Genomic DNA, 288,358 nt, shown 5'->3' with positions numbered 1-288,358 from the left:
TCAGTACTTTATCACAGGGTCAAGGACTAATGTCCCTCTCTTTCACGTATTGCCAGACCCCCCTTCTTCCCCATTCTGCCTTGGGATACTTCACTGACATTGGCTGAGGGGGGACAGAAAAGAACCAGAATCCCTCTCTCCACCTTTCTCTAATGCTGACCACCATCCCTCACCAGCTACTGTCACGACGCTTCCTGAAGAAGTGACCATCTCCCTAACTCACCTCATGCTGGCAACCATCCCATTGGCATGATGTGTATTGGGTGAGGGGCTATGATTTAGTTCCCAACCATTTGTGTGGAAGTGATTAACATTAGACTCATCCAGTCGTAAGGACCCCAAAAAGGGTCTGTTGTTGAGAGCCAGCACTTCCCCTGCCTGTTTACTGACACCTCAACACAACCCTGCAGTCTCCCTTTTGGACACCTGCCTCCCACTCATTCCAGTCAGCTGGGCACAAAACCAAACCATGCTGTTCTTCTGTACAAAGATGTCCTTGAGTGAAAATTCAAAACACAAACTTACCATGTTACATGAGGGCTATTAAACTTTTTAAGCCAGCCTCATGCTAAATCACTTGGGTTTGGCTGTCTCTCTCTACACAACACACACTCACACCTCCCTGCCAACCTGGAGAAATCTAGTTTTCCCCTCATCCAACTTTTCAGCAGTGTGCATTTTAAGAGCCCATTACCCCTTGTTTATTTCTTCTTTCACCACCTAAAGGTATTTCATTACTAAGTACCTTGTTTTTCCATTCCATATTTTCTCGCTCTTGCTTGCCAGTTATGTTCATTCCTTCCTCTGCCTTTATTATTTTCCTTTCCTCTGGCAAAAAAAAAAAAAGAAAAAAGAAAAACAAAACAAAAGAAACATCTCCTTTAGTACTCTAAAGAGTCCTACATTGCTTTTCTTTCTCTTTATCTACATTACACATCACTGGCTGGAGATAGAGGCCTCCTTCTGCCCTCTTGGGATTTACCAAGAATATTTATTAAGCACCCACTTATATACCAGCATGTATTAGGTACTCTGCATGCTTTCTCATTAAATCCTCACAACCACCTTATAAAATAGCCCTTTCCCTAAAACATTACCTTTCAGACTTTAATGTGCACACATAAATCACTCAGTGATCTTAACACACGGATTCTGATTTAAAGATTTTGGATGAGACCTGAGAATCTGCATTTATTTCAAGCTCTCAGATGATGCTGAAGATTCATGCCTATGACCACATTTGCAGGTTTGGCCTGTGTTGGAATAGTGGCAGTATTTTTATGCGACTGAGAGGCTGATGTGAAAATTCTGCCTATCATGAGCGTTTTGGTCCCAGGTGTCTAAGCATTGCCCTCTTCCCATCATGTTCTCCTAAAATGAAAATATTCCTCAAAAGCTCAACAAGTTCATCATGGACGGTGAATTGGTGACAATTTCAGAATGTGCAACCTAAGAGCAGTAAGAGCACAGAGACAGAGTATGACACCAAAAGGGAAGGGAAACAGGAGAAGCAACAGTTGTTGAAGGTGAAAGGGATCCAGCAAGAGACAATAGGATCAGTCTTCAAGAAAGATATATTCAGGGAAGATGTCTACCTCCCTTACCACCAGGGATAATCATGGGGGTGAGATCAGCCTGTTTCTGAAGGAGAAACCACATCAGCCTGTATTTGATTACATCCTTTCCCACTTCCTCTCAGTCCCCTGATACTTAGGTACCATAAATTACCCCAAGCATGATATTTGTTTCTTCCCCACTGTTAGGTCCAGAATTCTAATAAACTCTAGTTATTCCATTAAAAAAAAAATTGTATCAATTATATAGTCCTACTACCTTCCCTTTTTCTCTATTTCCCCTTTCCTTCACCACTAGTTCCTTAAGAGAAGCATATTTGCTCCTGTCTTTACAATTGAAGACCCATTCATTGTTTTAAGTGTTTGCTGTCTGACTTCAGTCCTCACTGCTCTCCTAAAACTGCATCCCTCCACGGTCACCCATAGCCACTTACCCACCTTTTCTGACTGCCTTAGCTCATGCCTGATCCTTCTCAATTTGGTGATACTATTTAATACTCTTGCCCACCTGCTTCATCTTGAAAAGCTCCCTCTTACTTTCAAAATGCAGCAATGCTTCATCCTGTTCAAACCTTTCTGGTCTTCCTCTGACTTCCTCAAAGATTCATTTTCTTCCTCTTATCCTGAAGTGTGGATGGCCCCTGATTTTCATCATTGCTCCACATCTACTTCCACTAACACCCCCTCCTTTGATGAGTTCCTCCCCTGCAGTGGCTTCAGGTATCATCGTTTGGGTAGATTACTTTTTGGCTCTAGACTCACATTTCCATCTGGCAACCAAACATTTCCAACCATCATCTTCTAAGGAGTAATACTACCTCAAACTAACAAAATCTTTCCCCAGATTTCCTATTTCTATTAACGGTATCACTATTTCCCATTCATCTAGAGTTAATTTGTCATCTCATAATCCTTAGCCCTTAAGATTGAAGAGAGTGTCAAATCCTATCAATCGTCCTCAACATTTCTCACATTCTCTCTCCCCGTCTTTTTATTCTTACTACCACCACCATAGCTCAAATCCTTGGAGGGCCTTTAATATGTTTCTTCCTTTCCGTTCTTACTGCTACTGCTTCAGTGATCTCCCAGTGTCTTCCTTCCTCCATTTCCTCCCACCCCCCTCCCTCCAAAGTATTTTTTATCTAACAGATCTCCCAAAGACAGAGTTTCTGGTCATGTCGCTCTCTAAAACAACTAGTTCTTAAATGTCCAAATAGTGACTAGTCCAAGCTCCTCATTCTACTGTTTAATAATCTCCAATGACCTTAACTTATTTTCCAAGGTTTAAACCCCACACCTACCTTATTTATACCCTATTATGCCAAATAATAACCACCAAACTAGGCTGCTCTTTATTCCATGAAATTCCTGTCTGAAATGTCCTCCCCAACATGAAGCTCAGTTCCGTTTTTCCACATTAATCAGGAATGATCTCTCTTCTTCATGCTTTCAGTCTCTAGAACTTATACCTCAGTATCTTTAATAGTTTATTCCTCAAGTTATTTATGATAACTTGCATAATAACTCTGAATAAAGTATGTATACTTACCCTGGAATCTAGAAGAGAAGATAGACATGTATCCAAATAGCTATGATCAAAGAGGTCCCATGGTGACCATCGCATCGCAATTTTTTTTCTCCATTAGACACCACAGAGTCAGAAATCCACAAATATGTGTCTAGAGGGACAGAAGGGAGTAACATGAGTTTTTATTGAAAACACTAGTAAAATATTCCTTGTTAAGTATTCAAAAATATATAACCTCGGCAGTAATATAAAACCAGTTCCTGGGGTGCCAGGGTGGCTCAGTCCGTTAAGTGGCTGCCTTCAGCTCAGGTCATGATCTCAGGGTCCTGGGATTGAGCCTCACATTGGGCTCCCTGCTCAGTGGGGAGTCTGCTTCTCCCTCTGCCCCTACCCACCCCCTTCTTGTGCGTGCTCTCTCTCTCTCTCTCTCCCTCCCTCTCAAATAAATAAATAAATAAATAATCTTTAAAAAAAAAAAGCAGCTCCTAAAGCAGTCCATCAACTTTACCTAGATAAAAACACACAGGAGTCTAGTATTAATCGTTAATGAATTTTAATCAAATTGATGAGAATCCCCTTTAAAAGACTAACCCCAATTCCCTGGGGATTTATAAAATCCTCCACTCTAATTCAGTAAAAGTCTGGGATAGGACAAAAAACTCTAGTTTTAGTCATCATCCTAGGTGCCCGATAAAGGAAAAAAAAAAAAAAAATTCCAAAACTTCCCAAACTTTAAGTGTATTGGAATTATTTGGCAATCTTATTAAGGTGCAGATTCTGAAACAGTAGGTCTGTGAGAAAGGAGGACAGGCGGAGATTCTACATTCTTAAGAAGTTCCTAGGTTATGCCTATGATGCTGGTCCATGGGCTGCACTTTGAGTAGCAAGGGGTCATAAGCCATGCTTGAAAATCACTCAATATTTTCAGTCTAGGCCCATCTCAATTCCTATATCGTGTTTCCAATGTTATTGGTGTGGTGCAGATTTAATTTCATTACTTCCAGTTTGCATCACAAACCTAGGTTGATGCAAACAAACATTTCCTAAAGTTTGGCTATATTTATAGATCACTTGAAATTCACATACTGATCTCCAAAATTCCAGTTATTTTTCATTCTGGTGGACAGACTTGAAATTCAACTCAAGCATTTCCTCTTTAAACTATGATATCCTGAAGGGGGATGCTTGATAATTGGGATACACCCTGAGGTTTATACTCCAATAGACAGCTGCAGAAATGTAAAGTAGGATTCCAATGGATCAAATTTTATGATATCAGCCTGCAAGTGGGGCTTTATCTCTATTAAATAGCCGTGTCATTCTTTAAATTTTGTCATTCCATGGAACTCAGAGCAGTTCAGCAATGGAAAATAAGTGCACAAGCCTGAATACCTACACTTCTTTAAACATATCAGCAACTCTTGCCTTTTTTTCCTCACAGTTTCAAGGTGAATGTATTCAGATGTCTTCTCTCATCAGTAGGAAAGTATAATCTTATGAATCTCTGGGATCCAATAAATTGGGTCTCTCAAAGCCCCTTAATCTCCAAAGCCCTTGATCTAAGAAAGCCACTCAATAAATCCCATCTTTTCAAAAAGTTTCCATTACCTAGCCATCTGCATGCAGAGAAAAACTAAGTTTCCATACCCTGCATCAACCAATTTCTTCCCAACATCTAATAATCTGGCAAGCATTAAGGGCACAAATGAGAAGAATATTCACAACACTGATCATTTCCTCCATCACATCATACAAAAAACCTATAGAGTTCTCAGTACAGACTTTCCCAACAAATGATGCAATGGAAAGGGTACCCACTCACCTTCTCATATGATCTAAGCAAAATGTCAGTGTCTTCTTTCCTCTCACATTGCAGGTGCCACATATGTGACCACTGGACTCAGCTTTTCCATGATAAGACTACGTAAATTTCTTACTGGTGGCAGGTTAGGTTTTTCTGGTTTATGTTGGCTAATTTTATAAAGGCATTTTTAGTAAATATTTCCAACATGCTGTATCCTGTTGTTAAGACTGTGTTTTGGAAGACCCAATCATGGTTTTTATTAAGTAACTATCTACACCCTTCTACCTCATATACTGGAAGTTTCTTCCAAGGAAGAAATGGTATTCTCCTCCTATAGGGTATCTTTTTCTAAAAGTTCCACCACAGATCAAAACCATTATCCATCTCAAAGAGCTAGTAGATTCTAACCCATTTACTCAATTATTGAACAAAAAACAACCATTTTCTATTATTCTGGAAACAGCACTGCATTCTTCCTCAGAAGATCACTTGTCCTGAATTTAGTTTTTGTGGTCCTGGTGGGCTCATGATATGAACCAAGCCAGAGCAGTGAAAGTAATAACCAAAAATGTGGAAAACTAGGAAGGTTTCTCTTTCCACTAGGTTGCTAAGCTGGTAAGATGGAAGCTGGGAGCAGCTGGTGGCCATCTTGGCACCTACAGGGAGAGCCCATCTGAGAGCAGAGCTAGCACAGAAGAAAGAAGTATCAGATTTAGGGGCGCCTGGGTGGCTCAGTCATTAAGCATCTGCTTTCGGCTCAGGTCATGATCCCAGGGTCCTGGGATCGAGCCCTGCATCGGGCTCCCTGCTCTGCGGGAAGCCTGCTTCTCCCTCTCCCTCTCCCCCTGCTTGTGTTCCCTCTCTCGCTGTGTCTCTCTCTGTCAAATAAATAAATAAAATCTTTAAAAAAAAAAAAGAAGTATCAGATTTAGATACCATCATATGAGCACCTGTTACAAATACCAACATATTTCTCTTTTGTTTAACTTGAACTAGGTTGCTGTTAGTTATAAATAAAAGTGTCCTGGCTGATAGAGGACTTAGGAGATGATAATGAGAATAATACCTAACCCTCACACAGCGTTTATGTTCTAGGCACTGCTGTCAGTGCTTCTTATATATTAACTGATTTCATCTTTGCCACAATCCTATGCAGTATACGTCATCATCATCATCTCCGTTTTACAAATGAGAAAACTGAGACAAAAAGCTTCCTTAAGTCCACCTGGCTAACAAGTAATGGAGTCAGTGTTCAAACTTGAGCAGTCTGGCTCGAGTCAGTGCTGGGAATCAGGTCTGCTCACACAGTGGCCTGCAGACTGGTTGCAGCCTATAAACTATTAACGGTCTGTGAGGAGAAACTGAAAATACATGTATAGAAACCTTCATAGCAAGCCGAACTTGCTGCAACACTTTTTATTTATAGAAGCATTGGTCCATGATGGATTGGAAATTTTTTAAATCTTTTTCACCAGAGCTTAAGGATCATTTTTTAGCTTGTAGCATAAGCACAGTGATATAGATATAAATCACAACTTCTCTCTGAATGCTCTTAAGTTTCTATGAATAATGTTAGTGTCACTTTGCAATCCCCAAATATACTACTCCTTGATTCAATTCCAACATTTCAAAATAGAGTTATTTGAGGTATTTTTAGTTCTCATGGTGCTGGATTAGAATGGGATCCTGAGTTCTTAGTGGACATTTTGAGATACAAATGTATTATGAGTTAATGCTACATAGCACTAAGGAGCTTGGCAATGGTTTCTTCCCAGTGAACCTTGCACTAAGCAGACAGGGAAAAAGCAAAGGGAATCACAATCCCAGACAAGGGAGAAATCACAGACGGCAAGTTCTAGGGAATGAGTGATTCCAGAGAACTGAACGAGGGCTACAAATGGAGGACAAATGTACAACAAAGCACAGAAGCATACTGTAACCTTGCAGGGCTTTCCTAAGCACCTCCTTTGAGAAATATACTTCTAGCCTAAGCCCTGGCACAAAGAAACAATGCCTAGGACATGAGCTTAGTCCAGCAGATCTGAAAAAATGTAAGTCTTTCTTGAACAGTCTGACACCTCACAAATGGACAATAAGCCAATGGGGGGAAAATGCTTGACATTGTTTATCATCAGGGAAATGCAAAATAAAACCACAACAAAATACCTCTACACACCCACCACCATGGCTAAATTTAAAAAGACTGACAATAGCAAATGTTGACAAGGATGTAGAACAACCAGAATCATCACACATGGCTGGAAAGAATGGAAAAGGAATTGGCAATTTCTTATAAAGTCAAAATACACTTACTTTTAAAATATATCTACTTTTTAATTCCACTCTTACATATTTACCCAAGAGAACTGAAAACATAAGTTCACACTAAGATTTATACAAGAATACTCATAGCCCCAAACTGGAAATAATTCAAATGTCAGTTAGTAGAAGAATAAATAGGCAAATTATGGTATATTTCTACAGGAGACTACTACTCAGCAATAAAAATGAACAAATTACTGACACCTGCAACATCAGGGATGAATCTCACAGACATACTACTAAGTGAAAGAGACGGCACACAAAGGGTATATACCATATGATTCCATTTACATGAAATTCTAAAATAGGTAAAGCAAATCTAATGTAGGTGGTTGTCCCTTGGGAGAGGGGGATGGGCAGGAAGATTGCATAGGAAGGGAGATGAAGGAATTTTCTGGGAAGATAAAAATGTTCTATATCACGATAGGTATGTGAGTAACAGGAGAGTATCTAAAGTAGAAGGTCTGGGGAGATGATAAAGTGTAGGTGAAACAAGAATGACAGAATACTGATAATTATTGGAGCTGCATGATGAGTACATGACTATCATTACACTATTCTGTTTACTTCGTATCTATTTGAAATTTAAATAATATGAAGTTAGAAAGTAAAGTCTCTTGCCATTTAGTCAATGTCATCAGCACATTTTCCAAGGATATTTTTCCAGAAAAAGTACATTTAGGAATCAAATGCCATTGCAAGAATAAGTACCACCAACTAGGTACCTCCTGAGTATGAGGTAGAACATGTCATAATTTGGAGGGCAGAAACTTTTAAACTTTTCTCTTGACATACACTCTGCACCATTGTTGTGTCTAATAACTCAAAAAGCCCATGACCAGAAAAAAAAAGTCCTCATTGAGAGTTGCCTGGGTGGCTCAGTCAGTTAAGGGTCTGATTCTTGGTTTTAGCTCAGGTCATGATCTCGCGGTACTGGGATCGAGCCCCGTATCAGGCTCCACACTCAGGGAGTCTGCTTGATGATTCTCTCCCTCTACCCTTCCCCCAACTTGCACTCTCTCTATCTCTCTAAAATAAATAAATCTTTAAAAAAACAAAACAAAAACAGGGTGGCTCAGTCAGTTGAATGCCGGACTCTTGGTTTCAGCTCAGGTCACAATCTCCCGGTAGGGAGATCGGGTAGGGGGATCAAGCCCTTCGTCTCTCTCCCAGCTGGGCAGGGAGTCTGCTTCCCCTCTGTCCGTTCCCCTGCTCGTGCAATCTCTCTCTCTCAAATAAATAAATAAATCTTTGGAAAAAAAAAGTCCTCACTGATTTGCTCACATTGGTACTTGCTTTATTCAAGACATAGCACAATTTGACTTCAAGTGTTAAGTTCTGGATACAAGGCAAAGGGTTATGAAATGAAAATATTCTTTCTTTTATCTTCACCTTACAGCTTATTATTTTACTATAAATGCCAAATACTGATTTGAAACCAAGTTATTTAAGATTTCAATGGAGTAAATTAAAATTTTTCTGCATGTCACTTAGAAAATATCAGAAAAAATTTCAGTCTAAAAAGGGAAAGAATGAGTACATTGTCATACAGTATATTCTATAAATGTATAGTTTATAAAAGATGATTTAAAACATGGTAAAATGTCTATGCTATCTATGTCAAGTGAAAAAGAACACAAATTTATTTATAATACCAACTCATTAAAATATATTTACATTTGTGGACAAAAAAACTCAAGAAAATAATGACTACTTATATTGTAATCACTAGATGGTGAGGTAATGAGTATATTTTTTTCTTTATACTTTTCTGAATTTTCCAGTTTTATAAAAAATCGCATTTATAACAGGAAAACAAAACCAAAATGTTACCTGTAAGTGGGCTCACTACTTGTTAAAAATTATATTCTTACTCAGCAACAGTACAAAAACCAAATTTATCCATTTGTTTTACCTGGGTTTTCTAAAAAAGAACAATGGTGCCTGGTGAATTAGTGCTGTAACAGTTGCCCACTAAGATTCCTCTTTTCCTGACTGCTTTTAAAATAAGTTCAAAATACCCACTTTGCTTGTTTTGGTATGGGGAAAAACAAGGATAGCAAGCCAACAATCATTTTTCTTTCTACCGCAAACGTCCTTTATTCCAAATCCCCTCACTATTTCCATCCCTCAAGTGATTCCAACAACGTGCCATCCTTCAGCGAAGGCACTGGGGCATACAGACCCTGGTTGACAGACCAAGCCATCTGGGTTAAATCTCGGCACAGAAAAGAAAATAAATTTGACTTAGCCCTTCTTCCACTGGTCTGTCTCAGTGTGAAAGACCCATGTGGCTGCCTGAGTATTGAAAACACTAGCTGATCTTCCCTCCTTCACTTACCGGAACCTCCAACCAGCAATAAATTTATATATTGCTACTGTCACCCAGGAGCACACTGTGTAGAGTTGAGCTGGGGGGAGCGATTTAATGACAAAATCTTTACTAAAGCTTCTGTGGAGAATTGCTGTCTCTCCAAGGCCCACCTCTGGACCCCATTATAATGAATTCAAATTTGGTGAGGATCCAGCTGACTGTTCTTAAGACTCTTTTATTTATTTGGTTGGTTGGTTTTATTTGATGAGGGGGGAGTAATTTTTTGGTTATTGCTGTTCAGTAATACAAGTTTAAGAAATAAAATACTTTATTCATAAAGAAGACCACCTGGCCTACTAAGCCTAGAGTGACACTCCAATCCAGAAGCCATGTGCCACACGTGGCTAGGGAGTATGTGAAATGCAGCTAGACCAAACTGACATGTGCTGTAACTGTAAAATTTACGCCAAAGTTTGAAGACCCAGACCAGAAAAAAAAATAATGTAAAACATCTCATTTATAATGTTTATACTGATTGCATGCTGAAATGATAATATTTTGGATATACTGGGTTGAAGAAAGTATATTATTAAAATTAATTTCACTCATTTCTTTTTACTTTTTTAGTGTGGCTTCTAATTTTAAATTACATATGCCATACATATTTTATTTCTATTAAAGGGTGCTACTTTAAAAAATGATTAATGTTCACTAAGTAAGTAAATATTTGTGACTACTCATCCTGGAGCATCCTAACAGAAATATCCATATGAGAAACCTCTTTATCCTAAATGAACTATTGTATCTCAGTGTGTCTGCTCTTACGTCTTTCGACTGGGGGTTCCTATGTGACCTTACTCTTCATGTTTTCTTTTCTTGGAGATTTAATATATATGGCATGTCTCCCCTTCCAGCTATCCTACATTCTGCCTGTTGTTATCCCTGTTCTGCTGCTCCTGCAGGAATGACTATGTAGCTATCTGGAGCTCCATAGTATCTCCGTTGGAGCAGTCAAACCAGGAAACTAAGTACTGTAAGAGGAACTGTAGGAAAACATCACTGAGTCCCCTAATGAAAAGGCAAAGGCTCTTATCCTTCCAAAGTCAGGTATGCTTCTCCCACCTGGGACCCTAGTGACTTTTCAAAAGATTTTTGAGAGAAGAAAAAATTCTTAGCCAAAAGACACATATAGCAAACTTGCTGGTTCTGAGATACAGAGGCTAAATATATCCCCTAGAGAACAGAGCTCCTGATTCCACCTGGATGGGTAAAGCCCATAGTTAGGCCACTAAGCCTTCCCCTCTGGCTAAATGGCTAATTATTTCTGATAATGGTAGTCTCTACTAACCCCTCACCTGCCCTACAGCAGAGCAGATCTGTCAAGTGAGGAGGGTAGTAATTACTGATGATACTTGGAAATACTCACTATCTAAGCTCCAGGGTCCTTGGGTGACAGATATGAGATATAAGGGGATCAACTCAAAACAATGCCAGAAGGAAACTTCAGTCATTCGAAAAGCAAAATGTGATGACTGTTAATTTCTAAAATTAAATTCAAAGAGTATTAAAACTCTAATTTTTACCGTTATACATGTCTTCTGACATCTGAGAATTGTTTCTCGCCTTCCTTTCTCTCCCTATTAGCTGTTATGACTTCAGCTGAGACCTCTGCCTCTAGAATACGCTAATAGCTTTTTGCCTCCAAATCTCCTTCCAGACTCCAGTTTTTCATAGACAGGGGTTGTGTCATCTGCTGAATTACCCCATAGATCCTTGAACATTGGCAGGTCCAGAGAATGTACATGATACAATGATACATACAGATAGACTGGGTTTTTTTGTCTTCAGCCATATTGGTTGCCTTCTCATTACAGCTAAAATCCTCAAACATTTCACTAGACCAAAGTTTGATGAACGAAACAGATCATCAGTTACAGTTAATAATATGCAACTTCAAGGCCACATGTAAACGCTCTATGAATATTATATTGTGTTACAATGAACAGTGGAGACTTCTTGTTCTCAAAGAAGATTTCCGATGCTATTGAGTTTTCAATATAGAATTTATTTTAGGCTACAGAAATATTATAGGGGAGAATGCAGAAAATATTAATTCAATTGTGAAATCACCTTGTCGACTATTCCAAGACTCTCAGAAACACTCTCCTTTTCCTTCATGAAAGCAAGTTTATAGAGAGTCATGATGGACAGAACGGTGGAGCCTTTCCTTTTTAAGACACAACTGGGGTTTAATTTTGGAGAGAGGAAACAAGATTTCAAAAGACAGACTGTGCTGGAACGTCACCAACTGGCTACAGACAAAAATGTGAGGGTTTGATATTTCTCACTCCAGCTGGGAGTTTTGTTGTTTTTCTTTTTACATTTTCTGAATGTACTTCTCCTAAGATAAAATCCCAAATTCTACTCCTGGATAATCTGAAGAGATTCCTTTGATCTCATCAGCATTGTCTTGACTTTTAAGAAGAAAAAAAGTGAAGAAAGTTTCAAAATATTTAAATCCTATATATATAGTAAATCCTTTTCTTAAACATTATTCCAAGAAACAGCAGCTAACAACAACAACAAAAATATACAAGAGAAAATTTATTAGGAGTGATATGAAAAATATAGACATATAAAACTGCATATATCATGTGGAAAATCTTTTTCATAGGAGCATCTTAAGAAGGCTTTACTCTCAATATGAATCTGGAGTCCGCTCAATCACTCGGCACTTGACTGATTTCATGCCATCAGGGTTTTGGGGGGTTTGGGGTGGGTTTTGCCTTAACTTGCAAACACTCAAAAAATACTTCATTTGTCAAAGCTTTAAAAATATATTTATCTTTTGAAATGAAGGCCCACACAGACATGCACACACACAAAGTTCTGTATATTATCAAAAGAACAGTGGCATCTTTATTGCCATGGTCTTGATGCTTAATAACTTACATCCCATCTGCATCTTTAAATCCACATACATGCATTACAAAAATTCCAAGAAACCTTTTCATAAAGACACTATCACTGTATGGTTCCCACTATAAAACAGAGCAACACTTCGTAGTATTACAGCACTTTTCATGCAAGAGTAGGAAAACTCTTTTATGATTCCTTTATTTTCCTCCAGATACCCATGGAGGAAGGTCAATGGTATATTCATTTTATTGAAACTCTTGTCCAGGAAAACATAAAACCAACAGAAGAGAGTGATACTGTGAACTTGAGGCTAAGCATTACTTTCTTGAGTTATTAAAACTTTTTTTTAAATGTTGATTGATTGAAAATGTAAAGTTTTAACTCCATCTTAACATTATTCCCAGTGAGATATTTCTTATCTCCTCTACCACTATCCTGTCTCTAGGCAAAAAACACTCTTCACCCACCTGTTATACTTGACCCCACACAGTCACTAAAAACATAAGATATAGGAATTTAAATGCTTCTCACGTAGGACTGGGGTAACTTCAGCTTTCCCAAAACATGAGTGGTTTGGTGCAACTTGAAAGGCATTAGGCAGCCTAACTACCTGAGCCATAAATGGGTCCCCAAATGAGAGTTATAATAGACAAGATGTTACTACAATCAAATATCCTGATAAGTGTCCTTGGTATATGAAGTGTTCTTCAAAAGAAAACAAGAGGAGAGGAGGGGAGGGCAGAGGTGAAGGGTGAGGAGGTGAAGGGAAGGGACAGGGGAGGAGAAGAGAAAAGGGTATAAAGGAAACCTTCTCCCAATATTAATACATTTTTAGCAACTATTAAGCTGATGGGACACATTTTGGTTATTGCCAATCCTTAAAAATATCAGACTATCTGCACTGTGACTTAGAGCAAAGTTTGTATGCCTAGGACCTAATCCTTTTCCACTTTTTCTTTTGTGAACCTGCTAAGCAATTATTCCATAATTTGCCAAGCAAAATAATTCTATTGCCCATCAAGAAGAGACTAAAAAGGAAACAAATAATATGTGTGCTTAAAGAAAGATATATAAAATATACATCTTATCCTCTTTTGTTTTCTAGGTAAAATTTATGAACAGCCGGCATATCTGAGGAAAAGCCATTTTGTATTTGCAATATAAATATTCATAGATCCAGATGAGTGTTTGTGGTGATCAAATTAATAAAATTCAAAATAAAAAAAAATTATTGAGTTACATTAATTTTTCAGAAAACAAACTCATGTATCTCCACATCATTCTCACTGCCTTTTCTTCCATCTGCTACAAAATGGATCAGGGGAGGGCACTCAGCCCAATCTCAAACAGAATATTTAAAATCAGGTGGGGGAGATGGTGAAAAGTCCTGGTGGATGGGTTGATGGGTTAAATGGGTGATGGGTATTAAAGAGGGCACTTGTTATGATGAGCACTGGGTGTTATATGTAAGTGATGAATCACTAAATTATTACTAATTTAAACTAATATATTACTAATATAATATTACTATATTACTAATTAATATTACTAATTAATATTACTTATATAATATATAATTATATATAATATTATGATATGTAATATAGTAACTAATTTTACTATAATGAAACTAAATTACTATATGTTAAGTAACTGGAATTTAAATAAAAACTTGAAATTTAAAATAAAAAGTAAAGCTGGAAGGTCTGAGTCTAGGGATTCACTGGGCATTAAAGCATTAAAAAGTCTACATGATTTCCTTGATTTGAAGCAATAATAAATTAAACTTAATATATTATAGGAGGATTGGGGGGGTAGGGAGCACAGATAGAATAAGAGAGGAAAAAAACCAACAATGTGGACCACAAGCACGGTTTCAGGAGAGGCTGGTGGTCTGCAGGACACATCTTGAGAAACACTGTCAACAGTGACTATTTTTTCAGCTTATTCAACCTCTTTATTTTTTATCATTGCTTCCTTTACAACAAAGTTTTGTCAATAAAGATATTTCACACATGAATAAAGCATGAAAATTTCCCCAAATCCATTCTGAAAATTTCAAATAAACATTTCTGATGTTCTCTACCAAGGGTTATTTTACCCTTGCATTCAAAGGATACAAGCACCAATGATGTACTAGGCATGGTGCTGGGCAAGGGGATTTAAAGACAAAAAAAAGCAGACTTCCAGGTGCCTACAGTCTAATGGGAAGAGATAAATACATAAACAAGTCATTAAAACACAATGGGACAAATGTATGTAAGTACAGTCCTATTTAACTTCCATATACCAACTGCATAGCAAAACCAAAATAGAGTAGAGCAAGGGCTCCATCTGTTTTGAGATGATAGAAAACCAAGAAGATATTGTTATCCCTGTTAAGACCATAACTCCCTTTCCTAGTGAAAACCAAGAAAATACAAGCCACCCAGGCCCTGATTTCTCAGTTCAGGCACTTTAATCCAAAAGCCATGAAAAAGAGCAATTTTCCTGTGGTCAAGTAAAAGTCTAAAAGAATAGCTCAGTGTCTCCTGCCCTAGATCTCAGGGGTAAGGTGATTCTCTCTGTGCAAGTATTTTTCTCATGTAACAAGTCTTCCCCATACCTGCTTTTGGATCCTGGAACCTACCAAGAATAAAGCATTTCTGTGAGTTAATACAAGCCTAGGTAGGAGAAAGAAACTCATTTATTTTAATAACAAGGGGAAGTGCTAGCAGAAAACTAATATTTGCAACTCAAATCCTCTACCCTAAGGTAATCTTCATATCCTTCCTCTTCATTTAGGACCCAAAGCCCTTACCTCACTCCTACTCCCACCCCCAGGAAAGCAAAAAATAACAGACAACCCTCCCCTGAGGCTAGACACAAAGTTAGACAAGAAGGAGGTGGGAAGAAAGGGGAAAACAAGGAGCTGAGCACTGAAGAGCTATAAGGCAAGGAAAGAGGCAGAGAGACTATAAGGGAAAGAGAACAAAACAGTCTTAGTTACCCATGTGGTTGACTCTATAGTGTGTCTCAAGTATTTAAGACTAAAACCTCAGAGGCAGGGCGCCTGGGTGGCTCAGATGGTTAAGCGTCTGCCTTCGGCTCAGGTCGTGATCCCGGGGTCCTGGGATCGAGTCCCGCATCGGGCTCCCTGCTCCTTGGGAGCCTGCTTCTCCCTCTGCCTCTCTCTCTGTCTGTCTCTCATGAATAAATAAATAAATAAATCTTTAAAAAAAAAAAACCTCAGAGGCAGAGTTCAGGAACAAGTTGAACTTTGCAATCTTGACTACCCTAAAGACCTGGAAAGAAATGGAATATAGCACTTGGATTTGAAATACTTAAAGTGTTTCTAGATTCCATGTGTGGGATTAACTAGCTAACCATGGTCTCTGTTATTAACTATAGTACCTCTTCCTTCTAGAATAAGGAACATTAATTGTATATTTTAGCAGTGACATCTAACAGTATTTGGCCTGTTCTTTAATCCAAGAGAATTTTGAAATAACTTACTTCCTCTGCATGTGCTATTCCAGCATCCACCAAATAATCTGTTGAGGACACATCCAAACTCAGAATTCCCAAATAAGAGAATCCTGGGCTTGGTCCAAGAAGTATTAAGATTATTTAACAGAGCTCCTGTGGGCATCTGAAGCAAATCTACTGTTGGAAGAGGGCCAACAGAGCCCTGTTAAGCATCATCATGATCACTAGGCTCTAATTCTTAATTTGACCTATTGAATTAACCCATGGTCTCCACTTTGCCACCTTTGGCAACTATATTGCCTTGATTTCACCTAAATTCTAAAAAGTCAAAGAATCTCCTTCTGAAAGTCATGAAAATGCCTATTCTCATGGTCAATCTAAGAACCATAACTAAGGCAGGTCAAGTTTAGGTTCATCTGACTCCCACCTCCATATTCTTTGCAAATATAAATAGGAGAGCAATTATCTTCTTAGTCCTCACTATTGTGAGTGGCTGGGGTAGAAACCTCCACACTCTCCTTCTCAGCTCAATCCTTCCTTTACTTTGTATTTGAATAGAAACAAAGGTCCAGAGATAAACAAAGACCCAAGATGGAAATCTTCTCCCATTTAGTATGGAAACTACCTCTCTTGCCCTACTTTCTTCTATTTTTGCCTTCTCCAGTTTTTATCTGTTCCTCCAGGCACACAATCCTATGCCAGATATATAATACGTTCAATCATTAGCACTGAGGAAAGACTTTGGTAGTTGACTTCCATGCCTCCCTTAGAAAGGAAAGCCCTAGATTCTTCATCTTTACTCAACACTAGGTTTTACTCAACTCTCCAGAGTGGACCAAGGGCAAAATATAAGGATATAAAAGATGATATGAAGCAGAGAGAAATAATTGACACATCACTTGGGGTTCTTTGGGTTACAAGTGACAGAAAATCTAACCCCAACTGGCTGAAGCAAAAGAAGAGAAAAGGGATATTTTATGGGCTCACAAAAGGGTCCGTGTTGGATCTTGCCTACTGGAGAAGCTTGGTTCATCACAATGTCTCTGAGCCCCTCTTTCCTGCTCTTCTGACTTTGGATGGGCTCCAAAATTTGACTCCACAGGATGGTTCCTAATAACTTCATGCTCATATCATCACAACCCCTAATTCAATAAAAAGAAAATCTCCTTCCCCAATAGCTCAATCAGAAGTGCCACCATTGAATTTCATCTGACTTTGACTGGCCCACTTTTTGACCATATGCTCATACCTGAACAATGGCTGTGGCCAAGGTAATGAACTACACAGACTGGCTCTGCTTAAGTCACATGCTCTACTACCTCAGGCCCGGAGATAAAGTCAGCCTCACATGAAGCACATAGACTGAAACTGGAAAAGGGTGCCATTAAATTAAATTTGTGTCCCCATGAAAGGTGTGCAGGTGGTGAATGGTAAAGTTAATAAGCATTCGTTATGCTTCCCCAACTCTTCAGGGATGAGCAAGAAATGCTTCATAGACAGCAGGGAGTCTGCTTCTCCCTCTGACCCTCCTCCCTCTCATGCTCTCTATCATTCTCTCTCTCTCTCAATAAATAAATAAAAATCTTTAAAAAAAAAAAAAAAGAAATACTTCATAGAGGAAAATGGAAGAAACTTTGAGTCTAAGTTGTAAGTATCAGTAGGAATTTGATAGGCCAAAGAAGGCTGGGATGAAAGCAGTCAGGCTGTCCAAAGCTAGAAGAACATCATGCACAAATGCAATGAACAGGCAAAAGGTCATGATCCTTTCCAGGAAATTCAAGTAAGCTCTGTATGAATGTGCCTGTGGAAGGCTGTTATAATTGAGGCTTTAGAGTAGGCTAATTATGTTGGGCTTTTTATGCCATACCCAGGAATTTAGATTTTTATTCTTCATGAAGAAATGGGGAACACTGACATAGAAACATTAAGCCAGCAAGTGAGCTCTTGAACAGGATGGTTGCTATGTCGGACAGATGAGACAAGGGCTATGAGAATGTAGTGGAACCTCAGTCAAAAATATCTCATATATCCTGAACCAAGGTCATTGTCCATGGAGATTAAGAGGTGGGGCTAATTAATTAAAAAAAAAAAGGAAATTCTGCCATTTTTGATAACAGGGATGAACTCTGAGGGCATTATGCTAAGGATAATAAGTCAGAAAAATAAATACTGTATGGTCTCACTCATATGTAGAATATAGAAAAAACTGAACCCATAGAAACAGAACAGATTAGTGGTTGCTTGAGGTGGGGGGTGCAGGGTGAGGGAAATGGGTGAAGGTAGTCAAAAGGTACAGACTTCCAGATATAAGATAAATAAGTTCTGGGGAAGTAATGTACAGCATGGTGACTATAGTTAACAATCATGTAATGTATATTTGAAAGTTGCTTAGAGAGTAGATCTTAAAAGTTCTCATCACAAGAAAAAAAAGAGTATAACTGTGTCAGTGATGAAAGTTAACTAAACTTACTCTGGTGATCATTTCACAATAGATACATATATCAAATTAGTATGTTGTACATCTTAAACTAATACAATATTATATGTCAATTATATCTCAAAAAAACTGAAAAAGAAAAAAGAGGTGGGGATAGACTCAATAAATATCTAAGCCTGATGGGCTTGGTGACTGATCAAGTGTGGGAGATGCAGGAGAAAGAGGTTTTCTGCTCAGGTTTCTGGCTTGGAGGGGTGTATAAAATGGAATGCAGATTCACTAAAACACTGAATCCATGAGGACCAGCTATGACATCACCATTAGCTTTGGGTCTAACATTCCAACTCAAGTTTTCAATAAAAATATATGTCAGTGATTTTAGCTACTTTCAATATTTATAGAGGGTTTTATGTGACTAACCATTCCATTCACAAATTTGTCCTGCAGCACCTCCAAACTACCCACACACCCACCCACATTGCATCTGTTCTATGTAGGTTATTTATGGTGCAGCTGTTTTAGCAGTTGGGATTCTCATGCTATTCCAACACAACACAAAACAAACAACTCCTCTCCACCATCTTGGCTCCACTGGATTTCCAGCTTGATAAAGTAGCATATTGAGGAAAAGTCCTTATCATCCTTCCTAGTCCATAAATAACATAGCTAAGATCATTCTTAAAGCAATGAAATTCTCATGGTGACATTTTATCTCTGAAAAGTGAATTTTTAGTGGTGACAGAGTCCATCTGAAACAACCCTGGTATTTATTTACATATTTGTGTGTTTGTGAAAGATATCCCTGCAGGATATCCTCTTTAAGCTTTGCAGCTGTTGATAATGGGTGCCTGCCCAAGTGTGGATTTATTTTACAAACACATTTATCATCTATCAAACATATTGCCTGGCAAAGGTTTTATATATTCCATGACTTACAACATTCTTGCTCCTAACTATTCTGAAACACATATTGTTCTTCCTCACCCTTCAAGAAAGAACTGAAAGGCTAACTTTGTCTGAGAGGTGATAGGATTAAACTGTACTTACGCTGAATCCACAGTGTGTACGAAGCATGAAGCTGTTTTCTAGATGAATCAGCTGATTCTTTGTGCTTTACAAGCCACTGGAGGCATTAGTTAATGAAAATGTAAGAAAACAGCTCATGTAACTAACACTAGACAACAAAGAAAGGAAAATAAAGGAGAAAAATGAGAGTACAAGACAGATATATCATTTTCCAGAGATAGTACTTATTGCACTCACTCCAGAACCTAAATTAGATACTGTATTTCCAGGAAGAGGGGCAGATGCATGCCCCAATTTGTAAGTCAAGGAGGAAGCTTGCAGGATGCTACATTAGTTCCTGGCTTCAAGTCATTGCCATCAGGAAAGGCCAGGGAAGGGCATTCAGGATGTCTTCCTGATCCGGACAGCATCCTTTTGAACCAAAGAATCCAGGTAAAACTGGACCCATCCCAAATTGACAGAGTTATTTTGGCTCAGAATATCATGCCCAGAGCCAAATGAAGACCAGCCTGGACTGTGAGTGGGAAACACTACTAAGCTATTACTGCTGGCATTCATTCCTTAGCTAAAACTCACTCCAGCTGGACAGGAAACCGTGGGTTGGAACTTTGCTGTTACTTTTGACTTTTTTCTCTTCTGGAAGCATGAGAAACTCTCCATTTCTTCCAAAATAGATGAAGAGGATTCAAGTTCCCTATTTAATTTCTTGTTGGTTTCACTGATCTTTCTACCCTATTTCCTGTTTCATGATGTGTTTGCCCTATCACTCAACTCATTTTTCCATCTCCTTTGTTGTATTCCTTCTCTATTCTTTTTGTCTTTTTCAAGTTCTACATTTTCTCTCTTCTCTACCCAGTTCACTACTTCCAAGACTTTCTTTCATTTGAGGTATTAATATTTTTGCTCCAGAAAGTTAGGTCAACCTGAAAAGTTACAACATTTAGATAGAGAAAAGATAAGCAAGATTGAGAAAGTCATTAGATAGAACAGAGAGAATTCCTTAAAGTCTGATCCAGATATTCCGAGATACTGGCATTTATAGTTGGTATAAACTACACAGTTTAGAAAAACTACAATCAGACTCACTCTTTCAGGTTCATATTTCCTCAATACCTTAGTCAGCAAAGTATGCCAAGTCAATGACCCTCTTATTCCAAGAGCAGCAGGCGTTAATGCAACAGCAGGGCCCCATTAAGCTGCCTCCGTGTGATTTGAGGCATATTGCCAGAACTCTTCACCCTCTGTCTGCCAAGCCCCCAAATCCCACCTTACTATCAATCATTGATAAGGTTAACAAAGCACAGAAGTTTCTCCAGAGTCTAGTGAGAACTCACCTATGTTTCCTCTAAACCATGAGTAAGTGGTTCTTTAATCAAATTAGATAGTTGATGTTTTGTACACAGAAAAGATAAGTTGCAAGATAGATCTTTCAAACGCTGGAGGGAGCAGTTTGGGGGTATTAGGACTCTTTTCAGTTGCAAGTGACAGAAATACAATTTGAACTAGCAAAACTGAAGGGGGGAGTATGTTAGTTCACAAAATCCAAGGAAGAGCTGAAGGACCAAACTAAGAGAAAGGCAAGGATCCAGTTTTGCTTAGGAGCACTTGGAACCAGAAACAAAAATCCTGGTTCCATCTCATTTCTGCTTCTCTCTACATAGCAGCACATTTCTGCTAGGAAACAAAGACTCCAAGAGCTCTCCTGAGCTTTACAACCCATCATTGGAATCTCCAGAGAGGGACTGACTATATTCCTCATTCCAGTTTGAAAAGTTTCCAGGGAAGAACTCTTATTTGCCCAGACTCAGTCAATGCCAACTCTGGACTAATCAGTCATGGCCATTGGTGCCATGGTACAAATACATAAAAGATCACAGCAGCTATCATTGGAGCCACATGATGAGAGTAAGAGGAGAAGAAGTTCTCAAAAAATTTAGTAGGGAAAGGGGGTGCTATTCTCAGACAATAAGGATGTATTGGACAAACAGAATACTTAGTGCCTACTACATGTAGACCCTGAATGATAGGCATAGCAACAAACAGTACCAAAGAGACCAGACCAGAAGGGCCTTGAGGCACTGATAATCTATCCCAGAGGTGGAGGGGTGGGGAGTAAGCTGTGCCTTTATCAAAATTCTATAAAAAACTATTCCTATCCTTGGCTTCTCAGCCACAGAGGTTACTAGACCCAAAACAGTAGACATACAGAACCCTGGAGTTTCCAAGCTCCAAAGTCTAAATAGTCTAATACCATCTCTCTTATGTGAAATAACAGAAAATATATGTTGATCTCCACTCCAGTTCCTGGAACAGAGATCTTAAAACCCTTGTAATTTCCTAAGTGATAAGAGCACTAGAAGTATCTTTTGTTCTAATATTTGGTCGACCCTGATTCCTGACACAGAGCTTCTAAATCCTTTGGAATTTTCTGGGTGATAGGAATGTCTTTTGTTCTAATGAGGTGATTTTTTAAGATTTTTTTTTTTTTTTTTTTGAGAGAGAATGAGAGAGAGAGAGAACACATGAGAGGGGATAGGGTCAGAGGATGAAGCAGACTCCCTGCCGAGCAGGGAGCCCGATGCGGGACTCGATCCAGGGACTCCAGGATCATGACCTGAGCCGAAGGCAGTCGCTTAACCAACTGAGCCACCCAGGCGCCCCTAATGAGGTGATTTTTGGTGGGCTCCTGGATGGGAGCTTGTAATCAGAAAGACCAAACTATGATTAGAAGCTTGGAATTTTCAGCCTCACCCCCCATTCTCCAAGGAGGGGAGAAGTACTGGAAATTGAGCTAATGATCAATCATGACTGTGATGAAGTCTCCATAAAAATCTCAAAAGTACAGGATTCAGAGAGCTTCCAGGTTGGTGAACACAGCCATGGACTAAAGGGTGACACACTCCAACTCCATGGAGACAGAAGCTCCTATGCTCAGAACCCCTCCAGACCTCCCCCTACGTACGTATCTCTCATCTGGCTGTTCATATACATTCTTTATGATATCCTTCATTATATAATAAACTGGTAAATGTAAGCAAATATTTCCCTGAATTTTATGATCTGTTCTAGGAAATGATCAAATCCACAGAGGGGATCATGGGAAACTTTGATTTATAGCCAAGTTGGACAGAAGTTGTGGGTAATCTGGAGACCTATTACTTGTAATTGATTTTGAAGTGGGGAGCAGTCTTGGGGGACTGAGTGAGTCCTTAGCCTGTGGGGTCTGCACTAACCCCAGTTAGTGTCAGAACTGAATTGTAGGACAGCCAGCTGGTGTCACAGGGAATTGCTTAGTGGGGTGTGGGGGAATCCTGCACCTGCTATCAGAAATGTTGTGAGTGGGGTGCCTGGGTGGCTCAGTTGGTTGGGCAAGACTTGCCTTCGGCTCGGGTCATGATCCTGGAGTCCCGGGATCAAGTCCCGCATCGGGCTCCCTGCTCAGTGGAGAGTCTGCTTCTCCCTCTACCCTGCCCCCCTCTTGTGCTCTCTCTCTCTCATTCTCTCTCTCAAATAAATAAACAAAATCTTAAAAAAAAAAAAAAAAAAAAAGAAATGTTGTGAGTGTGGTGGTGGTGTGAGAGTAAAGGAGAAACACACAGAAGTGTTTACCATACACATAGGTGTCTTAGGTACCCTTAATGAAGCAAGATGACAAATACTATACCAGGGTAGAATCAAATGCATGGAGTGGCCCCTTAAGAAGCAGCACCTCCATCTCTAAGATGATACCAAAACTGGGGGGCTACTGAACAAATGTCTCCTTCAAAGTGGAGGTAAACTGCAGACATGTCAGAAACTTTTAAAACCCTGCTCACCTACTAACCACCTTACTTTTAGGGGAATTAAAACTGAAGTAATTTCCATAATTCTAGAAAACATCTTTAGAAGCATAGCATCATTAAAGACTTGGAACTACTGAAAGGATAAAATTGAGAATGCATATAAAAGAACTTTGAGCAAATATGAGGATTTTTATATTATTATTACTTTATTAAGAATTTGTATCCACTCTCCTAGCCTCTTGTTTTTTAGAATACTGTCTACCTGCTTTTCAGGAGTTAATGCTAAAGCTGGCATTAAATTCCCCCTCTGTAGTGGGGTGAGTAAGATGTTTGTCAGGTTTGTATCTAATGAGGAATTATGCTTGAGGTTATCATGCGGTCAAATAAACTTTTTTTCTTATGGAATACATGGAAAAAGGTCCAGAGGACTGGAGGGGCCCTGTTTTTTATTGAACAAAGTGATTTTGTTCAGAGGTTAAGTCTGTATGACCCAAAGTACAGGCTGGTAGGCAAAGAGTCATGCCTCAATTTAAACAATAATAAATTGTGGTTCAGAATGCAGGGGAAGTCTGTTCCCTTATGGACACTAAAGACCATACAGTTTCACTGCTATGATTTCAAAATAAACCTTACACTTGTTAAGTTTTGGATTTGTAGCAAATACTAGGAACTTTTTAAAAGGATACTTAATCCAGACATATAATGCTTATGAAATAACTTTTTAATAAGTAGAATATAAATCATTATAAATAGCCAATAAAATTCAGAACTCAACAGTCAAATAATAAAATTTTAAATCATAAAATCTGGCAAACACAATATAGTGACTTTAGTCCATATTATCCAGGACTCATCTTTTAGCAAGATGATTTAGGAATGGGCTCATCCATGCAAAATCCAGGGGACCTATGGAGGTTGGTGTGGTTTTTAAGAGGTAAAAATGAGTTATAACTGTGTCTGGTACATGGAAGTTATTCATAATTATTTATTGAATTAATTAGTTAATTGCTATGGAATGGTTAAGTTGGTTGAACAGATAAGATCATCACTAACTTCTACCAGCAAGAAGGGGAAATTCAGTACCATTCATTCCTAGGTGGCAGGTTACCAACATGGGCTCTGGGGATGCCACGCTGTATATGCCATGGTCCTTTCTTTCCAGAAGCCACCAACACATATAGTAGGGAACCATCAGTCCACTGTCTTACTACTATTCTCTGCTACACCAGTGAAGCAGCCTTGGAGGTTATGAGTCAGTAGGCTCCTCTCACTAAGCCCCACTAAGCCCCTGTGCCCCAAGATATCTTTCTCTACGCATCTGTGACATCTGACAGTTCTATTGGTGGAGTCACCCTCAAATGAGGACCTGAATATGCAGGGAATGACACCCCCAGAGAGGTTATCTGTGACAGCCTGTTCATCCCAGAAGATCCTTTTAAGCCTCTGGATAAATGATAATAGTAACAACAACCCACTAACAATAAAAATAATTCCTTACATTTCTCTGGAGCTTTACATTCTGACAGTGTGGTACTATTGTCTTGCAATAAGAGATAGGCTACGCTTAACAGATATTATCCCATACTCACGTTGAACAATATACAGAGAATCATTATAATAAGAAGAATTATTCAAGTGTAAATGGGGGCCCATTAATGAAACAACAAAGAAAGAATGCGTCATGGGAAGAGAGATAAAAAAGAAATCTGGAGGCCCCAGAGCTAGTCCTTTGTGCTACCAACTAGCTATGTTAATGTTAGCGTTATCTCTTAGCTTCTCAGTGCAGCAATTTTCTCCTCTAAGAAATGATGAGGTTGGACTTTATTGTCTGCCTGGATTTTCAAACGAGCCTGACCCTCCTGTGTCTAGGCACCTGCAAAATATAAGGCACATACCTGCCCATTCTTTGAAGCAAGGACCTCCTTGTTTTCTTCCAGCTTGGTTCCTCTCTCTTGGCTCCATCTCCAGGGCTCCTGCTGTCCCCATGGATTACACAGTTGATGGTGCCTTTGACTCTCCTAAAAGGATAATGACTTTGGTTCACCCTTAAATACCACTCTCTCTTTTGGGCCCTGGTCTGTTACGTTAACATCCCAGTTATGCACACCTCATTCACTTTCAAGTGGGGGAAAGAGGAGGATTCAGGCAATCATTTGAGTTCTCTTTCACTTCTTTGTGAAATTCTATGATTCCATCAGCATAACAAAGACTGAACAAATAAAGTTTTCTTTGGCCAAAATAAATCTCAGCAAAGTTTGACCAGCATAAAGAATGGCAGGTTCATCTTCAGCAAAGAAGGCAAGGCTGGGTCTTAGGTGCAGAAGGATGTCTATCTTATTTTAGAAGGACATCTCTTTCCTTGGTTAAAAGGAGTCAGTTTGACTATCTATGAACTTCTTCATAGGCACTCAACTTTGATTACTTCTATACTGGGGATAAGCTGCTATAGAATGGAAATATAACCTTGAAAGATTCTTAACACCTGACACAAAGCTGTATTGCCACCCATTTCTTGGAATTAAGTCACATTTATCAAGCTTCATTTCTCGTAAATGTTTATTGACTTGGAGCCTTTGATAGGAGTCAATCTGGCTGATACCTTTTTCCTGTTAAATCCTAAGTTGCTTTTGCTGCCAAGAGTTTATAATGGCAAAAATGAGGAAGTTGTGTCTGCAGCAGGAGACAGACCCCTTGAGCTTGATTTCACCTTGCCCCGTTTTGCCTTCCCTTAATAAGGAGGGACAGCCATGCCAATGTTTTTTGGTGAGGAATAATTCACAAACTTGGAAGAAATTAGCTTTTAAGAGTTTTATTATAAGGCTCCAAAAGAGAAGAAAACTAATATTTATTGAGCATCTACTAAGTGCCAGGCACTATTTCAAGACTTGAAAATTATCTCTTTAAAGTTATCTTTCATTCTCATGAAAATCTTATGAGATTGGTAATTTCATCCCTATTTCTGGATAAAAGAAGCCATCTCAGAGAGACACATTTAAATTCAAAATAAGTGGTGGGGAGCTAGGATATTATTCCAAGTCTAAAACCAGGTTTCATTAACTTCTGACGTGTGCTACAGACTTTCAACTTCAATTCAACAAAGGATAATATGCATATAGAAAAACAAATCATAGAATCATATAATTTTAGACCTTGAAGAAACATTAGAGGTCACTTAGTGCCTCTAATCTCTCATGTTATAGATAAGAAAGCAGACCCACAGAGTTAAACGATTTACACAAATTACATGGTTCTACCTGTGCAAACTGGAAATCTTTCTTGATTGAAATATTAGCAATTAAACTGCAGGCCTCGGTAGTCAATTAGAGAAGAAATGTCCTAAAATCAGCACAAACTGTTCCATGTGTTTTCAAATAGCTGAATTATCTGAAAAATAGTAAAACTTCCAGGTACACAAAGAAAGTTCCAAACACAAAGGACTATGGACTTTAAGAAAGCTTTCCTATTGAAGCAAAGGCCTCCAAAGCATAACTGTTTTTATCTCAGCATCCAAATTGGCTGAGCAAGTCCCTCTAAAACTAAAAGCAACAGTGTAGTCTGTTTCTTCAAAACTAGGAATTCACTCCACATTGGGTCAATAGGTTAGCAGAAATAGTGGGAAACAAAACAGGAAGGAGAAAAGGGGGGAGAAGAAATAGAAAAGATGCATCCACTTAAGCACTAGAAAACAAAATCAATTCCACATATTTCTCCATTGGTAAAGGAACAATTTCCATACAAGCTCACATATATTTGCATTTCTTGACCACGGGTCAGAGATTCGAACAGACTCATCTGCCCAGAGAGAATTTAGTCTTAATCATCAAGGAGTTGGCCAATCTCAGTTATATTTTACTGGAAAAAGCAGACATTTAATAGACCTCTCTTCCCATAATGCAAAAGCTCTAGTGTAGCCAGAGATCACCTACAATTTTAAAAAGCTTAAGAAGGACATTTACGTATTGGCTTTTATAACCTTAAACTCCAAGGTCCAGAGACTTATGTAAATAACAATACTCAGGAAAGGGAACTTATCTTTTGAATTTGGGCTTGTGCAAAGCTCAGATACAAATAGTGCCTGCAAGAGGAATAAACATGATTCATAAGGGTTGTCTCCTGTGGTTAATCCTTCCAGCAGAAAGGGACTAGATTCCCCACAGATGTTTTCACCAACTTTTTCTCTTAGATCATGCAAATAGGTATAACTATTATTAAGCATCTGATTGAGTTGTCTATCTTCTAATCCTGGAGGACTATGGGCAAAAGTATCAGTGGAAAGATGATGAAACAAAAGTTGAAAACTGTCAAGGAACATTATTTAATGCTCTTAATTTGTATGCAATCAATTTATTGAAATATAACTCATTGTAAATTAACTGAAGTTTAAAAGATGAAGCCATCTCAGTAAGGCTGTTAATCTACTTAACAGATCCTCACTTGGACATGAACTGAAGAGGCCAGCAAATGGAAAGAAAAAATCACACAATATAGACTAACACCATTAGTTTGTGGCATGACACAAGCTTTCTCAAAAATGTTTGGTTACATTGTCCAACAGCCTTCACCCCTTTGACCAATATGTGCTGATGCATTCACAATGATTCTGAACTGCCTGGCTCAAAACCCTTTATTCCATCTGTACTGAATAGGAAGCAAATCACCCCCTCCTGATGGTTAGAATAGATCTGGGACTTGTCAGAAGATCCTGACAGGCTGGTCTCAACCATTCTCCTCCTAGGAAGTGCTGTCAGAATGACTGATGCAGAAAGTCGTGGCAAGATCAAATGTTCCCCCATTTAAAACTTTCACAAAAGTTAAGCAAGATAACACTGTGAAAATGCGATTTATTTTTGGAAATTTTTACCTGCTGTGTCTTACCTAGAAATACAATCTTTCTCATTCAGACAATAATAAAAACAATAGTAATTCCATCCATAGCTAGCAGCCAGCTTGGGTCTCAGTTGCCTCTGGTTTTCATGGAAGAATTGAAAGGACATTAGGAAAAGATTGTTTGTTTGTTTGTTTAACTTAAGGGTTTTAATTTTTACCCTTAAAAGTTATTGTTTGTGTACACCAGGGTTTCTCTACCTCAGTCCTATTGACATCTAGGGTTTGGTAATTCTTTGTCATAGGGGTTGTTCTATGCACTGTAAAATGTTTAGCAGCATCCCTAGCCTCTTCCTCCTAGGTATCAGTAGCACCACCTCCAAATCCCTCCCCAGCCATTTGTGACAAACAAAAATGTCTTCAGATGTTGCCAAATGTTTCCCCATTGAGAACCACCAAATGTAAAAGTTTGGCTCAAGGAATTCTGTTTCACACAAGTATGTTCTGCAACAAAGTAATGTGGCTATCAGACCAGGAAATGGAGGCGGAGGGGCCATTGGCAGCGACGGTCTATAGCAGGGCACTGATTGGGCAGCTTTGCTTATGGTCCAGTGCCGCTGGGTCCAGAGCTTATACCGATACGGCAATGGCCCCTTTGTGGACCTGAGTGTTTACTAACCAAAGGCTGGCCAAGAAAAGTCAAACTTTAATTCTAAAAATCACAAGCTCCTTAGCCACATTCACTCCTTTCTAAACCTCCACAGCTGAGGTAAAAAGACTACCTACCATAATGCTTTCAATCACACCACCCCTCCTCACAGTGCCAACTGCATTATCTCCTAATTGAAAAAAAAAAAAAGAAGAAGAATTAGGAAAATCATAGTGTTTAGAAAGACATTGTTAAAAGGAGATGTCCGCAATAAAAATTCTAGATATCCAAGTTTGCAAAACTTGTGGGACACACGCAAGAGACTTGCCATTTCTTGGTCAAAAGGAAATTCCTTTTAAGAACAAAGTGAGGTTGGGACACCTGGGTGGCTCAGTCATTAAGCGTCTGCCTTCGGCTCAGGTCATGATCCCAGGGTCCTGGGATCGAGCCCCGCATTGGGCTCCCTGCTCAGCGGGAAGCCTGCTTCTCCCTCTCCCACTCCCCCTGCTTGTGTTCCCTCTCTCGCTGTGTCTCTCTCTGTCAAATAAATAAATAAAATCTTTAAAAAAAAAAGAACAAAGTAAGGTAAAGAGGTCAAGAAGTTCCTTTACCTTAGGTTGATGTCATTAAGATATGAAAGTATTCATCACCAAGGATTGATTGAGAAGGAATCTCAAAGAGCTTGAGAAGGAATCCCTCATTTAGTGTTCCCAAGCAACTCAGACCCGCCAGTCCCAGCTTTTCATGGTCCAGGTTCTAAGGAAGAGCCACTTTACTGGGACACTGGGGTTTGTTGGGCATACTTGCCTTGGCAGGGTTTTCTGGTTACCTACCCAGTATCCATCGTTCCCTTTACTAATAAAACTCCAACTTTGTATGATGTGACAAGTTACCTAACATTAATTTAAAAAAAAAAAAAAAAAAGAAAGGTATTTTTCCAAGCCTCCCTTGCAGGTGGGGTGGCTGTTTGACTCAGTTCTGGCCAATGAGAGTTAATAGGAAATTATTAGGTGAGGCTTCCAGGAAAGCTCCTTAAAATGGAGGCAGACTAAATTATCCATGCCTTTCCCTTTGCTCTTTCATCTTTCTGCTTGGAACACAGACACCATATAGAGATGGAAGAGCCATCTCAGACCATGAAGCAGCAAGCTCATGCTAAGAATGGCTGAGTAGAAAGACAGAATGAAATTTGGTCCCTATTGGAACCTCTCCATACCAACGCTGGTGTATTAGTTTCCTAGGGTTGCTGTAACAAATTATTATAAACTCAGGGTCTTAAAACAACACATATTTATTCTTTCACAGCTCTGGAGACTAGAAGTTGGAAATCAGGTAGGACCTGATTTAGAAAAGAATCCATTTGGGGGGCTTTAGAAAAGAATCCATTCTTTGCCTCTTCCAGTTTCCCGTGGCTGCCCCTGGGCTGTGGCTGCATCATTCTCATCTCTACCTCCATAGTCACACTGCTGCCTCCTCTTCTGTCTGTCTCTTCTCTCTCTGTTTCACTCTACTAAAGGGCACCTGTCATTGGATTTAGGTCTCCCTGGGTAATACAGGATGATCTCAAGATATTTAATGACATCTGCAAAGACCCTCTTCCCAAATAAGGTATCATTCAGTTTCCAAGGATTTGGATGTTGGACATATCTTGTGCGGGGCCACCATTAGGGGCCTAGCCACAACACCTGGATTGACTATCTCAAGACTTCTCATTTAGCCTCTCCTCTCAAAAATAAAAATCCTTATTAGTTTAAGTCACTGTTTTCCAGGATTTCTATAACCTACAACCAAATACTCCCTAACTAATAGATTGCTTAACTTAGTGAGGATGTTGGGAGGATTTCAGAGGTGGATCCTGATAATAGTTTAAACAAATGGGGTTCTGAATCTCTGCACTGGCACTTCTGCATAAAGGAGAAAGATCCCCTTTAGAACCCTCACCTATGTCTCAATGTGTGGACCCCAGAGTATCAGAATTACCTGGGGTGCTTTTAAACTCTGGTTCCTTGCCTTCAAGATGGTTTGCTGAATCGGAATCTTTGGGACTCTACATCTTTAATAAGTCCTCATGAAGGCTTTTATGTCTACTGAAGTTTGAGAACCACTGCCGTACTACCTGCTTTCTACAATGCTTCTCTGTATATTGACTCCAGTTTGAACAACCGGCCTTTATCACTCAGGGTAGATTGTCTATCTCAAATTCTCTTGATTTTGTAGTTAAACTTGCTTGGGCCCCAATGATTAAACTAAATCTATGTTTCCTTACCAATGAAAAAATTATCTTTGTTATATTGAGCCTTTACAGATTTCAAAAGCTACCCGATAACCCAGCCTAGACTTTTATTGTAGATGCTATATACAAATGTGTTCTTCTTTCTTAGCCACAAATTGCATAGCCAAAACATGGTATAACATCATGGGGTGCCTGGGTGGCTCAGTCGTTAAGTGTTTGCCTTTGGCTCAGGTCATGATCCCAGGGTCCTGGGATCGAGCCCCACATCGGGCTCCCTGCTCCACGGGAGGCCTGCTTCTCCCTCTCCCACTCCCCCTGCTTGTGTTCCCTCTCTCGCTGTGTCTCTCTCTGTCAAATAAATAAATAAAATCTTAAAAAAAAAAATGGTATAACCTCAGAGCAGAGGGAAAGAAGCAGCAACAATATGACAGGATCTTTGTTTCAACAGAGGGGCACCATGCATCATGGGTACATGAAAAACAGAACTTCCCTCAGTCAGATTCATGACTCCATTGGATTAATCAAATCCCTGGTTTGTGAGGGAGTTATTGTACACTCCTTTGTCCCTAACTTCTTTAATTCTTACTTTTCAACTTCCCTCCAGAGAGCACGTATATCATTTGGGATTAGGCGACAATTCCAAAGTGTGGCTCCAGACCATCCCATCACTAGTTCTAAGTCCTTCCTTAAGCCCCTGCAGTTTTGCCATTCACCAAGGGTTAAAGGAAAGCTGTTCCCCCTCATCACTTACAGAAAAGGGAGGAGAAACAATTACCTGAGGAATCAGGCTTTGAGCTGGGTTTGAACTTCTCGAGCATCAGCCAATACAAGAGTGAGAGGTTGAGCTCTGAATCCCTGGGTTTCCCACTCAGAATTCAGGCTGCTGGTGATAGGAGAAGCATAAAACTGAAGTCAAGTGGCTACACTCATAGCAAACTGGCTGCACAGAAAAGGCTTTGTGCCAAGGAGACGCTGATCTGAATCACATTAAAGGTCAAAGAAAAGGATTGTTTTATTTCCTAGGAACTGAACCACCAGAACCACACCCCCCCTCAAATCCCTTCCAAATCCCTTAAACTCAGCTAGAAGCCAGCCCCAGATGGGGGAAGGGGCAGTGAGATTCTTCTGGTTTTAAAAATGTGCTGTGACACATTAACCGCTTCCCTGCTAAGAACCCTTGCAGTCTCCAGAGCTGAAACCCATGTGTGCTGTTCAAGGCGCCCAAATGAACATTTGTACATTTGTTTCCCAGTGTATGCTGGGACTGGTCCTCTGCCAGGCCTCCCCACCCATCAGGGGACCTGCAAACCTACAGCAGAGAAGCCGCCACACCTACTGATATTTCAAATATTGGCACCAGTTGAGAAAACATGAGGCCGCCTTCCATGGGGCTCCACGGAGACTCCTCCTCTGGTTGTCTGGTTTCTGTTTAGAGGGCACAGAGGGGGTTAATCACTTTGGTCTCCCCATGCTTAAGCATGCTTACAAAATGCTGCCGGAGCAACAAAGCTCCATTCCCTTCCCAGTTGCAGCAGGCTCTGTGTTGAGACTGTTTTTAGCTCTAAAAATGGGCACATTTATCTATCTAGAATCCTTTTCAGAATCCGACAGATGCCACCCTACTCAATAATTTCTTCCATCTCTGAATCCCAGTGGCATTTCACACTTATATCATTTATATGGCCTTTGGTGTAGGCTGCCTACCTTTGTATCAAGATACTCGTCTTATCCCTTCTCTAAGTTCCTAGAAGGCATGTGGTATAATCCTAAACATTGTTAATGAGAAACTATCTTTAACTGAATTAATGGAAACTTAAAGCATCATGTGTTTTCCATTTGGAGGCTGTCAGAGGAAGTTGTTATAGTATGGGAAATGAATGGATCAATTTTACACTTTAGGCCAAAGCAGACTTGACCCAAAACTTCCCTGACTCAATCAGAGACACAATGGTGGCTCCTTCCCCAAACTACGTTCAAAAACAAACCCTGAGGTCTAGATCTCTTGTGAAAAGATGGGCTGTCACTGTAACTAACACCAAACTTCTAATGTTTTAAATTAGAAAGGATATGCAATGGCACTGAAGTAATTTTATTATGTTTAACAACAGTATGTGTGATGGGAGATTTGGCATCAGTGCAGCTGCCTCCCTATTCAGAGGCAGAAAATGAGGATAAATAGGAAAATATTGGTTAGATAACTAAGGATAATAGAATCTTGGAATAAAATATCCAGTTGTCAGCAGGATATAATTACACCCATAAGTGAATTTCTTTGAGGTTACTTGCTCCTCAGAGATTAGATTGCAGCTATGCCAAAATCTCATTTTTCATGGCTCAGTCTCTGGATCCTCCCCATTAGCAAAGGAAATTAAGGTCAAATGGCTTTTTTACAAAACAATTTATCCCCAGTTTCTAGGTTGTTCATTTAATCAGAATTTATTGAATGCGAAATATGGATGTAACACAATCAATGTTAGGCACCTGTGGTAGCCTGTCTCCAAAGACGCCCCTCCCCCCATGCCTCCTGCTGTCTACTCCCCTGTGGAGTCCCCTGTGGAGTCCCCTCCTCCTTAACCAGGGCTCTCACTTTTGAGACTCTGTGACTCCCTTCTGATCAACAGAATGTGGCTAAAGTGATGCTCCATGATTTCTAAGCCTATGTCATAAGAAGCCTTACAGCTTCTACCTTGATCTCTTTGGAGTACTTGTTCTGGGAGAAGCTAGCCCCAAGGTAAGAAGTTCAAATACCTTGAGAGTGCCAGGCTTTGAGGAAACCCAAGGTTGCCCTGTGAAAAAGTCACATAAGAGAGGAAGAGAGAGAAAGCCCAGACAGCCCTTAGCTGTTCCACTATCTCCTATGAGGAGTCAGACATGTGAGACAAAAACCGTCTTGGATATCTAACCCAGTCAAGCTTTCAGATGACTCTAGTCTCCACCCCCATCTGGCTACAACTTCAAGGGAGACCTCAAGTAACAATAGCCTAGCTCACATACATACACACACACACACCATGAGAGATAATAATAAATTGGTTGGTGTTGTAAACCTCTAAGTTTCAGGGTGGTTTGTTACATAGCAGTAGATAATCAAACTAGACCCAAAGAAATATTTTCTTTTCATTAAAAGTCAAAGCCCTTGCCTTTGGAGAACTTAGATTATAAGTGAGGTGGCAGCACGCCCACAGAAAGCAATATAAATACCCTACAACATAAAACTCATCTGCAAATATGAAAACAATCCTTTCCAGCTAGGGAACTACTTCAGGAGGCCTGCGAGTGGGTTTGGGAAGAAAGTGGCATGAGCTTTGCCAAGGAAAGTAGGCAAACTAATCCTGGCAGTCAGTGAGGGGACAGCTGTCCCATCTACAAAAAGAGTAAAGACAGAGCCTAGAAACACGATGAATTGTAGAGCAGAAAAGTAAGCAGAGAAAATGGTAAAACACACTGTAAAATTTTCAAATGCTCACATTAAAATTATAACCAAAAGAAATACAAATTCAAGCAAGACACCATTTTTCAACCACCAGACTGGCAAAGATCTTTTAAAAACGATAATACTCAGGCCTGCAGGGTTCAGTGAAATTCCTGGCCTTTTTGGCCAGAGTATACTATAAATGAATCTAATCTTTCTGCAGGGCAATATGCATCGATACCTTTAAAAGAATCATATCTTTGGCGTGTTATTGAATTTCTAGAAATTTAACCAGAGGAAATTAATAGCCATTTATAAAGAAATCATTATGTTTCTTTTATAGATTTACTTATAATAGCATAAATTAAATACAACCAAATGTCCAATGATAGGGAAAAGGTTAACTCTGTAATGGTATAACTACTGGTGATATTCAAAATATTTGGCAACTGGTATGACAGGCACCAACCAATTGTAATTGCAACCAACACACCAACCAATCAAAACCAATAGACTAACCAATCATAACAGATATACCAACCAGTTAGTAACCCACCATGTTACCTAACAGCTGGATGTCAGCCTAGGATCCTTCCATTTAACTGAAAATCATACAACTTTTAAAAACCATGTTTAATCACAATGGAAAGTAGGAAAAAAAGAGAAAAGACCTTATTATAAAAGACCACATTTACAAATGTATGCATAGAAAAAATGGAAGGAAAATACCAAAATATAGTGGTTGTCTTGAGTGGTGAGATAATCAGTCTTGACTGGTGGGATTATTGGTAACTCATTTCCTTTCTTTGTACTTTTCTGTTTCTCAAATCATCTATGATCAACATGGATTATTTTTGTAAGTTATCAGAAAAAAAATCACATTATATAAAACGAAGAGAATAAGTAATCAGAGAGCCATGGCTGGTTGAAGTGTATGAAGTGTGAGTTGGAGTGATTAGCAGAAATGAAGGGAAGTTCCATTTGGGAATGTAGTGTGGGAAATAATAGGAACTTGAGGATGAGAATGGACAAAGCACGAACAGAAGGAATTCTAAGCGCTTGAACAAGGAAATCATGAGAGGAAACCAGTGTTAGATGCAGGTGATTCTAACTGCTAGGAGGAGGTCTGTTGGAGAGAGGAGTGAAAAAGAAGACTAGCTAGAGGGCTTCTGCAATATCCCTGGCTGCTAAGTCAATATGTATGCACCTACACAGCCCAGGTTTAGGTTTCTCTCACCCTGTCAAGATTTTGACTTTAGCAAAACATCTGCTCTGGTCATGCATCTTGAGTAACTCAACATCTATCTGAGCAACAAATGAGGCTTTGGTATCTTATCCCAGTTAAGTGTCTTTGTAGAAAGGGGGAAACAGGAAAGAAGTAGAACACTAATACCAAAAAAGCAAGGTCAAAATTTTCACTTACCCCATGGCAAAAGAGTTTTGGATTATGCAAGCTTTGGGTCAAATATCTAAAGGCATCCCTCCCTCTTTACTTTTTATCTGGAAATAATTTCAAACTTAAAGAAAAATTTCAAGAATAAGAATAGAAAAAAGAATACCATATACCCTTTACCCAGATTCACTTACTATTAATATTTTACTTTTATTTTTTTTTTAAGATTTTATTTATTTATTTATTTGACAGAGAGAGAAAGAGGGAGAGGGAGAGCTCATAGCAGGGGGAGCAGCAGAGGGAGAGAGAGAAGCAGGCTCTCCGATGGGCAGGGAGCCCGACATGGGGCTTTACTCATTTATTTTATCACTTGTTCTCTTTCCCTTTCTCCCTGTCTCTCTCTTATACATATGTAAAAATATACATATGTAAATATACATATGCAAAACATATGTGTAATTTATAATTACTTAAGAGTAAGTTGTGTACCTCATGTGTATTTTTCAAAATTAGGATATTCTTTTCTAAAACCATACTACAGTTGTCTACCAACTTCAGCAATTTTAACACTGATGCTATAATTTTATATAAACTATTGCCCATATTCCAATTTCATCAGTTGATGTAATCATGTACTTTGAAGTGCTGTTCTCCTCTAATACCAGAGCCAGTCTAGAATCAGGTATTGCAGTTAGTTGCTACGTCTCTTTAGTCTCCTTTAATTTGAAACAAAATTAATGCTACACACATACCCACACACACACACACACACAAAGGCCTTCCCCCTCCATTCAGAAATCAGTTTCATATGAATTACACTCTTTCCAAATCAGTTTTGCTAGGAGATTTGCCCTCAATGGCACCCATCCTGTCTGATCTCTCTTATGGTGGAATTCCAGGTAACAAAGTCTGTTTGGGTGGTAGGTATAGTTATGTCCTCCCAAAGCAGTGCTTTTTTTTTTTTTCCTTAGCCTTGAAAGGACTCATGGCTGAAATTTTGTTCCAAATCAATATGAACTGATGACCATTTACTTGAAGAGAATATATTCTTCAATGCCCAACTAGAGAATGTGGTACAGACCCTTTTGTGGTGGTGAATTACCAAATCACTTCACTGCCTTAAAATATTTTTCCAGGGACGCCTGGGTGGCTCAGTCAGTTAAGTGTCTGCTTTTGGCTTGGGTCATGATCCCAGCGTCCTGGGATGGAGTCCTGCATTGGGCTCCCTGCTCATCAGGGAGCCTGCTTCTCCCTCTCCCTGCCGCTCCCTCTCCCTGCCGCTCCCCCTGCTTGTGGGCGCTCTCTCTCTCTGACAAATAAATAAATCTTTAAAAAAAATATTTTTCCAATCCCCTCCTCCACCTGTCTCCTTCTGAAGTACCATGACCTTTTGACAGCCAGCCTGACAGAGAGAGCCCATTCCTCTTCAATTACTTTGATAAATGTAAGAGCAGAGATGGCTGTGGTTGATAGGCTCAACCTAAACAAAGACTCCAGATGAGAACTTCTGATGGCTACAGTTTCCTTCTGAGCCTAGCAGGCAGGTACTAATCCGTATAAATGCTGTAGTCAAACCATCTGGGTAGGGGAACCTTGACTACTACACTGAAATCACAGACACACTGCAAACTGAAAAACTACACCTCTCTCAATGTCACGGTTTATTTGCATGCAATTCCAGTCAAATCAATATCACCATCTTAATCAAGAGGGAATTACAGGCTTCAGCAGAGAGGTAATACTGTTAGTAATTACATCCGTCCGAGCTGTTTTTAGACACAATGCACGCTGAGCTGAAATGTTTAAACAGATGAGGGGGTGGGGGGGACAGATACAAGGAAAAAAAAAAAAAACATGGCTAGAGCTTGAAGCTGTTTGTGCCCAGAGTGGTGATTCAGAAGTCATTGTGTTCGCATTCAAACTTTAGAATGGAAGTGCCAGACCAGGAATCTAAGGATCACGGAAAGAAAACAGTGGTGGCATTGTGGATGTGAATAACATGAGTAGAGGGTGTTGTAATCTTAAGTGAAACTATCTAGATTTTTTTTTCCCCCTTTAATCAAAATACACTATCTCTGTGCATCTTTTAAGGGGGTAATTCCTGGCACAGTTGCTGTGTAAGACATAGTGGGTTTACAGCTTGCCAGAGATAACAATTTGGGAAGACGACGCCTCTGGCTGGCTGTGACATGTTCAACGTATTCGTGGAAGCCCAGAGGACCGCACGCAGCTCAGGGCTTCCTGCAGCAAGTAGAAATCAAGGGAGGTGGGGACGGTGGGAGAGCAGATCCAATGACATTCATTTGGACTTAAAATTTTGTAAATTCTTTTCATCCGTTTTTTTCTTTCCAATTGGTGTTCCAGTATTTGAGAAAGAAGAACTGCCAAATTAAGAAAGTCTGAAATGGTGTTTGTGGATGAGGAAATGTGATTTTCTTAAATTCAAGTGCAGTTGGCATTGAAGCAGAAGAGGTAAAGTGGGAGAGACCTGCTTTAGTTAAAGAAGAAAAAAGATTTAACAATTAACTCTAAAATGGCAGCTTGAGCCACGCTGGCCTCAGCAGGAAAAGGCTTTGTTTATATGCAAATGACTTCTTCTGAAGGCACTAGAAAATACTTCCTTTCCTGGAGGAGGTAAACTTCTTTTTTTTTTTTTTGGAGGTAAACTTCTTAATATCTCATCTATTCTTCTCCTTTGGTTATCCTCCCTCCCACTTTTTTCTTCATATATCTAAAAAAAAAAGTCAACTTTAACTCCTATTAGGGATGATCACAAATTCCAAATTAATCTATTTTCACTGGTCAAATATTGTCCCACACATACGGTTTTACTATCATAGCTATTTTGTAGTGGTGCCTTATTAACAGGCTCCCATGTGAGCAAAGACAGCCAGGGCATTGAGAGGATGGTGATGTTGGGACGCTCAGGACTGGTTTGGTGGCAACAGCAGTGAGCCGCAGGAGGCTTCATCTGTGTCCCTGATTCTGGACATGTCTGTGGGGCCAGAGCCCAGCCCATCTGGACACAGAGATACTTTTGTAGGCTGGTGCATCCCAGGTGTGGTGTGGGTGTGCTCAGAGTCCCCTTGGCAGAGGGCGCTCTGAAAGGATGTGCTTTGCCAATCATCCTCCCTTCCACAAAACAGAGCCTTAGCCCACCTTGCCTAGAAGGAATAAGGTAAAGTAAGGGGCCCTAAGTTCTGGGGCACAGCCATATGCATCTTGTATTACTTCACGCCACTATAAATTTCTATCAGTGAAAGGTGCTATTGAATGTTGCCAATCAAATCCCTCCTCCATAAGATTCCATCACTCTGCACCAGGCATTCATTGGCCTTTCCCTCTGAGGAATCCTCCACCCCAAATATCCCATTACTAAATCCTGCCAATTTTACATCTTAGAATCTTACACCTGCTTTGTCTGCTTCTCCCATTCCCAATATGCTGTTCATCACCTGCCCATTCATCTGACCACTGCAAGGACTGCTGAGCTAGACTCCTTGCCTCTGGTCACTAACTTTCAGCACAACCTTCACACTGCCTGTCAAGAGACAGACAGATGGGTGAGTGGCTGGACAGAGAGAGAGAGAGACTGAGTCATTTCACCCTATGACCCAAAGCCTTTCAGTGGTTTATCAGTGCACTCAGGTTCCTATAACACAATACCACAGACTGGGTGGCTTAAAAAACAGAAATTTATACTCTCAGAGTTCCGAAGGCTAGACGTCTAAGATGGAGGTGTCAGCAAATTTAGTTTCTCCTGAGGCCTCTCTCCTTAGCTTGCAGATGGCCACCTTCTTGCTGTGTCCTTACGTGGTCACCCCTCAGTTTATAGGTGCACATGTCTGGCGTCCTTATAAGGGCCCAGTCATATTGGATTAAGGTTGACCCTAATAACCCCATTTTAATTTAATTACCTCTTTAAAGACTCTATCTCCAAATACACTCCCATTCTGAGGTACTGGGGATCAGGTCTTCAACATATGAATGGGGAAGGGGACAATTCAGCTCATACACTACTTGGACCAATAGAATATGGTGGATGTGATGCTGTGTCTATATCTAGGCCCAAGCTCTAAAAAACTGGGAGCTTCCTCTCTTCCTCTTCCTATCTCTGCAACACTTGCTATTGGAACCCAACAGTCATGCTCTGAAGAAGCTCAGGCCACATAGAGACACCATGTGTAGCTGTTCTAGCTAATAGCCCCTGCTAAAGTCCAATCAACCACAAGATATGTGGGTGAGATGCTTTCAATTTCAATTTCAACTCCAATCCCAGCCGCCTGGGGACTGCAACCACATGAAAGACCCTGGATGAGAATCCCTAGCTGAGCCCAGTCAATTCCTAGAACCATGAGAGTTACTAAAATAATGGCTAAATTTTAAACCACTAAGTTTTGTGATGGTGTCTTATGAAACAGATATTTTTGTGTGAAATTCTCCAACGATAGCATTGACAAATAATACAAATTTAAAACACAAAACACTCTTCCAGCCAAATTCTACATTTCTGTAGGCTGCCAGAAGTTCTGTGTAACTTTCATTTGCTCTAGCAATTCCCAAATACTTGGAGTACCTACCAGCACCTTGCTTATTTGTACTTTTATGCCTTTGCAAGTGCTGTTGCCTCAATCCAAACATTCCAACTGAGTTTTTCCCTGAGTTTTCCTCAGGGTAAGAGCGTGTTAACTTTTGTTGAATAAATGAACAGGTGACCAGATAATCAAGGACTAACTATACTGGGATCAGTCCTGTCTTTCTCACTTCTCCCTTGAATTCTTGTCTTACACCCTTTCACCAAGGTAGGCAGATTTGGCTCTCTCCTTGCCACTTACAACACAATGGCCTTGACACATTATATACTTTTATTCGCCAGCTTCCCTCACCTGGGGGATGTTTCATGACTTCTTTCCTGGGGATTGTTTCCTCAGTCTCTTCCTTCCTCCTTCCTCTGGCAATTCTGTTGTTTATCCACTTTCCTCTTTAATGGCTCTCAATTATTCAAGGAAGATGTTCAAGTACCACAAGCCCACCAGGCAACACACTCTGCCGCACAGAGGGTACAGAGGTGGACACAGCACACGCTGTCATGAAGAACCCACCATGGTCTCACAGCACCTTCTAGCAGATGGGAACACCGCTCACTTAATGTTAAAACCCACATGCAATCACAGATGACCTGTGGCTATACAGTTCCATCACAGTCCAAATCCAATCCTTTATTTTTCACAAGTAGTAAATCAAAAAGAAAACTTTTTACAGTGGTAAATTCTGGCTGTTTCTTCATGCCAGCTGCTTAGCAACATTCAATTTATTTCTTTGTCCTTAGATTTAAAAAAATACTCTTTTAATCTTGCAACTAAAATTGTAGCTATCTCTTAAATATTTCCCCTGCTTCTAGTCTTTCCACTACCCAGTTCCTCCCACACAACATGGATAGATTCACTCTTTTTAAAATGCCACCTAAAACTATCATCAGAGGCTGTCCATAACCAGAAGAAGTTCCAAATGGCATGGCTAGAACTCAAAGGCATCTAAGGCCTGGTCCCAACCTATTTCTCCCACCCCCTCTCCTATAACACCCTACATGAACCCTGACTCCAGGCAAACACGTTAACTTTTGTCCCTCAGAACACTGGAATGCCTCACCAAGCTCTGTGGTTTTCTCCCACTTTCCTTCCTTCACCTACAATGTACCCCACCCAAGCCACACACTTGCTTGAGAGACCCCTCAACTTTCATGACTCCTTCTCCAAGATCTTAGAAACTTCTCTGAACCCAGATAATACAGGCTTCTACCAATTGAGATACACCCCTCATGTTGTCACCTCTCTGCATGCAGGTTCCACATGTCCAGAGAGACTTAGCCTTTCAAAGGCAGAAGTCATGTTTTGCAAAATTTAATATCCCTAGGACCTAGCATGATTCCCAGTGATAATTGCTCAGTAAATGTCTGACATTTATACCTGACTGTGTATGTACAAATTGTTTGCTTTTGTTATTGATTAGACACAACCCAAATGACAGTTAAACACCTCTCTTTAGTCAGTGACCTTGACTTTCCTTCTGACCCAGGAATGATGTGTAAAACTTTAGCAGGATTTACTGGCTACTCTCTAATTAAATAATTGATTAGGAGTTATACACTGTAAACACTACCTGAAGAAATGTGAAATCCTGTTTCTAAAACAAACCTTGCTTACTTCCAAACCATGACACTCAATACCCCTGGGAAGTCATCAAACCAGTATCTCAGAAATAGGCTCCAAACACCAGAAAGGGGATCAGAATCATTATTTTCTATCTCACAGGACCCTAGGATTAGCATCCATGCTGAAACATGAAAGTAGCAGGCCAACAAGTGTCTGACTTTAAATATGTAAAAGCTAACCTGAAACACAAGTCAATAGGTAAAGCTCAGAAAGCATTCAGCTAAGGGGAGCTGAGCTCACTTCTCATTTCTTGAGTGTGGAATGACTAGATTCTAAAGATGCTCTGCTGAGTGCCAGTGAAGAGAAAGGGGTATAACCTTTAAACAAATAGAGCCATATTGCCAAAGCTATATGCAATTAATGTAAGGATTAAAACATAATAAGCACCCTGGATTCTGGTTAGATTTTAAATGGAACTTAATAAGACTACTGGGACAGAAAAGTCTGACCAGGGCGGAGCAAGATGGCGGAGGACAGGAGACCTGGATTTCGTCTCCTCTCAGGAATTCAGCTGGATAGGGATCAAACCATTCTGAACACCTACAAACTCAACAGGAGATTGAAGAAAAGAAGAGCAACAACTCTCTCATCAGAAAAGCGACCACTTTCTGGAAGGTAGGACGTGCGGAGAAGTGAATCCGAGGCGATATTCGGGAGGATAGACGGCGGGGGAGGGGCCTCCGTCGGCCGCTTCTGGCAAGTGATAGAGCCGCGGAGCACAAAATCGGAACCTTTAAAAGTCTGCTCCGCTGAGGGACGTCACTCTGGTGGCTAAGCGGGGGGTGGAACCCTCGGGGACAGTGTGGTCTCAGGACCCTCGGGGTCACAGAAAGACCGGGGGTGCCTGAGGGCAGCAGAGCTCCCAGGTAACGCAGCAGGGAAGCCGGCTGCAGAGGCGGAGCCCAGGCGCGGGCTCTCAGCTCGGGGTGGCCATAAACCGTGATCCACGGCACAGTCGGGCCCCTGCTCCTCCAGCAGGGACCCAACAAGCGGCAGATCCGGGGAGACTCACCTTCCTCCCCCGGGAGGAGCCGCGCGGGAGGGCACCGCAGGGATCTGCTGGGTTTGGAGACTCCACCCGGGGTCGGGTGCCAGAGACAGAGGTGCGCGGTCGCAGGCCGGGTGAGCACGGAGTGCGGCCGGAGACCAGGGAGACGGGAGTGACTGACGGCTTTTCTCTGGGGGCTCACTGAGGAGCGGGGCCCCGAGTTCTCGGCTCCTCCGGGGCGGAGACTGGAAGGCCGCCATTTTCACTCTCCGCCTCCAAAGCTGTACGGAAAGCTCGCAGGGAACAAAAGCCCGGGAGAGCAAACGCGAGCAGATTACTTAGCCGGGAGGGGGCAAGGGCGGGGCAATTCCGCCTCCGGCAGAGACATTTGGAAACCACGGCAACAGGCCCCTCCCCAGAAGATCAGCGAGAACCGCCAGCCAAAACCAAGTTTACCGATCAATGAGAACGGCAGAACTCCAGCGCTAGGGGACTACTGCACATAGAATTCACGGCTTTTTTACCATGATTCTTTAGTCTTTTAAAGTTAATTTTTTTTAACTGCCTTTTTGTCTTTTTATTTCTTTTTGAACTTTTCTTTTTCCCTTTTTCAACCAACATCTTATCAATCCCTTTTTTAAAAAAAAAATTTTTTTTATTTTTCATTTTTAGAGTCATATTCTATCCCTTCATAGTAGTTACCCATATTTTTGGCTTATATATATAAGTTGTTCTCTCTTTAAAATTTTGAGATAGTTTCTTCTAACAGATTAAAATATACCCTAAATCTCTAGTATATGGTGTTTTCTATTCCCCTGCCTGATCACATCCTCTCCCTTTTTTTTTTCTTTTTTTAAATCCTCTTCTTTCTTTTTTCAAACAACTTCTTATCATTCCTTTTACAAAATTTTTTATAATCTCCATTTTTACAGTCATATTCCATCCCTTCATCATATCAACCCTTATTTTTGTACATATATAAGTTTTTCTTTCTTTAAAATTTTGGGAGGCACTTTCTTCTAAAAGCCAAAATACACCCCAAATCTAGTATGTGGCACTGATCTATATACCAGCCTGATCATATTTGATCACATTCTAGTTTTTTGTTGTTGTTGTTGTTTTGTTTGTTTGTTTTTGTTTTTATCTTTATCTTTTTCTTTTTCTTTTTTTTCTTTTTCTTTTTTCTCTCTTTCCCTTTCTTATCCCACTGCTTCAGGTCTTTTCTGATTTGTTTAGAGTATATTTTCTGGGGACATGGTTACCCTGCTAGCATTTTGTTCTCTCATTAATCTATTCTCCTCTGCACAAAATGACAAGACGGAAAAAATCACCTCAACAAAAAGAACAAGAGGTAGTACCGACTGCCAGGGACCTACTCAATACAGAAATTAGTACGATGGCAGATCTAGAGTTCAGAATCATCACTTTAAAGATACTAGCTGGGCTTGAAAAAAATATGGAAGTTATTAGAGAAACCCTTTCTGGAGAAGTAAAAGAGCTAAAATCCAACCAAGTAGAAATCAAAAAGGCTATTAATGAGGTGCAATCAAAAATGGGGGCGCTAAGTGCTAGAATAAATAAGGCAGAAGAGAGAATCAGTAATATAAGAGATGAAATGATGGAAAATAAAGAAGCTGAGAAAAAGAGAGATAAACAACTACTGGATCACGAGGGCAGAATTCGAGAGATAAGCGATACCATAAGATGAAACAACATTAGAATAATTGGGATCCCAGAAGAAGAAGAAAGAGAGGGGCAGAAGGTATAATGGAGCAAATTATAGCAGAGAACTTCCCTAATTTGGGGAAAGAAACAGGCATGAAAATCCAGGAAGCACAGAGAACCCCTCTCAAAATCAATAAAAATAGGTCAACTCCCCGACATCTAATAGTAAAACTTACGAGTCTCATAGACAAAGAGAAAATCCTGAAAGCAGCTCGGAAGAAGAGATATGTAACCTACAAGGGTAGAAACATTAGATTGGCAACAGACCTATCCACAGAGACCTGGCAGGCCAGAAAGGACTGGCAGGATATATTCAGAGCACTAAATGAGAAAAATATGCAGCCAAGAATCCTATATCCAGCTAGGCTGTCATTGAAAATTGAAGGAGAGATAAAAAGCTTCCAGGACAGGGGCGCCTGGGTGGCTCAGTCGGTTAAGCGTCTGCCTTCGGCTCAGGTCATGATCCAGGGGTCCTGGGATCGAGCCCCGCATCGGGCTCCCTGCTCAGCGGGAGGCCTGCTTCTCCCTCTCCCACTCCCCTTGCTTGTGTTCCCTCTCTCGCTGTGTCTCTCTCTGTCAAATAAATAAAATCTTAAAAAAAAAAAAAAAGCTTCCAGGACAAACAAAAACTAAAGGAATTTGCAAACACAAAACCAGCCCTACAGGAAATCTTGAAAGGGGTCCTCTAAGCAAAGAGAGAGCCTAAAAGCAACATAGACCAGAAAGGAACACAGACAATATACGGTAACAGTCACCTTACAGGCAATACAATGGCACTAAATTCCTATCTTTCCATAGTTACCCTGAATGTAAATGGGCTACATGCCCCAATCAAAAGACACAGGCTAACAGACTGGATTAAAAAACAAGACCCATCGATATGCTGTCTGCAAGAGACTCATTTTAGAACCAAAGACACCCCCAGATTGAAAGTGAGGGAGTGGAAAACCATTTACCATGCTAATGGACACCAAAAGAAAGCTGGGGTGGCAATCCTTATATCAGACAAATTCGATTTTAAACCAAAGACTGTAATAAGAGATGAGGAAGGACACTATATCATACTCAAAGGATCTATCCAACAAGAAGATCTAACAATTGTAAATATCTATGCCCCTAACATGGGAGCAGCTAATTATATAAGGCAATTAATAACAAAGCAAAGAAACACATCAACAACAATACAATAATAGTGGGGGACTTTAACATCCCCCTCACTGAAATGGACAGATCGTCTAAGCAAAAGATCAACAAGGAAATAAAGACTTTAAATGACACACTGGACCAAATGGACTTCACAGACATATTCAGAACATTCCACCCCAAAGCAACGGAATACACATTCTTCTCTAGTGCCCATGGAACATTCTCCAGAATAGATCACATCCTAGGTCATAAATCAGGTCTCAACTGGTACCAAAAGATTGGGATCATTCCCTGCCTATTTTCAGACCACAATGCTTTGAAACTAGAACTCAATCACAAGAGGGAAGTCGGAAAGAACTCAAATACATGGAGGCTAAAGAGCATCCTACTGAAGAATGAATGGGTCAACCAGGAAATTAAAGAAGAATTAAAAAAATTCATGGAAACCAATGAAAATGAAAACACAACTGTTCAAAAGCTTTGGGATACAGCAAAGGCAGTCCTAAGAGGAAAGTATATAGCAATACAAGCCTTTCTCAAGAAATAAGAAAGGTCTCAAGTACACAACCTAACCCTACACCTAAAGGAGCTGGAGAAAGAACAGCAAATAAAGCCTAAACCCAGCAGGAGAAGAGAAATCATAAAGATCAGAGCAGAAATCAATGAAATAGAAACTAAAAGAACAGTAGAACAGATCAACGAAACTAGGAGCTGGTTCTTTGAAAGAATTAACAAGATTGATAAACCCCTGGCCAGACTTATCAAAAAGAGAAGAGAAACGACCCAAATCAACAAAATCATGAATGAAAGAGGAGAGATCACAACCAACACCAAAGAAATACAAACAATGATAAGAACATATTATGAGCAACTCTATGCCAGCAAATTAGATAACCTGGAAGAAATGGATGCATTCCTAGAGATGTATCAACTACCAAAACTGAACCAGGATGAAATAGAAAACCTGAACAGACCTATAACCACTAAGGAAATTGAAGCAGTCATCAAAAATCTCCCAAAAAACAAAAGCCCGGGGCCAGATGGCTTCCCAGGGGAATTCTACCAAACATTTCAAGAAGAATTAATACCTATTCTTCTGAAACTGTTCCAAAAAATAGAAATGGAAGGAAAACTTCCAAACTCATTTTATGAGGCCAGCATTACCTTGATCCCAAAACCAGACAAAGACCCCATCAAAAAGGAGAATTACAGACCAATATCCCTGATGAACATCGATGCAAAAATTCTCACCAAAATACTAGCCAATAGGATCCAACAGTACATTAAAAGGATTATCCACCATGACCAAGTGGGATTTATCCCTGGGCTGCAAGGTTGGTTCAACATCCGCAAATCAATCAATGTGATACAATACATTAACAAAAGAAAGAATAAGAATCATATGATCCTCTCAATAGATGCAGAAAAAGCTTTTGACAAAGTACAGCATCCTTTCTTGATCAAAACTCTTCAGAGTATAGGCATAGAGGGTACATACCTCAATATCATAAAAGCCATCTATGAAAAACCTACAGCGAATATTATTCTCAATGGGGAAAAACTGAGAGCTTTCCCCCTAATGTCAGGAATGCGGCAGGCATGTCCACTATCACCACTGCTATTCAACATAGTATTGGAAGTCCTAGCCACAGCAATCAGACAATAAAAAGAAATCAAAGGCATCCAAATTGGCAAAGAAGAAGTCAAACTCTCACTCTTTGCAGATGATATGATACTTTATGTGGAAAACCCCAAAGATTCCACCCCAAAACTGCTAGAACTCATACAGGAATTCAGTAAAGTGGCAGGATATAAAATCAATGCACAGAAGTCAGTGGCATTCCTATACACCAACAACAAAACAGAAGAAAGAGAAATTAAGGAGTCGATCCCATTTACAATTGCACCCAAAACCATAAGATACCTAGGAATAAATCTAACCAAAGAGGCAAAGAATCTATACTCAGAAAACTATAAAATACTCATGAAAGAAATTGGGGAAGACACAAAGAAATGGAAAAACATTCCATGCTCATGGATTGGAAGAACAAATATTGTGAAGATGTCAATGCTACCTAGAGCAATCTACACATTCAATGCAATCCCCATCAAAATATCATCAACTTTTTTCAAAGAAATGGAACAAATAATCCTAAAGTTTGTATGGAACCAGAAAAGACCCCGCATAGCCAGAGGAATGTTGAAAAAGAAAAGCAAAGCTGGTGGCATCACAATTCCGGACTTCCAGCTCTATTACAAAGCTGTCATCATCAAGACAGCATGGTACTGGCACAAAAACAGACACAGATCAATGGAACAGAATAGAGAGCCCAGAAATGGACCCTCAACTCTATGGTCAACTAATCTTCGACAAAGCAGGAAAGAATGTCCAATGGAACAAAGACAGTCTCTTCAACAAATGGTGTTGGGAAAATTGGATAGCCACATGCAGAAGAATGAAACTGGACCATTTCCTTACACCACACACAAAAATAGACTCCAAATGGTTGAAAGACCTCAATGTGAGACAGGAGTCCATCAAAATTCTAAAGGAGAACACAGGCAGCAACCTCTTTGACCTCAGCTGAAGCAACTTCTTCCTAGAAACATCGCCAAAGGCAAGGGAAGCAAGGGCAAAAATGAACTATTGGGACTTCATCAAAATAAAAAGCTTTTGCAAAGCAAAGGAAACAGTCAACAAAACCAAAAGACAACCAACAGAATGGGAGAAGATATTTGCAAATGACATATCAGATAAAGGGCTAGTATCCAAAATCTATAAAGAACTCATCAAACTCAACACCCACAGAACAAAGAATCCAATCAAGAAATGGGCAGAAGACATGAACAGACATTTTTCCAAAGAAGACATCCAAATGGCCAACAGACACATGAAAATGTGCTCAATATCACTCGGCATCAGGGAAATCCAAATCAAAACCTCAATGAGATACCACCTTACACCAGTCAGAATGGCTAAAATTAACAAGTCAGGAAACGACAGATGTTGGCGGGGATGCGGAGAAAGGGGAACCTTCCTACACTGTTGGTGGGAATGCAAGCTGGTGCAGCCACTCTGGAAAACAGGATGGAGGTTCCTCAAAACGTTGAAAATAGAGCTACCATATGATCCAGCAATTGCACTACTGGGTATTTACCCCAAAGATACAAAAGTAGGGATCCGAAGGGGTACGTGCACCCCGATGTTTATAGCAGCAATGTCCACAATAGCCAAACTGTGGAAAGAGCCAAGATGTCCATCGACAGATAAATGGATAAAGAAGAGGTGGTATATATATACAATGGAATATTATGCAGCCATCAAAAGGAATGACATCTTGCCATTTGCAACGACGTGGATGGAACTGGAGGGTATTATGTTGAGTGAAATAAGTCAAACAGAGAAAGACATGTATCATATGACCTCACTGATATGAGGAATTCTTAATCACAGGAAACAAACTGAGGGTTGTTGGAGTGGGGGGTGGGGTGGGAGGGATGGGGTGACTGGGTGATAGACACTGGGGAGGGTATGTGCTCTGGTAAGCGCTGTGAATTGTGCAAGACTGTTGAATCTCAGATCTGTACCTCTGAAACAAATAATGCAATATATGTTAAGAAAAAAAAAAAGAAGAAGAAGAAGGTAGCGGGAGGGGAAGAATGAAGTGGGGGAAATCGGAGGGGTAGACGAACCATGAGAGACGATGGACTCTGAAAAACTAACAGGGTTCTAGAGGGGAGGGGGGTGGGAGGATGGGTTAGCCTGGTGGTGGGTATTGAGGAGGGCACATTCTGCATGGAGCACTGGGTGTTGTGCACAAACAATGAATCATGGAACACTTCATCTAAAACTAATGATGTAATGTATGGGGATTAACATAAGAATAAAAAAATTTTAAAAAATGAAAAAAAAAAAAGAAAAGTCTGACCAAGAATTGGCAAACTGAGGCAAAACTTTCTAAATCATTTTTTTTTTTTTTTAGAGAGAGAGAAAGAGCATGTATGCAAGCTGGGGGCTGTGGGGAGGGGCAGAGGGAGAGAAAGAATCTTAAGCAGGTTCCACATTCAGCCCAGAGCCCTATGCAGGGCTCAATCTCATGACCCTGAGATCATGACCTGAGCCAAAACCAAGAGTCAGATGCTTAACTGACTGAGCCACTCGGGTGCCCCTCTAAATCATTTTTTAAAAACTAAATAGAGTGCTTTACAGTTGTTAATGACCCCAAAATACAGATAACACATTATGACTTTTACTTAAATGACAATGACCAGACACATTTAAAGATTTCCATTGAAGACTCCCCATTTTGTGGATGATTAAGAGTGAGGTCTGGAAGCATTAAGTAACTGAGTCAGTCACAGAGGCATCCGAACCTAAAGGTCAACAGCCTTCCACTGCACCCTCTGCCCCTAATTCAACAAGAATGGAACCTCTGGAGAGAAAGGGTCCAAAGGTAAATTGTCTATAGTAAGTGACTCTTAAAAACTAAAAGTGTTTTATGTATTTATGTAGTTAAGTATTTATGGTTATGAAAAATTGGAGTTCTTAAGCTGACTTCCTGGACCAAGGATGGCAAACTGGATTCTCCCCAGGAGCTAATCTAATCAATTGTCTGAAGCCCCATGTTGATGAAGGTTCCAAGAATGCCTCTGGGTTTGGTAGGAAAAGCGATACAATTGATAGTGTTGTGTGCTTGTAGTATGCATGCCACACTCCTGATTTAGACACTTAGATGTTGATCTTATAATTTCTGGTAGATACCCGAAGAGTACAAGTGTGGTGGTAGGTACAGCTCCTAGGAAGATCTCTAAAAAATACTTTGAGTTTAATTGAATCTGATTATCACCAAACTGTAGTACTAGTGATTTCTGGTCTCCAAAAATGCTGTAAGGAGAAAGCAAAAACTTGTGTGTTGAGGGCAAGGATTCACACTGCCTGACACAGAGGACCTATAAATGCCCACTAAACTGGGACCAGCATGGGTCAGGCATTCCACAGGGTACTGGCAATGAACAGACTGTCTCAGCAGCCCTACTCTTGACTTCTCACTTTCTCTCCTACAACCTTTTATGAGATCTCCACTTTATAGAAGAGAAAGTACCCCTATGCCCATGTTTGGGGAAATGACCTACTTCATAAGAGCTCTTGTTTTAAGTCCAGAGACAGAGCCTCTGGGTAACCTCAAAGAGATTACAACTTGCCCTCTCATCTTCAGGAAACAAAGAAGGAGATGTGGGGCTCAAACGCACTCTCTTCTAAGAGATGGAAAAAGCAACTTTCTCTCAGTTGGTCAGAGCATACCTGGTGCTTTCTTTTTCCTCAGGACAGTGTGCAATTGTGTATTTCAGGCCAGTCTCATTGTCCCTAAATCCTAATACTCCAACTTTCTCTTTGATCCAATGATTTCATGGAAAAGAAGAGTAGAGCTGCAAGTGTCCAAGCCTCTCCTTGAGTCCGGTTCTGATTCTGCTCTGCTGCTCAGCCCCAAATCATAAGGCAGAGCATTATTTCAATCTGGGTATCCCCACCAAACTCGCTTAATGTTGACCACTTAAGCCACTTGGCCAAGTAGAAATATACTCTTTGTGATGTCTGCACTGGGAATCTGTGCCAGGAGACACCAACCAGCTCCCCACAAATGCTGGCTGGAAAATTTCAAGGCTGGTAAAAACCTTTTCAAGAGAAGCCTGGAAGTTTTTCAATCAAATGCCAAATAAATGTCTGCAAAGACAGCAATATTATAAAGGATTTTATTCCTGCACCTATGTCCTATAGCTTTTTAGTTTAAAAAATATATATTAAAAACTAACTTACCCAATACTTTGCCCCCAGGTATTCAAGTCATCTGGTACAGGATAACATGTCTAACTATCCTTTATATTTTTCACAATTTTATAAATAGAGAATCTTCTATGGGAGTAGGGATTATATGCTCTATAAACAAGAAGCAATCTGGAGCACCTGGGTGGCTCAGTTGGTTAAGCATCTGCCTTCAGCTCAGGTCATGATCTCCAGGTCCTGGGATAGAGCCCCGCATTGGGCTCCCTGTTCAGCAGGGAGTCTGCTTCTCCCTCTTCCTCTGCCTCTCCCCACTGCTCCTGCTCTCTCTCTCTCTCTCTCTCTCGGTATCTCTCTGTCTCAAATGAATGAATAAAAAATTCTTCAAAAAAAGAAAAAAAACAAGAAGCCATCTATACACTTTGGGGTACAAATAACACACACCATAAATTCCTAAAGAGTGAGGCTGAAACACCATGTGGTGTTTAATAGCAGGAATTCTGATCTATCCAAGGCCCTGACCACCTTTCTGCTCTGTGTCCTGGGACTGCTCAGGCCTTTCAAGTGTATAAAGAGCGCGTCCAACCCAGCAGAGCCCTGTCACAAGGCACGGACTGAAGCTGAGGGTTGCTGGTGGGGTACAATCGATGAATCATCTCCCAAGTGCAGAGAAGATGGGCAATATCTCTAGCTACCATAGGAACCACAGGGGCTAAGTTGGCAGCAACTCTTCAGGGCTGAGCTGTCCACTCCCCATGTTTAAGTTCAATAAAGAAGCTTTCTGCCAAACCAGCCAATACCCTTTCAATTCAGACTTTTTCATTTTCTTACTCTGTCCCAGCCACCAGGAGCCAGACCTTATTGACAGGGCACCACCACCCACTGAACACACCAGTTCTCAAGACCATCGCTGTTGACAGCTTCACTGAATAATGCTACTCAGACTCGAAATGGCTTTGTGGCTCATGACACTGAAACATTTCTGCACATTCTTTGGCAATTTAATGTAACTCACACCCTCAAAAAAGGAGAGTGAATCATACTTCAATACTCTGTTTTGTGTTTCTCCAATTGAGAGGAAAGATCTTGAAGTATAGCATCTTAGCTATTCTATTCTCCCACAATGAGTTCCTTTATTTAAAGAGAACTATCTGTCCTAAGTCCCAGGGGTGTTGAGTCCCAGGTGGAGAAGCTGGGAAAATGCTGACAGGATGCACAATTAAAGCTGAAGAGTGTTGTAACTGCCTTTCTTATATTACTCTGCTCTTGAAACTTCAGAATAAATTGCAACCTGTATAATCTTAGTGGAATCAGAATTCTTATTCCCATTGGCAATTTTCAACTCCCAAAGTTTAAAAAAGAAAATCAAAGGCAGATAGATCTTTCTAAAACAGCACTCTGCATTCTCCTCCTGATGCTATTTTCTTTCCTCTACCCTTAAAACTGTGCATTCCCTCCCTCCCTGATGAAACCTCTGATGTGAAATCTGCCATTAGGCACTTTATCTGGATGGAATTCACCCTCCACTCCTGCCTCAATGACTTTTCATGCAGAACCCAAAATTCCTTATGCCAGTTTTCCTACTCCCAAACTACCACACAGTGCCTCAGGATTTTTCCACTTTGGAAAACAGAAACTAAATTGAAAACAATAACATAAAAATATTTTGCTGGTGATGGATGATTCTTGAAGTAACTGAGTCAAGAAAATCTGATTCTGCATTCAGCTCAGTTTATGTGATCTCTCCCCAAACTGGAAACTAAAAGGGAGCAATGTAACCCTTAGCAACTTGTAATTACAGATCGACTATAATCCAATTATTTTGGAATAATCAACAAGAGAATACAACTATAAAAAAGCATATATAATTGGAGGGAAATTATTTTGCCTAAAAAGCAAAAATCAACACATAATTAATGATAGACAGGAAGATGAGTCCAACAGCTTTAAATCCTTTCTGGATCAAGCGAGGAACATACAAATAAATAAATAAATCATGAAATCAACATGGTACTGTTGGTTCTTTTGCCATCAGGACAAACAGCAGCCGCATGTGAATCTGTCCAGGGTTTTACTGAACCAGTAACTGCCTCTTAGATATGTCATATGTTCCAGTTATATGCTAGTCACTGTGTGATATCGTGCCTCCTCAATCTACAAGGCTAGAAATACGGACTTCGGAGTTAGACTGCCTGGTTTCAAATCCTAGCTGTTACTTACTATGTGGTGTGTACCAGAAGGACCCTGCTCTTTGCCCTGATGTTGGACTCTCTAAGTGACATCAACAGGCTTCAGAACACTTGAACTTTTGATGAAGTTCTGCCCAAGGTTACCCCTGAAGTCTCCTGGCAGGAGCCCACGGGAGGGAGGTGAGGGAGATCAGGGTGTTTATTCCCTTGGCTCCTTTCCTGCAAAGCTGCCAGGGGCTAACAGCGCCCCTGCCCACAATTCACTATATTGTGCAAGGTACAATTGGCTTCACACATGTCTTTCTTCTCCTGAGTTAGCCCATTTTGTAAACAAAGCCTCCCAACTTAACTATTTTCATGTGTCATCTATGCTCTCTTTGGACCCTGACTGATAAACAGTGTGACTCAGGATGAATTACATAACCTCTTCACGCCTCTATGTATAAAATGGTGATAATAATACAAGCTTCCTCCTAGACTTGTGAGGATTAAATGAGTTAATAATACACATGAAATACTTAGAACAATGCCTAGCATCTAGTAAGCGTAATTATCGTATTTTTATTTCTATCACCATCGTCATCATCATTGTCAAATCAGGCAGCACTAGAAAACAAAGGAAACAACAGCCACTGTCCTCTAGGAGCTAACCATCTGATTCCTAGCCATGCTGAGTTGTTTGTGGAGAGCTGTTTTTCTAAAGAAAGGATCCAGAGAAATCTGACGATCACTACGGATGGTAGCTTTTTTTTTTTTTAAAGATTTTATTTATTTGACAGAGAGAGAGACAGCGAGAGAGGGAACACAAGCAGGGGGAGTGGGAGAGGGAGAAGCAGGCTTCCCGCGGAGCAGGGAGCCTGATGCGGGGCTTGATCCCGGGACCCTGGGATCATGACCTGAGCCGAAGGCAGACGCTTAACGACTGAGCCACCCAGGCGCCCCGGATGGTAGCTTAAAGGAAATCCAGGGCTGATTTAACAACAGTGGGCAGTTATGATCAATGGGCATTACTAGGGTTCCCATTCCCAGTGGTTCAGTTGCTTGCTCTGCTTCTTCTCAAAGCCCTTTTGATACATCTTACCCTAGATGCATGGATGTTTAGAGCTAAAAAAGGACTCTAACTACAAACATAACCCCTCATTTAGCACTTTATTTAGAAAAGAAAACTGATTTTACCAAAATAAACTTTTAGGCCATTTAGACGTGGACCATGCATAAGAAAAACAAGTGGGGAAAAAACATTGAGACCTTTTAGTCTTGCTCAAGGGACTCTCACCTAACCACTTGGAGAGATTTATTTCTAACCGAGGTTTCCTAAATCCAAGAAAGAATATTATTGTATTCTCTCCCTAGAGAAGAGAAATGGATCTTAATTTTTAAAAAAAAAGAAGAAAGAAAACAAAGAGAAAACGGAAGTCGCCCATCCATTCTGCAGACTGATTTATAATACCCATTAGGTTCAGGGGAATATGAATTGCTGTGTGTCCAAAGCATTTGACCAGGACTTATACTCAATTCCAAGAGTGATAATAAATGGGGACGGGGGTCCTTATACCTCAAAAGAAGAGGGAAACTTATAAGAGATTATGTGTGCCCACGTTAAATTGGGAGAGTCCGATTCCCCTGGCAGAATGAAGGGCTAAACCCATCCATTTAAAAATTGAAATCTTTGGGGGAAAAGAAACTAGATCTCAACCCTAAATATTTCATTTCATCTCCCTGAGATTCTATTTCCTGTAAAATGAGAGGGTTGAACCAGATGGTCCCAGTGATTCCTTCTAGTACTTTATTTCTAGAATTCAGTGAATTTTAAATTGGATATTACAGATATCAAAGAACCCCCTTCCCAGCCTCAGATTCTATTACAAAGAAACAGATGAAAGCTACATCTGAGTTGTGAAAGGATCAAAGTTTTTTATTTCTTTATTTCTTTCTTTTTTTTTAAACATCCCTGAGTGAGTTTCTGATCCTTGAGTCCAAAAATTCGTTTTAAACCCATCCAGTTGTTTCAAACTCCTGGTGAACAAATTCAGTTAAAAGAAATGATTTACGAGTAGCATGCCAAAGGCCACTTCATTAACATGTCCAATTAGGAAACCCACTTGGAAGATTGAATTGAAATTAGGATGAAAAGACACTTTGAGCAATGAGAAAACAAGTCATCCCCTGAAAGAAGTACTTGCATCACAGATAGCCAGCAAAGTGCCAGTAGCTGAAACTTATTTTAGAAAACTGCAAATCAACAAGAGAACAATACTCCAAAAGAAAAATGGGCCCAAGATTACAGTTTATAAGAGAGAAATGGCCAATAAGCTTTAAAAGATGCTCAGCCTCACTAATAATCAGGGAAATGCAGATAAAAACAACAAAGATCATGTCACTCCTATCACTTTGGCAAAAATTTAAATGACTGACAATACCAAGGGTTGGTGACACATATGGCTGGCTGTATTATAAATAAAAACAGGTATTTTGGAGAGAAGATCTAATGAGGTTGAAGACATGCATACACTAAGGTCTAGTAATTATCCTTTGTAGTATATAATTCAGGGAAACTCTAACATAATATTATGTTCAAGCTGATAGCTTACAAGAATATATTTATAATGGCAAAAACTGGGTTGCAGTCAAAATGTCTACCAAATAATGAAAAGGTAAATAAATTTGGTATAATCCTATAATGGGATATTGTACAGAAATTAAAATAAATGATCTATGTTGTATGGTGACAGATGGAAGTTACACTTGTGGTAAGCATAGTATAACATACGGAGATGTTGAACCACTATGTTGTACACCAAAAACTAATATAACATTGTGTCAACTATACTCAAATAAATTTTTTTTAATCATAATAAAATAAAAACAAAATGAATGAGCTTTTCAGCCACATGTACCAACAATGAATTTGTAAATGTCTGGTTATATATATTTATGATGTTATTTCATTTATCTAGTGTTATAGAATATGCAAAAACCTATATTATTTATAGACACATATGCATGTAGTTAATATATAAAGTCATGGAACAGAAAGTATATAGGGTTGATATGTCTGACAGGAGAATAGAAATATTTGATGAAAGAAACAAGGAAATTTGAATGAGAAAGTGTTCACAGAGAAGGCACTTGGGTGGCACAGTTGGTTAAGCATCGAACTCCTAGTTTTGGCTCTGGTCATGATCTCAGGGTCCTGAGATCAGGGTCCGTCCTAAGCATGGAGTCTGCTTAAGATTCTCTCTTCTTCTCCCTCTGCCCACCCCTCCCCCTGGTTTGTGCACTCTCTCTCTCTTTTCCTCTCTCTAAAACAAATAAATCAATCATAAAAAATAAATAAATAAAGGGTTCACAGGGTCACAGGGACAGGGGATTTCCATGATGTTTTGTTATTTTAAAAAAGAGAAAAAAAATGTTCTATGGATGGAGTAGGGAAATTATAAGATGAGCCAAAACACCTTGTGGTAACAGAAAATAAAGAAGTACTCAAAAAAGATAGGGTCTGTAGAAAGGATGTAGGAGTCATCTGGAAAGAGTTACCAATGGCCAAATCTAGGACATCTTGAGGGACAAAATAATGACAATAACGGATTATAGCTTATAGAATACAGCAAATCCATGAGTCCCTACTGATGTAAATAAATAAATAAATAAATGGGAGAGAGGCATGATGGAAATAGAAAAATCACCACTTGGCAAACACTAAAGTACTAACTGTTACATGCAAGAATCACCAATGGATGCCAAAACTAGTAAATACGATGAGAAACAGGATATGTTCATAGTCTCAAAGTATTTCTGCACAAGATACTAATATTTACTAATTACAAAGGGGAGAAGACTAACTTCACAGTGAAAACCTGGAAAACATCTCCTTAGCCAAGTGATCAAAGTGAACGTAACCAATAATGGAACATACCAACATTGAAAGCTTCTTGCTATGATGCACTGTAAAGGGCACAAAGTCGCTTCTGTGGTATTCTTGCTAAAAATGCATAACGTGATTTTTTTTTTAAGATTTTATTTATTTATTCATGAGAGATAGAGAGAGAGAGGCAGAGGCAGAGGGAGAAGCAGGCTCCCCGCGGAGCAGGGAGCCCGATGGGGGACTCGATCCCAGGACCCTGGGATCATGACCTGAGCTGAAGGCAGACGCTTAACTGACTGAGCCACCCAGGCGTCCCGCATAACATGATTTTAAGCATAAGAAAACACTAGACAAATCGAAACTGAGAGACAGTCCACAAAAATAACTGGTCAGTATTTTCCAAAAGTACAGGCTCATACAAGACAAAAGAAAACCGAGGAACTATGCTAGATGTAATGTAGGATCTTGAACCAGAAAAAGGAGACATCAGTGGGAAAAATTGATGACATCTGAATAACGTCTGTGTGCTAGTTAAGGGTATGGTATCAATCTTAATTTCCTGGTTTTGATCTTTGTACTATGGTTATGTAAAGTGTTAACACATTTGAGGAATCTAGATGAAGAGTTTACACAGACTCTGTTTTTTGCAATTTTTTTAAGTCTAAAATTATATCAAAATAAAATGTTTTACAAATAGCTGAAGCTAACATAACAAAAATTTTTAATGGTAAGGAAGTATCTATTATCTATACTCTGTATGTATAAAATATTTTATAGGGTGCCTGGGTGGCTCAGTTGGTTAAGCAACTGCCTTCGGCTCAGGTCATGATCCTGGAGTCCCGGGATCGAGTCCCGCATTGGGCTCCCTGCTCGGCAGGGAGCCTGCTTCTGCCTCTGACCCTCCCCCCTCTCATGTGCTCTCTCTTTCTCATTCTCTCTGTCTCAAATAAATAAATAAAATTAAAAAAAAAATATTTTATAGTAAGAGAAAAAATGAAGGATGTATAAACTTAAAATCTGAGTTTAAGGAATTAGAAAGTCTAAAGAGATACTGTTATCACACAGCAATTTTTAAACAATGAGTCACTGCAGTGAGGGACCAGGTTTGTATCTGCCAGTCAGGAACCTTGATAGAAAACCAGAAATACAAACACTGGCATATCAAGTGGTCCCGGTCTTCTGACTCTATTGTAAGCAAAATGTGTGATGTTAATTTCCATTCCCCTGCTGGTTTTCTCCTATGGTTCATGTTAATTTTGCTACTACCCTAATATTTTTCCTGTTTTGCTTTCTACCTAATTCCTCACCAGCCTAGAGGTCTATGGGTTAGTTTATTTTGCAGCTTTAGAAGTAATTGTCAATTTGTAGAAAAAAACCATTGGAACAAAAATAGAAAAATCAAGGGTACAGACTAGCTTTAAGGAGATGATGATGAGCTGAACTTTGAAATGTTGAACTCAAATGGTTTCATCATGACCTTCAAGTGGAGATGCTCTTCCAGGAGGTGGGAATGCAGGTCTGGAATTTGGGACTGCTATTAAAATGTGACCTGGGTATTTGGGGATTATCCTCAGTAAGTCCTGTGACCTGGTAAGACCACCAAAGTTTGTGAACAGAACCTTGGAGAATACCTAAATTTAAGGAGCAGGGAAAAGAGAAACCAGGCTTTATTGGGAAGGTGGGAATGGAAACGGAATTATATTTTATTACCAGTAGTGTTAAATGATGTAAGAAATTCAAGAAAGATGAGAACGAAGTAAAAACAATCAAATGTGGGTATTAGAATGTGGCCTTCAGGGCAGTGGATTCAGCAGGATAACAGAGAGGGATAGGACTACAAAAAGATAAGGCCAAATTGAGTGGAAATAAAGGAAAAGGAGTAGATATGTGGAGGGGAGAAGGAGGAAGGTGGGCTGAGCGGCAGCCTTTATAGAAAGCTGCACTAAGGGAAGGACTGTAGAAAAAGAAACATGAGCATACGTGTAGGAGAGGAGAAGGAACCAATAGAGGAGGGAGAAGTATGCCCTAGGAGAACAGAGCAAAGACAGGGAGGAGCTGAGAGACAGTGCAGTCCATACACAGGTAGAGAGGTGTGCAAGGATGAAGAGCTAAACCCACCATCTTCAGGGCAACAGTGAGAGAAAGATTGAAAGTGAGAATCTGGGAGGCAGAGAAAAGAGACACTGAAGAAGCCTTCACCTAGAGCCTCTGAGAGGTCAGAATCAAAGTCACCTGCCAAATAAGGAGTACAGGGGAGAAACTGAAAGAAAGTAGAGAGGTTGAGGGGAAATTGCAATTTGAAATAACATTACGTGTAAATCAACTGCTACCCCATTTTCTCAATTGTTAAGCAGCCCTGGAAAAGGATCGATTCATATAGCATTTAATAAGGTTGCTTGTGCATTTGTTTTGTAACTTGATTCCAACAACTGTAAGACATAACTGGAATGGATATCACTAACCCTGTTTTGTCAGTGAAGAAATCAAGGTGTGGGAGTTAAAGTCATACATCAAATCAAGACAGAACTCAGTTCTTTTCACCTCACTTTGTTCACTCTAAGCACTTTGGAAGATTGTGCTACTTTACACAAATTATATGCAGCCAAGCAATTTTTTAAAAGCTCTCAATAAAAGCTGCCAATGTGTGCACTGTCAACAGAATCGTGCCGAATAATCTCATTAGTTGAACAAGAGTCTTCACTAAATTTGTTACATAGTTAGATGGGGGTTGGTAGCAGATGGTAGGTAGTGAAAGCAGCTCCTTACAGCTAAAAGCTGTTGGTAAGAGCATTTATATTGTACAATGACGGATGACATAATATTGAATTTGGGGAAGGTGGCTGAGTCTAATAGGGTGACCCAAGGGTCAAACTCAGGCTTAGTCCTATTCAGCATCTCTTGTGATTCTTTCAGCATGCATTACAAATGTTAATAGAATCTGAAGCTGGGGCGCTTGGGTGGCTCACTTGGTTAAGCAGCTGCCTTCAGCTCAGGTCTTGATCCCAGGGTCCTGGGATCAAGTCCTGCATCAGGCTCCCTGCTCAGTGGGGAGCCTGATTCTCCCTCTGCCTGCCGCTCCCCCTGCTTGTGCATCATTCTCTCTCTCTCTGACAAATAAATAAATAAAATCTTAAAAAAAAGAAACTGAAGATAATCATAACTGATAGGTGACAAAAATACTAACAAGGCAGGAGCAAGAAAGTAAAAGGAATTTGATATACTTTAAGGTTTAAAGCGAAGAGGGTAAGGAGTTGCATAAGGTTTAAAGTGAAAACACTTTTCACTAAAAAAGAAATGCAATTGTATAACATATAGAAGTGCTGAATCACTATGTTGTACACCTGAAACTAATATGATATTGTATGCCAACTAAACTTTAATTAAAAAGAAAAAAAAAAAGATTGGCTAACTAATATACTATAGTAGGGAAAAACCCCTACACTGTTGGAAGAGGACCAAGAAGAACCTAGAAGATGATCAGAAGAGAGCCAGCAAGTATTAATGCAGACAGGACAAACAAACTGTCAACCAAAAGGTTCAACTGAGTTAAAATTATTGCAATTGACACGCTATCACTTGCTTAACAAAAAAGTGGGAGAAAGAATGGATTTATGCCTTTGTACACGTATAAAACATGGACAAACACACAGAGAATATTTCTGAAAGGATACAGAAGAAAATAATAACCCTGATCACCTCCTATGAAGTAAACTGGTGGCCCACAAGCTACATCTAGCCTCCAGATTGTTATGTTTGGCCACATGTTATTGAAACTGTGAGTATCTTTAGGCTAAGTATAAGCACTTGGGTTTAGCATAAGCCTCGTCATTCTCTAATTTGCCTTATATACAGCTGATTTCACACATTTATCTGCATCACACATGCCCACACACACAGATACAGCCATATAGAGAAACAGAGAAATGGGGCCCTTACAGATATATATGGCCATATTTTGAAAGGTTAACAACAATGATCTGAGTAGCTAGATTATGGGTAACTTCTATTTCTCACATTTCTAAATGTCCTTCTCTAAACACATAGCGTATTTATATGATAAATAATAAAAGACAGTTGATCTTAAATTCATGTTTAAATTAACATCAATTAGCACTCTCTAACCAAATATAATCGTGGACCTTCCAGGGAGGTGTGGGACAATTAGCCTGATAGATTTGGCTTTCTGTTATCCCTTTGTACCTGTCTCCAACACCAGCCAGGATGGGAGACTCTATACTATGAGTTGATCATGCACATTAACCAAAAAACATACCAACTAGCATGGTATCCACTTTTCAGTAAAGGAACCTTTTAAGAGGAATTTTTTTTTTTTTTAAAGATTTTATTTATTTGACAGAGAGAGACACAGCGAGAGAGGGAACACAAGCAGGGGGAGTGGGAGAGGGAGAAGCAGGCTTCCCACCGAGCAGGGAGCCCGATGAGGGGCTCGATCCCAGGACCCTGGGATCATGACCCGAGCCGAAGGCAGACGCTTAACAACTGAGCCACCCAGGCGCCCCTTAAGAGGAATTTTTTAAATTTTCATTCTCATAGATAATATTCTCATGGGTCATTTTTAAATTATTAAATAATAGCCCACTCCCAAAATCATCCAGTTCCCCGACACAGAGGCAACCAAACTTACCAGGTTTTACATGTATTATTTCAGAGGTGGCCTATGCAAAAAAGTAATTATAAATATATAATCTTTGGGAAAATATTGCCCATAGCAAGTCCATTGGCTTTATCTGAGTATATAAAAATAAATTAAAAAATGTTTTTTGGGTTTTTTTTTTACACAATGTGAACCGAAGTCACTTTCAATTTATTGTGGAACAACATTGTACTTGCTACAACAGGTATGTGTTCATTTCATTATCATGGTGGCCACAGGCACCAATGGTTTTCTTACTCTTCCCGGTGCAGGGGAAGCAACGAGACAAGCGCCAAACCAAATATTTCAACCAGGCAAACCAACTGCCTTAGTGCTTTTAATGATATTCCTCTAATCTGATAATTATTGCCCCATTCCTTTCCTGTTGCTGACAAAAAGCCTATAGAGAATAGCTAGTTTCAAAAGTGAAATGGGCCTGACTGTGAAAATATGCAACCTTATGATTTTAGTGACAATTTATCTTAGTCAGAGCTAAGCGAATTCAAATCCAATCTATCATATTTCTACCTCCAAATCTCCTAACAATCCTGAAAAGACATGGTTGTGTCTGCTTCTCCAAAGTCATTTATCATTTTTAAAAGAGGAGAGAGAGAGAGTGCTTTCCCGCATAATTAAGAATCAAGAGCTCCCCCTGAAGATGTAGGGATTCTAACTGTGGCAGGTGTCTCTGCCCAGGGAGTTGGGAAAGGGGCTGGGATGTGTGTACATGAAGGCCCAGGTGAGATAAACATCCTTTCTTTAATAACCCATGCAAAGGCCACATTCGAAGGGATTAGGAGAGAGGCATTCCACCTTATCATCAGGATGTTAGGGCATGACTGGTGACCCCTGTGACCTGGTCCCCACTCCGGAGAAGAGGGTGTCTAGGAAGCAGGGGCCAGCTCTCTTCTCTCTCCTCCCCCTTCCCTCCTGCAATCTAAGTGGTGTGATTGAGGCACGCTGAAAAGTAAGGCTGTCACACAAATCTCCTCTCCAACAGCCTGCCAGGACACAGAGATGTGTGACAGGAAAGGTCATAACGCCCAAACAGAAGTCTCCCTTGTGATTTTCAGCTGTCACTATGCAGGGTAGCAAGGCTGTCTTCTACTTATTCCAGAACTTGGGGTATTGACTTTCCCTGACTCCTCTTCTGGACAACCCTCTCCCCCTCAGCTCCAAATTAGGAGCGCGTACTATAAGCTACTTAGAAGGTGAGTCCACACTGTGCTAAGAACCAGAGGTCAGGCAGCAGGGGTCAGTCAAATTGTTGAGAATTCTCACAATCCTCCCTATTTCATTTTGCTTTGCCTCTGGGCCGGCTGGCTCACTCCTCACACGCCCCTATGTGGCTCGAAAGTACACCGCCCCTACCTTTAGGAACAAATCCTTGGCTTTCCTGAAGCCATCTGACCCCATCACCCCAACACCTCTTTAACGAGATGCTCTCTCTCCTTCATTGTTCGCACTCTCAAAGCTTCTTTCTTTAGCAAATCTAAAAACAGACGTCAGGAAGAGATTAAAGTTAAGTATATCTACTTCAGTGTTTTGCCAATCACGTCCACTCACCCACCCCCACTCCTATTCCACTCTGTGTCCTCAGGGTCTAGAGCTGACAGCTGACAACAGACACAGACAGCACAGCACAGTTGAACGGGAGGATGTGGACACTGTCTACCCTCACCAGGGGCCTCAGGAAAAGTACTATTGCTTCAACGGCCACATGGCACCCACCCCCTTTTCCCTATTAAGAGAAACACAAAAAAATGTGCATTTCTATTTGTTGTAAAAATGTTCACCGAGTAGATTAATCATTTTCATTCTACTTCTAACCAATTAAGGGACCATATGCCATCCAAAGTATAATGTGGTGAGACAGGCTCTCTTTGTCTAAGTGAACATGTATGCTTTTCCCTCAACAAATGTGGACAAGTTACATAGATTCATAACCCAATAGGCTTGCTTTACATAGGACAGGCATTGCTTTAAAAGGACCCCTACTCTTGGATTTGGGGTGCCCAACTAACTTCAAGCAAAGCCCAAGCATGAAAAGGGAGAGGAAGAGTATCTAAATAACCCCCAGAATGGCCTTGCAACCAAGGGCTACAGGGCTGGAAAAACACTGCAGACCTGGCATTCAGGTTTTGCCTTGCAAAAACAATGTTGTACAAATCTTCCCTGTCTTATGACAGGGTTATATCCCAATAACCCTGTTGTAAGTTGAAAATGCATTTAATATACATAACCTACCAAACATGATAGCTTAGCCTACTTTACATGTGCTCTGAACCAACAGCTACCACAAGCCTATTCTATCATCAAGTGAATGCTGTACTGAAAGTGAAAAACAGAATGGCTGTATGGGTACAGAATGGTTGTCAGTCTATGTATTGGTTGTCGACCCTCGTGACCGCGTAGCTGACAGCGCTGCAGCTCACTGTGGCCACCCAACATCACAAGAGAGTCTGGTGCCACATATCTCTAGACCAGGAGAAGATCCAAATTCAAAATTCAAAGCACAGTTTCTACTGAATGCATAGCACTTTTGCACCATTGTAAGGTCAAAAAATCCTAAATCGAACCATCGGTACCGGGATAAAGAACAGTATCATAAGAAAAACAATGGTTTCAAGACTAGTGCTTGGGGATAATCTGAGATTAGGATGCAATGCCCTGTCTAATGAGAGTACCAACATTTCTAAAAGGACTTCTGGGAAAACTGGGGTGACAGCCTACAAGGGTAGACATTGCTCTAGCAGCAAGCAGCCAGCTCTCCAAGGCCAACATCAACCATCCCTCCAGAAAAGAACAACTGAATTCTACTCCTGCCAGCCTCACCAAGCCCTTGGCCTTTTCTCTGCCCCTCACCGCCTGCCCACCTCAAAGAGCAGGTACTCTCCCACCCTCTATTCCCTCCGCACCCAGTATAGATCCTGGACCACACAAGCCATTTGCAGCAGTCCAGGCTGCCTTGAGGCCTCCCCTGTCCACTGTCAGCTGACCCTTTCTTTTCGGCAGCTGGTGGGTTGGCCAGGGATGCTGCGGAACACTAGCACCCCACTGAACTAATTCTTTGTAATTTCACCCAAACCTAACACAGAGAAATAAAACAAAACCACACAGTAAATATGACAGTTGGGGCCATAACTGTTCCATATGAAATTTGAAATTCCATACGAAATTTCAGTCGTTAGGGACTCTAATAGTGGGGAAGTCGGTAGTATGGGAGGGAAGGCACTACAGGGTGATTTAAATTGACATCCATCTGGAAGCAAAACAGTCTATTAGTGTCAAAATGTGTAGCGCATACAAATTTTGTGTGTAATTATCAGATACAGACATTGTTTATTGTTATTCAGAGGCCTTATTTTGGGTGACAGCTTCATTCTATTAGAAAAGAATCCTGCTCACCATGAAATTACTTCCAGCTGGTCCGAGACACCACCAACCTAGACAGGGACTTGCAGTTGAGAGATGAATGCGCCTGGAAAAGGAATCAAAGTGTGAGGCTGAGTTATACTCCAAGGACTTCCTGGACACTAAACAACACTCCTGCTCTTTCAGGATGATTTTTCTGCCATGGTGCATTTGGCTGGGAAACACATGAAGCCATTTTTCCTGGTAAGTATTAGATGAAAGTTTCAATTGATTTTTTGTGATCATCTGAAGGTTTCCATTGAATACGTAACACAGCCAGGATTTAGAGCTAATCTTGAGGATTTCATTATAATATACTGCTCCCCCCTCTACCTTCACACTATGAGCTGAGCAGCATACTTAAATCATGTGTAACTGAATAAAGTAAATGTTGAGTTTAAAGCAATTGAGAGAAGGAAATGTTAATTACTTTCTTTTGCAATTGGAAGGTATATAATTATTTTTATTTGAAAAATTAAATCATGTGATTGAAAACAAAATAAGCATTTTAGTCTCATATCTGTGAAATAGCCACTGGATGATTTGAAGGCAAAAAGCAGCTTGGACATCCTATCATTTAATCATTTTCTAAATAAACAACAATATATGTCCCAAACCTGCAAGTCTAACATACATGTACTTTGTCAGCTAGACACTGAAACTTGAGACTAATGAACAGAAGGTAGAAAATTATTTAATGGCACAATAGGGTTGTAACTCCAAGAAAAATGCCAAAGAGCTTAAGAAGTCCCTTCAGACACCAGCCAGGAAAAATTCAGAGCTTCTCTGACCCAACCAACTTTCTGTCTTGCAAATTAAGAAGGACTGACAGGCCCTTCCAGGTTATCATCCTGCCTGAAGACAGAGCAAACATCATTCCAGAAAAACAAGAATCACCTGTTTGTCAAAATAGCTATAGGCGAGACCTCCACTTTCTCCCCAAAGCCATCAAGATGCCTGCAGTCTCCACTGCCACCACCTCCCACTTATCATCCAGCCTGAATCCTTTCTGCTGTGATCCAAGTCTTGTCCCTCACAGTTTATCCTTAGTGACGACAAAGGATGGTCAGGCCGTCCCCACCTCTTACACTAATAATCTCCCATATGCTTAAGACTGTTCAATGCCCAATTGCAGGCTTTTTCTCAATGAATTATCCCCAGTCTTTTGGAATCTCTTCTCAGGCCTAATTGTTTTTAGCTCTTTCATCATACCTATGGCTCTCCTTTGGATAATCTTCATGTTGCCCCCTCCTGATGCAGAGCGCAGGCCTGGACACTGGACTCCAGTCGTGTGCAGGCAGTACTGATTAGAATAAGGTTGTTTCCCAAGAGACCAAGCAGAGACACAGAGAGGAGCAAAGACTAGATATAGGAAGTCCCAACAGGATTCCAGCCTTTGCTTCTCATCTATCCCAAAGCACCCTGTCTCTTCTTTTGCTTAGGTTGGTTCCACTATTTCTGATACTTGCAAACTTTTTCTCACAAATACAACGTCTGTGTTTAACAGCTGCTCCCAAATGCAGCTGCTTAAAGACTGGCAAGGCCCAGGTACAGAGCAAGGCAGAAACAAGTTCTTAAAAGCAAAATGCCAAAGCTTTTGGCCACTGACCCTGTCTGAAGACTGTGTCCTAGAAATTCCCTCTTCCCACCACTTAAGCTTCATGACTCCTGAAGATCTGATGCTCCTGGCTAGCTCTACCTAGATGACTGATCCATTATTATCTTAGATAATAACACCCAACTCAACATTCCCATCTGCACAGCCATGACCTCTTCCCCAGCCTTTGCTAGGGTTTCAACCATCTATTCCAGTGCCAACATTTCACAGAAGCTGAGAAAAATATAAAGTACATCTAACTGTAAAGCCCTAAAACCTCCTATTCACTTGACTTCTGCCAATTGATCCACAACTTACCCCAGTCACTGAATTCCTTAGCAGTATCTAAATCATGAAGGAATTTGCTATGCCAATATTTAGCAGTGTGACCTTCAACAAAGTGTTTTATGATTCTCTAGCTCTGTTTCCTCATCTGTTTTCAGAGTATTTTGTTTCTCTGAACACCAGCACCTGTGGACACATAGCCCAGTGGCCAGGAGCCTTGACGGCCAAATTACAAGACTCCTCATAGTCTCTGATCTCAGTTCCCCTTTAAAAAGCTACTTATTTCAACTTCATGACTATTAACAGAAGGACTAGCTTCTAGGCAATATGCCTCGAAAAGACTGTCCCCTAGAAACATGCGGCAGCTTTCTGTCTTATCAAAAAGAGTAAAAATGATCCTTCTGAATATGCAGAATTCTACTTAACATGAGAATCCTACTCAAACTCTGGCTCTCCTAACTGAAAAACCATTTTTAGCATTTTGACATATTTTTACTTCTATACTACATAAAAGTGATATCTTTAATTATTTCCCTTCCTCCCTTCCTTTCTTTCTTTCATTCCTCTCAAGTTCCTATACTCTGCTTTAATCCCCTCTGAATTCTTCTGTTTTAATCTTCATTTACTTCCCCAGCTTACTGTTTGATATCTAGCCTGAGTCTCTGCTATCCTGGCTACCTTTACCTTTCCAAATTCCCATTTTAGGGTCCTCTAAGAACTTAAACAGGTTTTATTTTCATTAAATTTCCCATCAATCATTAACACTGCTCCTGAGCATTTACTCATATTTCAATAATCAGTCATATTAGAGGAGAGGTAACATGACTTTCTTGGGCAATTTTGTTGTACATATTTTGTATCCTATCCTATTTCTAGACTCCCCTCTGTAGTCTACTCACATTTGCTGGGACATTACACCCAATCCGTTACCCAGAAAATGGAAATATAATACTAAGTGATTTATTGTAGCCCCCATTTCTTTCATAATGTCATAAAAATTTATAACACTTAAAAGCCAATGATCCCTGAGGTCATTTATCCTCTAGAAAGAACAAGTTTCTTCTTGTGGAGCAGAATCTCTATCAGGTGCAGTTCTCACATTATAAGATATGTACCCTTAATGCACAACATCAAGGCAGCCTGCAAGCACCCAGCATCCATTCGGTGCCCTGATGGTGCAAAACCCATTAGATGGAGGCAGGTGGGCTCTTACCATTCAGAGGTAAGGACCAGTATTTCAGCAATTCACTTCAGCCTCAATGTCAGATGTGGTTTCACAGAGAGATAATGACCCCCTTCAAACAATAGGAAATAACTGAAAAAAGTTATTATGTCACTGTTAAAAAATGTACTTGATTATCCCACCCTAGCTGTTACCTAATCTGAGTTTTATTTCTAAAGGCTCCTGAGTGGGAAGACTTAAGCGCTTGTGCATACCTAGTTCATGAAGTAACTGCATTCAATGCATGCCAGATATCGGTAGCAGAATGTGAGCAACTGGGGAATAAGAGGGTGAGGTAACTGAGGAATAAGGTAGCAGTCAAAGAAGTTACGAATCTACACCCAATTTGACAGAGCCCTTACCCCCTAACACCAATTGGAGAAAAGGCAAGGATCCAGCGAATGAGGGCTGTTTACAGAAGACCAGCTGGCCTGATGTGACTTCTCCAGCACCATCTGCCTCCAAAGAGACTCTCACCTGGGCTCCAGGCTCATTCCTGGGGGAGCCCCAGGCAATGAGCAATACTGATCCCCACTGACAGCCACCTCTCCAGACAGCCTCCTTTGGGAGCAACCAGTTGTCCAGGTATTAGATTCACTCTCAGCCTCAGGCAAGTGTGAAACTAACCTTCTCTGATGACCTTCTTTCAAGCCTTCTGCTCCCTCTCAGTGAGTGAGCAGTTCTCCTAAATTCCTGATAAAAAGAAGCATTGCAAACAGACATATTTCCTATCACTGAAAATAGACCCTTCCACAACCCCCGCCCAACAAAACATTATACAGCCCTTTGAAACAATGATGCTATTATACTTGTTGACCAAAAAAATTTCATTGTAGATCATTACATTGAAAGTGCAGATTATAAAATATTAATCTGACAGTGTTTTTTAAATAACTGAGTATTTTTTAAGGCATTAGAAAGTCTGTAAGGGATTACATCAAATATTAACCATGATCATCTCTGTAAAGTGGAATTATAAGTTATTTTTTCGTTTTGCCCACCCTTGTTTTCTAATTCTTTGATGAATATGTACTATATGTATAATTTTTTTAAAATAATAAGTTAAGATAAAGAAATTCAGCCTCTAAATATGTGGAACATTTTTTTTTCCTTTTTTTACAGCAGTCATTGGACAGGGGCACTACAGTTCCCTAACTCTGGGAGAAATCTCCATTGGCCACAAGAGTTCCTTAAGTGCTCTGTGCCCCACAAAGGAACAGAAGAGCCTTATAAAGAAAATTGAGGCCTTGGAGAACCACTGATTAAACACAGAAGAATTTCAGGAGGCTTGAAGGGGGAGGTCCAAGTAACATGGCTTTAAAAAGTTGTTTAAAGGAAATAAAAGTATGCTTTAAACAAAATATATTGATTTTGAAACTATTACTATGATCTTTTCTTGATGATCAAAAGTAGATAGAATTTTATTCATAACCATCATAATTTTCTTTTTGTATTTTTACCACCACTACCTAATATAAAACATCTGTTGCCCTTGGACTATACTCCAATGTGCCTGCTACCCACCATGTATCCAGGCCCATGCCTCAACTATGATGCTGTTTTTAACTATATTCTTTCTGTGCTTCCTATCATCTATACAACTTTTGGCTTCAATAATATAAAACCTTTATGTGGTTATTTAAAATATAGTATGTATATGGCTTCACCTCTTAAGAAGATTTCAATTTACTACAAGGAGATCCTGTTAGTTGTCCCCAAAATACATTTTTTTACCTTCCTCCAGAGTAATAGAGCTTCCAGTTTTTACCTAGGGCACACAGCCAGCCATAACAAAGTCCACATTTCCTAGCCTTCTTGCTGTTAGAATTACAATGTGACTGGGCCAGTGTGATATTAATTAATTAATTAATTAATTAATTAATTAATTCCTGTGCAACTTACAGGAAGTGCCCTTTAAAGAAAGGAAGCATGCTCTCCTTTTAGGGCACATGATATAAATGAGCACTGCATATTATATAAGACTGATGAATCACTGACCTCTACCTCTGAAACTAATAATACATTATATGTTAATTAATTGAATATAATTACAAATTTTTTAAAAAGAAAATTGAAAAAAAATAGTCAAGAGACAAAAAAAGATAAGGCCAATATGACAAAATGTTAATAATTACTTAATCTAGAAGATGGATATACTATTCTCTCTACTTTGGTGTTTGAAAAAAAATTTCAATTAAATAAATAATAAATAAATTTTTGAAATAATAAAAGAAACAAAATTATTTAACCAACCTTTTCTGCTATCATACTCCCCATCCCCCCAAATTAGGTTAAACACATTAACAAAGCCTGTTGTTGCCTTGAATTATAATGATGGTGCCATGATCAAAATAATGCATTGTAATGTTACACATACTCTCTATGCATCCATTTCCTTATCCATAGTGAGGATATGTATATGACTGTTGTAAGAAGTAAATGAGATAATGTCTCAAAACCAGTTAATAAACATTAGCTATATTCAAGTTGATAATAAATATTAATAGCTTTAAAAATAGTCATAATCTTTAATTTAGTAATTCCATTTCTGGGATTCTATCCTAAGAAAATAATCCTAAGTAAGAGAGGAAATATTATGAAAAAAGCTGCTCATCCCAGAGTCATTTTTAATAGGCACAAACCAGAGATTTAGTGACCTTTCTCTGCCACCCTGACTTTCATCCAATAGTGAGCTGAGGCCTCGTGCTCTGGCCCAAACCAAGATCTATAAACCCAAGACTAGCTGGGAAGATACACACAGGGTTGGGAAGAGACAAAAAGACTTAAGTCCAAATTCCTGGCAAGACAGCCTTACCAGAAGGAATAGTTCAAAATGTCAAGTATATCAGGGTAGAGCAGAGCAAGAGAGCCAAAATGAAGCTTGACCCCTGAGATCAAGCTCCTTGAGGGAACATTCGAGAATGTGGATCCTGGAAAGATGCCCTGAGAATGGGTGGGAAAGAGAAGGAAGAATATCTCAGGCACAGTTGGTGGGTGGGCCAGAGTTGCTGAGTCCTGAATAGAAACAAAATAAATTTCCAACATGGGAGGAATGGCTAAATAAAGTATTGAATACTGCAATAAAATATTGTGTACCATTAAAAAAAGTACTGATTAGAAAGACTATAGTAATCAGAAGAAAATGTTTGACTATTGCTAGGTACATAGGGCTTTATAAAGACATATATAAGTACATACCACATGCATATGTAAATGTACATATATATACACTTACATAATATATGTAAGTTTATATATATGTATGTATATACACACACATTTATCTATTTATGTATAGATTAGCAACTATGGCATATGCATAGAAAAAATACTTGGAGGAACCACATCAAAATACTAATAATTGTTTGATTAGGAAGGTAAAGTAATGTTGGATTTGCCTTTTTATTTGTTAAATTTTACTTAAGGTATAAGTTTTAAGTAAATTTTTAAAAAATATTTATTTTTATTTGAGAGAGAGAGCAAGCACAAGTGGGGGGAGAGGGTGAGAGAGAGAATCTCAGACTGCCCACTGAGCGGGGAGCCTGACGTGGGGCTCCATCCCAGGACCCTGAGATCATGACCTGAGCCGAAGGCAGACACTTAACTGACTGAGCCGCCCAGGCGCCCCTGAAACTTTTTTTTAAAATAAAAGATTTATTGGGCGCCTGGGTGGCTCAGTTGGTTAAGCGACTGCCTTCGGCTCAGGTCATGATCCTGGAGTCCCTGGATCGAGTCCCGCATCGGGCTCCCTGCTCGGCAGGGAGTCTGCTTCTCCCTCTCCCACTCCCCCTGCTTGTGTTCCCTCTCTCGCTGTGTCTTTCTCTGTCAAATAAATAAATAAAATCTTTTTAAAAAATAAAAAATAAAAAAAAATAAAAGATTTATTTATTTTAGAGAGAAAGAAAGAGTGTGCTTGAGGAGTGAAGGGGGAGGGGGAGGGGGGGAGGGAGTGAGAGTCCTAAGCCAAATCCCCACTGAGTGCAAGCCCCACGTGGGACTCGATCTCACGACCCTGAGATCACAAACTGAGCCAAAACCAAGAGTTGGACACTTAACTGACTGGGCCACTCAGGTGCCCCTGAGAGTCTTTTTTTTTTTTTTAAGATTTTATTTATTTATCTGAGAGAGAGAATGGGAGACAGAGAGCATGAGAGGGGGAGGATCAGAGGGAGAAGCAGACTCTCCGCTGAGCAGGGAGCCTGACGTGGGGCTCAATCCCAGGACTCTGAGATCATGACCTGAGCCGAAACTGAGAGTCAGATGCTCAACCAACTGAGCCACCCAGGCGCCCCTAAATAACTTTTTTATTTAAAAACTTGTGTGTGAGGACAAAAAGAAAATTAGGCACATTTATCTAAATGTTACAGTGCTACTTTTCCAGAAATCTGTTAGGAATAAAATATGTGTGTCTTAGGCAACAAGCCACATTTTCAGCGTCCTAAATCCTGTCCTCTAAATATCAATTGATGAGATTCTGTAGAAAGAATGTTCCTCCCTTGGCCTAGTTTTGGCTTTGGGGGAATAACTGTAACTCTTTCCTGACATAGGATATCATTTAGGGAACAAAACTCAAAAAACTCACTTAATGGTATACACGCTAGTGGTCAGCAATTACCTGAGTCCTTTTCAAAGATTCTAACTTGGAAAACCTTACGCACACATTACATGAAGTAATGCAAAAGAGAGCAAAGGCTACAAATATAAGGACTGTTACATTCCTCACAATGTATGTTTCTTCATTCTTATTAGGAACTTCTTGACAGAATGGGTATCATTTCAGTCCCTGAATTCACCAGAGCACAAGTTTATCTTTGACTTTGGTAACTCTATAGTTGTGGTCAGAATCAATTAAACCATGCAACAGATTAACCACATGATTATCAGTATCAACCATTAGGCCTACCAAAGACTTCCCATGAATTTTCTGAATCAACTGAATTTAGGCAAATGTTTAGAATAACATCCTTTTATCAAGGATTGATTTAATTTTAAATTTTTTTCTAAAGTTTCCCTAACAGTTGGGGAAATGTGAATGTGTCTTGGATATTAGATAAGATGAAGATGCATTTACATGGAAAGTCAGAGACTCCTGACTAAAAATCCAGTGGCAAAAGAGCAAGTAAGGTATGATCCCATTCTAGAACAAAAATTCATATATATGCATAATTGAAGGGGATCTGGAAAGACATACAATGAAAGGTGGATAGGAATCATCTCTGAATAATAAAAATAGTATTTTATATTCCTATTTTTTGCTTATTTGTTTTTTAATTTTCTATAATACACATATACTGTGTTTGTAATCATAAAAGATTACTTTCAATAAAAAAAAAAAAAAAAAAACCTCCCCTGGGCCCCTGAATGGCTCAGATGGTTTAGGCATCTGCCTTTGTTTTTGTTTTTTGTTTTTTTAAAGATTTTATTTATTTGAGAGAGAGAATGAGAGAGAGAGAGAGAGAGCGTGAGAGGGGGGAGGGTCAGAGGGAGAAGCAGACTCCCTGCTGAGCAGGGAGCCTGATGCGGGACTCGATCCCGGGACTCGAAGGCATCGCTCAACCAACCGAGCCACCCAGATGCCCTAGGCATCTGCCTTTGGCTCAGGTCATGATCTCCGGGTCCCGGGATGGAGCCCCGTGTCGGGCTCCTGGCTCAGCGGGGAGCCTGCTTCTCCTCGCCCTCTGCCTCTCTCCCCTGCTCATTCTCTCTCTCTCTCAAATGAATAAGTTAAAAAATTGTTTAATAAAGTAAAACAAAAAACTCCCCTTAGAGTAAAAAATAGACCTCTGCATTTCATGGTTCTAGCTAAGTACAATATTCAGAATAAAATGCCAGAACCCACTAGAAAGCCAGAAATGTGGGAATAGTCTCCTCTTAAGTAAGGAATAAATAATTAAAAAGAAAATTTCATGGGAAAAAGATGCTCTGCAAGATTCCCTGCCCAAGTTTGCCAGTTCAAAGACTTAACACATTTTGCATAAGATTTTAATAAATAGATTTTAGGGTTGTTTACCAAAACCAAATTCTACTCTGATCATTTTGATGTTCCCCATCATTAACTATAACCTCCCAACAAAACTCTCTAGGTTGCAACTCTACATCCTAGTATCTGTTTGTAGCGTTCCCTTTAAAATATAACATCTAGATGAACTAGTGATACTTAAGACATTTTTTATGTTTTGGTAACCCTGAAATATTCATCTGTTATGCTTAAATATAAAGGTAAATTATTCATTGACCACTTCAGCTGTAATGATTCCAAAGCAGCTGTTACTTACCTGGGCAATGGTCCTCAAATTAAAATAATTCTCTGAATCAGCTCTAGGCTCCATGCTGCTACTCCTTATGTTTAACAGATAGGTTGTAGCAGCTCCAAAAAAGCACTGTGGGCCAAGGAGTAAATAACCATTTTCAAAAGCATAATTATATACTGTATTTACATTATAGTGAGAGATATGGTGATCAGGTAAATAATTAAAAGTGACAGGTCTGAAATGAAACAAAATGATCCCAAGGAAACAAAAGGTACTTTTATGTCACCATTCAAGCAATATACATATGTGTAAAGAATGTTATGTATTTTTTAGCCCCAAAAGAAAAAGTAGTATAGAAATAAATTATATAGCTCCCTTGTACCTTTTAAATTAAAGGTTTGCACCTAGAAAAAAAGTAAAATAAAATTGACTGTGCCAACCCTAAATACACCCTCCTCAACATTGATAAAGGATTTCCTTGCTTTCAATGACTCCTACTATTATATGACATTTAAGAATCAGAACACAGAAAGCCTATGTGTGTTTTTCAGAGTAGGTGGGGAATTTGGGGGAAGCACATTGATTGGCTCTCCGGCACAACTCTGCTGGGCCTTTGAATTCCATCCATATAAAAATAAATGGGTCAGTGGATTCTGGTTCTGCCATGGCAGTGTGAGTCCACAATAACCTAGCCCTCCTACTGTTTACAGTTAAAAGCTCTGATAAAAATATGGGGGGAGGCAGGGAACTACCTGAGAACTATGAAAGTAAACAAAAGCAGATGGATTTGGGGGGATGAGTGAGTTTTCCGTTTTCTCTCTTTTCTCATGCAGCTTTATCCTGAAGACAGGCCCCAGTTTCAGAGCGGTGTGTGCTATAGGCAGCTAAAATTCTAATAGAAACATGTCTTTCTAGCCACAGGGACCAGAAATGTTGATCCTGTGGGGTGGAGTGAGTGGGAGAAATCCCCAAAGGGAAAGAAACAGAGAAAGGGGTTCCCCAATTCGGTATATGAGCCTTTGGTTCCATCTAACATCCGAGCCAAGCATGTAAGGTATAGCCTCAAATCAACATAGCAAAGGCATTGACAATTTAAATGAGATATGAACCACCTGCATAAGTCTCAGACTAACCCCTGAACTACACATGTGCAGGACAAACCTAATTTAACTGAGATTTAAACAACTGCCCACAAAGGTGAGAAGAACTTAGTTAAGGTCAGAAACTAACTGGGTTGACTGCTTGCTAAAGCAAAAACATCAACTTTCTCCTAAGGATTTAAAAAAAACTCAGAATGAACCCGTATAATATTACATTGACAGTGTTCAGGATACAATCTGAAATTACTTGACAACCAAAGAAAAAATGTGACCAATTCTTAAGGGAAAAACAATCAATAGATGACAACCTCAATATCACCTAAATGGTGAAAGTATCAAAAACTTTTTTTTTTTTAAGATTTTATTTATTTATTTGTCAGAGAGAGAGCACAAGCAGGGGGAGCAGCAAGCAGAGGGAGAAGCAGGCCTCCCGCTGAGCAAGGACCTTGATGCTGGCTAGATCCCAGGACCCCGGGATCATGACCTGAGCCAAAGGCAGATGCTTAACTAACTGAGACACCAAGATGTTCCACTATCAAAGACTTTAAAGGAGCTACTATAACTATGCTCCATGAGGTAAAGGAAAACACATTTGAAATGAATGAAAAGAGAAATCTCAGTAAAGAAACTAAAAACAACAACTATAAAATATACCCATTTGGAAACTTTAGGACTGAAAAATACATATCTAAATTAAAAAAAAACTTTTTTTTCACTGGATGGGTCCAATAGCAGAATGCAGATAACAAAGGACAATGAAGATAGATCAATAGTAATCATCCAAACTAAAGAACAAAGAGAAAAGACTGGAAAAATGAACAACAGTTTCCAGACTTTAGGACAGTATCAAAAAAGCCTAGCGTTAGAATTCTACAAAACTATCACTAAAACAAAGAAATGAAGTTAACAAGGTGCACAGCTCAACGTTAATATGCAATATCAATTGTATTCTTTTATTCCACCAGCAATTGGAAAATAAAATTTACAAAATTTCTTACAGTATCACCAAAAATCATAAAATACATAGGAATAAATCTAGCAAAAGATGACTAAGACCTCTACACTAAAAACTATAAAACATTGCTGAAGAAAATTAAAGAAGACCTAAATAAGTGGAAAGATATAGCATACTCATGGATTAAAAACTCATTATTTTTAAAATGGCAGTATCTCTAGTACAAACTATATTCCATGTGATAACAATAAAATTTCAGCAGGTTTTTGTTTTGTTTTGTAGAAGTTGACAATCTGATTCCAAAATTTATATGATAAGGCAAAAGATCTAGACTAATCAAAGGAATTAAGAAGGAGAAAGAGGAGGGGCACCTGGGTGGCTCAGTCAGTTAAGCATTTGACTTCAGCTCAGGTCATGATCTCTGGGTCCTAGGATCTGCCCACAAGCCCTGCTCAGCAGGGAATCTGCTTCCCCTCATCTTCTCCCTCCTGCCCCTCTCCCTACTCATGCTCTCTGTCTCTGTCTCTCTCTCTGTCAAATAAATAAATAAAATCTTTAAAAAAAGAGAGAGAGAGAAAGAGAAAAACAAAGTTGGAAGACTTGCCCTACCTGATTTCAATACCATAAAGCTACAAAAATCAAGACAGTTCGGTATTGGCTAAAAAAAATAGGCATATAGATAAGTGAATCAACAGAATCCAGAAATAGATACATACATGTGTCAAGTGTGTGTGTGTGTGTGTGTGTGTACAATGGTGCCAATTCAGAAGGGAAAATCATTTCAACAAATAGTTATAGACCAACTGAATATCTGTGTGCAAAAATTAAACGTCTATTCTTACTTCACATCACACACAAAAATTAATTCAAAAGAAGGTCATTGGCCTATATGTAAACCTAAAATCATAAGACTTCTAGAAGAAAACACAGAAAAAAGTCTTTACAACTTTGGATTAAGCAAGGTTTCTTAGATGGGACACCAAAACCCAAACCATAAAAGAAAAAATAAAGAATTGGACTTGATACAAATTTAAAACTTTTGTTTTTCATAAGGCACCATTAAGAAAGTGAAAAGGCAAGGGGTGCCTGGCTCAGTTGGTTAAGTGTCTGACTCTTGGTTTCAGCTCAAGTTGTGATCTCATTCATGGATGGTGAGATCGAGTCTGCACTGAACTCGATCTCAAGGCAGATCTCTCCCTCTGCCCCTCCCCTGACAGTCGCGTGTACATGCTCTCTCAAATAAATAAATAAATCTTTTAAAAAGAAAAAAGAAAGTGAAAAGTCAAGCCACAGACTGGGAGAAAATATTGACAACATATATCAAAGGACTTTTACATAGTATTTATAAACTCTTACAACTCAATAGTATGAAGCCCAACAACCCAATTTTTTAAATGGACCAACTATTTGAGCAGACAACTAATCAAAGAAAATATACAGATGGCCAATAAGCACATGAAAAAGATAATCAACATCATTAGTTATCAGGGAAATTCAAATTAAAACCACAATGAGATATCATTACATATCCATTAGAGTGGCTAAAATGAAAAAGACTGAGAGCATGCCAAATGATAGCAAGGATACAGAGTAGCCAAAATTCTCATACATTCCTGGTAGGAATGTAAAACGGTATAATTAGTTTGGAAAATATTTTTGTAATTTCTTAAAAAGTTAAACATATACCTACCACAAGACCAAGACCAAGGCATTCCACTCCTAGGCATCTAGCTATAAGAAAAAAAGACATCTGTCCCCACAAAGACCTGTACATGAATGTTCTTCACAGCTTTATTTATAATAGCCCCAAACTGGAAATAACCCAAATGTCCATCACAAGTAAATAGGATAAACAAAGTGTCATATATCTACACAAAGGAATACAACCCAGTAATAAAAAAGGAATGAACTTATTGAGACAGGACATAGCATGTTAGAATCTAAAAATCATGATGTGGAATGAAAAATTCGGGCAAAAAAGTAAAATACAAAGTAATCTATACTGACAGGAAGCTACTCAGTGGTTGCCTGGGGGAAAGTGGAGGGAGAGATGGATTACAAAAGGTATCAAAGAAACTTTTGAGAATGATGGAAATGTTTGTTATATTGATTGTGGGGTTTACATGGGTATATACATATGTCAAAACTGTTCACCTTGTGCAGTTCAAATATGTGCATTTTACTGGACTTCAATTGCATCTCAAATAATATCAAAAATAAGAGAGGGAAGGGAGAATCCAACTTATCGACAAAGGCAACAAGCAGTTCTATGCTTCCAGGCATATGGTGAACTGGATAACCTAATTGTCTCACTATAAAACAGAAATGGTAAGTAAACTATTAACAAACATCCTCTTAAGTGTGTTTTGACTTCATTAGAAAGAAAGACACACAACTTTGGTCTACCCTTAAAGAGTAGGGGGAGAGATTGCTGGTCCCTTAAGCAAGGGGCTTTGGTTTAGACAGGCACTCACGGACAAGAACTTGGCTTGCATTTGGGACTGAAGGTAGGATTTAGGACTGAGACTTCCCCAAATTCCTGAAGCAGTGAGAGGCTACACCCTCAGTAAAAGGTTGGTCCAAGAAAACATTCCACTTGCTAGCCCAGGAAAAAATAAGGAAGCTCTCCTGCCTTGGGAAAGGTCTCCTCTGAGATTGAGGCCCACATCAGGCTCCCTGCTCAGTGGGGAGTCTGCTTCTCCCCCTGCAGCTCCCTCTGCTTGTGCTCTCTCTCTCTGATAAACAAGTAAAAAATTTTTTAAAGACATATGAATAGTAAAAGACTAACAACATTTTGAAGAACTGAGTTATCTGAGAGTTCTTGCTAAAAGATGTCTTATTTAAAAAAAGAAAAAAGATGTCTTACCTTTATAAGCCATGGGGAAATCACTTGCTATATTCCAAAGTTAAAAGCCTTCTCAGACATAAGAGGTATATAGAGTATAGGAAAAGAAAATTTCCAAGACAAAACTTAAAAAATGGTTAAAGAATTTTTGTTGCATTGAAATTTAGCATCTGAAAAATTCATCATAATTGAGTACATTTCATAGTAAATATGAGACTGGGCTGATTCTAGTTTCAACAAAATTTGTCCTCCCATTGGCCAAATTTGGGACATGTTGAGCATCAAAAACAAACAAACAATAACCATGATTATAAGATATCAAATGAACAAAAATCCATGAGTCCATTGTGATATTCAAAAAAGAAAAAGGGGTATTATTAACAATAGCCAAACTATGGAGAGAGCCCAAATGTCCAAAGACTAATGAATAAATTAAGATATGGTATATATACATACACAATGGGATATTACTCAAGTAATATTATTTGAATATTGCTCAAAAAAATCTTGCCATTTGCAACAACGTGGACGAAGCTAGAGTGTATTATGCTAAGTGTAATAAGTCAGAGAAAGACAAATACCATATGATCTCCCTCATTTGTGGAATTTAAGAAGTAAAACAGCTGAACATATGGGTGGGGGAAAAGAAAAAAAGGAGAGGGAAACAAACCATAAGAGACTCTTAAAAAAGAGAGAGAGAGAGACTCAATATAAGAGAACAAACTGAGGGTTGATGGAGGGAGGTGGGTGGGGGATGGGCTAGGTGGGTAATGGGTATTAAAGGGGACACTTGTGATGAGCACTGGGTGTTGTATGTGATGAATCACTGAATTCTACTCCAGAAACCAATATTGCACTGTATGTTAACAAACTAAAATTTAAATTAAAAAAAGAAAAAGGGAAAAAAAATAGGGAAAGCCCTTTTTTTTGTAGAATGTATAAGGGAAGATATTTAGAAAACCACCACTTTGAATCCCCAAGGCAATAACTGGTTCATGCAAGGATCAGCAATGTAAGCTAAAGCCATTAAGCAGAAGGTTGTGAAGAATATCCACATAATATTGAAGAATCACCCACAAATAATAACCATTTGCAAAGAGAAAAAAACCTTTATAAAGGATAAATCTCTGCTCACCCACTTAACCAAGGAATCACTCTTAAATTCAGTAACAGTAGGGCAACCTGATATTATGTTTCTTAATGTGAAGCAATAAAGACACACAAGATCACTAGTGAAATCTTCTTGCCAAGAATGTTTAACCTGAATCCAATCAAGCCTTACACGGTTTACAGGAAATAGAAAGACTAGGCATTAAAAGACAGCATAAGGAAACAACCAAATCCAGAATGTGGGCCCTTCTATGACTTTAAAAACCCAATGTCATTTTTAAGAAATGTAGGGAGACTATTCTAAACTAAAAAGACAAAAGATCTACAACCAAATGCCACATACTGACTGAAACCTGGCAAGGAAAAGGGAGGAAAACTGCTGTTAAAAATTCTGAAACCAATTGGAAAATCTGAATAGAGATTAAATATTTGATGATATTCAGAATTGTCCGTTTTCCTTAGGTGTGATCATGATGTTGCAGTTATATATACAAGAATTTTCTTGTTCTTGGGAAATATATGCTTAAGTTTTTAGAGATGAAATATCATGATGCCTGAAATTTACTTTAAGGGTACAGCAATGTGGTGGAGAGAGGGAAGATTGCCAAAATCTGTCTTTAACCTTCAAAACCAGCAAAATGGCTTAACCTAATACATACGTAAAGAGAGTTAAAGCAAGTGTTAGCAATTGTTAGCAATTGTTAAATCTGGGTGTTGGCTATACAGGTGTTTACTGTTGTATCATTTCAACTTTTCCATGTCAGAAATTTTTTTATACTGAAAAGTTGGGGGAGGGGGAAGACTCTTTTCAGAAATATTTTCCCTAGAAGACACCTACCAATTTTACCTTAAATTTTAAAGAAATACCTTAACTATTCTAAAGAAGTGGTTTGCTTTTCCTCATTTGTTCACTCACCATCCAGTCGAAGCCTACAGCTAAAACCTGCTTTAATTATTGCAAATATTCTAATGCTTAGAATAGAAATCCCAAAATAATCAGCACAAGATTTAGATGTGTAGCTGGTTTTACACCCAAACAACAAACTTAACAGCAGTAAAACAAACTGTTTATTACAGCATAAAATGCGTTATATTAAATTTACACAATGATATATAAAAACACATACTGTTTATATCATACAGTAATTTAACATCCATAGAAATATCAAAACAAATACTACTCATGCACAAAACATGCATATATTGGTATAAAAAACCATTTTACACAATACTGTTTACCAAAACAACAAAAAATATTTTTTTTAAAGCCCTTCCAGACAGGGTCAGTGGTCCAATCTGGACTGGATTGCACTAAAATGTTCGGGCCGATACTTAGGTGGCACAGTGCTCAGTGAGCAATTCTGGGCTTGGAGTCACACCCAAGGGTCATTCAATTAGTGAATTTCTCAGTACCCAAGGACCAAAATTTTATCACAAAGGCAAGTCCTTCCAAAAAGAAATGGTTGGATCTGCTGCAAATCAGGGAGGAGGAGAAAGGCATCAAAATGTTGGCTAATCGGCCCTAAAAGGGTTACTGTATCCAGGGCCTAGGCACCAAGTGTGGCGACAGTTTTAGTGAATCCTTTGAAGGTTGTTACCAGCCTCCCTATCCGGGTCACCAGCTCTGGATTTAGGGTCTGGTCTTCAAGTTCTGAGTCCAGTAAACCAAACAGTTGTGAGAAGAAAACAGAACGGGGGATACATCTAAGAAAGGGAGACTATATAAAAAATTACAGAAAACAATGACTGTCCATCGTACCTACTTCACACAATTGTATGTGACGCCCCTCAACAGGAAAACCCTGGTGGAGACACTTGCCCGAGAGAACCAAGAAGCAAACGTACGTCCTACATTCCATCCACCTGACCTTCGGACCAAAAGGTCCCATCCCAGTAAGACTCGAACATCGAAACCTGTGCCTTCAGAGATGCTCGGAGACTTTCCGATAAAAATCACCTGAGGCCACAAAATCCATTCACTATCACCACCATTAAAAACCCAGTATTTACTCCTAGCCAGCAAAACTCTTTACCTTCCATTAAAGGCACTAGCGTCCCTACAGGATGAAGACGAGACAATTTACCTCAGGTTTACCTCAACAAAAGGAGAACATTCCGTGGATCTGTCACACACAAAAAGTCAGACGCCACGTCTTCCTCCAGGAAACTAGAAAACGCCCCACCCTCCCCACCAGGGGTTCCCCTCAGACGGTCGTCATGAGCTTCAGCGAGCCGGACCGGAAGCGGAGGATTTTCTTCTTGAGGTTATGCGAAGCCTTAATTTTGACAAAGGTTTTCGTGGGGTTGCTGTGGAGGTCTGGGGCCGTGACCGCCTGGATGGGGAGGGTCTGGACAAACTGGGACCAGATCAAGCCCCCGCTTTCTTCGGAGTCGCTGGAGCTCGTGCTGTCGCCCGCAAACTCCCCCTCGCTCACGCTGGACTCGCTGTCCCCGAAGCAGTTGGTGGTGTAGTTGCTGCGCTCGTCCTCGCTGGTGTCCAGCACGGTGGAGTGGAAGAGCGACTCGCACTCGGCCGAGTACTCCGAGTCGCTGGCCACGTACGCGTAGGGGCTGGCGTAGGGCAGCGGCACGGCGGCGGGGTAGAGCCCCACGTGCTCGCGCCGGCCGCGCCGCGACCTCCGCAGGGCCTCCTCCAGGGAGACCTCGGCGGCCGAGCGCCAGCGCCGCGAGTCGCTTCGCTTGTGCTTGGGCTTGGCCACCAGCGCCTCCCGGCCGTGGCCGTGCGCCCTGCCCCCGGCCCTGTGGCCGGCACCCGGCGGCCGGCTGGGGAGACCGGCGTCCGCCTGGCCGCCCCCGCCCTTCCTGCCCCGGGACGAGGCCTTCCTGAGTTTCTTATTTGTATCCGCGTCGTCGGGGAGCCGGCACTTCTTGCCGGCGGCGCGGTTCTTCTCCCTCACGGGGGGCAGCGCGCCGTCGGGCCCGTGGAGGGCCAGGGCGCCCCGGGGCTTGGGGGCCGAGCCCCGCAGGGCGGCCGCGGTCCGGGCGCCGCGGTGGGGGCGGCCGCCCGCGGCCTGCGGGCCCGGGCCCGACGGCGCCTTCGCGGGGGGCCCTTCCTCCAGGCTCTGAGAAGAGGAGCCCTCGCTCTTGAAACCCAGCGCGGGCCGCTCTTCCACGGCGAAAGCGGAAGACAGCAGCGCAGCCGGGCCAGGAAGGGGCGCTGCTGGAGGGGCCGGCGGCAGGCCGCCTTTCGGGGACAGCTTTTTCAGGGGCTGGACGACTCTGTTCTCCTGCGGCGGCGCGGGGCCCCTCCCGGGGCTCTCCTTTGGGGAGGCGGCTAGGACCTGAATGCCGTCTTTGGGGGACTCCCCTGTCACAGCGGTGGGACACCGAGCGTGTTCCTGGGAGGCGGCCTTGGCATTTTTGGGCAGATGCTTACTTGGAAGTTCAGTGGCAGCGCCTGGCGAGCAGCCCTCCGGCGGGGACAACCTCTTGCTTTCCACTTGTTCTGCCTTTGACTCTTTTGACCACGGCTTCGGTGGGGAGAATGTCCCGTTGTCCAAAGAGGGGATTCCGCCAGAGGGCAAAAGCACCTGTTTAGAATTCTTAAGGTTCCCGGGGTTGCCCTGTGAGACGCCCCCAGTCACTCTGACACAGAGGCTCCCATTCCTCAGAAGCCCTTTTGTGGGGTCAGCATTCACACTGGTTCTTGGTTTGTTGGTCCTTACAGGGTGTGTTTTTTTCTGGACCAGGCTCAGAATGTAGCCATCCATTTTCTTACTGGATGATGGATGGGGAGCAGACCACAAACTGCTTGGAGCCGGTAAGGAAGTGTCTGTCTTGATGGCGTCCAGCTCAGATCCCACACAAATGTCACCGGCATGGTTACCAAGCCTGTCCTCTTCCCTCAGAGGGTTGCCCGTCAGGCAAAGGAGAAACATTGGGCTCTGCACCGCCACGGCATGAAGAGGACTGGGATAGCGATACACATCATTCCCGTTTTTAGACACCAGATCACACTGGTACTTGGGATTCACATCTGCAATGATACCAAGGGAATTAAATTGTGATGTGGATTGGGAACGGCAAACTGCCCCCGAGGCCTGGTCTTCACAGTGGCCTTCTTTATATTCCAACCATCCTATGAGATCTGAAAGACATTTAAAGGTACACTCTGAAGAACTGAATTGGTCAGCGCCGGCTTGACACAGGCCAATTTCTATGAAAACGAATTCAGATAGAGAATGCTAAAGAGTCCACAACTATTCCTAGAAGCTACTACACTCTTTTACATACAGTCCATACTACTGGATGAGGGAAGAAAGATTTAACAAAGAAATGTGTAGCAAGAAATGATACATCCTCAGCCGTTAAAAATACTTTTAAACTACTGAATAATATGGGGAAAATCCTTTAAAGTTTAGTGAAAATCATGATATAATACCAGACTATGATTATAATTTTATTGGCTGTATACATGCAAAGAGAAAAGTCTTAGATGAAGCACACCAAGATGCCGATGGTAGCACTGCAGTGTAGAAAGCAAGGGAGATTTACTGCATTTCCTATTTTCTAAATTTTCAGTAAGTATGCACTGCACTTATAACTAGGAAAAAAACCATTTTTTGAATCATTCTTTCTCTGGGCTACTCTACCCTCCGTATTCTATTCCTGGTTTCCTTTTGAAATACTGCAGATAAACTGTACTTTCTGAGAGCCTTCTCCTCATTTTCTTTTTTTTTAGACCTACTACTTAATGACATATGTTTGGTATAACTGTCAACTGGAAATTCAAAGAAACTGATCAAATTTCAATGGAGACTAACCAAATATAAATAATAATCACCTTATACTTTCAATAGTGACACTAAAAAAGAAAATAATATTTTTAAATAGGAAGGGATTCTTGATAAGGTTTTAAAAGATTGAGTTGTAGTATTAATGAATAAATTTTCCACATCTCAAAACTGTAGATGCCAAAATACAATGAAATCAAGCCTTCTTGCTTAATTAAATGATTTTGATGTCTTACCTTGGTGACTATTCTAAATAGCAAGTGCCTTTAATGAACTTCAGCTAAGGAAAATCAAAGTTTTTATCACTAATATATCCCGTATTATATTTACTCAAATATTAAAAACCTACTATGTGCCAGAGTCTATGTAAATTGCTTAATTTAAGGGAAAGCTCCATGACCTTCAATGATAATTAGCAGTCCTGGGGAAAAATACATTCTGGACCCAGAAATGCTATGATTCATTTGTAAAGAAAAGATTATTATAAAGTAAAAGTGCTGTGTCCCTACCCCCTCCACCTCCACTCCTAATAAATAGCTAATTGTAAGAAATGGAAACCTTTCTACCTAATATCGTTGCCCATCCCTCTTCCTCCACTACTCTATCTTCACCCTACATTTAAGCACTGCCCTACATTTACCTACACTTTACCATTCTGTCCCTGTTCCCTACTTAGAGTTAAGGAACAAGACAGACCTCTCAGTCCCCAAGGCCCAGTACAACTGTCTCAATTATGTGAAGATGTGGCATTTGGGAGATGGGGGTCTGTCTTCAAGGAAAACCTATACCAAAGCGCCTTTGATGGGTTTTAAAGTTTCCCCCTGAAACCAGATCTGCAGAGTGAAGGGGAGCAATTACCAATGAACTTGAGGCCTAGACACTCTAGATAACACAGATTTGTGCTTCCCCAAATGATTGCTGCTGACAGCACACAGTACAAACACAAAGAAACCAGCCAGTTAGCGGCCTCAGTTGTGTTGCATTACGTGTGCATTGCTCAGATCTCGAAAATTCAGCCTTTCCACCGAAGTGGAGGACACAGACCAACCGAGAGTGCAATGACTTGTGCACCTACAGCTCCTCTCCATGTTTTCTCTGCTCTTCTGAGGAACTACAATAAAGCAGAACTACGCAAGGAGTCCCAAGTTTCAGCAACAACTCTGCCATTCAGCAAATGAGGAGCCTCTGACAAACTCTTTTTATAAAACCAAATTCCTCCTCTGTTCAGTGAGAAGGTCGAACACAGCAATTTCTGAATTCCCTGGGTGTGGTGGAAAAAACTTGGACCTGGCAGTTAGTCCCGAGCGTGAATCCTGCCTCTGCCACTCACTAGCTATATAACCTTAAACAATTAACCTAACCTCACTGGACCTCATTTTTCTGAGACATAAAATGGAGCTAACGATACCTGCATACCCTGCAGAACTACTGGGAGGATTCAAAGGAGATAAATGTATGCAGAGCATTCGGTACAGTGTGTGACATACAGTGGAAATGCAGAAACTCTTCCAATACCAACAACAGCATGACTCTCTCTGGAGGTCACTGCAAGGATAACCCAAAATGGGGAACAGTGGCACGTGGCCCAGGGGAATCTCACCCCACCCACCTGCTGGAAGAAAAGACAGCTGCCATCGTGCAAGACATTGTAGAGAACCTGGAGGGGCCACTGCTCCCTGAAGTGCCAATCAGTCTGACATATATTTAACTTAGTGTAAGTTTGAGCTTTAAATGATTAAAAGAAGGAAAAAACATCCAAAGTGGTTTTCAAGAGAAAATGCAAACAAGTTAAACTAACGGCAAAGGCTCACAAACAGAGCCCAAGATCTGTAATATTGTGACAGGATTTCTAAAGATAAGCTATCTTGCCACCATCAGCTAACTGGTCCCCAAAGAGGACTTGAATAGTGGGCATCATGGTTCTAGATCAACTATGTCATGAAATGTAACACGTTGATGAAATTCTCTGACCTTCTGTTTTTCTATCAATAGAAGGGGTTGAAGCTAGATAATCTTTAGGGGCCTTTGACCCCTTCCAATTAAAAATGTCTATCAAGGGACACCGGGGTGGCTCAGTCATTAAGCATCTGCCTTCGGCTCAGGTCATGATCCCAGGGTCCTGGGATTGAGCCCCACATCGGGCTCCCTGCTCAGCGGGAAGCCTGCTTCTCCTTCTCCCACTCCCCCTGCTTGTGTTCCCTCTCTCGCTGTCTCTCTCTCTGTCAAATAAATAAATAAAATCTTAAAAAAAAAAAATGTCTATCAATGCTAAAAAGTCTTACCTGCAGATTTGGGGCAACCATCGGAGATCGTCAAGGTTGCCTCCAAGGGGCTGCAAAAGCAGGTACTGGAATGACAACTGGATAAACACTCACTGAAGACCGAGTTAGAGGAATTGGAAAGGGATCCTGAAGCCCCATCACTCAGCTCATAAAACCCTACAAATAAAAACACCATTTGGAACTAAGATCATGTCAAGCAATAGTACACATCTGTGCTTAAAAGGAAAAGGGTTAATCAACTAGGAAAGGTAGGAAAGGGAGGTTTTGGTGGGGGGGGGGTCAATTTTGGTTCACTGGATTTAGCATTGTGACTGTATGGTTTTATTTCAAGGGATTCTGAGGAAAAGGCAAAAAGCCCGTATCTACGGATACATTTCAAAGTTACTCTCACCCTCAAATCGACTGCCCTCCTTGACCCCACCTTTAAAGATGGGCAAGGAAAGAGACTTAGATCTGTCAAAGCCTCAACTCTATCATGAATGTCTCAGAAGGAATAATTTGAAGAAAAAAACAAATCTATTTAAGGAGCCAAATGGCTTAAAAGGGGAAAAAAAAAAAAAAAACGTTTGAAGTGGTCTCAGGAAGTTGAAGTGTGACTAATTTTCTAGCCCAGTTCTGACTTTCTCAAGTTTCAAAGGAGGACTGCTCTTCCAGAAATTTGAATAGAAGCTTTTATTTTTAAACTCAGGGGACTCCAGTCAGATCAATCTCATTATTAAAAATTTTGTCATCTGGTTTTATTTCCCTCTCATACAACTGAATGGCAGACTGCTTTTTTTTTTTTTTTAATTCTCTCTGCCCTAGAAACAAACTCCATTGCCATTTGCAGGTCTGGGAATGCTAAACCCAGGGGGCTGAAGTAGAACTTGAGTGCAGAATTCTGTCCGTGTGCTCACACACTCACCTGAGCTGGGCCGACTGTCTGTCTCCAGGTGCTCTTCAGATGTCTTTTCTACATCTAGTCTCAGGTCACTTATCTGCTTGTCAAGTTCTTGCAACTGATTCAACAAACCAGCATCTCTTCTCCTCAAACAATTCTGATTAGGAAGAAACACAGAAAGGAAAAATGAACACATTTTTGGTCACAAAGAACCAGAAAGCCTGCTCTTAGTATTCAGATTACCATTTGAAGAGTTCACTAAATCTTCCAAAACCAAAATTTTACTGGATGACCTGAAATTTAAAAAAAAAAAAACAAACTTCAAGAATATTTCCTATGTTTCGTTTCACTTTCTTAGATTTTGTGGTGCTATAAAGTTTCTCCATAAAAACAGGACTTGCTTTTTGTATAAACGAATATATACAAACTCGCTTTTTATAGGTAAGGATAAGAAAAGCTTTTTTTTTTTTAATTTTTTAAAAATTTTATTTATTTGACAGAGAGAGAGACAGCAAGAGAGGAAACATGAGCAGGGGGAGTGGGAGAGGGAGAAGCAGGCTTCGCGCTGAGCAGGGAGCCCGATGTGGGGCCCGATGTGGGGCTCGATGTGGGGCTCGATCCCAGGACCCCGGGATCATGACCCAAGCCGAAGGCAGACGCTTAAGGACTGAGCCACCCAGGCGCCCCAGAAAAGGAGGTTTTTTTTTTAACCCTCTGCATACAACCAATTTTTTACAAAACCATTCTTCACAGTAGACTCTTTAATTTGAAGTCAGGGTGTAAGATATTTCCTACAATATACTCTACTCTTACTTAGGTGAGATTTTCTGGCCGAATGTCCCACAGAGTTTTGTTTTCTATTAGTTGCTTTGTGGGGTTTAATCAGTCTTAGGGCCTTTGAAAGTGAGAAACTAATACTAATAGCCAGTGCCAAGTATAATGTGAGCTGGCAAAATCCAAAACCCTCAAGGGAAGGTCCATCAAGATTTGAATTCAACTCAGGTTTCCAAAGGTGACAGATCTGTAGTGCTAACTCACACCGCCACCTAGTGCTTCCTACTGCTGGGAAAGCAAAAGAACTAAAAAGGCATCTGGTTCAAATCATGAATGCCAAGTCTACAAATGAAAAGAGTGCCACAAACACTGACTGGACTGAAATTCTCCTGACATGCTGCCTTGCATGAGGAGAATGTGGCAACAGGAATGTGCCACTCGCAATCTTGAAACTCGTGAAGAGAAAAAGGTGCTATCGTACAAGACTGCATAAAATGTCAATGACCAGGCATAACCGGCGAGAATTGACTCAAATCCACGTTACACATGAATCTGGTCTGCTACCAAAAAAAAAAAAAAAAAAAAAAAACAGTAAAATGCCAAAAAGGTAGTGCACAAACCAAGATACATCTTTAAAAAAATAGATGCATAGGAATATTATTCCTCCTGTCTGACCTTTGATTTAAAAAGCTTGTAGACAAAACCATATATGCATTGTTTGCTAGAATGAGTTTCTTCAGGAAAAATGAACCAAAGTAAAAGCACTTTGATGCTGGAGAGAAAAAGGGAGAGAGGAGAGAGAAAAATTATCTGAAAAGAGATAACACAAGAAACCCCTTGACAAATAACCACATGGCATCACCTGTGTTCACTATTGTAGGAGGGACATTATCTAGCATGTGTCTAGTTTCAGACAGTATCACATGGTCAGAAAAAGATTTTTTCCTCTCTGTTTTCAAAACTACATTTTTGAGGTCACCATAACAAAGCTGCCGCCATTATTCTGAGGCGGGGTCAAAAGCTGTTCATCAATACATTAAGCGCCAAAGTTCTTTTTCTTCCCCATTAATGCAGATGGCACAGAATGACTGAGACACTGACGGAAATCCATTAAGATAAATGTTGCCTAAGAGCAGGTTCTCTCTCTCCCACCTCCACCACCGGTCACATACGAGAGGACGGGGCACTCTCTCCAGCCAAATTTCTATCATTTGCGTGTTTTCGCTGCCTCATACAAAGGGCTTCTATTTGAAATCAAGCAGCAGCCCAGGCAAAAGCTGGCAGGCCCAGAGCCCTGGGAGGGGCAGGGCTCCCTACGTGCGCTTCCGCGAAATCGTAAAATTCAGCCTTCGACAGTTAACCTCGCCACAAGCCCCCTCCTCGGCTTTTGTCCCCTCTCGGCGGGAGGACACGAAGCTCAGAGCTCCAAATGAAATGGTTATTTTAAAGGAGGGTTTGCAAACATTCGGGGAGAGGGCGTTGCATTCGTCCAACTAGAGAGGTTGAAGGTTACAACCAGGCGACTCCAAGAACCCCGAAGGCAGCGCCAGGAGGGGAGCGCTGCCACCCCCTCCCGGCACTCCGCGCGGGGTCGCCAGCCCCTCACCTGACACAAAGCGGGCACACGCCAGAAACGCGTGGGCGCCGGCGGCCCACGCAGCAATGGGGGTCCCGGAACCGGGAGAGTCCCCCCAGCCGGAGGCACCCTCGCGCCCACCCCCAGACCACCTGCCGAATCCCAGCCCCTGCGCAGGGACAGCCGTGCCCCTACCTCCAGGCACGACCTACCAATTGCTTCCGCAGCAGCAAGATATTCTCCTCCAAGAACTTCTCCTCCAGGCGGCTGCGTTGCGCCGCCTCCGCCGGCAGCTCCCCAGCGCGGGGCGCAGCGACTCCCGAGCCCCCGGCGCCACGCAGGGCGCCCCGAACCAGCAGCTCTTGGCGCTGGCGCAGGTACTCCAGCTCCGCCAGCCCGGCCAGCGTGGCCTCCTGCCGCTCCCGGGTGCGCTGCCGCTCCGTGTCCGCCTCGCCCTTCTCCCGCCAGCGCCCCTCGGGCTCCCCCGCGCGCTGCTCGCCCCGGGCCGGCGCCTGCGGCTCCAGCGCCCTCGCCGCCCCGGCCGCGCTCGGCTTCATGGCCCCCACCCTCGCAGCGAGCACCCGTCACCGCAGCCGGGCCGCCCGCGCGGAGGAGCGGGCGCTAGGGCTGCGGCCGACGGCTCATGCCGCCCTGAGACGGGGCACGGCGACGGGGCGACAGCCAGAGACGCTCAGGACCCGCTCGCGGCCGCGGGCTGCCGCCGTCCGCTGCCGCCGCGCGGCCCTCGCCGCGGCCCCGCAGCTGATAACGCCCTGCCCGGCGCTACGTCACGCGCGGCGGCCCGGCAAACCCCCGCCTGGCGCCCGCCTCCCCGCGCCGGCCCCTCCGCGCCGAGGCCCGCTCCCCCGGGCTTCCCCCTCTTCTGTCAGGGGCGCCGCTGGCGCTCAGCGCCGGCCTCCTCCGCGCTCGGCCCTCCCCGCTCCTCCCTCTCTCCTCCCCCGCTCCTCCCGCGGGCCCCCGGCCCCCTTTTCGGGCTTACTGCGCCCAATTTTTGCCTCGCTCCTTATTGGTTCTTTTGCCTCGCACAAAGCAAGGGGCGAGCGCCTCGAGTCCCAGCATCCTGTTACAGTCGGCCTCGCAGGCAGGGTCGCGAAGGGACGCAGCAGTTGGGCTCCCCGGAGAACTTTCTGAAACTCGAGCGAGTTGCCGCACACAATCTTAGCCCTTTCCCCCACGTCCACTGTTCACATCCACTCGCACCGATTCAGGTTTCTTTCACCTTGCCGAGCAAGGTGCTCGGCGTGTATGCCAAGACAATTCTGTGGGGTTGGTTTCTTTGACTCCGCTTTGTGGAGGCCAGCGATACCAAAGCACAGGGCAGTGTTGCTCTAAAACCGTCTCACTCTTAGTTCTGTGGCTGTTGTATGTATGTATGTACTGAAGGCATATAAAATTAGGCGAGAGGAATGTCGCTGTAAAGCAAGCAAACGGTTGCATCAATTCTTTTACCAGCCCGGGGTTTAATGCTGGCGCGCGCGTTTTTGTTTGAGTTTTTTATTGTTGTTATTTGCTATCTTGAAGAGCTCTGACTCTGAAACCAGACTGTCTGAATGTGAATTCTGTTCCAGCTTTGACTAGCTGTGCAAACAAGTTACTTCGCTTCTCTATGCGTCTCCTTCCCCAACGGTAAAATGGAGCCGCTAGCAGACTACGCCCGTTGTAAGAATTATAGTAATATACGGTATATAATATGGCGGGGCGAGGGTGAGCGTTTACAAGTGGCAGGCATATAGATGGTCAGGATTATAGGAGTTGTGGCTTTTTGTTTTCTTCTAGAGGGACCTATAAACTTTCCCCCCGAAGTGCCATTTGTAGCGTGGTCACCTCTGCTTGGGACACTGGTCACAGGGAGTCTTGGTGGGATAGAGGTTTGGAAGCGCCACTAGCTGGCTTGTCTGTGGAAAAGCACCAGATCTGTTTTAAAAATCAATACATCAAAGAGCCTCAGAAATTAAATCCAACAAGTCACAATCTGCTAAAGTTCAGGCAAAGTGTTGTGTGAAGGAATGCATCCTTGATCATTATATCAGACTCTTACACCTTTGCCTGGCTGCCCTTTCTACCCTGTGTGGTTTAGCCTTTCCTCCAAGATCAGTTCACTTCCCTCCTCTGAACTCCAGATAACTGTATGAATATCTGATTCTTACCAAATGCTATTTGTTTGGTTATTTATCTGGGTGTGTACACACGTATCTATGTATGTAGGTGTTTATGTGTATTTCTTCTCTCCAATTACCTTATAAACGTTCCTTGAAGGCAGAGACTGTTTTAATACCCTCTTTAGTATTACTGTACTCAAAACAGTGCCTTGTAAGCATTCAACTGATGATCTCTAGAGACTCAAGAAAATGTAGGTTGGTTGTAAATTGTTTTTACATTAACATACTTTCTAACTAAATAATAGTACCCATTTAATCTCTGCAACAAGTAGAATCAACTCAGCATTTACTAAAACAAAAACAACAAAAACCAAATTCCCTTGCCACACTCCATTGACCTCCCCATTGCTGTCCCTCACAGACATAAAACAAACTCTAACAACAATCATGATTCATGATCAACAAGATTGTGTATTACATCTAAAAACAGAATTATGTTCAAGTGTTCATCAGCATACAAAATCAATTCTATTCGGGTCACCTCTTCTTTATGCTTACTGTGTGCCAAACAATTCACTTAGTAACACAGGAATTAATTTTCCCCCATAACTATAGTAAAGCACTGAAGGTACTGAGGAATAATGACAGATCCCGCATAGTAAAGGCCACTCACCCATGTCCTCTATCATTGTCTCATTCTATTAATTTCTAAGCAAGCCTCTTGCTTTCTAGCTCCAAATTAGATTGCTTCTGGCTTGGTGGAGTCTATTATTGTGGCCTGGGTTATGTCACACATCTACAACTCTATTTATAGAGTTGAGGGGGGGAGAAAAGCTGAAACATGTTTTACACACTACTAATAAATCTTGTTAAAGTGGACAGACAAATCACTATGTCTCCAAGTCTCTCCCCCACCTCATCTCCCCTCCCCTCCCCACCAAATGCCACTTGGAGCTGGCTCATTAGTCCAAAGCAAACCATTTGCCATAACAGCTTGTACATCTCCATGAGAAAGTGTTCCCAGCAAGTTTAAATATTAAAATTAATGTATTCAAATGGTTCCACCAGCAAAATGGTCACAAATAGGAAAAAAAGGTTATGCTTTCCAAAGTATCCATTACCCATTAATAAATAATGCTGTTCATTCACATGCCAATTAAAACAAACTCGGGCTGTCAAGTGAAATTAGAAGCAAGGAGCTCAATGCTGTAATTGTGGGGTTTTTTGTTTGTTTGTTTTTTTCAGGGAAACTCCCAATGTCGTCAGATTAAGTGTAACTAGTTGGGTTGCCCCTCTTCTCTTCTTTACTCAACAGCCAAATTTTCTCCTCTCCCATCAAGTCCTGGCTTTCCTTTCCCCCTTTGATTCTTTGTTTTGGTTGCAGGTATTCCGGAGGCAGTTGAAGGTAATCACCCACCGCTCATTGCTCCCTTCTGTTGCCAGCAGGATCTCACTTCCCCCTACTGTTTTGATTTTTCTTTCTCTACTTTTTAAAGCAGGTGCTGGTGCTTCTTCCTCCGCTGATGCTACTTTGTTATCTCCTTTCCAGTATTAGTTCAGCCCTAGGTAATTCTTCTGCTTCCACCCCCTCACTGAAGCCTCTGTTTCGGTTTCCCAGAAAAGCTGTTAATCCACACTCAGAAAGTGGTGGCACTAAAGATGGAGTGGATCTGCTGCCTGGAGAATCTGGAGAGTAAGATAAAGTTGCTAACATGAAAAAAAGTCTTGACTGAATATATCGTAGTTGGGTAGCTTATGCTTCAGAGCATTTCCTGGGCAGATCCGAGAAGGGTCCCTCAGATCACACAGTCTGACCCCTTGCCCTTGGGCAGAACAGCTCCCACCAGCACCCCCACTAAAGTCTGAGTAGCAGTCTACAATACCTCATCCAGCAGTGAACATTCTACTGCAGCCAGGCAAAGTAAGGAGCATCAGTTGCAAGTTTTGCTATAGAGAAAAGCAACAAAATGATGCCTTGCAGCTTTTATGGCCAAACAAACACAAATGATGTAATTGGGAAAAGCTGTCTCCAAATAGGAGGGAAAAAAATAAAGGGCAATCCTTTGAGTTGGGGTGATGACCACCATTCGAGGGTTTGGGATCAAAGCTCCAGCCAGACATCAAAGCCCATTTGAGTCTAATGCCAAAAGAGCCACAGTGAATTAAAATTCATATATAAACTAATTATAGCTTGACCCCACAATCAGACTTCAGTGAGCACATAGGGGAAAGAAAGCAGACATTGAAACAAAAGATCAAGAAAAAGAAAAGTTGGTAGCAAAACTGGGCAACATCATGGCCCTGACCACTTTAAAAATCTTTTGAGGGCAGAGGGGAATAAGGGAATGGTGGTGGAAACAGCAAGCTTTTGACAATGCTGGTCTTGTTTGCAAGACTATGAAACAGCTCTTTCCACCCTCATTGACTTGTGCACAACCACACACTTTCTCATTCCTGGAAGAAAAGGTTATCTGTTAACTGTTTTAGCATTGTTATAAAGGTTTCCAGTCACCAGGTTTCTGTTGAAGAAGCCCTAGATGATTCCATGAAGTTTGGGGGTGAGTTCTTCAGGAAGCTCAGCTTCCTTATACAGCGCGCCCTGAGTTCCAAACACTCACGCTGGGAGTGATTTGCATTCCCCTGGCCTTCATCACTGATGTCTCCACCAACCGCAGACTTCAGTCGCCTAGCTCTGCCATTTACAGATGGAAGGTGCCTCATAGCAGGTGTCCAAATACCCTAGAACATGCTCTGGTACTAATCCCACAAAACTACTTCATTCCCGAAGCGGGGGAAATCAGAGGGGTAGACGAACCATGAGAGACGATGGACTCTGAAAAACAAACTGAGGGTTCTAGAGGGGAGGGGGGTGGGAGGATGGGTTAGCCTGGTGATGGGTATTGAGGAGGGCACATTCTGCATGGAGCACTGGGTGTTATGCACAAACAATGAATCATGGAACACTTCATCTAAAACTAATGATGTGGGCACCTGGGTGGCTCAGTCGTTAAGCGTCTGCCTTCAGCTCAGGTCATGATCCCAGGGTCCTGGGATCGAGTCCCACATCGGGCTCCCTGCTCGGCGGGAAGCCTGCTTCTCCCTCTCCCACTCCCCCTGCTTGTGTTCCTGCTCTCGCTCTCTGTCAAATAAATAAAATCTTTAAAAAAAAATAAAAAAAAAAATAAAACTAATGATGTAATGTATGGGGATTAACATAAGAATAAAAAAAAAGAAAAAAAAATACTACTTCATTCCCGGGCAAAACTGAAAACTGTTTCAGAGACAAGTGGTCACTTTAAACAATTGTATTTGGTAGATTTTGCCTTTACTCTGCTTTGTTGGGACTGGTCCCTAAATATTTGAAATTCTCCATCTCATGAACTAGCAAACTATTACAAATCTAATTTGATAATCCACAGAACATACTCAATCATGTTTATTTGTAGATAAGCATTAGTGATTTCTTAAAATAATAATCTAATTATAACCTGAGTCTCTTGCATGAGAGAAGAAAACTTTAAAGCAGGCATTCCCATAAGATAAAAACAAATATGTACCATCATCATTGCTTTGCACCTCTTTAAGTGACCATTCATTTATTCAACAGATAGGTATTGCCTTTCCAATACATGACAGGTACTGGGGAATACAGTGATGAACAAATCAGACTCAATCCCTACCTTTATGAAGCTTATGATCTAGGAGGGAAACTGGCACTAATTAAATAATTACATACATATATCTATGATATTTATATTCAAATATATATACATATTTCCATATATTGTTCTAAAATATAGAATATATGGAAAATATGTTTCCATATATATTTCTAAATATACAGATATTTCCAAATTTATAAATAATTCCAAATTGTGAAACAACTATCACAATTTGCAAAATGATATTTTCAAAGCAGACATATGCTATGATTATATCTAAAAAGTCATACTCGAGTCACAAAAAAATTATGACATTTATAAAAAATGATTTTTACTTTTTATTATCTTTTTAAAAAAATATTTACTCCCCTAAAAGCTACATTAAAAATGTCTAGGGAGGGGCGCCTGGGTGGCTCAGTTGGTTGGGCGACTGCCTTCGGCTCAGGTCATGATCCTGGAGTCCTGGGATCGAGTCCCGCATCGGGCTCCCTGCTTGGCAGGGAGCCTGCTTCTCCCTCTGACCCTCCCCCCTCTCGTGTGCTCTCTGTCTCTCTCATTCTCTCTGTCTCAAATAAATCAATAAAATCTTTAAAAAAAAAAAATGTCTAGGGAGATACTTGCTGTATAGCAAAACAGTTCAGTATTTTCATGTAAATATCATTCATTGGAAGGTAGTAGCTAGTATATATAATTAAATTTCAAGATCATGAATTATTTTACAAATCTATTTCTCTTTTCCTCAGAACAAAGAAAGGAGAAAGAGAAAATCACTCCAATCCATGGTACTATGAACAATTTCCAGGATGGTTTCCTGATCATTTCTACACCAGCAAAGAGATGACCGAGGTGATGTTCTGCAGTAGAGCTCTAGATCACTAACATGAAAGCAGAGGCTTTGGCTTTGGGACCGAGACAGTTGGGTCCAGTTCCTCCATTTCCTTTGCTCCATGAACCAAAGAGCCTAGGCAGAAACTGAACCAGAATTCAAAACAAGCTCCCACGCTGAGTTCTGGGCCCGTGTTTCCTTCCAAGACCCACAAAGCCGCTTTAATTAAGATCCCTCAGGGGCCTAGGGATCCCTGTGGAAAAGCCCAGAATGCCATTATCACCCCGAGAGCCGTGAGCGGCTGAAAGCTCTCAATGCTGGCGGAGGCTTAGGCGGCCCCACGGGGAGCCTGGTTCCTCTGATGCCCTTGCACGTTTGCAGCGGCACGTGTGAAGAGTCGCACGTCCACTTCAAACAGAAAGTGGGCTCTGGGTATGTTTGGGCTAAGGGGAAGGCTGGGGGTTGAGAAGAGCCTCAGATTCAAAGAGAAGTCAGCTGGGATGACAGGCAGTGGCCGTATGCGGCTCCAGGCCCCAGAGACTGAAGCGGCTGATAGGAGGGCCAGGGGCTCCATTTCCATCTCTCTCTGCACCTCAGGGGTCTCTCCCTTCAGAGCCAGGGTTCTTTGAAGTCAGGGAGGATGGTTTTGACAACAGATGGGACAATTCACTTCTGTTCAGTTTGGTTCAAGCAGACTGAATTCAGAGGGAGTTTTGCCTAATGACAAAGAAACTGACATTTTGTTACACTCAACTCTCCACCCCCACCCCCCACCCCGGCCTATGGAGGAATTTGGTTGACCCTCTCTTGCCTCTAATAGAAGCTGTTTCCACAGGAGAAAGAATCTGATTCTAACGCAGCACTTACTGATGTGGTGAGAGTGTTTACAGCTGGGGTCAGGCCAGTGTGGATTTGAACTCCAGCCACACCATGCTCTGCTCCTGGGTAGTGTTCGCCATATGCTGGTATTGTGGACTTTGACCTCTCTCAGCCTTGTTTTTCTCATCTGTAAAATGGGGCTTATACTTAACCTTAGAGGTTGTAAAATGTCTAGAAAGAAATGTTGGTTACCCCAAATGTCACACATGCATGAGCACACCCACACACCCACACAGCATGGGCGTTGAAAGACGTCCCGATCAGATACAAATTATCATTAACTATTGCTTTGACAGTTTCCATATAGCATTTTGAAGCTTTTCCTAAAGCATACATGTCCTGTTGCCTTCCCTTTGTTGGGGTTGGAGAGATGTTTTTCATGAACAACTAAATCCATTGTCACATAGATTAAAACTAATGGACCCTTTGGACCATTATACATAGAAAACACCGAAGCCAAGAATGTGACTTCAAAAATCAGAAGTACATTCTTGGCTTAATTAGTGTTGCCTCTCTTGTTCAATTAGATTTTAAACTCCTCAAGGGCAGGGCCTAATCCTACTTCATCTCTAACTCCCTCAGAACAAAGCTGGATATAAAGCAGATACTCACCAAATGCTTGTTTAATTCAATTTCCTTTCAAGGTAGATTGAGATGGAATCCCCTGTCTACGACACACCGAAAGGACCGACTTCGGAAAATTCCATAAATAGATACTCAGAAACAAACCCAAATTGGGTGCTTTTCCTGTCTGTTCCACTTTCAGAAGCGTCTTTTGTAAGTTTGTGCCTTTTAGGGGAAAAAAAATGAGGAAACAGGAAAAAGTGAAACAGTTCCATTTCTGAAAAGATAAGAATAAAGTCTGATAAAGACAAAAGGCATTTGAGGTCAATAGAGTTAAAACAAACTCAGACTGCCCAGTCTGTTTGAAGTTGACAAGAAACAGAGAATGACCCATCGGTCCATTCTGGAGCACAAAGCAGCTTAATCAGCATTTCATCAATGAGGAGGCACTGGGTAGCCTAGCCGGGCCAATTGGCAGTGTGTGAAGAGCTGGGTGCTTTTATCTGGAGGGCACTCACTTCTACCTGAGCACACCTCTGTGTTGGCGGGTGCATGTGAGGATGAGGAATGGAAGGGGTTATCACTACTTTGGGATTCATACTTTCTCATTGCTTCCAGTAATGGAATTCCTATGAAGATTCTTGGAAAAATGGTTTCGTTTTGTTTTGTCATTTATTCAAATTTACTCCTTTGGGATCATGCGGAGCACCTCACAGAGTCCTAAGCACCAACTAGGAGTTTAATAAATAAACGTTGCTGAATTAAATAGGCGCAAGAGGAAAAAATCACTAACAAAATATTAAACACATGCCATGTCCACAGAGATGCTTTGGTGAGGGCCTTTGTGAGAGTGGTTTCTTTCCAAAGATGGGTGCGTGTGAGCCCACTTCTCTGAGCACAGAAAGATTTACATCAAACACTGTCAACCTGGAACTAATATAACACTGCATGTTAACTAGAATTAAAAACTTAAAAAAAAAAAGCCAACAACAACAAACTTCAAACCGCAAGACCTTCTGTTCTACTGAACACGTACCTGACAGACCCAAATATACTCTGACTCACACTGGGCTCTTCCCAAGATTTTTCCAGGGAGCCGGGATCTTACCTTGCCAAGTGCTGGTTGCTGTAGCTGCAGCTGCCTGAGTCAGCACAAAGGGAGGGAAACCTGGTTCTGCTGCACAACGGGTGTCCCTTTATGCATCACGCCTATGCATCGCGCCTATGCATCACGCTGCACCGTGCACCTGGGGGGATCCACGGGCTTAAAAAAAAAAAAAAGAAAAAAAAAGCCCAGACTTTACAGGCACACCTTTTCCTTTCCCTTTTAGCTCATTTACACATCATAGAATTAAGTTTCTCCATTTTCAATAGAGCTGAGCCCGTTTTCGAACTATAACACATACCTCTCTTGTTATCTGCACCAGTGTGTCTTCTGACCTTGTCCAAGTCATGTTATCCCACCCTCTTCCCTTCTTCCTTTTTAAATATCTCCCCTCCTCTGAGAATCCTAAAGCAGCAGCTTGGCAATGGAAGGCAGTGGAAACTAAAGTGGATCTTCGGCAGACCGGATCCTGTTGAAGAAACACAGAAAACCGAGATCATATGCCCCAAGTGCAGACTTTGATCATTAATAACTCAAGAGGGGAAGAATGCAGATACATATAGTCTACATTCCCTATGCATCACTAGGTAATTGCTCGAATCCTTGGTCTTTACAAAAAAATATGTGTCATCCCCCCAAATTTGTCTTCCAAGAAAGAATAAAATTAGCTTTTTACCTTTCCTCCATGTTACCACAAAAGAACAAAAACCCCAAGCTAGGTGATTATGTTTCAGTCCTCTGTGTACCCCTTCTACCCATGTGTTCTGCCTGGGAGCCTATCAGAAGAATGTGAATAATGAGACTACCTTTCCTATTGACCTAGGTGTTTATAAACAAAGCTTTTCCTTCTAGGAAAGGCAACGACATTTAAACTGCTGAAAATTATCAGCTTCAACTTATCTGAATTTCATTGCCGTGCTACTCCTTCAGGAAATGGGAACCACGAGAGTTTCCCTTTTTTTTTTTCCAAATTGCCTCCAGATGTGACATACAGAAGAATCTTTATTAAAATATCACACAGGAGCTGATGCCTTATAATTTCTTCTTCTGTCATCTGGGTCAGAATATGAATAACAAACCACTGGTCATAGAAAAAAGCTCTAGGTGTTGTCTGGGATCAGCTTTAAAATGGCAACAGCCCTCACCCTGTGCCACAACCTCCAGCCACCCTACCCTGCCTCACCTGTCCTTTTTCCATAGCGTTTAACACCTTATTACACTATGCAATTTACTTATTTATTATGTTCATTGTTTCTTGCCTGTCTCTCTTGCTAGAATGCATGCCCCACAAAAGCAGGGATCTTTGTTTTGTTGACTGATATACCCCAAGGACCTAAAACTGTATACCTGGTGCCCTGTGCTTGCTCAAATAAATATTGTTGAGTGAATGAATGAATGAGTTTGTCATCCCTTTATTATATCAAAATCTCTAGTCCTGACCCCCAAATTAACACTAATGCCACATGTCCTATTCCATATAAACCACTAAGTTGTCACAAGGATTATCCCAATCCTATTTCCAGATGCACTTCACTTTCTCTCATCCCCCTTACCCTGCCTCTCTTCCCAGAGTATCAATTTTGGTCAACAACAACATAATCTACTAGTCCTAAAACTAAAATTCTCGTTCTATTTACTCTTCCTTCTCCTTCATCCCTCAGATTACAAATTTATCAAATTCCTGTAAATTCTTCCTTTCAAATATCTCTCCAGTTTGTCCCTTCCTCTCTATTCTCATTGCCCTGGTCTACACAATTATCACCTCAAATAGACTCCTAATTGGCCTCCTAGCCTCTAGTCTCTCCCCCCTACAGGTTCGTTTGCATATCATAAGCATCGTTTTGATCATGTCAATCCTCTTCCTAAATCGGCTGTGATCTGGCCCACCCAGCAAACCTGACCTCCCTGAGTGGTCAAATGGTCTGGAGTTAAATCTTGAAAAAACAGAAAGTGTTGTGTGGCAAAAAAGTTATGGTAAGTAGGGGTGGAGGAAAGGAGTGGGGAGGGGGCGGGGGGGGGCAGATCATAACTGCCAGGCTAACGAATTTGAACTCCATCCTGGAAGCCAAGAAGGGCAAGCTGTTAGAAGACACGTCCATCAGGAAAATGACAAGATGAAAATGGTGTTTTAGCAAATGCAATCCGGCGAGTTGTTGGAGGTGCCATTGGAGGGGAGACTGGCTGGAGACAGAATTCATGGACCAATTGCAAGATATTTCTATTAATTCAAAAAGATAGCTCTAACTATTAATCCAGCAATAATCTGCCGTGTGCCCACTCTATGTCTGGGGATACAGTGGGAAGTAGTTATTTCTTGGGGTTCTGGGAACAATTAAGGAGAAAGCACCGAAGACCAGTAATGATAATCAATAACGAGCCACCCACAGCCTCTGTCCTCAAGCCCACCTGGTCTCTTCTAGCCCCGGACAACCTCTCAGATTTAAAATAAGCAGTTAGAGGCGCCTGGGTGGCTCAGTCGGTTAAGCGGTTGCCTTTGGCTCAGGCCATGATCCCAGGGTCCTGGCATGGAGCCCCAAATCCAGCCCCGCATCCAGCCCTGCATTGGGCTTCCTGCTCCTCGGCGAGCCTGCTTCTCCCTCTCCCTCTGCCTGCCGCTTCCCCTGCTTGTGCTCTCTCTCGGCCAAATAGATAAATAAAACCTTTTAAAAAATCATAATAAATAAAATAAAATAAGCACAGTTAGCCGGGCTAGGCATCACTACACCAACTCTCATGCTCAAAGCTGCTGCTCCTGAAAATCTGGTCACATGTTAATTAGGAAAAAGAAAGGAAATGTTTTCCATAAGTCAGGAGTCAACAAGCTTTTTCTGTAAATGTCCAAATAGTAAATGTTTTGGGCTTGTAGACCTTACAGTATCTGTCACAAGTACTCAGCTTTGTAGTTGCAACACAAAAGCAGACACAAATAACACTTAAACAAGTGAGCATGCCTGTGTTCCAATAAAACTTTATTTATAAAAAGAGGGAGCGGGCAAATTTGGCCCATAGGCCAGAGTTCACTGACCTCTGCTCTAAGGTATTAGGATATTGTAAATCCCAACACTCAGTTTTAAATAGGGGAGTAGCATAGAAGAATATAAAGACAATGAGTTTAAGGAGCTCAGAAAACTGGGCTAGAATTCTAATTTTACAATAAATCTTGGGGCATTAGGAAAATAAACTCCATTTCCAAATGCATAAAATGAGAAGCAGCATGGCATGGTGGCCCATAACCTCAGACTGCCTGGGTTCAAATTCCAGCCTTGCGACATACTACTTTTGTGATTTGGGCAAATTCCCTAATCTGTCTGAGCTTCAGTCTCAGCTGTTTTCATGGGGATAAAAAATATACCCTTCTTCACTGAAAGGATTAAATAAGATCATGCATATTAAGTACCTGGGACAAAGCAAGCACTTGATAATGGTTAGCTATTATTATTATTGTTATTATTATTATATTACTGTGAAATTTCCCAAGGAGTGGCTATTTATACAATACGTGAAAGTATTCATTTTCTTATTTCTAGAGATTAAAAACAGAGAGGGGTCATTCTGTTTTAACACTCTTGTACTTCCGAAACATTTTTCACACAACTGCAGGAAGCTGAAGTCACCTTGTAAACCAGTCACTGCTTTTTCAGATGATTGCCTTTAAGTGGCTTTCAAATTCTGAAGATTATCATGCATAATGTATTATGCTTATGTCAAGATTAAATTTTTTCCATTGATTTTTCTCCTGCCTCCATCAAAGGTTTTGTCAGACAGGACTTCGTCTCAAGAGGAGGCTGTTCTTGCTTTCTCTAAATTGCAAGCACAAAGAGTTTCTTTCAGACATAGTGTCTTTAAACCAACTAATGTGATTTTTGTCTCCAATTACAACCAAGTTAAAATTCTCCAATATACACTAGACTTCCCTCCCCAAGCTAGACACAGGAATGTCCCCATCTATCCAACACCTTCAGGAGAAAACAGGACTGGGTTATGGGCGGCTCCTCCCAGAGCACCCCGTCCTCTTGGCAGCTGGTGTCAGCACTGAGGAAATAAAGTAAATTCCTGAGCTTTAGGAAATTTCCATTCCAGGGCACTGTGACCACAGTTTAGTTCTAATGTGCAAGTAACCTTTCAAAGCACAAAAGACAATGTATATTACCTTTCACATTGCATAGCACATATCAAGAACAATATTGCTCTAAAATACATTAAAGCAAAGATGGTCTTATTTGAGTGAGAATCTCTAGGACCATCTTTGTTGTCTGTTGGTCTTTATTAAAATGCACCTCGGAACTCTTTGTGGCTACTCACATAAAGATCTCTTGAGCCAGGGGCATGACCGCTTCCTTCTGGTCCTTTCACCGCTAGGAAGTAAGCTCTGTGGCCTTCTCCATGCCTGCTCCAAGGGTGATGAGCTGCATTTCAGGTTGTCTCAGACAATCCAAGCCACTATACATACTGTGCACTTTGTTAGAAGTAATCAGCCACAGGGGCCAAGGCAGTAAACAGTAATTAATATGCAAATTTGCAAGTAACTTGCCCCTTGGTGCTGAGACTTCTTTGTTTGTTTGCACAGGCGTGGACAAACTGGGGTTTGTCTTCGCTATAATTAGCAGGATAAATATAAAATTATGACATTAATTGTTAGCTGGCTTTTTAAAAATGGTAGTATACCCCTGCTGTGCCCGAGATGCTGTAGCTCAGTAGGGGGTTCCTTCAAAAATGAATTTTAGAATGCTGAAATACCCATTTTAATTAAAAGGCAAACACTGAAATGAGTTTGTCACTTAGATATATCATAGTTACAGGGCAACAAATCATCGATGAGCATATTAACAATTAGCATTTGTACATCAGTTGACCTTATCCCAATGCAAAAAAAAAAAGAGTATCATTCCTTTATAATAATAAGAAAGAGTAATATTTATTAAGGCACTGCACTAAACACTTTCCTTGCGATATTTCACTGAATCCTCACAGCGGCCAGATCAGGTGGTGCTCTTAACATCCACGTAGGGACGTGGGAAATGCAGCCTTAGGTAGGTCTTTGGAAGATGAGTTTTTCTGGGTCTGCTCTCTGATTGTGGTGCCCTCAAGATTCTATCTGCAGCTTTCGCTTCTTTTCTTTTTTAGTTCTCTCTTCCCTGAGAAGTGTACCATTTCGCTGCTTTCAGCCAGTGCTTACCCTTCTCGCTAGCTCTGACCTGTCTCGGAAATCCTAGTCCTCAACGGATTCGCACTCTGCCACCAACTACTCCCGGTTTCCACAGCCAGGTATTGAAGGCTCTCCACGGTCTGGCCCAGCCACCTTCCAATTTTTATTTCCCAGTTTCATCTTTCATTATCAATTCATTATTCAGTTTCATAGTTAAGTTCCCATTATTTAGTGCTGATTGGTAAAGGCAGTATATTTATACTTTCCTATAAATATAGGAAAGGGGGAAACATGAAATTTGAGAAAGCACCTGTTCTCAAGGAGGTTTCAAAGGAAGCAATGATCAAATTCTAAACGAGAGACTTGATTGCCCCGATGGTAGACAAGTAGAAATTGGACATCAGTGCCTCTCTCTCTCGGGAGCACGGCCCAGTGCCTTAAATATGGCGTAATGCCACATGCCTTCCGTAATGGTTTTCTTCCAGCTTGATCCATACACCCCTGGAAGCTTTTTCTTCCCTTCCAAATTTCAGCTCTAGATTTCCCCCCACCCCCACCCCCAGAGAGCCTTCCCTCCTTCTCCCAAGCAGATTAGGCCTCCTTCTGCTCTCTCCCTCTACACCCTTTCTTTGACAATTACAATATGATATCACACCAGGGTGCAATTACGTCTTTGCCTGGCCATCTCCCCCGCTAAACTGTGGGCACCTTGAGTTTAGCACAACGATTCTTCTCCCGTCTGTGCCTCCCAGGCCTAGACCAGTGCTAGCACCTAACTAGTACCAGTTGCTCTCTGCAAGCAGCCAGACAGTGTCAGACCTGCTAACAAAGTTAGGATGTACCTTTGGGGAGGAGATTAACAATTCAAAGGGGGAACGGCGGCCTAGGCAAGAGATCTCCACACTTCCAGCTGATGGCTGAGGGCTGGAAATAGGCGTGGTTGCCAGAGGAAGGCTTAGTGAGATGACTTCATAAACTGCTCCACTCCAGGACTTTCTAAAGCAAAACACCACAGGCACTGCCCTGGAGCCTACTCCTTGAAATCTGGCAACTTTGGGCAGGCTTTTTGGGGAAGAAGAGGGGTAGTATCCAGTCTACAATTTTAGAAGACAATGAAATGATGGCAGCCGCTAGAAGGCAATTTCCCCAGTACTGCCGTAGTAGCCTCTTGAAGTCCTGGCGACCTTGACCTCTGGATGTCCAAATGGATGTACACACCATCAGCCTGAGAGGTGGGAGGCCCCTTTCTGGCACTGCCTGTGGCTTCGTGCAGTGCCAGAGACTGTCGAGGCAAGAGGGAGAAAAAGGAATTGTGAGAGGAAGAAAAGCATCCCATTTGTAATATATGCCTTCAACCTCTCTCTCTTCGCCCCCCTTCGACTCTCTCCTGTCTGTCACAGAAGACACCACAACATCAACTATTCTCAAAGGATAGGAGAGTGCCCCCCAAAACAAATGCTCTCCGGGTATAGACAAAAAGTACAGGCTTATTCTGCTAGAATTAATACCACAACCCTTCTAACCCCCCAGGACTGACCTAGACAGCTTTGTTCTCTGGTTTAGCATACTTCTGCTCCAGCTTTTTCTCCAACCTTGGTGCAGAGTGCAATGGGGTGGAGACTAAGAAGCCAGAGGATGTTGGGGAGTAGGCACCCCACCTACAGCATTGAAAACAGCACTGGGACATAACATAGTAGGTGCTTGTATTCCTTTTTACTATGACTAGAATGAGGCCTCCACAAGGGCAGGGATTTTGCTGTTTTGTTCATTTCTGTATCCCAAGCACCTAAAACAGTCCTGGCATGTAGAAAGTGCTCGATAAATAATTGTCGGATGGATTAAATGAATACATTTTGCTACCATCATTCCTCACAGCTTTGGAGGCCACGAAGTAGTATCACTTCTAACTGTCCTCCTCCCCTCACTCCTAACAGTTGGTCTCTGGTCCCCTGGTGTCCTGCAGCCTATAAAGTTGGTGCCTCGATGAAGAGCATGGCTTAGGAGAAATGGCACTGTGGTGAGAACTGACTAGCTCTGTCACTACTCTATCTGTGGCCTCAGTTTCCCTGAACTATAAAATGCAGGGGTGGGAGCTCAAAAATCCAAGTATATGCATCAGCCAGGGGACTGACCGTGAAAGATACTGACCACAGACTAGATGTGAAATTAGGTGGCTTATTTGCTAGCTAAAACTAGGTTGGCTTACAGAGTCGTGCTCCCAAGAATTAATTGTTCAACCAAAAAAATGTCCCCCAAAGCCATCAAAAGTAATTCTAAAAGTCTATAATTCTACTCCTGAGTTACAGTATGTTGCTTCTCCATTACCACCGATTAGATGCTTTATGACCATTTTCATTCAACATTCACGAAGAAGAGGAGTACTGACCTGAAAATGTATGTTCTCCTTCAAGGAAAGCACTCCCTACCCCTCTGAAAACCTTGAAAACCCACACACTCCATGGGGCCACAGAATGGGATGTTCATTATTGCTGCTCCACACCTAGGAAAGAAGCAAGTTGGTGGAACAGCACATTCAATATTGATTACTTCGGTTCCGTTGAAATTATACTCCGATTAGATTGTTTACAGAATAACAATTACCGTCAGAGGGAAGACAGGTACTGAAATGTGCCTGTGTGGTTGACACATGAATAATGGAGAAGCTCACACCGCATATGGTACACAAGATGAGCTTTTTTCTGGGCATCCATGAAGACACCAAGGTGAGTCCCAAATCATTATTGGTGGTAGGGCAAGTGCTAGTGAACACAGGGTTAATGGAACTCCTGTGAGACAATCTTATGTGACTTAAGCCCAGCAAAGAACCCAATCTCCATTTTTCCCTTGTCATAAGCTAAATTTGACCTCTAGGATTAAGGTAATGATTTGCTCCAAGAAGCTTTCAAATCACTTTTGAAACTTTCACAGCTCTGCTCTGAGAGACATGCAATTTTCCTTCTTTAGACTCGGATCTAGGTCCTTCCAAGTTATGGTACCAGTGCCTGGTGAGACTTGAGATTCCTCAGCTTTTTATAATCCAAAGGTCCCTATCTGACCTGATCTTGGCTTATCAACATGGAAGCGGGTGTATTGGTGGTCCAATTTTTATTCTCTGAACTCAGTGAGGTTTTATCGGGCATTTAAGCCTGGTCTCAACAGTTCTGACCTAGGTTTCTTGCACATTTGGAGATTATCAGTCCTTTCTTGACAGATTCCAATTATGTGCCCCTGGGTTTAAGAGGAAGCCATCCTATTGCTAGTTGTTGGCTTTCTAGCCTCTCTCTGACTCTCTTTCCACCTGCTCTGAATTCTGTCTAGCACCTTTTGAACATTCATTCTTTTGTTCAGTAAATTATCATTGAGCACCTACTGGGGTCATGCATTATGCACGGCACAGGAAAATATGGCCCTTGATGTATTTCTGGTTGGCTCTTCAATATTTTTATTATGTTAGTAATATATCCTCACTGCAAAACAAATAGGAAATACAGATAGGAAGAAAGAAAAAAGATAACTGGAATTTGAAATCATTTGATCATTACTTATTCTTTCCAGATAAACAGATATCATAATACCAAATATATTATAAAAGAGCCAATACATTTTTGTTAGTTTAACTTTGTATTTAAAAATAATTATAAACTCATGGAAAGTTGCAGAAATAGTACCTTTCACACATTTCCCCCAATCATCATCTTACATAACTACGGTGTACTATCCATACCAGGAAATTGCACGTGTGTGTGTGTGTGTGTGTATGGTTCTATGCAATTTTACCACATGTAGATTCATATAACCATCAAGGAACTCCCTCACTCTACTTTACAGTCGCATTACCCCGTCTCTAATTCCTGGCTACCATCAATATTTTCTACATATCCATAATTCTGTCCTCTTGAGATTACAGAAATAGAATCATGCAGTGTACGACCTTTGGAGACTGGCTTTTTAAACTGGGCATATAATGCCCTTGAGATCCTTCCTACCTACTGCATATATCAATAGTTCATTTTTTTCTATTGCTGAGTAGTATTCTATGTTATGGATGTACCACAGTTTGTTTAACCATTGAAGGACAGTGGGGTTGTTTCTGATTTAAGCTATTACAAATAAAGCTTCTATGAACATTTGTGTACATTTTTTGTTTGACCGTGTAAGTTTTTACCTCCCTGGAATAAATGCCTGAGTGCAACTGCTGGCTTGGACAATAAATGCATTTTTAGTTTGATAAGAAACTGCCAAACTATTTTCCAGAATGACTGTATTAGAAATCCACTTTCTCCACATCCTCACCAGCATTTGGTATTGGCACCATTTTTATTTTAGCTATTGTAAGTAAAAGGCATTTCTAAAATAACAGTATCTCAGAAAGCACGGAGATAAACACAATGAAATTTAACTTCCTTACTTTAAAAAACGACAACTAATATCTTCACTTCTAATATGCAAAATTTTATCTATAATATTTATATCAGATTCTACATCATTAAATATTTCTTTAGCTTTTCTTACCTGAAAAAAAATAATAGAAGAGCTCTGTCTGGCATTGGCAACTAATTCACTCACATGTCACATTGTAAAAATACTAATCGGAGATATTTTGAAAAGTGTCCAGGGTTTTTGGGTGGATCCTAGAATACTAGTGAGCAGAACTTGGGTTCTTCATCAGTAGGATATCTCTATCTCCCATTTTGCTTGGGGCAGTCCTGACTTATGCTTGCTGTTTAGTATCCCATGTGGTTTAGCATTTTTTTTCTAGATTTTTCATTTTTTAATAAAGTATAACTAGCTGCATTAAAATAAGCTGGGGTAGACCCTCTGAAGATCCCCACACTTCCTATTTCCAGCTTCTGCCAGGCCACATCTCATGGTATATAAGACGCATGTGCAGTGAACCGAGTTCTCACTGAAACCCCTGGTTATATCTCAAAGACTGCCACTGACACTCTGTCTCTCACCTCCTGACCCTTTCCATGTGATACATAACTAATACCTCTCTTTTAAGGTTGTACGCAGGGCACTCATTGATACAACGTAACCAAGGGCTACCTACGCTTTCAGATCTTAGGGATGGCAGGAGAAGTTTTTGAAGTTGTTGCCCTGCTTGCCACTTGGTAGACCAGCCAGCAGTGCTATGGCCAATGTCAGAGCCAGAGAGATGCTGGGATCAATGAGAAAAAGTGGGACATGGGGATACCCTACTTTAACCATATGAAGAGTCTAGAGATTAAGTTTTTACATGGTGGTTTTACCATTTATTGTAAGTCTGCAACTATTTATTTTGAAAACGTGTGTTTATGTTGCAATAAATCTTTTTTATAGCAATGAACTCAATAAGAGTATATTTAATAAAAAATTAAGTACTAAACGTCTGAGGAAATTGATGATGAACATGTTTCTCAGACAAAAAGTTGGTTGACATTTATCATTCTTCATGGGGATCATAGTGATATCACTGATGAGATGCCACCAGAAGACTAAATCTGCTAAGGAAGCATTAGTATCAATGATTAGTAGTTATTTTAAGAAGAATGTGCTGAAAGAAAAGTTTACCACTAAAGCTTCAGGAGATGCATTTACACATCACTCTGTGAAGCATGACTTTCTGTTTAAATCACATGACTGTTCTTCTAAACACATTTCATTATATTCCAAGTTTTCTTGTATACATAGAAAAAGTGAAACAAGATGTTATGTGTTGTCTCCATTAACAGAATCACAATTATATGCCAATGTTTTTCATCCAATTCATGGAATCAGAGTAAAGCTTTTAGATGTTAATTCTTCCACACCTGATATTACCGTGAATGCTATTGAAAATTCCATTTAAAAGTTTGAAACTAAAATTAAAATTATTGGAGTGCCTGGGTGGTACAGTTGGTTGAGCATCCAACTCTCGGTTTCAGCTCAAGTCATGATCTCAGGGTCATGGGATCAGCCTGTGTTGGGCTCAATGAGCAGAGGATGGAGCCTGCTTGGGATTCTATCTGCAACCCCCCAACCCCAATAAATAAATAAATCTTTTTAAAAAGTAAAGAAATAAATTAAGATTATTTTTGTGGTGATAATAATACAATGGACCTTGGACAATGCAGGGATGGGGGCACTGACACTCTCTGGAGTCAAAAATCTGTGCATAACTTTTCTTTTTTTAAAGATGTATTTATTTATTTGAGGGAGAGAAAGAGTGAGTGCAAGCAGGAGGAGGGACAGAAGGAGAGGGAGAAAGAATCTTCGGCAGACTCCCCATTGAGCGGAGAGCCCTAGGCAAGGCTCAATCTCAGGACACTCAGCAGAATTCAAGAGTTGGAGGCTTAACTGACTAAGCCACCCAGGTGTCCCGGTGCATAATTTTTGACTCTCCCAAAACTTAACTACAAATTGCCTAGTGTTGACCAGAAGCCTTATTGATGATGTAAACAGTCAACACATATTTTGTATGTTATATGTACTATATACTGTGTTCTGACAATAAAGTAAGCTAGAGAAAAGAAAATGTTATTCAAAATACCATAAGGAAGAGAAAATACTAGTCCTGAAACTGTAAAAAATCTGTATATAAGTAGACCCGCACAGTTCAAGCCAATGGTATCCAAGGGTCAACTGTACAAGTTTTGGTGGAGCAGAACATCATGGTAAAAAACAGTGTTCTCCAAGGCGCCTGGGTGGCTCAGTCGTTACGCGTCTGCCTTTGGCTCAGGTCATGATCCCAAGGTCCTGGGATCGAGCTCCGCATCTGGCTCCCTGCCCAGCGGGGAGCCTGCTTCTCCCTCTCCCACTCCCCCTGCTTGTGTTCCCTCTCTCGCTGTGTCTCTCTCTGTCAAATCAATAAATAAAATCTTAAAAAAAAAAAAGTGTTCTCCAGTAATGGAGCAGAAATGTATTAAGAATTAGTGTAATGTTCATATAATTTATAGTCATATCCAAACAAATTGATTCTATCAATTCTACCAAATTAGATTCTACCAATGAAAAAGCTGCAATTAACAAAATGGAACAAATATGATTACATATACATAGCTTTGCTGAACTGCAAAGCTGATGTTGAACATTCTAAATTATGCCAGCATGACACTGCATGCTTTTTTTCTTTTCTGTCTGATATTTATAACGTTTGAGAAATGCTTAAGCCTTTGAAGAACTATTGTCTATATCAACTTCTGTGCCCATTGATGACATTGAACATTTTTGTAAGCAAGTTTTCTAAATTTGGGCTGCATTTTATTCAAAATTAGTTGGAAACACTTAAAGTATTTATTGAATGGAATGCCAAATATTTCAGCTTCTGAAGGTTAATGAAATCGTATTTATTGAAAACAAAGCTCACATATGAAAAGATACTGAAATGTTTTGTTATATAAGCAAGAGAGAACGTGAACAACATAGGAGAGTTAAAATGATTCTCAGATATGATTTGAAATTCTGTAATTGTGCTTTGGAATATCTCATTTTCTATGAAGTATCTTTTGGTAAAATTCCTGTTTTTAACAGGATACATTTATATTCTCTACCAAAATGGAAAGAAATTTGAGAAGATCTACAGTTTTGGAACATCTAAACTTGGCAAAACATTTCAAAAGAGTCATAAATAGAGAAAACTTTATTCAATGGGTTTTTGCTTGTAAGATTATTTGTTGAAATAGTTACTCTAGAGCAAAAAGATGGCCCTTGTGAAGATATTTGAGCTAAAATATTCAATTTGAAAATGGAATATTTCATTTGAAAAAATTCAAATAAAAAATTAAATTGAAAATATATTTCATTTAGCAAAACTTACTCTGAGCTTGACAAGTGCCTCAGCATCTGTACAGGGAGTGTTTTCTCAGACAAAATCCAATTAGAGGTGTTAACAATTTTGAAATTTATTAACCTTAAAATGCCATCCTTAAGATGATTGTGAGTAGGGGCGCCTGGGTGGCTCAGTCGGTTAAGTGTCTGCCTTCAGCTCAGGTCATGATCCCGGGGTCCTGGGATCGAGCCCCACATCGGGCTCCTTGCTCTGCAGGAAGCCTGCTTCAACCTCCGCCTGCTGCTCCCCCTGCTTGTGTTCCCTCTCTCGCTGTGTCTCTCTCTGTCAAATAAATAAATAAATAAATCTTTAAAAAAACAAAAAGATGATTGTGAGTAATTATATGTAAAAATTTTACTTATAAGACCATACTGAACAAAATATATTCATCAGAAAAATACCAATGGCATAGTATTAGACAGAATATTATGAAACTGATTCAAGCACATTAATATTTACCAAGAATAATTATTCTGAAGATGCCATTTTTAAGTTCAGATAATGGATATAAATAATTAAATTTTTTCTTTCTGTACACTGTTATATTATTTTTAGTTAGAAATAATTTCATTTTTTAAGATAGTTTTTGAACAGACTTTATAGCTCTACCAGTCTAATAAAATTAACTTATAAGTTAATAAATACACAATTTTTAAAATATATAATTATTTTTAGTACCCTTGTCACTTTTTTTTTTAAAGATTTTATTTATTTATTTGAGAGCGAGAATGAGAGAGAGAGAGAGAGCATGAGAGGGGGAGGGTCAGAGGGAGAAGCAGACTCCCTGTCGAGCAGGGAGCCCGATGCGGGACTCGATCCCGGGACTCCAGGATCAGGACCTGAGCCGAAGGCAGTGGCTTAACCAACTGAGCCACCCAGGTGCCCCTACCCTTGTCACTCTTAAAAGTGTCCAGATTTGAGGACGCGTGGGTGGCTCAATCGGTTAAGCGGCTGCCTTCGGCTCAGGTCATGATCCCAGGGTCCTGGGATCAAGTCCTGCAATAGGCTCCTTGCTCAGCTGGGAGCCTGCTTCTCCCTCTGCCTGCCACTCCCCCCACTTGCTCTCTCTCTCTCTGACAAATAAATAAAATCTTTAAAAAGAAGTGTCCAGATTTGAAAAAACAAATCAAAAGTGTCCAAAATTATATGATCACTCTTTTCATAAAGAGGCATTTTCACACTGATAGTTATTGCAAAAAGTAGACAGCAGATAGTTCGATGGCTCAGTTGGCTTGAATTAGGTGATCCTCAGACAGGGTAATGGATGACTTCAAAACACTGACAACACCAACAATGGACAGAATGTCTCTAAGGATGTCTGCCAAGTTTTGGAGGGTTCCTCATGCCTTGTGGACAAAGAGAGAAACTCCGTTAAAGGAGTGGCTCTGGCAGTCCCAAAAGAAGGGGATGTTTCTCACTGTACACAGAGCATAAGGACATCAATCGTGATCTTCAGTTCTATAGAGAGTTGAAGCAAGGGACCTTAAATACTCCTTCAACCCATGTAGTCCAGAAGAGAGAGAGAGACACAGCCCAACCTTCTTCCATGATGCCCCTCTGGCTGACTGACCTTGCTTCACAGGATAATCTGACTTCAGCAGTTCAGACTGTTGGGTTCTATGGAGCCACTGAAAGATTTCTACCAGGCTGCACCCCACTGAGATAGGCTTGGCACACTGGGGGCTCATTTGTAATCTCACATAAACCTTTCCAGATTTCAAGAGCAGCAAGCACAGTGGAAAGAATATAAATGTTGACGCTAGATAGCATTTTATCAGCTACGTTCTCTTGAGCATCAGGACTCCCTATTGGTACACTGAGAATGATGATGATAATACTTTATACAAAAGAGATTAATTTGCAGCAGAGAGAATGATTTGCTGTTTAAAATACAACCATTACTACTTCCAACCCTGGGAAGGAAAAAAATTTCTTCTAGGAGCAGGTCAAGTTTTTGCCCAGCAAAATACTTTGACAAGAACCTCAAACTCAAACCCTGAGCATGGGCCATGGTTTAGAAAGTTATCAGAGAAAAAAAAGGGAATTATAGAGGGGCTAAATTTCAGATATGAACAGAAACTTGTGGGAGCTAATTAATCTTAAATTCTCTTTTATGAGCTGACCCCTGCTGTTGTTACTCTAGGCACTTTAGCAAGTGTGTAGTCCATCCTATTGCCTTGTAGGAGTGGTGCTTGGGGAAATTCTCAGACAGGGCCACCTTCGTGGGCATGTAACCCATGCAGTTGTATAGTGCCCCAAGCTTAGGAAGGCCCCAGGCTTGCTTTAATGCTCTCTTGTTGCCATCTTGAAATTTTTAGTTATTTTTGACCAAGGAGCTCCAAATTATGTAGCCAGTTCTTTTCCAGAGAGAGGATCCATGTCTCTGTCGGGGTCCACGGGTCTGTTGCACAGATAAGGAAAGAGCTTCAAAAGGCCAGATATCAATGAGAATGAGAATGCAGTATGCCCATGAAATCAGAGCTAACAGTAACCATAAGAATCTACCCCAACCTCGGTAACAGCATTGGATTTCCACAGAATATTAGGGCATTCAAACCTTTTATAAATTTCAAAGGTAGGGTAAGCCCAATGTTTTCTGTATTACATTAGCAATTATATATATACATATACGGAGAGAGAGAGAATAGTATATTATATGTATTTTATTATATATAATTATATATGTTAGCGGTATATGTTAGTAATATTGTATCCAACATGGCTGTTCCATGGTTATGTTCAACAAATGGGTGGTATTATTGTCATTTCAGGGTCATACTTAGAGTAGTAATGAGAAAGTGTGAAAAGTGTGAATACACATGTGTGCATGTGTGCACACATGTTTTGGGTGCCTCTCTAATATCAGGATTTCCAGGCCCAGACCTACAATGAAAAGAAAGTGTTATAGGAAAGTAGAAGGGTATAGACAATGAAAGCAATACCTCTGTTTATGGAGAAATGTTTTTAACACAAATAGTAGAGTCATGGCCCAGCCTTACTGTAAACATGATTAGAGCATTTTTCCTCTGAGAACACTAGGGAACAGAATGAACTCACTTTATTCCAAACACAGGGGAGGCTGACTACTTCCCTTGGATCTTTGACCCATATCAATTTTCTTATCCTGAAACACCTTTGCTTTTCCATTCAAGGTTGAAGAAAAGTCTTGCTGATAAACTCAGCTTTCTTTGCTCCCTGATATCCTCTGGAGAGGAAAAATTAAACATCCAAAATGATGTTTTGTATGTATTTTTCACCTCCACATCTAAAGCGACATTAATGTCAAAGATATCCAAGAAGGGAAAACCCTTAAACCCTTGAAACAGGGATCTTCGACTTTGGGATATGATTCAATGATGTACGTGGATGACGTGGGACATTTTCTTGAGCCTTAATCTACATTATACTGTCCTGAATGCATGAGAGAGTGGCTAGTGATGCTCACTAGCTTTGTTTCAGTTCTTATCCAGAAGGAGGATGTGGTAGGCAGAATTTAAGATTACCTCCTCTGACCCACATCCCTGAGCATCGGTGGGACCTGCAACTTAGACAGAATATGTCAAAGGTGATGGGACATCACTCCCATGATCATATTATATAGTAAAGATGAAGAGATTTTTTTCAGATGTAATTAAGGTTTACAATCAGTTGGCTTTAAATTAATCAAAAGGCGATGATCCTGGGTGGGCCTGACTTAACTAGGTGAGCCCTTTAGAAGAGTCTGCAGTTCAGAGGTGTTGGCTTTGAAGAAGCAAGCTGCTGTTGATTCTACGGCAGCAAGACAATGAAGCCTGCCAACAGCGACATGAACTTGGACGAGGACCCCCAGCCTCAGGTGAGACCATACCCCCAGTTGACCCCTTAATTTCAGCTTTGTGAGACTCTGAGCAGAGAAGGCAGTTAAGCGATACCCAGATTCCTGACCCACGGAACTGTGAGATCACAAATGCATGCCATTTCAAGTCACCCTGTGTCTGGTAATTTGCAACACAAATTAAACTTAATAGAGAGGAGTAGAAAATTAGGAATGAGGGCCAAATAGGAAACCCAACCTACCAAGGAAATCATGAGCTAGATGATGATTAAAGCTAACTGGAAATGCTCAGCTGCTAAGAAGCCCAGCATGGGACTGCTTGCTTGACAGGGAAACAGAAGTGAGAAAGGCAGTAATAGATTTCTTTTCAGATATGAAGTAAACACCACCAATTGTTTGATTATCATCTGAAGCGCATCCATAATCATAGCTGGTTTTGCTATTTAAGTCCAATTTCTTTTGCAGAGCTAAGGGAAAACAGAAACATAATCTCAAGGTTATTGATCATCTTCAAAAGCCTTTATGTGTTTTAGTCAGCAATTCTAGCTCCTTTGCAATGTTTTTGAAAAATAATAGTATTTAGACCCTACTGCTCTCCCATCCCACTTTCCAATCAGCTAGAAAATCTGAAGACACTCTTTCAAAGATTTAAAGAGAACAGTGTGGGAGTCCTGGGATCACTGAAAAGCACGGTCTGATCCCTGATTTGTTATCATTCTGATGCTCAGTGGGAAATGGAATGAAGAGAAGGGGAGAGAATTGGGCTCCACTCATGTGTGTAAGCCTTGAGAAACCTTTAGTCATGTTTAACAGGTTAAAGGAAATATATGAATATATTTGAGTTTACCTAAAGCAGTTTGCCTTCTTTATGCTTTAGTTCTTGAAAAGCTGTAAATCAACTTTGTCGTCAGTTGAATCTCATTTTCAATCCATCAGGGAGCTCAATATTTGAAGGAGCTCTACAGTAAGCCAAAGTAAAGCAAATCTGGTTTTTGTAGGGTATATACTTAGGCAAACTAAGACTTCTGTTGTACTGATATGAATTTTTATATATCAAGGCTTTTTACAGTTACCAAAAACTACGCTCAATTCGTTTTTGTCAAGTGCAGCGACCATAGAAACCTCTGCTGATGTGGAAGGGTCCCAGACGGGCCCTGTGGGAAGACAGCGATATGAACACAAATCGATCTGGAACACTGGAAAAAAGAAGGCTGATGGGCCATTTAAAAGCTATCTCCACCAGGAGGGCTATAGATCCCAGGGGCCTCTAGGTGGGATACGGACAGACCTCTAAATCAGGATGTTCACGAAAGTAAAGCTCAAGGTCTTAGGAGACAGTGTCTTTTATTTCGCCGTCGATTCCAAGGGCTCAGGTCCTGGAACCTCAGGGTACCAGTTGTGTCCCCAGGGGTAGCACTTGGCCATTCGATGTCATCTGTTACCTGTAAAATGGAAACCATAAAATCCCAATTTCGTAAGATTACTGTTAGGATTAAATGCAAGAACGCAATGAAGTACGGGGTGAAGTTTCTAATCATTGTTAGCTGTTTCTGTTTGGAGCTGTACAGGTTCCAATGATTAAAAACACTGCCTAAACCTGGGGAAAAAAAAGAAAAGAAAAAGACAGCGCCCAAGGAAATAAACATGCCACAGGAAAAAAAAAAAATGCTAGTTTCTCCAGCAGGAGAATGCCTCAGGCATTTTCAGTTCAATGACTATGTACGATTTCCAATCATTATCTCATTTAGAATTACAATGAAGAATGTTGGGAATAATTAACCCCATTCTGTAGTCCCAGGAGCCTGTCATTGCAGGTAGGGAGGATTAGGTACCAGCTTTGTCAGTCCGGGCCTGCGAGCGAGCGCATTTCCCCCTGTGATACGGTGTCATCCCGCCTCTTTTCTGGCAGGTTCCGTAAATTCCCCACCCACTGCGCTGGGGCAAGGACGGTATCGTGCATTCGTCTCCTGCTTGATAACACTTTTAGAGTCATAGAATAGCAGCAGCTCTTGAAAATGCCCGGCCCTCTTTGAAAGCTCAGAAATGACAACAGCCGCGAGTGAGGGTCCCTTTAGAGCCCAATGTGGTAAATCCTCGCTCCGCGGAGCTGCCAGCCTAGGAGCCCGCTCCCTCCTTTGTTAGGAATTCTAGTCACAAAAAACCGACAATAAAATGCTGCAGGCGCATCAATAAAGGATATAATGAAATCAAATGAGTCTTGTTCCTTACATTTACATGCAAAGTATATCAAAGGAGCATCCAGTTTGTCCCTGAGACCAACACAATGGATTCTTTGTGTGGGAGGAGAGAAGCTATATGAAGCTAAATTAGGAAGCAATTCCAATTAAAAGGGCTGTGTTGAAAGCTCCCAAGACAATGCAGCCTTTGCTAGACAGTGAGCTGTTAGGAGTGTCTGGCTGCTGAGGTGGCGTTATGGTAACTGGGCGGGAGCTGGGTGGAACGGAACACAGCAATACCACGGGGTCCCCGCTCCGGGTCACGCTGCCTTCCCTTCCAACTCACTCCTGTGCCACCTCGAGGATCCGAATGCCTGCCTCCCGGGCCGTCCGGAGGAGTAAGAGAAAGAAAGCCTAGCAGCCACTTTGGGCAGTGCGCTCTGCAAGCGTTAGCTCTTCCTGGCGTGATGTCCCCTGGCCCGGCCCCGCGGGGAGCTGGCCCAGGCCGCCGGACTCACCCAGGTGACTAGTGAATGGGACCCTGGCTGGGCCAGCCCTCGGAGGCCACATGCTGTGTGCTGAAGGGACAGCTGTCCCTCGGCACAAAGGCCTCTTCAAGTCAGCGCTTTCTTTCCTAGAGAAATGGAGTTTCTTCGGTAAATATTGGGTACCTGGGACATGTGCCGCTTGAATTAGCCTCCCTGTTTCCTATGCCCTTTGCATATGTTGTAGCTTTACAATCAGAGATTTGGTAGATGGCACCTCGAAGGTAGGGTTGTCTGCAATTTTTTTTTTCTTCCAGATTCCTCATTAATCGTAAATGGGACCCACCTTTTTGGAAGTGAGCACACAGGCTGCCTTATGCCACCTCAGTCTGTGGCTAAAACACCACAGCATATTTGTCTATGTGGAAAATTACATTTTCTCAATTCTTTGATTTTATTTTAAAAAAAGAAACCTAAACTGTATCATATTTCTTTTTTTGTTACGATCTTGTTTATTTATTTGAGAGAGAGAGCCAGCACGGGGTGAGGGGGGTGGGGCAGGGTAGAGGGAGAAGCAGGCTCCCCGCTGAGCAGGGAGCCCCGTGTGGGACTCGATCCCAGGACCCTGGGATCAAGACCTGAGCCGAAGGCGGACCCTTAACCAACTGAGCCACCCAGGCGCCCAAGTATATCATATTTCTTTAAAAAATATTTAAAGCCCACATAAATTCAGGGCTGCCATGGTGGGCAATATCAATATCCCCTAGAGCGGAGGCCCGCAAGGTGTGGGAGGTGAAGTGGGGGCAGGGTTCTAAGATGAGTCTAGGATGGGCGTGGGGAAAGGGACAGATAGGTCCTCTCAGGCTAAGCTGGAGAGAGACAGGAAACAGTGACTTCCTGTAATTCCGAGGGAAAAGTGTACATTGTCAGAAACTCTTTCCTGGGCTCCCGCTGCCCTCTCTCTCCTGTGGCCACAGCCCGATACAGGCCAGAAAGGCCCAGGAGGTGGATCCGAGCCCAGGGCCTGGTGGGCGTAACATTCTGGCTCCTGAGATGACAGGATGCTGGCCAGATGGCAAGGCAAGACTCAGGGAACTGAGCTGGCCCCTGGAAACTTCTAAGGCCAAGGTTCCACTTCTAAGAGAATCAGGTGATTCAGCATTTGGCTGTCCTCCCTTGCTGGTTCACTAAAGTGCCTCTTGAGTTTCCCTTAGCACAGAAGTACCAGAAATTCTCAGTTTTGTAAACTTAATGTCATTCTTCATCTACCTTATTAAGAGGGTAATAATTTCAACTGGGAACATAAGTTGGAGGAAGTTTGCAGCATAAACTGAACACCGGTAAAACTGTGGAATGTAGGAGAAATTCAAAATCAAAAGAAACCACTGAAGGTTGTGACAGACATGAGGTGCCTGAGGACCCTCACACCGTAGTAGGAACAAAGGAGAGAAAATAGCACGGTCCCCATTACAGTTAGTCCCTCTACAAAGCATAGGATATGTACCTGGATGCTCATTTCGAATATGAGTCCTATTATCAGGAAGATGTAAATGGGCCTAAATCACAGCACCTCTTGTGGGAGAAAGCCCTGAGGAATAACAGCATGAAGCCGTCACTCTTGCAGTGACATTTTAAAACAACCAGTCATGAGGAAGGAAGGGGAAGAGGCAAGGAGAGGCTACAAAAGGGGCTTTATTGCCATTTGTAATACTGGATTTCTTTAAGAAAAAGGACCTAAAGCAAGTACGGCAAAATGCTAAATATTTGTTATATTTAGGTGGTGAGTCACAGGTATTGGTGGTGTTGCTCTCTGCACCTGGCTGAATGTTTAAAAGTATTTCAAAATATTTTTAAACAATTGTGTAGATTTTGAAGGAAAAGCGACAGAGTTTTTGGCAACCAAAAAGGGGGCAGCAGTCTTTGCGAAGCACAGCACAATAAAAAGCAAATAAAGTAAGTGAGGAGTAGCTCAAAGCTTCCTTTGAGGTAGGTTTTCAGAATGACTCTGGAAGGTGCAGTCCATGTAAAGGGAAAACCTTTCTGTCTCCCTTTGATGTGGCCAAATGTGTTTTAAGTTAAAGGAGCCGAAGGCCTGGGCCGGTGGCCCGTGTGGAGGGAAGCCTCCCCTGAACTCACCAGGAGCAGCTCCACACGCTCCTCCTGACTTCTGCGAGGTAATGAAATGTCATTTTAAATAATCTGGGGTAACAACAAAACAGTGGTTTGGATACGAATTGGTTTAGACCAAATAGGGATGAAATCGGAAGTAACTTTGAAAACACCCCTTTCTAAAAAACGTAGGCTGGTGTAACCAAGAAAACACGGTCCATATACAAATTCAGGATTGGATTGTTGGGGTGCCTGGGTGGCTCAGTCGTTGGGCGGCTGCCTTCGGCTGAGGTCATGATCCCAGGGTCCTGGGATCGAGCCCCGCATCGGGCTCCCTGCTCCGCGGGAAGCCTGCTTCTCCCTCTCCCACTCCCCCTGCTTGTGTTCCCTCTCTCTCTGGCTGTGTCTCTCTCTGTCAAATAAATAAATAAAATCTTAAAAAAAAAAAAAAAAGAATTGGATTGTTATATTTCTTCATGAGGAAAGAAAAGAAACAATGCATCAAAGCAAAGACGAGAAACCCAGATAGGGTGGACGACTTCGGTGCGCAAGCTAATCATGAGGGTGCCTCCCAAAGCGGGCTTATTTAGCAAATGTCGTCTGTCAGGCCAGCCGTGCTCCATCGTCGGGCGCAAGGCCGGACTGTAAACATTTTCCCTGCACAGAAGGCAGCTGCTGTGAGGAAAATGAAATCTGAAAAACCATAAAGTGTGGATTGTGGGGAACTACTAGTTGTTTGAGATCTTCAGTTCATTTACTTGTGATGAAAATTTCAGGGTGTAAGTGACAAATTAAGAATAACATCAACAATCACCTTTACTCATGAAAAAGCCCTTTCTCAAGTATTTCTTTGACAACAGCAAAAGAGACTGTCTTTTTTTTTTTAAGATTATTTATTTATTGATTTGGGAGAGAGAGAAAGCACGCATGAGTGGGGCGGGGGGGGGGGGGGGGTGGGCAGAAGGAGAAGCAGATTCCCTGCTGAGCAAGGAGCCTGACACCAGGCTCTATCCCAGGACCCTGGGATCATGACCTGAGCTGAAGGCAGACGCTTAACTGACTGAACCACCCAGGGGCCTCAAACAAGACTATCTTACCTGATGCTTATCTGGCACGTGTCTGGATTTAAAATAAAATCCATTATGAAAAAAAAAGAGAGACTATCTTAAATTAGTTTTTCTCTCTCCCCTGAATTGACCATGTAAGAGGGAGATACAGTTAAGTAAAACTTCCCCTGACGTGGCACTGCACACCCTGTCAGTTCTTAGTGTCTTTTCCATAGTCGTGTCCCTCATAGAGATCGTGAACTGCTGAACAAGGACACTGGTGCTATTTGAACCCACAATCCTATATTAACCTAATTTTCAACACACCATGACTCTGAGAAGTGAACACAAATTGCTGGGAGCTAAACCCAGTGTACATGTTTCCAGACACTAGAGACTAAATGTGACTCATCCTTCCAAAATTACCTAAGACACCGATAGGAAGTGTTTTTGTAATTTTTTTCTAAGTAATTTTAAAGCCTATCTAAAACAAACGTGGAGGTTGTGTTTCTTAGGATGCTTTGGGTTGCAAGTAACAGATATCAATTTAAGTAGGCGAATACACACAATGAGAATGTTTATAAAGATACAGGGAGTCTGCCAGACCTGAAAGGCAAGATCACATGAGACCTCAGGAGACGCTAACATTAGGAAGTCCTCTCCTTTCCTCTCTTGGAGAAATGGCTTCATTCTTCCTAAAAGAAGGCTTTCTTTGCTATTCAGTTCTCATAATGAATGAGAAATGGCCATCAGTATCTCGCAAGTTCATACATTTTAAAATACCAGTCATCCAATTGCTGGCTCATCTCTTAACTCTCCCTTTCACACACAGACACACAACTATCGTCATGGGTTCTCTCAGCCGATTCCAAATGCGTAGTTTAGGCATGCTCTCTGGTACAGCTTAAATCAGGTATTTATGGCCAGCAGGGCAGTTACACAGCTGCCAGGAGTGAGGCCAGCAGTCTCCAGAGAAGAGGAACATGGCAAACTACATTCACTACACATAACAGTAACAGAGGAGAACACCTTCATGCAAAAATATTCATTGAAGACCTCCTCTGCGCCTGACACTCTTTTAGGCTCTGGGGATATAAGAATAAACAACAAAAAAGGCAAAGCTCTTACTCTTGGAAGTCTTACATTCCACTGGGGGGAAAACAGTAAGCAAACGATCAATAAATAGCTAATGTATCAGATGGTTAATAAGTGCAATATATGGTTGTAGTTGGGTTTAATTACCAGCTTCCTGGAAGGCATTGGACCATTTCTGTAGTGTGAATACTTCCACCATGGTCAATTTCAAGCTAACAATGTGATGTCACTGATCTTGTATTTGAGAAAAGACGTGCAATCATACCCTATTGTAGAGTAGCTTCACTATACAGATAGATAAAAGAGACATAAATACCCTCAAGAGCATAGACAAGAGTAGAATGTAATAAATAACCAGGAAGCGATGAATTTTGAGGATTTATTACCTTTTAAAAATATAGTTCATTTAATTGTAAGTTGAATAATTTTTAATGATGGCTTTAATGGCTGGCTCACAAAATTCCTGAAAATTTAATAATCAGCTCTCACAAGCCAATATGGGCCAAATCCAAGACACTACTGGCAATAAAGAAAATAAGGCAGGGTGAGGGTGGGTGTTCCAGTTATCTATTTCTGTGTAACAAACCACCTCAAGACTTAGTGGTTTGTAATAAGAACTGCTCTATCCATCTCACAGTTTTGGGGGCCAGACATTTCGGCTGGGCAGTCCTTCTACTCAGTAACATCAACTGGCAGACGGCCTAGTGTTTAGGGTCCAAGATGGCTTTGTTCATGTGTCTGGTATCATGGTAGGGATGACTAGAAGGCTGGGCTCAGCTGGAACTGTTGACTGGAGGACCCATAGATGGCCACTTCAGCTTCGTGGTCTCAAATAATAAAACCTAGGACATCCAGAGAAACTGTTCTAAGAGGCAGGGAGTAGAAGCTGCCAATCCCTTAAGGCTTGGGCCTGGAAACTGTCCCAGCACCACATCTGCCATATTATATTGCTCAAAGCAACCACAGAACCTGCCTACATTTAAATGGACAGAGACCCTCTCTCTCAGCAGGAGGAGTATCAAAGAATTTGGGGCCATCTTTAATCCACCACAGATAGAGAATGGTAGTGGTAAAGGAGCTGTGCTATTTTAAATATGATGGTTGGGGAACACTTTTCTACTAATGTGACTTTTTTTTCCCTGAAAACTGAAGGCAGTGAGAAGTGAGCCATATGAAGAAATGAAATGCGCATGCGATTTTTGAGTCCAGCTTTTGGCAGGCAATTCAGACTAAATCCTCAGACCCAGCTCTACTCTAAGGATATCTCAATGGAAAAGTTTGAGAAGCACCAGTTGGATCAGCTGCTTCATTCCCCAGGTGAAGGAAACTGAAACCCAAAGAACTCAAGCATTTGTTCCCAGGCACAAGCAAGGACATGCTAGTTGGTAGCAGAACATGACTTGAGCCTCGCTCCTCTACCCAGATCTCCTATTTAAAAGTCTAGTGCTTAAAAATAAAGGAAGGTAAGATAAAGTAAAGTAAAATAAAATAAAATAAAAATAAAATAGAAGTCCATCGCTTTTCCTACAACTCTTTTTTTCTTATTTTTACAAAACTTCTAAATCACTGTTATCACATGATTTAGCATTTGATACTTTTCTATTTTAACCACACATATTTTATATCATCAATGAGAACGTAAACTTCTTGAGGAGACTTACTTTTATATTTCTCCAGGGCCACTGCACTGTGTATAATCATGCAGTTTGGACCCTGCACTGCACAGGAAATCTGACCGGCTTGGGGAGGGGGTTGAATGGGACCGTGCACTTGGCCTGCGAGGCTGTGGGCTGTGGGGCTGGGCTGCATTGTCCCAGAGGAACAGGCATCTTTTTCCGGCGCCTACGAAGAAGAGGCAGATGGAAGCCCTGTCCTTCTCTTGCAAAGCACCCATTGCCTATCATAGCAATAGGCACACAGAAAAGGATCCTGCGGTGGAGGGAGGGGGTGGGAGTGGAGGGAATGACATTCAGATTCCTCCCAAAGCATTCTTATGGGTGTGCTTTGATTATCTATTGCTGGGTAACAAATGACCCCAAACCTAGCACACGCACGTGGCCTCCCTAGGTAACTTATGTTTCCCACAGTACGGCGAGAGCTCTGAGAGGGATCACCTCAGGAGGATGTCCAGAGAGCACGCCTTCCGAGAGAGACCCAAGTGGAAACAGCAGGGCCTGCTCAGCCTCACCTCAGAAGACACGGGCATCACCTCCACAACATGTAACTGGCTGCAAGCGAGTCACCCTGGCCAGCTTAGATTCAAGGGCAGGGTAATGGGACTCTGCCTCTTGCCAGTGACCTTGCAGATGAGCATGTGGGATATGAGATGATAGGACTATCTCTGGAAAATGCTACCTGCCATGGGACTCATCTCTTCAATAACCCACTACCACAAAGGAGATGGAGCAGTAATTAAGGGGTAGAGCTTCTCGAATGTCCCCATGACGCTTGTGGTAAAGGGCCATCGGGGACACAGTTCAGATGGACTGCTTTCTGAGCGCCTGAGTCTTCTACGTCTTGGTCATCAGGGATGAGCTCAGGGCAGGCGACAAGGGCAGCTGCTTCCGTGCCCCAGCTGCTTTTCATCCTTGGCTGTGGTGGTTCTGCCACCAGGAAATTCTACAGACCAGCCTGACAGCTTGAGCTTTGCCTCTTTTTCAGTGTGTGGGTCACCAACTAACCGTCAAAGTTACCAGGCTCATTCCAGAGCCAGATGTTATGAACAGATGTGCAAAGAAAGCAGTTCCCTTATTACATCTTTTTAAGCTCGCTGATGCTACAAGATGCCTTTTTAGTCTAATTCAGGGTTGGACACCCCTGGCAAAGCAACTGTAGCCATTTCCTCTATTTTAGTACACATGACATAACCAGCCATGACCTCAAGCCCTTTTCTTCTTAACTAATTGGGTGGCCTTCTGCAGCTGGGCGATGGAAACCGAGGGTTTCAAATGAAAGGTATACACATTTTTATTTTTTTACAAAATTATACTGATATATTTATATATCATTTCTTCAGTTCGGAAATGTATTCCTCCCATCCCATCCCATGCCACTATTCCTCTCCATTCACATGAGACTTCCTTAGGCGGCATAAGCAAGAAAGCAAGGAGACACCACCATCCATAATCGCAAGTATACTACAGGGTTTGCATTCTGTTTCTACCCCATCCACTCCACCTGGACCTCAGAGCTGGAGGATTTGCGGGAAAGCAGAGCAGAGCCACCATTTAGCTACAGTGTCACCAAATAACCTCCTCCTTCCCCCTCTATTCTGCTGACCTGGAATCTCTCCAGCTGTGCTGTCTGCAAAATGAGCTGTCACCACATCAGATCACAAGTGGGAGAGAGCTGCGCGCTCACAAAAGAAACCCTCCCGGTGGGGCTAGGATTCCTTTCCTCTACCGAAACAGTTAAATGCCCAGAAACAAACTACTTTTATTATTCAACTTAAACATAAAATTTCACTGTTTTCAGTCTGCCCAATAACATCTGTTAAAATGAGAAAGCGCTCTCACCCCTTCCCCTGCCCCCTCCTCCCCCACCAAGATGACCGTGTATGTCCAAAGTTGCAAAGGGATAAGACTGAAATCAAGTGTGTTTAGGAAAAGAAATACTTATGAAAGGACATGACAGTTATGATCAACTATTTGTAAGGAATGAGACCTTTTCCATGGCTCTGCTGAGTGCCCGGCCCGGTGGTATGTCCAGGGCTGCCAGAGTTCTATGTGAGATAGCTGACAGCCACACGCAGCTCTCAGGGGCTCTGACAGGGCCTGGAGCACTGACAGGGTGCGTGGGCTGCACGAGTCGGTAAGAAATAAAGCACGGAAGTAACTTGGCTTTGTGACTGACACAAAAACTCCTTTCCAGGGTAACAAGGTGACCCCAGAGTATGGCCGCATTCCTCCCGCCCCCCTAGCCTGAAAAGATGCAAAAGGCAGTAAGCCAAGGCTCTTGGCCCTTCAGACCTGCAAGTTCCTCCAGGGCTGGTGAATCCACTGAACTTCACATCCATTAAATCCATTAGAGACGGAAGCACAGAGCAGCCAGATCTGCTTGTATCTGTGACCATGTATAATGGCTAATTTTACATGTCAACTTGGCTGGGTCACAGTACTCTGTAAAATACCAATCTAGAGGTTGCTGTGAAGAGATTTTTTAGATGTAATTAACATGTAAATCAGCAACCTTTTTTAAGTTTTTCATTTCAATTCCAGTTAACACAGTGTTATATTGGTTTCAGGTGTACAATATAGTAATTCAGTAGTTCCATACATCACCTGGACCTCATCATGACAAGCGGGCTTCTTAATCCCCATCACCTGTTTCACCCAGCCCCCTCTGGTAACCATCAGTTCTCTATAGTTAAGAGTCTGTTTCTTACTTTCTCTCTCTCTCTCTCATTTTTTCCCTTTGCTTATTTGTTTTGTTTCTTAAATTCCACATACGAGTGAAATCATGTGGTATTTGTCCTTCTCTGACTTATTTCGTAAATCAGCAAACTGAGTAAAGTCGATTACCCTCCATAATATGGGTGGGCCTCATCCAATTTAGTTAAAGTCCTTGAGGGAAAAGACTGAGGTCCCCCAAGGACCTCAATTTGGTCAGTGTGACATATGTATTGTATTAGTTTTCTATTGCTGCATAACAATTTACCAAAACTTAGTGGCCTAAAACAACACACATTTATCACCTCACGATTTCTGTGGGTCAAGAGTCCAGGCACACACCTTAACAGGGGCTTCTGCTCAGGTCTCACAAAGCTGCAGTCAAGGCGTCTTCTGGGCTGCATTCTCATCCAGCAGCTTAATTGAAGAAGAATACACTTCCAAGCTCATTGAAGTTGCTGGCAGAATTTACCTCTTTGTGGATGTATGATGAAAGGCTTGAGGACACCCTCAGGCCCCAGGGGCCACTCACAGTTCTCAGAGGCCATCCTTAGTTCCTTATCACGTGGGCTTCTCCAACATGATCACTTCATCAAGCATGCAAGGAAAGTCTCTAAATCCAGTCTGCTAAGATGGAATTTTAAATAATGTAATTGCAAGAGTGACAGCCAATCACTTTTTTTTTTAAGATTTTTAAATTTATTCATTTGAGAGAGAGAGTGAGTGAGAGCATGAGCGGGGGGGAGGGGCAGAGGGAGAGGGAGAAGCAGACTCCCTGATGAATGGTGAGCCCGACTCAGGGCTCGACCCCAGGACCCTGGGATCATGACCTGAGTTGAAGGCAGACGCTTAACCTCCTGAACCACCCAGGTGCCCCCAGCCACTTTTAATATTCTATTGGTTGGAAGCAAACCATAGTTCCTGCCCATACTTAAGCAAGGGGATTACACAAAGGAGTGAACACCAGGTGGCAAAGATCATTTGGGTCACCTCAGATTTTGTTTACCACACGTATACACCATCACTAAAATCAAGATTAAAATCACTCCCAAGTTTCCTTGTGCTCCTTGGCAATCCATCTCTCCCTCTACTCTGTCCTCAAGCAATCACTGACCTATTTTCCATCACTGTAGATTAGTTTGCATTCTTTAGAATTTTATATAAATAAACTCATACAATATATATATTCATTTTGTCTGGCTTCTTTCACTCAGCTTAATTATTTTGAGATTCAGCCATGTTGCTCTGTGTATCCATAATTCATTCCTTTCCATTGCCGAGTAGCATTCCATTGTATGGATGTATCACAGTTTGTTTATCTACTCATCTGTTGATGGACATTTGGCTTTTCTCCAGTTTTGAGATATTACAAATAAAGCTGCTATGTACATCCATGTGCAAGTTTTTATGTGGACATATGATCTCATTTCTCGAGTAAATGCCTAGGAGTGGAATGTTGGGTTCCTACAGTAAGTGAATGTTCAACTTTTTAAGAAGCTGCCAAAGTGGTTGTATCACTTTTACATTCCCACCAGTAGGGTATGGGAGTTCTATTTTTTTGCCAGCATTGGTGTAATCATCCTTTATAATTTTAACAAATCAAATGGTTGTAAAGTGATACATAATTACAGTTTTAATTTGCATTTTCCTGATGAGTAATGATGTTGAGCATTTTTCCATGAGTTTATATCTTATATCTTCTTTTGTGAACTACATTTTTAAATTGGATTTTGTATCATTGAGTTATAAGAATTCTTTGTATATATTGAGAATAAGCATTCTGTCTGCATTATGTGTCACCATATCCAAGATGGCTCTTCCCCCTGTCACATCTGCTAGTGTTGGAATATCCAATATGGCTTTCTCATTCACATGTCTGGAACCCAAGCTGGGAAGGCTGGAATAGTTGGGACTGGACAGGCGTCTCTCTCTTCATGCCCTCTCCATTAATGGCTACCTTGGGTTTTCTCACAGTATATTGATTTCACAGTGGCTGAACTTCTTATGTTGTGGTTGGATTCACCTAGAGCAAATATTCCAGGAGACCAAGGCACGAGCTACAAGGCTTCTTGTGACCTAGACTTGGAAGTCAAAGAATACTACTTCTGTCGCATTCTATTGGTCAAAGTTCCAGGTGAAGAGAATTAGACATCACCACTCAATAGGATATGTAACGAAGAATTTAGTGGCCATAGAATCTCACACACCTGGTATAGAGATCTCTACATTAGTATAAGCTGCCAACTTATCCTCAATTGTTCAGTTAAACTCACTGAAATCATTAAATAACCCTTGGTAGTGAAACTGATAGTTCTCCAAGTGCTTGTATATATTTTATCTCAGGGTATCCTCAGAAGAACCTTTGAGTTAGGCAGGTAGATACTAATCTCTCCATCTTAAATGAAGTTGCTAAAGTCCAGGGATATTGATGGCTTGTTCAACAGAGTAAATTCAGAACTAGATCCCAAGATCTTTGGCCTCTAGTGCAGTATTTTCTCCACCATGTCACACTGTTTCTCCTTAGGCACACAAATTCTTCTAATAGAACAAGTCCCTTCTTTCCTAGGAATATGAGGTTTGTGGTAGCTTCTAGTAACTAATGAATTATTTGTTAATAGATTTTCCAGTAGGAAGAGATGTCTATTTAAATAATTACGTACTATGCAGTTAACTCGTATAAGAACCATGGGTTCTCTAGTTGTAAGGAATAAATGAGGGGACTTAAAACTGCACCTCTGCTCAATGGCATTATTATGCAGGTGATTAAGAAATAAAGAAGTCAGGGGCACCTGGGTGGCTCCGTCGTTAAGGGTCTGCCTTCAGCTCAGGTCATGATCCCAGGGTCCTGGGATCGAGCCCCGCAGCGGCTCCCTGCTCAGCGGGAAGCTTGTTTCTCCCTCTCCCGCTCCCCCTGCTTGTGTTCCCTCTCTCACTGTGTCTCTCTCTGTCAAATAAATAAATAAATAAAATCTTTTTTAAAAATTTAAAAAAAGAAATAAAGAAGTCAAAATTTTATTTGTTGACACAAAAAGAAATGATAGTCCACTGTGAGAAAAGCAAGTTGCAGTGCAATATGTATGTGAATACACATGTGCACACACACACACACACAAACACACAGTTACATATACACACATATACATTTTTTCACACATACATTTGTTAGTATATGCACAAAAATCATCAGGAAGTTTATACAACTGCTAATAATGCTGTATCTTGAAGATTCTGGACTATGTGAATTTGAGTATACATTACTCTTGAAAGAACAATAAAGAACATTTTTAAACTCTTCAATCCTTTCAGAAATACATTATAATTATTAGATTTGAAGCATCTTCACCACTTTCCTAGTAGTGAATAGGTATAAGCATAAACAAATAACAAATAAAACTTTAGATGGTATCATATTAAGGGCAGGAATTCTATATTTGTTGATTCATCCCCCAACAGAAGTTACTGTGAAAGTGTCTCTTCAGTACTCAGCATTGGGAAATGTGTTCTTAAACAGAATAGTGCAATAACAGTCTTTGAGCTAAACATAATTGGCTTCCAGAAACTCACTGGTTTGGAACTCAAAAGTGATAGAGGTAATTCTTTCCAAACTAAGAAGTGATCTTTTTTTTTTTTTTCCAGATCTCAAAAGGCAAATAAACAATGAAGGAAAAAATAAATCAACTGGGACATATATACACCTGCGCACATATCAAATCTCACCTAAAAAGACATTAAATTATTTAGAAACTCCGAATCAAAACCCTCCTAAATCAGTCAGAGAAGGACCTACAGGATTGGCAAAGTTATGAGAGTAAAATGGAGTAAAATTTCTTTCTTATGTGTCTTCAATTTCAGAATAGGGTAGAAGTCCAGAGCAAAAGGTCAGGGTCTAGATAGGAATGCCATCTGTGGGACAGCTGCTCCAGATCAGAGCATTCTGGATCAAGCCTGGAGGGGTGTTATTCAAATTGGTTGGAACATGAATGGCCGGGATTGAGATCTAGAATCATCGTGGGTGGATACCAAACACAAACCTGGTAAGAAGGACAGAAAGCCAATGATAATGACAGCACCTGCCATTTTTTGAGTTACAGTCATGTTAGACCGTTTTCATATGTTATCTCACTTATCGCCCACAACCTCCTTGCAAACGAGACACCATACCTTCTTCAGATGACAACACAGACTCAGAAGGGTTATATGGCATACCCAGAACCACAATGCTAACAAGTGACAGAGTCAAAATTCAAGCCCAGATCCTGCTCGCCACAAAGTCTATGATCTTTCTAGCATGTTAACCTGTAGAAACCTAAAGGAGTCAACAGAAACGTATGAGAATACTAAAGTCGGGTACCATGAGACTCAAGAGACGTGAGCCAAAGTGCCAGATCAACCAGGTCTACCTGTTCTGGACTTCCCTTACCAACAGTGGCTATTCTGGATATGTCCCTTTCATATAATATCTGGTGCATGCTGTGAGGTGGGTGTCATGCCTTCAACTGAGTCATGGGGTAGATAGATTACAATGAATGCAATGGCGCTTGAAGGCAGCCAGAGAAGCTCTGCCAAGCGTCGGGTTTGATGTAAAGAGTAGAGAGAAGTGGAAGAAAGAGGGTGCCAGAGTCAGTGACTGAATAAATAAGCATTAGCTCCAGGCTCTGTCTGGATGAGCGTGAGGGTCCCTTTCCTAGGAGAAGAATCGCTCAGAACAATGTGATGAGAATCCATGGAACCTGACCAAGCAGGAAAACCAAGTGGAAAAATGTGTTTCAAGAAGGAAATCATGGGGCGCCAGGGTGGCTCAGTCGGTTAAGCATCTGACTTTCGGCTCAGATCATGATCTCAGGGTCCTGGGATCGAGCCCCGTGACTGGCCTCCCCACTCAGAGGGGAGTCTCCCCCTACTCATACTGGCTCTCCCTCTCTCTCACTCGAAGAAATAAATAGAATCTTTTTTTAAAAAAGAAGAAGAAAATCATTAGCCTATCAAGTGCAAAAGATAAGCTTGAGGAGCACTGAGATCAAGCCTGGGGTTGGCCATGAGGACAACACAGATGACCTTGACAGGGTAGATCAGGGCCTTTGTGGGTACAAATTAAATTACAATGACCTGAGGCAGGAGTGGAAAGTCCTGAAATAAATGTTGGACTTTGTCGAGCATAGTGACCAGAAGTAGATGGCCAGCAAGTCAGAGGCAGGGGATTGGTTTTGGATTAGAGAAATTGCAGAGGGAGTTATAGATGAGGGAGAAGGTGGGAGGAGCTTCAAAGAGGCAAGCCAGAGGAGTGCATTGATTGGTGGAGGGTGGTCCCAGGAGAGTGCAGAGGGACAGGTTTCTGCACATTGAGAGAATCTTTCCTTAAAGGGGAGAGAGGAGAAAAGCAAGACTGATGATAAAGCAGACACTTAAAAGGAGTTGTAGACATTTCCTATTGGTGGTTAATGGATTGCATGAAGGATAGACTTAATTCAGGATTAAGTCTTGCAGTGCAAGAAAAAGGCAGGCAATAGTGGACATGAGTTCAAGTTCCTAGCTTTGCCACCTACTAGTTCTGTGACCTTGGACAAAATTTCTGAGCTTTGCTTTGCTTGCCTTTAAATTGGGATGATTATACATGTCCTGCCCCCCGTAGTGTGCTGGAGCCAGCTTGTATCGACTACCCCAAACCAACTGTTAAATACTGAGAAATTCAGAGTGGTTAAGTCATTGGTGGTTTAGAACTGGCTGTCGTGGCAGCTTTTACACCATGGGAACAGGCAAAATGTTATAAAGCAGGGCTTCCCTCTCCCTTCCTAGGGTTTGCCACCATACCACTGCCTGTTTCTCTTACGCGAGGTCTTGTCAGGCTGGGATGAGAGACCAGTTGTGAACACCCTCTGCAAGTAACCAAGTCCTATATAATGTAAAGGGTTTTTATCATCCATATGAACCAGCGTGGCAGCATGACTTGTCATATATTCATCAGAGTTTTATTTTCTGTCTCCCTCCTCTGCCCACCTACCCACCCACCATTCCCAGCAGACAGGCTTTAGTACTTCCTTGTCTTGGCAACTTTTCCAGAGCAGGAAGCAAAAGTGCTTGAGAGCAATGCTCTTCCAGTCTTATTAAAGGACTATACTTGCCAAAAGAGATCATATTGAGTAGGAAGGAAAATGGGAACAGGCTTCAAGGGGAGATCTGGAAGAAGAGATCAGGAAGGCGAGAGGGCTGTGGATTCTCTAGAAAGAAGGGGCTCCAGCCTGGCTGCCTAATAGCCCCTTGGGAGGCACAAGGCCTCAAGAAATGTCTGTACAGTGGCTCCACAAAACCCACTGGGGGGGGCGCTTCTTAGACTCCCCTACATATCAAGCCACACAAGACCACAGTCAACCACGTGTGGTTTCAGTACACACGGCAGGAAATCCTGCCAGCAGAGGGCAATAGTATTCCTTTCCCAGGGGAGTCGTCCATGCAGTCATCCATAGGGCCATCACGACCCTTGTTGGTTTCCGAGGGTTCCAGAGCAAGGAAATGAGGGATCCTCCCTGGCTTGGGACCCCTGTGCCGTACAGGAGACAATATCTCTTGTAATAACTCCATAGGCACATAGCTGCCAGGGTCCCCTCCAGGGACCTGGCCAGTTTCAGGAGTCTCTGCTCTCAGTTAAGCCCAAAGCTATGGCTTCCTCTCAGGTATCCAGTTCCCCCAGTCTAGATACCATTTACCGCGAGGGGTCATTTTTGCCAAAGTTACTCTACCGAGTAATAACACAGCTGAAACAGTGCTTTTGTCAGGTTTCCAAGGGAAACAGAAAGCAAAAGTCTCAAATAGAAAGGGAGAGTTTTTTTAAAACCCCAGTAGAGACCCTGGACATAAAACATAAAGGGCATCCTGCTGGTGATCAAACAGAAGTCTTGTCTCCCAATCCCTGACTATTCCATTGACTGCTAACTCAAACCCCACAACAACTATAGTGAAAAAAAATCCCCTTCACCTCTCTATATAGCTCAGGTTACAAGTGCAGTAAGAATTTATTCATATCACCCTTGAGAGTGAACCAGTTAACATTTGCAGAGCAGGCCAAAGATGAAAGATATATTAATAGCAGTACCAGGCGTGCACTGAGCGCTGCTTCCTCCTCTGGGCACTTAGTGATCACAAACCATTGTTTGCAAAGTATTATCTGTCCACTTCCAGTGCAAACAATCTCCATGTTATAAGGGAATTCTAATCCCAAACTATCTTGTCAGTGAAAACATTGCTTTTCAAGACATGGCATTATGCTGAGTTGTCCTTTTAAAAGATTAATGAGACTCCCAGAATTTGAAATAACTGAATGCAAGGACCACTTTTAATATGTATCATGTAAAGGATTTTTTCTTCTTAGAAAAAAAATTTTAGGGCGCCTGGGTGGCTCAGATGGTTAAGCATCTGCCTTCGGCTCAGGTCATGATCCCAGGGTCCTAGGATCAAGTCCCGCATCAGGCTCCCTGCTCCTTGGGAGCCTGCTTCTCCCTCTGCCTCTCTCTCTCTGTCTCTCATGAATAAATAAATAAAAATCTTTAAAAAAAAAAAAAAGAAAGAAAGAAAAAAAATTTTAATTGTAGAACTAACACAGCAGTGTAGACTCAACGTAAAGAAAAATTCAAATAATACATTTAAAGTAAAAGTCTTCCTGGCCCGCTGCTCACCAACTTCCTTCCTCAGAGGTGACAAGGATATCAATTCGTAGCGCATCCTTCCTTCCTTTTCATTCTACATTAATCAGGGTTTGAAGTACTTCTTTTCGCTCTCAGTAAAATCATTACAGTGTATGTTTTAGTCAGTTTGGGCAGCTATAACACAAGGCCATAGACCAGGTGGCTTAAACAACAGAAATACAGTTCTCACAGTTCTGGAGGCTGGAAGTTCAAGATCAGGGTGCCACCATGGTTGGGTGAAGGCTCTCTTCCAGGTTATGTCTTCACATGGCCTTCCGTGGAGTGAGCATACAGAGAGAGAGAGCACGAGAGAGAGGTCCCCTGTCACCTCCTCTTTCTATGAGGGCTCTAATCCCATCATGAGGGCCCCACTCTCATGGCTTAATCTAACCCTAATTACCTCCCAAAGACCCTACCTTTTCCTAATACCATCCTCTTGGGGATTAGGATTTCAATATATGAATTCTGGGGGGACACACACATGCAGTTCAAAACCATCGTATTCTGTATTTCCTTAGAAACCATTAGATAGCCAGAGAACCCTCTGGAAAGTTTATCATCCCCCTTCTGCCATATGAGGACACAAGGAGAAGTCTGCAGCCAGGAGAGGGCCTTCCACTAACGGTGCTGACACCCTGATCTTGGGTTTCCAGCCTCCAGAACTATAAGAAATAAATTTCTGCTGTTTATTTATTTATTTATTTATTTAAGATTTTATTTATTTATTTGACAGAGAGAGACAGCTAGAGAGGGAACACAAGCAGGGGGAGTGGGAGAGGGAGAAGCAGGCTTCCCGTGGAGCAGGGAGCCCGATGCAGGGCTCGATCCCAGGACCCTGGGACCATGACCTGAGCCGAAGACAGATGCTTAACGACTGAGCCACCCAGGTGCCCCAAATTTCTGTTTATTAAAAAAAAAAAGCAAACAAGCTATCATCAGGAAATGTTAATAGCTTCAAAATTAGCTACACACCTGTTAGAGGAACCAAGAACTTGTTACTTTCCCCTTAACAGGAGATGTCTTTGGTACAGGCAAGGAACACGGTCCAGTAGCTTCGCTCTATAAACATTCTGAGCATCCCTGAGCAGTTCCAGCAGCCCCAGGAACCTCCTGTGACAAGTCTGGAGAAAGCTGGCATTTCCAGGCGGCGCCGTTCAAGCTCCAGAGTGTGGAGAATAATGTATTCAGCTGAGTAGACACTGCCGCACCACGCCTCTGACGAGTCCGCCCCCTCCCCCGCCCCCGCCCAGAAGTTTCCATTACCCACGGGGCTTTGATCTGGTAAACAAATCTGATTCCAATCACGTGGCAGAGGTTGCTGTTCTCTCACTCTCCTCTCTGTGCTTAGGAGAATTGAACAATTAACAAATAGAAAGTGTTCTCTGACAGTTCGTTATTTTGTACCTGGTTCGGGGAGACTGAAAAATGGCCCTTTCAAACAATCTTCTTTGGCCAATTTCCTTCCTTCCCTTCCCCCAGAACCCAAACCCTGGGATTCCCCTCAGGGATTTTATAGAAACCAGCCCATCTGGAATATTCTGCTGACAGAAAGTCAGTAACTGATGCCAGCCGGAGAAAGCACAACTTCTGCAACTGCTTTAATTCCAGAAAAGCCTGGCCTCTCTTGGAGTACTCACGACAGCCAGGCCTCACCTCCCATGGCCCTGTGGCCTCAGCACCTCAACAAAATCTCCAGAATCTGGTGCCTCATAGACGTTTGTCAAACTGAATTAATTGCATCGAAGTCACTTGATCTCCCTGAATCTCACTTGCCAATGGGAGTAATCATACATACTTCACGGTGCGGTTGGAAAGAGTGTTATTTGATCATATTGCTTGGCTCCACCACCGCCCCCCCAATTCACTGGGTTCCTGTTCCCTGAAAGATAAACGGAGTGCAGCTTTTTGAAGTGAAGCATCCGAGAGGCTTTGTACTTTACCGGATGGGGGCAATTGAATGGGCCACTTCATCTCTTGAGTTTCAGGTCCTTCATCTGTAAAGTTAAGAAAATGATGTCTACTTTAGAGGGTTATTGTGAAAGCGCAGTGAGAAGACATGGAAAGCTCGTGGGACAGGCATCCCATATTATTACGTGTGTAGTCTGCATGTTGCAGGCACATGATTAAAACTCAGGAAATGCTGGGCGAGTGAATAAACGAATGAGTGAATGTTGCCGTATCAGTTAGGAGTATGTTTGCTTGCAGGTGATAGAAACCCTACTGTATCATGACTAAACCAAATAGATGGTTCTTTCTCTCAGAGGCAGGCAACCCAGAGCTGAAACAATTGCTCAAGGAAATCATTGGGGATGCAGGCCCCTTCTTAGCATGGGGTCCTCATCCTCAGATTTGCAAGATGCTCTACATCCTGGGTTCCACTCAGGAAGAGGTAGGGAAGGGCTTCAGTTGCCTCATCTGTAGAATGGGAATGGGCTGGCTCTTTTTCCGTTGAACTGTTCTATGATTCACCAGCCAACTCAGGGTCAAATAAGCACTGCTCATCTGAGATAATGTGCCTTTTGTAGACAGCTGGTTTTGGGTCCCAGAAATAAGCCATGTGGGTCTCAATTCCACTCACAACCTATTGCACAAAATGATAATTCTGAAGATATTTGGAAACGTGAAGAAACATTTGTAAAAACATTAAGAGAAAAATGGGAGGTTATAATAGCTGGTGTTCCTACTGGCATGCAAAGTTTTCCCTAAAATTTGTAAGTGAATAAAAAGAAGCCACAGACACACTTACAGATGGTTTCATTAAAAAAACTATAATAAAACAAAAAACTGGTTGGAGTGAGGTAATGGAGACTTTCACTGTTAGCACCACAGACTTCTATTTTTGTACTTTTTATAGCATGTATATATTCATATATTACTTATCTAATAAAATTAATCTAAATTATTATACCTATGAAATAATGTAATTATATAAAATTATGTATGCACAGAGTAAAGCTTGGAAAAGATTCTTAAAAAATGAAAACAGTAGATGTTTCAGGCTGGTAAAATTACAGAAAAATTCCTTATTTGTGTTGTTATTTTTATGTTCCATATGTGATAAATATTATTTCTTCCCACAGATTGTTCGCATGAGGCACAGGTAGACTTCTATAAAACCCAAGTGGGGCAATTTTTAAAAGGTAACCATGGCTTTTGCTGATGAAGAGATTAGACCAGTGCAGGGCCTCAGTTGGGACCAGTCTGGCAGAGATTATCTAGAATAGTGAAATGAAATTATTTTAGCTAACCTTGGTGATAAAAGCTCTCTCTGGTTTTATTTTTTTTCTTTCACCTCCAGCACCAGTGAGGAGGCTGGCCTAGGGACAGAGCCTCCCAGGCCAACTACTTAGCACTGCCCTGCAACACTCCCACATGATTTCCAAATGGGTGGACATTACCTGAATCATTAACCTTGATTCCCATATAAACCTGGTCACTCAAAGCAGCTCAAAATACAGCAATTGTTATGGGAAGATTCCAAGTTGGACACAGAAATGCTGGTCAAGAGGTCCCTGCTGGAACATTCATAATTAGGAACCACTTATTGACTCATTAGGTGCCAAGCACTGGCTTATCCACTGTACATGCATGATCTCAACTCATCCTGTCTGTGACCCTACAAGATAGGTATTACACACACACACACACACACACACAATTTACAGAAAGTCTAAATGACTTACTTGGTCAAGACCACATAGCCCATCAAATGAGAGAATTGAAATTCAAATCCACCAATTTTGATGATTCCAAAATCCATACTTTTAACCTGTGTCTAACATTTTTCACATGCATTTCCATTTGAACAAAGTTTTGGTCGTTTGGAACAGAGGAATCATGCAGATTTGGGGAGCACTTCTTTGGTGTTGGGGAAAGAACCAAAAGTTCTCTGAACGTTCTCAATGCTGCAAACAGATTTCATGGAAAAGTAACCAGGCTTAATTCTACCCAAGCGTGCACAACACAGCCTTTAGGCAGTTGGGTGTGTTTTCCCCCAAGCAATATATCACCTGAGCCACAGTAGCCTGTAATGTATGGCCTTAATATATTACCAAGGGAATATGTTCTAATGATTTAGTGGGGTACACATCATTGGTATTATGAGGCAGCATTAATCAAAGTATGGAGTTGGCTTCTGAAAACCATTGGGTAAATCCCAAGCTCTATGCTTAATGTATTCACCTTGGACCACAGTCTGGAAGGAATGAAAAGATCTCATTGCCTTGCTTTTAAGCTGCCTTCCCATTAGAAAAACTAAGGGTGTGTGTGTGTGTGTGTGTGTGTGTGTGTGTGCGCGCGCGCATGCGCATATTACTTAAAATTTTTATTTTTTATTTATTTATTTTTAAAGATTTTATTTATTTTTCAACAGAGAGAGAGACAGCAAGAGAGGGAACACAAGTAGGGGGAGTGGGAGAGGGAGAAGCAGGCTTCCCACTAAGAAGGTAGCCCAATGCGGGGCTCGATCCCTGGACCCTGGGATCATGACCTGAGCTGAAGGCAGACGCTTAACGACTGAGCCACCCAGGTGCCCCTACTTGAAATTTTTAAAGTGCATTTTAAGATGAACAATTGTTAAAAGGTCTCTGCCATGTGTCTCTCTGAAGGAAGAAAGGCCAGTCCCCTCGTTATACATTCTGAGGAGGAAGGCTTGCCCTGGATTTCTAGTTTAGTTGCCAAGCACAAGAACTAAAATATAAAACCAGAAATAATTCACTTTTTAAAAAAAGATTTTATATATTTATTTTTAGAGAGAGAGAGAGAGCGTGCAAGCAGGGGAAGGGTTTGAGGGAGAGGGAGACATGCAGACTCCCTGCTGAGCGTAAGCAAAATGCAGGGCTTGATCTCACGACCCTGAGATCCTGACCTGAGCCAAAGTCAAGAGTCAGGCACTTAACGGACTGAGCCACCCAGGGACTCCGAAATCATTCATTTAAAAAAAAAGTAGTTTGACGTCACTTGTTGGAGGGAGAGTTTACGAATACAAAGACGCTGAAAATCAAACTGTGATGGAGGCAGTTGTAGAATCGGGAGCCATGGACACCTGATTAAGAACAGGATCGAGGATGCATGCTCCGTCTCTTCTCTGATACTGTCTCCCCATTAACTGTCCCCTATTAAACACACACACACACATACACAGAGTCTAGTTTTTTTTTTTTTTGAACTGGAGAATAGCCTTGCAGAGTTGGCAGTGCTGAAAAGAAAGAGGAGAGGCCTCAGTATAAAGACCAAATGCTGGCACTCATTTTCTGCATTTTATTTTCTCAGATGTACCAATCAGCTCTGGTCCAACATAAGAAGATATTTCTTTGCAAAAGAAAATTGATCAACCAAAATAAAAAATATATTCCCTAGAGCGGAACTCCCCCTTGTAGATTTGCTCAGGGGACCTAGGGTTCCCTGTGCTTGAGGAGACAAGAGGCAGTACCTTCAAAGCTCAAAGGGCCAATATTTCCCAATGTTGTTCATGCTGCTGCACGCCTGTCATCACCCCCCATGCCCTGGGACAGAGACGGCAATGTGAGGAGTGGGTGGCCAAGCGGGCGGAGCTGCTGATGAGAGAGACGGCAGACGATATCCTTTCCAGGGAAATACCTTTCAAAATGAAGAAAAAAGCAAGAGGTCAAATGTGATCGTAGGCCCAGGCAGCATTTAAAATCTGATTAGATAGGGGTCCCTGCTCTCATGAAGCTAAGTGGATAAGCAGACATTAATCAAAGAAAAACATAAATAAAATGGTAATTGTCAGATAGCCTGCAGCGTTTGTACTAATCACCATTTCCTTCAAAAGACTCCCTCCACCACGCTGGGAAATGACACTTTTCAGGAGCTTTGCAGACTTCGTTAGTCTCCTTCCTCCTCCTGCACAAACAACCTTATCTTTATTTACAATTTATTTTACCAGCTGATATTCTTCAAGAGTAGACGTTCCACCTGACCTCAGATGGCTCCACTGGCCAGGAGAGGGTCACTATTCTGGACCGGTTCCCTTGTCGTGCGCTCAGGGGACTCACTTCAAAAACAGGTTAGCAACTGGCTATTTTAGAATTTAACACATCATTTAAAAAAAAAAACAAAAAACTCCAAGTGATCTCAGAAAGTGTTGGTGGATGTTCACAACGGGACTTTATTAAAGTGGCAGGGTGCGTACCATCAATGCTCTGCACGTCATGTCTCTTCCATTATATAAAAACAGTCCCATTAATTTTTACTCCTATACTCTTACCCCCTGGTAGGATGATCACTAAGACGCATACCTGCATCCTGGACAAAGTAACATTTGACATACAGTCTGTGAAACTTGAAGAGTCTGTATAGTTTCCCTTCATTTTCCTACACATCAAATTCTCTAATAACATTTTCAGCTGCTCTAGAAATCGATTTGATTTGATTGACTGCTTCTCCCTCTCCCGCTCCCCCTGCTTGTGTTCTTGCTCTTGCTCTCTCTGTCAAATAAATAAATAAAATCTTTTTTTTTAAGATTTTTTTTTCTTTTTATTTATTTATTTGAGAGAGAGAATGAGAGAGAGCATGAGAGGGGGGAGGGTCAGAGGGAGAAGCAGACTCCCCGCCAAGCAGGGAGCCCGATGTGGGACTCGATCCCGGGACTCCAGGATCATGACCTGAGCCGAAGGCAGTCGCCTAACCAACTGAGCCACCCAGGCATCCCTAAATAAATAAAATCTTAAAAAAAAAAAAAAGAAGAAATTCTCTCTAATATCCAGCATCAGCCTTTTATATCAAATGTACTTCAGGAGCAGAAAACACCTATGTCTGGTGGGGGAAGAGGGATGTTAAACATCTCCTTTTACAAAGCAATTTCCCAGTTCTCCCTGGTTCATTGATTGAGTAGAACTGACCTGTAGGTGGCAAATCAGAAAAAAACCTATATTCTTGTTGGAGCACCATTCAAGCCCTGTCTTGAATGTCTGAAGCTAATAGTTTCTTGACCCCTGGATAAAATCTCAGGCTTTTTTTTTTTTTTTAATTATAGCTTATCCACTCACTCTTTGATGATGACTAATATAATCACGTTGTTAATTAATATATTATTATTAATGCTTAGATGATAAGTAAAATCATGAGTCATACAGGCAGTCCCCACAGCTGTCCACTCATTCTTAATTAACAAAAAGTCCTCTGATCACTTACAATCACAAAGAAATCACAAAAATGGAAATGCTTAGTCTTACCTTGAGAATTCTGAGCTGCACTGAAAGTTGAAACTCTCCCCTCTCACAGATCAGGGCTCTGCAGCAGGCAGACCTGTAGAGGGGAGAATCTTCTGTTTCTTTGCTTTTCCTACTTCTGCTCTCCGCACTAGACTTCCCTTCCGAAAAGGTTGGAAGATGGGGAGGGTAAGAGGAAAGAAGCATAAAAGATCTTACTCAACTGACACCAGTCTCACCTGGGATTGGTTTCCTCTGGCTAGGCTATAGCTATCTGAAGCTGATGCTGCTGAAAGTGGATGAATGGTTAAAGCTGACTCCCCCTTCTTGTGGTGCGTTTCTGGGTTCTTCAGAGCTCATTGAGGCAACATTAGACTATAACTCTCTTAACGTATGTAATGCACTTCCCTCTGGATGGTTATTTTATTTCCTCCTGCAGCCCCAGGGAATTTAGTGGTCCAACCCCTGCTGGAGGTCACGTCACCCCTCGCAACCCACCCGAGACAACAGTTCAGTGGGTTCCTCAAACTCCCAGGACACCACAAGCTCTCCAAGTGGTCTCCTTGCAGCTTTTTGCACTGGGACCCACCAAACTGCCACCATCCCCCAACAGTCCTCTCCTAAGAAATTCTCTCTGGGGCGCCTGGGTGGCTCAGTCATTAAGTGTCTGCCTTCAGCTCAGGTCATGATCCCAGGGTCCTGGGATGGAGCCCCGCGTCGGGCTCCCTGCTCAGCGGGGAGCCTGCTTCTCTCTCTCCCGCTCCCCCTGCTTGTGTTCTTGCTCTTGCTCTCTCTCTCTGTCAAATAAATAAATAAAATCTTTTTTTTTAAGATTTTTTTTTCTTTTTATTTATTTATTTGAGAGAGAGAATGAGAGAGAGCATGAGAGGGGGGAGGGTCAGAGGGAGAACAGACTCCCTGCTGAGCAGGGAGCCTGATGCGGGACTCGATCCCGGGACTCCAGGATCATGACCTGAGCCGAAGGCAGTCGCCTAACCAACTGAGCCACCCAGGCGTCCCTAAATAAATAAAATCTTAAAAAAAAAAAAAAGAAAGAAATTCTCTCTAATATCCAGCATCAGCCTTTTATATCAATGAGGTCGGTGTTGGGCTCCAGGTTATCACTACCCCCCTGGCAGGTGCTCTGTTAGTGGGCTAGCACCTCACTTTAGAACGGAGGCATACATAACACCTATTATCTAGCCTTAGATTGTGAAAGAGTTCCTTTTATCTACTTGTTACAGAAGGATTCATTTCTTCCACATAAGTGACTCAGCCTTCCTAGACATTGTCACTGTAGCTGCCGTACCAAACCCGAGTCCCACAGTGCCTTGCTATGCTGCCAGCACCCTACGGGTTGAGTGTTGGGAACCACGCAAACCAAAGCAAACATGATAAAATCACAGCATCACCTGTTTTCTTTGGGAACAAGATTCACTTTCTTGGCCTGTCTCAAACAGACTTCAAAACCAGCAGACCCCTATTCAGAGGGCTCACCCCAGAAATAGACACAGAAAGAGGTTACTCTTGCTGCTCTCCCAGGCTTCCTCTAGACGGTTTCATATCTTTTATTTTGGTAGAACAGCTCTGCACCAATTAAAAGTTCCAGCTAATATCCTGGGCCAATTTTGGTCACCGAGCACCAGTCATTAGAGTTTAACTTTTATGGAAAGAAGACCTCTGAGGCCAGGTGAGCTTTAATTGCACCTCTTTTGTTAGTTCAGAGCTTCATGTTATGCCAAGAAAGCATTAGCCTCATACCTTGTTTATACTAGAGAAGAATGAATGGAACAAAATTGCTCCTTTCCCCCTATTGCTAAATCACCCCTTTCTTAATAGGTTAAAGCTAACTTCTTATAAAGCCTTAACAATGAAGCATCATGCTTGAAAGAAAGTCTCAGGTTCTTGGCACCAAGCACCACCAACACTTCACGGTTAGATTTTCCCTCTTAGCTAGCTGTTCTTCTCCTTTCAGCAGGAATGCTTTCTGGTTTTTATAGCCAAACGGGATGAGAGAAGCAAAACAGCAAGAGGCATTCATGTAGTCATGTTACATTAAATTTTTCTAACGTGCAGTTCCATTAGAGTTTCCTTTCTCCCTTACACAATACCATTGTGTATACATTAGGATTTCAGCCCTCTAAAGCAGGCCTGCTTGCAAGCAATAGGAGATTAAAGAACCAACGTCTCTATAGAAAGAGAAATAACATGTCAATTGTGTTTATTTGTTGGGTTACATGATTTATGCTTTCTCATGTGAAGACGGAACAGAGGGAAGAGGGCACGTGACATTGTTTAGATAATCCCCAAAGAAAGTTGGAGTTCCTCCTTCAGGAAGAGGGTTGCCTTTCATTTAACATGTAAATGGTACTGACAGCTCATGGGGAAGAGAAAGATTTCTTATGTTCTAAGAAATGAATTCAAGATGCACCTAATTTAGTCTCCAGGGAAGTAGGACATTTAGCATTCTAAGGGAGAAAAAAAATAAGGGGGGGAAGGAATTAAGGAAGAAGCCCATAAAAACAGGGAATATAGGGACTCTTTCATGAAACTTTATGTTCAGATAGTGTGAGAAGAATTGATGCAATTGGAGTTTCAAGTACATATTTAAAATTCCTTAGTTGCCCCAAACACATTTCAACCTCACTTTGTTTCTCTTCCTAAGTAATTTTCCATTCTATCTGGATGATTAAGTCAAATAAAACAATAATGCTGTGTGAAAACTTCAGAAAACTCTAATATGAAAAAGAAAATATGCTGATAAAGTTTCTAAATAGATATCCTTTTTTACCTAGTTGTTCTTCTATTGGAAAAATAGGTGGCAAAGAAGTGCCAATTCAAGCTCTGCTCATATAATCCATAATTTCACAAGTTCCAGATTGGCGCATATAATTATCATTAATAGGTATCAGAAAACTTTTGTGTATTAAAAGGACTATGGTCTTGTGCTAGGTGTTATATTTATTTCTTCCCGATGATCATTATCGCTGCTTTCCAGGAAGTTCCATTCTAAAAGAGAAAATCCAGATGTGAATGTGTAGCAAAAAAAGGAGACTCAGCTAAAAACAAAACTACAGTGTACTGGTTGTGCTTCAGAGGAGAGAAGTCACAACACATATGCATACACTTCTCGTCATTGGTTAGTGTTACCACAGTAATACATGCAGGGAAAGGGAAGATACAGCGATGTACCTTCCAGAAACCTACTAGGGGACAATGTACACCATCTTCAGCACTTGGAGAATGGTCTCCCTGTTCTAAACCAAAGCTCTCGAAAGCAGTCACGGGATGAGGCTATCGATTCATTGTGAAGTACACATACCTTTTCTTAATGGGAAGTTTAAAGTCCCTGAACCTTGACATATGTTCATCTTACAAGCAAGAGCTTGGTTTACAACACTGGAGAGCAAAGGGATCTTAGGTGAATGCCAAGAACCAGATTATTACCTCTTAAAAAATTATCCTCCCAAAGGAAAAAGATTTTTATTAAAAGGGGAGGATTTCAAAGTTGTTTTAGAACTGTACCTCTGGGTGTTATTTTTCATGCATCAGAAAGCATTTGTATTCAGCTGCTCTCTGATCCAAGTAAAACACTTCTAAAGATAAGTGAAGTTTGTTTCTCGGTTAAGGGTATCTTTAAGTGACAGATGCAGGACAATAAAAGGCCTTTTTCAGGAGCGTATAAACTGGAACAAGGACAAACAAATTTCAAGACTGTTGAGAGATTGAGAAACCTAACAGGACACCTCACATTTAACACATTCTCAATGGACTTCAGACTTCCTGGCTGTTCCTGAACTATTTCCCATGAAGGAAGGCATCATATATCAGTGTCAAAACACACTGGCTGATACTTTCCATAGCACTCGGACAAGTCCTCAACAATTTGGGATACATGAGAACTAGCCTGTGGAGGAGGAGGCAATTTTAACTTGTGTGAATGATCTCACATGGCCAGTTGTGCATATGCATTCATTCACTTGTTCATTCAAGAAACACTTGAGGTCTCTGTCCTGGAGTAATGGTTCGTAATCCTGGCTAACCATCGGAATCACCTGGGCTCTTCCACCAGCTGTTGATTTGATGAGTGCGGAGGGGGCCTGTGCATCTTAGTCTTTAAATGGTCCAAAGGCAGATTTAGAATGATTCCTTTAGTATTTTAGGTTATCATTGATGAGAGGAGGCTTAAATGCAGTGGGAGATCATCTTTCTCCAAATTCTTGAGCCACCCCTTCATCTCAGCCTCCTACTCTGTTCCTTTCTCCTTACGGAATTCTAGGGCCTTTCTACACTAGAGCCAGTGGTGGAAAGATTGAGGACAGAGGAGAGAGAAGGAAGGAGAAGACTCAACAAGGAAGGTGTGGCTACCTTTCCCTCACCACTTCACTGCTGCTCCTATTCTAGCTTCCAGTGATGTTAAAGTATCTTAAAACAGACTAACCCTCTGGCCAGTGACAATGACAAAATCTGGACAAAATATAAAAACCAATCATTGGAAGGCACTGAAGAGTGATCGAAAGCAGGTAGGAGCTGGAGAACATTCGTCCCTTGAAAGAAAGAAAACACACTTGTTGAGATCCACATTTATACGACCACTTCCCAGTGCCCATGACCATGGAGGATACACTCAAGCAAATGGGGCAGTCTTGCTGTGCTTGAAAGTCAGAATCAGAGTTCAGGGCTCTCAGAAAAGCTGAAAACAGAGCAGGGAAAATTCCATAAGAAGGGAATAGATGTGGAGGAGATATGGACGAGCCCCCATATTTGCATAGAAACTCTCAAATCCTTAGCTGACTCCTGCAGTGCACATGTGCTGGGTGAAAATCCAAGGAACACAGTGGAAAGCGACTGCTGGAAGCCTGAAGGAGCTGAGTAGAGATGTCAACAGTTGCTTGATACTCGAAAGACAGAGTTTAGGATTCAACTTAGAGGGGCTTGGCAAACAATTTGAGCATTCCACCGAAACCCTAGAAGGGTCATAGTTTAAGAATAAGAGCCCCTCCAAAGGTTAAGAGCTATGCTTATTAATGCTGACCCTATTAAGGTTCCAATTAAGACCTCTTGCCCAAATTTTCCAAGACTCACTTAAACCTGAAGAGATCTCAGGTTTAATCCCTTTTTGTTTTTGTTTTTGTGTTTTTAGAACATGGGTTACTTCTACTTGTACGGGTCCTTATAATGCCCACATTGCTAAGAAATAAACCCGATGGGAAATGCTATTGATTTATTTGAGACCTCAGATCAATGAATAGAATTATGATTCTTAGATTCATTATATCCCCACAAATACTATCTTGTCCTCCATTTCCTCCATGAGTAAATATTTTATGGCAGTGGATATATATGCAGCCTTCTTTAGTAACCAGGAGTTAAGGAGAATTGGTACTTGCTTGCTTCATGTGCAAAAACCATGGGACTTGAAGACTTATAGAATTACCCTCATATTTTTCTCAGTGTCCAAATAAATCATCTTAATGATTTGAGTTTTCCATGAGGATCCACTCTAATACAACTGGTAGATATGAATTGCTGTGTTCTCCTGATCTAAGTTGTTCACAGGATGACTTCAAATATCTCTTAATAAAACCAGCAGAAAAGGGACATCAGGTTACAACTAGACATTATTTTGGTCTACATAATTGGAAATTTATAACTACAAACTATGCAATAACTACGAAATTTGAAAGTAAATAATTTTGGTCATGATTTGTTCATAGGTAGACACTCTCTGTCTTCCAAAATAAAAACTATTCCACTATACTCAAAGCCCCAACTCAAAGACAACTGAGAGAATTTTCAGGATTGCTTGTGAAAGAGCTGACATGAGTCCAGAAGCACTCCCAAGGGATGTTAAAGTAGACCTCTATATTTGCATATTCCTAACTGTCCTCCTTTCTCTTCAATTGTTCAGGAAAGACAAGACTACCTGACAGGGAGTGTTAATTGAGCAGAGGTTCACACCAGAAGTTTATTACCTATCTGAACAAATCTCTTGATTTGGTAACTACAACATACCCACCCTGCCTGCATATGGGGGCAGCAGTGGCTAACTGATCAAAACTTCCAGGGGCACCTGGGTGGCTCAGTTGGCTGGGTGTCCGATTCTTGGTTTCAGCTCAGGTCATGATCTCAGGGTGTGGAATTGAGTCCTGTGTCCAGCTCTGGCTTGATATTCTCTCTCTCCCTCTCCCTCCGCACCTCCCCCCGCTCACAATGCGCGCGCTCTCTCTCAAATAAATAAATCTTTAAAACAAACTTCTGCACTTGGCTGATTAATGCCTACTTCTGCACTAACTCTGCATTCCACATGCCAAACAATGCCTGATACTTCTAGGCAACACTCAGCTTTTCTCCATCAGCTGATTATGTCATACTGGTTTTGAAATCCTTCTATTGTCTACTTTGCACACTTCAATTTAACATCATTCACATTTTAATCCCACCCCCTCTAGATGAGTACAAATCCATCACTTTAAGTGGTACCTTCGGCATAAAGAATGCCTAGGTCCTACTAAAGCTAAACATATGCCTACCCTATTACCCAGAAATATACCCCAAAGAAATTAGTGCATCTGTCCACCAGAATATACAATAATATTCAAAGCAGCTCTAATCATAGCAAAGAGTGGCAACAACCCAAATGTCCATCAACAGTAGAATGAATAAATAGACTGTGGAATATTTATACAACAGAATGCCACATGGCGATAAAAAATTGAACAAACTATTGATATATGCAAAAACATGTATGAATCTCATAGACATTATACTGCACAAAAGAAGCCAATAAGAAATGAGTATATATACTGTATGATTCCACTTATATTCAAGAACAAGCAAAGCTAACTGATGGTGATAAAAATCAGAATGGTGGTTACCTCTGGATGAGGAGGGGTGTGGGGTTTTTTTTTTTAAGGTTTTATTTATTTATTTTGACAGAGAGAGACACAGCAAGAGAGGGAACACAAGCAGGGGGAGTGGGAGAGGGAGAAGCAGGCTTCCCGTGGAGCAGGGAGCCCAATGCAGGGCTCAATCCAAGGACCCCAAGATCATGACCTGAGCTGAAGGCAGACACTCAACAACTGAGCCACCCAGGCGCCCCAAAGAGGCGTATGTTTTGACTGGGAAGGGGGCAGAAAGGAACCTTCTGAGGTGCTGGGAAATGCTCTGTCTCTATGCCGAGGTAGTTACATAGGGATATACACATACATGAAAATTAACTGAGCTCTCACAACTAGTACTTTTCTTTATAAATTATATACTGTAATAAAAAGTAAGAACTATACACATGGAGTGGCCAGGTCAAATCTTAGTCAATCCTGATTTAATACTATTTGTAGATGGCTCTTATCTTAAAAATGACAAAGGCATTTCCTGTGCAGGGCACACTGTCACCACTGAAAATGCAGCTACCAAACCTGCTCCCTTGCTTAATGTTCAATCTGCCCAAGAGGATGAACTAATTACTCAGACTGATTTTGCACTCTGGCAAAAGAAGAAATGATAAACATTACAGATTAATAAATATGAATTTTGAATTACTGATAACTTCGGGATGTTATGGAAACAAGGTATATTTTTTTACTCCTTAAGCTACCCTGATCAAAAGTGGTAAAGATACTAAAGATTCATTAAAACCTATTCAATATTAAAAAATGCATCGTCAAGGGAGACACTCATAGACAACCTATTACCCCAGAAACTAACAAACACCCTTATTAATTCTCATGCTAAATAAGCAGCTTTTATTAACCCAACTAGAAGTTCCACCAAACTGGTATCTATCCCCACCAAACTTGGAAAGAAAACTGGCTCATTTTAGACCGGGTATAATTGAGTCATAACAATCAACCCAACCTTCTGAAAAGCAATATTGGCAATTACAAAGACATATTCTCCATAAAGACAGGTTCTGACAATCTCCGGGCCGCTGCTCAGGAGTACCACAATCCATCCCATGGATGCTAATGAAATTGCCCCCATGATTGTTTGCATAAGGAAAATAATTAAGTTCCATAGTAAATAAATAACAAAATGTGTTTTTCAAAATTTAACCAGGAATTGGTAGAATCATGTCTTACCTATAACTAATATAACCCGGGTAAGCCTGAAAAGGCAAAACAAAATACAGAAACTCCTTCTCAAGACCCCGTGAGCATTTATAAATGGATTTTATACAACTACCCCGGTCTTTAGGCTATAAATATAGATCATCAATAGCCTGTAAGTTTTCAGGGTGGATAAAACCCATTCCTTGAAAAGCTACCGATGTGACAGAAGGAAAACATTGCTAGATTTTGTGTTCCCAACCCAGGGAATTCCTACTTCCTATCCAGTGCATGAGGAACTCATTTCACTGTAACAGTTATATAAAAACTCTGCAGGATTTCTCTCCTAACACAAAAACTTCACTCTCCATTCAGGAATGATAGAAAGAACAAATGAGATATTGAAGCTAAAACTGGTCCCGATACGGGATTGGCAAACTACAAACCATGGGATAAATCTGGCCTGCGTACTGTTTTCATATGGTCCATGACGGGGGACAAAAAGTTCTCGCATATTTTAAAAGTTTATTAAAAAAACAAAGAAGAAAATAGAACATGGGCTATGTGACAGAGACTACATGTGGCCTGCAAAGCCTGTATAATATTAACTATCTGGCCCATTCCTGACACACTTTGCTAACACCAGTTCTAAACTATCAAAAATCCGTAATCTGCCTTAGCCTACTGTTTTGTCACTAGTGTTAATGGCCACACAATCACCTTCTCAGAACTCAAACAAATTTTCTCCCTAGGACAAGATGCCCTCAGTCATTGAGAAGAACTCCACCAGTTACTGTACTTGGTTGTATGCAGACCTAGCTAAATATTGTCAGAAGCTTATCTAGAATATTATCTTACCTTCAACATATTCAAGTCACTTTTTTGAGAAGGACATCATCCAAATCTTTATACAACTTCTAGCACAAGGGCCAAGTCTACTAGAAGATATCAATGTGTGTTAAGTTACAAAAATGGCGGGCGCCTGGGTGGCTCAGTTGGTTAAGCGACTGCCTTCGGCTCAGGTCATGATCCTGGAGTCCCGGGATCAAGTCCCACATCGGGTTCCCTGCTCAGCGGGTGGTCTGCTTCTCCCTCTGACCCTCTTCCCTCTCGTGCTCTCTGTCTCTCAATCTCTCTCAAATAAATAAATAAAATCTTTAAAAAAAAAAAAGTTACAAAATGGCCACAAATTCTTCCCATCCCACATGCATGCTCCTTTACATGTGGCTGTGGAGATCTTCCTAGCGAGAGGGACAGTCTATTTCTCTATTCCCTGAGTCTGGGCTCAGATGTGTGATTTGCTGAATCTGGGCTCCGACATGTGATTTGCTTTGGCCAAGAAGGCATTAACAACTTGATACAGAGAAAGGCTTGAAAATGGCTTGTCATCAGAGTTTGCCCTCTTGCTCTTAGGAACCCTCACACCAGCATCGTGTGCACGAGCTCAGGCTAGCCTGCTGTACGCTGGGACACATGGCCCAGATCCCTGTGCGGTCTTGCCAACAGCCGGCAGCCACCAGACGCGAGAGTGAGGCCCTCAGCTACCAACAGACTGTAAATGCATGTGCAAGGCCAGACAACATCAAGAGGAGCAGGACCAATGTGTCCCCGCTGGGCTCAACCAAATTGCTCATCCACAGAATTATGAACAAATAAATAGTTGTTTTAAGCCACCTAGGTTTACTGTGGTTTGTTTTGCAAACACTAATACGGATGCAAAAATCTTTTAGAATGTTAACGGAAGGAAGCATTTTAGGTCTTGACAACAGTCCACCCAGGGTTTAATATGCCATAATGAAAATGAACGTCCAACTCAGATCAGTGGACTTCCACTCCCATATGAGTGACTGCAAGCTGAGGCTAACCAAAAACCTTGCCAAAGCAGACCGCTTCAAGGCCCAAACAGCTCACCCGAGACCTTCAGATCCAGCAGCAACTTTGCAAGTGCAAACTCCACCCAAGGCAATGAAACCTGACAGAACTTTTTGTTCTGTCCACTCAAACTGACTTCCTTCTAAGATTGTTAATGTGTAACGATGAGCTACTGCTTTCCTTTTCTATGTTCTCGAGAACTCTACCTTTCTTCATTTGCCCCCTCCCTTTTCTGAAACATGTCCTTTTCTTTGTTTTGAAGAAGGATCAGACCATGACCTCCTCTGCTAAACTGACCTCTTGTTGAACCTGTTACCCATTTGGAACTCCAAAGGTCACTCAAATCATGGGAACACCTCTGCTTAGTGCTAGCAAACAACCCCATCAAGGATATGATCTGAACATGTCCTTTATACTTTAGAACATACAGCAAATATTTCTAGACCCAGACACTCAGATGGTGTTACATAGAATTACACACAGCCAGTTATCTTATCCAAAGAGCAAAATCAACCCAATCACCTCTTAAAATAATCCTGGGTGTCAGTGGTACTTTCAGAACCCATGCAACTATTGGAGAAAATGACCAAAGGAAATAAACATACACAGCAAGCTTACTGAGAAATCCCCTGCAACTATCTCAATGGTAGAAAATACCTCCTCTATTACAACTTACATACTTACTCCTAAAGTAATACCTTGTGAAAAATAGAAAAGAAAAACATCCTTGTTCAGGAAAAGTATGCTACAAAATGTCAACTGAAATAGTTATAATTGTCCTGATAATTCAGGGAAAAAGACATACACTTTCAACCCTAACTATAGATCATATCAATTATGTAGCACCAGGCCTGGTTCTTGGGATTTCTTACTAGCTACTGTGAAGATTTTAAATCCTGTTTAATCCCCACCATGCTGGTCTCTGTAGAGGTCTCAGAGTGACCTCCCAGAAGTTAGAGGAGTCTATTGATTTCTTGAGAGGCTTTTACTTTGGTTTGGGGCCCCTGAATTCAAGAGATGTATCGGGAACTTATCCCTCACTATGACTGAGATTATAAATGAGAACATTTACATCACAGAGACCCAGCAAAAGAGCTTTGATTTGCTCGCTCCCTTGGCAATTAATGGACCATCACATAGTTTTACAATATTTATTGGCCTCACAAAGGGGCATCAGTACTCTGGCTAATATTTCCTATTGTTTCTAGGTAAACACTTCAGGACAAGAAGGAAAAAATGTCTTTAAAAAATACAGATAAAGGCTGATTATTCTCAAAGTTTTGACAGTCTGAGAGTTGGAAATCTATTCTTCCAGCATGGGCTAGGTCAAATAAAAACCTGGCATTCTGAACTTTTCTAAACTATGATGATGGGATTTCTCGTAACAGTAATCCTGTTTCTTTTTCTCCAATGCATTTTTAAGACAGTCTTTAAAACTACACTGCAGGGCGCCTGGGTGGCTCAGATGGTTAAGCGTCTGCCTTCAGCTCAGGTCATGATCTCAGGGTCCTGGAATCGAGCCCTGTATCGGGCTCCCTGCTCAGCAGGGAGCCTGCTTCTCCCTCTCCTGCTCCCCCTGCTTGTGCTCTCTCTCTCTCTCTGTCAAATAAATAAACAAATAAATAAATAAAATCTTTAACAAAAATAAAAAATAAATAAAACTACAGTGCAACTGATGTTTGATGACCAAATGATGATTCTATAGTAGGAAGAGACAGAATTCCCTGTGTTTAACCTTCGTACCCCAAGAGAGGCAGATGACCAAAGGGAGGGATAATATCCTGACAAGGCTACCCAGCCTGGCCCATAAGTATCTATACCATACTGCATGCCCAATGTTCTTCACAGTTAATTTTTGTTAAACAGGTACACATATGGACATATGGTAGAAAAGGGTACTTCAGTGGGATTTCTCAGCAACATCACAGAAACACTAAGGATTCAGCTATCCACTATTTTTCGTTACTCAACTATAAGGAAATGCCATAGCATCAGGGCATTTTTTAAAAGATAAAAATGTTTCAACTACAGAGTTATTCTTGGATTAGGGGTGGTAATCCACCATGAACTAACTATTCTATTTATTTTACAGAAAAATGTTTTGAGTTTTTAAATAGAAAAGCAATAAAACTGATCCAAATATATGTTTAGCATTTAAAAAGCAAAATTAAGAGACCAGGAATAGGCAAGGGATGAGAAATACACTGACCTAACCATCTTTTAAAAATGAAAACATTCATGTAAGATTCTATTAATGTGCACAAAAAGCAAATTTACTTTGGGATTTATGCCAAGGGAACATTTTGAATGCCTGCTATCCTGGTGTTAAGGCATGTAAGCCCAGCAATATTCACAGCCTTGATCTTGACAGAGTCTGCCTTTTAGTAGCATGTTTCTTTTTTTTTTTTTTTAAAGATTTTATTTATTTATTTGCGAGAGAGAATGAGAGACAGAGAGCACGAGAGGGAGGAGGGTCAGAGAGAGAAGCAGACTCCCGGCTGAGCAGGGAGCCCGATGTGGGACTCGATCCCGGGACTCCAGGATCATGGCCTGAGCCGAAGGCAGTCGCTTAACCGACTGAGCCACCCAGGCGCCCAGTAGCATGTTTCTTAAGTAGTTCATTCTAGAAGTTGGGAATTATAAAATGAAGTTTTTTTTAAAGACTGTAACATCAAAAATGCCATTTAATTTACTTTACACACACAGTTTATTCCAAAAGGATTTGAGATGGTTGGCAGGGGAATATATGTATAGGAGTAACCCTGGCCAGAAATCCCATAAAACAAAATACTGATGAGCAGACACAAAACTTTTTTTTTTCCAGAAAAGTTCAAGTAAACAAGGAGTGGAATAAATCAAAGATTATACTTCTACCCTAACATTGGAAAAGGTGAGTTTCCTACAGTTAGGGGGGAGAAACTACCAACACCTTTAAAAAATACTTTTGCTAAAATTAAGAAATATCCTTCTCAGAAAGCAGCAGCTGTGAAAATGAGAAACCATGGGGTCATGTTTAAAATGAAGCAGCGTTCACCCCATCTAGAGATTTGTAGATGAACATCAAATACCAAGTATGATACAGAGAATAGCATTTTTCTTCTACTTGTTTAATGGGAACTATTACAAGAACTGTGCGAAAGGCAATAGCAAAGAAAAATAGGTTCTAAAGTGAAACCTAAAGTGTTTCAGTCACGGAATATCCGAGAAGCTAGAGGAGCTGACGTAAGAAGAAATATGTGTAGACGGCTGACACACTTTCATAGGTTCTTGCAGCTTCTGTCATCAGTGAGAAGAAATCCTCAGACTCTTCCTAGACTCCCCAGGCAGTGGGCCCTACTAGAAGCCTAAGGAATTCTACATTGCTCTTGAGGAATTCTTAACTTCGAATGTACATTTTAACCACCTGGGGAGGTCTTTTTTCTTTTTTAGTACCAACCTCCAGGCCCTATCCCAGATCGATGAGGTCAGCATCCCTGAGAACAGAACAGAGGCATTTTTAAAGCTTCCAGCGGAGGCTCTAGTGTGCAGCCAGGGTTGAGACCCACTAGGTAACCCAGGAAAATGCTGAGAAAAGTCAAGGATGACCGTAGTTACTGTGTGTTTGAACTTCAGTTGCAACAGGAAATATGTTCAGGGAGATGAAGCATTTTTGGTTTTGTTTATGTCTTTTTGGTGTGTGTGCTAATAGTAGGCGACCCTGCGTCTCACTGGGCTTACCCTCTAGTGCAAGATGCTTCGATTCCTCAAGATAATGACACCCACCATTTACTGAGCTCTCATCTGGTGCCAGGCACCGTGCCGAGCGTCACCCCCAACATTGTTGATAATCCCCATTATCCTGCAGAACAAGTACTAAACCCATTTGCCCAGGCAGCCATGAAGAAGGGGCTTGTCTGCCCCCATCACAGAGCAAGAGAATGGAACTAGAATTTCAAAGCTACGCCTTTGTCTTCTTTCAATTTTATGTGTTTATGCTTTGAAAGGTAATCTAGCCACATTTCACAGGTTTATAAAGTATAAAGGTTTAATAGGTATATATGTAAGGTATAAAAAAAGTTAACCTCACTCATAATTTTTTCCTGTCACAACTGAAGTTCAAACACACAGTGGCTTTAGTCATCCTTAACTCCTATCACCTAGCCCCTCGGTCTCCCTCCCCGGAGACAAGTTAGCAGTTTCTTGTTTATCCTTCCAAAGATATTATGCATCCTTAAGCATATGAAAATGTGTGTGTGTGTGTGTGTGGACATACACATATTTGTATGCACATATTTGGATTCCTCCCCCAACTGTAAACAATGGTAGCCATTTTGCACACTTTTTTTTTTTCACATTAACGGTATTTCTGAGACAATTCCACATCAACACATAAACATTTTACAATTCTTTTTTGTACTACATAGTATTCCATTGTACAGACCTACCATCACTTTTTTAGTCAGTCCCTTATTGATAGGCGTTAGATTGTTGCCAATTATTTGCTGTTACAAAAAAAATTCAGAGTGAATAGCCTTGAGCGACATCATTTCGTAACTACCCATAATTATATCCGTAGAATACATTCTTAGATGTCAAAAGTCATGCCCTTTCCACTACTCCATGCTGCCTCAGGATTCTAGGAAATAATTCAGACTCACGATGATTTGTATTTAAATTATTTTATTTAAAAAGTTTACCTACCTACCCAAATTATGCTTTTTACTTTAATAAAAAATTAGAAATTGTTTTTCAGAAGATGCGCAAAACCCCAAATAGTTTGAGACATGGTTTTATGCTTGAGAAAAATGACTTCACAACCAGTGGCACGACTATTATGCTGGCTCTCACTTCCCTTTCAGAAGGTATCTGCTCCTGAGGACTCCGTGCCCCCCTGAACAGGGCTAATGCTCAGAGACTGAGAACAATCCTCCAGTGTCACTGAGGGCAGCGTCACAGACATCTTGGTGGGTGACGTCTGCGAAGTGAGAAGTGGTACCGCTTTACCCCCTGCAAAAAAGGAGAAGCGCATTCAGCTCAACAAGCATATCCTGAGTGTTTATATGCTTTAAACTTTCTTGACTAATATGGGGGGAGGGGATCCAAACAAGGATTGCGTATGAGATCATTTCTTTTCTCAAGGAGCTCGGAGCTCAGAACTTGTCAGAGATAAAATACACTTCCTCCTTTCCACTCCCACCCGTAGACAATTATGGACGACATTTTAAAAGTATGTTATGATCTGAATATTTACATTCTCCTCCCCAACATTCATATTTTGAAATCTGAATGCCTGATGTGATAGTATTAGGAAGTGGGGCCTGTGGGAGGTGCTTAGGTCATCAGAGCGGAGCCCTCATGAAGGGGATTTATGAAAGAGGTCCCTCAGAGAGCTTGTTAGCCCCTTCCACCACGTGAAGGCACAGTGAGAAGGCGATGGCTGTGAACCAGGAAGAGGCTATTTGATTTTATTTCTCCAGAACTGTGAGAAATAAAATTTCTGTTGTTTATTAGCCACCCAGCCGGTAGTATTTTGTTATGGTGACCTGAATGGACTAAGACGATACACAAGTGCCAACAGTTGTGGCACGAATGACAAATGCCAGGGCGACTGGGTGGCTCAGTCGTTGAGCGTCTGCCTTCGGCTCGGGTCATGATCCCAGGGTCCTGGGATCGAGCCCCGCATCAGGCTCCTGCTCGGCGGGAAGCCTGCTTCTCCCTCTCCCATTCCTCCTGCTTGTGTTCCTTCTCTTGCTTTGTCTCTCTCTGTCAAATAAATTTTTAAAAATCTTAAAAAAAAAAAAAAAATCCAGGGGCGCCTGGGTGGCTCAGTCGTTAGGCGTCTGCCTTCGGCTTGGGTCATGTTCCCAGGATCCTGGGATCGAGCCCCGCATCGGGCTCCCTGCTCGGCGGGAAGCCTGCTTCTCCCTCCCCCACTCCCCCTGCTTGTGTTCTCTCTGTCAAATAAACACAAATCTAAAAAAACAAAAAACAAATGACAAATGCCAGGTAAGACCATGTACGGGGTCAGAGCCTAGTCTCTGAAACTCAGACTTACCCTCTTACTGACCGTGTGACCTCAGCAAATTGTTTCACCACTCAACATTTCAGTCCTTCCATGTTAAAAGGGTGACTAGTACCTACCTTGCAGAGTGTAATGAGGATAAAATAGCATTGGTGAAGAGTCTGACAACAGAGCTTAGCACTTAGTAAGTACTTGAAAACTTAGAGTTACCAATACCACTAAATGGTACTATTTAGTATAGAACTAGCACTACTATCATTACTATTACCATCAAGGAAATAGCTATTTGGAACGTATTTTTCTCTGTAAAACAGACTTTTCTTCATGATCACTACACTTAACCAAATACAGAAAAAAATCTCCACTCCACAGATTGAGAGTAGTGGGAGGCTTATAATAAAGAAGACAGGCTGTGGCAGAGGAGGCACAGTCTGAGATGAAGAATTCATTAATATGTTAAAAAGAAATCCAGAGTTGACCATAAAAGTAATCTATCTGCCTATACCCTAATTCACTTCTTTAAGGTTAAAGCACACCACCTAAGAATATGAAGAATGCCAAATTGGTATTATTTAAGACTACAAAAATCCCTGTTTCAGATTTCATGGCTTTACTCTATATACGTAAGACTAATAAGCATCTTAAAAACAAGTTATCTTTAACAATCTTAAAGAGATCTCTCAGTCAAGAGCCATAGTAATTTTTCTAAAACTCCTTTATATTTTTCAAGTAGTTTTCACAGTAATAAAGTGGAATTCTCTATTACATTTTTACAGGGACTACAGTAAAAGTAGACCGTTTTGGAGATTTCAATGATGACTCAAACACAGCTGTCCAAGATGATCGGAATATTTGTAAAAGCCAAATTCCTTTCATATTAGGAAGTCTTACAAAGACTTAATATTATACTATTCCTTTTTGTTACTTGTGTCAATTTCATTTTTTTTTTTTACTAAAAGAGAGACAGGTAATAAGATTTGGCAACATTATAGCAACATCACAAACTATAATACCACAGTATAATCTTTTAAAGAAGAAAACAAGTTTTATGTCAATTTGAATAGAATAAATATTTTAAATAAGAAAAGACCTTTTGAAAGTTAGCTCTGTCAGGATATGATAAAAACTAAAATTAAGACACAATAAGAACTGCTTTAAAAAAAAGATCTCTATAGGACATAAGCATTATTTAAATATTCTGTCATTTTACAAAGTCATGATGCAGAGCACACAAAATAACCAGGAAAAGTATCCAAGATCAGAGCTTACTTCATCAATAAAGTAAAAACTAACATAAAGTATAACTAAGGCCAAGAGCAAAATTAATTTTCAACCCATGAAAGTTCAATGTTACCTTCCTCTAATTATTAAGAAAAATTCCATTCCTTTAGTTAGTTGCCTGTCAAAAACCACACTGATACCAGATATTCTTTTCTCTGTTATGTCACAAAACTGTTTTACATGTACCTTCATTTTCTATTATATGCACTAAATTACTGATTAAATTGCTCAATGATGCAACAAGAGCTATAACTTTTTTTTTGATCTCAGAAATTTACACGTCTCAGGGAACATATTAAATTCAATCACTGCAAAGTTATGCTATTTCTCATAGTTAATGCCTCATATTTATACAGCAATTTGTAATTTTGCAAAAATCTTTTCCCCATCATCTTACCTCATCCTGACAATAATTCTGGGAGACAGACAAGGCGACTGAGGCACAGAGACATAAAGTGGATTCTTCCAAAGTTTTTCTCACCAACTAAAACATCCCTACAAGCCTACTGTATGTATGGAGCTAAGATTGTGCTGAGAGAATCACAGATGAAGAAGAAATAGTCCTCATTCTCAAGAAGCTCATAACCTAGAAGTGGAGACAGACGTGTACAGCAATACGTAGTTAAAATGACATGGAAGTAGCAGTTGAAGTAGGATTTCAAAGATGGGGAAGGTGATGAAGGAAAGGAACAACAAAATAAAGTCAGTGTGAAGTCAGTATGTTTGGTTTTTTGTTTTGTTTTGTTTTGTTTTAAAGTCAGTATGTTAAAGGAACTCTGTTCTGATACCAAACTACTGATTGGATTGAAGGAATGGTGAGAGAGAAGGCTATAAAGGAAGGTCAGGGTCAAGTTCTATAAACGATGATGAGTCACAAGAGATTCTGAACAGAGGAGTAGGATGACCAAATGTATTTTAGAAGAGAGAACTCCAATAGCTGTGTGCAAAACAAAGAGAGAGGAGAGAGATCTATGGAAATCATCCATGTAAGAACTGATGATCCTTGCCAGTGGAAACAGATTCAAGATATTTTGAGGGGAGACTCTGAAATAAAGAATTAAGTATGGCTCTGAAATTACAGGGTTAGTTGACTGATTAGGCATTAATAGAAGCACAAACAAGCCTGAGGCTACGGGGGTATAAAGAGGTGTGGAGATATTGGGATCAGTTATATACCTGATGCCTACAAGATGTGTGAATAGACTTTTCCAGTAGGCAACTGGAATCAAAGGTGTCAGAGGCCATAAGGCAGTTTTAGAGACAGAATTAGCAGTCATTGTATAGATATAATAATGAGAGTAATGAGCACAGTGATCACCTAGGGAGAGAAGATAGGCTGAGAAGAGAAATGATGACAAAAAGACAAGGGAGGACAAAGAAAGGCTGAATGAAGAGAAAATAAAGAAAAACAAAAGGGAAATGTCAGAGAGATAAATAGGAAGAGACCCAAGAGTAAAGAGTCACACAAGGTAACAGATGGTTTTCAAAAAAAAGTCTAGTATAATTCATCTAATTAATTCAAAACTGGTAGCGCTGAGACAACTCACTGCCTCCTGCACTATAGCAACTACCTCCATTACCCAAAACAAACAAATAAAAAAAAACAAAAACAAGAAACCACACATTACTTTTAAAGGTGGTTAAGATGAATTCCATTCATGTAATATGCAATGGTAGGTAAGGAGAGAAGCAGTAATGACGTTTCAAGCTCAAGTCCCTTAATGATAGGTCACATCTAGGGTCCACATGAGATCTGTTGTCCAGTCACTTGGGAACAGTCCTGTCCAAACTGTCAGAGTGAGGCTTTTGGAATAGGGTAGAGCTAGGTTCATCCATCTATCCACTCAACAAATATCAACTGAGCACCTACTATGTGCCAGGCACTGTTCCAGACTCTGGAGATATCAGCGGTGAAGAGAACAAAGACTCTGATCCCACGGCCATCATATTCCAGCCTAGTGTAGGGCAAATGACAAACAAGTAAGGAAACAAACATATGTCAGGAGGCGATAAGTGCTATAAAGAAAAACAGGTAAGGGGTAAGAGGGATAGTGAGTGATAAGAGACTTTAGGAAAGTTATACAGCTTCTGCAAATCCTAGTGTCCTCATCCTTAAAATAAAGATAAGAGTACCTTCCTCAGTGGGTTTTATGAGGATTAAATGGGATATTGCAAATGCAGTGTTCTGCCTAACAGACTAGCTCTTCCTTTTAGGTTAACTGGAAAGGAACTACCCCAAGAGGCAATGACCCTCAGGATGGGCTGCAAAGGCAGTCTGCTTTAGAGAGGGATAAGAATGTTTCACTGAAATGCACTACGAAAAAAAACCCCACAGCTCTAGAAGGCCTCCAAATAGTTATGCTATTTTAACTCAAGTAATTATGTTTTAGTCAATGAGTTAAGCCAATAAAACGCACCATTTTATCTAAAGATGTTTGTAAATGTGCATCTGGGGAAGACTTTTTGAAGTGTTCATTTACTTTATTTTGAACAGTCATTCTGAGCTTTAAACGAGGACTTTTTAGACTTTTTAGACAGGTATATAACTGATCCCAGTATCTCCACACCTCTTTATAACCCCGTAGCCTCAGGCTTGTTTGTGTTATTACTGCCTTTTCAGACCAGATTTTAAAAAATCAGGCAAATAAGTGTTACCAGGCAAAAAGAGTAACCTTCATATCCAGTATGGTCCTCATAGAGTTTAATTTTTTTTAAAGGAAAAAGACATTATATCTTAATAAATCATCATTAAAGCAAACATAAATTTTCTGCCTATATTAAACGTAGTTTGGTGCTTTTAAAGTTTGGCATTTTAAATTTCCACAGTCATCTCATTACTCCATGATGTAATTGTTTCAACAGCTGTTTTCAGAGTTGTTTTTTAAAAAAAGAGACTACTCTTTGATTCCGTGGGTTTGCAGTAAGTCATTTAACTTGGCTATGTTTAAGCTGGGATGCCATTGAGTCAGACCATGTATTTCAAGCTTCCTAAGACATATTTTAGTATCTTTTAGATGTTTGAAATTCAATTTTTTTTTGCTTTAAAGATATTTAACATTCATAAAGAAATTTTACATTTGATGTTAGATTTATAAGACTAGGGAACAAAAAAGTTAAACTAATTTTTTCTAAGGAATACAAGTAATCATACAGGATTTTTAAAGTCCACTTAGATTTTTGCCTGTATATTGTATGTATGTTTCTAAAAACACGCATAACTTTGTAAAAGTTTTTTGGGTTTAGATAATGCATTTTATCAGGTTTCAGATTCTGACTCTAATCCTCAAACACTTGGTAACTCATTATTCTCTCTCTGTTATTTGCAAACTGAGAGGACTCCAAACAAAGCATTCTCTCCTCAAACAACATGAGACAAGCAGAAAAAGAAGAAAACGTTTCAATAGCTTCATAGAAGAGTACAGCATCTCAAACTCTTCATTAAGTAACACATGAAGCACACGTGATATGTACAAATTTATGGCATTCTTCTATGAGTGGATGAAAAGATACCTGGATGGCTTTAAATTGCCTGGGTTTGGGTTTTTCTACATGGAAATAAAGATTGGTTTCTTATAAACAACAAATTTAAAAAGAAAATCGAAAAGGAAACAAATGTAATCATCCTGAATCCACCTACATGAAAGGATCTTAACCCAGGGCAAACGGATGAATGGCCAGGGAGCTGTGAATGCCCTGGAAAAGTATGCAAATTATTTTCACGTGAGTACAGTTTGGGAGGGAGACAGATGGTCATAGCTTTCAGTGCTCCAAAGGGGTCTGCGGCCCCCAAATATTTCAGAATCACTGACTTAAAGGAGAGCCCAGCCCCACGTGCAAGTGAGTCACATTCTTCGAGCTGTTCTTTCAGCAGCAGTGGTGAAACACAGGAATTCCTGTCCTGTCAAGTGTGGATGCCTTATTCTCTCCGAAAGTGATTTGGTCCTTTGCACTTACCAAACTGCATTGTAATTATTTGTTAATGTGTCTGTCACTTGCTCTAAACAAGATACTCCGGAAGAGCATGGACTGAGTCTTTGCTGTCTGACTAGGACAGTAGGTACACAGGAAGTATCTGTGACCTTATCATCTCAATCGTTGTTTGCTTGGGAGTCTGTTCCTGTTAACTACGTGCTGCAGGAGGGCAGTGACTTTGTCTTATTTACCTCTGCATTCTACAAAGTTGTAGCACAATGGTAAGCACAAAGTGAGACTTGAAAATGGCTGCTGAACCGAACTGATTTGCTTGCACCTCAAGGGTCTGTGGTTTCTCATAGCTAACAGCCTGCTTAGATTCTCGCTGACCAGATCCTGTCTTTAAAATCAGCCCTGAGTTCCAGCCATGCAGTTGCTTCCCAGCTGTCTGTGAAAATGTTACAGTATTTCAGCTGTATTTTATTGAGTTCTTGAAGAATTTTTCCTGTCCACCCTGGGCTCATCTACTCTTGCCTTAATTCCTTGTTTAAGCAGCTGCTAAACTATCCTGCTGTATTCAATTCTCCTCACATACTTAACCCGGCTCTGCAGATTTTGCAACATCATAGCTTCAGTGTTTGAGGACAAATACAAGTCTTGATGAAGAAGGTGCCTAGTCATTTGATGTCAAATACAGTATGCAATATTTTATTTACCTCTGCTTTCCAGATTAGTTACTATTAAATGTTTCTTTCCTTACTTTCATGTTTAAAAGGGTGATTTAAAATGTTTATAGTCTCATTCCAAAATATGTTTTAGACCTATAAATCCTATTGCATTTTTTAAGTTTACTATTGCTTCTGTTTTTAAAATGAGTTGACAAATGCTTATTTTGAAATGTATAATTTAGGGTAAAAATAAAGCAGTTCCTATAGGAAGAATAAATGTATTGGCACCTGTAAAAACAACTCCAATTCTTTTTCCTCTAAAAAGCAATAGTTAATGTGAAAGGTTTGTTTCTTCTTATGCCAGGTTCCAGCTGCTTCACTTTGTTTAAAACTGACTTCAAAGTTTAAACATTGTCCTGTCCCAACAAATAACCTCCCCCAGATGGAATTATCTTGAGTACTATCCTCAGTGCTCTGAATACCACACCAGCAGCCTTTTAATTCAACATTTTATAAACTTTCCAAAGGGAAATGAAACATTTTTTTCTGTCCCCTAACTTATGATTTTTGGAGGGTTAGAGTTTAGTGCACAGAGTTCTATTACCTGGGTGAGTTTACAGCTATTTTAGAAGAATTAAAAAAGTATAATTAGTATCTCTACTGTGCTGATTATTATCAAAGAAATTATAAGAACATGAAAAATCTGAATAGCTCCAAGCTCAACTTTTTTTTTTAAGATTTTATTTATTTATTTGAGAGAGAGAGAATGAGATAGAGAGAGAGCATGAGAGGGGGGAGGGTCAGAGGGCGAAGCAGGCTCCCTGCTGAGCAGGGAGCCTGATGCGGGACTCAATCCCAGTACTCCAGGGTCATGACCTGAGCCGAAGGCAGTGGCTTAACCAACTGAGCCACCCAGGTGCCCCTCAACAACTTTTTTTTAAAGTAGGCTCCATGCCCAATGTGGGGCTTGAACTCACGACCCTGAGATCAAGAGTCGCATGCTCTAGTGAATGAGCCAACCAGGCGCCCCTCAACAACGTTCAAAGTAAAAATCTTACCTGTAAATACAGACGCAAGGTACAGATTGGGCTCAATTTGTGTCTGATTCATTTCACTTGATGAAGTTATGTTTAGTTTTTTTTAATAAGAAAATCAGTTAAGCCTAGAAATAACCATGATTCATTCCTATTCACTAAAAAGAACACAAACTACATGCACTCCCAGTTACTTTCATAAAACCAAGTAAACAGAAGCCTGATCTAATGGCCTTAATAAGAAGGAAGTTAAACAGCTGAATTTTAATGACTCCATAGAAAAATACTTTACCACCCAATGGATTATCTCTAGGCATCAAAAATTAAGGAAAGGGGGAAACAAGGAATCATTAGAGAATTTGCAATTTGTGTTAAGTAAAAGAAGCTCACGGATCATTTCTTTCAAGGTTAGAAGTTTTCACAGATTCTCCTACTTAAGGACTTCATCATTACAAGAAAAGTGTAGAATCTCCCTTCACCCACGCTAGATGGGGGCATATTGCCCAACACAATCTATGTGAAGCAACCAATAAAGTCGTCAGAGAACACAGAAGAGCACTACACTGTCAAACCAAAGCCACATTTTAATATTAAAATGAAATAGGCTGGGGAAAACCTCTTTTTGGCTAGGGAATGATGAAGTGGAGAAAAGTTAACTAACTGAAGAGAGGAACGTGTAGCACGTGTGGTTCTCCAGCTAACAGGACACCCCAGGGACCAGAAGCACGGGCCCATGTTGATGGCACGCTCTTCATCTGTGCTCTGAAATGCAGTTAATGACTATCAATATCCATTGTTTCAAACAAATTCTTCAGGCAGAACGATTTGGAAAAAATGTAGAGGATGGCAGAATCAGTATTTTCTGATTTTCTCTAAAATAAAAATCAGACTTCTCTCGTTTCCCTTATTTCAGAAAAATTTCAGGTGGATTTGGAAGAATATACATAAATGAACATGATTTGAAGCATTACATCATTCATTTAACCGAGCAATAGGTTCTCACTGGTGACAAAGATTGTTTAGCTATTGTCATTATACTGTCGGAAACCTAAAAAGGAAATACGTTAAAGAATTAAATGCAATCTAGATTAATGAAGAAAAAAGCTTAAAAAGAATAGTTTTAGAAGAAAATATAGTTTTCTTTTTTTTTTTTTTAAAGATTTTATTCATTTATTTGAGAGAGAGAAAGTGAGAGAGAGCACAAGATGGGGGAGGGTCAGAGGGAGAAGCAGACTCTGCTGAGCAGGGAGCCCGATGCGGGACTCGATCCCAGGACTCCAGGATCATGACCTGAGCCGAAGGCAGTCGCTCAACCGACTGAGCCACCCAGGCGCCCCAGAAAATATAGTTTTCTAAAGGTAAGACTGGGGCAAATACAAGTTATGTATTATATACTGACAATCTGCAAATAGGCCAAAATTAAACATCTAACCTTGATACTGTTTTAAAAAACCTTTAAATGCATTCAAAGTGCTTACTATCATCTTAATATATGAGATACTATCTATGTTCACTTCCTACTCCGCCTCTAAGTTTCTGAGAGTTACAGAGGGAAAGGTTACTGCTTGGCCCTCTATAGCTCCCTTTCCCATTCTACACAGCACCTAGAGTACAAAGGTGGACACAATGGTAACAATCAGTCGCACCACACAGGCCACTTCCACTGAAGGAACTTTTTTTGGGGGGTGGGGAGCAAGTAAAATTAAGTGGCAGTCCACTCAGAAGTGATTGCTTCAAAGCCCAGATTTTAAATGTATCTATTGTGTTACGGTAAGAAATAAGCAACGTCATCCCCTTTCATATTAAACAAAACTGGGTGGAAACTAAGAAAAGAAAAAAAACCTACCTTAGGTCTAGCTAGGATTCAATTAAAAAAATTTTTTTTATGTGTCCATCATTATGATATGAGGTGTTGTGAAGACCACAAAGAATAAGACATTGTCTTAATCCCCTTTAATTGTAAAGGTAAAACTAACACAGAGCAGACTGACAGCAGTGAGCAAATCTTCCAATTAATGCGCCTGTTCCGCCTCAAATATAGGAGAGTTTAAAGACTAACGATTAATTGAGCCCTCTGCCTTTTAGCATCACACCACTTGTAGCTGTTAATGTTTCCATCCTGGAGCTCGAATTCTTCTTCTATTCTTGGTAACTTCTCTTTGTCTCTTCCTGTTCTATTGCCTTTTTTTTTTTTTTTTTTAATCCTCTTTAGAAGGTGCTATATATTGTACCTGTCTGGCTTTGGAGAAAGGAGCTGTGAAACCTTTTCTAAACCAGTGATTTTCAACAGAGGGTTGGCGTAGGGAGAAGGGAAAGTCTGAATCACTTTTGGGGCTTTTTCAAACTAACAAGGGCTCCCTTCCATTCTGATAGGTCCACAATCCAAAGGGGGTGTATCCCCCAATGGGACCTGCTGCTATAATGAAACACTTCTAAATTCATAACGACCTAAATGTGAATTTTATACACTGCATTTTCTTTGGAATAAAAAAGGAGCAAGTTTTCTCCAATATTCAGATTTTTTGGTTAATAAAAAGCATTTTCTTGAAACTTTCAAAAACAATGGCTTTTAAAAAACACAACGGCTTATTTCTAATTTATTAAAACAATGAATTTTAACTCAAAAAATGATGATTTCATCACTCCAAACCAAAGCATACTTTAGTCATCTCTTTATATCCAACAAAGCTGCATTATTAGTAAAAACATCTAAATTGAAATAATATGCTAAATCTGTTATTATTTTTAAGATGTGCCTTCAGTAAGCCACTTCATGGGCTGAAGTGATTTAATGCAATGCTGGATTTTCATAAAGGACAAGAAAATAGGGGTACCCGGCTGGCTTAGTTGGTAGAGCATGTGTTATGAGTTCAAGCCCCATGTTGGGTGTAGAGATTACTCAAAAATAAAATCTAAAAATAAAAGGTTTCCCTCCATTATCCTTCCTTATTTCCCCTAAGATGCCTAAATCAGTCCTCTATGTATGGTTGCTCAAGAAATATCCAGCTGACCAATGTTTCTGAACCTTTATATCAAATGGATATACTACTCTGTGATCTTGTATAGGTCCTTTTCTGGAAAAAACACCCACTTTTTTCTATTCATTCTACACTGTTGTATGTAAGATAAAAAAGTTGCAAGTAATTGACAACCAGACACTACATTAAGAGAGTCACCTGGAAGCTCACAGTGAAAAGCACAGACTTGGAAGCTAAACTGCCTAATGCAAATCACAGTGCCAACAGAAATGAGCTGTGAGACCTAGGAGAAATACCACCACTCTGTGGAATATCACCATTTTGTGTTTCAATTTCCTCTTCTACCTCATAGGTTTCTTATGATCATTAACAGAGATAATATATGTAAATAACTTAGAGAAGTGCCTACATTTATTACTCAATAAGTGGTAGTTTTATTATTTTGTTGCTTGTGATTATTTTCTAACTTCTCACAACTCACAAAAAATTCTTCTTGTTAGGTAATCTTTTAAAAATATTTCTGGACAGGGAGACCTTTTGTTGAAAAGAAAAAGTACTGCTCCCATATGACCAACAGAGCGCTACAACGGGTCTCAGAGATCATCTTATCCTTACTAATAAGGAAGTCAAGATTCAGAAAGGTTCACTGACAAATCAATGTGACATACTAATAGTATTAATAGTAGGGACTAAAGGCCATAGCAAACAGTTCTTTCCCCATCTCCCAACTTCAGATACTGAGACCTGTAAGAACGATCAGAAATTATCTGTTCTACTTTTTAAAAAATTATCAAGGAAGGAAATACAGTATAATGTTTAAGAGTACAGCGTTTGCTTTCTGAGTTGGGACTACATTTGATTCACAGCTCTGTCATGTACTAGCTATGTATCCTTGGCCAAAGTATGTAACCTCACCGAGCCTCAGGTTTCTCAAATAGAAAATGAGAATATTATCATCTACCTAGTTGGGTTGATTATGGATCTTAGCGAAGTATATCACATATAGGAAATATACAGAGATGGTGGCTATTATGTGTTGTTGATGTTATTATAAACACAAACCAAACTCCACCAAAACTGGGAGAGAGTCTTGATTTCTGTAATAATTTCTCCTAACAGTAAAATTTAAAAAATAAATAAATAAAATAAGCCACTATCTCAATATCAGAGTTGTCTATTGTCATTTATTCTTGTAACGAATAGCTGGCTCATAATTCACACTTGCTGAGGGATGGGGCTTCCTGAAAGGGTGAGCACTGTACTCTGCAGGTGAGAATTAAAGCAGCAAACACAACCTATACCTGGCCAACATGATTTAAAAACTGCTTATCAAGGTTGTTGACTCTTATACGTCCTCATCCTACTGTTTAAAATGGAAGAAACGATACTCATTGGTATTTAAGTCAAAGGATGAGAAGAAACAATTTCCAAACATTTGATCCATGAATTTCTATGAAATTAGGAGTGGGTCACACTGGCTAAAAATTGAGTCATAAATTACCTACAAATATAATTTGTCCTTTTACCTTTACCACAAAAGACAAATGTGTTATCTTTTACTTAAATATTTAAAGATATCACAAAATCAAAACAAGTGATCTGAGATTTGAAAATGGAATCCAAGTCTAGGAAAGCAGGGATACTGCTGAAAAAGCTTAAACGAGGGGTTTATACCATTTGGGATTATACCATTTGTACACTATGCTTCTTTCAAATACTCATCTTATTTCAATACTTTAGCTTTTTATTTTAAATGGTCCTTCAAAATCTTGTAGCTATATGGTGCCAATTTGAAAGGAGGCTATGTTGTAGTATTTCAAAAAGTGGTATTTAAAAGGATAGCAACCTGGGCTTTACAATGTTTGTACTCTTGTTTTTAAAATTTTTTATATCGTCCTGAAAGTTTATCTTTTGGTTTTTAATACTACCCTTAGTAAGGATCACCAGAATAGCAATACTTAAATCTATAAACTGTTATATTATTATTTTAAACAAAAATTTTTTAAATATTTTATTTATTTATTTGACAGAGAGACACACAGCGAGAGAGGGAACACAAGCAGGGGGAGTGGGAGAGGGAGAAGCAGGCTCCCCGCAGAGCAGGGAGCCCGATGCGGGGTTCGATCCCAGGACCCTGGGCTCATAACCTGAGCCGAAGCCAGATGCTTAACGACTAAGCCACCCAGGTGCCCCTTTAAACAAATTCTTTATGGATTATTTAAGAAAACTGCAGAGTACTGGGGCGCCTGGGTGGCTCAGTCGTTAGGCGTCTGCCTTCGGCTCAGGTCATGATTCCAGGTCCTGGGATCGAACCCCGCATCGGGCTCCCTGCTCCGCGGGAGGCCTGCTTCTCCCTCTCCCACTCCCCCTGCTTGTGTTCCCTCTCTCGCTGTGTCTCTCTCTCTGTCAAATAAATAAATAAAATCTTTAAAAACAAAAACAAAAACAAAAACAAAACAAAAAACTGCAGAGTACTATAGGGCTATTAACTGTAAAACAAGGATATAAAGATGATATCCTAATAACAAATTTTTTAGCTCACAAAACAAGAGTTTTTAAATGGGTGCCATTCAGAATATGAAACAAAATAAGGAGAAATCTAAAACTAGTAACACTTAGAATACCTGGATCTTTTATACCAATTTGAGTTCACTGGGGGGAAAAAAGGAACATTATTAGAGTAGTTAAAAATATATAAAAAGAAATTAACACCTTTGAAACAAATAATCTGGCCAGATTAAGTTACTCTTCAGCTGCATATCTAATAGGTATACGAGTCTCTCCAATAACAGCATTTTAGAAATAGTATCTCGGCAGCATAAAAGCTTATATCCAACTGCCAAGAAGCTGATTGGTAATTCAGAAAATAGATGACCCACCTATCCTGAATGCAGACTAAGCTTTATTTGACTAACGTACATTTAATTATTGAAGCTCATTAAAAACCATTTAAGTACTTGAATGTACTGCTATGTGGTGTTACGTACGACAAAGAGTCCCTGCCTTTTCGGGGCAGGAATATCTAGAGGAACATTCCAGCACTAAAATTTGGTTGAGAACTGAGAGAGTCGATGTTTTAGTAGACAACTTTATCGACAATGCACTTCCTGTCGGTTGAATAGCCTGTGACACTGCCACCAAAACAAATTCCTCTCAGATAATTCTTTATAAGAGCATGTCATAATGGTCTGAAAACTAAAGGAATCTTAAAAATCACACTAGGTTTGTCTCGTGAAAGAAGCCACACATTCTGCCTGATTTCATTTATTTACAGTAAGAAAAAACAAGAGAACTAATCACAGAACAGTGGCTATCCTTGGGGGTGGAGGCTGTAACAGAGAAAACATGAGGGGGCTCAGGGGTGCTGACAGTGTTCTGTTTCTTGAGCTGGACATGGGTTACACCAGTGAGCTCAGTTTGTGAAAATTCTTTCAGCTGGACACCCATGATATGCGTACTTATCTATATGTAGATTATACTTCCGTAGAAAGTTGAAATTGAAAAAAAAAACAATAATCAGTTTCAGCAATTGAAAGGCGCTTCCTCTACAGTTTTGGACTGTTTTCCAATGACTGAAACAGCCAAATAACTAACTTTACTGGCCTTGAACATCAAGTGAATAGTTGCTAAGTCACATGCCATACTGCTAACGACAAAGCCAAATTCCTTTCTGTTTCTTTCCTTAAAATCTTGAAATACCAGCAAGATGAAATTATTCAGAAGCAGAAGGTGAGTTTTTGTTGTTGTTGTTGCTTTAGTTTGACTCTATAGGACTTCTTACTTAGAGGGTACTTGATGCTCTGTGACAAGCAGCCACTCAATTTCTTTGAAATCACAAACTGATATCATTTTACCTACTCTTGAAAGCATTTCTAAAATATTAATACATTCCACAAAAGTCATTTAATTCTTTCTTTTTGGTGCCAAAAAGGTTTGCTGTTTCATTTTATGAAGCAATGACATCAGAGCTACATTTAAACTCAATGTTTTCAACAATAACTTGTACAACTTTAATTACGTAAGGCCATAGACTGTTACAGAAGGTCACTACCATCACATTCTTGTAAGTGACACTTGATGGCTAACAAAGCTGAAGGCAAAGTCACTCCCTAATAGTTACTAAGCAGTTTGAACCCAAGTGCTTCTATGGTTTATGTACAGAAAATCCATCTTCTGAGATGGAAATCCTTCCTAAATATGAAAACTCTCAAATTACGCCCTGTGACTATCACTGTAATTACACTGTATTATTTGTGTAGCTTTTATAGTGGATTTTGCCAGATCTAGACATTCCTAACTAAATTTGGAAACAAAAATTAAATGTGACATGGTGACCAGCTTACTTCCCCAAGGCCAGACTTGGTAATTTTTGAAAGAGAGTGAAAGAATGAAAAATGAGCTTTCAAATCCAGGAAGGCACGAGAAAACAAGACCACCACCATTCCGTATCCTAAACTTAGGGCTCTAAAGATTTTCTGTTGACTAGTAAGTTTTGGGTGTGAGGCGGTGGGCGGGGGGGCGGGGGGGGGACTTCTGCTCACTGTACACACGACACCAATGGGAATAAGGGCCGGTCCAAGTTCTCCGTTACCGTTACTCCGGGTAATAGTTCCCAGCCAGGAGGCACAGCTGCACAGTCCTGCCAGGAAGGCCATCGTGGCCGTGTGCTTTGATAGCGTGGGGCCCTGACGTGTCAGGGTATAGAGAAGGCAGCAGTTGTTGGCTGTGAAAACAGTCTGATACAAACCAGATGGGAACTTACTAGATGGGCAACACAAAGGAAAACAACTGGCTCATTCAACAAAGTCAGGTCCCTGCCCCAGAGAATTCACGGGAGACAGTAACAGTCACCCAGAGTTGATGCAAACAAGAAACAGCCACGTGGTTATAGTTTAAAGAATTATTTTTCCTCAGACTAAACAAAGTTTTGATTTCTAATTTTTGTATTCATTAATTGTAGTTTGGTGGACGAGCCCTTCGGTCAAAGACAAATACTTCATTTATATAATATATACTTCTGAGACACCAGGAGAAACTTAGGGGGGCCTAGAAACTAATTTTGTGCTGTTTCCCGGGAAGTGTTAGGAACATAAACTATGCTCTTTCAAGAAACCGGAAAACTTAGAACATGATTGATCATGTTGACGCAGTAATTAGAAAACACCCACCATAATATTTCTAGGACTTCCTAAGTCTGCTCTGTTGTAATGTAGGCAGAATGACACAAAAGGCAATAATCACAAGGCTCTCGGAACTACATTTCTACCTAAATTATGTTTTCTGACTTCCTTACCTGGGAAGTATAATGGCAAGTATATTCATGGCAAAAAAGTGCCAGCATTCTCCCTAACCTGTGTGAAGCCCATCACACTAAAAAGTGCCTGTCCATTTGGAGTTGACAAGTACGGCCAAGATTAACAACCAGATTTTAGGATACCTTTTTGGCAATCAAGGTAAGTGATTATATCACTTATCAAGGAAAGTGAAAATAATAGCATTTTCATGCACACATTTGAACATATTTTATAATGAAGTAATCCTGTTTTGTTTTGTGCATTTATCCTAATCAAAAAGAACAACTAGGTTTCTTAAAAGAGAAGCGATGTAGCTGCAGAATTGTGAAGATTACTGTGGCACCTGAGACACAGCTCGGGTTTCCCAATTTGCATTGGCTGCATGGCTGGATGATCTTCACTGACTCTACCCGCCCTAAAAACTGAGGTCCAACACTTAGAGACATCTTTCCTTTTGGCGTTAGATCTTTCATCCCTTGCAAGGTCATTCTGAAATAACCCAGAGAAAACAAAGGTGGAGTTAACAACTCTGGTGCGTAGGTTGATTCAGTCATAAGCATTTCTAGCCCTAAGCGGTTCCCTCTGCACTCTGGTACATCCGCACACACTCACACACCTTTTTTTTTTTTCCCCAAAAAGTCTAAATTAGTATGCGGCAACAGTGCTGGATAACTGACCATTCTGACTAAATTTAATCATCAAATCCAAGAAATCAGTCTGTGCTTATATCATAAGCTACATTCCCCTGTAAAAAGTAGGAAGGGAAAAGCTTTAAAAAGCATTGTTTATTAAAATTAAGAATAAATGTGTCACTCAACAATGAATCAATTCTGTTAAGTCTATTAAAAGTTTTTCTCAGCTCATGGAATCAACTCTTTTACAAAACGATCAACAAAGGCAGTTTGTCTTGAATTTATCAGTAAATGTATTTGTTAGACTTTGGGCTAACTTATGAAAAAAAATGAATTGGTACCATTTCTATTATGAGGCATACTGATAATTATTTATATACTTCTTCAGGAACTGCCTATTTCTACCTTAGCGGTGCTTACAGATATAGATATAGATATCAACCTAATGAACTGGCATAAATTTTATAAGAAAAAAACAACTAAATGCATTTAATAAGTTTTATCTCATAAACAGATATTGATATGATTTCAGAGAATAAGACAAAGGCCAAATCACACAGAGCCTTTTAGGTCACAGTGAGCAGTCTGGACTTTTTTCTGATGCAAAAAAGGTCTTTCGGGGTTTTGAGCAGGGAGTCATGTGATCTGATTCATATTTTTAAAAGATCACTCTTGCTCTGAGTAGATAATAGACAAAAGGGGAACAAAAGTGTATATCGGAGAGACAAGTTGAGAAACTTCTCAAGATAATATTAAGGTTGAAAAATATTATGCTTAAAAAAATCAACTGCACACCTACAGAAGGTAGGAAACTTGGCTTGATATCAAGTCACTGAAAAATATCTTGGTCAGTTTTATTAGAACACTGAAAACCACAGTATTGAGCAATAGTGTTTAATAACTTCTGTAAACACTGGGATAATCTAAGAGTAGTGAGGCTACTTAACCTCTCCAAGCCTCTGTTTTCCCATCTGTATAATAAAACTACCACCAACAACAATAAAAACATCTGTACATACAAGTTTGCTGTGAAAATGAAAGTTACACTACATGAGAGTTCTTTGTCAGCTGCAAAGCATTTGACAAATGTTGGTTTCATCACTGTATATTTGGGAAGAAACAGATGTACCATACTTGGTAATGACTGTGTTCTGTCCTAGCATACCTAACTCTATGCAAGATATACTGACTGGAGTATGGTCAAATTAATAAAGAGCTTGGAAACAATATAATATAAGGAAGAGTAAAAGGAACATAACATGCAGACTTTGGATTATGATTGCTGCCATCAAATATTTAAAACACTGTCCCACTGAGAGACCTGTTTCTAACACCCAGTAGGGGAGAACTAGAACCAACAGTGAGAAGTTATGGAGAGCCAGATGTTAACATAGAAAGAATAATTAGTGCTTTCCAGCCATAAAATGTACAGCCAACTAGCATGTTCCTTAAACTGTGGGGTGATCACCTGTTGGGTCTAATTTCCCTTTTGCTGGCTCCCTCTACCTTCTCTAGCTTTAAATCTTAAAGGTGTCTGGGATCTTAAACCTGGGATGCTTCTCTTCCCTTTCTATACTCAGTCCTAAGGTGATCTCATCCATACCCACAGCTTTAAATAGCATCTACACTGTCAACTCTCAGATTGATATCCCCTTCCCTGAGCTTCAAATAACAAACTGCCTACCTGTTTCTTCACTTGGAGATGTATTAGGCTTCTCAAACTTCATGTGCCCTACACAGAATGACTGATTTTCCCTTCAGTCTTCCCAGTAGATGGCACCATCCTTCACCCAATAACTTTGGGAAACTTAGGAGGAATTAATCCTTGCCTGTGCTTTCTATAACATTCCACATCTAATTCACTTTAATAATTTTTGAAGTGAACTCATTCTTCAGCAACTTTATCAGGTATACCATCGACATACAGCCTGAACCTGACCACTGTGACTCCTCCACCCAGTGCCCACGCCACTATCATCTCTCATCTGGAATACTGCAACAGTCTTCCAGTTGGTTTCCCTGCTCCCAGTATTGTCTCCCCATAGTCTGCTTTCTGGCCAGCTGCCAGGAGGGTGTTTTTAAAAATGTAAATTAGAATTTGCCATTCCCTTGCTCAAACCTTCCACAGGAATCTCATCGTACTCAGAAAAAAATCCAAACTCCTTCCCAGAGACTACAGGGCTCTACGTGATCTGCTGTCTACATCTTATTTCTCATTTCCCACCACTGCCCCACTTGCACACACCCCTCCAGCCACACTGGCCTTCTTGCTTGGGTACAACAAGCTCATTTCCACCTCAAAATTCTTCATTCTTCCTATTCCTTCTAGATGGAATACTCCTCCCAAGATGTTTGCAAGATTTCCTCCTTCACTTCATTCTCTGCAAATGCCACTCCTTCGAAAAAACTTCCCCAACCAAATGATTTAAAGTAGCAAACCACTCACCTTGCTTCCTTCATTATTCTGACCCTGATTTACGATTTTTTAATTGATACTAGTAGAAATGCAACTCGATATTGACATTATTTTTGAAATAAAGCAATACCTTTTTAAAATCTTTTGCTTTTTATTTGGAAATAACTTCAAACTTGGAGAAAAACTGCAAGAATAGTATAAAGAACATCCATATATCACTTACCCAGATTCACAATTGTTAACCTCTTCCCCTGTGTTTTAGGTTGGTGTGATTCTTCCCAATGGCTACATTCAGGTTATGCATTCTTGGGCAGAATATTACATAGGAAATATTGTACCCTGCTCAGATATCCTATCTGGAAGCACACAGTGTTTATCTGCCCCCTATGGTGATATTAATTTTGATTGCCCAATCAACACATTATCTTTTGTTTTCCCTTTCAACTAATAAGCCAATCTGGGAGGAGATACTTTAAGACCATGCAAATATCCTTCTCCTCATCAAAACTTCCCTCTAGCAGAAGAGAGAATTAATGATATAGAAGACAAAATGATGGAGAATAAAGAAGCTGAGGAAAAGAGAGATAAACAACTACTGGATCACAAGGGGAGAATTCAAGAGATAAGTGATACCATAAAGCAAAACAGTATTAGAAAAACTGGGACCCCAGATGAAGAGGAAGGTGGAGGGGCAGAAGGGATACTGGAACAAATTACAGCAGAGAACTTCCCTACTTTGGGGAAGGGAACAGGCATCAAAGTCCAGGAGGCACAGAGAACCCCTCTCAAAATCAATAAAAATAGGTCAACACCCCGACATGTAATAGTGAAACTTGCAAATCTCAGAGACAAAGAGAAAATCCTGAAAGCAGCTTAGGGCAAGAAGTCCATAGCCTACAAGGGTAGAAACATTAGACTGGCAGCAGACCTATCCACAGAGACCTGGCAGGCCAGAAAGGACTGGCATGATATATTCAGGTGCTAAATGAAAAAAAACATGCAGCCAAGAATAATTTACCCAGCTAGGATGTCATTCAAAATAGAAGGAGAGATAAAAAGCTTCCAGGACAAAGAGAAACTAAAAGAATTTGTGATCACTAAACCAGCCCAGCAAGAAATATTAAAAGGTATCCTGTAAGCGAAGAGAGAGCCCAAAAGTAACATAGAACAGAAAGGAACAGAGACAATATACAGAAACAGTGACTTTACAGGTAATACAATGACACTAAATTCATATCTTTCAATAGTTACTCTGAATGTAAATGGGCTAAATGCCCCAATCAAAAGATACAGGGTATCAAAGCAAGACCCACTGATATGCCGTCTGCAAGAGACTCATTTTAGACCCAAAGATACCTCCAGATTTAAAGTGAGGGGGTGGAAAACCATTTATCATGCCAATGGACATAAAAAGAAAGCTGGGTGGCAATCCTTATATCAGACAAATTAGATTTTAAACCAAAGACTGTAATAAGAGATGAGGAAGGACACTATTTCATAATTAAAGGGTTTATCCAACAAGAAGATTTAACAATTGTAAATATTTATGCCCCTACCATGGGAGCAGCCAATTATATAAACCAAGTAATAACAAAATTAAAGAAACACATTGATAATAAAACAATAATAGTAGGGGACTTTAATACCCTCCCTCACTGCAATGGACAGATCATCTGAGCAGAAGATTAACAAGGAAACAAGGGCTTTGAATGACACACTGGACCAGATGGGACTTCATAGATATATTCAGAGCATTCCATCCTAAAGCAATAGAATACACATTCTTCTCGAGTGCACATGGAACATTCTCCAGAATAGATCACATACTGGGTCACAAATCAGGTCTCAACCAGTACCAAAAGATTGGGGTCATTCCCTGCATATTTTCAGACCACAATGCTTTGAAACTGGAACTCAATCACAAGAGGAAATTTGGAAAGAACTCTAATACATAGGGGCTCTAGAGCATCCTACTAAAGACTGAATGGGTCAACCAGGAAATTAAAGAAGAATTTTAAAAATTCATGGAAACAAATGAAAACGAAACACAACCGTTCAAAACCTTTGGGATGCAGCAAAGGCAGTCCTAAGAGAGAAGTATATAGCAATACAAGCCTTTCTCAAGAAACAAGAAAGGTCTCAAATACACAACCTAACCTTACACCTAAAGGAACTGGAGAAAGAACATGTAAAGGAGAAAATAAAGCCTAAACCCAGCAGGAGAAGAGAATTAATAAAGATTAGAGCAGAAATCAATGAACCAGAAACCGAAAGAACAGTAGAACAGATCAACAAAACTAGGAGCTGATTCTTTGAAAGAATTAATAAGATTGATAAACCCCTGGCCAGACTTATCAAAAAGAAAAGAGAAAAACCCAAATAAATAAAATCATGAATGAAAGAGGAGATCACAACCAAAATCAAAGAAATACAAACAATTGTAAGAACATATTATGAGCAATTATATGCCAACAAATTAGGCAATCTGGAAGAAATGGATGCATTCCTAGAGACATACACACTACCAAGACTGAAACAGGAAGAAACAGAAAACCCAAACAGACCCATAACCAGCAATGAAATTGAAGCAATCATCAAAAATCTCCCAACAAACAAGAGTCCAGGGTCAGATGGCTTCTGAGGGGAATTCTACCATTTAAACAAGAATTAATACCTATTCTTCTGAAGCTGTTCCAAAAAATAGAAATGGAAGGAAAACTTCCAAACTCATTCTATGAGGCCAGCATTACCTTGATCCCAAAACCAGACAAAGATCCCACCAAAAGGGAGAATTACAGATATCAATATCCCTGATGAACATGGATGCAAAAATTCTCACCAAGATACCAGCCAATAAGATCCAACAGTACATTAAAAGGATTATTTACCACAACCAAGTGGGATTTATTCCTGGGCTGCAAGGGTGGCTCAACATCTGCAAATCAATTAATGTGATACACTATATAAATAAAAAAAGGGAAAAGAACCATACGATCCTCTCAACAGATAAAGCATTTGACAAAGTACAGCATTCTTTCTTGATTAAAACTCTTCACAGTGTAGGGATAGAGGGTAATACCTCAATATCATAAAAGCCATATATGAAAAGCCCATAGCGAGTCTCATTCTCAATGGGGAAAAACTGAGAGCTTTTCCCCTAAGGTCAGGAACACGGCAGGATATCCATGATCTGTTCTCAGAAAACTACAGGACACTCATGAAATAAATTGAGGAAGGACACAAAGAAATGGAAAAATGTCCCATGCTCATGGATTGGAAGAACAAATATTGTTAAAATGTCTATGCTACCTAGAGCAATTTATGCATTCAATGCAATCCCAATCAAAACATTATCAACTTTTTTCACAGAAATGGAACAAATAATCCTAAAATTTGTATGGAACCAGAAAAGACCCCAAATAGCCAAAGGAATGTTGAAAAAGAAAACCAAAGCTGGTGGCATCACAATTCCAGACTTCAAGCTCTATTACAAAGCTGTAATCATCAAGATGGTATGGTACTGGTACGAAAACAGACACACAGATCAATGGAACAGAAGAGAGAACCCAGAAATGGACCCTCAGCTCTAGGGTCAATTAATCTTCAACGAAGCAGGAAAGAATATCCAATGGAAAAAAGACAGTCTCTTCAACAAATGGTGTTGGGAAAATTGGACAGCCACATGCAGAATAACGAAACTAGACCATTTCCTTACACCACACACAAAAGTAGACTCCAAATGGATGAAAGACCTAAATGTGAGACAGGAATCCATCAAAATCCTAGAGGAGAACACAGGCAGCAACCTCTTCGACCTCGGCTGGAGCAACTTCTTGCTGGACACATCTTCAAAGGCAAGAGAAACAAAGGTAAAAATGAACTATTGGGACTTCATCAAGATAAAAAGCTTTTGCAGAGCAAAGGAAACAGTTGAAAAAACCAAAAGACAACTGACAGAATGGGATAAGATATTTGCAAATGACATATCAGATAAAGGGCTAGTATCCAAAATCTATAAGAACTTATCAAACTCAACACCCAAAGAACAAATAATCCAATCAAGAAATGGGCAGAAGATATGAACAGACATTTTTCCAAAGAAGACATACAAATGGCCAGCGGACACATGAAAAAACACTCAGCATCACTCGGCATCAGGGAAATGGAAATCAAAACCACAATGAGATACCACCTCACGCCGGTCAGAATGGCTAAAATTAACAAGTCAGGAAACAACAGATTTGGTGAGGATGCAGAGAAAGGGGAACCCTCCTACACTGTTGGTGGGAATGCAAGCTGGTGCAGCTACTCTGGGAAACAGTATGGATGTTCCTCAAAAAGTTGAAAATAGAGCTACCCTACGACCCAGCAATTGCACTAGTGGGTATTTACCCTAAAGATACAAATGTAGTGATCCAAAGGGGCACAGGCACCCCAATGTTTATAGCAGCAATGTCCACAATAGCCAAACTATGGAAAGAGCCCAGATGTCCATTGACAGATGAATGGTTAAAGAAGATGTGGTATACATATATACAATGGAATACTACTCAGCCATCAAAAAAAAAAAAAAAAAAAGAAATCTTGCCATTTGCAAGGAAATTTACTTCCTACAGAAGTTTTGGAAAAGGCTATAAGAAAATAGTCCTACAAAGTATGATACTAATGAGGGCTAAAAGTGAAGTATATGACAAATGGTATGGGCCCTTCAAGGACACAGAGTGGATCAAGAATGTCTGTGGGGGATGGGGAGGTTGTGTCAGAGGGCAGGGTAGGCGATAGTTCTAAATAAAGACATTTTTGAAAAAGGCATGGAAGTGGGGGTGAGGGTGGGGCGGGAGTTTAGGAAGTACAGGTAACAGGAGGATGAGGGAAAGAATAGAATTGTGAAGTGTGCATGGCTACAAGTGGCTTGTAGGATCATCAAGCCGTCCCTCATTCCGTAGATGAAAATAAGTGATCCCTCTAATTCTATACTCATTCCCTATCCCCTTATTTGTCCTTCCCTCCTTTTCTCACCTGAATGCCATCCCTATCTTTCTGTTCTTTCCTCTCCTCCCCCTTCCTTCTCCACTATCTCATTTAACCCCCTTTTCCCTTCTTTCTTTTCCCTCCCTTCCTTTCTCTACACATACTCTTTTCTTCTCTCAGGACTGTATCTTTCTCCCTCTCACTTTGTCAAGAGTAGAATGAGATGGGATCAAGGCTGAAGGTGGAAGAGTTACCTTTATAGAGGAAAAAAAGCACAACCCCTTCTTCAACCCAAAAGGAAAAAAAAAACTAAAGGACTAAAGTAGAGCCATAAGAGAAGCTGGGGCTACAGTAGCTATAAATGCTCACATTTTAAAGAGCAGACCTTCGAAAAGCAAAAGCATGTATCAAAAAGAATTGAGGGATAAATTTGAGATTAAGGATTTGAAGAGAAGGGCTGGAACAGGTGCTATCTGGGGTGAAGGTCAATATGAAATTAATAAAAGAATTACTGGGGAATGGCAAAAGTCCAGCTCAAGCCCCACAGCACAATTTGCTAACAGGCTATAATTGCACAAATAGCATCATCATCCAGCAGGACTTCATGACCAGAGAACAAAATCAGAGACCCTTGAAAGTAGGAGGAATGCAGAGTGGGGATTAGCACAGATCAAAGAGACATGGAAGTCTGGGATGGTGATAAGACAGAACTGAAATGGGTCATCCATATAGGTCAGGCAAGATACGGGGCCCCCGGAATAGTCAGCCAAGAGAAGTAAGACCAAGTAATTGGAGGTCCCACTACAGGTGGGAGAAAGAATACAGGACTCTTTAATTGATGCACTAGCTACTTCACAGTATCTGCTTCCTTGTCCCATTACCCAAACCAGCCAGGTTAGTTGGGGGAGGAAGGAGAAAAGAAGCATTAAGCTGTATAATGAATAAGACAATTATCCCTACACACTTCATGGAGCACAGCTGCTCATTATTCCAAACATACAGGTTCTTCTAAAAATTGAGGTTTCAAGGAGAAAAGAAAAGCTAGAGAGGATGAAAGGCAGAAAAAAAATCTATCTTAGAAAACTTAGTTCCAGCTAATTAGTACCCTATTGCTTCTGAACAACATCATATAAGTCCAGTTCTTTATCTCTTCTACACCTTAAAGGAGATGATACTATGTAGGAAAGGAAATAGGAGAGAAAGTAATCTGAATTCTCCCTAGACTAGATACTATTGGCAATGAGAACTATGTTTAAAGACAGCCCCCTTAGATTTTCTTCTTTTTAAATAGATGTCATAAACACTATTCAAAAGTCAATAAAATCTGCATCGAAGACTTCACGTTCCTAAGCTCCTTATTTTTAATTCGTCCCTCCCACGTTCAGTGTCTATCACCCTCATTACTTTTTATTCCTAAACCATCACCGGTTTGCTGTGGTAAGACGTGTCTTCTAAGAGCTGCCATTAGGCCTGAATTACATGTTTATACTTCATCAGTGTTATTTTCTGTAGCAAAAAACAATCTTGGGAGATTTTTCCCACTTAAAAAAATGTTTAATGATATTTTATAAAGCTAGCTATGTTAAGCCTACCTACATGATGTTAGACCTTTGGAGTGAGATGGGGAAAAGGCTAAGGCCAAAGGCAAAAATTTGGGGGCATACTTTGCTCTACTTTTATAATACATTATGTGTTCAATATAATAGAAATTGGATTTCTAGGTGTTTATTTAAGAATACATTTCATTCAAGCTAGAAGTCTGGAACATTTGTGTTTTGTAATTAACAGCAGCTAACTAGAAACAAAATATTGTGTGTGCTAATCTCAAATGCTCAATGGAAATACTCTTGTTTTAAAAATAATTTTTTAAGGGTGCCTGGGTGGCTCAGTCAATTAAGTGTCTGCTTTCAGCTCGGGTCATGATCCCAGAGTCCTGGGATCTAGTCCCTCATCGGACTCCCTGCTTAGCAGGGAGTCTGCTTCTCTCTCTACTTTTTCCCATTTGTTGAAAAGATTATCCTTTCTTCATTAAAATCTTTGCCATTTGTGAAAAAAATCAACTGATCATAAATGTATAGACTACTTTTGGATTCTATATTCTATTCCATTGACCTATCTACCTGTTCATCTTTGTGCCAATACTACACTATCATGATTACTATAGCTTTATAAAATGTTTTGAAGTCATAGTGTAAATCTCCCAACTTTTTCTTTTTTTTAATTTTATTTTATTATGTTATGTTAATCACCATACATCATTAGTTTTTGACGTAGTATTCCATGATTCATTGTTTGCGTGTAACACCCAGTGCTTCATGCAGAACGTGCCCTCTTTAATACCCATCACCAGGCTAACCCATCCCCCCACCCCCCTCCCCTCTAGAACCCTCAGTTTGTTTCTCAGAGTCCATAGTCGCTCATGGTTCCTCTCCCCCTCCAATTTCCCTCCCCTTCATTTTTCCCATCCTACTTTTTCTTTTTAAAATTACTTTGGCTATTCCAGCTCTCTGCATTTCCTTATGAGCTTGTCAATTTCTACCAAAACCTTGTTAGAATTTTGATTGAGAATGCACTGAATCTGTAGGTCAATTTGGGGAGAACAGACATCTTAATTTCCAGTCTTCATCTATGAACATTTATCATCTATCCATTTATTTAAGTCTTTGATTTCTCTCATCAGATCTTTTTGTAGTTTTTAGCACACAAATCTTGCAAATATTTTATTAGATTTATACCTAAGTATTTCATGTTTCTGTTGCTATGATAAATTGTAGTTTTTATTTTATTTTTTAATTTTTAAAAATATTTTATTTATTTATTTTGAGAGAGAGAGAGAAAGAGCATGAGCTGGGGGGAATGGCAGAGGCAGAGGGAGAAGAAGAGTCCCCGCTGAGTAGGGAGCCTGACAAAGTGCTCGATCCCAAGACCCTGAGATCATGACCTGAACCGAAGGCAGAAGCTTAACCAACTGAACCACCCAGGCACCCCTAAACTGTAGTTTTTAATGATAATTTCCAATTTTCATTGCTAGTTCAAAGAAATATCATTGATCTTTGTACATTTTTTATAATCATGCATCAGCAAATTAGATTTAAATCAATCATCTTATTTCTTTTTTGTTCTTTTTGCTATTGTTAGCCCTTTTCCCCTAATTTTCTACTTGCTTTTGGAATAACTGAGTATATACTTAATTTAGTACTACTTAAACATATTTTAATGGTTACTCTAGAGTTTACAATATACATCTATCCCTCACCATCATCCACTTTCAAATCACATTATATCATAACATATACTGTAAGAAGCTTTCATTAGTATACTTTCAATTCTTGTATCTCATTTATCATGCTATCGTTGTCATTTATTTTTATAGTCACTAAAAATAATATTTTTGCATTTGACAGTTAATTATCTTTTATAGTGACCAAAAAAATAAGAAATCTTTTATTTATACCTTCACTTTAGCCAACTCGGAAGCTCTTCATTTCTTTGTATAAATCCAAGTTTCTATCTGGTATCATTTAATTTCTACCTGAAAATTTCCTTTAAGGTTTTTCGTTTGTTTGTTTGCTTGTTTGGGTACATGCCTGTCTCTCAGGTTTTGTTTACCTGGAAAAAAAGTATTTATTTTGCCTTCATTTTTGCTGGATATAGAATTCTGGGTCGACTGAGGTTTTTTTGTTTTTTCCCTTTCAGCACTTTAAAATGTTACTGTTTTGTCTTCTGGACTATATGTCTTGTAATAAGAAAAGCTGACATATTTCTTATATTTGCTCTTCTGTAAGTAGTCTACCTTTTTTCTCTGGCTTTCTTCAATATTTTGTCTGGTTTTTAGCAGTTTGAATACAATGTGTATAAGTATTTTTTCTTTTAATCTTGCTTGAACGTCCTCTGAGATTCTTGGATTTGTGGTTTAATGTTCTGTTTTTCTTATAAAATTATTGGTCATTATCTCATCAAATATTCTTACTGTTCTGTTTGCTTTCTCTTTTCTTACTGGTATTCCAATTACATGTGTGTTTGGATATTTGATATTGCTCTTGAATGCTCAGATTTTTTTCACTCTTCTTTCTTTTTGTGTTTCAACATCTACTGACTGTTGCCAAGTTTACCGATTCCTTGGCCGGCTGAACCTGATAAGCCTGCTTAAGTCATTCTTCATCTTTACTACTGGTTTACTACAACACTTCTATTTGAAGCTTTCTTATAATTTCCATCTCTCTGCTCAAATTCCCATCTGTTCATGCATGTTTTGTCTATCTTTTCTACTAGGGTCTTTAACACATTGATCATAGTTAATTTTAAGTTCCAATATCTGAGTCTTCTATGAGTCTTGTTGTCTTGACTGCCTGGTCTCTTAAGAGTGAATTGTATTCTTGCGCTTTTTTTTTTTTTTTAAGTTTTATTTATTTAAGTAATCTCCACACCCGATGTGGGGCTCAAACACACAACTCCGAGATCAAGAGTCACACACTCCTCTGACTAGGCCAGCCAGGAACCCCTTTTCTTGCTTTTTTTATGCTTGAGCTTTTGACTGAATGCCAGACATTTTGTGTAAGACAACAGAGACTGAGATACATAGTATTTGAACATGGAAATGGGAACACTTTTTCTTCAATTAGGCTATTAGTATGAGAAGTTGAGTAAATCAAGTCAGGAGTTAAGTTGGCTTTGAGTTTTGTTGTTGCTGCAGTTAACTTTGGTGTACCACCAGCTTCCCCAAATGCTCGAGCATCACTTTGTGTTCAGCATAGACTAGGATGCCAGAGTGTTTTTCTTAATGTTCCTGTTCCACCTTCACCTTTCAGCCTTCACTGAACTTCTGTTCCAGACAGGGAGTGTTTCTCTACACTCTTGTGCCGACTATATTAGACTGCTGCTGCTTGTTACTCACTATTTGTTGCTCACATGGTGAGAGATACAGAAGGGATAGTTTTCTGTTGTCCTGGTCCAGCCTCAGTCCCAGGCAGATCCCACACACCTGGGTCTTGTGGTGGAGTTTTCACAGTGATCCTGTCTCTCCTCCCTGTGGCAGCCAAATTCTGCCTTGTCCCTTTAGCGAGTTTTATGTAGGAGACTTTCCTACCCCTCTGCCAGCAGTGAGAGACTTTTAATGGTACTAATATAAGATTTTGGGCCTAAGACTATTTCCTTCCTCTTCACCAAGAGTGGATGTTTTTTTCTTTACACTTCTGGCAGCCACAGTGGGTTTTCACCTGTGCTCCAGAGGTGATGCTGCCCCTTTCTCAGTGACTTAAGAATTTTGTTCTTATGTGAAAAGGGTCCAAATGGGGCATCTGGTCTTTCTATTAAGTCGAAGTCCCTCTTCTTCCGGGCCTGTACCAGTGAAGGATAATCTGTCTAGTCTTCTATCCTGCCTCCCAAACTTTCCTGTTCTAGAGATCGTGGAGAAGAGACTGCAAGTGAGCATCAACTCCCCTCGTATCTGTAGCTTCGATGGTTTTACACTTGGCCTTTAGCAACCCATTGAAAAAGTTTGGCCAAATATATCTTACCCACTTGCATGGTGCCTGGTGTGTCTTCCTGTGACTATGCTCTGGCACAGTGAGATAGTGCTTGTGTCCCATCTCTTTAGAGGAGTCTGTATTTCTTGGACTTCAGGCTACTTAGTTGCTCTGCATCACAAGCTCTTTGGTAGGTTCAAGAAATGTTGTGATTTTGTAGTTTATCTGACATTTTATGATAGTTAGGGTGGAAGTGACATTCTTTCTACTTCCCTCATCCGAGGCAGAAACAGAACTCCCCAATTCAGAAACATTTTAAAGTGAATTTCTGTTTTATTAATCAATAATAGCATGAATTTGTAGAAGACACATTTACTCAGACAGTGCTTATTACACATTTGGATTTGTGGAATTTTGGCAAATGTATTCGTCTGTGTCCCATCCCCTCCCTATCAGAGATCTACACACATGATTTTGATATCACTGTCATACCTGAAGAGAAAAAAATGAACTCAAACTTTTAATTGTGATTTTGAAATAATTGAGATCAATTATAATTTTGACAGCTATCATAATTTAGCTATATTTCAAATACAAAGGGAAAAAATTTACCACTTTATTAAAGAACAAAAATGATTTCATTTGCACATGTGGTCAGAAATAGCTCCTAAATATACATAACCTTTGAATTTCCTAATTCTTACATATTTAAATCACAATCACTGTATGTGAGATATAAAGGGTGCTAAAATGGCTAGGATTAAACTCAGGACATAATGTCAAAAATATCTGTGATACTTTAAGTATATTTCCCACAAAAATGTAACCTGCTTCTGATACGTTATTATAATTATACTTATTATTTTTAGCACTTTGATACATATTTACTGATCGATATATATAGCCTACAAATATAAAACCTGAAGAATGATGTGATTTTTTTAAAGATTTATTTATTTATTTTAGAGAAAGAGAGCATGGTAGGGAGGGGCAGGAGAGAGAGTCCTAAGCAGACTCTGCACAGAGTACAACTTGGGGCTCAGTCTCATGACCCTAATATCACGACCTGAGCTGGAACCAAGAATTAGATGCTTAACCAATTGCACCACCCAGGTGCCCCAAGAATGCTGTGATTTTCAAGCAAATTGACAACTAATCTGCCTAACATTTAAGCACAAAACATATGATCTAATTTTCCCCTTTGATTAGAGTATGTAAAGCATGTTTGACTTTCTAATTATTATTTATTATGATGGTCTTAAAATTTTAAGAGAAAAACTAAAGAGGAAAATATTTTTTTAAAGATTATTTATTTATTTATTTGAGAGAGAGAGAGAGAAAGAGCAAGCACACAAGCAGGGGGGAGGAGCAGAGGGAGAGGGAGAAGCAGATTCCCCGATGCGGGGCTTGATCCCAGGACCCCAAGATCATGATCTGCACCAAAGGCAGCCGCTTAACCAACTGAGCCACCCAGGCACCCCAGGAAGAAAATATTGTTTTTAAAGTGAACTATTTTGTGTTGGGAAAACTGGATAGCTACATGTAAAATAATGAAACTGGCCCACTTTCTAATGCCACATACAAAAATAAATTCAAAATGGATTAAAGACCTAAGTGTGAGGCTGAAACCATAAAAATCCTAGAACACAGGCAGTAATTTCTCTGACATCAGCCATAGCAACATTTTTCTAGACATGTTTCCTAAGGTAAGAGAAACAAAAGCAAAAATAAATTATTGGGACCACATCAAAATAAAAAGCTTTTGCACAGTGAAGGAAACCATCAATAAAACAAAATGGGAGAAGGTATTTGCAAATGATATATCCAATAAGGGGTTAATATCTAAAATATATAAAGAACTTTTATAACTCAACACTAAAAAACAATCTGGTTAAAAAATGGGCAGAGGACCTAAATAGACATTTTTCTAAAAAAGATATACAAGTCGTCTACAGAAACATAAAAAGATGCTCAACATCACTAATCATCAGCGAAATGCAAATCAAAACCACAAGGAGATATGACCTCATATCTGTCAGAATGGCTAAAATAAAAAAGACAAAAAATAACAAGTGTTGGCAAGTATGTGGAGAAAAAGGGACCCTTGAATACTGTTGGTGGGAATGTATATTGTTACAGCCACTGTGGAAAATACAGAGGTCCTCAAAAAATTAAAAACAAAAATACCATATGATCCAACAATTCCACTACTGGATACTTAACCCAAAGAAAATAAAAATACTAATTCTAAAAGACATATACACCTCTATGTTTATTGCAGCATTATTTACAATAGCCAAGACACAGAAGCAACTTAAGTGTCCATCGATAGATAAATGGATAAGGAAGATATGATAGGCAGGTGCACACACACACACCCCACAGCAATATACACAGTCATAAAAAGGGGTAAGATTGTACTATCTGAGACAACATGGATGACCATAGAGGGTATTATGCTAAGTGAAGTAAGTCAGACTAAGAAAGACAAATACCATATGATTTCACTCTTACTTGTAATCTAAAAAATAAAGCAAATGAATAAACAAAAAAACAGAATCAGACCTATAAATACAGAGAATAAACTGATGGTTGCCAGAGAGAAGGGTTGAGGGGAAATAGGCAAAACGGGTTAAGGGAAGTGGAAGATACAGGCTTCCAGTTACGGAATGAATAACTCACAGGAATAAAAAGCACAGCAGAAGGAATATAGTCAGTGATATTGTAACAGTGTTGTAGATAGTAGCTACTTGTGATGAGCATAGCATAATGTATAAACTTGTCAAATCATTATGTTATACTCAGAAAACTAATGTAACACTGTGTGTCAACTATATTGATAGAATGTAAAAAAATAGGGCGCCTGGGTGGCTCAGTTGGTTAAGCGACTGCCTTCGGCTCAGGTCATGATCCTGGAGTCCCGGGATCGAGTCCCGCATCGGGCTCCCTGTTCAGCGGGGGGTCTGCTTCTCCCTCTGCCCTCTTCCCTCTCGTGCTCTCTGTCTCTCATTCTCTCTCAAATAAATAAATAAAATTAAAAAAAAAAAAAAAAAAGAATGTAAAAAAAATAAAAAAATAAAATGAACTATTTTAATGCATTACTTTATAGAATTTAATTGTTCCTGGGTTTATAACAAATAAGTGGATTTAAAACTAGTCTCTCATTAATATGGAAGAAAGTTAACTTGCACAGTAAAAGATGCAGTAAAAGTTAACTTGCATAATAAAAAGGAAAAAAAATTAAATGACTCACTAAAATCACTTAGACGGTTGCTTTCACTATAAAATCATTAATCAAGACATAGAATCAGATAAGTGGTATCATATGGTTGAAAATATACGCAATGAATTCAATACCAAATGAGAGTTTCACTCTTATATTCCAAAGATAGTCATCTGTCAGATCAATTTGATTTCTCTCTTTTATATTAAAACCTGAAAGTCATAATCAAAGAGGGAGAAAAACAAGGATTTTACAGATTTCTTGGAAGCATAGTGCTAGAACCCATGTCCTACCAAATCTTTGGTCAGTTTTTAATGATCATTGAAAGAGCTGCTACTGCTAGTAAGCTTCTTGATTCTTTATATACACATATTAAACTAATACACATTTCAAAGTGAAATAAAAACATGATACTTCCCCCTGCAATAGTCATAATTTGGGGTTCAAGTATTCTTAGAAGCATTTATCTGTCAGAAAAGGTGGTTTTGATTCCCTTGTGATAAAGGGAATCTTGAAGGCCTCTGTATGAGAGATAGGATTGAATTCCTTCAAGGTCACCCAAAGTCCTGAGAGTCCTAGAAGATGATTTTGGCACTCCGACTCTCCTATTCTCTGAAATGTTTGGCAATGTCTTAGAGTTGCATCAGAGAAAAAAAATAAATCCCACAAAATTTATGGGAAAAAAGTCATAACTGACTGTATTTCCCAAGGTAATCATATTCATTCAAAAAATTTTCAGTATGGAGATGTGTATCAATTACAGAGTGAAACATTTGGCTTCTATTTTAAAATGTTCTATTTATAGCTCACTGGGTATTTATTTGTCTCAGTCAAAACTGATACAGGTCTGCTTTCCTAACTTCTGTACTACATATAAAGTTAAGTGAAAAAAAAAATTACATATATTAAGTCCAAATGTTCTAAATTCTTTCTAGATAAAACTTCCTTTAAAGGGCTAACATCTTGGTTTCTTTTATTCTTATGATTTTTATTGACTTATTAAATGTTAATTAGACATTATTTAATGACATTGTACTTAATGACAGCTCGTTGTGAGTCGTTAAGAATTTATTTTTTTTTTCCATAAAGCTCTATTTATTCAATTGAAATGATTTTCTTTTTGTTCTGAGATGACACCTTTTTTTTTTTAAATTCTATTCTTATGTTAATCCCCATACATTACATCATTAGTTTTAGATGAAGTGTTCCATGATTCATTGTTTGTGCACAACACCCAGTGCTCCATGCAGAATGTGCCCTCCTCAATACCCACCACCAGGCTAACCCATCCTCCCACCCCCCTACCCTCTAGAACTTAACTATTGCCACCTTGTGGTCAGATGTTCATATATGTGACACAGAAAACAATGTCACTTTCCTAGAGAGATACTTTAAAATCTTACCAAACAAATTTTCCTATCAATTGAGAAAAATTATTATTTCATTATATACAATATCTCCCAAGGAGACAAAATTTATTAATAATTTTAAGAAATTATAACTTTTAAAAACCTAACTTAAATATATAGTATTTGACCATGAATGGTAACAGTACTCAGCAGAAGGACATCAAGTCAGTCCTGATATTATCTTAGAAACATTTATTTGCTCATATCTATATACTGTCATGATTCAGTTTTAAATACTATAAGAGTTTCACAAGCAAGTTTTCATGGGATTCTAAAATACAATATTAACACTACTGTACCATGGTTAGGTTGAAAAGGTGGTCAGGAAGGCAAAGTTCTGAGAAGTTGGAGCAACAGAGGAACAGAAAACAGAAAAGTGAAAACCTAAAACCTACATAGCATAATTTGAATAATTATCTGGAGCACTTCCTCGTTTAAGTCTTCCCTGTAACACTAACTGCTAAGTTACATTTGCAATTATATTGGCATTCAATAAATGAAACAAAAAACACAATTATAAAAGCAAAGAAAAACATTCTACTCCTCAAAACATTCCTAATACTTCTTCCTAGATTGTGGAAATAAAGTTTTAAAACATAAGGTATCTTAATTTCTACTGCCAAATTTCAGAATTTGGGTTATATTTAATTGAAATGACTAAGAAGCAAGAAGGTAAATAAAGCACAAAGGCAACAGTCTTTCAGAAACATAAAGGCAACATCGAACTGCTGTGACGCTGTTGGTAGAGATGAAGTTCAACCATACAACTTTGAGCAGTACAGAAAAGGTCATTCATATTAATAGCATTTAGTGTGAGAGTCCTTGGTTTTCTTACATTGTACTTATTGTCAACATCACCCACAACACTAAATAGCCCTTACAAAAAGCACTTTACAGCCATAGACCCTGCTTTTATCATATTACAATTTAAAATAGACAACTATGACACAGATATAGGCCTATACGTAGATAAAAAGGCATTCAATTGTACCAGAACCAAAGGGTAAAATTAAAGGAAAAACACTACCTAAGAATTTTAACAATCCATTAGAAATAGTGTTTATTGGTAAAAAGAACACACATACAGTCAAATATGATACCAGATTCTTTATCCCAATGGACCAAGAGAACACACAAAAAAACTATAGACAAGAATGAGATGTATATAAAAATAAAGAATTCTCATTATTCAATATCAGGACAAGTATCAAACTATTATATTACAAGAAAACAAATCTTACCTTGTTGCTGTGAAAGTGAAGTATCAGATTTATTTCTTACACGTATTAAACGACTTTGTGCTGGCTTACATTCAACTTGCTTAACATCTTGGTCATGCTTTTGTTGGTATAAAGAATTTAAGACATGAAGTCATAATATTGCTTTTAAAGTTACTTAAAGATTTTTGAGCAATAAAATTATTTAGATGTTTCTTACATAAAATTTGAATATTATGCATGCTTTCTAATTGCTAAATGGGTGATAGAGTACATATTACTAATGAAAAGATATTGGAAATAAAATCTTTAAAAAGATTTGGATGATATACACAGATTTCAAATATTCAAATTATTTCTATTTTTACTAGAGAATTCAGATCTCCTTATAAATCAAACTATTCTAGATATATACACATGATGGATTTAGACAGGATAAAAACTTAATTTGCTTGTAAGCTCTCCCATATAACCACTTTTACACAAAACGAAAATCTGCATAATGCACTGCAATTTTCGAAGAGCTTTTATATATAGTAACATCATTTAATTCTCACAAGAGAATGAGTAGGAATTGTTACACTCCTTCACCATTCAAGAAATGTATATTCTACCATAAGCCCTGTCGTCTCTCTTCCTTACCTATAACCTAACCAAATTTGAAACTGACAGTAGTCACACATTCTTTCACAATCACACATCACGAATTGTGAAGCCATTTTCTTTCTTCCTTTTCCTGCTTTATGGGCTTAGGTATGAATGAATTCCTGAAAACAGCTATCAGATATACTTTGACAGGAATTTAAAAAGCTATCTCTGGATTCTTATCAATGACCAGGTGACCCACAAGCTGAACCCAGGCAATCAGAGGCTCCTTACTCCTTCCCTGTCTTCGGAATATATGTCCCACCTACTATTTCCATACTAGCAGCTGTTGAGAGAGTAAGGTGTTAAGAGGCCATCTGGACTGAATACCTGACTGAACCAAATGAAGGCTTCCATATATACTTTTAAGATTCTGGCGGGTGGGTGCAGAGATCTACTTGTCTTACAGCTGCCCAAGACAAGCCTCATCAGTAAGTTCCCTTACTTACTGAACCTGCCACCCACCACTCTGAAGTGGTCTGTGTCTTTATTCAGTCTCTCCTTGCTCTCCATGCATAGGAAGCCAGTTTTGAATCTCACCCAGGAAACTCCTGAGGTGGCAACCAGTAATACCAACACTGTGCAATGCTATACAATACCATGCAATAAATACTTAGTGAATACATTAATCTACAGTGAGAAATGCATTGCTATTACACAGATACAAAACTGTTCTTAATAACATGAACATTTCTTTACATGTTGAAGAGTAATTTATTTTTTCAGTACACAAGATTACACGGGCCACTGGCCTAACTCAGTATGAAATTTCTTATGCTTTCATGTTAACAACTTTTGCGAATTTTAATATAATAAATAATTCTTGAGTACCTACTATGGCAAATTACTGAGCTCGATATTGCATGGGGATCCAAAGTATAAGTGATAATAGCTACCTAACTAGATGACAAGCACTTTATATATATATATATGAGGAAACTGAGGCTTAGAAAAAGGCTATGTATTCAAGGTCACTGCTAGAATCCTAAAAGCTAAGATTTGTATCCAAGCGTGAATTAGTAAATAAAGGAAGCATGACTCCAAAGACTATGCTCTTGACAGTATACCATGTTAAGACAATATTGTTACCATATTCATTTTAAGTAAAGTACAAATGTTATTAATTGGGTACCTGATGAATATCTTCAGTAGCTCCTGATAACATAACATCATTTTTTTGTGCTGTGAAAAGTGTTGTGGGAAGGGCAGGGTTAGAATTCGGCTGCAATTCCAATTCTCCCAAACTCATTGGACCATGACTAGCACATGAATCTTCATAACCACCACCTGTTATCAAAGATATAAACAAAAAGTAAAAATTGTTTATCTTAGAAAAAGAACAAATAATTGACTAAAATTACCAATATTTCTCACTGCTGAATAAGAAGTAGCAGTGTACTTTAACCAAAATAATCTGGTACCAAGTCTTCCTTGCAATTAAAACCAAAGCTTGTAGAGAATGCAAAAAGTACCTATGTCCAGACAAGTCTATGGACTATTCTAAGTTTCCAGTCAACAAGTTGCTCATACAGTCTACACCCAACCCCACTCCTTCACATCAACTCCTAGCATTCCAGCTTACCTTTTCTATCAGTATGAGTCAGTAGAATACTTTCTTTCTAAAATGTAATATGAAAGCAAGGGGTAATCGCCTAGCTAGAAAATGTTAGTATTGCTTAGCTCTGTTCTATAGATATTTTTCTTCAAATGATTACGTTCTTTTCCTCATCCAAATGGCATCTCAATCAAATCAATAAAAAGAAGGCAATAGGAGCAAAGCTATCTATTTATCTAATAATATCATGGTACATTTATATTGTACCTTATACTCCAAGCACTTTCACATACATTATCATTTAATTTGAATATTACAATCATTCTGTAAGGTAGGCAGGTCAGATAGTTTTATAACTATCATTTACTGACAAAGCTAAGGCTCAGGGAAGTTAACGGACTATCCAAAAAAGCAGAGAGCTAGTAAGAGGAATTAAAATCCTCATTTTCCAACTCCCATTGTTCTTTATTTTACATTCCTGCTCAAATATTTCTCAGAAAATTCTGTTTTTCCTAATTAATGGCCACCTTTTAAATACTTAGCACAGTATATCTCATTGTAGTCAACAGAAATAGATCTAGATCTGAAGCATTATACATAAGCAAATTGTTTTAAATGAAATATTTTAAAGACACCATAAATATTTTCCATTTAAAGTCAGTGTATTAAAAAAAAAAGTCAGTGTAGAGGGTGCCTGGGTGGCTCAGTTGGTTAAGCATCTGCCTTTTGATTTCAATTCAGGTCATAATCTCAGGGTTGTGAGATGGAGCCCCGTTTTGGGGCTTAAGATTCTCTCTCTGACCCTCCCTCCACCTTTCCCTCTCTAAAATAAAGTCAGTATACTGACAATTTCTTAGGTATAGCAAATAAATTACCCTCTGATCTTTTATGTTAATCTCTATTTTTAGGTGAGTTTTACATAAAACAAAATATATACCTTGAGTTTTAATTTTTACTTTTCCAGATTCAATCTGTACAAAACAATTTCTCAAAATTATCACGTATTTTATTGTCATTAATTATCTAGCATGATATTATTAATTTAATAATGGTAATAATATCCATCATTCAGATTAACTACTGTTCCAGGCCTTATATATTGGCTTGTTTATATTCTTTTTTTAATTTATTTTTAAAATTTTACTTATTTATTTGACAGAGAGACACACAGTGAAAGAGGGAACACAAGCAGGGGGAGTGGGAGAGGGAGAAGCAGGCTTCCCACTGAGCAGGGAGCCTGATGCGGGGCTCGATCCCAGGACCCTGGGATCATGACCTGAGCTGAAGGCAGACGCTTAATGACTGAGCCACCCAGGCGCCCTTAGCCTCTTTATATTTTGATATGTCTTATTCTATTCATATGTCACTTTTCCAAGATTTTCCAAGGGCTGGCAAATGAATTAAGGTAAAGGAATTAGCACAAATAATGTTAAAAGAGAAGATATTAAAAACTCCGTGCTGATAATACGGTTATGAATCTAGAAAAACAAGAGACTCTAGAGAGAAAAAAGAACTCCATTAGATTTATTTATTTATTTATTTAAAAGATTTTATTTATTTATTTGAGAGAGAGAATGAGATAGAGAGAGCATGAGAGGGGGGAGGGTCAGAGGGAGAAGCAGACTCCCTGCCGAGCAGGGAGCCCGATGCGGGACTCGATCCCGGGACTCCAGGATCATGACCTGAGCTGAAGGCAGTCGCTCAACCAACTGAGCCACCCAGGTGCCCTCCATTAGATTTAAGAAGAGAATTCAGTAATTAGACTTAATACTAGATAAATATATAAAAATCATTGGTTTCTCTCTATATTATACCAGTATGCACCTAAAAATAGAAAAATAATCCTTTACTATAGTGACCAAAACATTAAAATAATTAAAAATAAGATTATTAAGAAAAGCATAGGGGCGCCTGGGTGGCTCAGTTGGTTGAGCCACTGCCTTCGGCTCAGGTCATGGTCCTGGAGTCCCGGGATCGAGTCCCGCATCGGGCTCCCTGCTCGGCGGGGAGTCTGCTTCTCCCTCTGACCCTCCCCCCTCTCATGTGCTTTCTCTCTCTCAAATAAATAAATAAAAATCTTTAAAAAAAAAAAAAAAAGAAAGAAAAGCATAGAATCCACATGATGAATATTATTACATCTTATTGACAAGAACAAAACATTATCTGAATAATAAGATATACCATAAAAATATTAATTCTTCCAATATTAATACATAACAGTACAATTCCAATTAGGGTGATTTTTTTTTTAAAGATCTTATTTATTTATTTGAGAGAGAGAGAGTGCAAAGCATGGTGAGGGGCAGAGGAAGAGGAAGAAGCAGACTCCCCCCTGAGCAGGAAGACCGATGTGGGACTCGATCCCAGGACCCCAGGATCATGACCCGAGCCAAAGGCGGACGCTTAACCGACTGAGCCACCCAGGTGCCCATAGGGTGATTTTTAATAGAAAAAAAGTTTTAGAGTTTATATGGAATAAATGTCTGAGACCTGCCAACAAAAGTATGAAAAACTTTTTGAAGGGGAAACTTGCCCTGTCAGATAATAGAATGTGCCATGAAGACACTATAGTCTAATATGTTTATCATAAAGAATCCAGAATACTTATAATAAAGAACCCAGAAAAATATTCCTACCTCTATGAGAATAATATACAAACTGGTTGATATTTTAATTCAGTAGAAAGGAAAACAGCTTATCTATTAGTTGATGCTGGCCCAACTAGCTATTTATGTGGAAGAAAATCATATTGGACTTCTACCTTACACCATTTGCAAAAGTAAATTCCAGATAGACTTAAATTTAAATATATACTAAATGATGAAAAGCTCACAAGAAAATCTACAAGACTACAGGTATAAACTTGTGTTAGCAGAAACCTAACCAAGCCATAAAAACACATAAAATATAAAAGATAGAAAAAACTATATAAAAATTTTTGTTAACTATATGGCAAAGAAAGACCATAAAAAATGTCAATGAATTCAGTATAAATTTGGAAAAAGATACTTGCAATGCAGGTGATAGAAAACATCTAAAATATAGAAATAATATTACATGGTTTTAAGAAAAATTCAGAACCTAACAGATGGGGAAAGCACTTAAGTAGGTAATTGACAGAAGAGCAAATCCAAATGGCCAATAAACATGAAAAGACACAGAAACTCACAGGCAATCAGAGACTTATGAGTAATTTCCATAGGATTTACGGTGTAAAAACAAATGCAGGCAAGTGGGCATGATATGATCTCAACTTGTAAAATAACAGCACACACACACATCATATGTATCTATCATGTATATTATACACATGAGTGTGTCTATGGACAAAAACAGGAAGATTACATGCCAGAATCTTAACATGAGTTAGCTGGGGTAAGACAAAATATGGGATAGGAGAAAATGTGAGGACGAAGAATGGATAGAAGGCACTCCAAAAAGAGTCTATAATTTAATGTATGATATAATCACATTTTGTTTTATGTAAAATTATATGTGGTTAATGTATGGTATAAAGAAAAAATCCATTAAAAAGACACAAGGTAAAATTTGATAAAAGACCTAAATGTAAAAACCCCGAAAGTATATAATCAAATATCTCCCAAATGCTTCAAAATGTGTAATAGCTTTCAACTCATAGAACACCCTATCATTTAACATATATTTCCTATGTCCTAGGTGCTACAGACTCTGCTAGATGACAGGGATAGGACAGTGAACAAGATAAAGTTCCTACCCTCAAGTGAGATTACAGATCAGTGTGACAAAAGCACCATTAGAGGACTATACAGAGAGCACATATGACAGGCATCTAACCCAGTGATAAAGGGTCAGGAAAGAATTCCCTGACAGCCATCATAACAATGCTAAATTTGCTCAACAACACAATGGTGTCACTTCTAAAAAGTATGCTCATTGAGTGTGGGTGTCTTGCCTGTATAATGTAACTTAGCTCTTTGTAACTATTGTATCATTCATATCAAATTTATCATAACTTGAAATCCCTAATTTTACTCTTCTAGAATCTTATTGCGATGAAAAAGCAACCTTAGACTTAGACACTTAAGACTTTCAGAGAAGGCTAAGTCCACCCAAAATTGCCAGTGCCAGCAGCAGCTTTGGGTTTGTCAAATCTAACAGATTTTTCCATTTGCATGAAACCCAAAGGTGCCTCAAATTCCACATGCTTAAAACCCCATTCATCCTTATTTCCTCTTAATTTTATCCCTTCTCCATATTCCCTCTCTCTCAGTGAATAGAAATTCCATCTATCCAACCATATGGATAGATTCTCTTTTCTTTTGCTTTTCTCATATTCAAACTTAAGTCTTGTCCATTCTCCTTGTCTCTCAATCTTCCTTTTTACATTTCCTCACTGTTGAATAATGTTTCACCAGCTTTACTGTAATAGCTGTCCAATCAGGCTCCTTGCCTCCAGTCTTAATCCTTTCCAATCTATTCACCACACTGTACCTTAGATGATCATGCTAAATAAAAGACAAAGATCATCATTATCAGTCATTTACTTACAATCCTTAATGGATCTGTGAATATCACAAAACATTCAGAATTGATAGAAATTCAAGACTGAATTTTCCATGGGCATAAATATAAAATAAGGTTGGCATTATTTTCTATTTGGTTCACAAATGGATCCCTATCATCTTAGAGTAAATCCAAAAACTATTTCATATATTATCCAGGATTTTTTAGGACCTAGTTTCTGCTCACTACTCCAATCTCATTGTATCCTAAGGTCTAATTCATTGATAAAGTACTTAATATTTCCCTGATCAAGTCTTGCTATTTTTTTACTTTTTCCCAGTATCTCATTGCATATTCGGCCCACAAGGTCCTTCCTCATTTACTACATAGCAAACATCTATTAAATATTACCCCCACTTGATAGATGAAGAAACTTGGGCTCAGATATATATTTTTTTAATTTTACTTTTTTATTATTTGGAAACTTCTAAGGCAGACATTCTTCCTAATACTAACTTTAAAAGAGAGATCCTCAGTTAACAAATGGGATACACAAGCCATAGATAAAATAAATGAGTTTTTTTTTTTTTATGAAATAAGAATTGTAGCTTCAACATCTAAACCACTATCAAAATATTTTTAATCTACACAATGCACATTTGCAATAGCTTTCAACTACAGCTAATAGTGCAGTATAACTGAAACACACTGGGGTGGCCCATAATAAATTCTGAACATTTCCTTATTTGGTTTTTGTAAATTAAGCAGATGAATTCTATTCCCAAGCATATAGGAAGCACACAAATGAAATAACACAAAAGGTCATTAATAGATTGCTTCATAAAATGTTGTTGTTTTGAAAAGAATTATTTTGATCCATTCATTTGTGTACTCCATTATAGATACCTAAGACAAACAATACTGTAATTTACTAATATATTTTGCCTGTATAAATCTAATAGAAATACAATCCCAATAAAATTATTGGGCTCAGAGATATTAAGTTACTTGCCTCAAAGTACACAGAGCTGGAACTCAAACTGCTATCTGAAACTCCAAAAGCCCAAATTCTTAGCCACACTCTGCTATATTGCCTCATCTGTATGCTGATCTTTATGTTATGCCACATAACTTACTATTTTTTTCCTATTAAACAAATATCTATAGTGTACCTACTATTGTAAATACACTGTACTGTAGATAATATGCTAGGTGCTACCAGAGGGATAAGGAGAGACTAAACAGGATATATCCTCATGTATTTTATTCTATAATAATTTAACAAGTACCTAGTTTTTCTCAAGTACCCAGCAGCTCTCAAGTGATCTGTGAGAGCCACCTAGTGTCAATTCTGTTTAACTGCAATCTGCGGTTAGCTGGATACAAATATAACAAGCAAAGGCGGGGGCGGGGGGTGGTGGCGGCAGAATAGGAACAAACCAAGAAACAGACTCTTAACTACAGAGAACAAACCGATGGTTACCAGAGCGAAAGTGGGGGAGGGGAGGAGAATGGGTAAAACAGGTGATGGGGATTAAGCACTGCACTTGTGATGAGCAAGTGGAAGTGCTGAATCACTATATTGGTACACCTGAAACTAATATTACACTGTATGTTAACTAGAATTTAAATAAAAACTTCAAAGAGTCACATTTTATGCCATTTTAAATCCTACTCATTTAAAAGAACGCAGAACATTTAATGCTCTCACTATGTGCACAAAATGAGAAATAACTCCAATCTTACTTTACATTTATTCTCCTGGAAAAATTAGTCTTGAATTTCTCTTAATTCTGAATGATACGAGGTGTTCACTCAATATAAAATGGAGATTTTAAATACTCTATACCAATGTTTTTCTAACTTCATGCATTTCCTTTTCTGATTTTTGGAAAATCTGCATACCTCCATAAGTTCTTTTCACTTAAGAGAATGCAGAAATGGGCATGGAAAAATCAGTAAATGAGAATATATTTGCTCCTCATTAATTTGCTGATTCCACATTTGCAAATTCACCTAATTTATTTCTAACCACAAAATCCATAGTCAAAGTGCTTTTGTGATCATTCACAGACCCGGGTAGATCAGTAAAAAACTTCTGCATCACCCAACATACACTTTACCAGCTGAAGCTGAACAAGCTGATGCTCTGTTTTCTTATTTCAGTTCTTCTACTGTAAACAAGGGTCCTTTTTGCTATCTATTCACTGTTTATTCACATTTTTGTACTTTTTGTTGGTGATCTGTGGTTTCAAGTGGCCCCCGCTCATAGTGCTATAGTGCTATCTGGGATCCTAAGTGCACAAAAGTATGACGGGCATTAGAGAGAAAAATACATGGAGTCTATAAGCTTTGTTCAGGCATGAGCTACAGTGTTGTAGACCTTGGGCATAATGTTAATGCACCAACAATATATATTACAATAAATTCCTTTAAAAAGAAACACACATTAACACAGTTATATATTGATCAGTTGACAAAGATGATCAGAGGTTTGCAGGAATCTAGGTCTGTATTTTCCCCGAGGAGCAATGGGTCAGTATTTACTAATGCAGTGTTCCTGGTGACTCCACAGAACGTAACTAGCACAGGTAATGAGAATCAACTGTATATGCTAGTGATCGGTATTCTCTCTTCTATCCTTATTTCCAAAGTGTTATAGCAGAAAGTCTGGCTAATGAGGTTCTAAAATAGTGATGAGTGCACTAAGCACAGTGTCAGAAATTCATACAATGTAAAGAGTGAATTTCTACAGTATTATCTAATTTAACCTTGTCCTAAACAAGATATGTTCTGTCACAGTTTGGTGTTCTAAATTATATTTTTTTAATATACAGTAAACTAAACATATCACTATTAAATAATTTCAAGTGTATGTATGCATATTACCAAAATTACTCCATGCACCACCCAGTGGTTCACGTACTAACACTGATACCTGAATCACATTTGGGAAAATACTGGCATATAGACCACAAAAAAAGTCATTACTAAACTTTTCAATAATGCAGACCGTTTTTTTGTTTGTTTGTTTGTTTAAAGATTTTATTTATTTATTTGACAGAGAGAGACACAGCGAGAGAGGGAACAAAAGCAGGGGGAGTGGGAGAGGGAGAAGCAGGCTCCCTGCTGAGCAGGGAGCCTGATGTGGGGCTCGATCCCATGACCCTGGGATCATGAACTGAGCTGAAGGCAGACGCTTAACGACTGAGCCACCCAGGAGCCAAAACGGACTGTTTTTAATAAAGAAATTTTGCCCCCACCTGAAAATAGTTATTTTCTTAATTCAGATTAGGATCACTACTGTAATTATAACACAAAACAGAATATAGTATTCAGCACGGAAATAGTACAAAGACAGTGTGATGGGATTCCAGTACATTCTAATAAATGATATATCAAGAAGCAATATTTTGATGTATACCTGTAACTGTGTCAAATTGTTGAGATAATGGCTTAGGAGCACATTTCTGATCCAAAGACTCTGCATTCGTGGCAGGTGGCTGCATAGAGACAGAATGTCCCAGTAAGATGTTCTCTACTGCTGCTGTCAGCCTGGGCCTTTGTCCTTCGCTAAGTTCACCTGCACTGTTTTCCAAGTCCTATCAAAGGTAGAAATAATTGTTAAGAGCACTATATTAAAACCAAGTCAAAACAGCAAAAATTTGTCAAATACCATGATCCATGACACTTGACTGCTTGAAAGGTATTTTAGCCCGTGCTTATTAAGCCACACACACACTACTGAAAGACAGACTTAAAAAGTTAGTTCAATCAGGCATCTGGCAATAGGCTTTGTTGCTAATATCTTATTTTTTATGAAGTTAAATAACCATTATGTTTTTCAAACTCCAAATTTGATAGCAAAACACATAAGAAAAATTTTATGATTTAAACTAAATAATGGCACACACTGCATATTCATACAGCTTCAAATTAAAATAATAAAAAATTTATCTTTCATTCTTCATTAATGAAAACTGCCTGAACTTGTTAGGGTGAACCTTATAGTTAAGTGACAAACATTACCCCTATCCAAACTGTTACATTTTTTAGAAGTACATAAGTTGAAGAAGACTACTTTCATCATATTTAATATAAGTTCTTCCCCCAGGAAAGTATACAAGTACAAATACATTTCTTTATCAAATATATAAAATAAATTTAAAAACTAAAAAAATGAAGACTTCTATTTTCTTTCTGCATTAAAAATTATATACATGATCACTACCACATTTTGTGACTTAGAAATATTCTATGGACTCTGAGAAACAAACTGAGGGTTCTGGGGCAGGGGATGGGTTAGCCTGGTGATGGGTAATAAAGAGGGCACGTACTGAATGGAGTACTGGGTGTTATACGCAAACAATGAATCATGGAACACTGCATCAAAAACTAATGATGTATGGTGATTAACATAACATAATAAAATAAAGAAAATAAATAAATATTCTAACTATGAGTTTACTAATCAAGAACTGAATAAAAATTCTAATATCTGAAAGCTCTCATGCTTTCTCATTTAAATGGGGTTTAATTACAACCAAGTGTTTTTCTAGAACATATGAAGAAATCGCTGCTGAAACATCTTCGATGGCTCTGTTGACTATAAAGCGTAACTTCCTAGCTCAACATTCAAGATTTTCTACAATTTTCCCAAATTCTTATGTAGTTCTATCTCCTCTAAGTCCCTAATCTGACTTTTGTTTAGGAACATCAATTACCTCAACAACCTCTAAATAGAAAAGGAATGTTTTGAAATTAATATAAAACCTTTGGAGACTCTTAGGCAAAGATTAGAACGACAGCAGATACACTTTCCCTAGAAAATAATTAGGAATATTTCACAGTGTCTCTATTACTTTGCCACTACCATATAAAATGTTGTGTAATAAATAGTACCTTCTCTATTATGAATCAATTTTCTAGGGTGCTTGTAATCGCTGAGCTATTTAACACCTTAATACTCTATGATTCTACTGAAGCCTTAGCTTGCCTACTCACAAAATGCTCTCATACTCATAAGTATCATTGATCTTGGCAACAACTCAGACTGTAGGCACTGGTGCCCCACAGTAAGAGTAACATCATCCCCATCTGGGATGAAAAGTTGCAGGTGAAACCGGATCAGGATTCATTCCCCTCTTCCCCTCCAAACACCAGGACTGGATTATAAAACCTCCATATTCCTTCCTAAGTATCTTACCTTGTGACCTCCTTGCCTCTACAGTGCCCAAGCCTTTCCATGGCTTAAAAGGTTCTTTATGATCATCTAGTTCAACCAACTTCTCCAGACTTTTCTCTTTATCTAAAGTGCTAGTTACACTGAGATATTCAACACTTTCTAAATATTTTGATCAGTTATCAACTATAGAGTAATTGTTAAGCCCTTTTCTCCCTACAGGACTGTAAGTTTCCTAAGGGTAGGGTCCTGTCTCCTCCATCTTTGTACCTTTTCCAAGGTTGTGTCTGGTGTATAGTAGATATTCAGTAAATGGATGAAGAAAGAAAGAATGAATGATCCTCACAAATCATTTAAAAGGGCTTCAGTTTTTTCAGGTTTTTTCAACTGTAGAACAAGAGGGCTGGAACAGATGGCCTAAATTCCTTTCAGCTGTAAAACTCTAGAGCTCTGATTTCAGGTTAAAGTTACTATAAGATTGACCCCTCAATAAGCTGAAGAATTAGCATGCTTTCACTAAAAGTAGGAATATTTTTGTTATTTTTTCTGTATTTAGATCAAACCAAAAGAAAACAAAAATCATTAAGGTTAATAAGTACCTCTGAATGATAGACTGCTTGCTGTGAAACCAAGAAATCCTGGTTCTGTTTAGCAAGAAGAGAAAGAATTGCATCTGCTTGAATTTTTTTATGGGGCATCCTAATTACTTGTCCTTCGCTGGGAGGATCATCTTCCTGAATGAAATATAAAGACAATTAACATAACAAAATTCTACGAAACAACTGCATTTTTCTTGACTTGTGATTAATGAAACATAGCAGCCATCATGAAAATGGTCATATTAGCACTTTGTGGAAAGAAGGTGGACACTATTTTCATCTAGTTCTCATTTCCATTTGACTGTACTAACAACTCTTTAGTTTGCCTCAAATAGAAACAACACTATAAAATAATTTGCTTACACTTAAACTGGACATTTATTATAATAAACATGAAAATTGGATCCTCTGTCCCAAGTGATTGAGTTATAAGGATTCATAAATGTTTTATGTAGGGCCATCAGGTTTTTGGTTCACACAGTTTCCTGCTTCATATTTATGCAGCACCCAAAGCAACACCAATGTAGTGATGGGGGCAGAGGACTGGGGGGATGCTGAAACCTGGACCACAGGCAAAAATGAAAAAGTGCAGAAATGTGTTAAGGCACCTATAGACTTCTGATTGTCCCTTTGCCTTTCGGCTGACCTTTGGTACTTGGCTAGGGAGCAGGTACTGCAACCCTTCCTGGAGGACCCAGACTAGGCTTCTTGGTACTTCAAATAAGACCTATCCCAAAGATGAAGGACAGTGTGGGCTCAGAGTCAGAGAAACTGGATTCCCTTGTAAATACAACTATTAACAAGATTTTTAATTCCATCAGTAGTATGTTTCACTTAGTATTTTACTAAGTAATTTACTTACTATTTTACTAGTAATGAAACAAAGTTTATTAATTCTAGATTACTATAAGTCTTTATCCCCCAACTGTATATAGATAAATGCCTATTGGTGACATGACTTCAAGTTGTTCTTGGATTTTCAAAATTGTACTTCTGCACTTCACTTCATTATGAATTTTTAGCATATCTGGGGCACCTGGATGGCTCAGTGGGTTAAGCCTCTGCCTTCAGCTCAGGTCATGATCCCAGGGTCTTGGGATCATCATAGAGTGCTCCCTGCTCAGCGGGGAGTCTGCTTCTCCCTCTCCCCACCCCTCATCCCCGCTCTTGCTCTCTCCCTTTCTCTCTCTCTCTCTCAAATGAATAAAAAAAAAAAAAATTTGTAGCATATTTGATTTAGGCTTAGCAAAAACATTAGAGTTCAGTTTCAAATGAAGAAAAAAAGATATTATCATTTAGTCCCATTTTGGTTTGGCTATTACTTTAAACAAACTTACTATAAACTTAAACATGCTCTGGCACCATGATAAAGTTCTAAGAATGGGTAAAAATGCCATAATGACATATTAAGTAAACCAAATGTTAGTTTAATGCTTCTCTGAAAATAAGGACATCTCATTTTGCCTTCCCCACATATTATTTCATAAAGTGATTTCCACTCTCTTCATAATGAACTCAATTATTTGCAATAGATAATTACTGTTAAAAGTAATTGTTTCATTAAAAACTTACAAAAAAACTCCTTAATGCATTATTTTATACCCCTGTATACAGTAAAGCAAATTGTTTTTAACAAATTTTGTTACTTGGATATATTAATTTTCAGATTCAGCATCTTTATACGATTAACATCCTTAATAACATAAAGATGCTACCTAGCCTCCAAAGCTGCTTGTGGACTTGAGAAATGCTCCACCACACACACCCAGCCTCTTGTAACTTAAGCTTTAGGATTCAGATAGCCCCAATTAGAACTCAAAATGTACAATTATTAGCTTAAAATGAAAAGTATCATGTATCTATGTAAAAAGAGTTGTGTATCTGTCACTGAACAGCTATGTGACATGGACAAGTCATTTAACCTCACTCAACTTCATCTGTAAAATGAGATGTCACATATAACAAAGGACACACATGAGAACACTGGGAACTTTTTCAAAATATACAGGTCTAGGCCTCTAACTGGCCATACACGTGCACACCATACAAATCTCATGACCTACCAAATCCATCTATCAGAGGATGGAACCAGCATGCATATTTTTTAAAACCTCCCCCAGTGAATTTAATATACAGTCCTAGTTTACATCACTTCAAGTGGTTGCTTTACAGGAACTTCTAGCATTATGATTATAAAGGGACAGAAGGACGTGACTTTTCAAAAATAGACCAATCTCTCTGTTTTCATCATGATCATGTATAATGATACCAATGGAAAGATAATAATGCCACCAGACTTTACTTTCAGATTTACCCAACACCTTGAAACTACTGAAACATGGACAAAGTAATGAAAAAATTGCATTTCAAGACGTGGGACATCAGGTAACAAAAGACGGTGATCCCTGAGAGATGGAAACAAATCAGGAGAGCCCTGTGACTGCTCCAGCTCACTGGAGTTTCCAGGCTGGAGTTTCCAGGCTGTGGCACAGGAGGGAGAATGCAGGCAGAGCTCAGCGGCCCCCTGAACTGAGAAGACGGGGCTGAAATTCCAAGAAGCCAAGACAGCTAGAGTTCGTAAGACAGGCTCCCAGAAAAGCGAAAGCTGCACAGGGAGAGAACTCTGGAGACCTGCAGAGGGTCCCCTTTGAGCACTGAATACTGATCAGCACATGCATGTGAGGTAACCACATGAGGCTGGACAAAGGACTGGCTCCAACAGTGTCCATGTGTACACAGGCTGGAATAATAGCTCTTCCTACCGGGTGGGTTGGAAGACCACATTTAATGAGGCAATGGCTGGAGTGCCTAGAAGGGTCTTGCCTCCACAATAGGGAACAAATAGCCCTAGAGTGAGTACTGCTCTGGTCTTGCCTCATGAATCTTTAAAGCAAGACTCAAAAGGGTAAAACTGTCTTTAGGCGATTTAACCATATGCTTGCGCAAAGCCCAAAACTCTTTGCAGATTCCTGTAATTCCTGTAAAATATAACTCCTATAAAACATAGGTGCAAAAGCCAACACAAAATTTTAGTATATGTGCTGCCGAAGCGAGCACCCAACACAAAATTTTAGCAGATCAAATTAAACAGATTTTCTTAAAAAGTTTACCATATATCTACCACATATCTATCCATTCCACTCCTAGGTATTTGCCCAAGAGAAATGAAAGCATATGTCCACATAAAACTTGAACACAAATGTTCATAGTTGCTTTGTGATAGCCAAAACTGGAATAAACCTAAATGTCCATTGACAGGTGAATAGACAAATTGTAGTACATCCATACAACACATTACTACACAGCAATAAAAAGGAACAAACTATGATACACACTACAACACAGATGAATCTCAAAATAATTATGCTGAGGGGCGCCTGGGTGGCTCAGTCGTTAAGCATCTGCCTTCAGCTCAGGTCATGGTCCCAGGATCCTGGGATCGAGCCCCGCATCGGGCTCCCTGCTCGGGGGGAGGCCTGCTTCTCCCTCTCCCACTCCCCCCGCTTGTGTTCCCTCTCTCGCTATGTCTCTCTCTGTCAAATAAATAAATAAAATCTTAAAAAAAAAAAAATCATGCTGAGTTAAAGCAACCAGGAAAAAAAAAGAATATATACCATGTGATTCCATTTCTGTTATTTTGGAAAATGCAAACTAACTATAGCTACAGAAAGTAGACCGGCAGTGTGGTAGATATGTGGGGGATGAGAGGACTGATAAGATATGAGGAGGAGGGATTACAAAAGGGCACGAGGAAACTTTGGGGAGTGATGGATGATGGTATGTTCATTATCTTGATTGTAGTAATGGCTTTACAGATATATACATATGTCAAAAATTATCAAACTTTTAAAAAAAGAGCAACAATAACAGCAATGCTTAGCAAAGGCTATAGATAAATGTAGATGAAAGTTGAGTACAACTACCTTCCCTTGCTTAGGTGGTTAAAAATATATATAAAAAGTAAAGATTTCTATTCCTTAGTAGTATTTCAAAAGAAAATTCCTATTATCATTTCTATATGATATTTATATGTAGATATGTAATAATTGATAGTATATATATTGTAATACTAATTGATATTACATATTATGAAAATTATATATAATATATAATTTAATATATAAACATATATATATATATACACACATATACATATATATATGACCTGAGCTGAGATCAAGAGTTGGTCACTTAACCAACTGAGCCACCCAGGCACCCCTATAATAATATATATATATTCTTAAAGATTTATTTATTTATTTGAGAGAATGACCAAGCAAGAAAGAGAGTGAGGGGAGGGGCAGAGGGGGAGAGAGGAGAGAGAGAGACACAGAGAGAAAGAGAGAGAATATCCTCAAGCAGACTTCCCGCTAGGTGCAGAGCCCAACATGGGGCTCCATCCCAGGACCCTGAGATCATGACCTGAGACAAAATCAAGAGTCAGGTGCTTAACCAACTGAGCCACCCAGGAGCCCCTGTAATCATGTTTTTAAATGCCAATTTTTTCTTCCACAGAGCTAGGTAATAAATAGGAAGTGCTGGTACTACTTTGTCCTATTTCAGTTTCTTTTTCTTATGCCAATAAATTCAATTATTTTTAGCACAAAGAATTATAATCCTGATTAGGGAAAAATAACAAGTATATCATAAGAGAGCAAGTTTAAACAGATAAAGCCCTGTCTGAAATATTATAAAGGCACTATACCCATATGACAATTTGCATTGAGCTAGATTTTCATTACATAATTACATTAACTGTGTACTTTTCAAGTACTGGAGCCACAGAGGTTAATTATTTTCATTCTCACAATTATAATGAAATGTGCAAGAAGCCTTAAATTCCTTCATGGATATTTTATTAAATTTTATACCTGTAACTCAAATATCTGAGAAAAAACCCTGATCAATGGCAACAAATCCATCAAAATAGTCTTTGTGTCAGAATTCAATATGGAGCCAATAATTTCTTACCATTTCAAGGGCATCATGCAGAGTACTGGATAAGCTATCATTTAGGTTCATCAAATACAGTCCTTCATCTCCTAAAACTAGAAATTACATTATAAAAATTTAGAAAACAGAAGAAACATAAATTTCATAAACAATCTTACCATAAAGCCATAGAAGATTACATTTGACCATACAATAAAAATACTGTTCATAAATAATTCACAAGCTACTCAATCTCACCAGTTTTTTTAAAAGTACATTTTATAACAAAGATGAGATTTTTGTTTTACCTATCAGCTGTCAGAAATTTAAAAAAAACAATAGATACCAATGGTAACTATGAAATTGAGAAAGAGGCACTCCTAAATACTACTGATGTAATTAAAAACTGCTTAAAATTAAAAACTGGTTAACCTTTCTAAAGAGCATGTTGGCAATGTATCACTATTTTAAAGGTGCATATTCTTTTTTTTTTTTTTTAAAGATTTTATTTATTTATTTGACAGAGAGAGACACGGCGAGAGAGGGAACACAAGCAGGGGAGTGGGAGATGGAGAAGCAGGCTTCCCGCAGAGCAGGGAGCCTGATGCGGAACTCGATCCCAGGACCCTGGGATCATGACCTGAGCCGAAGGCAGATGCTTAACGACTGAGCCATCCAGGTGCCCCTTAAAGGTGCATATTCTGATTCAGTAATTCTACTTCTAGGAATGTATTCTAAGGAATTAATCAGATAGGTGCACAAAGTGTGTGTGTGTAAGAATGGTCATTGGAGGGTTATTTTTTACGAATAGTATGGAAATATTGAAAGCAATCTACATGCCAACCACTATGGCATTGTTTTAATAGACTACACACAACTTAAAAAATGAAGTACAGCTACATGTATTGATAAAAAAGATGTCCACAATATGTTATTAGGTAAAAAAATTCAGGCTTCAAAACAACATATATAGTATGATCCTATTTTTATTTATTTTTTTAATTTATTTTTTTTAAAGATTTTATTTATTTACTCATGAGAGATAGAGAGAGAGAGGCAGAGGCAGAGGGAGAAGCAGGCTCCCCGCAGAGCAGGGAGCCCGATGCGGGACTCGATCCCAGGACTCTGGGATCATGACCTGAGCTGAAGGCAGACGCTTAACCGACTGAGCCACCCAGGCGTCCCTATAGTATGATCCTATTTTTAAAGGTAAAAGTACACACACACACACACACACACGTATTTAGGTATCTATATATGCATAGAAAAAAACAGACTGGAAGGGTATACCCCAAACTATTAAGAGTGATATTATTTCTGGAAGGTGAGATTTATGAGCAAGATTTTACTTTCTGAAGTTAAGGCACAGAAAAGTTACCTTGCAGAGTCCATATTCTTTCTATTATACCATGTTTAATCTTGAAAATTAAGTAAAAACACTAGACATAGAAAAGTATTAGAAATTATCATAATGTAACCAGTGAAATCAATTGATACAAGTTAACTTACTCTTGGGAGCCACTCTTTGACCACAGTTAAATAAAATCTCTCCTTCAGAGATGGGTCTATCTAAAGTCTCAGTTTCAGTGACAGTAACACTCAAGGTGCTCTCCGTTGTTGATGAATCAGAACCTGGCATCTGTGTGGGGGAAGGGGCCTTGGTGCCAGGAGGAAGTAGCGTAAATGGAACTGGAGGTTCTGGAGGTGCAGGCTGAGCAGGGAAATCCACACTCTCAGGTTCTTCATCCTTGGCCACAGACATTACGCTAAGAAGAAAAAGACATATTTTGAATTTATTAGGTCACTGAAGGCCTATATTAATTTTTATATTTTAAAAACCTGATTCGAAGGTCTCCTTTAGCAAAGTGTTTCTATAATCTGCACTACTATAATTACCAAGATTTATTTTTCCAAAATTGTTTTCATGCTTTAATCATAGACCATCTTGAAAGTTCTACCATCTCTAAAATAAATCTGTACAGTAATATAAAAGTTAACTGATCAGTGTAAAGAAGATTCACTCTGAGGAGAAATCATTCTCTCTTTTACTAACAATATTATAACAATACATATTTTATCTGTTTCACAAAAAATGTTTTAAAAAAGAATTGAAGGCATAAGTAAATCTGGTAAAAATTTTAAAAACTTTAAAGTTTATGAAACTTCTTTCTACTAAAGTATAAAATAGCTTGTGGTTTATAAAGCTTCATCATTTCTGATGTTTTCAATGGATCCTTCGTGTCAACTTAAGATGAAATGCAGTTTCTGAAAGTGAATATGTTATCATTTACATAGCTCTTGGGTGAAGTTCTTCTTGAAGAGAGTTAGGATTCTCTTCTTCCAGTGGCAGGTCTCCATCACTCCATGGCTTAGGAAGCTCTGGGTCTGACAGCTTCAATTTATCGATGGAAATCTCTGACAAAGTTGGGGAAAAAGCTGCTGCAGGAGGAGGTGTCGTAGTAGGGGTAACCGCTGGAGTATTAACAAGTGTGATGGCAGGCGTATCATTTCCTAAAGATTTTTTGTTTAAAAAGAAATTTAAAAAGTCAATAAGCAACTCCATAGAAAGGCAAGATATGTTGCTTCAGGAATTTCTTAACATTTTGGTGTACAAATAATGGCAATAATCATTAATAATAATAATAATAATGGCCATTAATGGGAAAATGCCCAAATTAATTTAGTAAAGTATAAGAAAATAATCTTGAAAAGACCTATCACTTTTACACTGCCATGAACTTAAAAGTAGTCTTTTTAAAAAAATATTTTATTTATTTATTGGAGAGAGAGAGCACAAGTGGGGTAAGGGGCAGAGAAAGAAGCAGACTCCCCGCTGAGCAGGGAGCCCGATGCAGGACCCTGGCTGGGATCATGACCTGAGCTGAAGGCAGACGCTTAACCGACTGAGCCAACCAGGCGCCCCTGAACTTAAAAGTAGTCTAAGTGTGTATTAGATCCTATACTTTTTTAACTGTTTTTTTTTTTTTAAGATGTTTTATTTTTTTAAGTAACCTCTAAGCCCAATGTGGGGCTCAAACTTATAACCCTGAGATCAAGAGTCGCGTGCTCTAGTAACTGAGGCAGCCAGGTACCCCTAGATCATACACTTTAAAAAGTGGCAACCAATTTCTTAGTTTCCTTGCAAGAAAAAATGATTTATTAAAACCTAATAAGCAAAAGGTATGTGCATATTAATCTATAAAACATAAAATAAACCATGTAATCTTATGTAATAGTTATCAGATAAAAACTGATGTACAGAAATAAGGTTTCTACCTTTTTCAGCAAGTATTTCTTTTGCAGGAATAGCTAAATCATGATCTGAATTACAGGGAGAAGAATCTGGAGTTTTTACTAACACAAGCTCCTTAGGAGGTGATGAAGGTGAGTGAGGAGGAGTTGGCTGTGGGGTAGCCACTGGGGTACATACTCTTGCCTAAAATAAATAAAACAAGATATCAATAATCACCCAAGATATTATAATCACCCAAATAAAGATAATGTAAAACAATGAAATGAGCTCATTCAGAGATTACAGAGAATTTAAATGAATGGGGAAGAAACGGAGCCCTACCTTGAACTTCTAGCTGTTAGTTTCAAGACTAGCCTGCAGAAACCCTCAGGCTATTGAAATAGCTCTGCCTCTGAAGTAGACCCCAAAGAAATCTAAGGCTCTCTCTTCTAATATAGAGAGGAAGATACAGTGAATATACAGCTGAAGATCAAATGCAAACACAAGCTGGGTAGGCCATGTAACAGAAAGGAAGTATTTTAACTGACAAGATATCAAAGAGCAGCCTTTTAGCACAAAAGAACAGAGCTTGTAAAAAGCAATGGAAAGATAAGAAAAAGCAGGGGGGGATGAAATGAAGACAATATGGAGATGGAAAGGACTGAGGAAGGAAAAAGTAAACACTTTAAAATGGATTTGTAAAATAGGTAATTATTCAAATTCAAAAAGGTACAAAAGAAAGATAGTGTGAATTAAGTCTCCTTTACTGGCCATATCTTATCTACCTAATTCCCTTCCCTAGAATCATCAAACATAATTTCATATGTGTATAGATTATCTGTGGGATAACTTCCTAAAAGTGGGACTGCTTGGTTAAAGGGTTAATTGTATTTTTAATTTGAATACATACTGTCAAATTTCCCTCTGCAGGGTTTTATTATTGTACACTAACCACAAGAAGGTATGTGGATTCCCTTTTCCCCAAGGTTTTCTACACAATGTCATTATCAAACTTCTGGTGTTTTACCAATCTAATAAGTAAAAATGTGGTTTCAGTGATTTTTTTCCTTATTATCAGTGATACTGACCATCTTTTTATATGTATATGGGCCATTTGTATTTCTTTTGTGTGTGTGAACTGTCTAGACATGTCTTTTACCTATTTTTCAAATACATTGTCTTTTTTCTTCTCATTCTAAAACATCTGTATACAGGAGGGTAATTAGCCTTTATTTTGATTATGAGTTGAAAATTGATATGCAATTTTAAAACCATGAAGCATATTAGAAATTCTACGGCACTGCTTAATAATTAGCATATTCTCAGCCTTTATTTCTTTCCTCTTGACTACATAAAACAACAGCATAAGAGCACTGTTTTCAAATATAATGCTACTGACCATCATCATGAGAGAATTTGAAGGTATTCTAACTAGTATTGGTAATGGATAATGATGATAAACAATTAGTTATTGAGTACCAAATTCCAGGCACTAGATGAAGCTCTTTTCATTCATCATCTCACTATATTTTCCACAAAATCTTGGCTAAGATGATAACAGTATCATAAAGATGGCAATTCTCTCCAAATTAAACCAATCAAAATCGGATCAATTCCCATAAAAATCCTCAAAAAATCTTTCATGGCACTTGAAAACTAAACTGTAATATATATTTGGAAGATCAAAGGACCAAGAAAAGTCATGACAATTCTGAAGATAATGAACAATATGGCAGTGGGGAAAGGGAGCTTGCCCTCCCAGATACTCAGTAAGCAGATTTTGGTAAAGTCCTGGTTATTTAAACTCTATGTATTTCTCTATTATACATATGAAACTAAAGCAACAGAGCGGAGGGTTCAAATTCAGATCTTCCCAACTCCCAAGTCTATGCTCTTAACAACTGTATATACTGCCTATTTATACTGAATTTTTTACATTTTCTCATTCAATCACTCTCATGAGAGTATATGCAGTATATGGGCAGAAAACATACCAACATTAATTAGCACAGAGAAAGCCATAACCCTGACAACATCTGCACCGCATGCATGACCAATTAGCTAAAAAAGCACAGACCAAAACTATGTACCTAATCTCTGGCACACTAATCACATCATGCCAATTACATTATACCAATCTCTATAAAATTCAAATATGTAACTTTGTTTATACCTCAAATGAGGTAGTTTAAATGTTTCACCTATATAAAATGATGCCCTCATGATCTATAGAATCAGAAGTGACTACAAAGTTTTAAACATCTGGTAGTAGTATAGAGTCTATTTTGGTTTTGTATAATTCCACGTTCCTATAATAGGTTAGAAACCATTTAGCATAGTAAGGGTGATGAAACAAACAACAAAAATGCCTAAAATATATTTTCTTTTGAAGATTAAAAATAGCAGTTTATATAATAACCCAGAGTAACGTGTGAACATTGGCTATATCTTGAATTTTAGAAAAATCTACAAAGGATATTTTTTGAACAAAAGGGAAATTCGAATATGGACTCTATATTACATAGTACTAACATATCAATGTTACATTTCTTCAGGAGTATAATGATGGCATTTTGATTATGTAATAAAGTATCTTGTTCTTAGGAGATACTGCTGCTTTCAGAAGTGAAATGTCATAATATCTGCAACTTTCAAATGATTTTTAAAGAATATATAACATATAAAGACATAAAATATGTCAAAAAGTTATCAATTGGTAAATATTAGATAAAGGGTATACACACATTCATTGTATTATACTTTCAACTTTTCTATAGATTTAAAAGTTAAATGCTGGGGAAAATAATACTATAATATCATAGCAACAACAACAAAAAAATCAATCTCCACCACAAACTATGATCTTATTGTGATACCTAATTTAAAATTTGTCCATCTTACTGTTTTTTAATAAATGTATCAAAAATTCCCCAGGACTCCAAGTCATGAAAGGAGAGTCACTCCTACCGGCAAGTATGTGTTGCTTGCTGAAACATCCCCAGAAACACTTGTAGCAACAGGACCTTGCTTCTTTGCTTCTCTGTCACCCAGCATGACAGCAATGGTCTCAGCAAGAGCCTCATTCACAAAATGGCTAATCATGTCTGAATTCACAGGAACCCCAGCATCAACAAAAAGCTGGAGGGCACCATTGCTTGTTCCTTCCACTAAAAAAAAAAAAGAAAAAGAAATAAAAGAATTTCAGAATAAGTGTGCAAGAAACATGCCTGCAATCCAAATCTTAATTCTTAAAATTTTAGAGATGCAAACATATGTGTATGATAACTCACATAATGAGCACCCTCTTTAACAAACCAAAAAGGGGAGGAAAACACCCAGATGAAAACTTTACTTACATGGCCTCTTCCCTACCACTTCAGAATTTAATGATAAAAAGGACTTGTATCCACATCAAATGTTCTATTCTGAAAACAACCCACATTTTCAAGAACAGGGCAACAGGAAACCCTACGATAGATCTTGGTCAAAACACAAAGACACAGGGGTGCCTGGGTAGCTCAGTCGGTTGAGTGTCTACCTTCAGCTCAGGTCATGGTCCCAGGGTCCTGGGATCCAGGCCAGAGTTGGGCAACCTGCCCAGTGGGGAGCCTGCTTCTCCTCTGCCTCTGCCCCTGACTTGTGCTCTCTCTCTCACATAAATAAAAATCTTTTAAATAAATAAATAAATAACAAAACACAAAGACCCAATGACTGTGGGGGATTTTAGAGAAATAATAGCTGCTTCATAAATGAAGACAAACCTTCCTTCCTTCTAGTTGCAGATACATCAGTTATTAACACTACAGGCTAATCCTACTCAAACTTTTATAGTAGTTTACATGCTTGACATCAGAAGCTATATAGGTATATTAATAATTCAAATAGGTTATAATTTTTACTTGTGTGAATGTACATAAAATTGAGTAAAACTTCCTTAACAGACTTTACTAGACTTAACGTGGGCTGTATTTCTAAAGCTCTGTGTGGAAAACATGCAAACAATGATCAATACAATTTGATGCAGACATAACCTCTCTAAAGAGTATTCCTTAATTAGTACAACTAAGGCAGCAATATCCAGAATTCCATAAAAAGTGGTTACAGGTGTCTTGAGATCACTTGTTGAGGGATAAGTAATAGCAATTTACTCTGAAGTTACCATAGCAAACACTATCAAATGTCAAATTTGTATTTGACAGTATATGTAGATACGTCTCCTTTTCAGTTCTTATAATTTATTGTTTCGGCATGATCAGAAATTAGAACATTTCTATTATAAAGGCCAAAAAGCCCTACCCAGATATAGGCAAAAACAAAAGCAAACACACATGCTTTTAATAGAAGAGAATAGGATCTAAATGTCCAATTTGGAAATTTTAAGATTTTCATCCAGGAAAACATAAATTTCCTCATAACTTTGCTGATCATTTTTTCCCTTCCTTCCAAAAGTGCTGAAAGAAAACCTGGGGTGGTAGCAGTGGAGGAGGCATTCAAGTTATACTAAACAGGAAGAATTAACTAAATGCAACAATAAATTGTATGGAGTGAGGGTACAGGCTATGGCCGGGTGGAGACGAGGAAAAATAAAGAAAATAGAACAAACAATAACTCCAAAGCTTTGGCGATTGGGCACTTGGAAAATTCTGATATTAATGTAAACAGAAACAAAGAAAGGGCTGGTTGGGCTAGAAAAACTTTGGACATGTCAAGTTTGGGATGCCAGTGGAGCATCAAGTAGAATATTCATCAACAGACAGAACTGCAAGTTTGCAGCCTAGATGTGTGGTTTAGGGGTGAGCAACTGAACAGGAAAAAAAAAATGATGATGAAATAAAGTCCTAAAGAAATCAAAAAGATAGCAGAAACAACAACAGAATGGATTCTAAGAAACCAAAATGAGTAGGACATTTTAAGAATTAGAGGTGGTTGGGACGCCTGGGTGGCTCAGTCGTTAAGCGTCTGCCTTCGGCTCAGGTCATGATCCCAGGGTTCTGGGATTGAGCCCCACATTGGGCTCCCTGCTCCGCGGGAAGCCTGTTTCTCCCTCTCCCTCTGCCTCTGCTTGTGTTCCCTCTCTGGCTGTCTCTCTCTCTCTCTCTGTCAAATAAATAAATAAAATCTTAAAAAAAAAAAAAAAAGAATTAGAGGTGGTCAACAGCACCCATGCTAGACCCATGAGGGAAGATAAGGATTTGGAAAAAAAGGTTATTCTTGACAACCAAATTCTGTGAGAGAGGAGTTTCATTAGGGAAAGGGCAGAAAGCTCCATAAGGACTAAAGAGAAAGTGGGCAATGAGAAAGTATAAGCCATAAATATAGACTCTGAAGTCTAGGATTTGGGCAGTTAAAAGATAGTCTATGGAGGAAGAAAAGTAGGTAATTCTGGACTGGAGAGAAAGCAAAACAATAGAGGTAATGATACATAGGAATGTTTTAAAAAGAAGAAAAAGGGACGCCTGGGTGGCTCAGTCAGTTAGGCGTCTGACTTTGGCTCAGGTCATGATCTCAGGGTCCTGGGATAGAACCCCTCATCAAGCCCTGCATCAGGCCCCTTGTCCGACTCTGCTCTCAGTGGGGAGTCTGCCTGTTCCTCTCCTTTTCCCTCTGCCCCTCCGCCTGGTCATGCTTAGGCACACACTCTCTCTCTCTAATATATAAATAAAATCTTTTTTTTTTTTTTAAAGATTTTATTTATTTATTTGAGACAGAGAGAATGAGAGAGAGCACATGAGAGGGGGGAGGGTCAGAGGGAGAAGCGGGCTCCCTGCTGAGCAGGGAGCCCCATGCGGGATTCGATCCAGGGACTCCAGGATCATGACCTGAGCCGAAGGCAGTCGCTCAACCAACTGAGCCACCCAGGCGCCCTATATAAATAAAATCTTAAAAAAAGAAAAAAAGAACAAATTTGGAGAACTTACACAATCCAATTTCAAGACTTATTTTTATTTATTTATTTTAAAGATTTTATTTATTTATTTGACAGAGAGAGACAGCGAAAGAGGGAACAAAAGCAGGGGGAGTGGGAGATGGAGAAGCAGGCTTCCTGCTGAGCAGGGAGCCCGATGCGATGCGGGGCTCCATCCCAGGACCCTGGGATCATGACCTGAGCTGAAGGCAGACGCTTAACGACTGAGCCACCCAGGTGCCCCAAGACTTATTTTTAAATTACAATAATGTGGTATTGACATAAAAACAGACTTACAGATCAAGGGACAGAAAAAAAGCCCAGAAACAGATTCATACATATTTAGCCAACTGATTTTCAACAACAGTGTCAAAACAATTCATTGGGAGAAAGGATAATCTTTTCAAGAAATAATGCTAGAACAACTGGATATCTATATATTAAAAAAAACTTCGTATATGGTGTAAAGTAGGGATCAAAGTTAACTCAACATGTACCATAGACCTAAATGCAGTCTGAAGCCATACATCATCTAGAAGAAAACATAGGAGAAAAGCTTAATGATTTTGAGAATCATAAATAATATGCCAAAAAACACAAACTATTAAAAGGAAAATTGATAAATTAAAATTCATGAAAATTAACCTTTTGGTTTTTTCTTTTTTTTTTTTTAAATATTTTATTTCTTTATTTATTTGAGAGAGAGCAAGAGTGAGAGAGCACAAGCAGGGGGAGCCGCAGAGAGAGCAGCAGAGGGAGAAGGAGAAGCAGACTTCCCACTGAGCAGGGAGTCTGACGCAGGGCTTGATCCCAGGACCCCGGGATCATAACCAGAGCCAAAGCAGAAACTTAACCGACTGAGCCACCCAGGTGCCCCAACCTTCTGGTTTTCAAAAGACAATGCTGAGAAAATAAAAAGGCAAGACACAAACTAGGAGAACCTATTTGCAAAATATATCCAATAAAGGACTTGTATCCAGAATAAATAAAGAACTTTTACAACTCAGTAATAGGAAGACACAAACCTCAATTTAAAAATGGGCAAAAGATTTAAATGGACATTTCACCAAAGTAAGTGTACAGGTGGCAAATAAGCACATGAAAAAAATATACATTAGTCATTAGGGAAATGCAAATAATGAGATATCTCTACTAGCTTACAGAATGTCTATAATTAAAAACACTGACAACACCAAGTGCTGGTGAGGATGTAGAGCAACTAGAGTTCTCATGCACTGCTGGCTGGGAATGCAAAATAGAACAGCCTCAAAATATTTAGCAGTTTCTTATAAAGTTAAACACCTATTTACCATATGACTAAGAGAACTTAAAAGATGTGTCTAAAAGATTTGCTTGGAAATATCCATATCATAGCTTTATTTACAATAGCCCCAAATGAAAAGACTACAAATTTCCATCAACTGGCAACTGTGTTCACAAATTATGATAGATCCATACAATGTAATATTACTACATGCATAAAACATGATTGTCAAAGCCATATGCTAAATAAAGGCAGACACAAAAGGCTACATATTATACAACTACATATATATAAAATTCTAGTAAAGGCAAAAATACAGTAATAGAAAGCAGATCAGTGGCTGTTAGTGCCCAGTAGGCACGGGACTACAAAGTGGCATGAACGAACTTGTTGGAACAATGGAATTGTTTTTCTCTATCATGATTGTGTGGCTAATACACAGTTGTGTTTATTTATCAAAACTCACCAAACTGTACACTTAGAATTGGTGAATATTATGGCAAGTAAAGTATACCTCAAAGAAGCTGATGGAAAAGGAGAAGGGAGAAGAGGGAAGAGGAGGAGGAGGAAAAGGAAGAAAGAAGGAAAGAAGACAGAAGAGGAACAGGAGGAAAGATGAAGAGAATGATTCAGGTTCCATAAAGAGGCTCAACTGTCCATTCAGTGAATACCTAAAGTCTCATTAGGTGGCAAAGGCTAGGCACCAAAGGAGAAACATCTGTAATCCCGAGTAATTTATAGTCTAGTGAAACAGATACATAAACCAATCGTAATCCAATCTGATAGTTCCCATACCAAATATATATACAAAGTGCTATGGGAAGTAATAGAGAGATTTGGGGTGGGAGGGATGGAAGGATAGAATAATCTGAATGCTGCAGTATGAAATACGGAGGTGAGAGAAAACTTACCTCCACCATAGAGAAAACAGGGAAATGATATTGGAAGTAAGAGCCTATCTTCTAAACTTACTTCTAAAATACATAAATCCACGACTTGAAGGTTTTACCTTTTTTTTTTTTAAAGATTTATTTATTTATTAGAGAAAGAAAGAACCCATGTGTGCAGGGAGGGGCAGAGGGAAAGAGAGGATCTCAAACAGACTCCCCACTGAGTGAAAAGCCCAACGTGGGGCTCTATCCACAACTCATGAGATCATGACCTGAGCCAAAATCAAGAGTCAGATGCTCAACCAATTAAGCCACCCAGGTGTCCCAAGGTTTTATCTTTCAATACCAAAAAAAAGTAAAAGATTCCATTTCACTTACCGATGTCAGAAGTCAATGGTTCACTTGTCTCACTGACTGAAGCGCTGACATTAGGTATGGCCTGTTGTTGGATGGGAAAGAGCCCAGAGATAATTCTTGACATTATTTCTTGTTCTACCCTGGGGAATAAAAGTTGAGGATTCCTAAATTTGACTGAATGTATAAAGTGTTAGAAATAACACCCTTAAAAATAAACTTTACCCACTATTGAATCTCAGATCTGTACCTCTGAAACAAATAATGCAATATATGTTAAGAAAAAAAAAAAAAAGAAGAAGAAGAAGAAGAAGGTAACGGGAGGGGAAGAATGAAGTGGGGGAAATTGGAGGGGTAGACGAACCATGAGAGATAATGGACTCTGAAAAACAAACTGAGGGTTCTAGAGGGGAGGGGGGTGGGAGGATGGGTTAGCCTGGTGATGGGTATTGAGGAGGGCACATTCTGCATGGAGCACTGGGTGTTATGCACAAACAATGAATCATGGAACACTTCATCTAAAACTAATGATGTAATGTATGGGGATTAACATAAGAATAAAAAAAAATAATAAAAAAAAATAAACTTTACCCATGGACACAAACATTTACATGTGAAAGTAGTAATTCTGAAAGTTGAATATGGAAAGAAAAAATAAGTATCTCCCAGTGAAATAAACCACATGAAACAGAATCTCCATGTGGGAGACAGATTTAAAGTTCACTTAATAAACTTGCAGATTAGTCTAATGAAAAGTTTAACAGACCTCTTAAATTCATAATAAGGCTTAGGTCAAGGATTATCTGATATATCATGGACCGAAAAGGTTGGTTCCCTACTCTGAAAACACCTATACAATATAGCACACAAGATCAGAGTCAGAAAAGAAGTCCAGCTGCCCTCTCTTCAAAGAAACAAATATATAGACTGCAATACCGGTAGGTTTCCTCTTAAAAAGGTAAGACAATTGATTTCCGAGGTCATTTTTCGGAAATGAAAGAGGAAGGAGAGGAGGAAGGAAAAGGGGAACACAATAGGAGACCACTTCTGTACATTTCTTTAGAGCACCTAAGAGGCTGATGAAAAATTATTATTATACATGTAATAGATATTCATTGTAGAGAAATTAGAAAATATATAAGTTAAAAAAATAGATGAGGCTCACACATAATCCCAGACTCGTGGATAAACACAGCTAACAATTTGGTATATGTTTTTCAAATTTTTCCCTATGCACATTTATTTTTGTTTTGTTGTTGTTGTTGTTGTGTTTGTTTTGTTTTGTTGGGTTTTTTTTTGAGAGAGAGAGAGTGCACATGCAAGTGGGGGTGGGGGGCGGGAAGGAGCAGAGGGAGATGGGGAGAGAGAATCTTAAGCAGACTTCACGCCCAGCACAGAGCCCAATGTGGGGCTCAATCTCACGACCCTGAGATCATGACCTGAGCCGAAATCCAGAGTCGGACGCTTAACCAACTGAGCCACCCAGGCGCCCCTGGCACATTTATTTTTGAGTAAGGTCTTGTAATTAATAATATCTTTCAACAGCATTAAATACTCTTTATTAATATCGTTCAACATCATTTAATATTCTTCTAAGTTTAATCTTGATAACTATTACTATTCAGTTTAGTTTATTCCATAACTTCCTTAAAGTTTCTCACAGGTAAAAACAGGGATAAAAACAGAGTTCATAAGTTTATAGAAGTAACAAGCAGAACAATGCCTTGTTTATGGTAAGCACTATATGTACTAAGTAGTCTGTGGCTGAGTAGCAGAACCATAATTATTTCCTTAGGAATTTCTGGATGTGAATCACTGGACTAAAGAATATGTACATTAAAAAAAAAAGAATATGTACATTTTTAAGGCTTTTGTTACTTAACAACAGCCTCTTTTGCCATAAAAGACAGCCTAAATACAAATATTCAAGAAAAGAAACAATACCTTCAACAACTAGTTAAACCTCACATCATATCAAATAGTTCCCAGTGACTGTAGCAAAGGACAAGTTTAATAAACAAAAGGAGACAAGGAAGATTTTCAACTAAAACTTAAATCTTTCTATTTAAATCTGCTACTACGATTCTGTTCACACCAACACCACTGTAAACTCACCACTGAATTAAGCTATTTTCCAATGTTTCTTTTCTCTGAATTACTTTATCTAGAACATCAGTAGTGGGCTGAAAAGTAGAAGCAACTGGCGGGAATGGAGGACCATTATATTTTGTAGAAACAACTTTAACACTTCTGTTAAACTCCAGAACTGGTTCAGAGTATTCTGGAATTTCATCACGTTTTTCCTCTTCCTGGTAACAATAAAAACAAAACTATTATATTCATGTATCTGTTTAACATTTACTGAGTGACCAGTGTAGGCAGGGAACTTAGGTCGGTAAATTAACCAACGCTTCTACATTAATCGATAGCATTTCTTATTAGGTGGCATCATGTTATTTATAATACACACATTTGTCATACAAATTGCCTTGAAAAAACCTGAATTATACAATTATTCTGTCTTTTTAAAATCCAGTGTTCATTTAAAGCAGTCATAAAACAAACTAGATAACTTGGTTTTTCCTGCATAAAAATTAACATTTCCCTCTAGAAATTTATTATCTTAATTTATTATCATCATAAAACTGATGCTTCCAAATATCACTGCTTCCTCTTTCTGAACCTATAATTTACATTTACATATGCAGTTAGGTTATCCTATACATAGTTTGCACCATCATATCATGATCAAAGGAGTAACTTCTGAAATTTTTTTAACTTTTCATTATGAAAATATCACACATGTTTAAAAGTAAACAAAATAGCCCTCATATACTATATTGGTTACATATAAATTATGCATATCCCATCTACCTGTTCCCCACCTTTAACAATTACCAACCCATGGCTAACTTGTGTCATCTATAATCCCCCCATCCACTTTACCCTTCACATATAATTTTGAAACAAATCACAGATATCATTTTACCTGTAAATGATTTAACATGTATCTCAAAAAAATTGGAGTCTTTAAAAATTATAACTCGATTAATATCCTCCCATCAAAAAATGAACTCCACAACTAATAAGTGGCAGAGCCAGGGTCGGAACACTTGGCTTTGGCTTCAAATCATTTGCTATTTCTAGAACTATTTCTTTCACTTGTACATTGAAAAAAAAATCAGCTGTCAAATGTCTTTGCTAGACATTAGAAATATAAAGGTAAGTAAGATTCTTGCCTTTGAAACATTCATGTGGAATTCACATGAGAAGACAAACCAGTGAACAAAAACCTTTAATATACTGCATATCTCCTAATATTCTAAAATAGGGTTTGATTTTATGATGAACAAAACTGGTCTTAGTTCTGAAAAAATATGAACAAATGTCTTGAAATGGTACTGACATTTTATTATTCAAGTAGTTTCTGTGTTCTATGATCTTTTCTCCCATCCTTTATATTTTATTTCCTCTTATTTTCCCCCTTCTTTTTTTTTTTTTTAAAGATTTTATTTATTTATTTGAGAGAGAGAGAATGAGAGACAGAGAGCACGAGAGGGAAGAGGGCAGAGGGAGAAGCAGACCCCCTGCTGAGCAGGGAGCCCGATGGGGGACTCGATCCCAGGACTCCAGGATCATGACCTGAGCCGAAGGCAGTCGCTTAACCAACTGAGCCACCCAGGCGCCCTTCCCCCTTCTTCTATTTTACCATTTCTATGATTTTTATAGCTCTGCCTGCTATATGGGCTCTTCTCTTGGATTTTAGACCCCTCACAACTTTTTCCCTCAATATGAGCTAACTGGTGATCTTGCCAATAATCCAGAAATCAGACAGACCAATGTAACAGAATAAAGAAAGAATAGATTGGAGGGAAGGAAGCCAAAGGAAATGGAAAGAAGGAAGAAAACAGGAAGCAGGAAAGATGAGATGTAGATGGGAACCGTCTGATAATCATTAAGTTTCACTGAGGCAGCTAGAGGATATAGATGAAGAGAACACTGTACTATAGAATACTAACTTTATAATTTTAAAATAAAAATGTATTAGCTCAAAAGTGAAGGGAAGTTTCTCAAAGCACTGTAACATAATATTGATGGTCAAAACATACTCAACTATCAGGAACAAGGCAAGGATGTTTCCTCCTGTCATTCCTTTTCAACACTGTACTAAAAGTCCTTGCTAATGCAAGCAGACAATAAAAGGAAATAAAAGGTGTTGGGAAGAAAGAAATAAAATTGTTCTTGTTTGCAGAGGACCTGATTGTCTATATAGAAAATCTGAAGAATTGACAAAAAAAAAAAACCCTCCTGGAAATAATATTGATTATAACAAGTTCGCCAACAATATAAAATTAATTTCTCACGGTTTCTAAGCTTTGTTACCTGTATGATATCGATTACTTCATCAAAGCTCGTTCCCGGAAACTCCACCTCTTCTTCATCTACCTTCATAAGTTCTGGGGTCTAAGAAAGCATTTTCAAAAAGATTTTGTTATACTTAATATCTTTTTAATTTATATATAATTTATCATATTTCCACCCATAACATAAGCTTGTAATTACATGGCCCTATTTTTTTTAATAATCCTGTTTAGAATTGATTTCATTAAATAAATGAAATCCAAGATAGTACCCAAGCCATCAGGTTTCATTTCAATAGTTATCAAAAATTAAATATAAGTTTTTGTCAATGACTCCATCAACAATGCAACTTAAGTCAATTGATCAGGTTGATAGGATTATGATTTCTCTCGTATAGTTAAAACAGTGTTTATATGTTAAATATGTAAGTATACTTATATACAAACTCACAAAAAGACAGATACAGAATCAAATAAATTAGAAAGTTATTATACTAATTTAGCCTCTAGACCTCACTTGAGTCCCCCAAATCATATTAGCCCCTTCCTGAGAGAATGATAAATAGTTCAAAAAATTATTTGTAACCATATGTTTTTTTTAAAAGATTTTATTTATTTATTTGACAGAAAGAGACATAGCGAGAGAGGAAACACAAGCAGGGGGAGTGGGAGAGGCAGAAGCAGGCTTCCTATTGAGCAGGGAGCCTGATGCAGGGCTCGATCCTAGGACCCTGGGATCATGACCTGAGCCAAAGGCAGACGCTTAATGACTGAGCCACCCAGGCGCCCCTGTAGCCATATGTTTTAATAAACTTCTGATGAAAAAAATTTACTGATGAGAAAATTAAATTAGGCACAATTGCCATTTAGGTCAGTTCTATTTTATTTTATTTTTTTAAAGATTTTATTTATTTGAGAGAGAGCAGACGTGCAAGCAGGGGGAGGGGCAGAGAGAGAGAGGGAGAAGCAGACTCCCCGCTGAGCAGGGAGCCCAATGCGGGGCTTGATCCCAGGACCTGGAGATCATGACCTGAGCCGAAGGCAGACACTTAACCGACTGAGTCATCCAGGTGCCCCTATTTTACTATTTCTGATCATGAAAAATTGTTGGTGTTTTCCCTCTCCTTAAAACTGTATCCTTGAGGACCACATTTTCTTACAACAGATGAAAGCTGGGGAAAGTTATAGTGTTATTTCAGTACAGTGTTATTTCAGTGTGTTGTAAAGTTAGAGCTTCATTATTCAATAGCAAATAAATACTAGGGAGAAATGCCTATTTTTGCATCATATCAATACTATATTGACAAAGTAACATCCCAAAACATGAACTCCAAACATCACTATGAAATTCATAGTGATTCAATGTGATTCCTGTTTAAATCCAGTTTCTTCTCCAAAGAGATAGAAATTCTCTCTTCACATATGAGACAACTTAAATTACCAAAAAGCTACACTGAGAATTATCACTTTCACAATGTTTATAAATGTAAGGATCTTAAACAAACTTTCTTTTTCAAGTTCATCAGCGATACTAGATTCATTCTGAATCTTTTCCTCAAAACCTAAATTATTATAATAGATTATATAATGGAAGACTTCGCCTGGAATAATATTAGTTAAACTCCGTTGTCAGACATTACTCAAAACTATCTGATAAATTTCTGAATACCTGTGTCAAGGTTTTCAGAGGAGGACATGCTTCTTTGGGACTAGGCACAGATAGATCGACATCAGCACTACCATTCGAAATGCTATCAATATCCACATTGGGTAATACCTAAAACAAAACACAACATCCAGCTTTCTGTTCATCATTTTGACTGAAATATTTGTCAGTCTATACATCAATAACATATATTTAACTTTTTATTGAGAAGTCAAGGGATAACAATTTTTTAAGTTATGAAAGCATATTTTACAAAATTTAAAAAATAAAGGGGAACACATAAAATCCTACTATCTTAAGATAACTTTATTTTCAATCCTCCCTTTCCTTTTTACTATTTATTTCTGATTTCTCATTTTAACTAGGTTACAAGCACCTTTCATGTTCCCACAGAAACTTAATAATTATATTTTAAATAACTATAATATTTCAACAATACATATGCCATAATTATTTAACCATTTTCCTGTTGGCAAACAATTATGATATTCCTAATATTTCCACTATTACACCTATCACCACAAAAAACTTCTTCATATATATAGGGTTTTCTCCTCCCTAAACTTTGAATTATTTATCATGCTAGATAACCAGATACTAGATTAACTTCCTGAATCACAGAGCATGAATATTTAAAATTCTTGATAATTAATGCCAAAATGTAGTCCAAATGAGTTCTATTTATGTCATCAAAAACATAATTGTCTCAGCAATAAGTTTTTAAATGGAGGCATATTATTGTTATTTTAATTTGGATTATCTTAGTAACTAGAAAGATTTAAATTATTCATTTTCTTGCTCATAAACTGTATTTCCTCTTCTGTAGGGTCCTACTCAGGTTCTTTGAATATTCCTGGATTTGCATCTGCTTTCTTATTAATTTATGGAAGTTTTCAGATTTAAAAATTAACCTTCTAGCATCTTCCTTTCATATGTTCTAATTGTATGTTTTCCTTTTTATATAGGAATTTTTTATATTACTTTCAGTTTTAGATTTTACAGATTCAAATCTATTCTTTTATTATATGTAGGTTTTCTTCTCTCATATCCAGACTTAGCTTCAGCTTTGATAAAGATTCCATGCAATTATCTTCTAATTCTGCTGTTTTTACATTTTACAGTTATACTTTTGCCTGTTGCCTATTTAGAACTCATGTGCCATACAGTGGGAGGTTAGAGTCTAAAACTGATCTATTCTCCACATTATTAACCAATTACAACATATTATTTCACTGACAAGACTCCTATTTACTACTAATACATGAAGTAACTACCACATACTACATTCTTTTTTTTTTTTTTTAAGAGAGAGCAAGAGAGTGCTGAGAGAGAGTACTCGAGTCAGTGGGGTGGGGGGGGCCAGAGGGAGAGAGAGAATCTTAAGCAGACTCCACGCACATCTCGAAGCCCAATGTGGGGCTCAGTCTCACAACGCTGAGATCATGACATGAGCCGAAATCAAGAGTTGGATGCTTAACCAATCGAGCCACCCAGGTGTCTCATATTACATTTTTTTTTTTTAAATAACCAAGGCTATTTCTGAAATACTTCATTGTACAGGTCCAATACTAAAAACCCTTTGTTCTTTCAAACATCAAAATGATCCTTAAGTTAAAGAAAAAAAACAAAAAATTAAACACATGTTTTGTGTGGGTGGGGGAGATTAAATTACAATTTGACTTAAATTATATATTAACTTAGGAAGAATTGACAATTTGAATATTTAATCTTCACATATAAGTTCTCTTTCCATTCATTCAAATCTTATATATATTTAAAGTCACACTCATTCTTTTAAAATTAATTATAATAAACTGTTCAATTGTTCCCTTTGGAATATCATCATGTCACCTGGATATGAGCCACTGGCTTAGAAAAAGTAGCTTAAATCATACAGAACAAGGATAGAGACATCACGTTAATATCACAGTTTTAAAGAACAAAAGACCCATGATGAAAGCAAAGTTTTTATGAAGCAATGCAATAAATTTTAAGTGCTAAAGTTTAACCAAAGATTTTTTTTCCTTAAAATTTTCTACTCATGCACCTTGACATACCTGTACAGTAAGCTGAGGAGGATCCTTTTTTTCCGACTTCATTTCTATAATTGCGATGTTAGGTTTCTTTATTCCAATTTCCGTTTTTCGAGATGATGGAGGAATAGAAGTAGTCACTGTTACAGGGTGTGGCTTGTTTACAATTACTGAAGGGGGTGGCATGGAATCACTATTACTTTGGGTTTGTCCTAAAAAGTTTGGGGAAGAGATGAGTCAACTATTTCAGAAATAAAGGGAAAAATCAAATACACAACCCAGATCTTTATGGCTGAATTCTCTCTCACCTGAAAAGGAAGTGCCATCTGCAATCACCTTTCCTTCTATTATCACCACTGTCAACATACTCACCACATCATCCTTTCAGAAGCAATTCACACTTATCAGGCACTCTCGTGTGCCAGACACTTCACATACACTATCTAATTTAACCCTCAAAATAAGCCTATAAGGTATTAATGTTATCCACATTTCACGTTTAGAAACAACGTGATTTGCCAAAGGTCATAACAGTAAGTGGCAAAGCCAAGATTAAAGTGTAGTGTGTTATACTGTGTTATTTTTATTCTCAAATCTTTATAGAGCAACAATGGACAGAAATAAAACCAACAACAAAATACTAGTGTCTGGCTACCACTAAATAGCATGTACTCCCACTATTTGGTAATTATCATAGCTATCAGAAACTTAGCTTTCACTTCACAAGTTCCATTTCCTATATTTCAAAATAAAGAGGGACAGAACAGTGTACTCATTAAAAGCGTAGACTCTAAAGCCAGACTGACTGGGTTTGAATCCCAGCTCCACTTGAGTTATGTGGCCTTTGACAAGTTACTACACTCCTCTGTGCCTTGGTTTCTTCATCTATAAAACTGGTTCATTACCATGTGTTTTACAGGGTAGATTAAATAAATTCATATATGTAAAGTGCTTAAATCTGTATCTGGCACATAGCAGGGACTTCGTAAGTATTAGCTACTACACTAACAGGAGGCATGTTTGAACAGACACAGCTACCAAGTTGACATGCCATTAACCCATAATATCAAAAATGAAAAATTATCTCTTCTGTTGGAAAATATTCATATTTAAATAATTCATCAAATTTAAGAAAGAATAGCGAAGACACTAACAGAAAAATAATAGCTAACTAGATTTGAAGAGCTAGTGTAGAAGCAAAAACGATTTGTTAAATTTTTACGAGTCTGAGAGACCTCAAATAAGTAAATAACCAACTACTGTTTTAGAATACACAACCACACAATTTTTTTTTTTTAAAGATTTTATTTATTTGTTTGAGAGAGAGAGACACAGCGAGAGAGGGAACACAAGCAGGGGGAGTGGGAGAGGGAGAAGCAGGCCCCCCGCGGAGCAGGGAGCCCGACGTGGGACTCGATCCCAGGACTCTGGGATCATGACCTGAGCTGAAGGCAGACGCTTAACGACTGAGCCACCCAGGCGCCCCACAACCACACAATTTTTACTTACCACGTCAAAAGTACATAAAATTACTTCAAAGTACTTTGCCGGGACACCTGGGTGGCTCAGATGGTTAAGCATCTGCCTTCGGCTCAGGTCATGATCCCAGGGTCCTGGGATCGAGCCCCACATCGGGCTCTGTGCTCAGCGGAGAGCCTGCTTCTCCCTCTCCCTCTGCCTGCCTGTCTGCCTTATTGTGATCTCTCTCTCTCTGTCAAATAAATAAATAAAAATCTTAAAAAAAAAAAAAGTACTTTGCCTAAGACATGACATTAAACCACTCAAGTTTTTTTAATTCTTTAATTATTATGAAATCTATAACATATCTAAACTTTTTTTTTTACTTTGTTTCATCTACAGCAATGTATTATAAAATGCCAAAGGAATGTTTCCTGTGACTGAAACTATAGTGGGAAGCTATTATTTCAGAGACAGCGATTACACGGAGGAAGACACATTCAGAGGCCCTACCCACAGATATAACACAGAGAGGAAAACATAGGAGACTATTACGTCCTTTATCAGCAGTTCAGCCACTGCTGATAAGAATTTAAAATTCACGCTGTGTATTTTGTTGGGACTTACCTAAAAGAATGGCCATAGGAATTAGATGACCTTCCAGTGTACCTGAAACAGTAGGCATTTCTCTGCTTGGGCTGAACAAGTACTGCTGATCACAAGAAGGAAGCACAGCAGTCACGGGATGTTGTGGTTTGGAATCCATTTTCACAGGTTTTGTTGCATACAAGTCAGTTTGTGTTCTTATTGACTTAACTTTAGTGCCTGTAATAATTATCAGTGGCAGAGATTTTAAAATAGTTTGAACATCTATCCAGCTAGAAATACAGGAACTCTTCCTCACAGAAAGATCTCATTCTATAAGGTTAAAAGGCCCCAAAATAGAAGTAACCCATAAACCATGGGTTGGCAAAAACTTTCTCTTAAAAGGTCAGATAGTAAACATATTAGTTTCATGGGCCATGTGGTCTCAGCTACAACATCTCAATTCCACCACTAAAACATGAAAGCGGTCATGCTACAGTCACAAATGAATGAGTGCAGCTAGGTTCCAATATTACTTATAAGAACAGGCAGCTGACTTGTAGGCCATGGTTTCTGAGACCCTGAATAGGTGTAACAACTTGCACAACTACTATGACAAGACAGATTCAATGATTTAATGATTAGGGAAAAAATATTGAATAAAAGATTCAGAAGAATATTCAGACTGTACTATTTATTTAACTCATTACATTTTTTCCCTATGGGTACAAAAAAGTTAATGATCATATTTGGAATTGGGTTTTTTTTTCATTCTCTCATTACACCTTTACTCATGACATAATTCTGAATAACCAGCCTTTATCCTTTGAAATTATGTACACATAGTCAAATTCTATACCTATTAAAACCTTACAGGAGTTAATATCATTATATTTTTTCTATTCCTATGAATTAAATCCATATAGACATTAAATCCTGAATTCTTTTTTTTAAGTTTATTTTTTTTAGTAATCTCTACACTTAATGTGGGGCTCAAACTCACGACCCTGAGATCAAGAGTCACATGCTCTTCCAACTGAGCCAGGCAGGTACCCCTGAATCCTGAATTCTTAAAAACTTAGAAATTTGTCTGATTTCTATGGAACCTGAGGAAAGTGAAGAAAAGTAAAAGCATAAAGGAAAAGAAACTATTTTCTAAATAAATTCCTGACATTACTACATTTTTACTTTTAATATGGGAGTAATTTTATGAATCTAGACTTTTAAATATAGCTTCATGATCCCAGGAAGAAACATTTTAGTATCTCGTCTATATTTTCTCATTCTGTTGTCTTGCATTCATTCATTCACTTAAATGAGTTTTTTTCTTGAATGTTCATTTAAAATACATGTTTTCAGGACTTCATAGGCATTGCTCCAGACACAGGAAATACAGTACCGAATAAACCAACTGTACTCATAGAGTTTACCTAGTAAGGAAAACAATCAATAAACAAAAATATAACATCAGACCTTTTTCCAAAGAAAGCATACAGTTGTCCAATAGACACATGAAAAGATGCTAATATCACTCATCATCAGGGAAATGCACGTCAAAGCTACAATGAGATTATTACCTTACACCTGTTAGAATGGCTAAAATAAAAAACACAAGACATGTATCATATGATCTCACTGATATGAGGAATTCTTAATCTCATGAAACAAATAGGGTTGCTGGAGTGGTGGGGCGTGGGAGGGATGGGGTGGCTGGGTGATAGACATTGGGGAGGGTACGTGCTATGGTGAGCGTTGTGAATTGTGTAAGACTGATGAATCACAGACCTGTACCTCTGAAACAATATATTATATGTTAAAAAAAAAAAAAGAAGAAGATAGTAGGAAGGGAAAAATGAAGAGGGGAAATCGGATGGGGAGACAAACCATGAGAGACTATGGACTCTGAGAAACAAACTGAGGGTTCTGGGGGAGGGGGGGAGGGCGATGGGTTAGCCTGGTGATGGGTATTAAAGAGGGCACGTATTGAATGGAGCACTGGGTGTTATACGCAAACAATGAATCATGGAACACTACATCAAAAACTAATGATGTAATGTATGGTGATTAACATAACATAATAAAATAAAATTAAAAAAAACACAAGAAATAAGTGAATGTGGAAAAAAAGGAACCCTCATGCACTGGTAGTGGGAATGTAAATTGATATAGCCACTGTGGAAAACAGTATGAACTTTCCTCAAAAAATTAAAAATAGAAATACCATATGATCCAATAATTCCACTATTGCATATTTACCAAAGAAAACGAAAACACTAATTTGAAAAGATATATGCACCCTTATGTTTATTGTAGCATTATTTACAATAGCCAAGATATGGAGCAACTTAAATGTCCATCGACAGACAAGTGGATAAAGATACAGTGTATATATATACAGTGGAATATTATGCAGCCATAAAAAAGGAGATTGTGCTATTTGAGAAAACACGGATAGACCTCGAGGGTATTGTTCTAAGTGAAATTACTGACTGAGAAAAACAAATACCATATGATTCCACTTACTGGAATCTAAAAACAAACAAAAAGCAGAATCAAGTCAGTCAGAGAAAGACAACCATGTGATTTCATATGTGGAATTTATTTTTTCTATGTGGAATTTAAGAATCAAAACAGATGAACATAAGGGAAGGAAAAATAAAATAGATGAAAACAGAGAGGGAGACAAACCATAAGAGACTCTTAACTCTAGGAAACCCAACTAGAGGTTGCTGGATGGGAGGTGGGTGGGGGGTTGGGGAAACTAGGTGATGGGCGTTAAGGAGGGCATTTGATGTAATGAGCACTGGGTATTATATAAGACTGATGAATCACTGACCTCTACCTCTGAAACTAATAATACAGTACATGTTAACTAAACTGATTTAAAAAGAAAAAAAAAAAAAGTAAACACAGAAGAAAATACCAGAAATTTACCAGATTTGGTAGTGAGATTACAGAGGATATATTTTCTTATAAAGCTTTTTTCTGTATTTCCTATATTTTTAAAATTTTAAATAATAAAATATAAAATTATTAATCTCCAGTTACAAGAGAAAATGTCTATAGCAAGGATAGAAAATTACTCTATTGAGGCCTCAATCTCACAGAAAAATTTTTATTTTTGCTTTGAATGCTTAATAAACACTAGTTTTCTTTGTTAAAAAAAAAAAACAACAGAATCAGACCTATAAATACAAAGAATAAACTGATAGTTGCCAGAGGGGAGGTGGGTAGGGGGTTGGACAAAATGGGTGAAGGGGAGTGGGAGTTCCAGTCTTCTAGTAATGGAATGAATAACTTATGGGAATAAAAGGCAGAGCATAAGGAATACAGTCAATGTAATAACAATATAACAGGACAGATGGTAGCTACACTTGTGGTATACTAAGTATAATGTATAACCTTGTCAAATTACTAAGTTGTACACCTGAAACTAATGTAACGTTGTGTGTCAACTATACTCAAATTAAAAAAAAAAAGCATATAAAAAATAAATGTTAAAAAACATATATATAACATCAGATTGTGAAAAGTGCTATTAAGAAAAATAAGGCAGGGGAAAAGGATAGAGAGAATTAAGAGGATCATTTTTTGGATAAGATGGTCAGGGTAGACCTCTGTGAGGAGCTAATATCTAAGAACAGCGATCCAAAGAGCTGAGAGAGGAAGCCATGCAAAGGTCTGAGGGAAAAGCTCTCCAGGAAGAGAAAATAACAGGCACTAAGCCCAAGAATAAGCACGTTTCCACAGGTTCTTAGTCACTTCCACCATTAAACAAGTTACTTAAAATTATTTTTGGATTTTTAAGTATTTTAAGACCTCAAGTTATTTTTTACAAAGGCTTTCAAAAGCCCAAATATAAATTAATAGCAAAGCACCAATAAACAAACGGAAACAGCAAATATTATCCGTAAGCTATATATTTAATAACACCAGTAGGATTTCTAGATAAACTGACACCCTACATTATCACCTAACTTTTATAAATGATAGGAACAGAAAACTAAAGCAATGCCACAGCTCCACTTCCAGAAAGGATAAGAAACAAAAATGAGTTGGTGTCCACTAGTTATCACATACTGTTGAAGCTTACTAGCTGCTAGAGTACAAGCTGAGAAATTTCAAAATGTAACCACAGTCAATAGACTCCATATTTAATGAAGAGTTACATTTATATATACTAGAGAGGAGTGCCTGGATGGCTCAGTTAGTTAAGTGTTTGACTCTTGATTTCAGCTCAGATCATGATCTCTGATCGTGGGATCAACCCCCATAGTGGGCTCCACACTCAGTGGGGAGTCTGCTTGAGGATTCTCTATCTTTCTCCCTCCCCCTCCACCCCCCCCCACCACTTACACATGTACACGCACGTGTGCTCTATCTAGAATAAATAAATCTTTAATAAATAAATAAATATTGTACTAGTGAAATGGTAGATGTGAGTCAAAACATACAGTAATAAATGAAGTTATTTTTAGTGGTGTATAAAAGTACCAAAAAATTTTTTTCACCTTTACTACATAAGTCCTTTTGTGATAATATACAGCATATAGCTGATCTTCATTGTTTCGTAAAGAATATGATACAGCAGTGTCTTCAAGGAAATGTCCACTTTCCCTAGATTATAATTTAAATTGTTCAAGATACCATCTCAAAAATGCAAATTTTATCATGCTTTATATGAAGATACCACCTAATCCTACCTTTTCCCCCACTTATTCCTATCTTGTTCCTTGAATCTGGTCTATATTTTTTCCCCACTTATTCCCATTTTATGCCTTGAAGTAGCCTATTTCTTCCTACTCTTAGAAAGAATGCCTAAGCATTATATAATTTGAACCATATTTCTGAGTCATAAAAAGAAAAAGTTAAACTCTACATATTAAACTGATAGCATAAAAAATGAGGTTTACCACAGAAAAATGAGGTTCCTTACCTTTAACTCGTTCTATTACTTTTGGTCTCTGTGGTTTGGACTTAGGAGATGGAGAATTAAATCGGAGATATGGTCCTTTTTTAAGAGTGCTGCGATGGCCCTGATAAATTGGTTTTCCATAAATTTGTAACATAAAATCCTCGTCTTGTACCACTGTGGTTGCTTTCAAAAATCCCTAAGTACACAAAGTTATTCAACTCATCAAAGAAATAGTCATCAAACACACCTCAATTTTCTAAAGCCTCCTTTGGCCAGCTTAAGTACTATAATAAGAATTATCAGGTCACAAAAGTCCTCTATTTTAAATGGCTCTTAAATTCTAGATTTAATTTTCAAACCATAGCTTTAATGATTTATGGTTTTCAAAAACATGAAAAGTAAATATAAAAATCATCCACTCAAAAAACACAAAGGTTCTTATACTACTAAGCATATTTTCAGCACCATAAAGTAAGGTTTAGACATATTTGATATACTTATTATATTCAATCACAATAATATAACATAAATCAAGTCTTTAAATGATTTTCTGATCCCGCCTTCAATCATAATCTAAATGCTACAACAAGGTAGCATTTATTGAGGATCTACTAAGTGCTCAGCACTGAATTAGATGCTTTATTAATGTGCCCAACAATCCATGTTTGGTATTAAGAAAGTTAAGCCTAATTAAAGCAGCCAAAAACATACCCTCCACAGCATCTAGTACCAAACCTCACAATCAGTAGGCACTCTACACATTTGTTAAACTGAAAAATAAACAAAAAATATGTATATTCACATATATACATATAAAGATGAAATACAATTTTGAGTAGCACAAACTATAGAGAATCTCATTTTTGGATTAGATGATCTCTAGATACATTTGCTATAACTAAAATATTATGATTCTAAGCGTGAGATCTCAGAAGGAAGAAACTATGTATTTTGTGCACTGCTTCCTATATAATGAATTCCCAAAACACTAAATATCAATAGTTTAAAGACAGTTTACATTTATGTAGTCCTTCGTGTTTTTAAAACATTTTCATATTCACTTCATTATTTATAGCTTAAAGGAAATGAAATAATTAATTATAATGCAACCTTCATGTCACAAAACCAGAGTAGTATCTTACCTCTTTTCTCTCTTTCTGTAGGTTTGAAGCAGGCATGCTCCTCATGGGTGGATTTCTAAAACCCTCTTCTTCTTGTTTTTGAGAACGTTTTCTTTGAATTACAGAATTGTTTACTGTTTTGTCTTGCATGTTAGTTTTAATATCTTTACTCATATTCTGAGTTTTCTTGGTCCTTTGATTCTTCTGATCAAATCTCTTTTGTTCGTAATCTTTTCTTGACAGTTCATCCTTAACATAACCAAAATTTAAATTACTTAAAACATATCCAAGTAGTGCTTTCACATCTAAAGTATTAGAATTTATTTTCTGTTATTATAAAAATATACTTTCACAGTTTTAAATGCTTTGTAAATAAATTATATCAGCTTACATATGAATAAAAACTCTCTGGAAGAATAAACACAAAAACTAAAAAGATTAGTGCCTTATGGAGCAGGGGGAATGAGAAATAGTAGATGAGGTACAAGAGTAGGAGGGAAATTTTTCATTATAAATCTTACATTTTTTGATGTTTGAACCATAGGACTAGAGTAAATGTTCAAAAAGTTAAATTAAAAAAAATAAATTTCAAAAAGTAAATAACTTCGCAATAAAACTCTGTAATATATATTTATAAATTAAAATAGCTTGAAGATTTAAATAAACATACTTTGTAATGAATTCACAGTATAATAGAAGACATACATTGCCAGTTGTCTGCAGAGCCAAAATTAATCTCCAACTCTTCCATTTAATTTTTTTTTTTTTTGGTGCATCACATTGTAGATAATAAATTTCTTCATAACATTAGAGATATATATTCTTAAACAATAAAGTTTAAAAATACATTTTAGCATTTATTGCTGTGGAAACTGAACCGACACATCGTCTTGCTACCATTGTGAAGCACATACACACATCTCACAGTCAGAAAAAAACACTTTGCACCCAAAGATGAAAATAACAGGGTTACTTTGTCTAGTTCTGCTCCCTCCAATATATACATTTTAAGAATTTCTTTAAACTACTGACCCTCTAATAAAAACAACTCTCCTAGATTTTTGTAACGCTAATTTCTGAAGATCCACCATGAGCTTTGGGATGTGATAAAGTGGCACTTTTTCGTGAAGCGTTCCATATTTTTGAGAGACTATGGACTCTAACAAACTGAGGGTTCTAGAGGGGAAGGGGGTGGGGGGATGGGTTAGCCTGGTGATGGGTATTAAGGAGGGCACGTATTGCATGGAGCATAGGGTGTTATACGAAAACAATGAATCGTGGAACACTACATCAAAAACTAATGATGTAAGTTGGTTAAGCGACTGCCTTCGGCTCAGGTCATGATCCTGGAGTCCCTGGATCGAGTCCCGCATCGGGCTCCCTGCTCAGCAGGGAGCCTGCTTCTCCCTCTGACCCTCCCCCCTCTCATGTGCTCTGTCTCTCTCTCTCATTCTCGCTCTCTCAAATAAATAAATAAATCTTTAAAAAAAAAAAAACTAATGATGTACTGTACGGTGACTAACATAAAATAATAAAATTTTTAAAAAAATAAATTAAAAAAATAAAAATAACAAATGTAAAAATAAATAAATAAATAAATAAAGTGGTACTTTTTCCATCTGGAACTGACTTCTGTAAATGTAGTAATCTTAGAAATCATGTCGGGTATTTTCCCTTTAAATAACTTTGGTGTTTTTACTTTGGCAAGCCAGTGCTTCTAAATCTGCTGCCTTGAAATGTTTTTTAAGTGTACTTTTTTCTTCTCTAAATGCTTTTGCTATATTTTCTTTCAAATTACTCATATTTTAGTTATTGTCCAACAATTTGCCCCATAAGAGCCATAATTTATGAGAAGAAGCACTTGCTAAGTAAAATGAAACTCATTACTAAGTAAAGAATAACAGAATGAAATGAAAAATTATAAGTAGATTTATAATAAGGAATGTTTTGAGAGTATGATACTTAGAAATTATCTCTTGAGAATTCTCTTAATTGTTTTTTCCAATACCTACCTGAATTTCTGCAGAAATAGTTCTAATCCACTCATCCACTGTCTTTCTGATCCGGATCTTCTCTGACATCTCTCTACAAAAGGGAAAAAAAGAATTGTCTTAAATTAGCATTTAATGTTCTGAGAATAGGACCTAGATCAGGCCTCTTATCCAGTTTTGAATCTACTGTGTAGCCCAATAGCCTTCATCTGAAAAGGAAAAAACCAATGTTACTAGTTTTCATCAAATGTTTGAAGGATGTTTGAATAGATCCCAGAAGATATATACCAAAGAGAGAAAAAAAAATTTAAAGTAAAATTTTACATCTGTAAAAAGTAATAGCAACATGTATATATCTAAATTCTAACTTTATAGTGAGTCCACATTGTCAAGGGAAATAAAGGACCTTTTCAAATCACTGAAACATATTGAGCAAAATGAAGCACATAGAAAAACAATTAAGAAAGCCTATATAGGGCGCCTGGGTGGCTCAGTTGGTTGGGCGACTGCCTTTGGCTTGGGTCATGATCCTCGAGTCCCTGGATCGAGTCCCGCATCGGGCTCCCTGCTCGGCGGGGAGTCTGCTTCTCCCTCTGACCCTCCCCCCTCTCATGTGCTCTCTCTCATTCTCTCTCTCTCAAATAAATAAATAAAATCTTAAAAAAAAAAAAAAAAGCCTATACAACTGGTAGTTTCATAGACAGCCTTGGGATGCCAACATCCTGTCTTACCTATTAGTAGACAGAGCATTGATAAACGAATACATGGCAGCACCATCTTTTGCACGAATAATAGCTTCCAGGTTTTCTTCAAGGACTTTTTTATTGTTTTGTACTCCTCTCAAAATCTTCTCAGCATCTTTCAAGATGGATCTTTTATTGGCTGTTTGAAGCTTAATGGAATTCTGTGGAAGATCAGCAAGCCTTGACATAATCAGAGATTCTTTTGGCTTAAAAGAAAAAAAGGCAAAAATGTTACCATATAAAGTTCATATTAATTATTTTAATGCAAACAAGAGCTATAACTATAGTTGGGGCCATACACTATGCCAATATATTCTAAGGACTCAATCTGTCAAACTGAAGAGCTGTAAAATAGTACTGGGCTGATGGTAACTACACTTATTATGGTTAGCATTTCAAAATGTATATTTGTTGAACCTCTATGTTGTACACCTGAAACGAATATAATATTGTATGTCAATTATACTTCAATTAAAAATGAAAATAAAAAAATAAAGTTAGCAATTAAGGTTTCTTTCCATTTAGAAGTACTAATGTGAATGTTAAGTGAAATAGGGCTGGGAAGTCCACGGAAGTGCTGGGCAGTCCAGTGGCCAATAAAAGTTATTATATGGGAAAGAAAGCTAAAACAATATAAGAGCAAGTTGGCTCTAGGTAGGCATGGCAGACACTTTGGGTCATTTACAGTTCTCTTTCCCCTTTTTCTCCTCTCCAATAGAAGCTGGAAAGCTAGCAGTGGCCAAGGAGCCATGAGTAGAGATCACTTAGTGAGGGCTTCTGGAAAAGTTTTGTAAAGAAAACAGACTGAGTTAACATCTCTTTTTCAGTACTTTGTCTTCATCTTTCTGTTTGCTTTCTGTCCTGATAACTTCTATATTACTCATCATCATCAATTTTAATATCCTGTTTCCACTTTACCTGGAGTATACCATTTGTTTCTTTCCTCTTTTGGCCAGGATCATGAAGAAAATCATCAGACCTCTGTACAGGCAATTTAGCTGCTCCTAGTTCTTCACAGGAAGGAAATCTTTGAGAGGATAAAGTGTCAATGCTATGAAAGATTTAAAAATAAAGTTTCCTAAATTGTCATAAATTGTGGACATTTGAATACATAAATCTGTGATACCTTCTTAGTTATACAGTACTAAATGGTATATTATTAAACTGTACAATGAAATTAATCAGTTAAGTGATTAAACATATCAAACACAGAAAATCACAAGATACAAAATTACTCTGACCAGACTGGTTTAGGCATAGTAGAAAAAGAGCAGAAAAAGGTTTTGCTTTGAAGAAGAGAACGTCCAGAAGCTCTTCTAGAAGGGTGGAATAAGACCTCTAAAAATCTACTCCTCCATAAGAGCAAAGAGAACACTAGCAAAAATGGTCAAAATCAGCTTTTTCAGAACTCTGGAAATGAAAGGTTACCAACAACTCAAGGAATATTTAATCAAGAAAATGACTGACTTTCAGTAAGAACAGCAAGCTTTATGCATTTTTAATTTGCTTCACTCCAAGAACCCTTTCCCCAACTCTCTGGCAGCCTTGAAAATTAACAGCTTCACAACCCTTGTAGCTATGAAAACCAACAGCCTAACAACCACTCGAAAGGGCAGAACAGGTTTGGAGCTTCTCAGAAAGTCCCATTCACAGGGTTGCTCTTTATATGACCTGGCTTAGGGCTAGCTCAGTGAGAAACCCTAACTACAGGTCAATTTTTGAAAATAGCAGCAAGTGTTTAACATCTCAGCTGCCTGAGGTGGCTACAGCAGTTGAGGCAAACAAGAGGGATGCCAATAAACAAAAACTCAGGGGAATGAGATGTCCATGGTGGAACTTTGAAAATCCCTAACACATTACTGGGGATCTAAAATACCATATGCATGTACAGGGCTCTGTGAATGCCCAAGCAAGATCTGAGAAAAGCCAATGTCTGGCTGACATTGAGGCTCTGTGCAAGTTAAGGTTAAGACAGACTTATAAAGTGCCAGAGCACTGAAGGTGTGCCCTAACACCACACACATGCAATCATGCACACGTGTGTGCGCACACACATGCGCACACACACACAGCCCCTTGACACTCAGAGAGAGACTTACAGGTTCAAGGTAGTTAAGGAAGTCTCTTTCTAATCATTAGCAGACTTAGCTCACCAAACAGAGACCCACCACACATGACAAAGAACACACACCTTACAGAACTCCCCCAGGAAAGTCACTACACAAACAGCAACAACACACCCTAGGGGATGGAAGAATCTGATTTCCAGAGTTGCCACACTGTATTATTTGAAATGTCCAATTTTCAATAAAAAGTTATGAGACACACAAAGAAACAAAAAAGTATAGCTAACACACAGGAAAAAGCATAGTCAATACAAACTGTGGTTGAGGAATTCCAAATATTGGACTTATTAGGCAAGGACTATAAATTAGCTATTACTAAAGGAAACTATGTTCAAAGAATTAAAAGAAAGCATAAGAATGAGGTCTCACCAAGTAAAGAATATCAATAAAGAGACAGAAACTATTTAAAATAAATAAAATTTAAACAGAATTTCTGGAGTTGAAAAATACAATAACTGAAATGTAAACTTCAATAGAGGGGCTAAACAGCATACTTGAGTTGGCAGAAAAAAGAATTCATGAGCTTAAAGATAAATTATTGAGATTATCCCATCTGAGAAAGAGAAAAAAAAAAAAAGAATGAAGAAAAGTTAAGAGCCTCACAGATCTGTGAGATACCATTAAGAATACCAATAAACAACATAGTCCTAGGAGAAGAGAAAGGTTATTGTTCTATTTAACTATATAAAGAAATAGTGGCCAAAAAAGTCCAAAGTTTAATAAATATTAATCCACTCATCCAAGAAGCTCAAAAAACTTCCGGAGGATAAACTCAGAGAGAGCCACACATAGATACATCATAGTCAAACTGTCAAATGCCTAAGATAAAGGTAGAATTTTGAAAGCAGAAAGAGAAAAATAACTCATCATATACAGGAATTCTTCAATAAGATTAACAGCTGATTTCTTATAAAAAAAAAAACCACTGAATCTAGAAGGCAGTGCTGACATATTCAAAGTGCTGAAAGAAAAAAGGATGACAAGCAGGCGTGCCTGGGTGGTTCACTGACTTCAGCGTCTGCCTTCAGCTCAGGTCCTGATCCTGGGGTCCTGGGATGGAGCCCTGCATCAGACTCCCTTTTTAGCAGGGAGTCTGTTTCTCTCTCTCCCTTTGCCCCTCCCCCTGCTTGTATTTTCTCTCTCACTCACTCTCTCTCTCTAATAAATAAATAAAATCTTAAAAAAAAAACGACAAGCAAAAAAATTTTTTTAAAGATTACTTATTTGAGAGAGAGAGAGAAGCAGAGGAAGAGGAAGAGAATCTCCAGCAGACTCCATACTGAATGCAGAGCCTGACACAAGGCTCAATCAAGTAATCTATATACACACACACAACGGAATATTGCTCAGCCATAAAAAAGAATGAAATCTTGCCATGTGCAACAACATGGATGGACCTAGAGGGTACGATGCTAAGTGAAATAAGTCAGACGGAGAAAGACAAATACCATATGATTTCACTTACATATGAAATCTAAAAAACACAACAAATGAACAAATAAAGCAGAAACAGACCCATCAATACAGGGAACAAACTGGTGGTTGCCAGAGGGGAGGGAGACAGGGGGATGGGCAAAGAGAGGTGAATGGGAGAGAAAGGTACAGGTTTCCACTTATGGAATGAATAGACCATGGGGCTGAAAGGTACAGCTCAGGGAATGGAGTCAGTAGTCCTGTAGCAGCACTGTATGGTGATTGACTATAGTTACACTTGTGGTTAGGAGAGCATTACATATAGAGCTGCTGAATCACTGTTGTACACCTAAAACTCATGTTACATTGTGTTTCAACTATACTTAAAAAAAAAAAGTAAAGGATGAAATAAGACAGTTCTAGGTAAACAAAACAGAATTCATCGCTAGCAGACCTACCCTGAAGGAAATACCAAAGGGAATCCCTCAGGGGTTGATGGAGGGAGGTGCATGGGGGATGGGCTAAATGGGTGGAGGATTAAGGAGGGCACTTGTTATGATGAGCACTGGGTGTTACACGTAAGGGATGAATCACTGAATTCTACTCCTGAAACCAGTATTACACTGTATGTTAACAACTAGAATTTAAATAAAAATATGGAAAAAAAAGGGGGGTCCCTCAAGGTCAAATAAAAGGATACTAGAAATTAACTTGAATACATATGAAAAAATAAAGAGTACTGGTAAAGTTTAGCTATATAGGTAAATATAAAAACAGTATAAAATATATTTTTGTTTATAACTCTTTTCTTCTCCTATCTGATTTAAAAGACAACTGCATATAGCATTAATTACCAAACCATATAGATGGGCTTATCATGTACACCAATGTAATATGTATTACAATAACAGCGGGAAGGAAGGGGAAGGGAAGAAGCTATATTGGAACAAAGTTTGTGAATCCTATTGAAATCAAATTGATATTAATCCAAACTAGATTGCTTGAAATTAAGATGTTAATTATAATCCCTAGGGCAATCACCCCGAAAACAAATCAGAAAGTATAGAAAAAGAAACAAGAAAATTAATGTCTACTTAATATAAAAGAAGACAATATAGAGAAATAGTGGAATTAAAAAATACCAAGACATATAGAAAACACATAGCAACAAGGCAGACATAAATCTTTTATCAGTAATTACGTTAAAAGCAAACGGCCTAAAACAGCAGTCTTCACATGAAAATACTAAAAATGTGGCTTCTTTTTAGTTTTTATTATCACAGTTTCCATGACATTCAAGACAAATAAAATTATCATGACCTAGATGTACTTGATTTTTTAAAAACTATGAATGTAAAATCTCAGGCATACACAAAAGTAGAAAGAACAGTATGATGAGCTCCAATACCCCTATTTACATTAATCATTAACTCATGGCTATCCTCATTTTATCCATATTCTCAAACCAGTTTCCTCTATCCTGCATTGGATTATTTTTGAAGCAAATCTCAAGTATCATTTCATCAGAAATAATCTGGGGGCTTCTGGGTGGCTTAGTAAGTTAAGCATCCAAGTCTTAATTTTGGCTCAGGTCAGGATCTCAGGGTCATGAGATGGAGCCCCTCTGTGGGATCCGTGCTGGGGGTGGAGCCTGCTTAAGATTCTCTCTGTCCCTCTGCCCATCCCTTCCCCCACCTCAAGTACGCCTTCTATCTCTCTCTCTAAAAAAATAAATAAAAATAAAAATAAATAATCTGCATTCATTAGAATTAATCTGCATTTTGAGAAATTAAGATATATTCATTTTATAACTATAAGAAAGGGATAGATATATTAGCAGCAGAAAATAGTAAATCTAGGATAACTTTTTTTTTTTTAAGATTTGATTTATTTCTTAGAGAGAGAGCACACAAGTGGTGGTGAGGGGCAGAGGGAGAGGAAGAAGCATATTCCCTCTGAGCAGGGAGCTAGATGCAGGGCTTGATCCCAGGACTCTGAGATCATGACCTGAGCTGAAGATGCTTAACCCACCAAGCCACCCAGATTGCCCTCTAAGGTAACTTTTAAAAGCAATGCTATAGATTTATCAAAATTCCTAAAGAAATTTTAGAAATATAAACAAAGTTCTTTTTTTTTTTTTTTTAAGATTTATTTGAGAGAGATAGTGAGAGAGAGCACGAGTGGGGAGGAAGGGCATGGGGGGGGAGGGAGGGAGGGAGAAAAAGTCTCCCAGCGGATGTGGAGCTCCATCCCAGGACCCTGGGATCATGACCTGAGCAGAAGGCAGACACTTAACTGACTGAGCCACCCAGGCGCCCCTAAACAAAGCTCTTTTCAATATAGCTTTTATTCCAATCTCTTGTTTTTTACCTGTCTCTCTTCTCAGGATTCCATCCTATTTTTGACCTAGTTAGTAAGGTTTTATCTGAAGATTCACTTTTTCTTGTCAAAGAATCATGGTTATTCAAAATCTGTTCCAACAGTCTTACATTTCCTGCAATAAAAGAAATATAGTACCATTTTTCAAGTACTAATTCATTTCTTTTTTATATAATAGCTCACATATATTTGTACTTGATTAGCTTCTTAGGATGATTATCTATCTACTCAATTCAATCTAGAATGTAGGTTTTAAATATGCTCTTCAAATAAAATCAAATACTTATAACTCATGAAAACTACACTGGTAAAATTTTAGGCCTGAATTTATTTCCATCACATAAAAAAGGAATTTGATGAGAAATGTCATCATCACAAAGCCCAGTAAATTGCATGATTTTTATCAATAGTTAAAGGGAGGTTTGAGTGTTTCTTTACAGCAACTGTTAGTTAAATCTTCCCTTTAACCTCATCTTTAACGAGGTTACATAATAACTTTTATCTTTAGGTGAGGTTGGTTTGTTATTAAACAGTTTAGTATCCTTAAAACTCTTTAAATGTATCCAAGACAAGACTCAAATGTATTTAGGTGATTCCAAGAATAAAAGCTTATATTTAACACTTTCACTTACTTTTACTACAAGGGCTTTAAGGGTCTGTAACAAATTATTAGTTCAGGTCACTTATAAAAGTTCTTGTTCCCTATTAAATAGTTAATACTATAATACTTTTTCCAACTGAACACAGTAATAAATGTTAAATTTCTCTGAGTTTTACTACTGAAATTCACACCTAAAAACAATATAAGGAAACACGCTCTAAAATGATCAGCCTTACCTTTAGAAAAGCATTATTTTTTATTAATAACAAAACTTGTTCATTAAAGGTTTAGGTAATAATCTATACAAAATAATCAGAATAATTTTAACTGTATACCTCTACCTCCTGCAAAGAATCTAAAGAAGGATTTGCCCAGTTAAGTATCTTTTTTTTTCTTGACAGAGAGACAGAGAGCACAAGCAAAGGGAGAGGGAGCAGCAGGCTCCCCGCTGAGCAGGGAGCCCGACGTGGGGCTCGATCCCAGGACTCCGGGATCGTGACCCGAACCGAAGGCAGACACCCAACCGTACAAGCCACCCAGGCGCCCCACCAGTTAAGTATCATTTAAAGAAAAATACTAAAGATAGACATCCTACATTAGTTACTACTAGGCACATAAGAGAATAAGAAATCAGGAGTATGGAAATCTGTTCCTAATTTGAGGTAGGTCTAATAAAAGTAGTAGATGCTAGTTATGATTGCTTTATTACCTGTATGACCTGACATCTCCATATTTTCTTTTTCTTCTTTAGGATTTTCCCTCTTTGATATTTTATCATCCTTTGAAACAGGTATAGGAGCAAATCTGCGAGGTGCTGGTGTCTCCAAAGGAGATTTCTGTTTATCAAAACCCATATCTTCAACCTCTCCAGAAGGTGCTTTAATAGAAAATAAAGAAAATAAATTCAACTTATTTAAAAAAAAAAAAAAAACAACTTTAATTTGTAGAGTGTTTCTCTTCCCCATATTTTAAAAATAAAACTAAAATTATATAGGCTATGCAAATTAAGAAGTACATAGAAATAACTCACTAGAAATCAAAATCTAGGCTATAAAAATTTTACACTTACAGCTAATAAACAAGAAAAAAAAAACAATATGACAATACTCAGTGCTATTTAAGCTGTGGTGAAAATGGCATAGCCAGACACTACTCATGGTAATGAGAACTAATAAAACCATCTGGCACTAAGTATAGGAAGTCTTAAAATTTTTATATATTTTGATCTAGTAATCTCACTCCTGGGAATTTATCCTAAGGAAATAACCTAGAAGGAAGAAAACATTAAACATATGATTTTATCAGAGTATTGTTTATAAAGAAAAAACCCTAAAATCGCCTAAATGCCCAGCAACAGGAAAAGGTAAATTGTGACTATCCTTTCATCATTAAAAGTTAATATTATGGGGGCGCCTGGGTGGCTCAGTCGGTTAAGTGTCCAACTTCAGCTCAGGTCATGATCCCAGTGTCCTGGGATCGAGCCCCACATCTGCTCGAGGGGAGTCTGCTTCTCCCTCTGACTCCCCCCCACCCCACTTGTGCTTTCTCGCTCACTCTCTCTCTCTCAAATAAATAAAATCTTTAAAAATTAATATTATGAAGATGATTATGTAAAACATGGGGAATACTTTTGATATGCTAGTAAAAAAGCAGTACAAAATTATATTTATGCTAAATTGCAGTATATAAAAATAATGTATGCCCAAGAAAAAGTATTGAAAAATAAAGTTTAACCTGTTGAAGTTTAAATTTACTTATTTTTTCCTTTTATTTCTTTTACTGTCACTAAGACATACAAAGAAACCAATTCAATATATAACCAATAAAACATACATTTTTTTCCCTTAAAACTCAAGTCTAAAAAAAAAAATTATGAGCAAATAAATCTTCAGAACTAAGTATGAAATAAGTGTCCGCTTCTATTGAAAGCATATGGCTAGGTCATACTGAACCCTGAGTTGGGGCTGTAGCTCTGACAAACCCACCCTCAAGTCAGGTAACCTGGAGCAGGCAAGTCATAACCTTCCTGTGCTTCATCTTCCTCGATTTCAACTTAAAAACTGACTCGTGCCACTTTCACAACAGTTTTTTAAGGACCACTCATTTGTGGAAAAACATAAAGCAATTTACAAGTATAAGGACTCTTCAATATGTCTGTAATACAACAATGGTCTAACAAATCAAATGTTGGGGATATTGTACTACATGGATCTGTATATCATTAAAGGGATAGCCCTTGATTTTCATTGATTCATTCAATAATTTGGAAACACATTTATTCATTTGTGGGGGGTTTTTTTTTACTTTTTTTTTTTTAAAGTAGGCTACACACCCAGCATGGAGTCCAATGTGGCACTTGAACTCACAACCCTGAGATCAAGACCTGAGCTGAGATCAAGAGTCAGATGCTCAACTGACTGAGTCACCAGGAACCCCATTTATTCATTTATTTTAAATTCCAGAAGTTTAATTCAAATACACTATGCATTCCTTTGTTACTATAAATAAAGATTTTTAAAATTCTATTAAATTGGCAAACTTACATTACTAACTAAAAATAATTAGAAATAGTTTATTACTGTACTCAGGTCGTTTCGCTCCTCACAGAATCAAGAAAAATGGAAAATACAGTTTGTCAGAGATGTGGAAAACTGATTACAAACACTGATACTAGATGAGTAAACTTTTTCTAAACTTGTAAGTGCATCTGACAATTTATGAAGGTTATTTATTAAAACCATAAAGTAGGACATGATCCCTAACTACTCTGGACTAGTTTTGAAATGACCTAAAAATTACTTAACCTAAAAGAACTAATTTTATAAAACAAAGACTTAGTCTTCTTCTACCTAGTAAACAAGTTTTTGGCTGACATATTGTAAAGAAAATTCATAGCTAACATTTTTCATTCACGGAGCACTGCACATTTTTACCTTGTTTGGAAGCAAATGTGTTCTGTGAAGATAGATCACTGCTACCAAGATTAGAAAAGTCTGGTTTTCCAGAATACTTTTCCATCACTCTAGAAGGGGGCATAGCAACAGGCTGAAAACTACTGGTCTTGAGCGCAGCACTAATGAAATGATTCTGGAAGACATACAATTATTTTATTAATTTCAAATATCATTTGAAAGAGTTCTTATCTCATGAAGTTTATTAGAGGACTTGAAAACAACATGTTAGATTTAATAAACAATAAAATACATACATTACATGTAACTATCCATTGTAGCAGTCTGCCACTGGGTTAAGCCTGGCTCTGTGGTGTGATCTTGATCATTTGATTTAGCCATTCTAAACCTCGGTTTCTTCCTTTCTACTTCAGAGATGGTTGGGGACCAGTGAGGCATGCTAGGAGATGGCCAAAAGGAAGGGGCCCTAGTCCTAGATCTCTACTTCAACCAGATAATTTCAAACCAGAACTCCTCTTTTATATCCTGGGTGATTTCGTTTGAAGGAAAGGGTTAAAAAACATTGCTAAGAGGCACTCAGATTTGTGAGTGCTAAATGAGAGCTAAAATGACAACAATTTTCAGCACTATTAATAAAATATCTGGAATGTAAATTTATCTTACCTAATAAAACTGATTTCAAAAGAGTCTTATATGAGGTAAAGGAAAACCTAAAAATATTTACAGTTTTACATAAGTCTTAAAAATGTGTAGAGGGGGCGCCTGGGTGGCTCAGATGGTTCAGCGTCTGCCTTCGGCTCAGGTCATGATCCTAGGGTCCTGGGATCGAGTCCTGTATCGGGCTCCCTGCTAGGCGGGGAGCCTGCTTCTCCCTCTGCCTCTGCCTCTCTCTCGCTCTCTCTCTTTCTCTGACTCTCATGAATAAATAAAACATTTAAAAAAAAAATGTGTAGAGATCTCTCTACATAAAACAGATGGGCCAGACTCAACAAATTTCATTTCATTAAGCATTTATTGAACTACTAATATACCTAATATGTCACTAAAGCTTCAACTTTCCCTGTAATTATAAGCATTATAAATAAGATGTCTGCATTAGAAAAGATTCCTTTCTTACAAACTCAGAAAGTCAACGAATGATGGGTTTGTTTATGAAAAAAATGGATAAATGGCAGGCAGGCATAGATCTAGGACAAGTAGGACCCTCTCCTTAAGAAATCAATGTGCTTTTCAAATGTGTCATCTCCTCTTACCCTGAAGAAAAAAATAAAATGTTTTCTAGGTAAAGAAATCAAGGCTCAGAAAAGGGCAGTTATTTGTAGACTGGGACCAGCACTTTGACAGACCCACTCCTAGCTTCTCACGAGATACCATGCTGCACACTCAATTTCAGTTGTGCATGGAGTACTTACTAAAACCTTACTTTGTATGGCCATATCATTCCAATAAAAATACTATCTTCAACCACATGGAAAGCTCAAGCCAAGTTCTATTAAGAAGCTTTGAGAATTACAGTATATTAAGTGTTCACTCTGTGATAACATACTGAGCTATAATAAACTTATTTTTGTTTATTCTTCTGAATGTTATATTTTAATTTTTTAAAGTTTTAAAGCTGCACATTAATTAGGAAAAAAATAAAAGTAAATTAAAACCAATGCATTTATAATGCTGGTCATTCACTCATTCAAAAAAAAAAAAAAAGTATACTGAGTATCTGAATGCTGACTACTATTCCAGGACTTGGAAATTCCAAAATAAATAAACTATACTACTAGTTCCTTCTGAAGAGAACTCTTCTTTTTATAACAGCCCAGTGCATCATATTCAAAAGGCAATTAAAGATGTTAATGCTTTTCATTAATTAAACACAGGAGCACTATGTATACCAAATGATTCTTATCTCATCAGAATCATTAGAGCTTTTTATTCCCAGGTCCCATCTCAGACCTGCTGTCTGAATCTCTGAGAGGTACAAGCATGTGTATTTTTATAAGGCTCTTCATGTGATTGTGATGCACATTCTCAGGCTAACAACCACTGATGTAGCAAGTCACTGCAATGCAATATTAGCCCTTTCAAAATGGTACGAACAGAAATACCACAAAAGAAGGAAAAGCCAACTCCATGGGAATGTCTTATAGAACTAGTGATATTTGAACTAGAATGTGCAGAGAGAGGTCTCCACATGGAGAGGAAGAATAATGAACTCAAAAATCATTACTTAAGAATGAAAACCGTTACAGTGTAATGAGCAATTGCAATTATCAATGAGTATTAGCTTAGGGATCCAAGTGATAAAAGACCATGGGATGTGCTGGCTTTATTATAGATACCTGAATATCTATTTGTTGCTGTTGTAATTTTTCAAGATGCCTAATGTGCTGCTCCATAAACACATTCATTTGCTTTTCATGATCATGACAATGTAGTTTCTCATGTTTATTCTGAATGCTTGTTTGCTGCTCTGTAACACGTTGTAACTGTTTATCAGCCTCCTGTAACTTATTGAGTAATTCTGTAACAGAATTGACTTTTGCTTCCAAATCACTCTGCACCTAAAACAATAAAATACCAGAAGATATCAAAAATATGTTCAATTACTACAAAGGTTGTTTAAAGTGACTGATAATAAAAATGATCAAATTAAATTTTTTACTCTCTAAATCTCTGATGATTTTATACTTTTTAGAATCACAGAAATAAAAAGCAGAAGATAGCCTGAAGTAGATTTTTTTCTCTCATTAATAACACATTTGCAACAAAGAATTGTTCTAATGCCAGAAATAAAATGCTTAAATGGTAATTAAAAAGAAGTAAATAACAGGAAACAAACTGAAGGTTGCTGGAGTGGTGGGGGGTGGGAGGGATGGGGTGGCTGGGTGATAGACATTGGGGAGGGTATGTGCTATGGTGAGCACTGTAAATTGTGTAAGACTGTTGAATTACAGACCTGTACCTCTGAAACAAATAATTCATTGTATGTTAAAAAAAAAAAAAAAAAAGAAGATAGTAGGAAGGGAAAAATGAAGGAGGGAAAATCGGAGGGGGAGACGAACCATGAAAGACTATGGACTCTGAGAAACAAACTGAGAGTTCTAGAGGGGAGGGGGGTGGGGGGATGGGTTAGCCTGGTGATGGGTATTAAAGAGGGCACGTACTGCATGGAGCACTGGGTGTTATATGCAAACAATGAATCATGGAACACTACATCAAAAACTAATGATGTAATGTATGGTGATTAACAAAACAATAAAAAACAATAAAAAAAAATAAGTAAATAACAAAACAAATTAGCTTTTGATACTCCAGTAATCTCAGACTGAATTAGGTCCGCAGCCTGGAGTCCCAGTATTAGCTTGACCACCTATTAGCTCTGGGACCTGTGTCCACTCTGACTCTGTTTCTCAGTTTGCCATTTGCAAACTGAGGAGGGTGGCATAGACAATCTCTGAGTTCCTTTCTAGTTCTAAAATAAAGATGACCCATTGTCCCAGGTTGCCCAGGACTCAGGGTTCCCTGGATGCGATATTTTCAGGGCTGAAAACAGGCAGTCCCAGGTTCTCCAGCATTTTCCCAGCAAGGAGGGGCTACGTCTCAATTCCTGAGAGGTAATATATGAGCATGAACAGGGAAACTCTTTCAAATTGAGAGCGACTAGAATGACCCTAGTCTACAGTTGGATACGACCATTTATAGACTCAGTTCCTAATAAGTATTTTTACATTTGACAAAGAAGCTGCAACTATCTGGAGAGAAAATTATACTTTTATCAGTGGGGCTGCCGTAGCAATGGCAGCTGCAGTCGCTGCGGCCACAGTTGTAGCTGAATCAACTCCACTGGGTGAAATTCTCGCCTCCTGAGTAGCAGCGTCCTTTTCTGGGCCTGCATCTTCTAAAAGCTGTACCTTTACTTCCTTAAAAACAGGCATGTTTTGAGCTCTGTAAATAAAAAAGGAATACAAATATATTCAGTAAAGCCACACTGAGCCATTTCAAGAAGCACCTGCAGTGATAATCTGCTGACGGGGGGTTTTCTTGATTTTTTAAAAAATTAAATCACTTGGTTTTCCGTATCAGGATCTAATCATTCATTTGGTTAATGAAATCTATGAAAGGTCACTATAGACTAAAGAAATAAGAAGATAATTCCTGGAAGGCTGTGATATTTCAGAAAAGAAGACTTGCACATATGAAATAGACAGGGGCACAATTACAAAGACATATAATCAAGAAATACAAATGCAAAACATACAGAAAAGGCTCTAAGAATACAAGTACCAAGTTTTACTTCCAAAGGAAGACAACCTAAGAGAAACTGTTAAAACTGCTAAAAAAAAAAAAATGCTTTTTTAAATTCTAGCTCATTTAGGTTTAATAAATATCACAGAGTTTGTTAAAACAGGGCATAATCACAGGTTGAAGCACCTTGGATTAAAAATGAGAGCAAATACATATTTACAATGAGGGATTTAATTAAATGAATACTAAGAAAAAAGAAAAAAACTCAATTTTGTTACATATTTGCCCTAAAAAAATAAAACAAAACAAACAAAACAAAACAAAAAAACCACCACCAACAACAAAAACAATGAAAGGAACCAGACAAAACTGCAGAGTCCCTAAGTAAGTCTAAGTAAAAGCAGAAGGAATGCCCTCTATCTCTAGCTGCTGGATTTCTCTTCTGATTTCTAAGCAAACCCAGAGAAGCTCTTAAACTTACTTCTCTTTGTTATTTCCTCATTCTACTAGGAGCATCATTTTTCTCTGTCTCAAAATTTTGAAGTTTTCTTGACTTTTCCATTCTCCACTTACCTTCTCACACTTAACTGAGTCACCAAGTTTTGCCAATTATTTCATCACAATTGCAGGAATGGTGTCACAGAACTACAGAGGCAAGGGAAACCCAATAGGCCACCTATCCTAACTTCCTAATGTGACAGATGAAGAAACTGAGGTCCACAGAGGTAACAGGATTTACTTGACCAAAGTCACAGAGCCAGTAAGGCACAGTTGACTTACGATTCCTACAGATCATCCCACAACACCTAGCTCTCTCAGAAGAGTACTCTTCCTTTCATGCTTCTGCCTCTGGTAAACAAACAAACAAAACAAAACCAACCAACCAAACAAAAAAACAAGAAAAACTTCACCATCTCTTGCCAACTATTTCATTCTTGGAGATTTTACTCATTCAGAAACTTCCCAAACACATTTCTCCACCATTCAAAAATCTAAAATTGTTCCTTAGAGACAACTGAATAGGCTAATTTCTTGTTTGACCGTCCACACACACCACCCTCTGTGTCTGCCCTAGTTTCCTATATACACCTATTACTTCACGCAGCCTCTCAGGAGTCACATTGCTCCTCACTGGCTACACCCTTCCCACATCCGACTCCAGGTTTTTTCTCACTGTTCTCTCAACCTTCTTCCACTCAACTTACTATATATCCTTCTCCTTCTTTAAGATCCAGCATGAGCCTTACCTTTTTCAATAAACCGATCCTTAAACACTTCCAATTGATCTCTCCCTTCAATAACTCCTTTTGGTTTTACTACCTATACTACCCAACTGAGGTTTAATAAGCAGCCACTCCATGGTTTAAATGTCTGTGCAGAACAGTTTCATAATATATTAAATGCAATGTTGCTTCCTATCACAGTTCTAATCACTCATTCCTGCATATATGTCCATATTCTCTTCCCAACTAAGCTCTAAGCAACCTGGGTTGGGGGGTAGGGAAGGGGGATTTCTTTTATGCCGAAGAGCAACTAAGAAAGAACTAAGCACAGGAGGCACTCATCATAGATCTAACTGATTAAGTGGTGTGTTAAGAAAATATAATTCAGATATTCCTATCTTTTAGTATTCCTGTCTGAAGTCTGAATGTGCGTTACCCTTTAAGATCGATCATTCTACATGAATACATTAAGTTGACCAACAAGAGAAATAACATTGTAAGACTAGACGTCAGCTTCTTAATAGGCTTTTAAATTTTATTTTTTTTCTAATTATCAAATTAAATGCTCAATGTAACAAATGTAAACAGCTTCTAAGTGTAAAGAACTGGGAAACACACAACTCTCTCATTCAGAAAAATTCTCTCTATTTTTTTTAATTGTTTCTTATTCCTAAATCCTCTGAATCTGGCATTTAGACCAATATTATGAAGAAACTGCCCTCACCAAGGCCAGTAATAATTTTTGCTTAATTCAATGGATACTTTTCAGTCCTTACCTTTCTTTACCTCTGAGCAGCCTATCAAACTTAGAACTTCATTCCACTTGGCTTTATTAACACCACACACTCCTGTCTCTGGATAAACCAAGTAGCATTTAGCTCGCTTGCATTTCTGCATAGCTCTTAAAGGTTTGGTTTTCTTAGTGTCCTACTCTATGCCATCTTTCTTTTCACTCTCCCTGAGTCACTTCAACTGTTCCCAGAGTTCAGACTACCATTTATATACTACTTCCAACATCTAGATTCCTAGGTTAGACTTTTTGTGAATTTGACTTTTATATTCAATTTCCTACTGGACATTTTTTAACTGGATATCTTTTTTTTTTTTAAGATTTTATTTATTTATTTGAGAGAGAGAATGAGAGAGAGCACATGAGAGGGGGGAGGGTCAGAGGGAGAAGCAGACTCCCTGCCGAGCAGGGAGCCTGATGCGGGACTCGATCCCGGGTCTCCAGGATCATGACCTGAGCCGAAGGCAGTCGCTTAACCAACTGAGCCACCCAGGCGCCCCTTAACTGGATATCTTACAGATACCTCAAACCCCTGCATATGTCCAAAATGAAATATATTCCCCCAAGAATTCTTTCCCAAGGATTTTCCTTTCTCAGTGACTACTACGACGGACCATGTATTTATACAAGCCAAAAATCTGAGATTCATCCTTATCTCCTTCTTCACTCTCAGATCAAATCATCAATTCCTGTCAATTCTATCTCTATCTTCCAAATCTGTCTGCTCCTCTCCAAACCAGCATGGTTCCCACCCTCATTCCACCACTCTCCAATGTACTGAGGACCAACTGAATCCCTCTCAAAGTGATCACCCCCAAATTTGCAGCCAGTTGGTTTCCTGGACTACAGTCCAGTCCTCTTCCAATTCATTTTTTGATATTGCTCTCTGAATGGGCCTTTTAAGAAATATATTTCATACTTGAACATTTTAAGATGATTTGCCCTTTCTCTCCTTTAAAGTAGTTTATAACCTAGCCCCTTGCATCCTCTCCATCCACATGTAAGGACATTCTACCCTGTTTTAGACACTCTGGCCAGACTCTTCATTACTCAGACTCTGGTCTATTACTTTTTATTAGTATAGCTTTAGAGCATATTATATCAAATAGGACAAATTCGCCATCATTCCAGTTTTTCCCCCAAAATTAGCTATTCTCAACTATGTGTATTCTATATATATGTATTCTTAACATTATGTATATATATATATATGTATATATATATATATATATTCTCAACTGTATGTCCTTCCAGGTAAATTTTAGAATCACTTTGCCAAATTCCATCTACCATTCTCGAAAACCAACAAATTCAAGTGACATTGACTACAGCAAATTCTATCTCTTGAGACATAGACTGTCTTTTAACCCAACATGAGAGTCATTTTTATGTTTCTGAGTCAATTATTCTCTGCATTGCAATCCCCTTCTCAAGACCCTTCCTAGTTTGTTTTTAATTCTGTTCATTCATCCTGAAATGGGGAGAGATCTACTGTCTAAGAGGGGTAGTGTTCACAGTTACCTCTCACTGTCCATTTGTTTATGAACCACTTCTCCCTCCCTGATCTGAGAGTTCTGAGAGGTCTCAGAGATTTCCATTCGGAGAGTCCTGACTTGAAGGCAAATTGGTAAGGTCCCTACTGCAGGTCAGCTGCATGGAAGTGGTACTTGCTTTCGGTCCAAATGAATCAGATGTAATCTGCAATTTTTGGTTCAACTGTAGAATTTGAGAGACTACACCACTCCTCATGCCCTTACTTTTGCTTTCTCTTATATATTTATAAACCCCAGAATACAATATACCACCCAAATTCCTCTCCTATCATATCACATATTGGGAATTGTAGGCTGAAAAAAAGTAAAAAGGAAAAATATGATGAGGCCAAACAACCAGCTCTTAAACTCTGGCTGGCTCAGACCACGCTCTTGTGCTTTAGAGAGACTATTTTTGCTAGTCCAATGTTTCCCAGAGTGTAATATGTTTGCCACAGATAGGTGTAGGTGGAAAAATAATATTTTTTTTATTTTAATAGTTGTAATTATTTTAATTGTATTATTTTAAAAATGATTTTCCATTTTGAAGTAATATAAAAATTTCCTTTTTGAATAAAATGAGAGTTCAAGTTTAAGTAAAAATTTTACTTATTTTCTAAGGGGTCTTCCAGATTGTTCTAGGTCAGGAGTAGAATACATTTAGCCTAAGAATATGTATCTCATCCCATCTCTGCTAATGATAAAAATAATAAAAACTGCCTCCAGAGTAGTGGAGATACATGCTTAGCATGATGCTGTTGTTAGAGTCGGTTTTATATTTCATTGGTATTTAAGATAAACTTGGGAGGGACCATTTAGACGTAGCCATGGTGTCCTTTCACTCCATCCAGATGCTAACCTTGTCCCTTCTTAAATCTTGACCAGGAAAAATCTAAATGTCCTTAGAAAGTAAATAATAAGTATTATGTATTTGGAACTACTTGACCATTGCTACAAGCAGCATAGTGAAGCAATTAAGAGAGCGAATTCTAAAGGCAGACTGCCTAGGTCTGAATCCCAGCCCAGTGAATACTTGCTAAATCAATCTCTGTGTGCCTCAGTTTCCTCATCTATAAAATGGGGATTCTGTAAAATTGGGATGTGAAAGAATCTACTTCATTGGATTTTTTGAGTATTAAATGAGGTCCTGAGAACAGTACCTCTTCTATAATAATTGTTCACAGCTATTGAGTATTTTATACATATCCAGCACTATGAAAAATGCTTTGTACATATTTCACACATCGAAAAGAATGTTTTTCCTACGTCCAACATGTAAGGGAAGCTAATTTTAGAGAACCATATAAAAACATAAGAAATGGCTCACCTATTTTCTAAAAATGAAACTTACTTTTGCTTTAAAACTGCTCTTAGAGCATCCTTCTGTCCCATGGTGTACCGAGAAATAAAGATGTCATTTGCTGCAAAATTAAAACACAAAACATACTTCAGATTCCTAAAAATTTGTTAAATTTTAGTAAGCTATCCCAAAACAGCTTTTTAAACTAAGAGAATGTTTAGGAATTCAGCAGTAAGATTTCTCAATTTAAAAAAATGCAAGGAACTGGGACACCTGGGTGGCTCAATGAGTTAAGCGTCCAACTCTTGATTTCGGCTCAGGTCATGATCTCAGGGTTGTGAGATCGAGCCCCCTGACAGGCTCTGCACTGGGCATAGCGCCTGCTTGAGGTTCTCGCTCTCCCTTGCCCTCTACCCTTTCCCCTCCTCCCTCTCTTAAAAAAAAAAGTGCAAGGAACAAATTAAATGACTGAATAATAATAGTCATAACCCTAGACAATAGGGGGAAAAAATGTAACAAAAACACCTGGGAATAAATTGGAGATATTCCGCTCAAACTCAAAAGAGAAATCTGCTTAGATAAAAATAAAGCTACATAGAAAAAAGTCACTAAATAAATTTCCTCAAAGCACCTTTTTAATCTATTATCTTACCAAAGACTACTCAGAACATGAATTCAGAGTTTATAAATTTTTTTTATAAATACTTAACACAAAACTTATGGAACAGGTTAGTAATAATAAAATTACCTTTATGATTACAAACCTTTTTCTGGGGATTTTAAAGATTCCATTAATAGCTTAATTTGGAAAGAAAAACTAATTAAAATGAAATAATCAAAATAATAAGAAAAAATGATAAGTCTTTTTAATTAATGTCTTTAAAAAATCAGTGAATGTCTTAAAATGTAAAAATCTAAAATCCTATCCTTACAAAGAAAATCCTGACACATAAAACCACATGAACCACAAAGACATGCTAAGTGAAATAAGTCAATCATAAAACTAGACTTGGGGGGAAATGGAGAGTTAGTATTTAATGAGTACAGAGTTTCGACTGGGGAAGATGAAAAAGGTCTGGAAATGGATGGTGGGGATAACTGCATAATGTGAATGTACCTAACGCCACAGAACTATACACTTAAAGTGGTAAATTTTGTTATGTATATTTTACCACAGTAAAACAAAACAAAACAAAAACTACCCTTTTACCTTTTTGTTTGTTGCTCTCTTCCAGTTTCTCCAAAGGCAATCCTTGTACTGCAACATCTTTAGAAAAATCCTTTATGATATGAAAGGAAAAAATGAAAGGCTAAAAAACCTTTATGCTTTATTACTTACCAAGTACCATTTACTAGTTATGTGACAGGAGAGCAGGATTGTGTGCTTTTATATCCTCAATTCCCAGAACCACCACAATGCTTAGGTACCTTGAAGGTACTCAAGGATTTGTTGAATGAGTGAGTAAATGAACAAGCAAGCAATGTGGCCCTGAAATTTAGACTCAGATCTCAATTTGCCACTTCTAGCAGAGCGAGTCATGTAACAATTCAGTTGCTACAGTTTAATGTGAAAATCTGATTCATGTTGAGTCAAATGGAGTGCTTAAGGATGGCCAACACATGGCACATCACAAATTAATCACAGTGTTCTTTATCCCTAAACTCAAAATGTAGTCTCAGAAGGCTTCTTTACAGGCAAACAGCTTTCTGCTCACATGTGTAACCCTAGACTTCATTTCTAAGATTCTATTCAGTGCTAAGACACCATGACATTTTAAGTACTAGGTTCATTCAACATTGCACTTCACCTTCCTTAGACACAGGGTAAAGAGAAAATCATAAAAGGAAGGTGATCAGGCTAACCTCTGACAAACAAGTGTTAACTTCCTAAAAACAGTCAATGAGACTAACAATACAATAGAATGCATTTGGGACGTTCATACAAAGACCTCCTACAAATGAGTAAGAAAAAGTACAGCATATAAATCTGTAATTCACAAAAGAATAAAGATGGCAATAATACGTGGAAAAAACTTCCCCCTCAGTAATAATAAAATAAACACAAAATAAAATGAGATGCTTTCTTTACCTATCAAAATGGCAAAGTGTTTTTTATCTAGTTCTAATGTCCCATACTGGTAAAGCTAGGAGAAAATAATACCACTAATTGCACTCATGATCTTGCTGAAGAATGTATACTGATACAGTCTTTCCAGAGGTAATTTATATAATAGCATATCCATCTGGGAAATTATTTAGATAATGGAATTCAAATACCATTAATCATTAAATAAGGTATACTCAAAAAAGAAACAAAAAACACCAACCCAAGGCTAAGCATTTACGGAGGGACCAAGTATGGCACATAATTATACATTTTTATTGTGAATTGTTTGCAAAGTTGGTAAGTAAACAGTTTTAATTTCATTCTTAGTTCACCAGCTTTAATTTTCAAGATATTATATTATGAAACTCTCTTCTTTAAAGACTTGTTAAATTGACAATCTATAGTCAACATTATGATTAGTGGTCAAAATCTAATTGGGTTGCATGAACAAATATTTTCAGCATTATAAAGGTCAAGATGAGAATTTCATGTTATTATTTCTTAAAGACCCCTCAAAAAAAAAAACACATAAAAGACCTTACAATAGTTTGAATGACATATAATCACACCTCACTTTTTAAAAATGATGTTGTTACTGTTTCTTTACCTTTACCTAACAATATGTTAAGTCTCTGGTCTAGAACACCATTTCCTTAGATAACAGCAGAGCTTCTTTTCAGTTCCAATATTTCTCTCAGTGTTCAACATCTTAGTAATGAGTATTTTTGATTCTATGGAAGACTTTTTGTTTAATGTCTCAAATATTATTCAAGTCACAATTGTATGTAAAACATTTCTCTTGGTAAGTGAAATTTAAGCAAAAACAAGGCCCGTTGCTCATCAAACATAATTTAAGAACACATTACTCAACAATACTGAAAAGTTTAACATGAACATAATAAAGAATTATTTTGCTTACACTTTCCGACCCAGTAGAATTTTCTAATGGAGGCTGCTGATAATTTCTAGCAGAAGTCAAGTCTGATGAACCTAACAAAACAAAGGTGATTAGTGATTTTAAAACCAGAACTGTATTTTTGGAAACTATACAGGCATGACTCAAGAACTATAAATTCCATATTAATGCAAAACCTAAATTGGAAGCCACTTTTCATGCAAAAAACTTAAACCGTAATTAAAATATATCCTGATGAAGGTTTTACAGCTGATATTTTGGAAAATAAGGATCAGTACTGACAATCAAGTGAGATAAATGTTTTAAAATATATTATTACAATGTTGGATTTGGACATACTATGAGTAGAATCATTTGCCAGGAATAAAATATGTACATGATATAAAAGCAGGCCTTTATTGTGCTGCACTCTCCCCCAAAAGCAGCATTATATACACATTTTTTTGTTTTTGCACATATATTCATTAATTTGATCCTTATGATCATCAATGAAATGGGCAAAGCATATGTTTTCTTCATTTTCACTGGAGAGACAGGGTAAGTGAATTGGAACATGGAAGCCATCAAAAGGCAGAAGTTATGCTTTTCTACTATGCCAAACCGAATAACACTATCCAAACAGAAGGTAGAGCATTTGGTAAAAAGCCCTACTGATGAACAATAAATACATCATACAAATTAAGTGCATCCACCATAGATGTGAACAAGAACAATGTGCAAAACCACACAAAGAAAAAGCACAGGAGTGTTTCATTCATTCCACCAATATATTGGATATGATTCGATTAGACTGACTGTGCTAGCCATTTTCCCAGGGAAAGCGGTCAGCTTTCAAACATCTATACAAACTAGACGTATCTTATATTTGAGAATTTAAACATTAAAAATCCTCTAAATTTTGAAACGCAAAAAAACAAAATGAAAATAAAGACTAAAGATTTACAAAAGTGAAAGCTATTCTAGTCACGTACCACGTAACGTTCCATTCAAGCTAGCCTCAGTTCTAACAGGAAGGCGTTTATTTGCAGACAACGCTGGAGGAACACAGGGCAACTCATCTTTCAGCAAAGCCAAATTATCTCCCTGATTTGGAGAAACTACCTCACGAAGTCTCCTCGCTGGTATTTTAACCCTTTTTTTCTTTTCCGGGCTAAACTCAGAGCCTTTCATATTATTGGTAACAAAACTGGTCCCACAGTTCTGAATAGAAGAATTTCTTCTGGGTCCATAAAACTTCAGAACAAAATTTTCACCGCTTTGGGGACTTGGGGGGAGAGAAGGAACGAGGGAGGAGTATGATAAAGAAAATGTGAATTTCAAGTGATTTTAAAACATACAGTCATCAACCTTTAAATAAAACAATGCCTAAACAGACTATCCACAAAGCTAGAAATTTCAATTTGGTATTTAATCCAGGATTAGAGACAACTAGAACATCATATTTACCCATTAATCCCACTCAGTCCATTAATGCACACGCCATGAATCTGAGAGTGGTGATGACAAGAGAATGGCTGCATGAGCAATAATAACCTTAACAACACAGAGCAATCCCCAAGCCAAGAGCTGGCATTGCAAAACCAAACAGATGTGAAGGCGGGGTTAAGATCTGTTGAGAAGCAGGAGTCAAGCACGTAAACCTGAAATACTTTTTTTTTAAACACCCATATAAGTAGCTTAATAGCTTTCTCCAGCCAAAGAGTCTTACACACCCCTCCAAATGCAACCATCGGACACCTAAATTCACCCCTCTGCGTCTCCCGAACGCTCGACAACCCAGCAGTCACAGGTGTAAACTGACAACAGCTTCAGTTGCCCGCGAGTCAACACCCACTTCTCTTTAAGTCGGCCCTAGAGACACAACACGCATGCGCGCCAAGAAAATCATCCAAAACATCCAACCAAAAAGCGGAACGCCCTCTGGTGTTCTTCCATTCCTCTCCGGGTGGAAACAAACTCCCAAGGTAAAAGGTTTTTAAAACGGGCGAATTTGGCTTTATTTTTTTAAAGCAGTACACTGCCCCACAAGACTTAAACATTGAATAAAACTGGAGGTTCTCCTCGGAGGCCCGCACAGGTCCCGACCTAACTGGGAATACCACTCTTGTTGACTAGGGACTGTTTACGGTGTAGCTCCTGGAGACCGTTAGGGACCTGGGACTAAGTAAATTAGTTTTACAAAAATTCTCGACAGATTCGGGTTGATGTTGGCGTGGAATTCAGGAATAGAGAGCAATGACTAAGCATACAATTACAAAATTTAATCCTTAGAGAATTTTAGAATTCACTGGAGAGAGCGGCTTTTCCTCCAGAGTTCCCGGCGTTGTAACGAATCCGCGTCTTAAAGTCTAAGGGCTATTTGACATCGCCTCTCCCACGTGTTCTCTCCCATCCAGCGGCTGCGGCGCCCGCCCTGACCCAGACCCTCCGCCCCTAGATTCGACTGGCAGCGCAGCCCCCCAGCCTCGCACTGGTGTCGGATGCGAGAGCCTGTGCTTAAGTATGGTCTCTTTTCTCTGCCCTTAAGAATCTCGGGTTCCCAGGCGGGGGGCAACGGGCTACGCTCTGGGAAGGTGGCGGGATCTCTGGAGGAGGCCGCCGCGTGTACGTGGGACTGGGGGGGGGGTGCGGAGACCGGCAGCGCGTCCCCAAAGCAGGTTTGGGAGCTGCCGGGAGACCGTATCACTGGGGCGAGGGTCGGAATTTGAAGCTCTGAGCCACCCCCAATCCGGGTTTGGGGAGTAGGGGTCTTGTTTTGGAACAGTGAGTTAAATGTAAAGCATCCACGCGGTGACCTTGAGCTCACAGACTGGAGACCCTCCTTTAACTGAAAGGTCGTCTCTAGACAGAATGCCATGACCCCACACCCCTTATCTGATATGCTAATTTTTGAGGACGTTTAGACGTTTCCCTTCACGCATTACTAAAGGGTTTTTTTTTTAATCAAAACAAAAAATGTAATCTGCTGTAAAGTTAAATAACAGTTTATTTCTGTATCTCATCTGTCTACTTTCATAGAAAATAAATCTTAGAATTAAAAGGGACCTTAGGGGCTCAGCTTTGGAGAACCTTTTAATTATTCTTGATAAATTTCTGTAATTATTTCTGTCATTATTTCTTATGTCAGTTACATTTCTCTCTTCGTTATTGGGCTCTTACTAGGTACCTGTTCGTTCACAATTTGTTTTATAATTGTAGGTGAATTAAAAGATATAGTAACAATGTCAGAGACTTTGAAGATGACTTAACTCCCTTATTTTCTAGGTGAAACAAATATGAAAGAAAAAGTGACCTTCCCTCTGTAGTCTCTAAGGTGTGAGGGTAGGCATAGAAACTTACTAAAATGACTTGAATAAATTATTTGATTTGGATCTTACAAACCCCTTTCATATCAGACCTGGGGTTAAAACTCAAGTAGTCTTGCCCCCATCTAGTCCAATGCTTATAGGCTCACCCTTCAGGCCTGGAAGCGATGCTTTAAACCCAAAAGCAGTAATCTTTCAAAAGTATTTTTTGCCTTGATTAGTAGTAAGTTGAGTTGGGGTTGCCAGTTATCAGACAAAACTTACTAAACCTGCTGCAAATAATCTAAAGCAAAGGGACGTGGCAGAGCCATATTTTGTATCGATCAGATAAGTTCAGATCAATTTAGAAATCTGACCTATCAAAGACAATGATAGCCCTGAAACAAAAAATATGGCTCACAAAGTTTTCTTATGTCTTTTGTGTTATTGTTAACATCTTTACTTATTTACTTCCTCTTTCTCAACTCTTATACCTCCATATGTACATATATAAATAGTTACACTTTTTTTGCTGCCTGGTTTGCAAGTAAGTTTCAGACATGACCTTTAACCCTAATTTCTTCAGCATGTATCTCCTTAAGAACAGTCTATTACATAGCCACAGTAAGATTATCACACCTAATAAGGTAACATTCAGATTTCTTCAACTATCCCAAAAATGTCTTTATTTTTAACGCAGAAAATTTTTTTTTTTGATTCAAGGTCGAAAGTTCACACATTGTTTACTTGTCAGGACTGTTTAGTCACTTAATCTAGAACAGCCTTCTACCCCTTTTATGACTTTAACTTTTTAAAATGACTAGTCTAGTTGTCTTACAAATTGTGCCACATTGTGGATTTTCCTAGTTATTCACTCATGATCAGAATCAGATCAAACATTTTTGGCAAGAATACTACATAGTTGATACTGTGTCTTTATTGGTTATGGTGGTGACTGCCAGATCTTTCCAATGTAAAGGGACTGGTTTCCTTTGGTGATAAGTAACCTATGGAGGTACTTTGAGACCCTGGATATATCCTGTTCCCCAGCCATCTTTCACCCATTGTTTTATCGTTCATTCATGATCCTTGCCTGACTCACAAGATTATCAATTACCAGTACCAGACATGCAGAGACTAGGGTCAGTTATCATGGTGATGGCCAAGGACATCAGAAGAATCACTTATTGTAAACTAAGTTTGAACAGAATTAGAAATTTGGCTCCAGACCTGGTACAAATCTGCATATGATTCCAAAAAAGAAATGGAGGGCATCTCCCCTGTCACATCCTAGTCCTTTGATTGTTTCGTTTTGTTTTCAAAAATTTCTGGGAATTGTTTGTCCTTTTGTGTTTATCTAAACATACTACCTGGAAAGATTAGGATGTTAAGTACTTCTTAATACCTATAACACATATGCTAAGGAATTGTAACCTCAGAACAGACTGAGGAAACTAATTTCACTTACCGAAAACAATTTAGCCAACAGAAGTTTAGATTTCGTCAAATAGCTTTAGAGCTTGAAGAGGCCTCAGCAGTCAAATTGTAATCCCCTCATTTTTCAGGTAAGAAATCAGTCATTGGAAACATTCAAGCAAAGGTTGGACAACTAATTTTCCGGAACAAAAGGAAAACTCATGCATCAGAAAAGGTTTGAATTGATGACAGATAAGATTTCTCTTTACTCTTAAGTTCCCTAGTTTTATTATATATTTTGTTTGACACAAAAATAACTTAGCATTGTTATCATTCCCAAGACCTAAGCCAGAGATTCTAGAACTTTCTTATCCCTTCCTTCCCTCTGCAGGTTTCAGGGATATAACCATAAGGTAACCTCTGGTAGGATATGTTTCTACAATAACAGACATCTGCTGTAATAGCTGAAAACTAGGACTAAATCAAAGGGCAGCCACATTGCTTCTACCTGTTTCATCATCAGGTGGTTTGTGTGGCTGTTGGACTTTGTCAGTCAGCATAATTTAGTATTAACTATAAAATAGAATGCCCCAAGACTTAGAAGACCCCAAACTAGCAACTGAATATGAAAATCATTCACTCAATTATCTCCAATATTTTCTAGGAACAAGTGCCTATAATTAAATATACCATAATCTTGATATTGGTGACTACACAGAAGAGCTTTGGAGACTTAGGCGGACTTGAGAAAACTGTTAGCTCTTAGTTCAGTTACAGGTCTGGGAAGATATTTGAAAAATATATATATATAATTGAATGACTAGAGAAAAGAAAATCATAATGTTAACAGCTGTATTGAATAGAACTATTTCTCTTTTATTTTCCAAATTCTCAAGAAATATTACTCATAAACTTTAAAGGAAGAGATATATACTATTAATGACTATATTAAAAATAATACCAAGAAAATAATTTTTTTTTTTAGAGATTTTATTTATCCATTTATTTTAGAGAGAGCATGCACATAAGCAGGGGTAGGGGCAGAGGGAGAGAGAATCTGAAGCAGACTCCACACTCAGCACGGAGCCAGGTACGGGGCTCGATCTCATGACCCCAAAATCATGACCCAAGCCAAAACCAAGAGTCCAACACTCAACTGACTGAGCCACCCAGGCACCCCCCAAGAAAATAATTTTTAAATAAGATTCATACCAAGAACATTTGGGGCACTTCTCATCTGTGTGTTATCAAAGACTTCCCAATAACAACCATATTTGTCACCATGAGTTGTATACTAAGGGGCAAGTGGGGTAGAGTCAGCACAGTGTTACCAGTCTCTGAAACTTAACATTTAAAGATTTCATATCTTCTGCCTTTCTGGAACTCTAGTTAAAAAGTGATTATATATTAATTTTAACCTGAAGAAATGAAAGGAATAGGAAAAAGAACGGGATTTTGACATCACAATCAGTGAACATGCAAATTTCTAAGGTTCTTATAAGAAAATCAGATCTGTTAACGTTTTTGGTGTGAGGTGTAGAAACACCAGTGTCCTGAAGTACAGTGAATGTACTACACAATTCAAAAGGATCAAGGTCTTACGGATGAACTTCTGTCATTTCAGCTAGAGGCCTGTTGTTCCATAATGCACTTTTTTTTTTTTAAGATTTTATCTATTTATTTGATAGACAGTGAGAGATGGAACACAAGCAGGAGGAGTGGAAGAAGGAGAACCACATCTTCTTCATTCATCTGTCAATGGACATCTGGGCTCTTTCCATAGTTTGGCTATCATCTACATTGCTATCATATAGCAATCTATATGCTATCTATAGCATATATCTATAGATATATATAGCATATATCTATAGCATATATCTATAGCATATATCATCTACATGGCTATCATAAACATTGGGGTGCAGGTGCCCCTTCGGATCCCTATGTTTGTATCTTTAGGGTAATCGCCCTTTTATTTTTTTTTTTAAGTTCCCGCAAAACAGTGTTTCATTTAATACCTGTTTTCACAAAAGTTATCTTACCAGTTCTTGGATATTTTCAGGCTGTTTTTTGAGTGAGAAGCCGAAAGAAGTCTAGTTCTGAGCGTTTGCTAACACTTCCTACACTGCCCACTGAATGTTGTTCTTGGGCAGGGAGTAGACAGCTGGGCAACTTCATTTTTTTTATATTAAACTTTTTATTTTGAGATTGTAGATTCACGTGCAGTTGTAGGGAAAAATGCAGACATACCTTGTGCCCTTTACCCAGTTTTCCACAGTGGTAACTAACATATTACAAAACATCACACTATCCCAACCCAGATATTGATGATACAGTCAAGATACAGAACATTTCCATCACAGAAGTCTCTCATTTTGCCTTTTTATAGCAATACTCACTTCCCTCCTACCTATATCCCCTCCTTAACCCCTGGCAATCACTAATATTCTCCATTTCTTTAATTTTGTCATTTCATGAATGTTATATAAATCATATAAAACCTTTTGGAATTGGCTTTTTTCTTTCAGCATAATTCTCTAGAGATTTATGCAATTTTTGTGCATCAATAACTCATTCCTTTTTATTGCTGAGTAGTATTCCATGGTACTGGTGTACCAGTTTAACCATTCACCTACTGAAGAACATTTGGGTTGTTTCCAGTTTTTGACTATTAGAAAGTTTCCATATACAATCACATACAGGTTTTTGTGTGACCATAAGTTTTTATTTCTCTGTGATAAATGCCAAGGAATACAATTACTGGGTCATACGGTAGTTGCATGTTTAATTTTCTTTTTCTTTTTTTAGATTTTATTTATTTGACAGAGACAGAGCAAGAGAGGGAACACAAGCAGGTGGAGTGGGAGAGGGAGAAGTAGGCTTGCTGCTGAGCAGGGAGCCTGATTCAGGGCTGGAGCCCGATGCGGGGCTTGATCCCAGGACCCTGGGTCATGACCTGAGCCAAAGGCAGATGCTTAACAACTGAGCCACCCAGGCACCCCGCATGTTTAATTTTCTAAGATACTGCCAACCTGTTTGCTGGAGTAGCACACAATTTTATATTACTACTAGGAATATCTGAGTGATCCAGTTTTTCCACATACCAGCATTTGGTGTTGTCACTATATATATATATATATATATATATTTTTTTTTTTTTTTAAGATTTTATTTATTTATTTGACACAGAGAGAGAGACAGCCAGAGAGGGAACACAAGCAGGGGGAGCGGGAGAGGGAGAAGCAGTCTCCTGGCCGAGCAGGGAGCCCGATGGTGGGGCTTGATCCTAGGACCTGGGGATCATAACCTGAGCCGAAGGCATACATTTAATGACTGAGCCACCCAGGCGCCCCTGTCACTATAAATTGTAATAATTTTATGTTTCACATTTAAGTTCCTGATCCATTTTGAGTTAATTTTTATATAAGTCATATATAAATGAGAGACTTAGTGAGGTTAAATTTTTTCTTTTGGATGTACAGTTGTTCTAGTACCATTTGTTGAAAAGGCTATCCTTCATTTCATTGCTTTTGCCCCTTTACTAAAAATCAACTGGGCGGGGCGCCTTGGTGGCTCAGTCTTTGGGCAGCTGCCTTCGGCTCAGGTCATGATCCCAGGGCCCTGGGATGGAGCCCTGCATCGGGCTCCCTGATCAGCCGGGGAGCCTGCTTCTCCCTCTCCCACTTCCCCTGCTGTGTTCCCTCTCTCACTGTGTCTCTCTCTGTCAAATAAATAAATAAAATCTTTAAAAAAAAAAATCAATGGGGCATATTTGTGTGACTCTAATTCTGGGTTCTCTGTTCTGTTCTATTGATCTATGTGTCTGCTACTCCACCCATAGCACACAATACTGATTACTGTAGCTCTGTAATAGGTCTTAAAATCAGGTAGACTGATTTCCCCCATTTTATTCTTTTTTTTTAAATTTGTTTTAGCTATTTTCCAATCCATGAACACAGTATGTCTCTCCATTTATTTAGGTCTTTGATTTTTTTCATCAGCATTTTGTAGTTTTCAGCATACAAGTCTTGTACATGCTTTGATTTACCCCTAAATTTTTTTTGAGTGATTGTTAATAGTATTGTACTTTTCATTGCCTGAGTGTTCACTGCCAAGTATTTAGAGATAGAATTGATTTTTTGCACGCTTATATTGTATCCTGTCTTTCCTGAACTTACTAGTTCTGAGAGTTTCTTTGTAGATCCCTTGGGATTTTCTAAGTTCACAATTATGTCATCTGCAAAGAGAAACAATTTTATTTTCTTCCTTTACAGTCTGTATGTCTTACTTCCTTTTCTTGCTTTACTGCACTGGGTAGAACTTCCAGCAGTATATTAAGAGTGGTAAGAGCAGATACCCTGCCTTGCTCACAATCTTAGAAGAAAATATTTAGTCTTTCACCATTAACTGTGGTTTTTTGTAGATGCTCATTATCAAGTTGAAGTTCTCTTTTCCTTATTTTCAAAGAGTTTTTATCATGAATGGGTGTTGAATTTGTCAAATGCTGTTTCTGCATCAATTGATATGATATCTCATGATTTTTCTCCAAATACTGAAACAGTCTTGCATCTCTGGAGTAAACTCCACTTATTCAAGATGTATAATTATTTTTCTATATTGCTGAATTACATTTGCTATTATTTTATCAAGGATTTTTATGTCTGTGTTTGTTGTGCTATTATGCTTTTGATGTCTGCAGGGTCTATGGTGATGTATCCTGTTTCATTCCTTATAATGATAATGTGATTTCTTTTTTTTTTTTTTTACTCTTGCTAGAGGCTTGTCTGTTATAATCTTTTCAAAGAACCAGCTCGTTGTTTTATTGACTTTTGTTGCACTTGTTTTCATTTTCATTAACTTCTGCTCTTTATTATTTTCTTCCTTCTACATGCTTTGGGTTTATTCTGTTCTTTTTCTAAGTGCTTGAAGTGGAAGTTTAGATTGTGGATTTCAGACCTTTACTTTTCTCTATTATATGCAGTTAGTTGTCAGTTTTCCTCTCGGCTCTGATTTAGCTGTGCCCCACAAATTTTGATGTGTTGTATTTGCAGTTTCATTCAGTTCAATGATTTTTTTCTCCTTTGAGACTTCCTCTTTGACCCATGGATTATTTAGAAGTAGTTTATTTCCCAAATGTTTGAGATTTTCCTGTTATCTTTCCGTTACTGAATTCCAGTTTGATTCTATTGTGGTCAGAGAACACATTCTATATAATTTCAATTCTTTTAAATTTGTTGAGGCTAGTTTTATGGCCCAGGATACATGGTTTATCCTGGTCTGTGTTCCATGGGCACTTGATAAAAATGTGTATTCTGTGGTATTGGGTAAAATGTTCTATAAATGTGGATTGTGGGTTGATAGTATTTTTTTTCTATATCCTTGTAAATTTTCTGTCTAGTTCTATTGATTGTTGAGAGAGGAGTGTTGAAGTCCCCAACTGTATCTGTTTCTTTCTCCTTTCAGTTCTACTCTATTTTGCAACTTTCTTCTTTGGTGCGTATACATTTAAGATTGCTGTGTTTTCTTGGTAGATTAATCCTTAAGTCCCTTTCTGTCTTGTAATTTCCTTTGCTCTGACATCTACTTTGTCTGACATTAATATATCCACTATTTTCTTTTGATTGGTTACATGGTAGATCTTTTTCTATCCTTTTATTTTCAACCTGTCTGTATCATTATATTTGAAGTAAATTCCTTAGAGAGGGGCGCCTGGGTGGCTCGTTCGTTAAGCATCTGCCTTCAGCTCAGGTCATGATCCCAGGGTCCTGGGATGGAGCCCCACATCGGGCTCCCTGCTCAGCGGGAAGCCTGCTTCTCCCTCTCCCCCTGCTGTGTTCCCTCGCTCACTGTGTTTCTGTCAAATAAATAAAATCTTAAAAAAAAAAAAATTTTCTTAGAGACAGCATATAGTTGGTAATGTTTTTTAATCCATTCTACCAGTCTCTCTTAATTGAATATTGACACCAATTATATTTAATGTATTTGTTTATTAGGGCTTAAATTTGCTATTTTTTATTTTCTGTTCTGTTTTTCTTGCCTTTCTGTGGATTACATGAATATATTTTGGAATTTCATTTTGATTTATCTATAGTATTTTTGAGAATGTTTCCTTATGTATCCTTTTTAGTGACTGCTCTAGTTACTTCATGATATTTATATACCTTATCACAGTCTAATGGTGTCAACACCAGTTTCAGTGAAGTATAGAAACCTTACCTCCCTTTACCTTTACCATATTTATTAATATACATTTAAAACAACATTAGACAGTTTTATAATTTTTGCTTCAACTGTCAAACAGTTTAGGACACTTTAGAAGAGAAGTGTTTTGCACTTACTCATATTTGTTATTATTCTGTTTTTCCTCCTTCTTGATGTTCCAAGTATCCTATTATCATTTCCTTTCTGTTTAGAACTTTAATTCTTTTTTTAAGGTAGGTCAGCTGGCAACAAATTCTAGTTTCCTTCATTTGAGAATGTCTTGATTTCCCCTTCATTCCTGAAGTGTATTTTTTCTGGATGCAGGTTCTGGGTTGACTGATGTCATCCTAATTGTTTTCCCCTGTAGGTAAGATGTTACTTTTTCACTTGCTACTTTCAAAAATTTTTGTCTTTAGTTTTCAGATGCTTGGCTGTGCTGTATCTTGATGTAGATTTCTGTGTGTTTATGCTCTTTGACATTCATTCAGCTTCTCTTAGATGCATAAATTTATCTTTTGCCAAATTTGGGATGTTTTCAGCCATTATTTCTTCTAGTACTTTTACAGCCTTGCTCTTTTCTCCTCTTCTTCCAGGACTCTGTTGAAACAAATATTTGATCTTTTGTTACATCATATAGGTTCCCTGGTACTCTGTTCATTTTTTTCATTATATTTTTCTGTTTGAATATTCCGATTGGTTCATTCTATTTTCTATCTTCTGGTTTGCTGATTGCTTCCTCTGTCCCCATTCTGCTATTGATTCTATCTGTTCAGTTTATTTTGGTTATTTAATTTTTCACTTCTTAAGATTTCCATTTGGTTCTTCTAATATCTTGTTTGTTTCAGGCATATTGTATTTTTTATAATAGCCATTTTAAAATCTTTGTCAGATAATTTGAAATCTGTCATCTCAATATTGGATATATATTATCTTTTTTCATTCAGTTTGAGATTTTTTTTTTTAAAGATTTTATTTATTTATTTGACAGAGAGAGACATAGCGAGAGAGGGAACACAAGCAGGGGGAGTAGGAGAGGGAGAAGCAGGCTTCCCCGCGGAGCAGGGAGCCCAATGCGGGGCTCGATCCCAGGACCCTGGGATCATGACCTGAGCTGAAGGCAGACGCTTAATGACTGAGCCACCCAGGCGCCCCCAGTTTGAGATTTTCTTAGTTCTTGGTATGATGATTGATTTTTTTTTTTTAATTGTAACTTACATTTTGCATACTGTGTTATGAGGCTCTAGATCTTGTTTAAACCTTTTCTAGCTGGCTCCTTTTGCCACTGCTCCATTAGCAGAAGTCAGGGAGTGGGCATGCTGCGTCATTACTACTAGATGTAGGATAGAAGTCCAGGTGCCTCACTGTCACTTAAGGTATATGGGGCTGGTCTGCTCCTCAGTACTGCTGGGCAAGAGAGTAGGAGTTATGGCTCTCCAGCAGGCCTCCATTGGTAGGAGAGGGACTGGAGAGGGACTGGAGTGCCTCATTACTGCTCCCCACATGGTCCCCACTGACACCAGAAGAGGATATGTGAACTCATTACCACAGGACAGTAATGCAAGCCTTGGATCTCAAAGAGGCCTCCTTTGATACCACCCAGAGGGAAGAGAGAAGGGTAACCCATTACTGCCAATTGAGGTAGAAGTCCAGACTCCTCATGTTGTTTCCACTGACACTTGTTGGGGTTGGGGGAGCCCTCATTAATGCCCAGTAAGGATGAAAGTCCCTGCTTCCAAATCTCCCTTCTCTGAAGTGTGAGGGACTTAGTGCTTCATTATAGCTTAGTGAGGGTGGAAGTCTAGGCTCCTAACTTGGCTTATGTTGATATGGGTGGATGGGGGATACAGGCCAGTGTTTTTGTTTGCCTGGAGTACACAGTTATTGTTTAAAAGTTTTCTATCTTATAGGCTTCCCCTTTCCTGGCCCTTTGGCTAGATAGGGCCAGCTTTGGGGAGATGGGGGGTTTTGACTGTGCCCATTGGCATTTGCAGATTGCTGGCTTCTTCAGCTCCAACTCTGTGATAGAGGAGACAAAAAAGAGAGCAATTCCCCACTGTTTTGTTTCTCAGGTCCCAAGGGCCCTGGCCAATATACTTTATTCTCTCCACCTTTTTAAAGTCTTATGTTTGTTTTATGTCATGTCCAGTATTTTTAGTTGTACTTAGGTTGAAGAATAAGGAAAAACACATCTCTTGCTCCATCTTCCCAGAAGCACAAGTCCTAAACTGCATTGTATAATATAGAGTCTTCTCTTTGACTGGTTAGTGGTATTTTATAATAGCACAGCAGTACTTGAAAAATTGTGACCTTCAGTTAATTGATGGTATTTTTCAGGTAGCTTATATGGTAAAAACATATGCAGTTGACCCTTGAACAACAAGACAGATTTGAACTACATAGGTCCACTTATATGCAGATTTTTTACAGTACTGTATTATTAATGTCTTATGATTTTTTTTTGAGAGTGTGGGAGCGGGGGGGGATAGTGAGGGGCAGAGGGAGAGAGCATCTTAAGCAGACTCCCCACTGAGCATGGAGCTCCACATGGGGCTTGATCCCACAACCCATGTGATCATGACCTGAGCCGAAATCACAAGTCTGAGTTTAACCAACTGAGCCACCCAGGCGCCCCACGTGGATGGTGTTTATTAACAATTAATAGAAACTTTGTATTTATGTAGAGATAGTAAAAGAATCATTATTATCACAGGTCAAAGTTACATTAAAATAGTTAAGTACTTGCAGGAAGACACCAGAGATCTCTTGGTTTCCCTTAAAACCTTACTAGGAACGAGGCTTTAACAAGTAACCTTGCAAGGTAATAGAACAAGCTGTCTTAAAACTGGAGATTTAGTTAGAGGGGGCCTTGGGAGCCTATAGCCAGCATTAAAAAATCTAATTCTGTAAACTGTAGTGTTCTTCATTGCCATTAATGACCTAGGGGATTGTGGAGAGGGGAATATAATTATATACTCCATTAGAAATTTATAAAATAAAAACAGTAATTTCAGGTAAATTTTGTTTCATTTATTTTCATAAACTCTTCCTGTTTTAATTACCTAACTTTTTAGCTAGCCTAAAAATATTTGTTCAGGGGCGCCTGGGTGGCTCAGTCGACTGTTAAGCGTCTGCCTTTGGCTCAGGTCATGATCTCGGGGTCCTGGGATCAAGCCCCGCATCGGGCTCTCTGCTCCGCAGGAAGCCTGCTTCTCCCTCTCCCACTCCCCCTGCTTGTGTTCCCTCTCTCGCTGGTCTCTCTCTGTCAAATAAATAAATAAAATCTTTAAAAAAAAATAAATAAATAAATAAATAAAAATATTTGTTCAGAGACTGACAAACTTTTTCTTAATTTTTAAATCAGGTGACTAATAAACATACCAATAGAATATGGCTGCACAAATACCAGAATCTGATCAGATAAAACAGGTAAGGTATTATAATTAACAAAAAAGAATTTTGCAAAAAATTTAGGGCTAACTGGGTACAACCATGTCAGTCAGTGATCCCACAAAATAACTTCATATTTCATTTCCAAAAATGGATTTTAAATGATATGAAATATTTATTTTTCAGATATCCAGGAATGAATAAATATTCAACTAGAAAATTGGACTATATTTTGTAGATCATACCATGCAGGTCATATTATGCCCATTTGAGTTAGTGAAAGAACTGTTGATTTCAAGTATTACAGGGTATTTTCCCCAAATACAAAACATCAGTAATTAAAGTTTCAAAACATCTTTGCTTTAAAAAACCAAATATTAAAGAATGTTCTGATTTGTTCGTAGTTTAAGGAATTTCTTGGAACCTACAATAAACTTACAGAAACCTGCTTTTTGGATTGCGTTAAAGACTTCACAACAAGAGAAGTAAAACCTGAAGAGGTATGAAAAGTGTTGCCCACTAAAAATTCTCTAAACCTGTCATAAACAATAGAAATGGGATGCCTCTAACCATTTCCCTTGTTCCTAGTTGCTACAGGAATTTGGGTTACTTAATATGTTCCACTGCTCAGAGGAACTGAAGCAGTCAGGGACCCATGGCATTGAAGTTAATGATCACAAATTTAATATGACAGCCTGTCATATATAATGTAGCATGGCAGATTTTTTTTTTTTTTATAAGATGCCTAGGGCTTGCTGAATTACTGTTCCATAGCAAAGAAAGATTCTTACTAATTAGCTTTCAGTCAAGATGGCCTGGCTAGAGAAACTTGATATGGCTCTTCTATCTGACCCTGACAACTCAAGTTAATTTTGGAAAAAGCAGAGCTTGAATATGGCGGCTCATATTGCATAGGTGGACTCTGAAAACTCAATCCTATGAGATCTCTTAATTTTTAATATCCTCATCAAAACATTTATATATTGGCTAAAAGTGACATAAACTTCCTCCAGTGTAAGATGTTGATCAACATTCATGCCAAGAACATATAACCAGCAATCAACAAGTCCTTGTTAAATAAATGACAAAGCTTGAAAAATGCTAAGTATAGTATTCTTCTTGTTAAAAAGAAATGTTGAAATTTAAGAATGTGCAGAATGGAGTTTCTCATTAAAAAGGAACAAACTTACTCCTGGGCCTATGTTTTAACAATCAGAATGAGGGATGGAAAAGTCAGGGATATACCATTGTTTTTAGTGCTTATAAACTGGTAGGCATTCAGTATATATTAATTCTTGTAAATGGATAAAACTATTAACAATTGAAAGCTATATGGACTTGCTACTCATTCATACCATTTAGTTCTCATCTATTGAAAGAAAAGAAAAGCACCCACTGGTTGTTCATTTAGAGTACGTGCACTTTTTAAAAATTAATATTTCTGTGTTGCCTCTTGGATCTTCTCTTTTTATTTCTAGACCACCTGTTCCGAACATTGCTTACAGAAATATTTAAAAATGACACAAAGAATATCCATGAGATTTCAGGAATATCATATTCAGCAGAATGAAGCCCTGGCAGCCAAAGCAGGACTTCTTGGCCAACCACGATAGAGAAGTCCTAATGGATGGACTTTTGATGAAAGATTGCCAGCAGCTGTTGTGATGGAAATGAGGATTCATCTGATAGAATCCCCTGAAAGCAGTAGCCACCATATTAAACTCTCTGTCATAACTTTGGCAAATGGAAACAACTGGAGAAACAAAATTGCTATTTACTGAGAATAATCAAAATAGGAGGTCTTATTGTTCAATGAAAATAATAAGATGCAACATTTGTTGAGGCCTTAAGATTCAGCAGCTTGGTAATTTCATTAGAAAAATAAACCATTGTTTCTTCAATTGTGACTGTTAATTTTAAAGCAAAATATGTGTTCAATCATGTATGAGATAGAAACAATTTTTTATTACTAAAAGTAAAATAAATGGAAATATCACTGGGCAGTTGTTTATACTATATAGAGTACCATAGTATTCTGACTGGACTGTGGATACGTTGAAATGTTTTTCAGTCACGATCGTCCTCCAAGTATTCCTGTTCATTCATGTCTGCCTCAAATTGCTGGTAAATACATAAAATAGTTACTTGCTAATCATTTCAACGCACGATCGTTTCTTGCCTCCCTTCTTGTGTCAGGGTAGGCATTATACATTCGTATCTTAGCCATATTTTTCATATGTCTACAGGAAACATTCCATCTGAGACTACCTTGTGAATATGTAAGAGTTGACTAGTATGCTCTAGTGGAGACTGTGTTTTGTGTTTTGTTCAAAAGCTGAGTCCAACATGAATGATTCTCAGTCCAACATTACACAGTGTATTCTCATCCATGATGTGTGATCAGTGCAATAAAAAGTGAACTGAAGTTAAAGTAGTGTCTTATGGCTAAATGAATCCTAAAACAAATCCAAGCATCTGCAGGGAATTCTAGTTGATACATAAATATACCAAGAAATTTGGTAAATGTTAAGTAGACTAATACCCACTAGTAAATTGGCTTCTGAGTGGATTTCATTTGGTACCAATCTAAACTTGCACTTAAGAGAACACTAATTTAAGTTAGCCTATATGTTTCCATTACCAAAGTGATTTCTATGTTTTGTCATATTTGAAGCCAAAAGTATTATTCTGCTTTGATAAATTATGGTTTTCTGTATTACATCTAATTTTTAAGCTATTGCATCATTTAACTAACAATACCATTTAACTTAGAGGCCTCTGTTGACATTACAGTCAGTAATCATTAGGGCTTTGAAGGTACAAAGACAAAATATTAACAGTGCTACCTTTAAAGTGGAAATGTTGAAACATCTATAAGACTCAACAAAATATACAATTCACTGTAGTTAAAGGAACATGAAAAATAAGCTTGTTTCATCATAAGGCAAGAAAAGCAACCAAAAATTCAGAAATTTTACTTATTTAAAGCTCCCATCCACACACAAACTTTGCTATTTTTACGTAATCAAGCCTAACATGGTTATTTCTGTTATTTACTGGTTATTTACATTTAGCAAAGACAAGTATGTGCTCACCTGGCAAATAAGGGGAATTTTGTGTAACAGCATCTCAAATACCTGAGGAGGGAGTGTGAGTTTGAAAACCTTCAGAAGTTCCTGTGGTTGTCCACACACTAAAAGGGCATTGCTGAGATGTTCAACCCCCAACTGATGCTCTCCTGAAACAGATTGATAAGGTTTAAAGCAAAATGTTAACATTCTTCCAAATAAACATTCCACAAATTACCAAGAAAGCACCAAGTATTGAAATTAAAAAAAGCATATCAAACTACAGACTACTTAAACAAGTCTTAAAAGGAGTAAATACTATAATGGGAAAATGTTGAACTGCCAATTAGATTCACTGTGATCAAGCTGCAAGATGAATAATTTTGTGACCCAAATTACTATTAAAAAGTGCACTTTTGCTTTAGAAATACTCATGTTCTACAATGTAGGTTCGCAAGAGTGGGGTATTGAGTGTTTATTTTAAAGATTGTTTTCTGCTGTTACTGATAGGAGATAGATTATCTTTAACTCTACATGTGGGATTGTTGAAATATAAAGGAAACACCTGATGTTCTGGCTAAACGAGACTTTAAAAAAATAGATTGTATTACCAAAGAGTTTGAAACGGTTTAGTGTAACACGAATTACATAGCTAGGGGAAGAAAAGATATTTATGAACTTTGATTTCTAAGTAGTTTTAAGATGAATTTTAGGATGATTGGCTATAAAGAATGAAAATTTATGTAGTATGGAAATTAATCATAGAATTTCTGTTTAAATTTTAACATGGAATCACTTAGTCTCACTACTTCATTCCAGGAAACTGAGGCAAAGATCAGTGAAATGATTTAAATTTTCAGAACTAATTAATGCCAAAATTAGTAATTGAACTTAATTTTCTGAACCTTGAGACCACAGTGTGCTGCCTCTTCAGGTGTTACATAATTTCCCATTTATTGGTTGAAATACGTGGTCATCTGAAGAGAAAAGTGCATGAAGGGCAGAAAATATTGCTTCCCAGATTTGTATTAAGTGTAAACTGAAAAACCATCAGAAGGATATTTCTTAGATGAAATACTGTGCTAGTGTTTCACTAAAAGGTTTATTTTATTAAAGATTTATTTATTTTAGAGAGAGAGCACAAGCCAGGGGGTAGGGGGCAGAGGGAGAGAATCTCAAGCGGACTCCCCGCTGAGCACGGAGCAGGACTCCAACCCACTACCCTGAGATCATGACCTGAGCTGAAACCAAGAGTCACTCAACCAACTGAGCCACCCAGGTGGCCCTAAAAGGTTTATTTTAAATTAATAAAATTACAGCTTTATGGAGATGACACATAAGGTCAAAATACTTCGGTCGTATTAAACCTTTTAAAGAAAGATAACATAGTGCCTCCTGTCAGGGCACCTGGGTGGCTCAGTTGGTTAAGCGTCTGCCTTCAGCTCACGTCAAGATCTCAGGGTCCTGGGATTGAGTTGCGTATCGGGCTCCCTGCTCAGTGGGGGGGTCTGCTGCTCCTTCTGACCCTCCCCACTGCTCATGCTTTCCTGTTGTCTCTCAAATAAATAAATGATTTTTAAAAAATAGTGACTCCTCTCAGGATGATAGAGTTAATGTGACACAAAAACAATAATCAATTTGATCAAGTCAACCAACCAATAAATTCAATCAAATCAGCTAATCAGAAATTTCAATCAAAATTATTGGCTCTATGGTCCTATGTAGACATAACCACAATTGAGATGGCTATGGGACTATACTATTTGACAGCAAAGTAATGAAAATTGGGGGTGTGGCAGAGAGGAGTGGAGAAAATTAAAAGGATTACAGAAAACTAGGTGAAAAATTATTGCATTAGAACACTAGTTCTCAAACAGTGTATTGTAATAACCTAGAGTTTTAAAAAATACTGACACCTGGGTCCCATCCCAGAGATTCTGATTTAATTGGTTTGGGGTTTGGTGGGGATTTAAATAAGCAACCAAGATGAGAACTCCATTAAGTAAAATATGGGCATACATAACCCTTAAAGAGCTAATTAATCACCCTTAAGAGGTAAAGTTTAATTTTTTAAGATTTTATTTATTAGAGAGAACACAAGCAGGGAGGAGGAGCAGAGGGAGAGGGAGAAGACGACCCCCCCCAAACAAGGAGCCGGATTCGGGGCTCCATCCCAGGACCCTGGGATCATGACCTGAGCCAAAGACAGACCTGAGCTGAAGACAGACCAGAGCTGAAGACAGACCAACTGAGCCATCCAGGCGCTCCAGAGGTAAAAAATTTAAAAACCAAGTTTGCAATTTTTGTTTTAATAGTCTCAGTATTTGTAACATCTTCACCTCTAAGTCTAACTGAACTATTACATGAAAGCTTTTAAACAAAGTGAATAAGAATAGGGGCATCGGGGTGCCTGGGTGGCTCAGTCGTTAAGCATCTGCCTTCGGCTCAGGTCATGATCCCAGGGTCCTGGTATCGAGCCCCGCATCGGGCTCCCTGCTCAGCGGGAAGCCTGCTTCTCCCTCTCCCTCTCCCTCTGCCTCTGCTTGTGTTCCCTCTCTGGCTGTCTCTCTCTGTCAAATAAATAAATAAAACTAAAAAAAAAAAAAAGAATAGGGGCACCTGGGTGGCTTAGTCGTTAAGTGTCTGCCTTCCAGTCTGGTCATGATCCCCGGGTCCTGGGATGGAGCCCTGCATCAGGTTCCCTGCTCTTCGGGAAGCCTGCTTCTCCCTCTCCCACTCCCCCTGCTTGTGTTCCCTTTCTCACTCTCTCTCTCTCTCAAATAAATAAAATCTTTAAAAAAAAAATAAAGTGAATAAGAATATATCATGTAATTGTTTATTTATAATTCCTACTTTTTCTCTCCATATTTATACTATCCCAATTCAAAAAATGTTAAAGCCAAAAGGGTTTGCTATTTTAATTGCCCTTATGTCCAAGCAGTATCCACATTTAGGAATTAATCCAGAGGAAATAATTCTGTGAGGCCCCCAGTTTTTTTTTTTTTTCAAGATTTTATTCATTGAGGGGCGCCTGGGTGGCTCAGTTGTTAAGCGTCTGCCTTTGGCTCAGGTCATGATCCCAGGATCCTGGGATCGAGCCCCGCATCGGGCTCCCTGCTCCGCAGTAAGCCTGCTTCTCCCTCTCCACTCCCCCTGCTTGTGTTCCTCTCTCGCTGTCTCTCCCTGTCAAATAAATAAATAAAAAATCTTAAAAAAAGATTTTATTGATTGAGAGAGAATTGAAGCAGACTCTGTGCTGAGCGCAGAGCTCTACTCCTGGTTAGGCTCAGGATGCTGAGATCATGACCCGAGGGGAAACCAAGATTCAGACCTCAGCTGATGAGCTACCCAGGCACCCTGTGAGGCGTCTAGTTTATATTTATATAATGGGGGGGCACTTTTTTTTTTAAGATTTTATTTTTTTTAAGTAATCTCTATCTGCAATGTGGGCTCAAACTTACAACCCCGAGATCGACTCACATGCTGTATTGAGCCAGCCAGGCATCTGGGGGGCCCTTTTAAGAAAAAGAATATAAAATTATGAATACAAAATTGCTAGGACTCTTCCCAGAACCTTCAAAGAAGTTTGAGCAAATGAAGGTCCTTAAAGTTTATGCTTTACCACCCTGTATAAAATCACTCCTGTTTATATCATTTAAGTCATTTCCAACTATTCATTTTGTCATTTTTTTTTTAAAGATTGTATTTGACAGAGAGAGAGAGAGATCACAGTGGGGGGTGGGGGGGCGGGGGGGGAGAGGGAGAAGCCGGCTCCCAGCCAAGCAGGGAGCCTGATGCGGGGCTCGATCCCAGGACCCTGGGCCACCCAGGCGCCCCCCATTTTGTCATCTTTAAGATATATTTAGCCCATTTATAAAATTTCCCAGAAGAAAAGATTAGTATTGAATAAAACACTAAAACTTAAAATTATAATGATTAATGTGCAATGACTTTTTTTCATTTCTCAAAACCTTTATCATGGTATTAAGCCACTGAATTAAAGTAAAAATCTTGGGTATTGCTATGAGTTGTCCAGGATCTTGACTTTGTTTTTCATCAATTCTGGAGGATGCTACCTCTTAAGTGCAGGGTGAAAAAACCTTTTCAAAAAAGACAAAAGAGCAAAAACAGCTACAGGCACTATGATGGGAGGAAATTTGAAACACTTGAAAAAAAGATACATAAACGGGTATCATGCTCATTTATCCAGCAACATCATTCATCCCTTACAAAAGAAGCCTGAAAACAAATTATTTTTCTTTCCAGGGTTTAATACCAGAACAAAGACATGATTGTTACATACAGCATTTACAAAATATTTATATGATCTACCATTATTTTATCTAACGATATTGTGAAGCCTTCTCAAAACTATGTGGAGGGGCACCTGGGTGGCTCCGTCGTTGAGCGTCTGCCTTCGGCTCAGGTCATGATTCCAGGGTCCTGGGATCGAGCCCCGCATCGGGCTCCCTGCTCAGCCAGGAGCCTGCTTCTCCCTCTCCCACTCCCCCTGCTTGTGTTCCCCTCTCTCGCTGTGTCTCTCTCTGTCAAATAAATAAAATCTTAAAAAAAAAAAAAAAAAACTATGTGGAATTCGGTGGGGATAAATTATAATTCAAAATACAGTTGATGGCCATTAAGTCCAAGGTAGCCCCTACATACATCACTACGTTAGACACAGTACAAGAATGGTCATTTATAATGATTTCATCATCAAAATAAGTAATTATTGTGTTAAGAATAAGAATGCAGGAGATTTTTTATAAAACAGTTCAATTTTTTTTTTAAAGATTTTATTTATTTGAGAGAGAGAGAATGAGAGAGAGAGAGCACATGAGAGGGGGGAGGGTCAGAGGGAGAAGCAGACCCCCTGCTGAGCAAGGAGCCCGACATGGGACTCGATCCCGGGACTCCAGGATCATGACCTGAGCCGAAGGCAGTCGCTTAACCAACTGAGCCACTCAGGCGCCCAAACAGTTCAAATTTTTTTAAGTTTTAATTCATAAAACATTTGGGTCATTTGGAAAAGTCATTTACTTAGAATTTTACCTGACAATAAATGAAGTGTTAACTGTATTTGGCTTTGCTTCTTCATCTGCTCATTCCAAAGACTGCCACAGAAACCTGAATGCTATGTATAATATGGTGAGATGAACAGTGTGACCAAGTGCAAATCTCTTTAACTAAAGCAAGTTGGTTAACACATATAGCTAGGTTTTGGGTTTTTTCTTTGAGAGAGAGAGTGGGGGTGAGTAGGGGCAGAGGCAGAGAGAATTTTAAGCAGGCTCCAGACTGAGCTTGGAGCCCGAAATGGGGCTCAATCTCACAACCCTGAGAACGTACCTGAGCCAAAATCAAGAGTCGGGAGGCTTAACTGACTGAGCCACCCAGGTGCCCCAAGTTTTTTGACATATAAATACCAATCTAAAATTTTTTCAACATATATATGTGCTTACAAAAGAGTATTTACATTCTCACCTCTAGATAACCAAAGTTGTCCCATTTGTACCTCTTGCAGAAAAAGTTCTTGCAATTTTTCATTCTTTGCTGGATCCCACAACTAAAAGATTCACAAAATATTTAACAATGAGTAATGAATGTAAGGTATAGGGTTACTGATCAAAATTATTTAATTTTTATTTAAGAAGGCATATCTTGAACCTAATCTCTAAATCCAAGGTATGATAAACACAATTTTCTTTATAATAGTTCAACAACTTAAGATGGAATTACAATTTCAGGCAATTAAAAAAAAATCCATGGCATATTGAAATTGGGTTGAGATGCTTGTAATAACTCATCTGTATTTTACCCAGCTTCCTAAGTACACATACCAGAAATCCTACTGTAATTAACTACAACACACCTAGTTTTGTAGGTTGCAAAATTATTTTCTTGCCTGGGCTTTTAACAGTGTTTTTCGGTTTGGCAAAGGGCATGGCGAGGGACTGGCAGGGCAGTTGGTGACGTTCAGAAGCATGCTGTGGTTTGCTTCAGCCTGGTTCCGGAAGGTGACCAGAGTCACAGGACGGCGTCATCACTGGTATCATGCCCGGGGCTGGTCTTTAAAGGTAGGCAGAGTGGACAAGCCTTGACCCAAAATTATCAACTCCCCTGCCAGTCACTTCAGCTTCAGTCTGTTAAAGCTGGAGGGCTTGTGTGTTTGCGTTTGCTGTCGCCAAGAATTCTCTTTTTAAAATGGGATGGGCCATTTCATAATTCCAAGGGGTTCTTCCTTCCTTCCCTTTCTTTTGTAACCGCACAATAAAAACGACGCCTAGGCCTCATGTAAGCGGGGCGGGGCGCGGGGGGCAGAGGCCGCGGGAGATGCCTGCTCAGAGACCAGCCAGGGGCCCCGAGCACAGCCAGAAGCGGCCCGCGCCCGGAGGTTGCTCACTATAACGCCACCCCGGCGTCGCTAAGCACTTCACCTGGGCGCCCCGTCCCGCAGCCTTCTGCTGCTGGGCTCTTCTTTCTGCAAACACAACATGGCACGTGCTGCTCGGAGCCACCCCGACGCCCGCGTGCGCTCCGCCGAGCCCTCGCCCCGTGGGCCGGCCCGCCGCCCGCCCGGCCGCGCCGCCGTCGCACTCACTGTCCCGCAGGCAGCGCCTGAACGCGGGGTCGCCACGCCGCTTCCGGTCGAAGTAAACGCAGTAACCGAGGAAGGCGACGGCGCCGCAGGCCGCCAGAGCCGCCAGGAGGCCGAGGACCGTGCGGACGCAGGGCATCCGGCCGCGGGCGCCTAGGAGCCGAGCGTTGGGCGCGGGCCGGCGAGCGCGGGGAGCCGGCCGGCCGGCAGGGGGCGTCGGCGCGGCGCCCTTGCCGGCCTCGGGGCTTCCCGCGCGCCGGCCGCAGGCGTGCGGAGCGGCGCGTGGACGCCCGGTCCCGCGGGCGGCCGAGCGAGGAGGAAACCGAGGGTCCGGGAGGACGTGTGGACGAGGTCTCACGGCCGCCGAGTAGCAGAGCTCTGTTCGAACCAGGTCTGTCGCGGTCCAAATTCTGAACCCCTTACGCAAACGCGCTCCTTTCCCTGTGCCGACGACACCCATTCAGGCGAATCACAGTGTGTCAGGAACCTGGTTAGCTGGAACTGGATCCTCCATAAGCCCCTGTTCCCTCTCCTGCAAACTGAAATTGAATCCCAACTTCGGTCTCCTTCTAGCTCGCAGCACTGCCCACTGAGCACCTGAACAGTGCTCCCCACTAGTCCGTGCTCCCCAACCTGGTCTGCCTTGTCACCTGGAAAGAACCCAGTCATCCACAGCCCCCGACCACCTTAGCTCAAGAGCGGGAGGAAAGAGGAGTCTGGAAGCAATAATATTAGCCCTGGGAGTGGGGGCGGGGGGAGTGAATTTGTTGGCCTGGGCCTGACAGCCAAAGGTCCCAGAGCACAATCAACTCTGAGACACCCACGATGCTTACTAGCCTAGATGTGTTGCTAATATTTGCTTTATTCATGCACAGCAGGAAGAATGGAGGTAAGACTGACCCCAAATACAGAATTTTGATTTTTCTACTAAGCCCCAGAGAAGGCATAAGCTAGGTAAGGACCTAAAGAACTAAACAATTTCTCTTTTTTTATTAGGCTAATCAACTGGTAATTTACTGATACTACTAGTGTGTGCTAACAGGACGCTCATTACTGCTTGATTGCCATCAGGGCCCAGAAGCAGCCCAGGCCTTCACAGTTTAACAGGTGTAAGTTACATATAATTGTTTTCTTGAGTACTCTTACGTTCCTTCCTCAGTCTTCTATTTGGGAACTTGGTCTAGTGTCAAA

The 288,358-nt window shown here is 39.2% G+C and overlaps 4 protein-coding genes and 1 long non-coding RNA gene across 19 annotated transcripts; 1 reads left to right on the top strand and 4 right to left on the bottom strand.

Moving 5' to 3' along the window:
- Positions 1-82,072: 82,072 nt before the first annotated feature.
- Positions 82,073-92,156, bottom strand: DACT1 (dishevelled binding antagonist of beta catenin 1). 3 transcript variants are annotated; one of them, XM_045900959.3, is made up of 4 exons: positions 91,501-92,156; positions 88,963-89,095; positions 88,059-88,214; positions 82,073-85,130 (listed from the first exon to the last, which is right to left on the bottom strand). In XM_045900959.3, exons 1-4 carry the CDS (start codon positions 91,843-91,845, stop codon positions 83,227-83,229), a joined length of 2,538 nt encoding a protein of 845 aa, XP_045756915.1. In that variant the 5' UTR covers positions 91,846-92,156; the 3' UTR covers positions 82,073-83,226. The 3 variants fall into 3 exon arrangements, with proteins under 3 accessions (XP_045756915.1, XP_045756916.1, XP_045756917.1); XM_045900960.3 differs by having other exon boundaries at positions 82,073-85,019; positions 91,501-92,155; XM_045900961.2 differs by lacking the exon at positions 91,501-92,156 and adding an exon at positions 89,182-89,253.
- A 5,298-nt stretch (positions 92,157-97,454) lies between these two features.
- Positions 97,455-99,561, bottom strand: LOC135361485 (uncharacterized). Its single transcript, XR_010404766.1, has 3 exons — positions 99,388-99,561; positions 98,764-98,902; positions 97,455-98,613 (listed from the first exon to the last, which is right to left on the bottom strand). It is a non-coding gene; the product is annotated as an uncharacterized LOC135361485 (long non-coding RNA).
- Positions 99,562-157,903: 58,342 nt separating this feature from the next.
- On the bottom strand, positions 157,904-265,088 carry KIAA0586 (KIAA0586 ortholog). Of its 9 annotated transcripts, XM_064571114.1 has the most exons (32): positions 264,666-265,061; positions 264,191-264,483; positions 263,223-263,293; positions 261,407-261,476; positions 260,248-260,317; positions 254,877-255,051; positions 253,446-253,667; positions 251,131-251,284; positions 248,907-249,074; positions 247,588-247,711; positions 242,597-242,729; positions 241,667-241,884; positions 240,957-241,029; positions 238,966-239,193; positions 237,845-238,019; positions 232,951-233,148; positions 230,890-231,077; positions 228,836-228,943; positions 227,189-227,269; positions 224,921-225,114; positions 222,830-222,948; positions 217,360-217,559; positions 214,437-214,596; positions 213,452-213,671; positions 212,670-212,926; positions 211,200-211,276; positions 206,229-206,363; positions 203,872-204,049; positions 195,540-195,694; positions 193,787-193,883; positions 162,414-162,498; positions 158,109-158,247 (listed from the first exon to the last, which is right to left on the bottom strand). In XM_064571114.1, coding segments are annotated over exons 1-32 (4,911 nt in total). In that variant the 5' UTR covers positions 264,950-265,061; the 3' UTR covers positions 158,109-158,246. The 9 variants fall into 9 exon arrangements, with proteins under 9 accessions (XP_045756907.1, XP_045756908.1, XP_045756909.2 ...); XM_045900951.2 differs by lacking the exon at positions 162,414-162,498 and having other exon boundaries at positions 157,904-158,247; positions 264,932-265,088; XM_045900952.3 differs by lacking the exon at positions 162,414-162,498 and having other exon boundaries at positions 157,904-158,247; positions 264,957-265,071.
- Positions 265,089-265,443: 355 nt separating this feature from the next.
- On the top strand, positions 265,444-279,938 carry TIMM9 (translocase of inner mitochondrial membrane 9). Of its 3 annotated transcripts, none has more exons than XM_045900949.2 (5): positions 265,444-265,719; positions 268,069-268,154; positions 277,482-277,546; positions 277,912-278,007; positions 278,986-279,938. In XM_045900949.2, the coding sequence occupies exons 3-5, from the start codon at positions 277,508-277,510 to the stop codon at positions 279,118-279,120; spliced, it is 270 nt and encodes an 89-aa protein (XP_045756905.1). In that variant the 5' UTR covers positions 265,444-265,719; positions 268,069-268,154; positions 277,482-277,507; the 3' UTR covers positions 279,121-279,938. The 3 variants fall into 3 exon arrangements, with proteins under 3 accessions (XP_045756905.1, XP_045756906.1, XP_064427182.1); XM_064571112.1 differs by lacking the exon at positions 265,444-265,719 and adding an exon at positions 274,445-274,487; XM_045900950.3 differs by lacking the exon at positions 268,069-268,154 and having other exon boundaries at positions 265,571-265,719.
- Positions 273,763-287,643, bottom strand: TOMM20L (translocase of outer mitochondrial membrane 20 like). 3 transcript variants are annotated; one of them, XM_064571106.1, is made up of 4 exons: positions 287,007-287,393; positions 286,054-286,135; positions 280,603-280,745; positions 273,763-274,717 (listed from the first exon to the last, which is right to left on the bottom strand). In XM_064571106.1, exons 1-4 carry the CDS (start codon positions 287,304-287,306, stop codon positions 274,601-274,603), a joined length of 642 nt encoding a protein of 213 aa, XP_064427176.1. In that variant the 5' UTR covers positions 287,307-287,393; the 3' UTR covers positions 273,763-274,600. The 3 variants fall into 3 exon arrangements, with proteins under 3 accessions (XP_064427176.1, XP_064427178.1, XP_064427177.1); XM_064571108.1 differs by lacking the exon at positions 273,763-274,717 and adding an exon at positions 279,575-279,628 and having other exon boundaries at positions 287,007-287,364; XM_064571107.1 differs by lacking the exon at positions 273,763-274,717 and having other exon boundaries at positions 280,154-280,745; positions 287,007-287,643.
- Between the last annotated feature and the right edge of the window lie 715 nt (positions 287,644-288,358).

This window comes from Mirounga angustirostris, unplaced genomic scaffold (genome assembly GCF_029215605.1).
Source record: "Mirounga angustirostris isolate CCGP_5_RB_7025 unplaced genomic scaffold, mMirAng1.0.hap1 SCAF_9, whole genome shotgun sequence".
In the NCBI taxonomy this organism is placed as follows: domain Eukaryota; kingdom Metazoa; phylum Chordata; class Mammalia; order Carnivora; family Phocidae; genus Mirounga; species Mirounga angustirostris.
Note: the sequence above shows the minus strand (reverse complement) of the source record. Positions and strands in the feature narration are given on the sequence as shown.

Bases quoted from the DNA above. Each gene is read 5' to 3' on its own strand.
- DACT1 (XM_045900959.3), bottom strand. From the start codon at position 91,845: ATGAAGCCGAGCGCGGCCGGGGCGGCGAGGGCGCTGGAGCCGCAGGCG. The intron at 88,215-88,962 runs GTGAGTGTGTGA...TTTTATTTGTAG, and splicing joins AGACAGTCGGCCCAGCTCAG to GGTTTTATGAGCTGAGTGAT. The intron at 85,131-88,058 runs GTAAGACTTTTT...AATGTCTTTCAG, and splicing joins TGGTTGCCCCAAATCTGCAG to ATCTCATAGGATGGTTGGAA.
- TIMM9 (XM_045900949.2), top strand. From the start codon at position 277,508: ATGGCTGCACAAATACCAGAATCTGATCAGATAAAACAG. The intron at 277,547-277,911 runs GTAAGGTATTAT...ATTTGTTCGTAG, and splicing joins AATCTGATCAGATAAAACAG to TTTAAGGAATTTCTTGGAAC. The intron at 278,008-278,985 runs GTATGAAAAGTG...TTTTATTTCTAG, and splicing joins GAGAAGTAAAACCTGAAGAG to ACCACCTGTTCCGAACATTG.
- KIAA0586 (XM_045900953.2), bottom strand. From the start codon at position 264,949: ATGGTTGCATTTGGAGGGGTGTGTAAGACTCTTTGGCTGGAGAAAGCT. The intron at 225,115-227,188 runs GTAACAAAGCTT...TATTGTTACCAG, and splicing joins AAGTAATCGATATCATACAG to GAAGAGGAAAAACGTGATGA. The intron at 158,248-193,786 runs GTAAGATTTGTT...CCTTTTTTGCAG, and splicing joins TTCACTTTCACAGCAACAAG to GGGGTAAAGCGGTACCACTT.
- TOMM20L (XM_064571107.1), bottom strand. From the start codon at position 287,627: ATGGGTGTCGTCGGCACAGGGAAAGGAGCGCGTTTGCGTAAGGGGTTC. The intron at 286,136-287,006 runs GTGAAGTGCTTA...TGAATCTTTTAG, and splicing joins CTGCGGGACGGGGCGCCCAG to TTGTGGGATCCAGCAAAGAA. The intron at 280,746-286,053 runs GTGAGAATGTAA...AATCTGTTTCAG, and splicing joins ACAACTTTGGTTATCTAGAG to GAGAGCATCAGTTGGGGGTT.